Source organism: Choloepus didactylus, chromosome 1, assembly GCF_015220235.1.
Source record: "Choloepus didactylus isolate mChoDid1 chromosome 1, mChoDid1.pri, whole genome shotgun sequence".
Taxonomy (NCBI): domain Eukaryota; kingdom Metazoa; phylum Chordata; class Mammalia; order Pilosa; family Megalonychidae; genus Choloepus; species Choloepus didactylus.
The window spans coordinates 92,760,613-93,042,607 of record NC_051307.1 but is presented as its reverse complement, the minus strand read 5'-3'; the positions used below and the strand labels follow the sequence as shown (position 1 = coordinate 93,042,607).

Genomic DNA, 281,995 nt, shown 5'->3' with positions numbered 1-281,995 from the left:
TTTTTTCTTTTTTCATCTTTTACTTTATTTCTTGTCTGGAGTAATGAAAAGTTTCTAAAAATTGAACAAAAATTAAGTGTGGTGATGGATGCACAGCTGTATGAAGGCACCCAGGGGCAACTGATTGTACACTTTGGATCTTTGGATAATTGTATGGTATCTGAACAATCCCAATAAAAATTAAAAAGGAAAAAAAAACCCACCAGGGACTGATGTGAAAATAACATACATATTAAAAAAAAAAGTAGTACATATTTCCTCTATTGATCAGAGGAATTCATCCATTTTCTGAAAGACTATCACATTCACTCTTATAGAGTGATATTTGTTGCCATTATAGAAGGTATTACTGTAAAAATGAGATAACATATTCCTGGTTATGCTGTATCCAACCTGGGGAGAAATATGTTCTAAGTCAATTAAAGATAGTATAACCCATGAGCGTGAAAGAATATTGTAACATCACAATCCATTAAAACTCATTCAAATTTCAATTTGCAGCACCAGATGGGGGGAGGGGATGGTGCTTTCAGTCAATCAGTCCAATATGATTCCTGATCTGATTCCTTTAGAAGTAGTTATATTATTCTGATTGTATTTCCAAAGGAAAACAAAAAGAAACAAGACACTTTACCCTGAATAGCCAAAAACATTTGGGAATTTCACTCATCGATATCAAAGGGACAATATACTTCTCAACCAAATTAAGCAAGACATTGTCTTATTTGGGGACCTGAGGATTTTTCTCCAGAAATGAAGTTAAACACACACACAGAGTTTTATATAATGGGGTCATGAGATCTTAGTTTTATCATCTACTTTTTTGTTGTTTTGCTTAATTTTTATTTCATAATCATAAATTTAACTCTGCAAGCTACACTTGGACAGGGAGGAAAAAGTCAAACCCAAGGAACCACAGCAAGACAACAAAGATTGTAGGATCCTGCAAGCAGACTAGGGATGGTGGAATGCTCTCCTGACCTAAAGAAGAAATGGTCTGGTGGTGAAGATAAACACAAATCAAATTTATTAGTCTTGTCCACAGTGGGCAGTGGTGATCTTCTTGCTGATCTGCCATTCCTGGACCCAAAGAGCTCCATGGCTTCCACAATACTCATGCCCACTTTTCACCTTGCCAAAGACCTCATGCTTGCCATCCAATCATTCAGTCTTGGCAATACAGTTTAAAAACTGGGAGCCATTTGTTTTGGGTACAACATTGGCTATGGAAAATATGCCAGGGCCAGAATGCTTCAGGATGATGCTATCATCATCAAACTTCTCCCTATAGATAGACTTGTCTCCAATGCCGTCTGAAAAATAAACCCAAGAATAATTGTGTGAAAACAGAAACACTTATAATCAAATTCTTTATGCCCAGTGCTTAGAGCACAAAAATTTTCTGCTAGCTTTGGAACTTGGTCTGCAACCTCTTGAAGGAGACACAGCCCAAGGGCTTGCCATCAACAGCAATGTCAAAGAACACAGTAGGGTTGACCATGGCTGCACACAGTAGACTGCAGCTGTGGGCAGCATCATCTGCTTTTATCATCTACTCTTTTTTTATTGTGAACTTTAACATATATACATAACAGTGATAACTTTGAAAGTATGATTTCACAAGTAGTTAAGAGAGCAAATTTCAAAGAATGTCATAGGTAACAGTTCCACAACTTCAGCTATTTCTGTTATTGTAAAATATAATATACATACAGAAAAGTGTCATCTGTTGATGTACAGTGCAACAAGCAGTTATATAGGTAATTTAAAAAACTGTTATAGATTACAGTTCCACAGTCTCAGTCCCTTCGCTATTATGCAATAGAAGGTATATACAGAAAGGTGAAGACCTTCAAGGTACGATTCAACAAGCAGCTATAGAGCAAATGCCAAAGGATGCTATAGGCTACAGTTCCACCATGTCATTTACATACTTCCAGCCATTCCAACACCCCAGCATCCAAATATATACATATGAAGTTTCAGTATTCAAAGACCTTTGTTAAATCTTATCTTGTTTGTTACTACCCCTTCCTCTCAACCACTACCTCCATCTTCAGGGATGTCTAGGCAGTGAGCACCCTAACTTGTTCATATTGAAAGGGGGTGTTGACAGAATGGGGAAGGGGGCTGCACGTGATTGTTGATCTTAAAGAGACTATTGATCTGGGTTTTAGGACTTTTCTGGTATAGGAACACTCTGGTGGATTTAAGATTCTGAAAGATAAAACTTAGTGAGTGGGAGAACCTAAGATGGTAGCTAGGTGAGACAGGGCAAAAAAACACCTCCGTGAAAAATATAAGATAAAAACCAGAAGGTGACCCAGGATACCGGTTTCAGCGATGCACCAGCTGGACACGGTCTGCTAGAACCACAGGGGCTGTGCATTTGGTGAAACCAGGAGTCTGCATTCTGAAATGAGTGAGTAAACCAGCTGAAAGACCCGTTGCTGCGCTGTGGTGTGAGGAAGCCGGGGGTTGGCATTTGGAGACAGACTGGTTCTTTAAAAAAAAAAAAAAAGGGGGAAAAACCCAGGAGCAGCTGCAGTTGCGACGGTGGGAACCACGCAGTGAAGTATGGCAGGAGTGGGCTGAGCCAACCTCTTGGTGTCTGGCATGGAGGATAGCCTGCTGCAGACTCCCTCAGCGCCAAGGGAGCAGAGGGGAGAGCCAGAAGGAGAAAGAAAGCCTGCTGCTTGCAGCTGTCTCCCCAGTGGGCTGGAGACACTCCTGCCCAGGGCCATGCCCACAGCCCAGAGCCCTGCAAGTTGTCCCAGAGCTGGGAAGGAGAAACTGTGTGAAGGTGGGGAGGGTTGAGATGCCCCATTCAGCTGTCTTTGCATCAGGCTGAGAGCACCCCTGCACGGCCCAACGGCCCAGGGCTTCCTTGGAGGGATGGCATGCACTTGTGACTTAGCACAGCCTTCCCTCAGCAGAGGTCCTGGAAGATCACAGCTGAGAAGGGGGGCCCGCTCAGAAAACTTAGGGACGCTACGTCAATGCCGGTGGTTTGTGGGTCAGCGACAGAGAAAAGCTGGGACAAAACTGAAATGAAGGCTTAGACTCTTGCAACAGCCTTGAATCTCTGGGAACACCTGGAAGGTTTGAATATTAAAGCTGCCCTGCCTCCCTAACCACCCAGACACACGCCCCACATTCCGGGCGGATACCTCCAACAAGACACCCAAACTGAGTTCACCAACAAACCCCACAAGAATCACCTCCCCGCACACCACAAAGACAAAGTTGAGGAGAACTGACTTGAGGGGTATAGGTGACTCACAGACACCATCTGCTGGTTAGTTAAAGTGTACACCATCAACTTGTATTTCTGAAAAATTAGATTGGTATTTTTTTTTACACCTTGAGAGAACTCTATCAAGCAAAGCAAATGCCAAGAGGCCAAAAACAACAGAAAATCTTAATGCATATGATAAAACCAGATGATATGGAGAACCCAATCCCAAACACCCAAATCAAAAGATCAGAAAAGACACAGTACTTGGCACAATTAATCAAAGAACTACAATCGAGGAATGAAAACATGGCAAAGGATATAAAGGACATGAAGAAGACCATGGCACAGGATATAAGCGACATAAAGAAGACCCTAGAAGAGCATAAAGAAGAAATTGCAAGAGTAAATTTAAAAAATGGATCTTATGGAAATAAAAGAAACTGTTGGCCAAATGAAAAAGACTCTGGATACTCATAATACAAGATTAGAGGAAGTTGAACAATGACTCAGTGTCCTAGAAGTCCGCAGAACAGAAAATGAAAGAACAAAAGAAAGAATGCAGAAAAAATTTTTAAAAATTGAAATGGATCTCAGAGATACGATAGTTAAAATAAAACATCCAAATTTAAGACTCATTGGTGTCCCAGAAGGGGAAGAGAAGACTAAAGGTCTAGAAAGAGTATTCAAAGAAATTGTTGGGGAAAAATTCCCAAACCTTCTTCACAATATAAATACACAAAGCATAAATGCCCAGTGAACTCCAAACAGAATAAATACAAATAAACCCACTCCGAGACATATTCTGAACAGACTCTCAAATATTGAAGAGAAGGAGAAAGTTCTGAAAGCAGCAAGAGAAAAGCAATTCACCACATACAAAGGAAACAACATAAAACTATGTAGTGACTACTCAGCAGCCACCATGGAGGCAAGAAGGCAGTGGCATGACATATTTAAAACTCTGAGAGAGAAAAATTTCCAACCAAGAATACTTTATCCAGCAAAACTCTCCTTCAAATTTGAGGGAGAGCTTAAATTTTTCTCAGACAAACAAATGCTGAAAGAGTTTGCCAATAAAAGACCTGCCCTACTTCAGATACTAAAGGGAGTCCTACCGACAGAGAACCAAAGAAAGGAGAAAGAGATATAGAGAATTTTAACAGACATATATAGAACCTTACATCCCAAATCACCAGGACACTCATTTTTCTCTAGTGATAGCAGATTTTTCTCCAGAATGGACCATATGCTGGGACATAAAACAAGACTCAATAAATTTTTAAAAAATTGAATATAGTCAAAGCACATTCTCTGACCACAATGGAATACAAATAGAAGTCAATAATTTTTGAATTGTAACTCCACTATGTACTTCCTACATGATATAACATACACAAACTCTAATGACAAACCAGTGGTTTTGAACTCAATGTAAAATATGTAATTTTTGACAAGAACTATAAAAAGATGGGGGAATGGAGGAGTATAGGAACATAGTTTATGTGTCCTATTGAAGTTAAGTTGGTATCAAAGAAAAACAAGATTGTTATGGATTTAAGAGTTTAATTTTAAGCCCCACAGTAAATACAAAGAAATTATCAGAGAATATGACCATAAAGATGAAAAGTAAGAGTATGGGTTATGAGAAATGGGGGAAGGGGCAATGGGGAGTTAAGAAATGAGTGTAGGGTTGCTGTTTGAGGTGAAGGGAAATTTCTAGTAATGGATGGTGGGAAGGAGACAGTATTACAACATTCTAAACGTGATTAATCCCACTAATGGAATGCTAGGGAGGGGGTGGAATGGGAAGATTTAGGCTGTATATAAGTTTCCATAATTGAGGGGGAAAAAAAAAAGTGTAAATAGATGACAACTGAATGCCAAGGATGACCCTGGATGGGATCTGAGGTTGGAGGACAGGAGGCTCAAAGGGACACAGTTGAGGCATAAGGAAAAGAACAAAAAAAAAGGAAAGATAGAATGTAAGCTTTGTATCACTGTTGGATCTCTTGTACTTCTTAGCTGCGTTTAATGGGATTGCATAAAAGAATGTTCTTGTTCATGGGAATTGTATATGTGAATTACAGTGTTTGTTCAAGGATGTGTGCAGCTTGCTCTCATATGATCATAAGACAGAGCAACAGATGATGGATGATAGGGAGGGAGGGAGGGGAGAAATAGCTGTGTGACAACATGTTAAAGCTGGTGGATTGGGGTATCAGGGGAGGGGGGTCAGGGTATGCTGGAGTTCTGTGTATGGGGTTTGTATTCTTTTTGCAACTGTTCCTATAACTTTGAATTTATTTCAAAATAAAATTAAAAAAAAAAACAACGTAGTGACTGAATCTTTTATAAAATCTTAGATAGGTACCTAGGTATTTGGGGGCTACTTTTGGTAAAGGCATGATGTACTGTGGCCATTTGGGATGTCTAGCTGGAGCTTGCATAAGAGAAATCTCCGGGATAGTCTCTCAACTCTATTTGGGATCTCTCAGCCACTGTGACCTCAGCTTGTTACCTTTCTTTTTGTCAAGTAGGCATTTTTCAATCCCTCACTTCCAGGGCTAGGCTCATTCCTGGGAATCATGTCCCACATCACCAGGGAGATTCATTCTCCTGTGAGTCATTTCTCTCATTAGGGTGGGGGGCAGGGGGTGGGGAAGTTAATGAATTTATTTGCCAAGTTGGGCTCAGAGAAAGGAAGGCCACATCTGAACAACAAACGAAGTTCCCTGGAGGTGCCTCTTAGGCATAATTATAGGAGGGTTCAGCCTCCTATTTACAACCCTAAATTTCACAAGAGCAAGCCTCAAGTCAAGGGCTTGATTTATTAAGTAGTGGGTTCCTAACTTCACTTTATATTCTATCCCAAGATAAATGATCAGTTTCTTGCATTATCTTTACTTAGTACAAACATCATCACTCTCAACTTGTGGCAACCTGTGGCCTGAGCAAAACAGGCCTGCAGACCTTTGGTGCACAGCAGTCTGCATGATCTAGGCAGCTAAATGTTTCACCTATTGTCTTTCTAAGCCAGTAAAGAGAAAAAGGATAAATTGACCTTAAAATGTAACTTTATGCAAGCAGACAGGAAGTGAGAGGCTCTTAGTCTCACAAAAAGAGCAAAATGTAATTATTCAAGTGCTATTCTAGTCCTTCCTGAACCACCCCCCAGGTCAAAGTAACCTGATCTTGCATCTATGTTCCCCCCACCCTTAGAAAGGCCTTTGTCTTAAACCCTTATAAAAGGCTTTCTGCCCTTTTTGCATCACTCAGTCCTCTTCCCTGTGAACACGATGCCTGCTCAGCCTGAGAGAGCAATCATGATGTCTCCACAACTTCTCACCCTGTAAGTAAGCCCTGAATAAATGTTCATGTATCAGAAAATACTCGTGGTCTTCTTTGGCCTTTGGACTGGCATGGCCTTCTTCGGCTGTGACACAACTTTAAACAATTATCATAGCGTAATACATCCCAGAGCTGCTCTTACCAGCTGCTAATTATTCATCCCTAGTATTAGTGTAGAGTTGGTAAGATATTCCTATTAAATATAGTCTTTAATACATAATGGGGGAGGGATCTAAGATGGCGGCATAGAGAGGAGTGGAAGCTAAGTAGTCCCCCTGGAACAACTAAGAAAAACCAGAAACAACTAGTAAATAATCCGGAATAACTGCAGGGGGACAGATGTGGCCGTCCACTCATCATACACCAACCTGAATTGGGAGGAATGCCCAAGATCAGAGCATAAAATCTGTAAGTAAGAACTGCAGATCCAAATCGGGAGACCCCTCCCCCACAGCCTGAGCTACATAGCCTCCTGGTGCCAGAGAGAAGCTTTCTCCCAGCAAGCAAATTTAGCTCAGCTGAGCTCCAACTGGGGTTTTAATTAGCAAGTGTGAACTGCTCACTAAGAGGTACGAAACCCTAACAAGTAGACAGAGGTTTTGGGTGATGACTGACCTCAGAGAGCCAGAGGGTCACCTCAGACTAGCTCTGTTCCCTTTTTGACTCAGTGGAGAAAGCCTCAGCCATTTTTAGTTCCCAGCTCTGTGACCCAGACAAGGGTGTGGCACAGGCAGAGAGAGACCACTGAAATGCTAATAACCTCCCCCTAGGACATCTATCTACTCTAAGAGGAAAGGGGTGGGGCCCAGCTCAGCTACCTGTCTTCCATTCAGAATTTACACCAGGCAAGAATTATAGGCTAATCTTTGCATCAGGCTGGAAGTGCCCCTGCATGGCCCGGTGGCCCGGGGCTTCCCTTGAGGGACAACAGGCACTAGTGACGTAGCACAGCCTTCCCTCAGCAGAGGTCCTGGAAGATCACAGCTGAGAAGGGGGGCCCACTGGGAAAACCCAGGGACGCTACATCAATGCTGGTGGTTTGTGGGTCAGCGACAGAGAAAAGCTGGGGCAAAACTGAAATGAAGGCTTAGACTCTTGCAACAGCCTTGAATCTCCAGGAACACCTGGGAGGTTTGAATATTAAAGTGGCCCTGCCTCCCTAGCCACCGGGACACACCCCACATTCAGGGCAGTCAACTCCAACAACAAACCCAAACTGAGTTCACCAGCTGAACCCCACAGAAATAATTTCCCCACACACCACAGAGACAGAGCTGGGAAGAACTGACTTGAGGGGTATAGATGACTCGTGGACGCCATCTGCTGGTTAGTTAGAGAAAGTGTACGCCACCAAACTGTGTTTCTGATAAATTAGATAGGTATTTTTTCTTTACAACTTGAAAGAACCCTGTCGAGCAGAGCAAATGCCAAGAGGCCAAAAACAACAGAAAATCTCAATGCATATGATAAAACCAGACAATATGGAGAATCCAACTCCAAACACACAACTCAAGTTATCAGAAGAGACAAGGTACCTCACACAATTAATCAAAGAACTACAATCGAGGAATGAAAACATGGCAAAGGATTTAAAGAACATCAAGAAGACCATGGCCCAGGATATAAGCAACATAAAGAAGACCCTAGAAGAGCATAAAGAAGACATTGCAAGAGTAAATAAAAAAATAGAAGATCTTATGGAAATAAAAGAAACTGTTGGCCAAATTAAAAAGACTCTGGATATTCACAATACAAGACTAGAGGAAGCTGAACAACATTTCAGTGTCCTAGAAGTCCACAGAACAGAAAATGAAAGAGCAAAAGAAAGAATAGAGAAAAAAATCGAAAAAGTCAAAATGGATCTCAGGGATACGATAGATAAAATAAAACGTCCAAACTTAGACTCATTGGTGTCCCAGAAGGGGAAGAGAAGGGTACAAATAGAATAAATCCAAATAAACCCACTCTGAGACATATTCTGATCAGACTCTCAAATACTGAAGAGAAGGAGCAAGTTCTGAAAGCAGCAAGAGAAAAGCAATTCACCACATACAAAGGAAACACCATAAGACTAAGTTGTGACTATTCAGCAGCCACCACGGAGGCGAGAAGGTGGTGGCATGGCATATTTAAAATTCTGAGAGAGAAAAATTTCCAACCAAGAATACTTTATCCAGCAAAACTCTCCTTCAAATTTGAGGGAGAGCTTAAATTTTTCACAGACAAACAAACACTGAGAGACTTTGCCAATAAAAGACCTGCCCTACTTCAGATTCTAAAAGGAGCCCTACCAGTGGAGAAACAAAGAAAGGAGAAAGAGATATAGAGAATTTTAACAGACATATATAGTACCTTACATCCCAAAGCACCAGGACACTCATTTTTCTGTAGTGATCACGGATCTTTCTCCAGAAGGGACCATAAGCTGGGACATAAAACAAGCCTCAAGAAATTAAAAAAAAAAATTTTTTTTGAATATACTCAAAGCACATTCTCCAAACACAATGGAATACAAATAGAAGTCAATAATTTTTGAACTGTAACTCCACTATTTACTTCCTACATGATATAAAATACACAAACTCTAAAGACAAATCAGTGGTTTTGAACTCAATGTAAAATATGTAATTTCGGACAACTATATAAAGGTGGGGGAATGAAGGAGTATAGGAACATAGTTTATGTGTCCTATTGAAGTGAAGGTGGTATCAAAGAAAAACGAGATTGATATGGATTTAAGAGGTTAATTTTAAGTCCCACAGTAAACACAAAGAAATTATCAGAGAATATAACCATAGAGATGAAAAGTAGAGTTTGGGTTAAGAGAAATGGGGGAAGGGGCAATGGGGAGGTAAGAAATGAGTGTAGGGTTGCTGTTTGAGGTGAAGGGAAATTTCTAGTAATGGATGGTGGGAAAGAGCATTACAACATTCTAAATGTGATTAATTCCACTAATGGAAGGCTAGGGATGGGGTGGAATGGGAAGATTTAGGCTGTATCTATGTTTCCACAACTGAGAAAAAAAAAAAAGACAGTCTAAATAGATGACGATTGAATGCCAAGGATGAACTTGGATCGGATTGGAGGATAGAGGACAGGTGGCTCAAAGGAACCCAGCTGAGACATAAGGAAAAGGAAATACAGAATATAAGCTTTGTATCATTGTTGAATCTCTTGTACTTCTTAGCTGCGCTTAATGGAATTGCATAAAACAATGTTCTTGTTCATGGGAAGTGTATGTGTGAATTATAGTGTATATTCAAGGATGTGTGCAGCTAGCTCTCATATGTTCAGAAGACAGAGCAATAGATGATGGATGATACATAGGGAGGGAGGGAGGAAAAGAAATAGCGCTGTGACAGGATGTTAAAGTTGGTGGATTGGGGTATCGGGGGATGGGGGTCAGGGTATGATGGAATTCTGTGTATGGGGTTAGTATTGTTTTTGCAACTGTTCCTATAGCTTTGGATTTATTTCAAAAAAAAATAACATTTGGTCTATCAGTTTGGTAAAAGTGTAAAAGATTGTTATATTTTTATTAGGTGGAGGAAAAGGTCATGAATCCTCTGGGGAAGTGGAGGCCATTTATACAATATTTACTGAAATTTGCAATGTACTCACTTTCAACCCAAGGAGTTCACTGTATCATCATTTGTAACAGCAGAAACTTGGAAAAAACCAAAGTGTCCTTCAGTAGATTATTTGTTTTTCTTATTCCTTTGTTTGGATAGGGTTTATTAATTTTCTTGGGGTATGGTAGGAACATGTTGGAAGCAAAGTAGTTATTTTAGGTTTTCTGTTTTTCTTAATCCTTTGCTTTGTTTTGTTTGAAATGTATGTCTTTTGTTGCTTGTTTTAATTTTCTGATAAAGTTTAAAAAATAAAAAAATAAAAAAAATAAAAAATAAAGTAGTGGAAAAAGGGCATATTATTAAGTGGCCCTGTTTCAACTATATTAACCATAAGGCAAAATGAAACTAGATCAGTATCTCATACCAAACATACAAAAAAATTCAGACCTAACTATAAAAAGCAAAACTTTAGAACTTTAGATAGAAATGAAGGAGATTAACTTTATGACTTCAAGGTAGATGTGGCTGATTACATTTTTCCTAAGATTGTGCAAAACCGTCTCCCATCTTGTATGCTCTACTTACAATGTAATTTTGACCCCCCTTTCATCAAACTTCAGGGTCTATGTTTCCTCCCCTTCAATAGAGGCAGGCTTGGGATACCATGTGACTTCAGAGCGATACAACTTCCATCTGGTTTTTGGGGGGGATATTTACTCTTGGAACCTAGCCACCAAACTGTAAGGAACACCAAATTAGTCTATATGGAGACATTAAGCACAGGAGTTCTGGCTGGCAACCCAGGTGAAGTTCCAGTCCATAATTAGCATCAACCACAAGACATGAGCAAAGATGCCTCCAGATTGAGATATATTCTCTATCAGAGACCCCAGACATTGTGGAGCAGAGAAAAGGCAACCCTGCTAAACTGTCTGAATTCATAATCCACAAAAACCATAAAGTTTTTTTCTAAAAAAAAACATCATCAACGTCATTGAATTGTACATTGATGGTTAAATTGCAAATTGTATGCTATATGTTATTGCAATAATTTTTTCATTAAAAACATAATTAAAGTAAAAAAAAGTAATTAATTTAACTAAAGTAAAATTGAATATATTTCTATACAACCAAAGATACTATAATCCAAGAGAGAAGATGAGGCATGGACTGACAGAAGACACCGCTAATGTATATGACTGTCTAGAAAATATACAGAATAAGAAATACACAAATAACCTAATAAAAAAGTAGAGAATATGAACAGGAATTTCACAAAAGAAGAAACCTAAATGACTAGTAAACATAAGAAAACTGTTCAACCAAACAATCAGAGAAATAGAAACAAAAAACAATGAGGTACCATTTAATAATCAGTAAGAGGTCAAAAGTTTAAAGTCTGATAACACCAAATGCACTCATCAGGAGAAATGGAGACTTACACGCACCTTTAATGGGAATGTGAATTGGTAGAATCATCAGAGAGCACAATTTTTCAACAGCTAATCATTTCAAAGTGCAAATCCAGTCCTATAAAGCCCTTAAATAACTCCCACAGATATACATTCTTAAGAAGATAAGTACAATAATGTCCCATAATTGTGAAAAACTGTAAACATCTTATACATCCATTATTAAGAGACTGGATTGTATTGTATTCATACAATGAAATCCTATTCAGCAGTTAAAATAAATGACTCAGAATACAGGAATAAACATGGATTAAAAAAAATACGTAATGGGTAGTTTTTCCATATACCTCTCTGTGTTAACCCTCTGCACCAGTGTCATAGCTTAAGTATATCATGCTAACACTTATTTAGGTTTGTGGTGCTACTCTGTGTGTTACATGTGTTACATGCTTTTAAACAACCATTTACAAACATGTTTGTCTTCAATGCATCACTGATACTTATAATCCCATTAATGAACCATAGTCACACCTGATTATCATCTACTTTTGTCTTGCAACAAATATATTATGGTATGGTGTCTTGGAGATAAGTACCTCAGAAAAATATCTTAACTTAAACCTGTTGGTATGAACCCTTGTATATAGGACCTATTGAAGAGGTTATTTCAGTTAAGGTGTGGCCCAACCCAATTCAGATGGATCTTAATCCTGTTATTGGAGTCCTTTATAAGCAGAATGAAATTCAGACACACAGAAAAAGCCATGGGAAGAAGCCCAAAGTCAACAAAACCCAGAGAAGCCTGGAGAAGCTGCCATGTGCATTGTTATGTGACAGAAAAGTCAAGGGCAAAACAACAAGGTTCACCAACAGCCAGCCCCAGAACACCACAGTCTTCTGGGGGAAGCATCATCTTGCTGACACCTCAACTTTGGACTTTTCCTAGCCTTAAAACCATGAGCCAATAAATTCCTGTTGTTTAAATCAATCTGTCACATGGTATTTGTTTTAGCAGCCAGAAAACTAAAACCCATGGATATCCTTTCTTGACAGCGTACATAGATCAACATCATCATTTTTAATGACTGTATAGTGTTCCATTATACAGATTAGCATAATGTAACCAATTCCCTGTTGATGACTATTTAGATTGTTTCTGTTTTTTCACTATTACAATCAAGACTGCTAGGAACAGCCTTGTCCGTATATGTTTCACATTTTTCTGATTACCTCTTGAGGATGAATTCTTAAAAGTGCTATTACTGAATCAAAATCATATTGAAATGTGAATACACCACAGGCAAGCTGCCCTCTAGTGGAGTAGATTACTCATTTTCCCCAATCACCAGTGCTGGATGTTACTAATATCTTTTTCAATTTTGACAAATAATAGGTGATTTGATGTGATCTTAAAAGCAACAAATACAGAGCTTAGGTCTGGATTGTTGAGGAGGTGGTAGGGGGTGGGGAGAAGGCTTTGCTTCATATCCCATTACTGACAAATAACCTTATCTGGAAAAGGGGATAGTAATATCAGTCTCAAAGGGATTTTGATAGTATTAATTCAGACAATACACGTAAAACACCTATGCTGTCTGATATATAATATGCATTCAATAAATGTTAGCTACTATTGTCATTATTGCATTATCTTGATGGTGATGGTGATGCCAAGATGGCGGTGATGGCCCTCACTGTCTTCTCAGGCCACTGTAAGTGAGACATGCAGGCGCACACACACACACACACACACACACACACACACACACACACACACCCTCCACTTGGGCAGCCTTATGTTCACTATAGTGTGCTTTTAACTACGATGATTATATCAGGCATTATCAAACACTCACAGGAGCACACAGTTTATATGACCAGATTAATATTCATCTTCCCCACGGCCCCTGATGCCACGTTGTTCTCCTTCATCACACATTCCCTCTGGGATGACTCTGGCAGTTGGCCTTTTTGCTTTCCTGACATTCGTGTATTTCTACTACTTAACTCTGTGCAGTTTTCTCTATCTTCATCTCCTCTCTTTATCTTTCAGACACATGCACACAGACACACACATCTTCCTCAGTCTCTCCTTCTTGCTTAGTTTCCCACACACATTTTTTATCTTTCTCGAAAGATGAACATATTTAGAGATACATGTTTCTATGTGTTTAAATTGTTCACATATATAATTATTGAATATATATATATTTCAACAAAGGTATCTGCAGAATTTTACTTCTTGAAACCAAAAATCTTTATCCTCTTTTTTTTTACCTAACATTATAGTCAAGAATTTTTCCATCTTTTGGTCTTTATGAGGATTCCTTATGATAGCTATTTAAAAGGGCTCCCACCTCCCTGCTGAGGCCACTAAAGAGATAGGTCAATCCCATCTATCCCTGTATCCCATGGCCAGCAAGAGCATTGTCGTCTTCATTACACTCCCTAAACAGCAAGGAATACACTGATATGTGGAAAAGGGGCAAGCCTTTTTTAAAAAGTTTATTACTTTTTTAAATACAATTTTATTGAAATATATTCACACACCATACAGTTATCCACAGTGTACGATTATTCACAGCACCATCAAACATTTGTGCATTCATCACCAGAATCAATTTTTGAATGTTTTCCTTACTCCAAAATAAAAATAAAAGCAAAAAAGAACACCAAAATCTTTCCATCCCCTCCAGCCCACCCTATTCTTCATTTTAATTTTTGTCCCCATTTTTCCACTCATCTGTCCATACACTGGATTAAGGGAGTGTGAGCCACAAGGTTTTCACAACCACACAGTCACACTGTGCAAGCTACATAGTTATACAGTCGTCTTCAAGAATCAAGGCTACTGGGTTGCAGTCTGACAGCTTCAGGTATTTCCCTCTATCCATTCCAACACTCTAAAAACTAAAAAGGGATATCTCTATAGTGCATAAGAATACCCTCCAGAGTGACCTCTTGACTCCATTTGAAGTCTCTCAGCCACTGGAACCTTATTTTGTTTCATCTCTCTTCCTCCTTTTGGTTAAGAAGATCCTCTTAGTCCCACAGTGCTGGGTCCAGGCTCATCCCCAGGAGTCATTTCCCACGTTGCCAGGGGAATTTACACCCCTGGGTGTCATGCCCCATGTAGTGGGGAGGGTAATGAGTTCACCTGCCAAGTTGTCTTAGAGAGAGAGGCCACATCTGAGCAACACAGAGGCTCTCTGGGAGGGACTCCTAGGCACAATTATAAGTAGGCTTAGCCTCTCCCTTGCAGCAACTAGCCTCACAAGGGAAAGCCCCTGGATAGCGGGCTTGGCCCACTAAACTGACAGTCCTCAATGTTTGCAGGAAAATCAATACCCAGGTGGGGAAGTCCAGTATTTCCACATTTCTCCCCAGTTCCTCTGGGGGTCCCGCAAATACACTTTTACTCTCTGCCCATATCATTCTGCGATGTATTGGGATTTCACCTCAGCCTGTACAAACTCACCAAATCCCACTTCCCAGTCACAGTTCCATGCACCTGTAGTGTTCAAACTAATCACACAAGTTAAATTATCTAATGTGCTACAGGAAGTATAGATCCTGCACCAAATAAACATCCCCTCCCTTGGTCTTGCACAAAAGTTGTAGTTTTAAAAGCCAGTCAATTTCTCCCTTTACCCTTGGGCCTAATTTGCCTTTGTTCTAACCAGATCTGTTTATTTTTTTCCCTGCAATTTTATAGCAATATATTCAAATACCATACAATCATCCACAGCGTACAATCAGTTGTTTAGAGTATCATCACACTGTTGTGCATTCGTCACCACAATTAGCACTTACTCATATTCATTAGTCAAAAAAAGAACTGAAACAAAAGAATAATAAAAAGATAAAAAGAAAAGTAAAAATAAAATACACCAATAAGTTCAGTCAACAACACCACTACCAAGAATCCCGTACCCCTCCCTTACACCCCCTTCTCTCAGACATTTAGCTTTGATATATTGCCTTTATTACATTTAATGGGAGCATATTACACTGTTACTGGTAACCCCAGACTCCAGTTGTGTTGAATATATTTTAAAAGTTTATTATTTTTTAAATTATAAAATAAACTCACGAACTCCCTAGACATACCTGAATATTCAGGAAAGTGATTAAACCAGAGAAAGGGGTAGCAATAGACAAGATAGAATTTAACAAAGGATTATGAATACTGAATCTCCATATAATTTTCTTTTTCTTGGTTACTGGGGTATTGGGATAGGTAAAAGGAAAGAACTGAAATGGTGGAACTGTAACCCACAGCATTCTTTGAAATTTGCTCTGTAGCTACTTGTTAAATTCCAATTTTAAAGTTATCACCTTTTTGCATATATGTTATATCACAATAAGGAAATAACTGAAATTATGGTACTGTAACTCATAACAGTTTTGGAAATTTCCTATATAACTATTTGTTAGATTATACTTTGAAAGTTATTACCTTTTTGCATATATGTTATATTTTACAATAAGGAAATAATTGAAACCGTGGAACTGTAACCCGTAACTTTCTTTGAAATTTGCTTTCTAACTACTTGCTAAATTGCACTTGGAAAGTTATGTCTTCTATGTATATATGTGTTCTGGTTTGCTAATGCTGCCATTATGCAAAATACCAGAAATGGATTGGCTTTTATAAAGGGGGTTTATAGTCTCAAGACCATAAAGTGTCCAAAGTAAGGCATCAACTATAGGGTACCCTCACCGAAGGATGGCCGATGGCATCCGGAACACCTCTGTTGTCTGGGAAGGTACATGGCTGGCATCTTCTTCCTTTGCTCCAAGGTTGTGTTTCCAAATGGCTTTCTTCCAGTATGTTTCTCTCTATGCTTTGGTGGGTATTCTCTTAGTTTCTTTGGGCTAGCAAAAGTATGCTTTCAATAGCCATCTCCAAAATGTCTATCTTGGCTGCAGCTCCTCCAAAATGTCACTCTCAGTTGCTCTTGGGGCATTTTGTCTTCTCTTAGCTGCAGCTTCTCTTCAAAATGTCGCTCTCAGTTGCTCCGAGGTCCCTCTGTTTGTGAGCTCTTTTTTATAGGACTCCAGTGAACTGTTCAATACCCACCAAGGCCACATTTCCATGGAAATATTAATCAAGAGGTCACACTCTAATCAAAGGTGTCACTCACAGTGGGGTGGGTCACATCTCAATGGAAACAGTCAATCAGAAGTTTCCAACATAATCAATACTAACATGTCTGCCCCCACAAGATTGTGTTAAAGAATATGACTTTTTCTGGGGGACGTAATATATACAAACTGGTACAATATGTTATATTCCATAATAAAAAATCATGATTATTTTTAAAAAGTAATTTTAAGAGACAGATACAAGGAAAAAAAAACATGTTGGGAAGGCTTAGGATGACTGGAAACCCCACTGTATGATCCAGATGTTAAATTCAAAAAATAATACATTATTAAAAAAAACACAAAAACCTTAAAAAAATAAAAATAAAATAAAGCCCCTAAAGGCAACACGGTACATAAAAGTATGAAGAAACAAAAATTTAGCTATAAAAGTAAATGGAGATGTACTGAGCATCCTGAATTTTTTGCTGTTAACATTCAAAGTATAAATTATTTTGTTAAAGAGATTTTATGCTACCTCTTGGAACTATATACACTTCTTCTGTATGTGCTCCCTTGATTGCATGACAATATTCAAGAAAACTTTGTAAAAATATGCAGATAGTTTTTAATTTTTAACAGCTAGTATTTCTAGATGTATCGAGTCTCACAAAGTATAATTTGTAAATGATTCATTGTATTTCTAGATGTATCGAGTCTCACAAAGTATAATTTGTAAATGATTCATTGTAAAATTTCATGGTTTCATTATTTTCCGCAAATGTCTTAGCAATGTAATTGATAAAATAGTGGGGTTTTTGAGCTATGTATATTTTAGTATCTATTTATTACATTGATAGGGGAAGGAGAAAAGTTCTGTGCTTTCATCTTCGCAGTTTTAGTGTTTGTGTACATTTAAAAAACTTGTAACTAAATCATACTTTTGTAGTTGTATTGAGTATAGAAATATATTCTATAAATATATTTTATAACTATTATGGGAAATGCCTTTGTTAAAGAAAATTTTATTCTACCTCTCTGAACCATACAGTTTTGTACTTAATTGCATTGCATGACAACATTCAAGACAACTTTGCGAATAACACATAAATATACCATTTTAAGAAATCTAGTATTTCTAGATAACTTGGAGTCTCACAGGGTATAAATCTGTAAATATTTCATTGTAAAATATCGTGGTTACATTCACTGACATCTGTAAAGGTTTTGGCAGTGCAATAGATAGAATTCAGTTCTCAGCTTATCCTTTTCCTCTCACATTTTACTATAAGCTGCAAGGAGAAGCCAGGCTGCATTTTCACATTTAGTTTGGAGAGCTCCTCAACTAAATCTCCTAGCTTGTCACTTTCAAATTCTGCCTTCCATTCAACACCAGGACTCAATTTTGCCAAATTCTCTGCCACTTTAATACAAGGATTGCCTTTCTTCCAGTTGGCAAAGACATATTCATCATTTCTGTTTAAGGCCTCACCAGAAGTATCTTTAGAGTCCATATTTCCGACAACTGTCTCTTCAAAGCAATCTAGGCCATTTCTGGCAAGCTTCTCACAGTTCTTCCAAAATCTTTCCCTTATCTATTTAAAAAGCCATTCCAACATGTTTGGCATTTGCAAACTCAGCCGCACCCCATTTCTCTGTTACCAAAATCTGTTCCAGTTTGCTAATGCTGCTGTTTGCAAAACACCAGAGATGCACTAGTTTTTATAAAGGGCTGTTTATTTGGTTACAAGTTTTCAGTCTTAAGGCCACAAAAGTGTCCAAACTAAGGCATACCTTCACTGATGAATGACCGATGGCATCCGTGTTAGTAGGTAAGGCACATAGAGATGCACTAGTTTTTATAAAGGGCTGTTTATTTGGTTACAAGTTTTCAGTCTTAAGGCCACAAAAGTGTCCAAACTAAGGCATACCTTCACTGATGAATGACCGATGGCACCTGTGTTAGTAGGTAAGGCACATAGCTGGCATCTGATGGTCCTTTGCTCCCGGGTTGCATTGCTTTCAGCTTCTGATTCCAGTGGCTTTCTCTCTAAGCATCTGGAAGTCCTCTCTTAACTTCTCTAGTGTGAACTCTGGGCTTTATCTCTTAGCTTAGCATCTCCAAACATCCTTCTGTCCGCATCTCCAAGCATCTCTAAGTGTCAGCATCATCTGGGTCTGAATTGGCTCTTAGCTTCTCTCTTAAGTACCCCATTGAACTAATCAAGACCCACCCTGAATGGGTGGGGCCACACCTCCATGGAAATAACCTAATCAAAATTATCATCCACAGTTGGGTGAGACACATCTCCATCAAACACTCAATCAAAAAATTCCACCCTAATCAAAAGACAAATAAATCTGCTCCCACAAGATTGCATTAAAGAACATGGCTTTTGGGGGACATAATATATCCAAATAAGCACAAGTATTAATTGGTACCATTGTAAATTCACGGTCACTCTCCTCAAGTGGGTTCTGCCCAGCAGGCTTACATTTCTCTAATTGCTTACTCTCCCACTCTCTTAGGGTTGCCTGATTTAGCAAATTTTAAAATCAGGATACCCAGTCTAATTTGAATTTCAGTTAAACATACTTAAACTAAAAAAGTATTTGTTGTTTATCTGAAATTCAGATTTCACAGGTGACTTGTATTTTTATTTGCTAAATCTGGCAACCCTAACTAGGAGATATATATATATAAATCTGGCAAGTTGGGAAGGGAAGATGGATGTAAAGTTGGGGAGAGCAAGAACAAGCTGGAGCTTTCAAGGGTGGAATCAAACCTGTGTCAGTTCTCGTTGCTTCCGACCTTGATAGTATGAATGTCCTACACAAGTTGGGGCCCTTCATCCCAGAGCTGAAGACATACACCTGGCCCAGAAGTTGGAGAAGCCAAAGAAGGATCCAGGGGAGGCCTGCCCATTGCCCCATGCCCGTGAGGTGAGCCAGCAGATAAACAACATGTATGAGTTACAAAATGACTGCTGCTACACTTCTGCCCTCAAACTCTCCCACAAGAATCTCTGTTGTGTGGAATGTGAAATGGGGCAGCCACTGTGGAAAGCAGTATGGTGGTTCCTTGAAAAGTTAAATTATAGAATTACCATATGACCTAGCTAATCCACTCCTAGATATACACTCAAGAAATTGAAAACAGGAACTCAGATACTTGTACATCAATGTTCGTAACAGCATGATTCACAATAACCAAAGGGAGAAGCAACCCAAGTGTCCATCAACAGATGAATGGATAAGCAAAGTGTGGCATATATACAATGGAATATTATTCAGCAATAAGAAAGAATGATGAAGTAATACCTGCAACAACATGGATGAAACTTGAAGACATCATGTTGAGTGAAATAAGCCAGACATAAAAGAACAAATATTGTATGATTTCACTTATGTGAAATATCTGAAAATAGCAAATTCATAGATACAAAGTAGCTTAGCAGTTTTAGAGAATGGGGAGACAGGGAAAAGTGGAATTTTTGCTTAGTGGGTATAGAGTGTTTGAAAATTTGGGAAATTTTTAAATAACATTAATAACATAATAATAAATAAGCTCTCTTGTGGCCCACCTTAACTGGAAGCACAAGGAAGGGAATTTTGAGAAATGTAGTTCAGCCTGGCCAAAGTGACAAATTACAATGCCAACAGACCTCTGCTCTAAAAAGAAGCTTGTAAGATGATAGTATAGAGAGGAGATGAAGCTAGTTAGTCCCCCTGGAACAACTAATAAACAACCAGGAACAACTAGTAAATAATCCAGAATAACTGAGGGGGGACAAATGTGACCATCCACTCATCGTACACCAACCTGAATTGGGAGGAATGCCTGAGATCACAGCATAAAATCTGTAAGTAAAACTGCAGATCCAAGCCAGGAGCCCCCTCCCTCCAAGGCCCAAGCTGCAAAGCCTCATGGTGCTAGAGAGCAGCTCTCTCTGAGCAAGTGAATACAGCTCAGCTGAGCTCCAACTAGGGTTTTAATTAACAAACGTGGACTGCTCGATACAAGCTATGAATCCCCAGCAAGCAGACAGAGGCTTTGGGTGACAACTGACCTTGGAGACCTGGAGGGTGGCTATGGACTGGCCCTGAAGGGGGCTTTCTGTCCCTGTTTCGGCTCAGTGGAGAAAGCCTCAGCCATTTTCAGTTCCCAGCCCTCTGACCCAGACATGGGTGGAGATAGCACAGGCAGAGAGAGACCATTCAAATGCTAATGACCTCTCCCTAGGGGGTCTATCTTCCCTAAGAGGAAAGAGGTGTGGCCCAGCACTACTACCTGCCTTCCATTCAGAACAAGACCCTAGATCGTAGGAGAAAAAGCTACAGGCCACTCCTTCTTACACCTGTCTGGAGCTACAGACTGGCAGGCGCCACCTGCTGGGCAGAAAAGCACAGTGACTTGAGGCCTCACAGGGTATACCAATTTTCTAAGACAAACCGTCAGGGAAACCAGATACTGAATATTTCTTCCTTCTGGGACTGGAGCCCATTTTGGTCTGGGAAAACCTGATTGGGGTAACAAAGGAAACCATGCCTAGACAACAGAAAACTATAACCTACACTAAGAAAAACAAAGTTATGGCCCAGTCAAAGGAACACACTTACACTTCAACTGAGATACAGGAATTTAAACAACTAATACTAAATCAATTAAAAAAGTTTAGGGAAGATATGGCAAAAGAGATGAAGCGTATAATGAAAACACTGGGCATACATAAGGTAGAAATTGAAAGCTCAAAAAACAACTGACAGATGGAAATGAAAAGCACAACATAAGAGATGAAAAACACAGTGGAAACATACAACAGCAAATCTCAAGAGGCAGAAGAAAACACTCAGGAACTGGAGAACAAGAAACCTGAAATCCTACACACAAAAGAACAGATAAAGAATGGAAACATATGAGCAACGTCTCCAGGAACTTAAGGACAAAATAAAAAGCAGGAATGTACATGTCATTGGTGTCCCAGAAGAAGAGAAAGAAAAAGGGGCAGAAACAATAATAGAGGAAATAATCAATGAAAATTTCCCATCTCTTATGAATGACATAAAACTATGGATCCAAGAAGCGCAGCATACCCTTAACAGAGTAGATATGAATAGGCCTAAGCCAAGACACTTAATAATCAGATTATCAAATGTCAAAGATAAAGAGAGAATCCTGAAAGCAGCAAGAGAAAAGTGATCCATCACATACAAAGGACGCTTGATAAGACTATGTGCGGATTTCTCAATAGAAACCATGGAGGCAAGAAGGAAGTGGGGTGATATATTTAAGATACTGAAAAAGAAAAACCACCAACCAAGAATCCTATATCCGGCAAAACTGTCCTTCAAATATGAGGGAGAGTTTAAAATATTCTCTGACAAACAGACAATGAGAGCGTTTGTGAACAAGATACCTGCTCTACAGGAAACACTAAAGAAAGTGCTGCAGACTGAAAGGAAAAGAGGAGCGAGAGGTTTGGAACAGAATTTTGGGTGATGGTAGCACAGCAATGTATGTACACTGCACAAAGATGATTGTGAGTATTGTTGAAAGAGGAAGGTTAGGACCATGTGGGACACCAGAACGAAAGATGAAAGATAAAGACAGACTGTATAACTCTGTGAAACCTAGAGTGCTCAACGATTGTAATAAAAGGTACAGATTTGTTTTTACATGAGGTAGAACAAATGAATGTCAACATTGCAAGGTGTTAAAAATAGGGTGGGATTGGGGGAAAAACACAATCAATGCAAACTAGAGACCATAGTTCGCAGAAACATTGTATTATGCTTCCTTTCATATAACAAAGGCAATATACAAAAGTTAAATGCATATGGGGTGAGTAGGGGAAGAGTATGAGACTCCTGGCATTGGTGATGTTGTCTGACTCTTTATTCTACCTTACATTAATGCTATCTTTCATTTTGTTGCTTTCTAGCTGTCATGTTTTTTTTTCCTCTCTCTCTCCCTTTCTTTTTTCTTTTTCTTTTGTCTCTCTGCCTTCTTTGACTCTTCCTCGTTCTTTGTGGAAGAAATGGAGATGTCCTTATATAGATAGTGGCGATAATGCTGAATACATGAATACGTGACTATACAGGGAACCAATGATTGCTTACTTAGGATGGAATGTATGGTGAGTGAACAAAACCATCTTAAAAAATGGGTTGATGAAGAAAACTTGAGGGCACAATATTGAGGGAAATAAGGCAGACACATAAGGACAAATATTGCATGGTCTCACTGATATGAACTAATTATAATATGTAAACTCATAGACATGAAATATAAGTTACCAGGATATAGAACGAGGCTAAAGAATGGGGAGCGGTTGCTTATTTTATGAGCAGAATGTTCAACTAGGGTGAACTTAAATGTTTGGAAATGGACAGAGGTGATGGTAGCATGTTGTGAGAATAACTAACAGGCTGAAAGGTGTGTGAAGGTGGTGGGAAGGGTAAGCTTAGAGTCACGTATGTCACCAGAAGGAAAGTTGGAGGTTAAAAGATGGGAATGTATAAACAGTGAATCTTGTGGTGAACAATGTCCATGATTAACTATACAAACATTAGAAATCTCTCTCACGAACTAGAGCAAATGTATGACACTATAACTAAAAGTTAATAATAGAGGGGCATATAGGAGAAAAATATATACCTATTGTAAACTATATACTACAGTTAGTAGTATTTTAACATTCTTTCATCAACAGTAGCAAATGTACTATATCAAAACTATGACTCAATAATGGAGGGGGGCTGGTTAGGGGTATGGAAGTATTTGAGTTTCCTTTTTTTGTCTTTATTTCTTTTCTGGAGTAATGAAAATGTTCTAAAAATTGAAAAAAAATGAACTGTGGTGATGGATGCACAGCTGTATGATGGTACCATGGGCAACTGATTGTATGCTTTGGATCTTTGTATAGTTGTATGGTATGCAAACAATCTCAATTAAAAAAACATAAAAAAATATATATAAGGAAAATCTCTCTGTATTCTACAGCTGGGTATCAAGCTGTTCAACCAGTGGGGAATACTCAACAGCAGGATTTTCTAAATAAAAGAGTTATGTCACCAAAAAAAAAAAAAAAAAAAGAGGCTTGATGTCAAGTACCTGTGATAAATGAATAATTTTCCAGAAAGAGCTACCCTATATTGAATGTTTAGTACATTAAGCATTTCACATACATAAATACACTTTGCAGAGAGTTTCCTTATTTATATGAGTATCCACAATACAAGCATCATCTCATTTAGTCCTTGAAACAAGGCTGCAAAGTTGGTATTATTATTCACCATTTCGTAGATGAAGAAATTAAGGGTTAGAAAGGTGAAGAAATTTGCCTACAAACATACAATGAGCAAGGGGCAAAGATATAATTTGAAGTCTGGTCTACCTAAAGCCCTTACTCTTAACCAATATGCTCTGTGCTATCCCAAGAAACTATAGACTTTATTATTTCATAAACTTCCAATCTGCAAACAACCAGTCTACAGAATACCTGAGAGGTTTTCATGCACTAGGACTCCTCAGTGATTCACACTTTGACACCATTGGTTTGGGAACCAGTTCTTCAGACAAGGGCCACACTCTCTGAGAACTGACCTGAGTTGAAATCCCTGCCCTTCCACTTAGTAATTGAATGGCCCTGGACAAGTTACTTAACCTTTATCAGCCTCACCCTCCCCATGAGGACAACAATGCCTACCTTACAAAACTGGGGTGAAGATTAAATGATATTAACACTAGGAAAATATCTGGCACAGCCAGATCATCCTAGATACTGAGCAAATGGATTAGCTACCACCCTTATGTCTAGACTGAAGTCTCTGTGGTCCTAATCTCTTATTCTTCCTCCAGGCTGATATTTCCTATTTCCCACCAGGAAACACAGCAAACCCCAAATCATCTTACATCTGGACCATCATTCCCAGTTTTTCAATGCCATCTTCAATACCGTATTTCCCGTCCTCAAGCTCACTTCCTTGAAGTCACTTCCATTTCTCTCTCCCTCTGCCTTGCTCATACATTATGCTTGTAATATAACTACTCTTTTCTGAACCACAGGAGAAAAAAAAACTGTTAATTCCTGGTGCCATACTTTAAAAAGGATATTGGCAAACTTGAGTAAACCAGATCAGAATGAACAGGGTGCGGAGGCCTGGTCTGCATACTAGAATGAGCACACATATATAAAAGAATAGGGATTTTTCTCCTTAAGAACAGAAGCCCAGGGTTGTTACTGGGGATAGAAGGTCCTTTGCCCTGCAGTTCCAAGTGCAGACCCTGAACAATAGGAAACGAGTTTCTTCTCAGGCACTTAGGGTCCCCTATTTCCCTCACCTACTTTGCTCCTCATTCCTGCGGGGAAGAGGAGCATTTAAGAGGAGCATTTCAGTAAAAAGACATATTTTATTCACCTTCTATGCTAAGAATTTTAAAGAAACAGCTCACCAAGATTCAAGCATGTGCATACCAGCTCCTCTATTAAATAACCTCCCCCAGAATCATACACAATGGATTTTGGATCTGTTTCAAATCAGCTTCCAGCATCAGTGATCTGAAACCTGAAGGTGACCATTGGCAGAGTTTTGAATACCCCTCTGACCCAGAGAGACCCGAACGCACAATACTGCCTTTTTTAATGTATTTCCTTGGTATATTGGCATTTTCATTTTCAGTGTGGAGAATCCCAGTTTCAGACTATCTGATGGTCTTTATTTATTATCCTTCTGACGAAGATAATCAGTATTAACAAGACATTGTCTCTTAAATGGTCCTTCTGCCGTTAAGAATGTGAGGACCAGGGCAAAGGGACTTGGAAAACTCAGGCCTGAGGGGTGATGCCCCCCACTCTCCCTCCCACCTGAATACAGGGGCTAGTGGTGGCAGAATGAAGCTGGGAAGGCTCCTGAGGTGGGGGTGGGGAGAGGGATGGAAAAGAAAGGAGAGAGGACAAGAAAGAGCTGTCTTTCCATCCCAAGGGTAACTGGATAGGAACAGAAAAGAAATATTTTGTTCCATCCTCCAGACTATGAATGTGTTCACCACGGTCCACAAACGGAGGGATATGGGAGCAGAAGTCACAGGGCTTTTGGGCTCTGAAGTGCTTCTGCCAAAGAAAAAGTAGAATTGCTTGGTGGCTGACGTGCCAGCACCACAGCAGAAAGCCTGGCTCCCACCACCCACTCACCACCCCTAACCTTTGGCAAGGTGTTTAACCTCTCTTGGCTCATCTGTAAATTGGTGCCAGTAATATCATAGGGCTCTTGAGGGGGAAAAAAGGACTTAAGAAATTTAAGCGATTATCACAGCCTGGAATGAAGTAAGCCCTCAAAAATGTTAGCAACCATTATTTTCTTTAGAAGTTAGCCGCAGATGACTTCCAATTCCTTTACACAGACCAAAGCTGTTTTTCTTTCTCTTGACCAAGTGGCCCGCCTCACTCCTCGCAACCCCCTCTCTACTCCCTCCCCAGTCCTGACTACCTTGAAACTAACCTTACAGCTTGTGGGACTGCAGAGAAAAACAACCCGGATTGCAGGGAGAGGGAAAAAATAAACAGATAAAAGGCGTCTTCAGACTCTTAACCATTCTAAATATCAAATTCCACCCCCACCCTCCCTGCCCCCCATCCCTCTCACCCAGGACCTTACAGGACCCAGGCACCTGAGAGGCCCCTACCTGGGTAGCTCCTTATCTCCCTCCTCCTCTCTCCCAGCCCTAACTGACTGCAGGAGGCCTGTGCCGGTTTGTATATTTATGCCCCCCCCAAAAAAAACATATTCTTTAATGCATTCTTGTGGGGGCAGACGTATCAGTGTGGATTGGGTTGGAACCTATTGGTTCAGGGTCCATGGAGACGTGACCCACCCAACTGTAGGTGGTAACTCTGATTGGATCATTTCCATGGAGGTGTGGCCCTGTCCATTCAGCGTGAGCCTTGTTTAGTTTACTGGAGCACTAGATAAGCTCAGCCAGAAGGAGCTCATAGCTGGCTGGAGATGAGACAGACATTTTGAAGATGGCAGTTGGAAGCTGATGCAGATATTTTGGAGAACACCGTTTTGAAACAGAACCCGGGTGCAAGCAGATGCCAGCCATGTGCCTACCCAGCTAACAAAGGTTTTCCAGATGCCAATGGCCTTTCTCCAGTGAAGGTACCCTTTGTTTATAGACACTTTATGGCCTTAAGACTGTAACTGTGTAACCAAATAAACCCCCTTTTATAAAAGCCAATACATTTCTGGTGTTTTGCATTCTGGCAGCATTGGCAAACTAGAACAAGGCCTAATACCACAAAGGAAAGCCTTCGGAATCAAGAGGTCCTGTCAACCTTGCAAAATCCCTCACCCCTCCCAGTGATCAACTCCCCTTACTCTCTTCCAAGGCTTTTCCTCCAAAGCACTCCCAGCCCTTTAAAAGTAGCCTGCTCTTTGTGTCAACAAAGTTGATTTCTATTCTTTCTCCCCTGCTATACTAGCCCCCGGATAAGGTCATCCTTGCCTGTTTCACATTGTCTGGTGCAGTTTTTTCTTTGACAGCCCTCTGAGATGTTTCTGTTAATCCTCTGATTTTTTTCCCTTCACCTCACTTTGTGGGGCTGCCTTTTCCCGTCCATTTCCACAGCTGGCCCAGGATTATATTCTTGTGCTTGTTGAAATAAAAAGAGAGCTTGTCATTGTCCCCACTTTGGGCATTACCCCACCCCTAGGGATCTCTCAAACATCCCATGGGACTTCAGCCTTCCTAAGCATCTCCTGTCTACTCCTTTAACTCCCATAGTGTGTGGGTTTGCACAACAGTGAAGGGAATATCAAGGAACCAAAACAAGATGAGGCAGGTAAACTCTGGTCCTCCTGCCTCAACTCAGATTCTCACATGACTCATAAGTCAGGCAGTCATGGCAGTTGCAGCCTCAACCCTCAGCAGCTGGGCCTCCAGGAAGCAGGTTTTCCTATCTGGGCTCTACAGGCCTTCCCTCTCCATCCAAGCTAGACTGAAACCCAGGAGCCCCTGAAATCCAGACAGACGTCCTGAGAGCAGAGTCTCTACCCTGCCTCCTGCTCAGCTCCCCAAAGCTATGCTTCATCCTCACCTCCCCTCACTGGTCAGGATGAGCTCATCCAGCCTCCTGGTCCCTGTTTTCTGGACAGTTCCTTTTGCTGCTTTCAGGTTTCTTCTCTCAAGAAGTCGCTCAGTCTGCAGCTAATCCCAACCAGCAGGACAGAGTGCAGAAGCACCAACCAAGGCTCACAGGGCAAGTTCTAGCACATTGGAGCCCATACCAGAAAGGCTGGTGCCCCTGCACTCATGTCCTGGCCTCCTGCCCACCCTGCCTGCCATCCAAGCCACACAGGTCAGTGAGGATCTCTCTCCCTAAACATCGGTTTGAATATGGCACATCTCAGCTTCAATTCCCCTCTGGCTTGAATTTGCATCTCTCATCAAGTTGAAATTCTTTATACATGCTTTTCACTCTGGCTCTTTGCCCTTATCCTCTAACTGCGTTTCTCATTAGTGCCCTGTGCCAGCTCCTGAGGATAACCAGGCATTTTGGCTTCTTCATGTGATGTCTCCACCTTTCTGTCATCTTACATGTCATTTCCCCAGCCTGAACTAACCTCCCTCTCATAGTTACAAGCTCCTGCTGGCAAACATCTCACAAATATAAGGCTTGTTATAAGTAACTTTGCATTTGGTGGGTAGCCTATGATTAATAATCAAATCAGCATCACCTACTAGATTCTACATTTTAAAAAGCACATTTTAATGAAAATGAATGCATTGTTTCTTTTATTTTAAAATATATTTTATTCTTATTTCAAAAGTAATACATGGTCATTATAGAACTTTTAGAAAATATGAACAAGTGAAAAAGAAGAAAATAAAAGTACTCATTCATAACACAGATCATTGCCAATATTTTAGTGTGTCCCCTATTCTTTTTATTCTATGCTTATAGACATACTTAAAATAAAAATATATTTATCTGGATAGACATGGGTTCTAGCATTTCTGAACCCACACTTGAAAGATTATTTCTACACAATATATCATGAACATTTTTCCACGTTATTGGCCATTGTTATCCTACTAAAATACTTACTTAAGGGTTACATGGTATTTGTTTTGTTTCATGGCTATACCATAATTTATGTAATCAATTCCTATTTGTAAATATTGAGTTTGTTTCAATCTTTAAAATATTAAAAGGAATACCACAAGGAAAATCCTTATAGCTAAATATTTTTGCCTATCAGGAGGTAGATGAGGTTATAAAAGGACAACATGAGGGATCTTTGTGATGATAGAACTGTTTCTGTATCTTGATGGCAGTAAATACACAAACCTATACATGATACAATTTCATAGGACTAAATACACACACCCACTACAAATGAGTGCAAGTAACACTGAATAAGGTCTTGGGTTGTATCAATGTCAAAATCCTGGTTGTGATATTATTCTACAGTGTGACAGGATTGTACCATTGGGAGAAAAATGGGTAAAGAATACAAAGGATTGCTCTGAATTATTTATTAGAACTACATGTCAATCTACAATTATCACAAAATATAAGGTTTAATTTTTTTAAAAAAGTAAAAAATATGCATTTATGCCCATCAATGATTAGTGCATTAAGATAAAATTCTAAAAGAAAAATTACCAACTTAAAAGCATTATTCTAAAGGCTTTGATACATATTATGCTCCAGAAGAGATTTACCTATGTATGTTCCTACCAGCAAAGTAAAAACTCCCTCTCACAATACTTAATATTATAATTTTTAAGTACTTGGTTAATTAATTGACAAAAACCCCTTCTCATCAGTATTTCATTCCTTCAAGGTCTTAAAATAGCAACACTGTGGTTTCTCTATATTTAAACAAAAATTGTTTTGCATTCTTATAATTTCTATATTGGTTAATACCTTTCCACTCTGGTTAGTTGGGAAATGCTCTTTTAGGGGAGGGACCAAGAATTCATATCATTTTGTGACTGTAGCAGTGCTTCTCAAACTGCATAAGAATTATCTGGGGAGCTTATTAAACTAATCCTGATAATCACATTTTGTGGAGCAAGCCAGGTACTAAATCTTTCCTCATACAGGTGGTTGTGACCTTGGAATTCTATGATTTATTCAAACATCATCTGAGAGTTTGTTAGAAATGAAACTTTTCTGGTCCCACCCCAGACTACTGCATCACTCTCCAGGCATGGAGCCAAAAAATCTGTCTTAGTAAGCTCTGCACATGCACATCGGAATCTGAAAAGCACTATTCGTAAAGGACATTGTTGAGCATCATTGTTTATTTTTTCTTCCTTCCCCCAACCTCAATAGAGGATTAGCTCTCTGAGTACAGGACTTTTATCCTTTTATATTCACCCTCGCATACCTAATACTTCGAATGCCTTTGGGGACGGGGTGGGTGCTTAATAATTGTTCAAAGACAAACAAATGCTGAGAGAATTTGCTAACAAGAGACCTGCCCTACTGGAGATACTAAAGGGAGCCCTACAGAAAGAGAAACAAAGAAAGGACAGAGAGACTTGGAGAAAGGTTCAGTACTAAAGAGATTCGGTATGTGTACAATAAAGGATATTAATAGACAGAGGGGAAAAATATGACAAACATAAACCAAAGGATAAGATGGCTGATTCAAGAAATGCCTTCACGGTTATAACGTTGAATGTAAATGGATTAAACTCCCCAATTAAAAGATATAGATTCGCAGAATGGATCAAAAAAAATGAACCATCAATATGTTGCATACAAGAGACTCATCTTAGACACAGGGACACAAAGAAACTGAAAGTGAAAGGATGGAAAAAAACATTTCATGCAAGCTACAGCCAAAAGAAAGCAGGTGTAGCAATATTAATCTCAGATAAAATAGACTTTAAATGCAGGGATGTTTTGAGAGACAAAGAAGGCCACTACATACTAATAAAAGGGGCAATTCAACAAGAAGAAATAACAATCATAAATGTCTATGCACCCAATCAAGGTGCCACAAAATACATGAGAGAAACATTGGCAAAACTAAAGGAAGCAATTGATTTTTCCACAATAATTGTGGGAGACTTCAACACATCACTCTCTCCTATAGATAGATCAACCAGACAGAGGACCAATAAGGAAATTGAAAACCTAAACAATCTGATAAATGAATTAGATTTAACAGACATATACAGGACATTACATCCCAAATCACCAGGATACACATACTTTTCTAGTGCTCATGGAACTTTCTCCAGAATAGATCATATGCTGGGACATAAAACAAGCTTCAATAAATTTAAAAAGATTGAAATTATTCAAAGCACATTCTCTGACCACAATGGAATACAATTAGAAGTCAATAACCAGCAGAGACTTAGAAAATTCACAAATACCTGGAGGTTAAACAACACACTCCTAAACAATCAGTGGGTTAAAGAAGAAATAGAAAGATAAATTGCTAAATATATAGAGACGAATGAAAATGAGAACACAACATACCAAAACCTATGGGATGCAGCAAAAGCAGTGCTAAGGGGGAAATTTATAGCACTAAACGCATATATTAAAAAGGAAGAAAGAGCCAAAATCAAAGAACTAATGGATCAACTGAAGAAGCTAGAAAATGAACAGCAAACCAATCCTAAACCAAGTAGAAGAAAGAAATAACAAGGATTAAAGCAGAAATAAATGACATAGAGAACAAAAAAACAATAGAGAGGATAAATATCACCAAAAGTTGGTTCTTTGAGAAGATCAACAAGATTGACAAGCCCCTAGCTAGACTGACAAAATCAAAAAGAGAGAAGACCCATATAAACAAAATAATGAATGAAAAAGGTGACATAACTGCAGATCCTGAAGAAATTAAAAAAATTATAAGAGGATACTATGAACAACTGTATGGCAACAAACTGGATAATGTAGAGGAAATGGACAATTTCCTGGAAACATATGAACAACCTAGACTGACCAGAGAAGAAATAGAAGACCTCAACCAACCCATCACAAGCAAAGAGATCCAATCAGTCATCAAAAATCTTCCCACAAATAAATGCCCAGGGCCAGATGGCTTCACAGGGGAATTCTACCAAACTTTCCAGAAAGAACTGACACCAGTCTTACTCAAACTCTTTCAAAACATTGAAGAAAATGGAACACTACCTAACTCATTTTATGAAGCTAACATCAATCTAATACCAAAACCAGGCAAAGATGCTACAAAAAAGGAAAACTACCGGCCAATCTCCCTAATGAATATAGATGCAAAAATCCTCAACAAAATACTTGCAAATCGAATCCAAAGGCACATTAAAAAAATCATACACCATGACCAAGTGGGGTTCATTCCAGGCATGCAAGGATGGTTCAACATAAGAAAAACAATCAATGTATTACAACACATTAACAAGTCAAAAGGGAAAAATCAATTGATCATCTCAATAGATGCTGAAAAAGCTTTTGACAAAATCCAACATCCGTTTTTGATAACAACACTTCAAAAGGTAGGAATTGAAGGAAACTTCCTCAACATGATAAAGAGCATATATGAAAAACCCACAGCCAGCATAGTACTCAATGGTGAGAGACTGAAAGCCTTCCCTCTAAGATCAGGAACAAGACAAGGATGCCCGCTGTCACCACTGTTATTCAACATTGTGCTGGAAGTGCTAGCCAGGGCAATCCGGCAAGACAAAGAAATAAAAGGCATCCAAATTGGAAAAGAAGAAGTAAAACTGTCATTGTTTGCAGATGATATGATCTTATATCTGGAAAACCCTGAGAAATCGACGATACAGCTACTAGAGCTAATAAACAAATTTAGCAAAGTAGCGGGATACAAGGTTAATGCACATAAGTCAGTAATGTTTCTATATGCTAGAAATGAACAAACTGAAGAGACACTCAGGAAAAAGATACCATTTTCAATAGCAACTAAAAAAATCAAGTACCTAGGAATAAACTTAGCCAAAGATGTAAAAGACCTATACAAAGAAAACTACATAACTCTACTAAAAGAAATAGAAGGGGACCTTAAAAGATGGAAAAATATTCCATGTTCATGGATAGGAAGACTAAATGTCATTAAGATGTCAATTCTACCCAACTCATCTACAGATTCAATGCAATCCCAATCAAAATTCCAACAACCTACTTTGCAGACTTGGAAAAGCTAGTTATCAAATTTATTTGGAAAGGGAAGATGCCTCGAATTGCTAAAGACACTCTAAAAAAGAAAAACGAAGTGGGAGGACTTACACTCCCTGACTTTGAAGCTTATTATAAAGCCACAGTTGTCAAAACAGCATGGTACTGGCACAAAGATAGACATATAGATCAATGGAATCAAATTGAGAATTCGGAGACAGACCCTCAGATCTATGGCCGACTGATCTTTGATAAGGCCCCCAAAGTCACTGAACTGAGTCATAATGGTCTTTTCAACAAATGGGGCTGGGAGAGTTGGATATCCATATCCAAAAGAATGAAAGAGGACCCCTACCTCACCCCCTACACGAAAATTAACTCAAAATGGACAAAAGAGCTCAATATAAAAGAAAGTACCATAAAACTCCTAGAAGATAACATAGGAAAACATCTTCAAGACCTTGTATTAGGCGGCCACTTGCTAGACTTTACACCCAAAGCACAAGCAACAAAAGAAAAAATAGATAAATGGGAACTCCTCAAGCTTAGAAGTTTCTGCACCTCAAAGGAATTTCTCAAAAAGGTAAAGAGGCAGCCAACTCAATGGGAAAATTTTTTGGAAACCATGTATCTGACAAAAGACTGACATCTTGCATATATAAAGAAATCCTACAACTCAATGACAATAGTACACACAGCCCAATTATAAAATGGGCAAAAGATATGAAAAGACAGTTCTCTGAAGAGGAAATACAAATGGCCAAGAAACACATGAAAAAATGTTCAGCTTCACTAGCTATTAGAGAGATGCAAATTAAGACCACAATGAGATACCATCTAACACCGGTTAGAATGGCTGCCATTAAACAAACAGGAAACTACAAATGCTGGAGGGGATGTGGAGAAATTGGAACTCTTATTCACTGTTGGTGGGACTGTATAATGGTTCAGCCACTCTGGAAGTCAGTCTGGCTGTTCCTTAGAAAACTAGATATAGAGTTACCGTTCGATCCAGCGATTGCACTTCTCGGTATATACCCGGAAGATCGGAAAGCAGTGACACGAACAGATATCTGCACGCCAATGTTCATAGCAGCATTATTCACAATTGCCAAGAGATGGAAACAACCCAAATGTCCTTCAACAGATGAGTGGATAAATAAAATGTGGTATATACACAAGATGGAATACTACGCGGCAGTAAGAAGGAACGATCTGGTGAAACATATGACAACATGGATGAACCTTGAAGACATAATGCTGAGTGAAATAAGCCAGGCACAAAAAGAGAAATATTATATGCTACCACTAATGTGAACTTTGAAAAATGTAAAACAAATGGTTTATAATGTAGAATGTAGGGGAACTAGCAATAGAGAGCAATTAAGGAAGGGGGAACAATAATCCAAGAAGAACAGATAAGCTAGTTAACGTTCTGGGGATGCCCAGGAATGACTACGGTCTGTTAATTTCTGATGGATATAGTAGGAACAAGTTCACAGAAATGTTGCTATATTAGGTAACTTTCTTGGGGTAAAGTAGGAACAGGTTGGAAGTTAAGCAGTTATCTTAGGTTAGTTGTCTTTTTCTTACTCCCTTGTTACGATCTCTTTGAAATGTTCTTTTATTGTATGTTTGTTTTCTTTTTAACTTTTTTTTCATGCAGTTGATTTAGAAAAGAAGGGAAAGTTAAAAAAAAAAAGAAAAACAAGGAAAAAAAAAAAGATGTAGTGCCCCCTTGAGGAGCCTGTGGAGAATGCAGGGGTATTGGCCTACCCCACCTCGATGGTTGCTAACATGACCACAGACATAGGGGACTGGTGGTTTGATGGGTTGAGCCCTCTACCATAGGTTTTACCCTTGGGAAGACGGTTGCTGCAAAGGAGAGGCTAGGCCTCCCTATGGTTGTGCCTAAGAGCCTCCTCCCGAATGCCTCTTTGTTGCTCAGATGTGGCCCTCTCTCTCTGGCTAAGCCAACTTGAAAGGTGAAATCACTGCCCTCTCCCCTACGTGGGATCAGACACCCAGGGGCGTGAATCTCCCTGGCAACGTGGAATATGACTCCCGGGGAGGAATGTAGACCTGGCATCGTGGGATGGAGAACATCTTCTTGACCAAAAGGGGGATGTGAAAGGAAATGAAATAAGCTTCAGTAGCAGAGAGATTCCAAAAGGAGCCGAGAGGTCACTCTGGTGGGCACTCTTACGCACACTTTAGACAACCCTTTTTAGGTTCTAAAGAATTGGGGTAGCTGGTGGTGGATACCTGAAACTATCAAACTACAACCCAGAACCCACGAATCTCGAAGACAGTTGTATAAAAATGTAGCTTATGAGGGGTGACAATGGGATTGGGAAAGCCATAAGGACCACACTCCACTTTGTCTAGTTTATCGATGGATGTGTAGAAAAATTGGGGAAGGAAACAAACAGACAAAGGTACCCAGTGTTCTTTTTTACTTCAATTGCTCTTTTTCACTCTAATTATTATTCTTGTTATTTTTGTGTGTGTGCTAATGAAGGTGTCAGGGATTGATTTAGGTGTTGATTGTACAACTATGTAATGGTACTGTAAACAATCGAAAGTACGATTTGTTTTGTATGACTACGTGGTATGTGAATATATCTCAATAAAATGGAGATTAAAAAAAAAAAAGAAAACGGACACTTTTAAGGTGAGATTGAAGGACACTTATCTTGCAACGGAGTCAGTCACTTCACCTTATGTGTTGCCATTAAAGTTAGTTTTAAAGGGTTTCCCATTGAGTTCTATGCTGTCTGCCTGCCAAAGGGGAGTATTGTGTGTGTGAGGAGGGGCGTCACGTTCCTGTGCAGCTTACCAGTTGCACAGTACAAAAGGTGCTGTCCCTCCTACAGCTCACTCAGTCATCCCTGGACTTGGCAAAATTCTACCCAAAGTTCATGATGTGATTTATCTTCTCAGTTATCAACCCATACCTTCAGATGGATACCAACTTCTTTGTCATTGTCACCTTTGTACCTTCTGATTTTATTCCAGTCCCTCTGCTATCACTAATTAGTGTCATGTGTACATGTGTGTATATGAGTTTTTTCCCAAAACATTTAATATAAGACTCATTCTTGAATTTTTTAAAAAGAAAACCTCTTTAAACTAAAAATATCCCTTAAAAAGTTTCTTAAAAACAGCATTACCTAAACTTTAAAATTCTTTTGAAATATAGCATACATACAAAATTATATATTGCATATGTACAATTTAGGTTAAGAGTTTAATAAAATGACCCATTACCCACCTCCAAATTTAGGAGATCAAACATTAACAGTACTTTTGGCATCTTTACAATATTGATTATTCCTATCTGCAAACATGGTGTGTGTCTTCATTTATTTTGGTCTTCTTTACTGTTGCTCAATAAAATTTTATAACTTTCCCTAAAATATATATATATATATATATATATATATAATAATTGTTCAAGAGAAAATTTAAAAATTTAACCAAACTCTGTTCCCTAAAGTCTGTGTCTTCACTCTGGACTGGGTGGTCAGACTCTCAACCAGCCTCTTTCTACTGTTTCCATTACAATGTGGGAGCTTGTGGGTGCAGAAAGGAAGACCCCATCTATAACAAGTGGAAACAGAAGTCAGGACAGTTTTCACAGGGCTAATACCTCCCCACCAGAATGCCTAGAACATTTTCGGACACACAGTAGGTGTCCAATAAATAATGTCTTGACTGTTTGAAGAAAAACGAGCAAGATGCCCTTTCTTTACAATGCCTGTTTTAAAGCCAACACCCTCTAGAACTGATCCACCAGGACTCTAGCCACTCAATCCAGTCCTTCAGGGCATCCGGGCTCTAAAAGAGACTCAATGTGTCTAGGATTCTAATTTGTGACTAAGATGCGCAGCTGAACCAGCTGTCTAAGGCCTTTCCCTTCAGGGCAGCTCCTTAATTCTCTCAGCCACTGAGACTAGTTGTGAGGCCTGCAGCAGGAGCTCAGGACGTGACAAACCTGTTACAAACAGGGATATCGGGCTCAAGACATGAAGCGGTCCACTCCAGCAGCCGCCAAGAATGCTTTTTCACCTCCCTGAGAGTCATCACTTTTTTCTCATTGGAATTTTCCTCTCTGATCCCACTGAGCTCAAAAGACATGTACTTACCCATTATATAAAAATTGGCTGGGAGATTTACTTAACAGTCCCTGGAGGAGGGGCAGTGATGAGTTGGGGTTTGCAAAGCAGCATTCTTTCCCTTGTCCCCAAAACACACCTCAACAAATAAGGGTGAGATCACAGTTATCACTCAGCTTAGCAAAGCAAGAGCCAAGTCAGATGCTGAGAGAGATGCTGAAGGCTCCAGGTTTCACATGACCCATCAGCTCTATGCTCACAGCCCGCGTGGGATTCAGAGGGATGACAAACACAAGGATAGCTCCACTGCCAGTGACCTCACAGGCAGCTGGACCTGCCTCTTAGAACCAGGAAGAACCAGAAAAAGCAGCTTCTACCTCTGTCTTCTGACAAGTCACTCCCTTCCCCACCACCGTTCTCCCTCTACACATACAGTGAAGCCTGGCCAGAAATATTTCCTGGGGAACTTGAAGCTGGTCCGGTTGGGATCTGCCATTGGGCACACTCTGTGCTCCATTGGTTTAGCCTCTGCTTCAGTTTCCCTATAAAGAGGGGCCTTAATCACAGAGTCTATTCAAAGCTCATTCCACCCACCTCTTGCCCCCTGGGAGCTCACTGCTAAATGATCCAAGAGAGACATTTAGAAGTCTCCATTACCAGAGATGCCTTGTGTAATTTTTATTTTATTTCAAAAGACATTTTATATCTCATACAAGTTTCTGGAATCATTTTACTTGTTTTGTTCCCTTTTCCTCATACAGCCCAAAATTCCTCCTGGATATACTAAATTTTGTTATTTGCCACAGTTCCTTAGTAAGCAGTTTTTCTTTTTATTCTACTTCTCTCTCTGTATTCCATCTCTGAGTAAGAGCTTCACACATTTCTGCATTCTCACTGTCTCAGGAAGAAGAGATTCACCCTCTTCCTCCCCACTGCCATACGTTCTCTAACATGATTGCCGATCAATTCTCTCATCTCTGCCTGTTCCTGCCCCAAATCAGCGACATCCATGAGAAAGTCGTGCGCTTCTGTTTTTTTCTTTCTTTATGCCCTGTGCTCTCAGTCAAGCTTATTCTCTTTTTTCCTCTGAATGTCTTGGTAAGTCAGTGCATGTCACATTACACTTTCATTCACTCTACTCATGCATTCACTCATTCTGCATTTATGCATCAGTGATGTTCTAGCCTGGGGGATTCAGTGTAAAGAAGCAGACATGGTTCCTGCCCTCTCAGGGGTTTTAGTCTTGCCCTCGTTTTGCCTTAATTTTGTACAATATTATAGTACACCAAAGTGTAAACTTGTTAAATGCATTTTTACCCCTTCTACAAAGTAAGACAGAAATGTATTCGCCCACCAAACAATTTCCACTTTAAACAACCAGATTCTTCAGGAGGAACTGGCCCTGGGGGAAGCATGGTATCAAATATCCACAGGGCAGGTGACACCTGCCTAGTGGGGCAGGGAAAAAAAATAGAGACCACCTGGCCCTTCCCAGGGAACAGCTGCCTTCCAGCTCCACTGACTGCTTTCAGACAAGATTGTGGACCCAGTTTTGCCAGATGTTCCAATTTTTCAGAAGTAGCCATAAAACAGAATTTGATGTAAAATTTTTTTATTTTTAAATATTATCAACTAATTCAAACACAACTAATTCAGACCAAATACATTCACTGGCTATATGACTTTGGACTCTATTTTATGCTTCTGTATCAAAATTTTCTTGTCTATAACTTGTTCCATTATCTGCCTTAAAGCCTTCTGCCTTTCTTTGCAAGTCTTTACAGCATATCCTCATCAAAAGTCCTCTCTTTGTACTTTCTAATATGTCCTTTTATTACAAGTACACGTTGTTCCCACTGGTCTTAAATCTCTGGCAAATGAAAAACATAACATCTCCCAAAGCTTGTCTTACCTGCCTTGTTTCATCAAACCCTGAAATCAGTGCATTGTGACCCAATTTCACAGGTCTTCTCCCAAGGCTGATAAGACTTAATGAAACTAGTTAAGCTTCTCCCTGTTATACTACAAGGGCCTCAGAGTATTTGTCTCTACGAAGCCTCTATAATTAAACATTTTTAGAGACTCAGTCCTCATGAATTTTGGAATTCATAGAAACTATGCTTTTCACTGTGTGGCAGTACTGCTTCACCTAAAGCCCGTCTTCCCTGTAGAACAGGTTTGTGGCCACAGCAGGTCCTAAAGGCCTCATTGCTGAAGGTCACTGGCACTTTTAAGAATTTATTTGCAACCCAGAGCACCACTCGACCTTAGATGACAGGCCCTGGCAAGTGTCATGGACTCTCTTATTTTTTTATTTGGGGCAGGCTGGGGGAGCAGATTGCTCAGCCATTGAGTTGGGCCTTCTGGCCCAATCACACCTTAAGATACAGCAACCAAAAACTAAAATCAAAAGAAAACAAATAAAAGCAGAAGAATGAGGTTTTTAGTTAAGCTAGTTAAATACTCCTCATCCATGGACTTGAGCACTTTTAATAGGAAAAGCACTGTGCTGGGTGCTGGGTGGGTGCCGGGGATGCAACTGCCGATGAGACAGACATGGCTCCATGGTGGGCTGCACGGTGGTTCCCAAAGATGTCCATGTCCTAATCCCGGAACCTGTGACTACATTACCTTACATGGCAGAAGGGACTTTGCAGATGTGACTAAGTCAAGGATCTTGAGATGGAAGAGCATCTTGCATTATCCAGGTTGGCCCAATGGAATCACGAGCATTCTTACAAGAGCGAGGCAGCAGGGTTGGAGAGAGAGAAGGAGATATGGCTTCGGAAGTAGAGTTAGAGATTTGAACACAGCCAGGCCGCTGGCTTTGAAGATGGAGGAAGGAATCATCTGTCAAGGGATGCAGGCAGCCCCTAGAAACTAGAAAATGCAAGGAATCAGATGCCTCCCTAGGGCCTCCAGAAGGAACACAGCACTACTCACACTTTGACTTTAGGATGCTGGCCTCCAGAACTGTGGGATAATACAGTTGTGTTGTTTTAAGCCACCATCTCTGTGTAATTTGTTGCAGTAGCAATAGGAATCTAAGACAGTTTGTAAAGGACAAGTAGGATATGTGGTGGGCAGCAATCGGGCAGACCTGGGTCTGACTCTGTGCCTGGTACTCAGTAGTGGTGTGACTTGGGGTAAGGTACTTAATCATGCTGAGGCTCATTTTCCTTGTCTGTAAAATGGGGATAATAATGTTTGCCTCACAAAGTTGTTATGAGAATTAGAGATAAATTATGTGAAACAGTCAGGGCCTAATAGGCTTAGTAAGTGGAAGCTATTATTACTATAATTTCTGCCATCACCATTATTTATCTTTTGAGAAACCCTTGTTTCCAATTAGTTAAGAATATGGGAGATAAGAGATAGGAATTCTATTTAGAATTGGGATGTAGGAAAAGGCAGGGATTACAAAATGCCTAGGTGGGAGTAATCAGAGGGTGGTTCTGTTCTAGGGAGCAAGGCAGTGACCCTGGCTGCCCTTTCTTTCTGCTTTCTCCCTCTCTTCTAGTGACACTATTGTTGGAAAGAACGCTTTACCTAAAAGAGAGTAAGTCTCACACGATTCTGAAAGAGAAAAGAATTTATTCATGATCTTGCAAGAACGGACACATAGTCAAAAACGTGGCAGGCGTGATGAACAATAGAAAACAGCAATATTTATACCCTAAGCCTAACACGCAAGTCCCTCCCCTGTTTCTCCATTGGCTGGATACTCCAGAGGGTACAGCCTATCTGAGAGAGCTAACTAGTACACCTTTGGGAATGAGCTAGCTCCAACTCTGGGCTTACGTCAGGGGCCCTCTCCTTCCCTTTAACCGTGGAGCCCATTTGAGCCAGTCTTATTTAGTTTCCATTTTCCCTACTCCATGTTGCCTTTATGTGAAAGCTAAACTTAACCCTTTCTTACACATTCCCTCCTCTTTCTTTTTAAACTCTTTAGTTTTGACATTCTAGTTTCTCAAATCTGCTAAGAGCTGTTCCACCTTCCTCATCATAGGGATCTTTCTCTTTGGGGGGGTGGTATAGATTGTTCTGCTGATATTCTTGATTAGGGCAGTTTCAATGAGTCTTTGAACTAACCCCTGGGCACATGGGATAATGCAACACCCAACCGCTGTGAGTACTCTGGCTGAAATGATAAGGGAAGTTAAAACAGACATTTCAATTCCTTTCCATTTCCTGAACCAATTTTCCAGCCACCCCATGTGTGGGTTGTTAATGCCAGAATTTTCTGCAAGTTACTGAGATAGGACTGTTAAGCCTTGTAAAGCCTTGGTGATAGTTTTATTGGGTGCTATATTATTGGGAATGAACATGCAAAAGCTTCCCCCAATCATAACACAGACACCTGCCTTTTCAGCTAACATGTCCAGGGCCATTCTATTTTCCTATGCCATTCGGCTAGTGGCATCTAACTGTCCTACCATTCCCTTAACGGCATCCCTGGTATAGTTGATAAAGCTTTGCTGATTATTTTTATTCACGGTGACCCACCAGAATAAGAATGATTCAAATCCTGCAGCCACTTGATTTCTAGCTTTAAACTTATCTGGAACTTCCCGGGTAGCCCCTATACTGGTAACATTTTTTTTTTTTTAATCTCTTTTGCCTTGTGTTGGTACCTTCTCTTTACTTTCAAATGCCAGGGTGAAAGGGATAGCCAACTGAACCAGAGCGCAGGTTCGTCCCCACTTTTCAGGTAGTGTTGGCTGGAGGGCGCACTTCCCGCAGTACTACCAGAGGTCTGCTCGGGGTATAGCTAAGCTGGAGAAGTTGCCAGTACTAGCCTTACTCACATTCCACACTTGTGTACACAAGGCCATGGTTCCAAGATCCTGGAGCCCTTCTTCCCATCTGGAAAGACAGGTGGAGTGGTTTCCAGGACCAAGGCGAGAAGCTGGTACAGCCCTGACACTTCCCTTCCGGACTGGAGGGAAAAGGGAGGACAACGTACTATAACTTTCACCAGGAGTAGCACTTTGAAAGACGAGTATCAAAACTTAAACTCCTTTTCATGCATTCCCATCCCCAAGGGGAAGGGCACAATCTGAGCAGTGGGTCGGCCTGCTGCACAAGCATAGCAGTCGCTTTTGTTTAGACTCTGGACGGTATATTTGACCCATTCTACCCAGGCATTTGTATCTCCATAATCTGTCTCTATTTCTATGGTCTGCTTTAAGTCTCTGGTCTCAAGTGCTCTAATGACCTTGGGGTCATTTTGAATTGGAGAGTTGGACTATAGCCAAGTTTCCTCAGGTATTACTGACTAGTTAGTTGGAGGGGGTGTTGTTGGGAATGCATTGGTGGGGAGGGGATGACTTGGATACTAAACAATCCCAGGGGGTCTGTATTCGTGACATCAGCTCCCATCCCATACTATTGGTTAATCTGTTCGTCCACTTCCCTAACAGTTATTATTACCAGATTACACTGGAGATCTTGCAATTTGGTGGAGCATTGCCTTTGTAAAATGTTATTTTATCCCTTAATGGTTTTCTCTCTGACATGGGTGAGACCCATCCCTTATACCATGTTGTCCACCAAACAGCGTTCTAAGAGTAACAGGGGTCAGGTGACTTATAAGTTATACTCCTAAATGTTTGTCCCCCAACAGTCTTGCTGTCTTTCTGGACAATTTGCACATATAGATACTTATGTTCTCCCCTCAGTTGTCGCTGATGTTCTAAATTCCCATAGTTACTTACCTGACAAGTGTTGAACTGCACGGTTTGGGATTCTAAGCCCTTGATTACATTTACAACCAATTTGATGGAACTTGTTACACTTTGAACATGGAACATTACAATCAATATAAGTAATAAGGTACTATGCAAGTACAAGATTTGATTCACCCCCTCTTCCCTTCCAATATGCTTTCCTAATTACTGTATTTTTAGAGTGATCCTCAGGGGATCCTAGGTAGGATTTACTTTCCAGGACTCAGGCTGAGTGGTTGGTACTTATCGTCTGGTTCAGGCACTGGTCCCTTTGCTTGGGTGTAATGAGTCCAGCCTCTTTCTGCTGTTTGGACTGCCATCTCAGTCATCAGCAAGACTTGATAGGGTCCTTCCCAGATCAGTTGAAGTTTGGATTCATTCCATGACTTGATTAGGACCCAGCTACCAGGTTGATGTTGATGGGCAGCATATTCAAGAGGTGTGGTCTGGGCCTGCAAACCATGATGCCTGAGGGATGATAAAGTAGAAGACAAGTCCAGTATATAATTTTTAAGGAAGAGATCTTCTGTGTCTAGGGAAGGGAGTTCTCCAGTTCTCCTGGGAAAAGGCAAACCAAAAAGCATTTTGTAAGGGGAAATTCCCAGTTCTTTTCTAGAGGCAGTTCTGATCTTTAATAGGGCTATAGGTAAGCACTTGATCCAGGGTAACTTTGTTTCCAAGACTAATTTAGAAAGATGTTTCTTTAAGGTTTGATTCATTTTTTCCACTCTCCCAGAGGATGGCGGATGCCAGGGAGTGTGGAAGTCTGAAGTGTCACCCAGGCTTCTCATGACATTCTGCAACACACTGGAGGTAAAGTGACTACCATTGTCAGAATCTATATTCTCCACTAACCCATAATGGGGAATGATTTGTTTAAGGATAATTTTAGAAGTCCCTAATGCTGTAGCTGAGGCCAGAGGACAGGCTTCCACCCATCTGGTTAGATGGTTTACAATTACCAGAATATACTTTAGCTGACCTATTGGGGGCATTTCAGTGTAATCAACCTGAATGCTCTGGAATGGTCTGAGGCCCGCTCACTTCCCCCTGTACCTGCTTTCTTAAGACCTTCTTATTAATCTTTTGACAAATTATGCACCATTAACATATTTGTTTAGCAACTGTATAAAGGCCTACACATCCAAATTGCCTAAGTATGAAATCACACATGGCTTGTAACCACCAATGACTCCCCTGGTGTAAAACTGCTAATCCCTCCCTCAGGTACAGACAATCCTGAATGAAGAGTGGCAAGAATTTACCAACACTTACAGCTATTTACTGGTCAAAAAGAATGGAACAATTAGACCAGAGAACAAGAATAGTTTAGAATAACCCAAGATTAGTGAACACAAAAAGGCTCACCATTCTTAAACGCCCACTCAAAATCCAGTCTTTAGTACACCTAGTTTAGTGAAGCCTGAATATACTTGGTTCATGTATATGTGCACCTTGAACACACACACAAGGTTTGCTGTTAGATAAGTAATAACCTACTCTCCAGGGAGAGGAGGACAAGCCTTCATGTGTGGCATTTGACAATATATGTGGTGTTTCTATTCCCACCAGAGACAATTTCAAGCTAGCAACCTGGCATCACCAAATGCAGAGCTGGGAAGAGATATGAACCACACACTGTCCCAAATTTGTTCAATTCAGCTTCAGTGAACCTCAAGCCCCTTTACAGGAACATGTGCATATAATCCACTTGCACTTTGAGTATGAACATTTTGCTTTTGCCCAAAATATATTAGCAAAACCATACTATGAATCACAAGAACACACACAGCACCTTATATATCTGGAACACAGACAGACATATATAACTTACACATACTTAAGTTATATACCTAACTAAGGGAAATCCTACACACAGTAAAATTCATATATACACACCCATAACCATACAAAACATGCACACATTATGCCCATTTACAAGCATGGACAGCCAACACACTGCTGTTATGTATACACAGAAAACCTCTACACAAACACAGTCTTTTTCACACTTTTATGTAGAGTTGTCTCATTCTCCACACTATCCTGAACCTGCACACAATCACCCAGCTCTAGAGTACACACAAACTAGTACATGCTACAAACACACAAAGAAATATCTCCAGTCTACTATAGACAAGTACACAGGATATTTCTGCCAAGTCCTAAATCATACACTGACAAACTCCCACACCTCCAGAGACTCCTACATAATTGTATCACATGCTTTTATTACATACAAATACAATTAGCCCACATCCCTGTATAAACACACAACCCAAACTTCCATTAGATACATGAATTCTCAACTCCCAGAATGCATACTAACGACTTTAAACACTATTTTCACATGCCTTAAATAGACTCAATTACACAACACACTAAAAAATGCAAATGTATCCACCAATACCTATTCAGTCCCACATTACTTAAGTATACAAATAGAGAATCACACAGACCCCATGCTACAAATCCCCTTCTTTCTTTTTGACTGGTCCTGACTACTTCTCTATCTTGCCTCTGTCTGTCTCCTCCCTGCCTTGTAGACTCTCTTAATAACTCCTCCAATGGCTTATCCAGCCATTTGTCCATTTTCTGGATCTTTTCTGAGTATTAGGCCAAGATCCCTTTATATAGCTGAACTTTAGCATTCCCTGGGACACAGGATCATTAGTATCCATTCCTGAGTATTTTCTCACCTGGTCTCTTAACCTTTGCAGGTAGGCTGAGGGGGGGGGTCTCATCTTTTTCCTGATTTACCTCAAAGGCCTTACTTAGGTTCTGGATTTGGGTATGACCAATTTTATTCTGGGTGGATGCTGCCTCTCCCGTTCTCTCACAGCCGCCCTCCTCACCATTCCCCTTTCTTCTCCTGTAAAGGGAATATTTAGTATGGACATAAGTTCAGACCAGGTATATAAACTGGGACCTAAGAATTGATTTAATTGTTTGGCTAGCCCCACTGGCTCTTCCGTTAATGATTCTCACCCTCCTTTGCTCAGAGCCTCTGGAATCAAGCTTCTGGATATCCCTCTTACACTGTTTCAATTCTTTTCTTAACTGATGGTGGGTTGTAACAGGTGGAGCAGTCAGCGCCAATTAGCTCTCTGATTGCCCAGGGGTGTGGACTGGTTCCATTGAATCTTTAGATTTCAACCATTCCTGCACCAGTGGGGGAGGGGAAACATAAGGCGGGGGAATACTTAGCAAAGGATCCCAGGTTTAATTTCTAAAGATTCTCTGGGTCTGGGGTTTTAACTTTTATGGGATAAAAACTGGCCTCCTTTCCTTGCAGCCAGCACATAGCATAGTCAGATTCCTCTTTGGAAAAACATTTCTTTTCATTAACTTAATGCACAAGGTCTGCACAGAGCCAATCCTCATCTGCCCCATATTTTGGCTAGAATACATCAGGCAGAAAAATCCTTTTTCTTGTCCAAATGTAACAACAATATTTGATCATTTCCCTTTTATCCTTTCCCTTGGTCCAATCACTTTCGGCCCAGTGTTTCAACATTCTCCCCAATGGACTATCCAGAGAAATTTTCCTGGGGGACCCTATAGGTACCCCCTTCCCTTTATCCCTGGCTGGCCAACTGCCTCTATTCCCCATTCTGAGTCTTGTCTGCGTGTCTTTCCCTCAGGATCAGCCTCAGACTCATCAGAATGTCCCAACCACCAAGGCAATACTTAATAGTCCTTTTTTTTTTTTTTTTTTCTTATCTTGGTCTATGCATAGAGTTACCTGGTTGCTGTGAGGCACATTTTTCCTTCCCCTTTTCTTGTCCACAGTCAGCAGACCTAAGTGTCTGATCGTGGGTCTCACCAGCAGTCAGAGGCGGGCCCCTGATGATGGAGTCTGAGACCACTCAAACAACAGGGTGCACCTTCCCTTCTTCTGTCCCGGGAGTCCTCCTCAATGTTTTGGATTCTGGATGAGCCTCCAAGTTGTTGGAAAGAAGGCTGTACCCCTCCTCCCAAATGCCTCTTTGTTGCTCAGATGTGGCCCTCTCTCTCTAGCTAAGCCAACTTGAAAGGTGAAATCACTGCCCTCCCTCCTACGTGGGATCAGACACCCAGGGGAGTGAATCTCCCTGGCAACGTGGAATATGACTCCCGGGGAGGAATGTAGACTTGGCATCGTGGGACGGAGAACATCTTCTTGACCAAAAGGGGGATGTGAAAGGAAATGAAATAAGCTTCAGTGGCAGAGATTCCAAAAGGAGCCGAGAGGTCACTCTGGTGGGCACTCTTATGCACAATTTAGACAACCCTTTTTAGGTTCTAAAGAATTGGGGTAGCTGGTGGTAGATACCTGAAACTATCAAACTACAACCCAGAACCCATGAATCTCGAAGACAATTGTATAAAAATGTAGCTTATGAGGGGTGACAATGGGATTGGGAAAGCCATAAGGACCACACTCCACTTTGTCTAGTTTATGGATGGATGAGTAGAAAAATAGGGGAAGGAAACAAACAGACAAAGGTACCCAGTGCTCATTTTTACTTCAATTGCTCTTTTTCACTCTAATTACTATTCTTGTTATTTTTGTGTGTGTGCTAATGAAGGTGTCAGGGATTGATTTTGGTGATGAATGTACAACTATGTAATGGTACTGTGAACAATTGAATGTACGATTTGTTTTGTATGACTGCGTGGTATGTGAATATATCTCAATAAAATGAAGATTTAAAAAAAAAAAAAAAAAAGAAAAGAAAGAAGGCTGTACCTAAAAGAGAATAAGGCTCACATGATTGTGGAGGAGAAAAGAATTTATTCACAATTTTGCAAGAACGGACACATGGCCAAAAATGTGGCAGGTGTGCTGAACAATAGAACATAGCAATATTTATACCCTACGTCTAACACAGAAGTCTCTCCCGTTTCTCCATTGGCTGGGTATTCCAGAGGGTACAGCCTATCTGAGAGAGCTAATTAGCCCACCTTTGGGATTTTAAATAGTACAGCCTATCCTTCAGGAAGGAGCTAGAACCAACTCTGGGCTTACGTCAGGGGCCCTCTCCTTCCCTGTAACTGCAGAACCCATTTGAGCCAGTCTTGTTTAGTTTCCATTTTCCCTACTCCATGTCACCTTTATGTGAAAGCTAAACTTAACCCTTTCTTACAACTATCATGCTCCTCAACTGCCAGGTATCACAGTAAAAAATTCTCTTTATCCCATTTTTCCTTACCCTGATCAAGCCCTACTCCTTTTTCTCTGTCTCCATGCATCCAGAACCTGGGCCTCTGTTCTTTTCATTGTTCAGGTCACTTGGTTATATTTGCTCATCTCTGGTCATTGTTGCTTTCTCTGTATAGTGTAGATACCCAGCCTACATTGGTCTCCAGTCTTTGGTCATAAATTGTACTGAGGGTGTCTTCCCTCCTCACAGTGAGCGTCCCTTTTTCTGAGAACTGTCTTCAGATTTACTGTGATGGGCTCCAGTGGACACATCTGCACTGTGTGGTTCCTTTCCGCTGCCTGTTAGTAGCTCACTGGCCCAGGATGGATACCACTCAAACACAGAATTGGGATTTGTGAACTACACAGCCCCATCTGGGAACTGTTTGGAATCATAACCTGTAAAGTCAGGAAAGTGCATACAACCATGTTCTACCAAGTTGTTTCGGGAGTGGGGGGAGAGAGGAATCCAGCAGACGTGCAGGGCAACATCCCAATGGATTTGCAGTTCACTGTTCTAGCAACTTCCTGCAGTGTAACTGTATTCCTATCTTTGGGTTCCCTGAGATAGCCTTACACATATCCTTATGCAATTCTCAATTTTCACTTGAGTAAACTTTGAGTTCTGTTATAGTGAAGGGCTTTAGCCAATATAAAAGTAAACATCTTCAGGAATAACAGACTCCCAAAAGAACCCTTGAGAGGAGCCATTTAATACATATGCTGTGCTGTGCCCACCCGCCACCCATCTTGTCTTACTGCTGAGCCTGAAAACTTTTATGACCAACATCTTCTTGCATCAAATGGCTTCATCCAGCAAAAAGTCTGTAAAAAACCATGCAATGCGGTCATTGCCAACATCAAGTACTGACAGAAGCACCATGTTCTTTCTTCAAATGTATCCAAAGTTAATGTGCACAGCCCTGACTAACTCAAGTGGGAAAAAGAGCAACAGAAATGATGTCCTCAAGGGTTTCTTTCTTTCCCCGTCTATCTCTTTTTCTCATTCTGTGTCTGCCTCTTTGTCTCTCTCTGTGTTTCCCTCCATCCATTTCTTTTCATCTCTTTTTTTTTTCATGTTCTCATGAGCCCAAATTAGTCTAAAAAACAGTACTTTTGCATGGGGTATTTAACTGAGAAATTAAGAATTAAATGATTATGATTACTGAGTCATTTTATAGATGCTTTTCTTTCTATATTGTGGAGTAGGCAGAAGTTAATACCTGAAATTACTAAAACTTGACTAGTCTCAACCCTGTTTATACTTATGTAAAGGTTATTCCAGCCTAGTCTCAGCCCTGTTTACAGTTACTATTGTAATGGTTATTTGAGCCTAGTCTAAAGGAGTTTAGGGTTTTTATCAATTCAAACCTGGGGAGATGGAGTTGTTACCATTATAATAGCAAGTATAAATAGGGGCTGGGACTAGGCTAGAAAACCCATTACAATAATAGGTATAAACAAAGCTGAGACTAGGCTAGAATAACCATCCCAATAGTATGTATAAATAGGATTGAGACTAGTTCAGTGAGTTTCAGTAATTTCAGGTGTTAAATTTGGCTATTCTAAAATAAATACTGTATAATAAAAACTGTATAATGATTCAGTAATCATAATCAATTGTTAATTCTTAAATTCCTGGTTATAATTCCTCCCTCTTGTTTTCCTTCAATCCTCACTCTTGAGGGATATCTGGGTGACAACCATTGTAACTTCTCCAGGCTGAAAGGGGCTGTCAACATTATGAGGTAGAGGAATGAAACTGGTCGTCTGTCTGGAGTGCCTGGCACCTCTGGGTTCAGGGTCAACTGGCTTAGGAACAATCCAGAGACTTGAAGTCTCTGAAAAATAACTGAATAAGTAAATTGAAATTATAAGTTTTAAATAAAAGTAGAAGGATTATGATTGGATGATTTATAACCATTTACATATAGGGAAATAACTTTTTATAGATTTTAGATAGAAACCAGGGTGTTACTTAGGGTTTTCAGGAATAGTGTTGACAATATCTGGCTGAGACCAGCATAAGAGTAACCTCCAGAATGATCTCCCAACTCTATTTGAAATCTCTTAGCCATAGAAATTTTGCTTTATTTCTTTTACTCCTTTAGATCACAAATCCATTGCTAATCCCATGGTGTCAGGGAAGTTACCCCTGGAAGTCATGACCCATGTATCAGGGAAATTTACCCCTGAAAGTCATGTCCCACATTGGGGGAAGGTAGTGAGTTTATTTGCAGAGTTTGGCTGAGGTGGGGGACACATTTGAGCAGCACAGAGATTTTCAGGGGGTGACTCTTAGGCATTACATAATCACAGAAACAAGTTTTATAAGTGCACGCCTTAAGATTGAGGACTTAGCTTATTGGCAGACTTCCTTCAGTTAGGCGGGGCTCATATATTTTAGAGTTTATTTTTACAAGTCTTCCTTTTACAAGTTTAAATGGGGATAATTTGTGTTTTTCAAAACGGGGTAAATCTTAGATTTAGATCTTGCAAAGTTCTTTGATTACATTTTAGTATGTTGGAGCCCCTATTGCTTGAGAATAGCAGGAATTCCCCAGGTGGGGAAGTTTAATATTTCTATGCTTTTTCCCCCCAGTCCCTCAAGGGACCTTGCAATACTTTTTCATTTTATGCCCCAAACACTCTCAAATGCATCAGGGTATAACATCAACCTGTACAGAATACTAAGATCTCATTTCCTATTCTAGGTTCCATGTAAAATAAAGCTGACTTTGGACAAAATAAATCTTTCTTTTTTGGTCTCTCATGAAATTAAAGTTTTAAAAATACAGTTAATATCACCCTTTACCCTGTATTTTAAATCACTTTAGTTCTCAACTAGAATTGGTTCAATTCACTTCTTTAATTGAAGTCCATTTCTTTCTTTAGCTTTTTAACAGTTGTTGAATGTAATTGCCTTTTTAGAATTAAAGCTGCTTCTTTATACCTTAGAGCTAGAGAAATTTAACTTTGAGTCTCAGGTGTGACACAGATACCCAAAGTTCCAGGGAGCTACCAGTTTATACACAAACAGCAAAGCATCTCAGACCTAGAGATAACAGTTAAAGCTCAGGAATAAAGGTGACTGCTGTAAGAGTTTACAATCTAAAAATTCTGAGGTGTTTTGCTCTTTGTATAACCTGGTAGTTGCCTAGCACTTTAGATATCTGTGTGACACCTGAGACTCAGAGTAGCAGTCTCCAGCTCTGAAAGTCAGAATTACTCCAAACAATAACTGTTAAAAAGCTGAAAAGGGAATCAGAATTTGATTGAAGTGTGGATAAAGCTGATCAGTTTAAGACTAAAGAATATCAGAGTACAGGGTAAAAGATAATATTGTCTGTATTGTAAAACTTTGACTTCTGAGTGAGACCAAAAGAAGAGATGTTTATTTTGTCCAAAATTTAAATTCTCTGTAGCACACTATCTAATTTAACCTATCTAGTCTAACCTAATTCAGCTTCATTTGATATGAAACCTAGAATAAGGAAAAAAATCTTGATATTTGGTACAAGTTACTGTTATACTCTGATGCATTTAAAAATATTTTGGGCAAAAAATAAGAAAGTATTTGCAAGGTCTCTTGAGAGACTAGAGAACAAGCAGAACTGTTAAACTTCCCCACCTGGTATTCTGATGTTCTCTTAAGCAGTGGGACTCCCAGTGTGATGGGCCAGACCCGTGAGCTTAGAGGCTTGCCCTTGTGAAACTTCTTTCTTTCTTTTTTTTTTATTTTGAAATAAATTCAAAGTTATAGGAACAGTTGCAAAAAACAATACTAGTCCCCATACCAGAATCCATCATACCCTGACCCCCCTCCTCAATCATACCCTGACCCCGATAGCTCAATCCACCAACTTAACATGCTGTCACATCGCTATTTCTTTTTCCCTCCCTCCCTCCTTATCTATCATCCATCATCTATTGCTCTGTCTTCTGAACATATGAGAGCTAGCTGCAGACATCCTTGAACATACACTATAATTCACGTATACACTTCCCATGAACAAGAACATTCTTTTATGCATTTCCATTAAGTGCAGCTAAGAAGTACAAGAGATTCAACAATGATACAAAGCTTACATTCTATATTTCCTTTTCCTTATGTCTCAACTGTGTCCCTTTGAGCCTCCTGTCCTCTATCCTCCAATCCCATCCAAGTTCATCCTTAGCATTAAATTGTCATCTATTTAGACTGTCTTTTTTTTTTTTTTTCAGTTGTGGAAACATATATACAGCCTAAATCTTCCCATTCCACCCCCTCTCTAGCCTTCCATTAGTGGATTAATCACATTTAGAATGTTGTAATGCTCTTTCCCACCATCCGTTACTAGAAATTTCCCTTCACCTCAAACAGCAACCCTACACTCATTTCTTAACTCCCCATTGCCTCTTCCCCCATTTCTCTTAACCCAAACTCTACTTTTTATCTCTATGGTTACATTCTCTGATAATTTCTTTGTGCTTACTGTGGGGCTTAAAATTAACCTCTTAAATCCATATCAATCTTGTTTTTCTTTGATACCATCTTCACTTCAATAGGACACATAAACTATGTTCCTACAATCCTTCATTCCCCCACCTTTATATAGTTGTCTAAAATTACATATTTTACATTGAGTTCAAAACCACTGATTTGTCCTTAGAGTTTGTGTATTTTATATCATGTAGGAAGTAAATAGTGGAATTACAGTTCAAAAATTATTGACTTCTATTTGTATTCCAATGTGGTTGGAGAATGTACTTTGAGTCTATTCAATTTTTTTTCTTTTAATTTCTTGAGGCTTGTTTTATGTCCCAGCTTATGATCCCTTCTGGAGAAAGATCCGTGATCACTAGAGAAAAGTGAGTGTCCTGGTGATTTGGGATGTAAGGTACTATATATGTCTGTTAAAATTCTCTATATCTCTTTCTCCTTTCTTTGTTTCTCTGTTTGTAGGGTTCCCTTTAGAATCTGAAGGTAGGGCAGGTCTTTTATTGGCAAAGTCTCTCAGCATTTGTTTGTCTGTGAAAAATTTAAGCTCTCCCTCAAATTTGAAGGAGAGTTTTGCTGGATAAAGTATTCTTGGTTGGAAATTTTTCTCTCTCAGAATTTTAAATATGTCATGCCACCACCTTCTCGCCTCCATGGTGGCCGCTGAGTAGTCACCACTTAGTCTTATGTTGTTTCCTTTGTATGTGGTGAATTGCTTTTCTCTTGCTGCTTTCAGAACTTGTTCCTTCTCTTCAGTATTTGAGAGTCTGATCAGAATATGTCTCGGAGTGGATTTATTTGGATTTATTCTATTTGGAGTTCGCTGGGCATTTGTGCTTTGTGTATTTATATTGCGTAGAAGGTTGGGGAAGTTTTCTAGACCTTTACCCTTCTCTTCCCCTTCTGGGACACCAATGAGTCTTAAGTTTGGACGTTTTATTTTATCTATCGTATCCCTGAGATCCGTTTTGATTTTTTTGAGTTTTTTCTCCATTCTTTCTTTTGTTCTTTCAGTTTCTGTTCTGTGGACTTCTAGGACACTGAGATGTTGTTCACCTTCCTCTAGTCTTGTATTGTGAATATCCAGAGTCTTTTTAATTTGGCCAACATTTTTTTTTTATTTCCATACTATCTTCTATTTTTTAATTTACTCTTGCAATGTCTTCTTTATGCTCTTCTAGGGTCTTCTTTATGTCACTTATATCCTGGGCCAATGGTCTTCCTGATGTCCTTTAAATCCTTTGCCATGTTTTATTCCTCAATTGTAGTTCTTTGATTAATTGTGTAAGGTACTGTGTTTCTTCCGTATCTTGATTTGTGTGTTTGGAGTTGGATTCTCCATATCATCTGGTTTTATCATATGCATTAAGATTTTCTGTTGTTTTTGGTCTCTTGGCATTTGTTTTGCTTGATAGGGTTCTTTCAAGTTGTAAGAAAAAAGGATATCGATCTAATTTTTCAGAAACACAGTTTGGTGACATACACTTTCTCTAACTAACCAGCAGGTGGCGTCAGTGAGTCAACTATATCCTTCAAGTCAGTTCTCAACCTTGTCCCTGTGGTGTGTGGGGAAATGATTCTTGTGGGGTTCAGTTGGAGAACTCAGTTTGGGTGTGTTGCTGGAGCCATCTGCCCTGAATGTGGGGTGTGTGTATGGGTGGCCAGGGAGGAAGGGCAGCTTTAATATTCAAATCCCCCAGGTTCCCAGAGATTCAAGGCCTCCACAAGAGTCTAAGCCTTCATTTCAGTTGAGCCCCAGACCCTCTTTCTTGCTGTCTCACAAACCACTGGACTGGGCGTAGCATCCCTGGTTTCTCTGAGTGGGTCCCCTCTCCCAGCCGTGATCCTACAGGAGCTCAGCTGAGGGAACGCCGTGTTACATCACCAGTGCGCGCCGTCCCTCAAGGGAAGCCCCAGGCCACCAAGCTGTGCAGCAGCGCACTCTCAGCCTGAAGCAAAAATGGCCGAACAGGGCGTCTCAACCCCCTCCTCCTCACACAGTTCTTCCTTCCCAGCTCCAGGACAACTGGCGGGGCTCTGGGCTGTGGGCATGGCCCCCGGGCAGAAGTTTATCCAGCCTCTGGAAGCCAGCTGCTAGCCACGGGGTTTCTTTCTTGCTTCCGGATCTCCCCTTCATTCCCCCAGCCCTGAGGGTATCTGTAGCAGGCTATCTTCCAGGCCAGACACCGAGAGGCCGGCCCAGCCCCCTCTTGCTGTGTTTTACTGCGTGGTTCCCATGAAGGCAGCTGCAGCCGCCCCTGGGTTTTTCCCTTTTTTTTTTTTAAAGAGCCAGTTGGTCTCCAAACACCAAACCCTGGCTTCCCCAGACCGCTGCATGGCTGCAGGTCTTCCAGCCATCTTACTCACTCGTTTCAGAATGCAGACTCCCGGTTTCACCAAGTATATGGCCCCTTGGGAACTAGGAGCCCTCGTCTAGCTGGCTCATCACTGTAACCGGTATTCTCAATCACTTTCTGGTTTTTACCCAGTGTTTTTCATGGAGGTGTTTTTTCTCTCTGTCGCACCTGGCCGCCATCTTAGTTTCTCGAAACTTATTTCTATAATGGTGAAGCTAAGCCTATTATAATTATGCCTAAGAGTCACCCAGAGAACCTCTTTTGTTGCTTCCAATGTGGCCTCTCTCCTCTAAGCCACTCTGCAAATAAACTCATTATCTCCCCCCTACATGGGACATGACACCCAGGGGTGTACATTTCCCTGGCAACATGGACATGACTCCCAGGAATAAACCTGGCCCTTGCATGGTGGAATTAGATGACCAAAAGGGGGGAAAGAAGTAAATAGAGCTTCAATGGCGAAGAGATTTCAAATCGAGTCGAGAGGGTCATTCTGGAGGTTACTCTTATGCAAATTTCAGTCAGATATTTCAAACCGCCACAATATGGCAAGCCCCAACCAACAGTTTTCCTGAAAACTCTAAACGGCACTTTAGGCTCTACAAAATATTACTAACTAATTTTGTTTTTCAGATACTTAAAGCCTCCTGATTGTTCCTATGCCAGATAAGCTCTGAAATGCAACAATAGCAGTCTCTCTAAGAAAGAACCACCACCAGTTTCATCCCTCTGCCCCATAATGTCAATTTCCCTTTCCAGCACAAAGCAGTTAGAAGAGTCGTCACCCAGATATCCCTCAGAATTGAGGGAAAATTATCAAAAAGAGAGAAGAGTTGTAACCAAGAAGTTAGGAATTAAGAACTGATTATGATTACTGACTCATTATATAGATATTCCTTTTTACTTTCTGGTATATTACAGTAGACAGAGGGAAATACCTGACATCTCTGAATTGTAATCCAGCTGCCTTGATCTCTGATAATGATTGTATAGCCTTTATCTTGTGCGCTTGTGATTGTAAAAACCTTGTGACTAACCTTCACTTGTACTCATTTATCCAGTTTTTGGACTTTAAAGTCTTATGATCACTAAAGACAGACCCTAATGCTTATTAATGAAGGGTCTTGGGTCAGCTCAGAACTAGCTCATCCCAATTCCAAAGTTATCATGATAACAAGCTGGATCTAACCAAAATGGACTCACCTGACATGTGCAGTAGCTTAGACTTTAACCTGCAATTCACTTATACCTCATTATAATACTAAAAATCACCCCATCATCATATCAAGGCCACCATTTTCTTGCATATGTCCTGTGACTAAGCATATAGTCAATCTGCACATGCTCAACAACTGAATCACTTATAATTACATTATCTGAGAACATTGGACTCATTATCCTAAAACCTGCCCATCTTTTGAAACTATAAAACTATCAGAATTACTGATTTTTTTATCAATAGGCCATCTATTCTCCTGCTTCACACCTAGCAATAAAACACTTCCTCTCTTTGAAAAAACAAACAACAACAACAACAAAATAGAGCTTACAATCTAGGCCCTAACTTTCTCATAAGTATTTTCTAAATGAAGCTATTTTCAGAAATCAAAACATTTGACAATTTACTTATACTAGGGTCATCAACCACAAACCATAGAAGTTTTGTCTTCTAACCTTTACACATTTACCAAGGTTATGTTAATAGGTAGAACAAAATTTATATACTTGCCTTACTTTTTTTTCTTAAATGCAATTTTATTGAGATATATTCACACACCATACAAACCTGCTTCTCTTTTAAAGTCTCTTTTTGTTGAAGATGAAATTTTGACTTGTAATGACCAGATGTACTTTTAAAGAAGATTTAGAGCAAAGTAGTGTAACTGACAAGGAAATTTGGCCATTTCCATGATCTGTAACATTCTTCTAAGAATAAAAAAACCATGACTAACAGCATCATGCTGTTGTCTAACATCATGCAGATCAGTATCAGGATATAACATGGACAGTGAGAATGTACTAAGTGTTTAGGAATTTTATGCTATTTCTGATATACGAATAACATTTCACTCATACAAATTTAACCATCAGAAGGTTAGAAAATCCATTTTAATTTTGATAACACTTCACAAACACTTCCCATATAATGTATTTAAACTATTTTTACAACCTCACTTTTACAAGGTGGAAGAACAAATTCTTTGTAACAGTTGGAAATAAAAAGGTATCCTTTAGGGTTCAATTTTGGAAGGACAAAAGGTCCAAAGGTGTTAGGTTTGAATATTATGTTAAATAGGAAAATGGGTTACTGTGAAACAATATCGGATTCCTTATCTAACCAAAGAGACAATAAAAAGTAAAAGAAGAATTAATAGGATTGTAGGAAAAAGACCTAGTTCCTTTAAAAGTGAGAAGTCCTTGTCTTCTAAAAGAAAAGACAATAGGTCACATAAACATCATCAAGAATATTATTCTGATTAGCCTAGAATGTTTGCCTTTTATACAGAATACTCAATGGGTTAAGAAAAAACTTTTATAGCCTTTCATTAAGAGCAGACCAATAATCTGCATTATTTTATTTTATTTTATTTTTTAAGGCCAGAATTAAATTTTACTTCACATTGATACAAACCGTGAAAAAGATTTACATTTTCCCACACTACAGCAAACTTTTCAACAGAATAGGTATCTTAACCATAAATAAGATGTTTATTTGTATAACTGAATAAACTGTTTATGTTCTTCAAATAAAAGACAATATGTGTTTGTAAATAGATGTTTAAAAGTTTTAAATCCAGACATAAGCATATGGCTTAATTAACATTCTATATTGTACCTGCCAAATTATTTCCTTTATCAATTAGCACCCATTTATACTGAATTCTGCATTATTTTAACAGAGAGAAAACTAAACTCCAGTTTTGTATGAATACATAGTCTGACACAAAAGCTATTTTAAAATATTATAAATAAGCCTATTAAATTTTGGGTCAGCATTGACTATGACAATCAGAATTAACTTTCACAAACCTTCTACAACTTTCCATATCTATTCAGGTCTTGTCTTACATATTGTGGTGGATTGGAGGCTATAGGTGCCCTAGAAAGGATCTTATTCTTTTTTTATGCAATTTTATGAGATATGTTCACATACCCACACAATCATCCAAAGTGTGTATATAATCAATTGTTGACAGTATCATCTTAGAGTTGTGCATTCATTGCCACAATCAAGTTTTGAACATTTTCAAATACTCCAAAAAAAAAAGTAAATTGTAAGAAAAAAACACCCAAAAACATTCCATCCCCCCATTCCCCCTATTATTCATTTACTTTTTGTCCCTATTTTTCTACTCATCTGTGCATACACTGGAAAAAGTGAGTGTCAGTCATGTGTGAGTCACAAAGTTTTCACAATCACATGGTCACACCATATAAGCTATATAGTTTACAATCATCTTCAAGAATCAAGGATACTGGACTACAGTTCAATAGTTTCAGGGTATTTCCTTCTAGCACTCTATACACTAAAAACTAAAAAGGGATATCTATATAACACACAAGAATACCCTTTAGAATGACCTCTTTTGACTCCATTTGAAATCTCTCAGCCACTGACACTTTATTTTGTTTCGTCTCTCTAACCCCTTTAGGTCAGGAAGGCTTTATCTGTCCCTTGATTCTGGGGTCCAGGTTTCATCCCCAGGAGTCCATGTCGCACATTGCCAGGGGGAATTTACACCCCCAGGAGTACATGTCCTATGTAGGGGGGCAGGCAGCATGTCCACCTGCCAAGTTGGCTTAGAGAGAGAGGTCACATCTGAGCAACAGAGGAGGGTCTCTAGGGGTGACTCTTGGGCACAATTATAAGTAGGCTTACCCTCTCCTTTGCAGTAACAGGCTTCATAAGGGCAAACCCCAAGATCAAAGACTCAGCCTTCTAAATTGGTAGTCCACAGGGCTTGTAACAATATCAGTAATTCACCAGGTGGGGAAGTATAATATTCCCTCAATTTCCCCAGTCCCTCAAGGGTGCTTTGCAAATATTTTTAATCTCTGCTTAAGTTACTCTGGGGTATATCGGAGCTTCACACTAACTTGTATAAACCGACCAGATCTCACTCTCTATTCTAGGTTCCATGTTAATTATGGTGTTTGAATAAACTGACTGTACAAGTTAAATTATATAGTATGCTACAGAAAATATAGATTTTACACCAAATAAACATCTCTTCCTTTGGCCTCACACAGAAGTTGAAGTTTTTAAAACACAGTAGATATCAAGGATTCATGTGGGTATAGACCTATTGTGGGTAGAACCTTTTGATTAGGTTATTTCTATTGAGATGTGACCCACCCCACTCAGGGTGGGTCTTGATCCTCTTACTGGAGTCCTTTATAGGAGGATGAAATACATACAGAAGCTAAGAAATGAAATTAAGAACATTTAAAGAAAAGCCCAGGAGAAGCTAAGAGAGGATGGACAGAAAACAGAGGAAGACACTGAAGTCAGAAGTTCAAAGCAACAAAACTCAGGAGAGAAGGACCATCAGACACGAGCTGTGAGCCTTTCCGTGTGACAGAGGCCCTGGATGCCAGCAGCCTGCCTTCAGAGTCCAGGTATCATCCTGATGATGCCTCAAGTTGGACATTTTCATGGCCTAAGAATTGTGAATTGTAAGTTTATAAATCCCCATTGTAAAAGCCAACCTATTTCTGGTATATGTTGCATTCCAGCAGCTTTACCAAAACAAAACACATTAAAACTAGCCATTTTACTTTAGGACAAAACTACACTCCCTTAGACAAGCTTATCAAGTTTTACTCAGCATTGACTACAACAAACAAAATTCACTCCCACAAACTTTCATAATTTGCCAAATTCACTCAGGTTTTGTCCTATACAATCTCGAGGACAAATGATACAATTTTCCTTGACAAACTTTACATATCCACATACCTTAAGTTAACAAAAAGATCTTTGATACTGTCTTTAAACATCCTATAAAACATAATTATTTTTAAAATAAAGTTGTCAAAATAATAATTTAATTTCATTAAACTCAAACTTACATTTTTCACCATCTTAAAGATCTAATAGATATAATGCTAGCTTATTTTATCAGCAAGCTTGCATAAATTTAGTGAGAACATACTCAAGTAGAATAAAATTGTAGTCATTTGTTCAAAAGTCGTCATAAAAACAGGAATAGGACTAGACTGTTTCACTGCATTTTTGGAGCTGTATCTGCTTTTTATCCTTCTATTGTGGGTTAAAAAAATCTTTGTTTTCATAATATCTTAAAATTATGATCAACCTCAAAAGCATACTATCAAGCTCTGGAAAATATACTACAATTTTTAAATTTGCCCCAAGCATAAATCCAGGAAAACTTTTCCATAGCACTCAAGGACATTTTCCTTTACTTACTTAAATTTGGCAATAAGCTCTTATTCAATTATTCCTATCCCAAGGCTACATATGTTTCAAAAATGATTTGTTTTTTGTGGTTAGCACTGCAAAGGTATTATCAGGGAAAAATAATTTTAAATTGGGTAATTCTCTTAGAACAAATATTTCTTCTGTGTCTACCATTTCTATCTCTGGACACAATAGAAAGAATTCTAAACCAAGCCCACACCTCCCCCAACTTTCTGCACCCAATCTTTCCCCCATGGCTGCTTTAGCTGGTTCATTCATATTTGACCAAGGTTTAAGAGGTCCTGGGTGCAGGGTTAGGTGAGACAGAAAGAATGAAGCTTGGTCTGTTAAATTTGGTTAAATGAAGGCAGTAGTATTTAAGACCCATGAGGTGGCCTTAGTACAGTTCCTTTGCCCTTCTTTTAATTGTTTCTGATTATTAGATCTATTTTGCGTTAAGATGTGTGACCTCCAAAATTAGAAGTGTTTGCTGTTTCTAGAGGCAGCCCCCTGCTGCCTTTGGGCCATGATTTCTTTCCAATGTCCAGGTTTGTTTACAGTAATTACAAATACTAAGGCCTTGAACCCTGGTACCTAGAGGGTTTTTTTTTTACTTTGGGGCTCCAAGAGTAGTGCGTGTGTGTGTGTGCACTGATTTATCTTTAAGCAATCCGAATTAGCAGTTGGAGCTTTTTAAAGGATTTTTGCTTGCTAGTTTGGTATTACCATCCAGAGGTAGGAAAATATACGTTGAACAAACAGACTGTCCCAATACAGCTCTCGGAATAGTACAGCCCTAAGGCCAAAGAACACGCAACGCAGAGTGAGACATGGGTTTATTAGGACTTATGAACAGCCGGAAAATGGAAGTCAGCACTCCGCAAAGGAGGGGTGTGAAGTGACAGCTTAAAAGGGTTTAGGACAAACACATTCCATAGGGAAGGAGAACAGAGTTTCAGCAGGATCTCCTGACACAGCAGTTTGGTCATTTGTTATCAACAGTGAACGGGAGGAGAGTTTCATGCTTTGTTTACGATACCATCTGTACATACTTTCTTCCCTGAGGAGGTCTGATGGCCTTGCAACACCTTTCCAGGTCACGCAGGCTGCCACATGCAGTGGGACCCCATTCCCCATGAGGAAGGCGGAGCCCTGGCCCTGGGTCCCCACACAGACAGACAAATACAAAGTTAGACACAAAAAACAGAAACATAGAAATATAAAACTTATTAATTTGAGCCCTACTTTTTCTTTCTTTCTTTTTTTTGCTGGTATGCTTGAATATTAGCTCAGTATTAGGTTGCTAATACTGAGGTAACTACGCTTTCTATTTTCTTTGGGTTTTCTCTGTAGAGTGGTGTATTATTTTTCCAATTATATAAATCCAATGTGGAGAATGGGGTATACACATATACCAATCCTTTTGGACTTGTTTGTAGTCTTGTTTGTCTACTTCAAAGGCACTTGCCAAAGGGGTAGAAGTTTTGCTGGTGGTTCTGCTGCTGGGTTCAGAGAGCAGCTCTGGCCTAGGTGAGTACCCTGGTGAGTATGGGAGGGGCAGACCATTTCTATCTTAGGGTCTTTTATCCCCAATAAAGAGGGATACTGAGGAGGATGAGGAGGAGCTAGGAGAGCTTCCTCCTTTCCTGATCTATTGGCCCCTAGGTTATAGGGTGGAGGTGGAGCAGATGAAGGAGTTGATAAAAGTTCTATTAGATTCTCTGGATTTGAATCAGGGAGCATATTTTTCTTTTCTCTGCTAATCTTTACAGGTAAAATTCTACATTTTCTCATCAAATTTGACATTTGAGATAGAAAAATAAAGGATTGAATATACAACATCACATCCCATTTTACTTTCTTTTGCAGAATAAACCTAATTGTAATAGAGTGTTTTTTCTATAGGACCATTCTCAGGCTATTTCTCTCTTGATTCTAAATCATATTGAGACCCAATTGTGTCATAGAAATAAATTATTTTTTTCCATAGGCTCATAACTGCAATCTTTCCAGTTTGTCAAAGTACAGCCCAAAGGGCTATATTCAGGAATGCTATTAGAATTGTAATTCCCCATTTTAAAGAATTTCAGTAATTAGCAACCAATTAGGAACAACTGAACAATACAAATGCAGTAACACACCAATTAACAATTTAAACAGAAACTTAACATTTACTATATAGCTAAGTAACACACCAATTAACAGATAAACAGGCATTAAACACTTAATTTCATTAAATACCAATTCATTGTTGGATTACTTATTTTTCAGGAGTATACTCAACAGACAAACTCAGGTCAGTGCCTGAAACCCTGTACAGAATGATACTCAGAAGAAAGGTGTAGGGGTATGAGCAAAGGTGGATCGTTCCAGAAGTGGGGTGGGGCCTCAAAACCCAGATCCTGGGGACCCAAACCTCCGTTTTAACTTCCTGATCCACTTTGACCTTGGTGACTCAGTCCCAGTCAGATGTCCAAACCTGAAACTGGAAACTGTTTCTCTTTGAAGCTTTAAAGCACCGAGGGCCTGGAGTGCCAGCAGGGCAGAAGAAAACCCAGTTGCTGAGCCTAAAAGACTAAAAAAGTCTAGTGGCCGCAGAAGCTCAATTACTGTGCTTAGCTGTCCTGCCAGGGCTCCAGAACTTCAGGCAGTCAGACTTCTTACTTCTTAGGGACCTTGTCCTGCTAGGGCTGTCAAATTGATACCAAATAAAAGTGGGGCCCTCTGCCTGATGCGCATAACAGCCAATCTATGGCACCAGGCCTTAAAGAGAGGAGGAGTTTACTGCTAAGTATGAAGCAGGAGATCAGATGGACTATTGGCCAAATATCTGTCTCCGCAAGTCTGAGTTTAGGGTTTTTATGGATTCAAACAAGGGGAGATAGAGTTGTTACATTACAATACCAAGCATAAACAGGTGCTGGGACTAGGCTAGAATAACCATCACAACATTAAGTATAAACAGAACTGAGACTACTTAAGCCAGTTTCAGTAACTTCAGGTATTAACTTTTGGCTACTCTACAATATAATAGAAGATAAAAGCATCATAATCATTTGTTAATTTCTTGGTTACAACCTGTGTCAAGTAAATGATCAGAACATCCAATGGGTTCCTGTGGTTCTGTTACTATGGATTCAGGGTTCTGCACTTAGAGCTTATTCACAGCCACCTTCTGAAGTGGTCAGTGGGAAGAGGAGGGGCACTTAGATGGACCCAGTACGGGGTTCTCATCCCTTTTTCTGACTCCTGTGCCTCTGATTTCCAGTCCATAACAAGGAAATAATCATCTCTTTCCCATTGCACTTCCCAGAGGACAAAAACGAAGGAAAGGCACTGTCAAAGCTAAGACCACTGGCAAGCCAGCACACTTCAGGGATCCAAGGCACCCCCACTTACCTTTAGCAATATCCTTGCAATGACAGACAACCAAGCAATGTGACAGTTTGGAAAATCCACACAAATGTCTCCTCCATAGTGTCCATGCCCCACCTCTAGCCCTACGTACCACAGCAGCTGCACTTCCCTGAGGCAGGGGAAAGATCTGGCAAGACAAGCCAAACTACTCAAATCTTATCCAGGTCACCTTGAATTGGAATGAGCATGACTTCAGCCAGCTATGCTTCCCTAAGCACAGAATACAAAGACAGGGATAAGATTAAGTAGCATGGAAAAATTAATTGTTCTCAGTTCCTGTGGCCTCCCACATTACACTGCTATTAAAGAACTTACAGTACTTTTTTTATTTTCATGCCTGTCTACCCCTGAAAGACTGTGAGCAACTTGTAGTCAGAGATCTTTCCATGTTACACACAAAAATGACCGGGTTTATGTGCAGAAAATGAAAAAATGAAAGCATTGCAGAGGCTTTGCCACATCTACTGTAAGAATGAAGGCCATTCTCAGCAGTCAGACTGTCAACATTCCAGAAAATGTTGACATCACAGGGAAGGGCTGCACAGTTATTGTGAAGGGTCCCAGAGGAAAGGATTTCTATCCCATCAATGTGGAACTCAGTCTCCTTGGGAAGAAAAAGAAGAGGCTTCAGGTTGACAAATGGGGGTGGGGTAGAAAGGAACTGGCCAGAGCTTGCACTGTCTGTAGTCATGCACAGAACATGATCAAGGGTGTTACACTGGGTTTCGGTTACCCTGGGTTTCTATGTCTGCTCACTTCCCCATCAATGCCATTATTCAAGAGAGTGGCTCTCTTGTTGAAATCCAAAATTTCTTGGGTGAAAAATATACCTGCAGGGTTCAACAAGGCCAGGCATTGCTTATTCAGTATCTCAAGCCCAGAAAGAGGAGTTAATTCTTGAAGGAAATGATGTTGAACTTGTATCAAAGTCAACTACTTTGATTCAGCAAGCCACAACAGTTAAAAACAAAAATATCAGAATATCTTGGATGGTATCCATGTCTCTGAAAATGAAACAGTTTGGCAAGCTGATGAATAAGATCTAAGAGTTGTCCAGCTATGGAAACAACAAGGTGCCTGACATATTTGTGATATTCTAAAGATGCAATAAACTTCATCTGTTGAAAAAAAATTCCAGAGATGGCTTAAGTCCTCCTTGACCAGCTTCTCATTCCAGCACCTCCTCATTAGTCCTCACCCTGGAGGTGACACCACAAGCATGACTTTTTCCAATAGAGGGGCCCACCTGACCTGGCGCTACAAAGGAGAAACGTGTCTCTCAGTGTGAAGGTGATTTATTGCAAGTGCACTGGCAAGGAACTGGAGGAATTTTCTCAAAACCAGTTCAGAGCGAGGATGTGAGTTAGGGGTTTTATGTGAGAAAGGGGGTGGGAATCAAAAACTAAGTAATTGTTGCAGGATTCATTCTTGTCAGGTCACCAGTGATGGATCTTTGTGAGGAGGGCATGGGCAAATTTCTCAATGCTGTTTTGCCTCAAGCACGTCTTGTTCCAGCTTCAGTGATTAGATTTAGATATTGATGTGCAAACTCTTATGTGCAGAGTCTTCATGTCTTTTCTTAGCTGGTTGCTCAGGAATGTCAAATTTTTATCTTTTGAGGAGGAAGTCATTGATTCACTGGGCCACATGGTGTTCTTGATGCTATTCTGTTACCTTATTACTGTAAGCAGAACTGAGAAGATCTGGTTAATGTCTTTCTGGGAACCAGGTACGAAGAGTAGACTGCTCAGCAAACTAGGGTAAGCATATTTTATAGCTATCAGAAGTAACCTATTAGCAGGATGAACATGTGTCCCACTAGAAACTTTTCAATGTATTTCAATGAACGTGTATCATACACATGCTTAACTCACACAACTTCAATTTTACCCAAAACAGAATAGAACAAAACAATTCAAAATACTGAGGGAGAAATAGCATCTTAAATGAGACCATTCCACATACTGAGTCTATGCTCTGGAGAAATACAGGACATATTTCTACTTATGTCCTGTATACATATGTCCTAATACATGACATATAACTCAGTTAAGACAGAAGGTCCCTCAGTTGCCCTTGTGCTCCCCAAGGTGTGACTATTTCATCACACTTATGGATGATTTAAAATATTTTTCAAGATTAATTCTGACAATACTTGATTTTTGCCTTAATCGTTAACTTTTGAGCCTAACCCCCTATGAGAGCTGAAACTGCTCTGTACACACCCACATGGGGTCCATGACATACCTTAACACTTAGTGCAAGACCTGAAACATAGGGATGCTCTGGATTGTTTCCAGATGGAGGGAAGGAAAGTAAGAACGGGTTCTGCAGTAGGTGGTAGAGAAATCCTGGCTACAGATGCTTCTGAGTAATGGTATTTATGACTTTGCAGAGATAATACTCAGATGAAACCACCACTCTGTTTATGCATAACATGGGCCTCAAATAGTGATCATTTGCACTACCTTTTGGAGCAGAAAGTATGGACTTATGTTCTGAACATGGCATCATGTTAATAGGGCCTCCAACAACACAAAATAGCAGTGGGCTGGCCCCTGTCCACATGATCCCTGTGATTCCAAAATCTGATTTGAACCAGATGTACTTTCTTTTCCTCAGGTGCAGTTTAGAGGGAACAGGATTGCCTGCATTTTATCTCAAGGCCAGGGGAACTTCAGACCCTATCTGAAACTCCCCACTCCCTTACTGCAGTCTCAGGTATCTGGCGTCCTAGCGGGTCCTTGGGGTTTTCATGGCCTTGGTTGATGATCTAAGTCAAATTCCTCCCATCCATCAACTCTTCTTTAACCCAGAATTTCACTTTACTGTCAAATCTACTGGTTTGTTTTTTTTTTTCTGTTTGTGTTTATTTGTTTGTTTTTTTGGATATCCCAGACAATGATTCTTGCAATGGAGAGAAAAATAAATGATTGTTTCTTAGGATGTTAAAGGTTATCCTGGAAGTGGACAATTAACTCAGAACTGCCAGATAATTCCCTTTCTTACCTAGTTGTTTGAGGGAAATGGCTGCATTAAGAGAACATCCAGCCTCCTGTCCAGGTTTTCTCCTTAGGGCAGGGGAGAGTTGAGGACATGTTGCCAAGTACCCATGGTGTATGCCTTTCAGCCCCAGCAAAGTCATCAAAACCAGAGCTGTAGAACCTAAGATGGTGGCTAGGTGAGACAGGGCAAAAAAACTCCTCCATGAGAAATACTAGATAAAAGCCAGAAAGTGACCCAGAACACAAGTTCCAGCGATGCGCCAGCCAGACAAGGTCTGCTAAATCCACAGGGACTGTGCATTTGGTGAAAGTGGGAGTCTGCATTCTGAAATGAGTGAGTGAGTCAGCTGAAAGTCCCGCGGCCATGCTGCAGTGTGGGGAAACTGCGGGTTGGCGTTTGGAGATGGACTAGTTCTCTCTGAAAACAAACAAAAAATAACAAAGAAACCTGGGAGTTGGCTGCAGTTACGATGGTGACAACTGAGCAGTGAAGCACGGCAGGAGCGGGCTGTGACAACGTCTCGGTGTCTGGTGTGGAGGATAGTCCTGCTGCTGATTGTCTCAGGGCCAGGTGGGCAGATGGGAGCCAAAAGGAGAAAGAAACCATGCCCCTTGCAGCCATCTCCCCAGCGGGCTGGGAACACTCCTGCCCAGGGCCGGAGCTACAGCCCAGAGCTGCGCCAAGAAACCCACTGTGACGGGGAGTGTTTCCCGCAGCACTGCGCACACTCCACAGTATCAGCCGTGGACAGTGGCCTTTAGTGCACCCACAGCTAATTGTCCTGGAGCAGGGAAGGTGGAGCTGCGTGAAAAGGGGGAAATTAACACGCCCTATTCAACAATCTTTACTACAGGGCTGGGAACGCCCCTGCATGGCCCAGTGGCTCAGGGCTTCCCTGGAGGGCCAGCGCACACTTGTGATGTGGCACAGCCTTCCCTCAGCAGAGGTCCTGGAAGACCACGGCTGGGAAGGGGACCCACTCGGAAATCCCAGGGACCCTACGCCAATACCAAGGACTTGTGGGTCAGTGGCAGAGACAATCTGTGACGCAACTGAAATGAAGGCTTAGACTCTTGCAACAGCCTTAAATCACTGGGAACACCTGGGAGGTCTGATTATTAAAGCTGCCCTGCCTCACTAACCACCCAGACACACGCATCACATTCAGGGCTGACAGCACCAACAACACACCCAAACTTATTGCACCAACTGAACCCCACAAGAACCGGATCCCCACACACCACAAAGACAAAGTTGGGGAGAACTGACTTGAGGGGAATAGGTGTCTCGCAGATGCCATCTGCTGGCTAGTTAAAGTGTACGCCACCAAGCTGTAGCTCTGACAAATTAGAGTTCGGTATTTTTCATATCCAGAAAGAATTCCATCAAGTAAAGCAAATGCCAAGAGGCCAAAAACAACAGAAAATCTTAAAGCATATGATAAAACCAGACGATGTGGAGAACCCAAACCAAAACACCCAAATCAAAAAATCAGAAGAGACACAGTACTTGGCACAATTAATCAAAGAACTAAAGTCAAATGAGAGCATGGCACAGGATATAAAGGACATAAAGAAGACCCTAGAAGAGCACAAAGAAGAAATTGCAAGAGTAAATAAAAAAAAGATCTTATGGAAATAAAAGAAACTGTTGGCCAAATTAAAAAGACTCTGGATATTTACAATACAAGATTAGAGGAAGTTGAACAATGACTCAGCGTCCTCAAGTACCACAGAATGGAAAATGTAAGAACAAAAGAAATAATAGGGAAAAAATTGAAAAAATTGAAATGGATCTCAGGGATATGATAGATAAAATAAAATGTCCAAATATAAGACTCATTGGTGTCCCAGAAGGGGAAGAGAAGAATAAAGGTCTAGAAAGAGTATTCAAAGAAATTGTTGGGGAAAACTTCCCAAACCTTCTACACATTATAAAAACACAAAGCATAAATGCCCAGTGAACTCCAAATAGAATAAATCCAAAAAAACCCACTCCAAGACATATTCTGATCAGACTGTCAAATACTGAAGAGAAGGAGCAAGTTCTGAAAGCAGCAAGAGAAAAGCAATTCACTACATACAAAGGAAACAACATAAGACTAAGTAGTGACTACTCAGTGGCCAACATGGAGGTGAGAAGGCAGTAGCATGACATATTTAAAACTCTGAGAGAGAAAAATTTCCAACCAAGAATCCTTTATCCAGCAAAACTCTCCCTCAGATTTGAGGGAGAGCTTAAATTTTTCACAGACAAACAAATGCTGAGAGATTTTGCTAATAAAAGAACTGCCCTACTTCAGATACTAAAGGGAGCCCTACCAACAGAGAAACAAAGAAAGGAGAGAGAGTGATAGAGAAATTTAACAGACATATATAGAACATTACATCTCAGATCACCAGGACACACATTCTTCTCTAGTGATCATGGATCTTTCTCCAGAATAGACCATATGCTGGGACATAAAACAAGCTGCAATAAATTTAAAAAAAAATTGAATTTATTCAAAGCACATTCTCTGACCACAATGGGATACAAATAGAAATCAATAACCATCAGAGACAGAAAATTCACAAACAGCTGGAGGGTAAAAATGAGGGGGAGATGAAAACATTCCCGGATAATCAAAAGCTGAGGGACTTCATCACCAGTAGATCAGTCCTATAAGAAATGCTAAAAGGAATTGAGCAGGCTGAAAGGAAGGGACACTAAACAATTGACAGAAACCACATGAAGAAATAAAGATTTCCAGTAAAGATTACATGGTAAATATAAACACCAATACTACTGTATTTTTGATTTATAACTTCACTATTTACTTCTTACAGGATCTAAATTACATAAACTATAATGATAAATCAGTGGTTTGGGACTCAATGTAAAATATGTAATTTTTGACAAGAACTACATGAAGGTGGGGGAATGGAGGAGTATAGGAACATAGTCTACATGTCCTATTGAAGTTAAGTTGGTATCAAAGGAAAACAAGATTGTTACAGATTTAAGAGGTTAAATTTAAGCCCCACAGTAAACACAAAGAAAGTGTCAGAGAATATGACCATAGAGGTGAAAAGTAGAGTATGGGTTATGAGAAGTGGGGGAAGGGGCAATGGGGAGTTAAGAAATGAGTGTAGGGTTTCTGTTTGGGGTGAAGGAAAATTTCTAGTAATGGATGGTGGGAAGGTGATAGCATTGCAACATTCTAAATATGATTAATCCCACTACTGGGATGCTAGGGAGGGGTTGGAATGGGAAGATTTAGGCTGTATACCTGTTTCTACAATTCAAAAAAAAAAAAAAGACAGTTTAAATAGATAATGACAATTAAATGCCAAGGATGATCATGGATGGGATCTGAGGATGGGGGAGAGGAGGCTCAAAGGGACAGAGTTTGGGCATAAGAAAAAAAAAGGAAATATAGAATGTAAGCTTTGTATCAATGTTGAATTTCTTGAACTTCTTAGCTGAGCTTAATGGGATTGCATAAAAGAATGTTCTTGTTCATGGGAAATGTATATGTGAATTATATTGTTTGTTCAAGGATGTGTGCAGCTTGCTCTCATATGTTCAGAAGACAGAGCAATAGATGATGGGTGATAGGGAGAGAGGGAGGGAGGGAGGGAAAGAAAGAAATGGTGGTGTGACAGGATGTTAAAGTGGGTAGATTGGGGTATCAGGGGAGGGGGGTCAGGGTATGCTGGAGTTCTGTGTATGGGGTTTGTATTGTTTTTGCAACTGTTCCTGTAAGTTTGAATTTATTTCAAAATAAAATTAATAAAAAAAACAGAGTTGTTTATTGGCTCAAGCAGGATAGAAAGTGGGATTAGAAGGGCTTTTAGCAATAATTTAATCCAACCATTTTCATTTTATATTTTTATTATTTTCAATGCTTTCAATTTAGAAAGAGGAACTTAAGCCTCCAAAAGAGTGCTTTATTCAGATCACATATTTGCATTAGTGGCAGAGAGGAAATGAGGACTCAGGTCTTCTGACTTCTAATTTAGTGTTCTTTCCTTGACTCTAGCATTTCCTAAACGGTGTTCAACTGTGTGTGTGTGTGTGTCTGTGTGTGTGTGTGTGTGTGTGTGTGTTTTGTTGTTGTTGTTGTTTTAATTAGAGAAGTTGTGGGTTTATAGAAAAAATTTGCATAACATACAGGTTTCCATATAACACCTGTTTTGGTTTGCTAAACCTGCTGGAATGCAATATACCAGAAATGGTTTGGCTTTTACAATGAGGATTTATTAGCTTACAAATGTACAGTTCTTTGGCCATGAAAATCTCCAAATTAAGGCATCAATAGGTGGATAACTTCTCTGAAGAAAGGCCACCAGCATCTGGGACACCTCTGTCAGGTGGGAAGGCACATGGTTGGCATCTGTTGGTCCTTCTTGCTGGGTTCCATTGCTTTCAGCTTCTGGCTTCAGTGGCTCTCTCTCTCTCTGAGCCTCTGTGGGTCCTTTCTTAGCTTCTCTGGGGCTTTTCTCTCTCTAAAATTCTCTGGGTGTTTCTCTGTGAGCTCTCTGGGCTTTTCCTGTGTCCTTTATCCTCCCATAAAGGACTCCAGTGAAAGGATTAAGACCCACCTTGAATGAGGTGGGTCACATCTCAACTGAAATAACCTAACCAAAAGGTCCCAACCACAATAGGTTTTCACCCACAGGAATGGATTAAAAGAATACGGCCTTTTCTGGGGTACATAACAGCTTCAAAACAGCACACACCCTATTATTAACACCTTGGATTGGTGTGGAACATTTGTTACAATTGATGGGAATCTTTTTATTATTGTACTATTGACTACAGTCCATGGTTTAACTTAGGGATCATTATTTGTGTTGTGCAGTTCTATGGAATTTTTTGAAAATTTTTATCCTAGTAACATGTATACAACCTAATATTTCCCCTTTTAACTAAATTCAAATATGTAATTCAGTGCTCTTAATTACATTCACAATGTCGTGCTACCATCATAACCATCTGTTACTAATACTTTTCCATTTTCCCAAACAGAAACTATAAATTTTAAGCATTAAGTCCCTGTTCTCTATCCCCACCTCATCTGCAGATAAGCTATAATTCTACATCCTGACCCTACAAGTTTGCATATCCTTGGTCTATATGTGTGTCCTTATGCCAGTGCCATGCTTTTTTAAATTACTGTGGCTTTGTAATAAGTTTTAAGATTGGGAAGCATGAGTCCTCCAACTTGTTCTTCTTTTTCAAGATGGCTTTGACTATCTGGTCCCTTACACTTCCACATACAATTTATGATTTGCTTTTCTATTTCTGCAAAGAAGGTCATTGGCATTTTGACTGGGATTGCATTGAATCTGTAACTAGATTTGGGTAGTATTGACATCATAACAATATTTAGTCTTCCAATCCATGAACATGGAATATCCTTCCATTAATTTAGGTTTTCTTTTATTTCTTTTAGCAATGTTTTCTAGTTTTCTGTGTACAAGTCCTTTATATCTTTGTTTAGATTTATTCCTAGATATTTGATTCTTTTAGTTGCTATTGTAAATGGAATTTTTTTCTTAATGTCTTCTTCCAATAGTTCATTGCTAGTTGTCTTAGTTTGCTAATGCTGGAGAATGCAAAACACCAGAGATGGATAGGCTTTCATAAAACGGGGTTTATTTCACTACACAGTTACAGTCTTAAGGCCACAAAGCATCCAAGGTAACACCTCAGCAATCGGGTACTTTCACCGGAGGACGGCCAGTGGTGTCCGGAAAACCTCTGTTAGCTAGGAAGGCAGCTGGCGTCTGCTCCAAAGCTCCGGCCTCAAAACGGCTTTCTCCCAGGACGTTCCTTTCTAGCAAGCTTGCTTCTCTTCAAAACATCACTCCCAGCTGCACTCTCTTTCCTCTTTGAGTCAGCTCATTTATGTAGCTCCACCGATCAAGGCCCACCCTGAATGGGTGGGGCCACGCCTCCATGGGAACATCTCATCAAAATTATCTCCCACAGCTGGGTGGGGCACACTCCAAGCAAATCTAACCAGCACCAAAACTTCTGCCCCACACAAGACCACAAAGATAATGGCATTTGGGGGACACAATACACTCAAACTGGCACATTCCACCCCCTGGAACCCAAAATGACATTATCTTTCCAAATACAAAATACATTCATTTCATCACAATATCACAAAAACTTAAATCATTGCAGTAACAAAAGTTAAGTACAAAATCCCATCAAAATCAATTTAGGCATGGTCAGTCCTAAGGCATAATTCCCCTCTAGCTGTGGATTTGTGAACTTAGAACAAGTTATATGCTTCCAATATACAAAGGAGAGACATTCATAGGATAAACATTTCCATTGCCATAAGGAGAAACAGTAAGGAAAACAAGGTTAACAGGACCAAAACAGTTCCCAAAACCCGCAGGACAAACTCCATTAGATTTCAAAGTCTGAGAGTCATTAACAGAACGATGTTGCATCCGTGGGGCTTCAGAGAGCAGGAGCCTAACCCTTCTCAAGGGCCTTTTTGGCAGCCCTTTCTTTTCCAAACACTTGGGTGAATGCTCCAACATATCCACACATTGGGGAGACCACCTTCTCGGCCCCACCCTCCTCAAACATCGGGGCAGCTCCCGGATTCCCTTCCATCTCCGGGGCACACGCTCAACCCCTTCAGAACAGTGGGGTGGCAGCCAGGCTCTCCCCAATTCCCTGGAAATGTGCTCCACCCTCTTTGGGACCTGAGGTGGCAAAACTCTTCCAGAGCATCGAGGTGGAAAGCCTGCCCTCGACCTCCAGGGCAAACTCACCCTTTCCATGCGTGTGGGTTGTTCCGCTCTCCCAGCCCGAAACCTCCTGACTCCAGACCTCAACCTCCATGGCTCTGTCTTTGAAGAGATTTTTCCTTTAATTTTTTCCTTGTCTGTCTCCTCCAGTCCAGACCGGCAATGGCTCTGTCTATAAAGATCTCACAAAAATTCTGTTGGCTTTACATGAAGCATGCAGGGGTCAAAGCCATAAGACAATAGGACTTTCCACAAATCCTTTCTGCTTAACTCCTTTTCCAATCTTGGCTTGTACTGAAATGGCGGCTGGTTCCATGTTTGGTTACATCCTCACGTTGGGCTGTAGCTTCTGGGATTCCACCCCCTGGAAGCCTGTAATTTTCCAAGCCATCAACTTCTGGTTTCTTTGAACCCAAGAGTTCAGTTTTAAGTTTCTCTCTCTCTGCTCGCATTTTACTATAAGCTGCAAGGAGAAGCCAGGATATGTCCTCCACACGTAGTCTGGAGATCTCCTCAACTAAGTATTCCAGGTTGTTGCTTCCAGATTCTTCCTTCCATCTGACACCAGGACTCAATTTTGCCAAATTCTGTGCCACTTTAAAACAAGGATCGCCTTTCTTCCAGTTCACAACAACACATTGATCATCTCTGTTCAAGGCCTCATCAGAAGTATCTTTAGAGTCCATATTTCCACAAACAGTCTCTTTAAAGCAGTTTTGGCCTTTTCTATCAAGCTCCTCACAACTCTTCCAGAAACTCCCCCTTATCCATTTAAAAAGCCGTTCCAACATGTCTGGTATTTGCAAACTCAGCAGCAAAAGCACCCCACTTCTCTGGTACCAAAATCTGTCTTAGTTTGCTAATGCTGCGGAATGCAAAACACCAGAGATGGATAGGCTTTCATAAAATGGGGGTTTATTTCACTACACAGTTACAGTCTTAAGGCCACAAAGCATCCAAGGTAACACCTCAGCAATTGGGTACTTTCACCGGAGGACGGCCAATGGTGTCCGGAAAACCTCTGTTAGCTAGGAAGGCAGCTGGCGTCTGCTCCAAAGCTCCGGCCTCAAAACGGCTTTCTCCCAGGATGTTCCTTTCTAGCAAGCTTGCTTCTCTTCAAAACATCATTCCCAGCTGCACTCTCTTTCCTCTTTGAGTCAGCTCATTTATGTAGCTCCACCGATCAAGGCCCACCCCGAATGGGTGGGGCCACGCCTCCATGGGAACATCTCATCAAAATTATCTCCCACAGCTGGGTGGGGCACACTCCAAGCAAATCTAACCAGCACCAAAACTTCTGCCCCACACAAGACCACAAAGATAATGGCATTTGGGGGACACAATACACTCAAACCGGCACACTAGTGTATAGAAACACTACTGATTTTGGGGTATTGATCTTGTTCCTCACCACTTTGCTGAATTAATTTATTAGCTCTAGGAGTTTTGTTGTAGATATTTCAAAAGTTTCTATATATAGGATCATGTTGTCTGCAAATAGTGAAAGTATTATTTCTTCCTTTATAATTTGGATATCTTTTATTTCTTTCTCTTGCTTAATTGCTCTGGCTAGAACTTCCAGTACAATGTTGAATAAGAGTGGTGACAGTGGGCATCTTTGTCTTGTTCCTGCTCTTACAGGGAAAGCTTTCAGTCTTTCACTACTGAGTACAATGTTAGCGGGGGGATTTTCATATATGCCTTTTATTATGCTGAGCAAGTTTCCTCCTATTTCTAGTGTTCTAAGTGCTTTTATCAGGAAGCATGCTGGATTTTGTCAAATGGCTTCTCTGTATCAATTGAGATGATCATATGTTTTCTTTCCCTTCATTCTGTTAAATGTGTTGTATTACACTAATTGATTTTCTTATGTTGAACTACACTTGCATAACTTCGATATATCCTACTTGATCATGATGTATAATTCTTTTAGTATGCTATTGGATTCGGTTTGACAGTATTTTGTTGAGGATTTTTGCATCTATATTCATAAGAGATATTGGTCTGTAATTTTGTTTTCTTGTGGTATCTTTATCTGGCTTTGGTTTGATGGTGATATTGGACTCATAGAATGAATGAGAGCGTGTTCCCTCCTCTTTAATTTTTTGGAAGAATTTGAGCAGGAATGGTGTTCATTCTTTCTGAAATGTTTTGTAAAATTCCCCTGTGAAGCCATGTGGTCCTGGGCTTTTCTTTATTGGGAGGTTTTTGATTACTGATTCAATCTCTTTAATAGTTACTGGTTTGTTGAGATCTATTTCTTCTTCAGTCATTTTAGGTAGTTTGTTTGTTTCTAGGAATTTGTCCATTTCATCTAGCTTTTTAAATTTGGTATGCTAAAATGCACTGCACCCTTCCAACAGGGGAATATAGTTTTCAGACTTTGCCAAACTTCTTTGGCTAGCTTCCTCTTTTAATATTTTGACTATTTCCATTCTCCATTAGATGATTCCTCATCACATTTTGGAAAACACTGCCCTAGACCATACTGTTATTTTTCAGTGCTACACAGTGAAAATTATCCACACACAATCCCTATAATTTAGGCTATGCACCACTGATGTCAAGACACATAGGATACTCAGCTAAGAGCAAAAATCTCTCTGTCAATCTGAAAGGTTATCAATAAACTCTGTATCTCAATATGTAGAAGCATTTGTGGTGGGGAAGGGGAATGTGAGTAGGGCAAGCATTAATGGTGGGCTCTTCTCTAATGGGGAGGGTCAATTCAGCATATCTAGGAGGCTCATTAGACTTTCTCAGGATGCATTTAGTGGGCTTTCATGTTGTGTCATAAGGAGATCACAGTCCAGGAGGGGAACCAGGCATACAACAGATGGGTGCCCTGTATTAGAGTCACCAACAGGGATATGTACAAGGCAAAGTAGAGGCACTGAGGAGGGAGGGAGTGAAGAGTTAGGCCTGGGGAAGGGAAGAAGCTAGAATAACTTCCCAAAGGGGTCCCTTCTGTTGGGTATTAAAGACAGAGTAGGAGTACACCAGGTGGCTGAATGGGGTGATGAAGAAAGAACAGCATGTACAAAGGCTGAGAGGTGTGGAACAACATGGTATTCGGGAACAGTTTAGTTGCTTGAGAGACAAAGGGTTAACAGGCAGGGATCTGAGTGAGAAGAGCCTTCTGCACCATGCTGAGGAGTTTGGACCTTCTCTGAAGCCCCACCTGAAGGAGGGAGTGCAGTCTCTCCACAAATGTCTATCATTTTGTGATTATGAGGAAAGTCAGCTATGTCCTTGGGTCAGACTAAAATTCCGAATTGTCATGTCAACAGATGGCATTTTGAGAGTGTAGGGCTTCAGAGAGAGCTTGCTGAGACTGAGTTTTGGGATAGCTTCTTCTATCACCTACAGCTTAAAAATGGAACCCAGTTGCCCACCTGCCACCTAGAAAAGCTGTCCTTTTCTAGGTGAAAGAATTAAGAGAGAGTCAAAGCCATCCTCATTACTCAGTTTCTAGTTAAGACAACTTGGACTTTGAGAGGTGAAATGATATATATCAGCAGCAGAGCCAGAATGAAAGTCCATGTCTCCTACACCCAGGACCAGGGCTCTTTCTAACTCGTCATTCAGTTTCCCAGGCCAGGAGGAGAACTAATCATCAGGCTGTGCCTATTCATTCATTCAACACGTATTTATTCACACTGTTCTATGTGTTTGTTTTTAGGAACTGGGGATTCAAGGATTATGAAACCCTGGTGCCTGTCTGTTGCTGACAGGGTGGTGCAGGAATGAGACACAGACACAAAGTTAAGAATTAAGGGAGCAGGGGGCCCACTGCACCTCGTGCTAAGTGGACAATAATGCACCTTTGCTCCAGTTATTTATTTCAGAAGATCAGGGAGTATATGCTAAATGTCCTCAGGCTTGGGAGAGCCCACCAGATACCTATGTTTACATCCTGTTGCATATCAGAAGGAACAAACTAGGTTTAGGACAATGGTAAACGTTGTCGTCATAGTCACAAGACACATATCTTTACAGGGCGGGCCCACACGGCGTTCCATGCAGGCCTGAGGCTTAGCGTTCTAAGCCACCACCCTAGATATGCCTCAGGCAACATGGAAGACTCAGTTTCCCACATGTCCCCCTTTTTATTTTAGCTGCTGGCCAAATCTCTGTCTGCCATTTGGGCTCTGATCTAAGCCGGGTGTGGGAAACAAAGTAGCCACAGGGGCAGGAGACCTCCCTTAAAAGGGGTGAGGGTTCAGACCCTTGCAAAGCTGGGGGGTGAGGTTCTGTGCCCCACCTCTGTTGGCCCCCAAGTTTTCTCCTGATGGCCCCTCTGTGACTGTGCCTGTCTTAGGTTGTTCCTTTCCTGAGGAATCTTACCCGTCTCTGGCTAACCAGCCATCCTCCAGGGCCATAGAGGGTGATGTAAGGGAGGGGCAACGCCCCCCAAGAGGGTTAGTTTTGTCTCCTTGACAGCCTATGCCCTGTGGCCTCCATGCCCAACAACGGTTTGGATCCAAGCAGCCGAAATAAGAAGGAGAGAAAACTGAACGAACTGTTTTCTTTTGCATTGCCAATGTTTATATCTTGTTGCAGCAATGGGGGGTTAGGAATATAAGCCCAATAGGTATAATTTCCAGAATGAGTGCATGCCGGAGATATACTCACAGCAATAGCAATAAGAACCTGTCATAGGCAGCTTGTCTCGTTGGACTTGTTTTTCAGCATCCTGACATAATTTCTTTATCCTGACATAATTTCTTTATCTGACCCCAAGTTGGATGTTGGGCTTCCCTAGTTCGGGGTGTTGGCCCGATCACTGTTGTCTTCAGCGTCAGACCCTGGAACTGCATCACTGGTGGCTCGACATCCCATAGGAATTTTCTTTTCTTTGCTGGGTTCATGGTATGGCTTCAGTTGTCGGGCTGGTATCCAAAGTGGTGCTCGTCCGTCACCTGGGGAAACACAAGCATAACCTCTTCTCCATGTTAATAAAGTACCCATTGTCCATTCATTAGTTAGCATGTCCTTCCACCATATAGGAGGTTCTTTCTGGAAATAATGTTTCAGTGTTGTCTTTTCAGCTGGAAAATTTTGTTCTGCAGCAGTGCCACCCAGTTTTTCATAAAAATTTAGAAAATTTAAGGTAAATAAAGCTTTTGATAATTGTTCATGGGGAGTTCCATCATCTCCCCCTTTTTGTTTTGTTAACATAGTTTTTAACGTATGATGGGCACACTCAACAATAGCTTGTCCTTGGGGATTATAAGGAATACCAGTGGTATGACAAATGCCCCAAGTTGTAGTAAAAGTAGCAAATTTTGCAGATGTATAGGCTGGGCCATTATCAGTTTTTAAAGCACGGGGCAAGCCCATAGAGGCAAAACAGGCAAGAAGGTGAGTACGAACATGTCGAAATGTTTCACAGGTTTGTGCTGTGGCCCAATGAAAGCCAGAGTACATGTTAATGCTGACATGAACAGTGGCTAAGCGGCCAAAGGAAGGGATATGAGTAACATTCATTTGCCGTAAATCATTGGGGGCTAGACCATGAGGGTTAACACCAGGATCCTGCAAAGGTGGAGCAGTAAGGAGTTGACAATTAGGACAAGAAGAAACAATATCTTTAGCTTGTGTTCTAGTAAGGGGAAATCGAGCCATGAGTCCTTGCACATTAAGATGAGTAAGCGAGTAAAAATGAGAAGCTTCTGAAATAACAGGCAGTAATAATTTATCTGCAGCAGCACTGCCAGCTGCTAAAGGGCCTGGGAGGTTGGTATGGGAATGAATATGGATAATATAAAAAGGAGATACATGAGCGCGAATAGCTGATTGTAGCTCAAGAAAAAGGTTAAATAAACAAGGAGGCAACTGTCGCTTAATGGATGCTGTTTCAATTTTACTAGCTACATGAACAACATAGGCAGAATCAGATAAAATATTAACAGCCTCAGAAAAGTCTGTTAAGACAGCTATTACAGCAGCCAGTTCAGCTTGCTGGGCAGAGAAATGAGGAAGATCTAAAACTTTGGACTTAGGGCCAGTATAGGCAGCTCGACCTTTAGATGACCCATCAGTAAAAACAATGGGAGCATTGATTAAAGGCTCACGAGAAGTATACTTAGGCAGTATCCATTGTTTACGTTGAATGAACTGGAAAAGATCATTTTTTGGATAATGATTATCCAGCTGGCCAACATAGTCAGCTAGAGCAATTTGCCAAGCTAGATGTTGTTGCAAAATAACTGAGAGTTCTTTAGAAGTTATAGGGAGCGCAATTAAACGAAGGTCAAAACCATTGAGTTGTTTTGCCTTTTTTCTGGCTTGAGCAACTAAAGTAGCTAAGAGATCTAGATAAGGGGAAATGGATTTTACAGAAGAATTGGGCAAGAAGATCCATTCTACAAGCTTATCGTTTTACAAAAGCAAGCCTGTGGGGGATTTGGGAGTGGAAAAGATAAGTAGAGATAAAGGTTGTGTAGGATCAACATGGGAGATCTGAGCTTGTTGAACTTTAGCTTCCACTAATTGTAATTCCTTCTCTGCAGCTGAAGTTAAAGATCTAGGGCTGTTTAATTTTGAATCCCCACAAAGGAGAGAAAATAGGTTGGAGAGCTCAGAGTTAGCTATACCTACTTTGGGGTGAAGCCAATTAGTATCCCCTAGTAGTTTTTGTAAATCATTTAAGGTGGTAACAGCATTTCTGCGAAGTTGTACTTTTTGGGGTTGAATTGTAAGTCTATTGATACTAGAACCCAAATACTGCACAGGCAAAGTGCATTGCACTTTGTCAGTAGCAATATGCTATCCTACATCCTATAAAGCTTTTTGAACAGCTTAGAACAAAGCTTCTACTTCAGTCTCCTGAGGTGCAGAGCACAAAATATCATCCATATAATGGATTATATAAGCTTTAGGAAAATTTAAATAGGCTGTAAGGCATGGTTGACATAATATTGACATATTGTAGGACTATTTAGCATACCTTGTGGTAAAACCTTCCACTGATATTGTTTAGAAGGGGTTTTATTGTTAAGGGACAAAATAGTAAAAGCAAATTATTCCTTATCTTGATCAGCTAAAGGGATGGAAAAGAAACAGTCTTTAATATCAATGACCACTAAAGCCCAGTTTTCAGGAATCATGCTAGGATTGGGGAGCCCACGTTGTAAAGGTCCCATGGGCTGAATGACAGCATTAACACCTCTTAGGTCAGTTAAGATTCTCCATTTTCCTGATTTTTTCTTTATTGGGAACACAGGAGAATTCCAAGGACTAAAAGACTCTTTGATCTGCTGCAAGGACAATTGTTCTTGAACCAATTCATGTAAAGCCTCTAATTTTTCTTTTGTAAGCGGCCACTGCTCTACCCATACCGGTTTTGTTGTAGTCCATACGAATGGGACAGGTTGGGGAGGCGAATCAACAGCGGCCGCCACTAAAAAGGTTTATATCCTAAACCAAATTGATCACATTTTGGTGAGACTTGGGTGGGTGAAGGGGTACCTTGCAAACGTACGCCAAGCCCATAGCTAGGGGCATACCCCATATTTGCCATCATGTTGTGGCTTTGAATACTGTACACTCCACTAGGAGGAGGGATATGTACAGTAGCACCCCATTGTTCAAGTAGGTCTCTGCCCCAAAGATTAAGAGGCAGAGCAGCCACATAAGGTTGTAAAGTGGCCTTCTGTCCCTCAGGGCCAAGGCAAGGCAAAATATGAACAATTTGCATTGGTCTCTGAGGGGAGCCTAGGCCCACAACAGTAATTCGTGCCTCTTGCAAAGGCCAATGTCGGGGCCAATGTTGTTGACTAATAATAGAGACATCTGCGCCTGTATCTATAAGCCCAGTAAAGCTATGCCCATGAATTGTAAGAGTACACATAGGGCGTGGCTCCTGCAGAGCCTCTGTGAGAAAAATTCCTGCCTTGCCTGGGCTACCAAAGCTTCCATTTTCCCGATTTTTAGAGGAGGAACCAGCAGGTACATAAGGTAGTAATAAGAGTTGAGCAATTCTTTCACCTTTATGGGCAGTCCATGGAATAGAAGACATGACCACCTGAATTTCCCCAGTATAGTTAGAGTCAATGACTCCAGTGTGTACATGAACACCCTTAAGATTGAGAGAACTGCGTCCAAGCAAAAGACCCACCGTCCCTTTAGGTAAGGGGCCATAATAGCCGGTGGGGACCTTAACAGGATTATTGGGGAGAAGACATACCTCAGCATTGGCAGCAAGGTCTACTGCTGCGCTCCCTGCTGTAGCTGGGGAAAGCTCCAAGATGGAGGGCTTGGAGTTGGTGGAGGGACAGCCTGCAGATTTTGATGTTTGATTGGGAATGCTCCCTTTCTGTGAGGGGCTGGGAGCCCGCCCTGATTGCCATTTCCCGAAAGGGAGGTGCCGTCCTTGTGAAAAGCAGATCGGCACTGGTTGGCCCAGTGTCGACCTTTTTGGCATTTTGGGCACATAGCAGGCTGCTTTTGTGGAAATTTATTTTTAAAGTGACCGCATTCTTTTCTGGTATGACCCACTTTTCCACAGGAAAAGCATTTTCCTGGGAAATGAAAGCCAACTCTCAAATTAGCCATGGCTTGAGCCATCATTTCTGCTTTATAAACTTCAGTCCCAATATCTTGGCATAAATGAATATAGCCAGTAAGATCAGCTTTACCTTTAAATGGGGCAATGGCTTGTTGGCAATCTTTATTAGCATTTTCATATGCTAGCAGCTGCAAAATAGTATCGGCAGCCTCTGAACTAGTAATCTGCCGGTGTATTGCCTCTTGGAGCCGGGCAATGAAATCTGGATACGATTCTTTTGGCCCTTGTAAAACCTTTTGAAAGGATTGTGCAGCTTTACCCTTAGCTTCAATTTTGTTCCAAGCTTGCAAACAACAACAGTGAATCTGCTCGATTGCCTGATCATTATAAACAGACTGATTTTCAACAGTGGAATAAGCTCCTTGGCCCAGTAATTGATCTAAATTTATATTTACTTTCTGTTGCCGATTATGTGCAGCCTGTCTTTCTGCATGCTCAGTCCACCAAGTACTAAATTGTAGATATTCTCCTGGGCTAAGGACTATACAGGCTAATGTGGTCCAATCTATGAGAATTAGATGAGAACTTTCAGCTAAACTTTGCAATATGCCAACTGAAAAAGGGGAATGAAACCCATATGTTTGTACAGCTTTTTTCAATTCTTTAAGAACTGCAAATGGGACCTGCTCATGGAAGTAAGTATAAACTCCATCAGGATACTTAGCATCTCGGCCAGCAGGCACTTCCTCATGAACTGTAACAGGGAAGGCAACAGGACAACATATGGCCTCTAAATCTCCTTGCCGCCTGGCTTCTGCCAGACCCTGCTGTACGCCAGAGAGGCGGGCAGGTTTAACTGCCGGGGTACAGCTATGTGCAGGAAGAGGCGGCAGAGGAGGCAGGGGCCATTCCTCCCAGCAAGGCACAGAAGGAGGTTTGGGGCATTGACAAGAATAAAAAACTTGAGATTTTATTGGATCTTTTTTACCCTTATCATTATCAGAAAGAGGATTGGGACCAGTATTGTTATCAGACTCATATTCTTCCTCGTCATCATCTGTTTTTAAAGTCTCAAGAACAGACTTAATTAAAGACCACGTAGACCAAATAGTAATAGGTAAATTAACTCCTTGCATATGTTTTTGTTTCAATTCCTTACCTACCTGCTCCCAGTCATACAATTCAAGGGAGCCAAGGGTAGGGAACCAAGAGCAGTATTTTTCAATAACCTGTAGCAATTCTAAGATTTGTGACTCCCCCACCTTGACACCGCTGGCCCGCAGCAGCTGCCGTAAGAGGGAAATATAGGAAACATATTTATTGTGTCCTTCAACATTACCCATTACCCTGCTTATAATGCTTGAGGTCGTTCTACAAGGAACGCATACAAAAGACGGCCGCTACCTCCACCCGAGTTCCAGCGCCGCTGTACCTCAGTCGTTCAAGCGATTCTTCTGTCAGGAACCAGGTCCGGTTCTTCAAGTCCCACGTTCGGTGCCACTTGTTGCTGACAGGGCAGTGCAGGAATGAGACACAGGCACAAAGTTAAGAATTAAGGGAGCAGGGGGCCCACTGCATCTCGTGCTAAGTGGACGATAATGCACCTTTGCTCCAGTTATTTATTTCAGAAGATCAGGGAGTGTATGCTAAATGTCCTCAGGCTCGGGAGAGCCCACCAGATACCTACGTTTACATCCTGTTGCATATCAGAAGGAACAGTCTAGGTTTAGGACAATAGTAAACGTTGTTGTCGTCATAGTCACAAGACACATATCTTTACAGGGTGGGCCTGCACAGCGTTCCATGCAGGCCTGAGGCTTAGCGTTCCAAGCCACCACCCTAGATATGCCTCAGGCAACATGGAAGACTCAGTTTCCCACACTTGTCCTGGAGGAGCCTATGTAACGGGGCTGGTGCTACCAGGCCTTAGGAGATTCTGGAGACTTTTGTGGACTGGAGAGTGCAGGCTGGGTGAAATGAGTTGGTCCTTACATAGCTTCAGGTGATTATTGCCAGAGTTGCCAGTGTTACCTTTCTAAGGTTTTTTCAAGAGAAGCCAGAAATCTAGATTTTTGAGTGAAATGTTATGATTTTTAAAACACTGTAAGTGTTAGACAAAATATGTTTGCAAGTGAATTTGATCTTCTGCCACCATTTTGTGGTTCCTGTCCTAGGCAGTGGTTCTTACTATTTTGTGCTTAAGGGGCTCCCAGGGGCTTGTTAAAATTACAGATATTTTTGGCTACATCCCAAGATATTTGGAATCAGTAGGCTGAGGGTGGGACCCTTTAATCTCCATTTATTGATGTAGGAGGTGTTCAGATCACACTTTGAGAAACTCTGATCTAGCTGCAGTGTTTTCCACTTAGAAGCTTTCTTCTTATCCTCTCCCATACTCCAGGGGTCTCAGGCAAAGCATTTAAATAGCCAATTCGATGGCACTGTCATTCAATTAGGAAACGCGTTCTGGAGGTCAAACTTCACACATTCAGTTCATCTCAGTGAGCATCTCACACAACTCAGAGAGGGAAGAGCAAAGAACAGCAAAGAAAGATGTAGGAAAAGGGAAGAGATGCTAGATAGGCTGGGGGAGGTTAGAGACAGTGTGGGAGGAGACGGGGACTCAGAAGGTTGAAGTTAACTGCCACAAAGCATTCAAAGGGGAATCACCTTCAGATTCCCCTCAGAGGAATCACCAATTACTATACACTGATAACTTTCCCTGTTCCCAGCTCTTTAATTGCTTATCTAGTTAGGTGCTTGCTCTGCTAGGAAGTGGCTCAGGAGCCCATCACAGGGAAAATAATCCTCTGAGTTGTAGCAACACCTCCTTGCCCCTCCTCAGAAGACTGTTTGTTTTAAACTTTCACCTAAGAGCAACAGTTCCATGACATCTTTGGATTCTCAGCAGTGACTCTCTTTCTTCATAGAGCACAGGCTTTAGGGGGATGAGTGTGGGTCTTAGGAAAAGCGTGACTTCATGGACTGCCACAGTCTGGCCTCTGCCTCCTCTCTAACCTCATCACCGCACCTACCCTACCCTTATTGTGTGTCCAACAATTTCAGACTGATTGTGGATCTCATGCTCACAATGCTGTTTCTTATCTCCATGACTTGTTCATTCTGCCCCCTCCCCTCTGCCTGCAATGCACAGTCTCAAGCCCTTCCCCAACCCTCTTTCACCAGCTTAATGCTCCCTCATCATCTAAGATTTATTTTAGCAGTCATCTCATCCAGGATCCTTCCTGACTCCCAAGCTAGTCAAGTTCCACTGTCTATGCTCCACTGCAGTGATGCCCTTTCCACACAGTTATCCCTCATTTACCACATCAGAGTATACAATCTGCTTAGAGACCCATCTTTGTTTTTAGAGTCTGGGCTCTTTGAGTGCAGGGCTACTTCTTTTGCATGTCATTATTTCTAGAGCTTATTCCAGTGCTTGGCACATAGAAGGGGCTAATTGTTCATTGAATGAGTGAGGTTTAATCACTTGGGAGTTACAGACCTTGGCAGATAACTTGACTTTCTTTATATACCTCCTCCCCAAGAATGTTCTGAGAATAAAATGAGATAATGTACCTAAAAGCCTTTAGCATATCACCTGGCTAATAGAAGGTGACCAACAAAAAAAATCTTTCAAGAAGTTATCTGTTCCAGTTTCCTGCTTTCATCATCTTCAAAAAGCTTTAAACCAGGCTCTAAATACCACTTTCACTTAAAGGAAGGAGATGGTAACCATGTGCCTCACCGCCCTAGGGATACACACTGATTGGGTTTCAGTCCAAAGACAACCCTTTCAAGGGCAAGGTCTCTAGAGTGAACTCTGCTGGTAGGTAAGCAGAGTTTGCATATGAAACCAAATCAAATGTTCATTTTACCCAGACTCTCACGAAACAGTAAACACTCCAGACTTCCACCATCCTCTAAATCAGGAAGGAAAAGTAAAACAGAATCAATGGTCCCAGACTGATTATGTTCCCAGGATAGGATGTTATTTCTAAACTCCTTCCCATCTATCCTTTTTACTTCCCACTCTCAACATTTGCTTTTATAATTGGGGGTGGAGAAGGGGTGGGACGCATGGCAGAGAGAGGGTAGGCAGGGTAAACGGGTTATTGTTTCATTGTAATGCCTCAAGTAAAATAAAAACATCATATCTTTTTTATCCTAAATTTGCCCTTGAAATAAGGGTGGAAGCCATGGGGTTATAAGCTTCCTCAAATTTCATTTAGGAGCATAGAGGGCCCATTCTAAGAAGACAAGCCTCTGGGCAGCTCAGTTCATTCTAGTTCAACTCACTCACACCTCCTCTGTGCCAGGCAGTGTGCTAAGAGCTGGACAGACAGACATCAATAAGATGTGGTGCCTGCCCCAGAGGAGCTCCCAGGCTGGGATCCCCTTCCTAATAATGCCCAGGCCTACCACTGGATGTACAGAGTGGGGACGACACTTAGGAGTTATGCCATCCCCCATCTGGGGCCCACTGGAGATGCTGCTAAGTGATCACACTCATTCCCATTCAGCCCAGTTGCAGCCTCAGAATTGTTTTTGGCACAGCATTTCTGACTGACCACCTGGCCAAGAGCTGAACCTCTCGTTGGAGTTGATAGAGTATGGGTTTTGGAACAGACAACTCTGGATTCAAAGTGCAGCTCCAGCACATACTAATTGTGTCATCCTGGGAAAATCTCTTAACACTTTTTGAGCTTCAGTTTTCTCATCTGTAAAATAGGGATAGTAATGCCCACTTTGCTGGTTGTTATATGGCTTAGATGATAGAGATAGATAGATAGACAGACAGATGGATAGATAGACATATAGAAAGAAAAGAGGGTCTGGTACACTGTAATAAGAACTATTACAACTAACACACATTGAGCACTTACTATGTTCTAGGCCCTTTTCTAAGCTATTCACATGACTTGTCTCACTTAATTCTCATAACAACTTTATGAGATAAATGTCATTATTATCCCGATATTACAAATATGGGAACCGACACAGAATTTAATAGCTTGTCCAAAGTATCCAATATATAGGCTGTGAGCTAAGATCCAAACAAAGTCTGATTCCAGAATCCTGCTCTATTTCTCTGTTGCACTGACTCATTTCACATGTATGGGATTAAAGTTATCTGTAAGTTCCCACATAAATCAATATTCAGCAGTGGAGTCATTTGACTTAGACCCCTGACTCAGGAGTACTTCCCTGAATGACCAGGGAATGCAAGGAGCGTGAAGAGAAAAACAAAGGTACTCTGAGACTTAAAAGCACCATCTCAATTAATACTCAGACCCTACCTCAAGTCACTAGGTTTATATGAAAATGCTAGGTAAGAGTATGCTCCAACACAATAATGCCTCAGTGTTGTCAACTCTAATGAAAGATGTGTTGGCTTTAGGTTCAGAAGATGAAATATATCACTTTCTAGCTGAAGGAACTTGAGCTTCTGTTCCCCCATGTGGGATAGCAATTGTATGTTATGGCTATGGTGAGAATAACTGATAAATCAATGGCTATTTAGTGAAATTTTAATTAATTAATGAAACAGTACCTAGCACATAGCAGGCCCTTAAAAAATGTCAATTCCCCTCTTGTCCCAGGAATATACAAGAACCCGAGCTGAAGGCATGAGCCAGCTCTGCAGAAGAGGGGAGCCAAGAATGACACACATTAAGGAAGCCCCCTCCAGACTCTGCTTTCCTGATACTAATACCAGCTGTCACCATTGAAGATGTGCACCTTGAGCCCAAGGACATCTGGGCTTGCAGGTGCACCACAATCAAAATGGACTCTGTGGGAATGTCACATTCTCTGTGATGGTTGTGCTAGGTGCCATGTCTCAACAGGGCTGGAAGATGGGGGCACATGGGAATGGGTCTTCCTGGATGTCCTGGCCCAGCCAAAGAGCTCTGGCTGCTTTGACCATCTCCCTTTCCAACACCCACTGTGTTGTCATCAGCCCCAGGAAGCCTAGGAGAGAAGAAAAACAAAAATAATTCTAGTACAGGGCACCTGGGGAAGGGGGCAAAATCATACCGTTTGAAAGTAGTGGAGCTGGGGTACCCTGTCAATCAGAATGGAACATGTGTATTGGGGAGATGGGTAAAGCAGTGCTTCACCAGCAGTGGAAGCTTGGAAAATGACAGTCATTGAGGCGAACAATGGCTTACCTAGCTTAAGTACTGTCTGGGTCACTTGTCCAAGGGACATCAAGTATTTTGGTCTCCTAGGCACAATCCCTTTATCACTATTTTAGAGATGGACAAATCAAGCTATCTTATTTGATAACATGACACATTTGAATTATATAGCCCTTTTGTTTTGTTTTTTGTTTGTTTGTTTGTTTTTATATTTTCCTACAATTTTATAGAGTTATAGTCACATGTCATACATTTATTCACAGTGTACAATCAGTTGTTCATGGTATCATCATAAAGTTGTACATTTATCACCACAATCAGCACTTGAACATATTGATTACCACAAGAAAAATTGTTTTTTTAGCAATAATAAAAAAATGATAAAAAGAAAAATATTATGTCATACAATACAATATAATAGTAAGGACAGCAAATAACACCACTACCAAGAATCCCATATTCCTCCCTTATATCCCCTTCTCATATACGTTTAGCATTGGCATATTGCCTTTGTTACATTTAATGGAGGTATATTACAATGTTACTGTTGACCATAGACTCCAGTTTGCTTTATGTTTTTTCCTGAATACCATCCCTTTTTCAACTCTCTACATGGTTGACATTCATTTGCTTTCCCACATGCAAAAACATTTTTATATTTGTATATTTAGTAACAATCATTGGCCACTCCAGTTTTTGCCAAGTTATACAGCCCTTTTGTTTTGATTATATGCTCACAATGACTCTGATGTGATTGATAGAGTGGTACCAAGAGACAAGCTAGAGGATGTAGAGTTTAATGGCAAAAGATATGGGCTCTTACTGGAACCATTACCTAAAGCAGGAGACAACACAGCATGCTCCTAGGCAGATGTATGGGCCTCCACCCCCCACCCCCACCTGTGATGTTCAGGATGTGGAGTTCACCGGGTGTGAGAAGTCATTGTGACATTCTTGTCAGTTTTATACTCTTCTGCCCTGCCCTGACTCTCCTGATTGTTCTGGAAACTCTGGCTTAATGACTGCCAGCTCATTGGTCTAACTAGGTCAAAACAACCCCAGCATATAATTGAGTGTTTACTGCACAATTGGGAGCATCCCTCAGCAGGCTTAGGCTTCAAGTCTGTCTGAGATTCAATCCTGTGTTTGCTAAAAAAAGATCTTTCTGCTTAAGAGTTTGACTTCCATGCAGGTCTGCCCATATGGAGAGGCATCACTGGGCATATTGTACCAGTTATTTATTTACTGCCTCTCAAATCCAAATCCACCCTTTACCAAGTGCTCTACAGCAATGGAATTGAACCCTATAAATACTTCTCCTTTGCCAACAGTCACCATCTTAAGTTAAGCTTTGTCAGTAGAGGGTGCTGGGGGGACATCGGAGTTGGAAGGGCCCCTCTTCCTGGTTCTTGTGTGTTCCTCTTGCCCTATATCTGCAGCTTCTCCCTACGCCTCCTCAGGTGGCATTAGCAGCAAATTCTATGGAGAGGCACCTCCTTGTGGAAGGCCTCCCTTGGCACCCCAGAGGGCAGATTTCCAACAAATCCTACTGGGACAGCACCACAGGGACTTCTCTGCCATTCAGTAAGTCACAGTCACCCAGCTCTTCCCAACAAGGTCTGAATCTCAGCTAGAAAGAGCATCCGGGGCTTGTAATGGCACTCCTCCTTAACCCCACTCCTCCCTTCAAGAAAAGGCAGACGTTACAAGAAGACATGGGAGTGAGCGCCTAGGCAGCTAATTAAGAGGTAAGAGAGAGCCCAAGCTGAAAAGAATTGAGAGTAGAACACCAACATGTAGACACTGGGGATCTGATGGGCTGAAAAGATTTTTCTATCACATTTGGGTTAATGCTTAATGGGGGAAAAGAAGGTATCCAAAAGCCAGGGACATTATGGGACCTTAGCACGCATTCTGTATAGCTAATGTTTGTTAAAAGCTGTTTTTGTATGTTTGTTGCTATGCTGAGCTGTCTAATAGGTGGTGTAATTTTCCAAGTGCTAAGTAAGGGCTTAAGTCAAGTGAAGTGCAGATTACTACATGGGAAGTCAACATGAAAGGGAGAGTATGAATAATTTGCATTGTAAATTTGCTTGTTAGCAAGCTCATCCTTAGAAAAAGATGAAACTTAGGAAAAGGAAAAATTTAGCCCTAGTTCTGGGCAACCAAGGATATTAATAATTAGCCAACCCTTACTACATGCTAGATACTATTTGTTAGTTGCTCTAAGTGCCTTATGTATTTTACAAACTCATTTAATCCTCACAGCAACTCTACAAGGTTGGTACTATTACTATTCCCATTTAACAGATGAGAAAACTGAGGCACAGACAGGGCAAATAACTCGCCCAAGATCACAGGGTAGAAAGAAGGAAAGCCAGAATTCCAAGCCAGGATGTCTATTTTCAGAACCCACTCTGGTCACTGCTAGGCTACTCTGCCTGGGAGAGAAACTGGTCAAAATGCTCTCTAATTGCTAATAAGCACAAACTGCCAGCCTCAGAGGAGATATTTAATTGAGAGCTCATTAAAATACAGTTTCCATTGGCTGAGACTTTAGCTTTGACTAGAGGCAGTTTATTTTGTCTTAAAATAAAGAAGGTGATGGTGAAAAGACCTGGATTTGCAAATGTAAAGGCTCACGTCATGTTGAAACTATTTGGCAAAGACTGACTCTTGAAAGTGACTCACCTGATATTTGACATAGAGAGTCAGGGATCATTTGAGAAGTAGCTCAAACCCTTCTCATTAAAAAATGTACCATATTGGAAACACTATTAAACTCATTATCCATTTCGAAGATAATTCCACAGTGACCAATGCACAGGTTTAAAAAAAGAAAAAAAGAAAAGAAGGCAGACCTCGACTTATGAATGAGCCATGTGAAATGGGTTAATGTCTGTAAAACTCTTAGAACAGTGCCTTAGACCTGGAAGTACTATTAAGTGTTTAGTAAATAAATAAAATATAGACAAATAGGTGTGAGAGGTGCTCTATAGGAATACTCATATTCGGTGACAATTGAGAGATTAAGCTTCTTTTAACACCTCTTCCACCCCAGAGGCCTTAGGAAAAAAAATCATTTCTGAACCTCAGTTTTCTTATGTTAAGTGAGAATTATAACAATAACTAACTCAAGAAGGTTGTTGTAGGTATCAAATGAAACTTGTGAGATACAAGGGATGAAAATGTCATTTGTAAACTATAAAGCACTATACAAACGTCATTACTACTACTATTACTCCTTACTTAGAATTCCTGAGTGAAAAGACTAGAAAGATGTCCTGAGGGAGAGAATTAAATTACTGGTCTTGGGCCCAGGATTAACTGCCCTTCTCCCCAGCCCCTTCCTGGCACAGCTACTAACCCAAGCTGCTGGCCCAGCCAAGGAGGGAGTCAGCAAGAGCTATGTCCCTGGCATCCAGAGCTGGAACACAAAGTGCCTTCTCACTTTCTCTCACAGAATCCAGGCTGTACAGTTATTGGCGGTAGCTAAACAGTGCCTTTGCATACTGCCTGAGGACCTGATGACCGAAGGTAACCTCATTTCTCTGGACACTAGCATTGTGAGTTTCAAATGACTGGCTTTGTAAGGAAACTTCAGAATCCATAGCCTATTCCAGAAGTGGGGACTGCTTGTACAACTAAATAGAACTGCTAGAACTATGGTGTGTAGTTCAGAAAAGAATGCAAAGCCATGGCAGATTGTTATTATAAACCAAAAGGTATTACCCCATGGGGAATTCTTCTTTTTTTCTTTTTCTTTTTCTTTTTTTGTTTGGGAGAGAGTCATGGTTACTTACTGATTTGTCTCTAGGATTAAATCGAGGGGGAAAAACCAAGGGGACTCATTAAGAGTACGTGAATGATAAAACTCCATGGATGCTGTGCGTAGGAATTAGTTGCCACAGAGGGTAAAAAGCAATATGAAGCTACCAAGAAAAGATGCAACTGCAAGGTAATATGCAGGCTTCCATGTAGCACATGAGTTCAAGAGGGAAGTGGAAACCTGCAGGCTGTTGGGAACTCTTTAGAAATACAGCTTCTACGTAACTTTTCACTATGCCAGCAATAACAGGAGACACACAAATTCTCTCCAGAAATATCTAGACCAGGTTTCTTTACTTGAAATACTGTAAGAAGGTACCTAATATCAAATATTATTTCATTTTCTTTCATTCATTCTTTTCCCCATTTGATGGATAAGGGAACTGAATTTCAAAGATGATATGTAGCTTGCCCAAGGTCATGCAACTAGAAAATGATGGAGCCAAATTCAAACCCTGAGCTGCCTAACTTTCAAATGTACTATGGCATCTCCAGTACATACTTCTATGAAAGAGTCACATTACTGAATTTCTAAAAGGTAGACAGGAAGAGAAAGAATCAGTCTGGAAAATAGGAGAAGGGAATACTACCTGGTTTTCATACCTTTAGTAGGAGAGTTCATTTCACCTCATGAATGATACTTATAGCTGTCTGACAACTGGTGAACATTTTATCTTGGAGATGCTGGTCTTCCTATTTCACTTATTCATAGAAGAATCAATCATTCATTCAACAAATATTTATTTTGCCAGGCCTTTGTCTAGGTAGTAAGGAAGAAAGACAAGGAATATTACCATGCTCTATAACGTACATGAATTATAAATATATATATACTTTTATATGTATCAATTATTATATAAAAAGGAAACCTTTTTATAGGGCTTACTTTCCAGTGGAATGGTGGAGGATTAATTGTAATTACACTGTAGGTGTTGTACTGTTGTACTCAAAGTCCCGGGAGGCACAGAATGGTGTCAATGCTTTTGACAGCTTCAGCAATTATTCTTGATCAAATTTACATACATATGCAGATAAGGCATCCTAGGGAAATTCATTTTCACCAGTGGGGGTTCACCAATATTTCAAAATTGTTTTGGCCATAGGTTTATCCAATACAACCCCCACCCCCACCCCCTGCCACTGCAATACCTGCAGCAGTCCAGGGCAAAAACCAAATGAGAAGAATGGGAAGAACTGAATATGGGCTCAATCCTGAGACAATTCAGATTCCCCCAAAGACACAGGTTATCCCAGCTGAAATTCCCAGAGGTGTCCCAAGTGTCACAGCAAGACCTAGGGGAGCTGAAGACCACAGCCCCATTTTGTTACTGTGAGGAAGGGCAGAGCAATCCTCAGAAGGGTTTGAGACTAAGAGAACATTTTGTATGAGACCTCTCTTCCTCCAACCCAATGTTTTTTTTTATGTGTAAAATACAGTGAAAATGATCAAGTACAGCCTAAAGCAAAAACACCAAGTGGTTAAGTGTTAGAAAAATTGTGCAGTGGCTTAGAGCTATGTACCCCAGAAAAACAAGTTCTTATTCTTAATCTATTCCTGTGGGTGTAAACCCATTGTAAATAAGACTTTTTGATGAGGTTACTTCAGTTAAAGAAATAGCCCAACTGTATCAGGATGGGTCCTAATCCTATTACTAAAAGCCTTATAGGGTAGGCCACAGAGAGAGAAGCCTGAGGGAGCAGCCAGAAGCTGGAAGCCAACAGAACCCAGAAGAGAAGCCAGGAGAGGCCACCATGTGCATTGCCATGTGACAGAAAAGCCAAGAACCAAGAATTGCCAGCAGCCAGCCCTAGAATGCCACAGACTTTTGGGAGAAAGCATTTCCTTGATGACACCTTGATTTTGATCTTCTCCTAGCTTCAAAACCGTAAGCCAGTAAATTATTGTGGTTTAAGCTAACCCATTGCCTGGTATTTGTTTTAGCAGCCAGGAAATTAAAACAAATCATAAATTTGTTCATTCATTCATGTATTCATTCACCCAATATTTAACATCCAATAGGACCTGTGTTCCAATGAAGAATACAGAAGATGACTATAATTCTGTCTCAGCTCCCAAGAACACACATTCTAGTGAGGGCAATGAGCATGAACACAGACACATTAATCAAAAGTGGGCTAATACTCTTAGAGAAAGAGGCACAAGTAATATTATTGTCTTTGTTTGTCAGGCTGTTATGACAGGTATCATACAAAGTGCTGACTTAAACAACAGGAATTTATTGACTCACAGTTTCAGAGGCCAGAATTGTAAATTAAGGCATTGGTTAGAAGGCTTGCTTCCTCCTGTAGTCAGTAAACTTCTGGCTGACTGGCAATCCTTGGGTACCTTGGCTTTCCCATCACATGGAATTGTCCCTTTTGTTTCGGTTTGCTAATGCTGCCATTTGCAAAATACCAGAAATGGATTGGCTATTATAAAGGGGGGTTATTTGGTTTCACAATTATAGGCTTAAGGCCATGAAAGTGTCCAAGCTAAGGCATCAACACAAGTATACCTTCACCGAAGGCCAATGAGTCTGGAAAAACTCTGTTAGCTGGGAAGGCATGTGGCTGGCATCTGATGATCCTAGGTTGTGTTTCAGCTACTCTCTCACTCCTGTGCTTTCTTCAAAATGTTACCCTAGGGGTGTTATGTCTTCTCTTAGCTTTTCCTGACAAACACTGGGCTAGAATCCCCAAAGTGTCAGCAAAAGTCTCCTTTCAGCGGACATCTCCAAAATGTCTCTCTGAGCTGCTCTCCAAAATTTCACTCTCAGCTGCTCTGAGCTCCTTCTGTCTGTGAACTCTTTTATAGGACTCCAGTGATTTAATTAAGACCCACCCATTCAGCATGTTAACACTTCCATGGAAATTATCCAGTCAAAGGTCTTGCCTACAGTTGATTGAGTCACATCTCCATGGAAACACTCAATCAACAGGTTCCAACCTAATCAACACTAATATGTCTGCTCCCACAAGACTGCATCAAAGAACATGGTGTTTTAGGGGACATAACACATCCAAACCAGCACACTTCTCTTTTCCTTTCTGGGTTTCCATGATTCCTGGCTTCCAGCTCCTCACCATGAGTTTCTCTGACTTCGGCTTCCAGTTTCTTTCTCTTTATAAGGCCTGTAGTAATCTGGATTAAGACCTAACCACATTCAGTTGGGCTACAACTTAACTTAAAATAACATCTTCAAGAGATCCTATTTACAATGGGTTCACACCCATAAGAATGTAGATTAAAATAAAGAACATGTCTAAATTAGGGTACATAATTGAATCCATGGCAAATATGAAAATTTTCAATGATTCAAATAATACAGAATAATACAGATGCTACTCCCAGAAGGAACATCTTATCTTACTAATGGATATTTAGGTTGTTTCCAATATTCTTCTTCTTATAATCTATGAATATTCTTGTACAAGTGCTCATTAAATTGTTTATGAAAAAAGATTACTTTTTTTATCTTCATTTTATTGAGATATATTCACATACCACGCAGTCATACAAAACAAATCGTACATTTGATTGTTCACAGTACCATTACATAGTTGTACATTCATCACCTAAATCAATCCCTGACACCTTCATTAGCACACACACAAAAATAATAAGAATACTAATTTAAGTGAAAAAGAGCAATTGAAGTAAGAAAGAACACTGGGTACCTTTGTATGTTTGTTTGTTTCCTTCCCCTATTTTTCTACTCATCCATCCATAAACTAGACAAAGTGGAGTGTGGTCCTTATGGTTTTCCCAATCCCATTGTCACCCCTCATAAGCTACATTTTTATACAATTGTCTTCGAGATTCATGGGTTCTGGGTTGTAGTTTGATAGTTTCAGGTATCCACCAGCCACCCCAATTCTTTAGAACCTAAAGAGGGTTGTCTAAATTGTGCGTAAGAGTGCCCACCAGAGTGACCTCTCGGCTCCTTTTGGAATCTCTCTGCTACTGAAGCTTATTTCATTTCCTTTCACATCCCCCTTTTGGTCAAGAAGATGTTGAAAAAAGATTACTTTTAAAAATGATCTTTAAAACACTAGATGATCGTCTCTTTGGCAAGATTAAATAGATTCCTCTGGGAGAAAGGGATGTATAAAATGGTACAATAACTCTAAGATTACTTTAGATCCAATTAATATCAACAAAACAGAACAGAAGCCAGGACTACAGAGGACAGCACTTAGTCAGAATGCAGTCCATGATGGAGAAAACTCTCACAGCTCTTATAGATAGGCTTGGGTAGAGAAGATGAGTGAGATAGAAATGTGGTACATTCTTCTTATTAAGACCAGGGCATAACAAGAAAACTGGTGACAAAAGGGAGAAATCAGGCTGCACAGAAGCCTTGCCTTTCAGAACAATTCAGCAAGGGAAGCTGAGGGCCTAGACAGCATCCAGAAAGTGACAGCCTGACCTACCAGCAATGGGTCTACTGCTGCTGTTGGCTAGTTGTCAGTGGTAGGTCTTGGAAGGTCATTTGGATGTGGCAGGCTTAAAACTAGTGTCCCCCGCTTCCCCTTGTCTGTGGCATCTCTACTCCTAGTTGGCCCATTAATCCCCCAAACAACTGAAATCCATTCCAAGGAGTGGAGTCAGATTTGTTTGGAGTTGTACTTTCCATAGTTTCTGTACCAACACCATCTCCAACAGACTGGTGTTAATTCTCTTCCTAGAGCCTTCCAGGATCAAGAATCCACAGTCTCTCCCTTGTAGACTCATAAACTTTCATAGTCAGGCAAGTGTTTCCCAAGTGCCACCCTTATGTCTCCCACAGAAAGCTGAGCTTGCCTTTCTTTGTTCAGATTTTAGAAAAGAATGAGGAAAAGTGGTCAGTTGTGATATTAGTGTAATGACATCTAGACAGGCATAGACTCTTTTGAACACTGGCCTAGAATAGACCTGTCAGCAGAGCTTCATATCTAACAGGTTAATATGTGCACGGATTTACCAATGGCTCATCATCTTAGCTAGTCATTTAATAAAATAATTCTCTTACATGGGATAACTGAAGATTCCTAAGAAGTGTCTTAAAACCATGGGATGGATCCATTCTTTTACTTCTCTTTTCCTCCCTTCTTGGAGTATATACAAGTAACATAAAAATATGACATGGGAAGGTGGGGGAGAAGGAGCTGGAACCACCCTTACCTGTGACCAGGCAGCACTTAGTTATGACATCTGTTTTCCTTCACAGATGCTTTAAACAAATGTCTTCCTTCTTGGCCATCACTGCAAAAGGAACATGGCTGTAGGGACTACAATAACCATCTTGCCCAATGGAATCAAATTGAGAGTTCAGAAATAGACCTATGGTCAAATTGATTTTTGAAAAGGGTGCCAGGTTCACTCAATTGAGAAAGAACAGTCTCTTTAACAAATGAGGCTGGGAGAACTGGATATCCATATCCAAAAGAATGAAAGAGGACCCATACCTCACACCCTATACAAAAATTAACTCAAAGTGATCAAAGACCTCAGTATAAGAGAGAGCAAAATAAAACTCGTAGAAAATAATAAGAGGAAACACCTTCAGGACTTGGTATTAGGAGGTAGCTTCTTAGACCTTAACCCAAAGCCCAAGCAGCTAAAGAAACAATAGATAAATGAGAACTTCTCAAAATCAAAACTTCTGTGCCTCAAAAACCTTTGTCAAAAAGGTGAAGAGGTGAAGGAAGGGCAAGATGGCAGTGTAGAAAGGAGTGGAATTTAGTTAGTTCCCTGGAAAAATTGATAAACAACCAGGAACAACTAGTAATTAATCTGGAATAACTACTGGGGAATAACCATGACTGTCCACACATCGTACACCAACCCAGATTGGGAGGAATGGCTGAGATCACAGCATAAAATCTGTAAGTAGAAACTGCGGAACTGAAGTGAGAGCCCCTCCCCCATGGCAGGCTGAGCTGCAAAACCTCACTGTGGTAGAGAGTGGCACTCTCCAAGTGAGCATATATGGCTCAGCTGAGCTCCAACTAGGGTTTTAATTAACAAATGTGGACTGCTGAATACAAGCTACAGCCCCCCAAAAAGCAGACAGTGGCTTTTAGTGATGCCTGTGCCAGTTTGAATGTATTATGTCCCCCAAATGCCATTATCTTTGATGTAGTCTTGTGGGGCAAAAGTTTTGGTGCTGATTAAATTTGCTTGGAATGTGCCCCACCCAGCTGTGGGTGATGACTCTGATGAGATATTCCCATGGAGGCATGGCCTCACCCATTCAGGGTGGGCCTTGATCAGTGGAGCCATATAAATGAGCTGACTCAAAGAGAAGGAACTCAGTGCAGCTGTGAGTGAAGTTTTGAAGAGGCGCAAGCTTGCTAGAGAGGAACATCCTGGGAGAAAGCCATTTTGAAATCAGAACTTTGGAGCAGACGCCAGCCACTTGCCTTCCCAGCTAACAGAGGTTTTCCGGACACCATTGGTCATCCTCCAGTGAAGGTACCCGATTGCTGATGTGTTACCTTGGACACTTTATGGCCTTAAGACTGTAACTGTGTAACCAAATAAACCCCCTTTTGTAAAAGCCAATCCATCTCTGGTGTTTTGCATTCTGGCAGCATTAGCGAACTAGAACAAGAGGTTATACCACTTCCCTCCCAGTTTCACACTTTAAAAAACTGGCAGAGCCCAGACTAGAACCTTTGTTTTTTCCTTAAAATTCTCTTTCCACCACACTGCATGCACCTTGTAGAATAAATGGCCTTTGTTACAAGTTATCTTGATTATACTACTTTGGTGAAAATTATGGTTATAATGTTCAGAATTATTTTCTAAATGAGTTTTTAGACTTCAAACAGACTCTCAGAATCACTCAGCTTTGGTGGAATACAATAGCTAGGACATTGAAAGAACAGAATTCGAAACGGTGCAACAAAATATAACTTTGTTCTTTCCTATCATTGTTCTTCCGAATCCATATGTGGGCTCATGTTTTTTTCACCATCCTTGGGCAGATTGAATACTCTTTCATTCTCTCTTACATATTAAAAAGCCTTCTAGTCTCATTAATCACTGAATGTATGCATTTTTATGAACTTCTGTGAGCTAACCACTGCCTGCCACTAGCCAAATGAGTCTAAAAAATGGGCAAGATGGACACATCAAGTTGAAAGAATGTGTGTTCTCATTTTACAATACAGTATTACAAGCTAATTCTACTATCTACTGGGTATTGAAGTGAAATCCTTTTACGTTCCATCAGGATTTAGGGAAGAGGTGCTGGAAGAGGCAAAGAATGGGAGAAAAAAATTCATTTTATCAATATCTGAACATAGCAGCTACTCTTTTCTTTTTTTTTCCCACTCTTCCTCCTTCTCTCAAACACAAGCACTGAGTAGGTCTATTTCTTTTACTCCCACAACAAGCTTTTCCTTGGCAGGGAAGTGTTTCCAGTGAAACGCTGCTCTCTGGGAGCTCTTTAGATGAATCACACAATTGGGGTTGGAAATTGTCATTGGATTTCTGTCTAGGGAGGACGGAGCTGCCTCCCCTCCTTAGTACCTGAATAATTGAAACTCTGTATCATCAAAGTAATAACAGCTATTGTGGATGTGAACATTTTGTCTTCTCAGAATTCCCTCCCTCCCTTCATTTTTCTCTCCCTTCTTCCCTTCCTTCTTTCCTCCTTGCCTGCCTGCCTGCCAATCAAGGCAAAGCGGCTGCACCCATTTTAGATTTCCACGAGCATTGTATGAGCATTCTAATTTCTCCACATCCTTTCTAGAATTTGTCATTGTCTGTCTTTTTAATTTTAGCCACCTCAGTGGGTGCAAAGTGATATCTTATTGGGATTTTGATTTGTATTTTCCTTGATGACAAATGATGTTGAGAACCTTTTCATGTACTTATTGGCCATTTGTATATCTTCTTTGAAGAGATATCTATTCATATCCTGTCCACATTTTTAAATTGGTTTATTCATCTTTTTGTTACTGAGTTGTAAGAGTTCTTTATATTTTTTGTATACAAGTCACTTAACAGACAACATGATTTGCAAATATTTTCTCTTATACTGTGGTTTATCTTTTCACTTTCCTGATGGTATTGTTTGCAGCACAAAAGTTTTTAATTTTCATGATGTCCAACTTATTTTAAATTTTGCTACTTGTGTTTTTGATGTCTAAAAAGGATTTGTCTAAACTCAAGGTCACAAAGATTAATTCCTAAACTTTCTTCTTTAGCTCTTCGACCCATTTTGACTTAATTTTCGTGTTTGGTGTGAAGCAGGGGTCTAATTTTATTGTTTTGCATGTCGATATCCAGTTGTCTCAGCACCACTTACTGAAAAGCCTAGAGGGATATTTTAAATATATAAATCAGACCACAGCATTTCTCTTTAAAGCCGTCAATGACTTTGCATTGTATGTACAATAAATTCCAAATTTCTCTTCTTATTTCTCTACCCTTATTTCATACTACTCTCCTTCTTGTTCGCCGTAGTCTAATCTTCCAGGTCTTTCATTATGCAGAGTAAGTAAAGCTTTTCTTTGCTTTTCTCTATGATTCTTCATCATTCTTCATGTCTCACTTTAAATGACATCTCCTCAGAAATAACTTTCCTCAACTCTTCTTTTAATGTACGTTCTCTATTCCATCCCACTAATTTTCTATATCATTCTCTTTTCTTTTCCATAGCCTTAATTATCTGAATTTATTTTACTTTACTTTTTCACTTTGATTTATACTTCTTTGAATCTGCCATAGTGCTTTGTCTACAGAATACATTAAATTCAAAAGTCATGTTATTAGAGATTAGAATTTACAATTATAAGGGACTTTAGAAATCACCTTATAAGTAGTGAAAGATTTGTCTGGAGTCAGAAGAATTCCTAGATCTGATTCTGAAAGCTCTAATTTCCACGACAGCTTCCTTTTCATTTATAATACTGATTCGCCTTACTCCAATGTCCTGCTTTCTTACAAAATTAGTAAAACAAAGAGGGTGTGTTTGTTTTAATTTCTTATAGAATTATCATTATTTTTCTACGCTTTCTTCCTAAAATGCCTAGGGTCTTAAAATGGACGGAGAGGACCCGATTAGGAAGGCTGGAAATACACCACATAAAGGCACTATCTCTGTCCTCTCCCTTATTTTCTTCGCCTTCCCTCTTTTTTTTTTTTTTTAATCATCATTTTACTGAGATATATTCACATACCACGCAGTCATACAAAACAAATTGTACTTTCGATTGTTTACAGTACCATTACATAGTTGTACATTCATCACCTAAATCAATCCCTGACACCTTCATTAGCACACACACAAAAATAACAAGAATAATAATTAGAGTGAAAAAGAGCAATTGAAGTAAAAAAGAACACTGGGTACCTTTGTCTGTTTGTTTCCTTCCCCTACTTTTCTACACATCCATCCATAAACTAGACAAAGTGGAGTTTGGTCCTTATGGCATTCCCAATCCCATTGTCACCCCTCATAAGCTACATTTTTATACAACTGTCTTCGAGATTCATGGGTTCTGGGTTGTAGTTTAATAGTTTCAGGTATCCACCACCAGCTACCCCAATTCTTTAGAACCTAAAAAAGGTTGTCTAAAGTGTGCATAAGAGTGCCCACCAGAGTGACCTCTCGGCTCCTTTTGGATTCTCTCTGCCACTGAAGCTTATTTCATTTCCTTTCACATCCCCCTTTTGGTCAAGAAGATGTTCTCCATCCCACGATGCCAGGTCTACATTCCTCCCCGGGAGTCATATTCCACGTTGCCAGGGAGATTCACTCCCCTGGGTGTCTGATCCCACGTAGGGGGGAGGGCAGTGATTTCACCTTCCAAGTTGGCTTAGCCAGAGAGAGAGGGCCACATTTGAGCAACAAAGAGGCATTCGGGAGGAGGCTCTTAGGCACAATTATAGGGAGGCCTAGCCTCTCCTTTGCAGCAACCGTCTTCCCAAGGGTAAAACTTATGGTAGAGGGCTCAACCCATCAAACCACCAGTCCCCTATGTCTGTGGTCATGTTAGCAACCATGGAGGTGGGGTATCTTCGCCTTCCCTCTTACTCCTTCTCCCAGCCTCGCCCTCCCTGCCTCTTTCTTTTCCTTCAGACGCCCCCGGAGGCTCCGCCCCCTTCAGGGCCAGGCTGCCCTACTCCAAGATGGCGCCTGGAGCGTCTGCTCTAGGGGAAGTGAGCTCACGCTATTCCGGAAGGGAAGGAGGGGAAGGAACGAGCGGGAGGGTGACCCGGTGTGGGGCTCTAGGGCTGTGGGTTGGGCGGCGGCAGTAGTGGTGGCCGTCACGATTGGGGCTGGACAGAGGGCGAAGTAGTCGCCTGTTCCTGGCAAACCAGTCGAGGGCTCAGGATCAGGGGCATTGGAGGAAGTCTCCCCGAACTGCTTGCCTCTGGCCTAGGAAGAGGCGGCCCTAGTTGCCGGCTTCCAGCCCCGGGCGGCCTCCTTCCCCTACCCAATACCCGGGCTGTGTGCGGGCGGCCGCGGCTCTATCTGACGGGCTGCGGCAAGAACCGCCCAGCGGGCTGGACTGGACCCTCCTTCTGAGGACCGGCTGGAGGAGAGGTAGAGGGAGCGCAGCGGGTCAGTCCCTCAGCCCAGAGATCAGGCCCGGGGTTCCCGTGTCTGTCGTGCTCTGTCTTTCCCCCAGCCCTCTTGGGTAATCTCTCTGCTTCTGCTTCTTCTTTGAGTGTATCACCAGGCCCTCTAACAAGGTGATTTTTCCTCCTTGCTTTTGCCGGACATTTAAAGGATATCTCCCCTCATCTTTACCTCTGTTCTCTTAAAAGTTTTCCTTCACTGGGAATGCGTGTCTTCCTTCCCTGGACCATTTGAATGGTTCCCACTCCAGCCTCCTGATTTAGCAACTGGGTTTACATTCAGATTAAAACCTTAAAAACAAACAAACAAACAAACAAAAACTACCTACCAAAGCCAACTTACAGAATTGTTACAGAATTGTTCTCTCCCGCCTAAGAAAGGCAAATGGACTTTGGAGTTAAGATGCAGGGAGGCGAACCAGTGTCAACCATGAAAGTCTCAGAGAGTGAAGGAAAGCTGGAGGGCCTGGCCACAGCGGTGACCCCGAACAACAAGAACAGCAGCAACAGCAGCTACGGGAGTGGAATGAGCAGCAGCCGTGGTGGCAGTGCAAAAGGCTGGCAGTACAGGTATGGTCCTTTTTCCAAGGTGATTTCCTGGGGTGAGTTATGCTGTAGCCTGCATCGCTACACTTGTTGAAAGGTGAAATTATCCATCGATTTCCAGAAGCAACTGTTAATCTCTTTTGGACCTGGAACCTCATACCTCTCATTTGCAAGATTTCATTCATTCTTTCATACATTCATTAATTCTTTCAGTGGGTATCTAACGAGGGCTTTTTGGATAATACAGAAAGTATCCCTGAACTCCCTCAGGGATTAACATCCGGGGAGTTAATTCTCCCTCAGATTTAATTCTGTACTCTTTTTGTTGTTGTTATTGTTGTTGTAATTTGTTTAAAAGCCAGCTTTCTCTGTTAGACTGTGAGGGCAGGAACTCAGCTCTCTCCAGCCAACAGCAATTAGTAGGCACTCAAAACATATTTGTTGAGAAGTTATTGAATGGAATAAATGAAACAAGAGATTCTTGCCCTCAGAATGTTTGTGACCTAGAAGTGGAAATTTACATAAATAGCATCTGCACCTTACAGCACCTGCAGAGGTGCAGATGCTAATTGCTTCTGATACTCTAAACTAAGTGAGCCTGGAGATGTTTTTTTTTTTTGCGTTGATCAGGTCAGCTAAAAGCTGTCTTGATGAGAAATTCTACTTTTTTTAATTTTCATTAATATGAATGAAAGACTTAAAGAACAGGAATAGAGTCCTGGAGTAGCAAGCGTTGTTTTGTTTGGCTTTGGTTTTTGATATGTAGATTATAGGGGGAAATAACTATCCAGATCTTAGAAATGAATGAAACAGGTACTGGAACTAAAGGGGTGAATGTTTTGGTTAACTCACTGGGCCTGTGTGTTTGCCTACTCCGTTTTAGTCCATGTGCTGTTGTACTTGTGAAATTTATGTGAAACCTGAGAAGCCTTAAAACCAAGATTTTGTGAAGGATATACATTTATCACGAGTAATATTCATATATATGAAATGTGTACAAATGACTTTATTAGTAACCTATAGAAATGAAGTGTAGAAGATTATAGCATCATGGGTAAATGACTAGGACAGGAAAGGATAGTTACTTTTAGATGTCTAGGCTCACTTTTGGAATCAGCATGATGCTTTGTGTGTGTGTGTGTGTGTGTGTGTGTGTGTGTGTGTGTGTGGTTTCAGACTAACCATCAGATTATCAATTACTTGGCAGGGATATTTTGATATGACTTAAGGAAGTAAGATCAAGTAACATTTCAGGTAGTTAGATGTCAGTTTTCTGACATCCTCAACTCTGTGAAATTCAGTCTTTCTAGTGAAGAAAAGTGAAACAGATTTTTTAGCCCTGCAGAGAGTTGTCATAAGGCCATGCACTTTACTTCTTTACTTTCATATATTCATATTATATAACCACTAAATAATACCCTAAATATATTTAGGGTATTATTTAATGGTTATATAATTTTCAAGCCACCATCTATTGGAAGTACAAATGAAAAAGAAGGTCATTAGTAAAATGAAACAGGAAATGGCAACTGACAATGTGGGACATCCGAAGATTCAAAAAATTAAAATGCAGATTCAGCTATATTTCTTCCTAGAGCAATAATTACAGTTACAGTGACCTTAAGTCTTCTAGTAAAGAGTAAATTATGTCCAACACACTCTTTAAGGAGGCAGAGAACAGTATGATACAGAGGAGAACAATTTCAAAGAAAATAGCTAAAAATTTTTTTAAATGCTTGAAAGGAAAAATTTAAGTGTCTGGAAAATTCGCTTATGTGGAACTGTTCACCAAGAATTAAATAAGGCATTATTGCATTTACATATTGATATGTATTTTGATTTTAATGTGGCTTTCCTGTCCAAGGCTAATCTTTTTACCTAGCCTTCAATTTAATTTACCCCTTTGTCTTCTAGGACATTGATCAAGCAGTGTTCCCCATTGTCCTGGCTTCTTCCCTTTGGGCTCAAAGTATCTAGACTTTCAACAATGGCAACAATAAAAATCAACCAAGTCTTATCATCTTGAAAGCAGTATTTACTCACTTTTATATAACCGTCATTTATTCCTCAACCTATGGCAGTTGGTTTCAGTCCTTAGGAAGGACATGAGTGACCTCCTAGATCTAAATACAATTGATGTTTTTAGGTTCTTATTCCCATTCTTTTATGGATTTTTTTTTTTTTTTTTTTTTTTTTTTGACACTACTTTCTCCTGCTTTCCCCTTTACTCCTCCAACTGCTTCTTTCTCAGTTTGTTTGGCTCTTCTTTTACTTTAAAGGCCGGTTCGATATGCCACCATCATCTCTCCTTAGGCTACATGCTTTCTGTTTGTTATCTTATTCTCTTCCACGGCCTCAGCTAGTAGACTCTCGAGTCATGAAACATCTTTCTGAACTCCAGAGGCATGTACCAGTTACTTACCTGGATATTTTTATTAGCTGTCCCACTAGTACCTTAAACTCTAATCTGTACTGTAATTTGCTACTATCTCATTTTAAAAAAAAGAGATTTCTGATTATGTCTTATGGAGTAAAGACCCTGTGGCTCAGACCCTGGGCTTTGGCTTTGTAGACTTAGAAATTTAATTCTGTATTTACTTAAAATCACAGCCAATTTATTAAGTTATGAACTATGACTTCCATTTTGCCCAGTACACCCTGAACCTGCAAAAGTTCCTTACTAAGATTTATTTCTGTTGCATAGTAAGGTAACCAAAGAATGAAACTGATCTTAATGCTCTAGTATTTGAGAGGAAAGAGTTCGGTGGGTTGAGTCAGGAATAGGATAGCCTTATAATTTATTACCAAATGGAGATAACTTTTGAAAATAAAAGTATTGCTGTTAGTAATTATACTGGGACAAAAGATATAAACTGGGATTGTTCTAGACCAACTGGGTGATATAGATCTTGCTATAGATCTTGGTATAGATCTAGAGTCAGGAGGACTTTGAAGAAAGTATAGGTCTCATTCTAAGGTAAGATGCCTCAGGCTGACTGGGAAGATAAGAAAAGGTGTGGAAGCAGAACACTATATTGCAAGCGTGTTCTGGTTTGCTGGAGCTGCCGTTAGGCAAAATACCAGAAATGGATTGGCTTTTATAAAGCAGATTTATTCGGTTACAAATTTACAGTTCTAAGGCCATAAAAGTGTCCCAACTAAAGTATCAACAAGAGGATACCTTCACTGAAGGAAGGCCAGTAGTGTCCGGGATACCTCCCTCAGCTGGGAAGGCACGTAGGTGGCATCTGCTGGTCCTTTGCTGCTGGGTTGTTTTTCAAAATTACTTTCTCCAAAATGTTTCTGGGCTCCTCTCTCAGTTCCTGGGTGTCCTTGCTTCTTTCTCCCAGGGCATTTCTTTCTAAGTGTCTGGGGGTCTTCTCTTAGCTTCTTGGCAACTCTGGGCTTCATCTCTTAGCTTAGCATCTTCAAACGTCCTTCTGTCCCCATCTCCAAGTGTCTCCAGGCATCAGCAAGCATCAGCATTGGCTCTGGAGCTCTTCTTAAGTAGTCCAGTGAACTAATCAAGACCTACCTTGAATGGGCAGGGTCCACACCACCATGGAAATAATTCAATCAGAGGTTCCACCCTAATCAGCAGACTTATCAGTCTGCCCCCGTATGATTGCATTAAAGAATATGGCTTTTCTTGGGGACATAATGTATCCAAACTTGCACAAAATGAAAAGATCTTTTTTGTTAGAGTTATAGGAGAATACACATGGGCCAAGTCATAGAAGGCCTTGAGTATACCAGACTATAAGGCATTTGAGCTTTATTCTGTAGGTAGGGGGAGTCATTGAAATTTTTAACCAGGGAAATTATGTGATATAAAATCTTATTTTAGGACGATCAGTCTGGCTGCATTGTGTAACGTTATTTTTGTGTATTTTTACTTATTTTTAATCTTGGTACATGTAACATTTTATATTCCACCTATTTCTATTAAAACTATGTAGTCATCATAGCCAGAATTTTTGTGGATTTTTAAGAGTTAATGTGTGGAACATAATTTACTTTATCTTCTTTGGAAATATATATTTTTATTAATATATTCTGCTTCCATTTTCCCTTCTTTTTTGGGTTTATTTCTTTAGGCTAAAACTTCAAAATAGGATTAGTGGATCAAAGAATTCAAGTATTCTAATTATTCTTGGTATATATTGGCAAATTGCTTTCAAGGAAAGTTATACCAGATAATTTACATTTCCATTAGCAAAACATGATTGCATATATTGTCATTAAGCATTATTTAAATATTTTTAGCTTATACGACAGTAGAAAAGTGTTTTTTTCTCTTTTCATATGTTTACTTATTACTTTTTTAAACAGCTTTGTTGAGATATAATTTACATAAATATAACTCAGCCATTTAAAATGTATAGTTCAGTGATTTTTAGTGTATTCAGTACAAATATCATCACAGTCAATTTTAGAATATTTTCATCACTTCTAAAAGAAACTCTGTACCCTTTAGTTATCACTCCCCAATCCTTTCATTCCCCCAGACCTAGGCAACCACAGCCCTAGGCAACCACTAATCTACTTTCTGTCTTTATAGATTTGCCTATTCTTATAAATGAAATCATATTATATGTGGTCTTTTGTGACTGGCTTTTTACACTTAGCAAATGTTTTCGAGATTCATCCATGTTGTAGTATGTATCAGTTTTTTATTCCTTTTTATGATCAAATAACATTCCATTGTATGGATATATCACATTTTGTTTATCCATTTATCAGTTGATGAACATTTGGGTTGTTTTTACCTTTTGGCTGTTGTGAATAAGGCTGATATGAACATTTGTATACAAGTTTTGTGTAGACAACATGTTTCATTTCTCTTGGGTATGTCCCTAGGAATGGAATTACTAGGTCATACAATAACTCTATGTTTAACTTTTTGAGGAACTGCTAAACTTTTCCAAAGCAGCTGTGCTATTTTACATTCTCACCAGCATTGAATGAGCATTCTAGTTTCTCCACATCCTTTCCAGCACTTGTTATTGTCAGTCTTTTTAAATTTAGCCATCCCAGTGGGTGGTAGGTGCTATCTTGTCATTTCCCTGATGACTAATGATGTTGAGCATCTTTTCATGTATTTATTGGCCATTTGTACATCTTCTTTGGAGAAATGTCTATTGAGATCCTTTACCAATTTTTAAATTGGGTTGTCTTTTTACTGTTGAGTTATAAGAGTTCTTTATATATTCTAAATACAAGTCCCTTATCAGATATGTGATTTGTGAATGTTCTCCCATTCTGTGGTTGTCCTTTCACTTTCTTGATGGCATTGTTTGCAGAACAAAAGTTTTTTAATTTTCATGAAGCCCAATCTATTTTTTTTCTTCTGTAGCTTGTGCTTTTGGTGTCACATCTAAGAAACCATTGCCAAATCCATTGTCATGAAGGATTACTCCTATATTTTCTTAGACTTTTATAGTTTTAGCTCTTATATTTAGGTTCCTGATCCATTTTGAGTTAATTTTTCTTTATGGTTAATTGTATTTTTTTTTGTAAAATATTTGCTTGTATGTTTTATTTATTTTTCTAGTAGCTCTTTTTTTGAAATGCAATTTTATTGAGATATATTCATGTAACATACAATCCTAGTAGCTCTTGACATTTTTCTTATTACTATGCTTGAGTTCTCTTTTTTAAAAAATTTTTGTTTTTTAATAGGTATATGTATTACATGGTATGAATTTCCAAAAGTAAAAAGTTATAGTGAAATATTTCCCTTTCATACTTGTCCCAGTCACCCCCCCACTCCTTTATTTTTCCTCCATGTGATACCAGACAAAAGCAGTGGGTTGTCTTCCTGATAGGCCCAACAGCCAATCCTTGAGACCAGGGTTTCAAAGACAGAAATAATTTATTGCTAGTCATGAAGCAGGAGATCAGCCTAAAAATCGGTCTCTCCAAGTTCTTGGAGTTCAAGGTTTTTATGGATTCACACAAGGGGAGATGGAGTTGTTTCCATTTCAAAAAACAAGTATAAGCAGAAACAAGGGGAGATGGATGTTACTATTTCAACACGTATAAGCAGAAACAAGTTAGTGGTTAGTTCTGAGCTGATTCAAGTTCTTGCATAAACATTAGGGGGCTGCCTTTGTGATTACTTGTTTTTTATATTGTTTTAAAATTAATTGATAGTTCTACATTTACTTTTTAATCTACCTGGAATTTATCTTGAAATACGATATGAGATGTTGTATTGTGTTGTGTTGTGTTGTGTTGTGGTTCATAGCCTCTCTCTCTTTTTTTTAAAATTGAGTTTTACTGAGATATATCCACATACCATACAGTCATCCACAGTGTACAATGAGTTGTTGACAGTACCATCATATAATTATGCATTCATCAGCACAACCAATTTTTTTAAGTTTTTTTGTTACTTTTTTTTTTACCATTTTTTAAATTGAAATATATTCACATACCATACAGTCATCCAAAGTGTAAAACAGTTGTTCACAGTATCATCATATAGTTGTGCATTCATCACCACGATCAATTTTTGAACATTTTCATTATTCCAAAAAATAAAAATAAGAATAAAAATAAACAGAACACTCAAAACATCCCATCCCCCCATCTTCTCCCTATTAATCATTTAATTTTTATCCCCATTTTCTACTCATCTGTCCATTCACTGGATAAAGGGAGTGTGAGCCACAAGGTTTTCACAATCACACAGTCACAACATGTAAGCTATATAGCTTTTAATAGTTGCACAGCCTCTCTTCTTAAAATGTCAGACTTGAAGGGTTTTTTTCCCATTGTTGTTACTCTTTGTTTCACTGGGGTTGCAGGAAGGTGAACAAGACTTGTACAAGTTCTTGCGGACTGTGCAATAAGATTCATTTATGAAATGGTCCAATAGAAGACACATTTTTCAGAGAAACCTGCAAATTTGCCTTTTTTTAAATATATTTGTCTTAAAACAGCAATGTTTATTATCTCACATTTCTGTGGGCCAGGAATCTGTGTGCAGCTTAACTCAGTCCTCTGGCTTTGGATCTTTCATAAGGCTACAGTCATTTCAGTGCTCTGCTGGGAAAGATCTGCTTCCTAACCCACTCACATGAATGTTAGCACAATTCATTTTCTTTTGGGTTGTTGGACAAAGGTCTCAGTTCCTCATGAGCTGAAGAGTTCCTTCCTCAGTTCCTGCAACAGAGCATCTCACAGCTTCACAGCTTGCTTCATCAGAATGAGGAAGTGAGAGGACAAGAGAGTGCCAGCAGGATGGATGTCAGTCTTCTGTAACCTAATCACAGAAGTGAAGTCCCATCACTTTTCACTGTTCATTAAAAGCAAGTCACTAGGGTCAGTTTACACAAAGGTGTTAATACCAGCAGGTGGGGATAATTGGGAGCCATGGTGGAAACTACCTACCACAGAGGTTAATACAATATACTCCAGATTGTTAACCACTGTTGAGGTAGATTTGACTAGTAGGCAATTGGAAATTCATTTCTAAAGCTAAGACGTTGGGACGGACATTGATTATTGGAGAATAAGAGAAGGCTACTGGGTGATCAATTTCAATTACCTAAATATTAGTTGCAATTACCTAATATTACCTAAAAATAATAAAGAGAAGGTGTTAGTAGCCTTGAAAAGAAGGAAACCATTATGAAGAAGATTAGCAGACCTTGGTGATTGACTAGATGGGGGTGGTAGTGAGGGAACGTAATAAAAATTGACCCTAGTCATCAAGATTTGAAATTTAGAAAAGTCTGAAGGAGAAACAAATTTTTGGAGTCAAGTGATTGATTTGGTTTTAGGTATGTCGAGCTTAAGTTGTCAGAATGTTTAAGTAGCATATCCAACAGATCTGTAGAGAAATCGGGCATTGGATGTGTAGATAATTGCCTTCATACTATCGAGAATATTTTCACTTCTATTATTGCCTAGATCTTCACAATTCTTGGAGGAAGGTCAAGTTGGAAGGTAAGGTATTGTTATCCCCATTTTACAGTTAAAGAAAGCAGAAGTCAAAATGAGCTGGCTAAAGTTACATAGCTAGTAAGTGGAAGAACTTTAATTCCTAGGTAGTTATTTACATTGAGGTGTTAAAAGCAAACAGGCTCTCTAAAGGAATGAATAATTATTGATAAATCCAAACATTTATTTAGTATATGGTTGGCTTCACATTTACTAGTATTATAACTCATGCAGCAAATATTTTTGAATCTCTACTATGTGAAGCACTCTGTTAATTAATTCCAAATTAATGTGCACACCCAGAGCAGTGAAAGTAGGAGGTCCAATGCTTATTTTGGGAGGATCATGAAAAAGAATCCGAAACAGGAAGAGCCTGAGTTGCATTTGTAAAATATCTCATGATGACTTTTTTTTTTTAATTTTAAAATTTTTTATTTTTTGAGATTGTTCACATACCATACAAGTATCCAAAGATCCAAAGTGTACAATCAAACAGTCATTTGTCCCCGGTACTGTCACCGGGGGTGTGCATCCGTCACCACAATTAATTTGTTTTCCAATTTTTAGAACATTTTCATTTCTCCAGAAAAGAAATACAGACAAAAAAAGGAAACTCAAATCCTCCTGTATCCCTAACTACCCCCCCATTGTTGACTCATAGTATTGGTATAGTACATTTGTTACTGTTGATGAAAGAACGTTAAAATACTACTGACTATAGTTAGTTTGCAATAGGTATATTTTTTCCCCTATATGCCCCTCTATTATTATTTTTTTTAAGTTTCAGAAGAGTATTTAATTTTCAGATATTTATAGTCATCTTATTTGATATCACAAAATAGTGGCTGTGTTATAAATTTTACAGGTGAGGATATTGTTGCACTATTCTCACCATACCTAGGTTGCAAAATAAATCTGAATACAGATCAATACTTCCCCTTCTTCCTCCTTTGTATATTTACAAACATTCCTACACATAACCCTTGCTATTCAAATTATTTTTATGTGAACCAAGGAACTAAATGCATTGAGATAATTTTGTTTCATTTATAGGAATTCTAACTGTAAACTATACAAGCTTAGGGATCAGAGAGTGTGCCAGTTTGAATATATTGTGTCCCCCAAAAGCCATTATCTTTGATGTAATCTTGTGTGGGCAGACGTTATCAGTGTTGATTAGATTGTAATTCTTTGAGTGTTTCTTTGGAATGCGCCCCACCCAGCTGTGGGTAATGACTCTGATTGGATAATTTCCATGGAAGTGTTGTTCTGCCCATTCGGGGTGGGCCTTGATCACTGGAGCTGTATAAATGAGCTGACAGGCAGAGGGAACTCAGTGCAGCTGTGAGCAACACTTTGAAGAGGGAACTCAGTGCAGCTGTGAGTGACACTTTGAAGAGGAGCTACAGCCAAGAGGGACATTTTGAAGAAAGCACAGGTGCTGCAGATGAGAGACATTTTGAAGATGGCCATTGAAAGCAGATTCTTGCTCCAGAGAAGCTAAGAGAAGACAAATACCCGAAGTGCAACTAAGAGTGACATTTCTGAGGAACTGCAGCCTAGAGAGGAACATCCTGGGAGAAAGCCATTTTGAAACCAGAACTTTGGAGCAGACGCCAGCCACATGCCTTCCCAGCTAACCGAGGTTTTCCGGACACCATTGGCCATCCTCTAGTGAAGGTACCTGATTGCTGATGTGTTACCTTGCACACTTTATGGACTTAAGACTGTAACTGTGTAACGAAATAAACCTCCTTTTATAAAAGCCAATCCATTTCTGGTGTTTTGCATTCTAGCAGCATAAGCAAACTAGAACAGAGAGTAAATAGATTTTTTTTTTTTTTGGTCAAACCCTCTGTCTGAACTCAGAAGCTAAAATGGTTCAGTATTTTCCATTAACCATGCAATACATAGCAAATCTTGGGTCCACAATTAATGTTCTTTTGTTTCAGTGTATGAAATAGAAGTTAATAATTGCCACTTAAATTTAGTGGTTCAATGACTACAATAACAGATGTCTCTCCATATATAAATAGACATTTTCACCAACACTGCTCCCTGTATGCCTTTGCTCTATATATCCCATGTCTGTCTCCAGACAATGGCATCTAATCTACACCAACCAATAAAACATAATTGAGAATACACATTTTTCAATGGTCTCAAAAAGTATAGGAGTATTCCTTTGGATTTTCAAAAGAAGTCTATATTTCCTCCCTTTAGTATCTCAAGTAGGGTAGGTCTTTTATTAGCAAAATCTCTCAGCATTTGTTTGTCTGAGAAAAATTTAATCTCTCCCTCAAATTTGAAGGAGAGCTTTGCTGGATAAAGAACTCTTGGTTGGCAATTTTTCTCTCTCAGAATTGTAAATATGTCGTGCCACTGCCTTCTCGCCTCCATGGTGGCCACTGAGTAGTCACTACTTAGTATTATGTTTTTTCCTTTGTATGTGGTGAATTGCTTTTCTCTTGCTGTTTTCAGAACTTGCTCCTTCTCTTCAGTATTTGACAGTCTGATCAGAATATGTCTTGGAGTGGGTTTATTTGGATTTATTCTATTTGGAGTTCGCTGGGCATTTATGCTTTGTGTATTTATGTAGTGTAGAAGGTTTGGGAAATTTTCCCCAACAATTTCTTTGAAAACTCTTTCTAGACCTTTACCCTTCTCTTCCCCTTCTGGGATATCAATGAGTCTTAGATTTGGATGTTTTATTTTATCTATCATATCCCTGAGGTCCATTTTGATTTTTTTCATTTTTTCCCCCATTCTTTCTTTGGTTCTTTCATTTTCTGTTTTGTCATACTCCAGGTCGCTGATTCATTGTTCAGCTTCCTCTAGTCTTGTACTGTGAGTATACAGAATCTTTTTAATTTGGTCGACAGTTTCTTTTATTTCCATAAGATCTTCTATTTTTTTTATTTACTCGTGCAGTTTCTTCTTTATGCTCTTCTAGGCTCTTCTTCGTGTCTTTTACATCCTGTGCCATGCTCTTCTTCATGTCTTTTATATCCTGTGCCATGGTCTCATTGTTTGTCTTTAGTTCTTTGATTAGCTGCTCCAAGTACTTTGTCTCCTCTGATCTTTTGATTTGGGTGTTTGGGTTTGGCTTATTCATATCATTTGTCTTTTTCACATGCTTTAAAATTTTCTGTTGTTTTTGGCCTCTTGGCATTTGCTTAACTTGATAGGGTTCTTTTAGGATAAGTATGCTAATTCAAATACTTCTCTCTAATTTGTCAGATCTACAGCTTGGTGGCATACACTTTCTCTAGTTAACCAGCAGGTGGCATCTGCGAGCCACCTATTCCCCTCAAGCCAGTTCTCCCCAACTTTGTCTTTGTGGTATGTGGGGGTCTGATTCTTGTGGGGTCCAATTGGTGCACCAGTTTTGCGTGTGTAGTTGGTGCTGTCTGCTCTGACTGTGGGGTATGTGTCTGAGTGGTTAGGGAGCGAGGGTGGCTTTAACAATCAAACCTCCCAGGTGTTCCTGGAGATTTAAGGCTGTTCCAAGAGTCTAAACCTTCAGTTCAGTCTCGCCACGGTTTATCTCTGCCACTGACCCACAAGTCCTTGGTATTGGTGTAGGGTCCCTGGGATTTCCAAGTGGGTCCCTCTTCCAAGCCGTGCCCTTCTAGGGTCTCTGCTGAGGGAAGGCTGTGCTAAGTCACAAGTGCGCACCAACCTTCAAGGGAAGTTCTGGGCTGCCAGGCCGTGTAGGGGCGTTCCCAGCCTGCTGAAAGGATGGCTGAATGACTGGTGCAGGGCAGGAGTGTTCCCAGCCTGCTGGGAAGATCGCTGCAAGGAGCGTGGTTTTTTCCCTGTTTTGTCTCACCTCTGCCTGCCTCGCTCCATGACAATTAGCAGCAGGTGTGCAAAAGGCCATCGTCCACGCCAGATACTGAGGTGTACTCACAGGTTGTGGAGACACCCTTCCTGCCGCGCTTCTCTGTGCGGTTCTCACTTCCATAGCTGCAGCCACTTTTGGGTTTTTAAAAAAGAACTAGTCTGACTCCAAACACCAACCCATGGTTTCCCCACACTGCAGTGTGGCTGCTGAATATTCAGCAGTCTTACTCGCTTCAGAACACAGACTCCTGGTTTCACCAAGTGCATGGTTCCTGTGGATTTAGCAGACCTTTTCCAGCTGGTACATTGCTGGAACTGGTTCTGGGTGACTTTCTGGCTTTCATCTAGTATTTTTTGTGGAGGTGTTTTTTTGCTGTCTCTCCTAACCGCCAACTTCCAGAGGTCTGGATCCACAGTTTTTACTTACAGATTTTATGCTGTGATCTTGGGCATTCTCTCAATTCATGTTGATGTATGATGAGTGGAAGGTCACGTTTGTCCCCCCACAGTTAGTCCAGCTTATTTACTAGTTGTTTCTGTTTTTTTTTTAGTTGTTCCAGGGGGACTACTTGGCTTCCACTCCTCTCTATGCCGCCATCTTAGATCCAGTCCCTCATGATGACTTTTTAAAAAACCAAATTGAAGAAGTGAATTTATTAGATTAGCTTTAAATTTTCTTGTTTCCACAGTAATTTATATTGACATCTTGTGGTATTTGCTAACCATTTTTAGAGAAGATAGATTTCTTAATTCTGGGTTCTTCCTTCCTTTTTCTTAGTTAATATTCAAAGTTTATAAAATGTTCATGCTCCCATTATTTTTATAACCTGCATGTCAGCTTTCAGGGAAATTTATAAATCTGCAAATATGCCACCTGTTTATTAAAATGGGCAGAAGGGAACTACCCAAAGGAGGAACTGAAAAGCAAATCAGGGTGTGCAATGGGCCGGAAACGCTGCTAGTTCTTGTTTTGGGCTCTGTGCTGGCAAATCACTGTTAACAGACAGGCAGATCTCTTTTCATCATTAGCAAATAGTTATGCTTGGGTAAATGGGTATAAATCTGCAAATGTGTAATATAGAAATAATTTCTGAGATCAGGCCTTGTATCTTCCACTCAGAATACCCTGTTACAAGGAAACATACATATTTGTAAATGAGGAAAGGAGATCTGCCTAGCATTTACTGCCATAGAGGTTTTACCACTTCTATTGAGGTTTATTTGGGGGAGAAAAAAAAAAAGGCATAAATGCTTTTTTCCTTCTATAAGAGATAGAGAAAAGTTGACTATGTACTTCTATTCCCTAGTTTTTGTTTTCCCTGTGTGAAATCTGCTATAGATGCTGGTAACAACACAGGAATGACAATTTTAGGCATGTAGAGAACTATAAAATATTGTTCCAAAATTTAGTGAGAAGTATACCTGGCCTTGAGGAGTAAGGTTTATTATGGTGTAACATGATGTCTTATTTTTGCTCTACAGGTCTAAACACAGCCAATTTGAGTTCCTATTTCCCATAGAAGTTCTGTATGAAAACTATACAAACAAGTTAATGTTAGGGTATGCAAATTAATCTTTTTAGTCCTTCTCAGATATATCACATAGTTTAGTCCTAGAGGTAGTTGTCCATTAAATAGACTTCTGGGAAATAATGTCTTTTAAAAATTCTTTCGGTTTGCTTTTAAACTACATAAATTCTCAGCCCCTCACCACGTAGGTATTGAGGAAAATCAGCTGCCTTGCCCTGAATTAAGTTTTACATTGTTCAAAATCCCTTTTGGGACAGCATCTGACTTCAAAGATCTTTCAGTCTGGTTTTATGTTTAAATATAAATACTGAAATATGTATTATAATTACAACCCAAATGTGACAATTTTTTCAGTAGATTTCTCATAAAAGTATTAAAGAATGGTTTGGGCCACTTCCCCAGTTCAGCAGCATTTTCCACGATGTGTCCTGGAGTCTTGGGGTTCTGACCTCTGCAGGGGTGTTCCCTCCCTGCTTTGTCCAATGAGAGTCCCAAGGTATCCCCAGTGGGAATTCTGCTGCTTGCCATTCATCAGGGAGCAGCCAGGACAAAAAATAATATCCAAAGCTTTTTTGGCACTTGCAGTGTGATCTATAGTAATAAAGATGAGCAGTCTGTTCCAATCAATGAGATTTCCAAGAAAATTTCAAGGAGCCAAGACAATGTAAAAGAGAATATGAAAAAAGACTTTTTAAATATTATTAAGGGCATGAAAGTTGAATCAAGCACACTAAATGCACAACCAAGCCACCCAACAGTAGATCACTTAAAAGCTTGGAGGCTACAACTATGGAAAGCTACAGAAGATACTACAAAGAAGAGAAATGAGTCTCTGAGTCCTGAGATAGTGGCTGCTGTATCTGCTGTCACAGTGTCTCTCCCTTTTGACAAGCAGAGGACCAAGCAGCTATGGCAGCATGGGGAAGATTTGAGGGCACAGAAAGATGGAGAAAGACAGAAAGTTATTTTCATAATATCATATATCAAAGTTGCCAGATTGGCTACAGTTAGAATTAGGAGGAGACCAGAGCATCAGATTCAATTTGAGGAAGAATCAGAAAATTGCAATGACTAGGAAAAGATCTTGGAAAAGGTTTTAAGAAAAATATATTCAAGGGGAAGAAACTTAATATTTTTGATATTAAGGCAGTTACTGAAGAGGCATTGAAACAGAGACATCACCTTTGCTTTGGGGTGTGGAATTTGCTGGGCAGTTAGCCACAGTAAATCAACAGCACTTTCAGAATGGTTTTGAAAAGATGATCCACTGGACAAAAGAGGGTGAAACTGTGGTAGTTACCAATTAATGAGGTAGGTTTAAATGATGATGGTTCAGAATTTCACGAACACATATTTCTGGATAAATACTTGTGGATTTGGTAACCTGTGGCCTTTTCAAAAACCCTTATCTGAGTGTTAAACAGAATGTTTGTGCTGGTTTTAAACCGTTGTGGACCCCAGAAGAGCCATGATCTTTTAATCCAGTCTTGTTGGATAGAAACTTTTGATTGGATGTTTCCATGGAGAAGTGACCCACTCAGCTGTGGGTGAGACATTTTGATTAGATCATTTCCATGGAGATGTGATCCTGCCCACTCCAGGTGGGTCTTAATTAGGTCACTGGAGTCCGTTAAGGGAGCTCACAGAGAGAAGGAGCTCAGAGAAGCTGTGAGAGATTTTTGGAGAGAAGCTAAGATATGTAATCCAGAGTTTGCCCCTGAGAGAAGCTAAGAGCTGACATAGACCCAGATGCTTGGAGACGTTTGGAAATGCTAGTCCAGAGTTTGCCCCAGAAAAGCTAAGAGAGAACCCCCAGACACTTCGAGAGAGAAATGCCCTGGGAGAACAAGCAAGAATACACAAGAGCTGAGAGAGAGAAGCTAAGAAGCACAGAAGCCCAGAGACATTTTGGAGAAAGTATTTTAAAATGCAACCTGGTTACAAAGGACCGGCAGACGCTGGCCATGTGCCTTCCCACCTGACAGAGGTGTTCCGGACACCATTGGCCTTCCTTCAGTGAAGGTATCCTCTTGCTGATGTCTTAGTTTGGACACTTTTATGGCCTTAGAACTGTAATTTTGTAACCTAATAAATCCCCTTTATGAAAGCCAATCCATTTCTGGTATTTTGCATAATGGCAGCATTAGCAAACTGGAACAAGGTTGAATGCATCAAGTGGTTTAGAAATTATTGCAGTGAGAAAGAGGGACAGTCTAAAAGAAAGTGACATTCAATTCAGTCGAAGGCCATGTAAATTTTTATTTCAGGCTATTGGATATTGATATCATCATTAAATGAAATAATTTTACTAGGGAAAAAAAGAAGTAAAGGTTCTGGGAAGCTTTACTACTTAGAATGGTAAAATCATTTGTATTTGGGTACAAAGTTTTATCTCTTAAGATGCAGTAGAACACATGCTTCCTTATCTCAGTAGAGAATGACTAATTTTGTTTGGGGCTTGCATAGGAATCTTTTGATGTTTATCAGAAGCCTTAATAATTATTTAGCATGGTGTACTATAATAATTTGGGTCTTTAAGCTTTGTACTATTTTGCATTACATAGTAGCAATAAAAACTGTGGGTGATTATAGTTGCTTTTTATTTGCATGTTATTTTATTTATGCTGTAGGGGATGTCTGAAATATATATGGAGGCTCCCTTACTAAACTGTAAGCTTCATGAGGTCAGGAGCTCAATGTAAATTGATTCCATGAACAGTCTCAAAATTTGGTATAAGTATTCTTTGTATTTTTAGTCTCCAGACACCAATTCATTAAAAGATGTTTCTGAAAGTTACATTGGTTTGTAGATTTACTGTATCTTCTCTTCCTATTTTTTGTTTAATATTCTGTATTTTTGTTTGTTGTGTGGAACTAGAAAGAGTGGAGAATATTCTTGATGTAAACTCTACTACCTTGAGGGGAGAACACCTTGTATTCTTCCCTAGCTTACCACTTTCCTCAGTACTTATCGTGCTTAATAAAATGATTTGTGTCCAGACTTTTTCAGGTTTAACTTAAAACTAAATTGCCTGATTAAATAGTCACATTAGTGTTTTGGCATTACCAGCTGGGTTTGAGGAAATTTATAGACTAATTCAGTTTGCTGGTGAAAGGAAGGATTTTCTTTTTGGTTTATTAGGAATTGTAACAAAGCATGATTTCCCACTCAACATCTCTCTATACCTGGGGTTTGGCTGCCTTTGAAGTTTACTACCATTGCTATTCCTAAGGTTAGCTGGAAGGTTCCTGGAGGGGATAAACTAAAGTTTATGGTTGCAGCTTGAAATCAGGAGTCAGAGGGATAAATGGAAAGAAAAAGGGGAAAATTTGGGGAGAAGAGGACATAAAGAGTCAAAGACAGAAAGAGAAGGAGGAAAGGAGAAATAGAAAGACGGAGAAAAGAAATGAGAATGATACTATGATGCGATGAAATGCCACCAAGAGCTGCTTCTGTAACCTGTTAACGATCCTTGATGGAAGCCTTTTCACTGTTCTCCCTGAATCTATACCCTCAATTCTGCAAAGAATAATGTCTTTATCAGGAGGATCTAAGATGGCGGCATAGAGAGGAGTGGAAGCTAAGTAGTCCCCCTGGAACAACTAAAAAAACCAGAAACAACTAGTAAATAATCCGGAATAACTGCAGGGGGACAGACGTGACCGTCTACTCATCATACACCAACCTGAATTGGGAGGAATGCCCGAGATCGCAGCATGAAATCTGTAAGTAAGAACTGCGGATCCAAATCAGGAGACCCCTCCCCCATAGCCCGAGCTACAAAGCCTCGTTGTGCCAGAGAGAAGCTTTCTCTCAGCAAGCGAATATAGCTCAGCTGAGCTCCAACTGGGGTTGTAATTAGCGAGTGTGAACTGCTCACTATGAGGTATGACTCCCCAACAAGTAGACAGAGGCTTTGGGTGATGACTGACCTTTGGAGAGCCAGAGGGTCGCCTCGGACTAGCTCTGTTCCTTTTTTGATTCAGTGGAGAAAGCCTCGGCCATTTTCTGGTCCCAGTTCTGTGACCCAGACAGGTGTGGCACAGGCAGAAAGAGACCATTGAAATGCTAATGACCTCCCTCTAAGGCGTCTGTCTTTTCTAAGAGGAAAGGGGGGAGGCCCAGCTCTACTACCTGCCTTTCGTTCAGAACTTACACCAGTCACGAATTATAGGCTAATCTTTGCATCAGGCAGAGAGCACCCCTGCACGGCACACTAGTGATGTAGCACAGCCTTCCCTCAGCAGAGGTCCTGGAGGATCACAGCTGAGAAAGGGGGCCTGCTCGGAAAACCCAGGGATGCTTCGTCAATGCCGGTGGTTTGTGGGTTAGCGACAGAGAAAATCTGGGGCAAAACCGAAATGAAGGCTTAGACTCTTGAAACAGCCTTGAATCTCTGGGAACACCTGGGAGGATTGAATGTTAAAGCGGCCCTGCCTCCCTGACCACCCAGACACACACACCACGTTCAGGGCGGACAGCTCCAACAACAAACCCAAACTGAGTTCACCAACTGAACCCCACAAAAATCATTTCCCCACACACCACAGAGACAGATTTGGGGAGAACTGACTTGAGCGGTATAGGTGACTCGCAGATGCCATCTGCTGGTTAGTTGGAGAAAGTATACACCATCATTTTGTATTTCTGAAAAATTAGATTGGTATTTTTTTTACAACTTGAAAGAACCCTATCAATCAAAGCAAATGCCAAGAGGCCAAAAACAACAGAAAATCTTAATGCATATGATAAAACCTGTTGCTGACAGGGCGGCGCAGGAATGAGACACAGACACAAAGTTAAGAATTAAGGGAGCAGGGGGCCCACTGCATCTCGTGCTAAGTGGACGATAATGCACCTTTGCTCCAGTTATTTATTTCAGAAGATCAGGGAGTATATGCTAAATGTCCTCAGGCTCGGGAAAGCCCACCAGATACCTACGTTTACATCCTGTTGCATATCAGAAGGAACAGTCTAGGTTTAGGACAATGGTAAACGTTGTCGTCATAGTCACAAGACGCATATCTTTACAGGGCGGGCCTGCACGGTGTTCTGTGCAGGCCTGTGTCTTAGCGTTCCAAGCCACCACCCTAGATATGCCTCAGGCAACATGGAAGACTCAATTTCCCACAGACGTTAATTTGTTCTCCCTCATGTAAAAACATATTTGTACATTTTATCACAATTATTGAGCACTCTAGGTTTCACTGAGTTATACAGTCCCAGTCTTTATCTTTCCTCTTTCCTTCTGGTGTCGCACATGCTCCTAACCTTCCTCTTTCAACCATACTCAGAGTCATCTTTGTTTGGTGTACTTACATTGCTGTGCTACCATCACCCAAAATTGTGTTCCAAACTTCTCTCTCCTGTCTTTTCCTATCTGTCTGTAGTGCTCCCTTTAGTGTTTCCTGTAGAGCAGGTATCTTGTTCACAAACTGTCTCATTGTCTGTCAGAGAATATTTTAAACTCTCCCTCATATTTGAAGGACAGTGTTGCTGGCTATAGAATTCTTGGTTGGCAGTTTTTCTGTTTCAGTATCTTAAATATATCACCCCACTTCCTTCTTGCCTCCATGGTTTCTACTGAGAAATCCACACATAGTCTCATGAAGCTTCCTTTGTATGTGATGGATCACTTTTCTCTTTCTGCTTTCAGGATTTTCCCTTTGTCTTTGATGTTTGATACTCTGATTATTAAGTGTCTTGGCATAGGCCTGTTCAGATCTATTCTGTTTGGGGTACGCTGCACTTCTTGGATCTGTAATTTTATGTCCTTCATAAGAGATGGGAAATTTTCATTGATTATTTCCTCTATTATTGCTTCTGCCCCTTTCCCTTCTCTTCTCCTTCTGGGACACCTATGACACATACATTTATGCACTTCATGTTGTCGTTCAATTCCCAGAGACGTTGCTCATATTTTTCCATTCTTTTCCCTATCTGTTCTTCTGTGCGAAGGATTTCAGATGCCTTGTTCTCCAGTTTCTGAGTGTTTTCTTCTGCCTCTTGAGATCTGCTGTTGTATGTCTCCCTTGTGTCTTTCATCTCTTGTGTTGTGCCTTTCATTTCCATAGATTCTGCCAGTTGTTTCTACGAACTTTGGATTTCTACCTTATGTAAGCCCAGTGTTTTCATCATACGCTTCATCTCTTTTGCCATATCTTCCCTAAACTTTTTGAATTGACTTAGCATTGGTTGTTTAAATTCCTGTATCTCAGTTGAAGTGTAAGTTTGTTCCCTTGACTGGGCCATAACTTCATTTTTCTTAGTGTAGGTTGTAGTTTTCTGTTGTCTAGGCATCTGGTTTCATTGATTACCTCAATCAGGTATTGCCATACCAGAACGGGCTGAGATCTCAGAAGGGGACAATATTCAGTATCAGTTTCTCTGAGGGTGTCTTAGAAGATTCCACCCCCTGTGAAGCCTCAAGCCGCTGTGCAGCAAGTGGTGCCTGTCAGCCTGTCGCTCCTGACAGGTATAAGGAAGTATGGCCCCCTTAGTCCTTGGTTTCTGTTTTGGCTGTTTTCCCCCAGGCTCTGGGGTCTAGTTCTGAATCAGAGGCCAGTAGTAGGGCTGGGTACCACCTTCTTCCTCTTAGGGAAGATACATCCCCTAGGGAGTGATCATCAGCATTTAAATAGGTTCTTTGTCTCTCTGACTCTGCTGTCTCCACTCTGGTCTGGGTCAGAGAACTGTGGTTTGAAAATGGCTGCTGCTTTCTCCACTGAGCCACCCAGGTTGAAAGAGAGAAAAAGAGACAGAAAGTCCCTCTTCAGGGCCAGTCCACAGTTCTCCCAGCTTCACCCACCAGTGAGAGACAGCACCTGGTCCTCTGGGCTCCCCCTCCCAGCACAGAGAAGTCCTTGGGCTCTTTAAGGTCAGCCATCACTAAAAGCCTCTGTTTGCTTGTTGGAGGTTTGTAGCTTGTATTGAGCGGTCCATGTTTGTTAATAAAAACCCCAAGTTGGAGTGAACTGATGTATATTCGCTTGTTCAGAGAGTGCTGCTCTCTGTCACAGGGAGGTTTTGCAGTTCGGGCTGCCATGGAGGGAGGGGACTCCAGGCTTGGGTCCTCAGTCTTTACTTACAGATTTTATGCTGCGATCTCAGGCATTCCTCCCAATCCAGGTTGGTGTATGATGTATGGATAGTCACGGTTGTCCCCCTGCAGTTATTGTGGATTATTTACTATTTGTTCTTGGTTGTTTATTAGTTGTTCCAGGGGCACTAACTTCAATTCCTCTCTATGCCTCCATCTTATTTCCTCTCCTTCACTTTTGAAGGACAGTTTTGCTTGATAAGGAATTCTTTGCTGGCAGTTTTTCTCTTTCAAAATCTTAAATATATTGTACCACTGTCTTCTTGCCTCCATAGTGCCTGATGAGTAGTCAGCGTTCAGTCTTAGTGCATCTTCCCTTGAATGTGGTGAATCACTTCTGTCTTCCTGCTTTCAGGATTCTCTCCTTCTCTTCACCATTTGACAGTCTGAGTAGCATGTGTCGTGGAGTAGGTCTCTTTGTATTTATTCTATTGGTAGTATGTTCAGCTTCTTTGATTTGCATATTTATGTGTTTTATAAGGGTTGGGAAATTTCCTGCAACAATCTCAAATAATCTTCTTTGCTCTTTACTCTTCTGGGACAACTATGATTTTTATATTTGTGTGCTTTGCACTGTAATCATTTCCGTGAGATCTAATTCAAATATTTCCATTTTTGTCTCCCTTTTTTCTTTTGTACATTTAAATTTGGTTGCTCGGTCCTCTGGTTTGCTTATTCTTTCTTCTGCCTCTTCTAGTCTGCTGTTTTGTGTCTCTAGTATATTTTTAAGTTGAGCTATTGTATCTTTAATTTATGAAAGATCTGCTGTTTTTCTGTTTATTCTTTCAATTCTTTATGCTCTTCTAGTTTCTTTTTGATACTCTTTATCTCTTTGAAGGTATTTAGGAGATTTGTTTGACCGTCTTTGATTATTTGTTCCAAATTCTTTGTCTCTTCTGACATTTACTTTGATCATTTGCCTTGGCCATATCTTTTTCTTCTTTTTTCTTCAGGTGTCTTGTAATTTTTTCCTAGTTTCTTAGTGTTTGATTATCTTGATAAGATTATTTTGAAAGTTTCCCTTGTTTGTGTAAGATTTTGTTACTTAAGTTTCCGTTGAAGGTCTCCTTTGGTGCTTGGTTTGTTAGCAAGTCCCAGCAAAACCAGGCCCTGGGTCTCACGCAGGGGTGCAACCCCTTTCACAAGGGTGTTAGAGGCTGGGCAGAAAAGCAGCTTGCCAGATTTCCCTTTCCCTGTCTTCCCAGCAGATGATGCTCTTGGGCCATCTACTCCCCACAACCCCACCTCTCCCCTATTGCAGCAGTGTGCTGGGCAGGTTAGAGTCCAGTTAGAGTCCAGTACCAGGCTGCTGGCCCCAGAGGGTTGCCCTTTGTGGCCAACTATTAGCTCAGGGCTAATCTGTTTCCCCCACTTTCCTGAGGGGAGGGCCTCCCTGTCTCTCCCAGGTCTGGACATGCTGGAAGCCACCGGCTCTGAGTGTGGGGAATGGGCATTGTGCACTGCAGCAAAGAATTTGCTTGTGAGTACAGTGGATCTGGTGGTTCTCAGACTCCTGCAAGGGAAGACCTTGGGTCATGGTACTGAGAGTCAACTTCACCAGCCAGCAGCTGGCTCAGGAGTCTGCTGTGTTTTGCTTGCTGGCAAGACCCAGACAAGTGCACAGCCATGGCTTCGGGTGGGGGAAGAGCACCTGGTGTTGCAATGCAGCTCCATCCCTCGCCCCTCCTCCCTGCTCATGTATGCAGCCCAGCCATGAGTGCCCTGTCCCCCATGCAGAGAGGATCCAGGCTGCGGGACCCAGAGAGTCTCCCTTGCCAGCCGTCAGATCAGCACTGCTCTATGCCCCCCTGTCCTCCTGAGGGGTGTGCTTCCCAGTCTCCCCCATATCTGGGTACCCGCAGCAGCCAGCCTCAGGGATCAGAGGTGGCCCTGAGCATTGCAGCAGGGTCTCTGCATGTGAGTATAATGAATCTGCTGCCTCCCAGGCTCTCAAGTGAAAAGACTCTAGGCTGTAGGACTTAGAAGGTTGATACCCCCAGCCAGCAGCCATAGTTGGAGTGTGCAGCTTTTTGGCTGCTTGGTCCAGCCCTTGTGCACCTGCGGGCCTCAGGGGTAGTAATGTGAGTACACTCACCCCTATTTCTCAGTCATAGTTTCCTTGCTTTTTCATCTAGCTCTTTCTTATATATTGCAGTGGTCTTTCTCTGTTCTCCTGAGCACCGTAACTGCAGCTTTGGAGAATTTCTGCCTGTTCTCTAGTTGTTTTATGGTGGAGGAGTAGGTTCTGCCTGTCCTCATTCTGTCATCTTCCCGGAAGTTCCTTTGTAACTTGCAATTTTAATGATCATAGTAAGCACTTTCCCATGTTAGAAACTCATAAACATTTTAATTGGTGCTTACTGTTCATTTACTTTCTTAGTTACTCTCCTAATGTCAGTCATTTAGGTTATTTTTTCCTTCTTCCCTTCTTTTCTCCCTTCCCCTTCCCCTTCATTTCCTCTTCCTTTTTTTTTTTTTCTTTCTTTGTTTTAATTACTATTATAAATTGTGCTGTGGACTCCATTGCACATTGTCTTTGTCTCCATTTCTAATCTTTTGTTTTAAGCCTGGATACCTAGAAGTGCAATTCTTGGGCCAAAAAACATCAGCATTTTTAAGTCTCTTGGCAGAAGAGAGGATCCCTTCCCTGACTTCTTATTTTTTGGCATAAATTAAGACAACTGGAATTATGATTTATTTTATCTGAGATTTGTTTGCGTATACAGGCAGAATTGCCTTATTATTTTATAGAAAAATTCTGCTGTTATATTCTCATTTCTTAGTTCATTCAGCAGATATTTATTGAACATATTTTATATCCCAGGCCATATACTGGGTATAAGGAATACCAGGATGAATAAGAATTGCATTGCTCTGTGTAATATCATTTTACAGCAGGAGAATTTTGAGCCTCTTTCTGTCTTTACTATATCCTTCCCATTAGGTACTTAGAACCATCTGGCCTTAAACCGCATACCTTAGGCCCTATTTCTTTGAGTCTCTCTTCAGTTACTGCCAACTGATTTTGCCCTCATAATTCCACTGAAACCCTTATCTCTTGAATGTTGAATCTAATAGAAGCTTTTTAGTGTTCACCTCTCCGTAGCATTGAACATTGTTGGCCTTACCTAAGACACTCTCTTGCTCTGGTTTCTGTTTTTCTACAACCCCCTAGTTTTCTTCCTACTACTCTCTACTGCTGGATTCTCTGCATTCCTCTTGCTCTTAAAACTTACCCTAGGGTTCCTTCCTAGACTCTGCTCCGTCTCCTGTAATTTTATAACACTTCTTGGGTGATCTCATTTACTCCCATGGCTTCAAATACCAATTATGTGCTTATATGCTGATAAGTAACAAATCTGTATCTCCAGCCCAAATCATACTACTTTATTGGACATCTCTCTGAATACGTCCCCTAAGTGCCTTAAATTCAGCATGTTAAATTGGAACAAATCATTATTTCAGTGAAGGCATTAGTGTTCTAGCTGGAAGTCTGGGTGTCGCCTTGTCTCTTTTCTTTTGTCCTTGCTCCCTCTCTCACTTCACAGCGAATCAGTCAAGTCAGTATTACAAATATTAGAATGTTCTTCCATGAATTAGAACAAATGTACACTGCTATTACAAGGTGTTAGTAATAGGGTGCTATGTGGGTAAAGATACAACTAAAGCAAACTGTGTACTGTAGTGAATATTCTTCCATCGGTTGCAAACAAACGAATAAACAATAACAACAACAAAAACAAAGGGCATTATGCTAAGTGAAAGAAACCAGACACAAAGTAGAACATCTGTTTTACTCCATTTCTATAAAATGCACATATAAATAAATTTATAGAGATGGGAAAAAAAGACAGAAAAAGATTAGTGGTTATGTAGGGTTAGAGAAGTTTAGAGGGATTGAGAGGTGACTGTTGAAGGGTATAGGGTTTTTCTTTTTGCAGCAATGAAAATGTTCTAGAATTGATTGTAATAATGAATGCATAACTCTATAAATATACCAGAAGACACTGATTATATGCTTTTGATGGAATGTATGGTATGTGAATGTCTCAAAATTGCTTGAAAAATATTAATAACATTAGATAATGGAACACAAAACATTACTATATTTTAGTATAGTGAAGTATGAAGATATGCTTTGGTTTTATTTAGTGAATGATGCTACTGAAATTGTACTCTGAAAATTTCACTGGTAGCTTTAAAGAGACATATAAATAACTTAGATATGATCAAAATGAGGATTGTCTTTAGTAATATGAGAGCATTGAGTGAATAAAGGTAAAGAAGATTATACATTTTCTTTGGTTGCTTTGTAATAAAAATGTTGTTCATCTCAGTTGTAGATGGTATACTTGAGTTTTTAAGATTCTCTCTACAGTTTACATATACATTTGAAAGATACATACAGTCCTAGAACCAGAGGAATTGGACTCTAATTGAATTATAATGTTTTTATTACATGCTAATAGCTATGAAATAACATTTATCTAGTAATGAAGTCTTGGTGTAAAGAACCTACATTGAGGGGTCGAGTCCCAAAATGGTGAATTATGAAATATCTTGGCACTTGGAGGAAATATTTAATTTAGGTTGTGCTCTGTCTCAGACCTTTTGTAGACTAATACAGACTGGTAAATAAATAACAGTATTCAGGTTATGGAGCTACAAAATGGAATGGACAAAGAACAAATAAGTTTTGAGGACAAGATTAGTTCAGGGAAACCGAGGTGTGTGGTAAGTACCTAAAACAGAAGAGTTCCTCTTTGGGGAATTATTTATGGACAGAATCCAGGAACATGAGGATACCCATGGCCACAAAGAGCAGTTTAGGCCTTAAGTCTGGGAAAGATGTCTCTCTCCACTTTTCCACCTACCAGAGGAACTGAAAGAAATAGCTTGGTTTTGTCTTGGAGGTGGAACTATAGGAAACACTATCAAAAATCTGAGTCTGGCTTTCCAAAAGAGAATCCTTTCCTCTAGATATGGGCTTTAGAAAACATTAAAATGAGAACCCAACTGGTATTATCAGTTTAACACAAAGAATAGATATATTTAATTGTGAGTACTTTGGGTTAGCATTTTAGGAGATGACAATTATTGTTTTCATGTGATTAATAACCTTATGAAACCAAAAAGATTTGAGCAGATATGGTCTCTCTCTCTCTAAGTCAAACTCTGCAGATAAACTCCCTACTTCCCCCCCGCCCCCGTACATAGGACATGACTCCAAGGGGTATATGTCTCCCTGGCAATGTGGGATATGACTCCCAGGAAATGAGTCTGGCGCTGGCATTGTGGGATTGAGAATGTCTTCTTGATCAGATGGGGGAAAAGAATTGAAACAAAATAATGTTTCAGAGGCTAAGAGACTTCAAATAGAGTCGAGAGGTAATTTTGGAGGTTACTCTTCTGCAAGCTTCAGCTAGATATTGCAGTTTGCCACAGTATGCCAAGCCCCAACCAACAGTATTCCTGAAAACCCCAAGAATACTGTAGGCTCTGTCTAAGACTCTACAAAACTTTTACTTATCAAGTTTATTTTTTTCAGAAACTTAAAGCCTCCAGATTGTTCCTATGCCAGATAAGCCCTGAAACCCTGAGGTACCAGTCTCTCCAATAACATCAACCAATTCCATTCCTCTGCCCCATGATGTTGACACCTTTTCAGCACGAAGAAGTTAGAATGGTCAATGCCCAGATATGCCTGAAGATTGAGAGACTGATCAAATGAGAGGGTGAAATTTTAATGGAGAAGTTAGGATTTAACAAATGATTATGACTGCTGACTCATTTATAGATATTTCTTTTTAGTTTCTGGTGTATTGGAGTAGCCGGAGGAAATACCTGAAAATGTTGAACTGTAATCCAGTAGCCTTGATCTTTGATAATGATTGTATAACTGTATAGCTTTGTGTTGTGACTGTGTGATTGTAAAAACCTTGGGACTAACACCCCCTTTATCCAGAGTATGGGTAGGTGAGTAATAAAATAAAACATGTATTGAAAAAAAAAAAGGACTTTTACTCAGTAAAAAAATGGAGAAAAAATAAAATACCATATACTCAGTCATGGGATCAGTTCTTTATTTTCAGTTTGATTCTTATTTTCAAGCTTCTTGAAGAAATGAGATTGGAGAAGAACCAAACATTAACTTTATTCCCAATGTCCTATTCACTTTCCAGTAATAGCTACTAGAATCTTCCAGTCAAATTGGTCATTTTGTTTGTCTGAGACAGTGTTTTTAACTTCAGCTCTTTTCATTTATCATTCAGATCAATCTAAATGTTTTTTGAACTTTATTCCATTGGTTGTGTGCCAGTTTTGCCTTTGACATGTTGTAAAAGTGACACACTGTTTCCTGGGTGCTGGTTAGCTGAAAGTTTACCAAATATGCCTTGTGATGTATGGACAGTAGAGAAAATATATGTTTCATTTCCAATGGCATTTTACAGTGTAAAGTTCAAAGTTCACAGTAAGTGAGTTTAAAAGGAATTCTTAATGTAAATTACAAAGTAAAAAAAAAATGAAGTTCATATGTGAAAAAGGTAGGTTAGGGTAAGTTTAGCTTTATTATCTTTTCATAAATGAAAGGACCCTTAAAATATTGGAAAAGAAGTAATAATGAGGTATTTCATTTTTTTTTTTTTTTTTTTTTTTTTTTTTTAAAACAACACAGATTTATCATTGTATCAATCTGGAGGTCAGAAGTCCAAAATCAGTCTTTTTGGGTAAAGTCAGGATGTAGGCAGGACTAGTTCCTTCCAGAGGCTCTTGGGGAAAACCCACTTCCTTGCCTTTTCCAGCTTCTACAGGGCTCCTGCAATCCTTGGCTTGTGTATCCTTCCTCCATCTTCAAATCCAGTAACATAGCATCGCCCAGTCTCTCTCTCTCTGCTTCTATCATCACGTCACCTTCTCTGTCTTTGGCCCTCCTGCCTCTCTCTCTTTTTTTTTTTTTTTTTTTTTTTTTTTTTTTTTTTTAAATCATTTTATTGAGATATATTCACATACCACGCAGTCATACAAAACAAATTGTACTTTCGATTGTTTACAGTACCATTACATAGTTGTACATTCATCACCTAAATCAATCCCTGACACCTTCATTAGCACACACACAAAAATAACAAGAATAATAATTAGAGTGAAAAAGAGCAATTGAAGTAAAAAAGAACACTGGGTACCTTTGTCTGTCTGTTTCCCTCCCCTACTTTTCTACACATCCATCCATAAACTAGACAAAGTGGAGTTTGGTCCTTATGGCTTTCCCAATCCCATTGTCACCCCTCATAAGCTACATTTTTATACAACTGTCTTCGAGATTCATGGGTTCTGGGTTGTAGTTTGATAGTTTCAGGTATCCACCACCAGCTACCCCAATTCTTTAGAACCTAAAAAGGGTTGTCTAAAGTGTGCATAAGAGTGCCCACCAGAGTGACCTCTCGGCTCCTTTTGGAATCTCTCTGCCACTGAAGCTTATTTCATTTCCTTTCACATCCCCCTTTTGGTCAAGAAGATGTTCTCCGTCCCACGGTGCCAGGTCTACATTCCTCCCTGGGAGTCATATTCCACGTTGCCAGGGAGATTCACTTCCCTGGGTGTCTGATCCCACGTAGGGGGGAGGGCAGTGATTTCACCTTTCAAGTTGGCTTAGCCAGAGAGAGAGGGCCACATCTGAGCAACAAAGAGGCATTCAGGAGGAGACTCTTAGGCACAAATACAGGGAGGCCTAGCCTCTCCTTTGCAGCAACCGTCTTCCCAAGGGTAAAACTTATGGTAGAGGGCTCAACCCATCAAACCACCAGTCCCCTATGTCTGTGGTCATGTTAGCAACCATGGAGGTGGGGTAGGCGAATACCCCTGCATTCTCCACAGGCTCCTCAAGGGGGCACTACATCTTTTTTTTTTTCTTTTTCCCCTTGTTTGTCTTTTTTCTTTTTTTTTTTTTTTTTTTTTTTTTAAATTTCCCTTCTTTTTTCAAATCACCTGTATGAAAAAAAAAGTTAAAAAGAAAACAAACATACAATAAAAGAGCATTTCAAAGAGACCATGGCAAGGGAGTAAGAAAAAGACAACTAACCTAAGATAACTGCTTAACTTCCAACATGTTCCTACTTTACCCCAAGAAAGTTACATAATATAGCAACATTTCAGTGAACTTGTTCCTACTACAACCATCAGAAATTAACAGACCATAGTCATTTCTGGGCATCCCCAGAACGTTAAATAGCTTATCTGTTCTTCCTGGATTATTGTTCCCCCTTCCTTAATTGCTCTCTACTGCTAGTTCCCCTACATTCTACATTATAAACCATTTGTTTTACATTTTTAAAAGTTCACATTAGTGGTAGCATATAATATTTCTCTTTTTGTGCCTGGCTTATTTCGCTCAGCATTATGTCTTCAAGGTTCATCCATGTTGTCATATGTTTCACCAGATCGTTCCTTCTTACTGCCGCGTAGTATTCCATCGTGTGTATATACCACATTTTATTTATCCACTCATCTGTTGAAGGACATTTGGGTTGTTTCCATCTCTTGGCAATTGTGAATAATGCTGCTATGAACATTGGCGTGCAGATATCTGTTCGTGTCACTGCTTTCCGATCTTCTGGGTATATACCGAGGAGTGCAATCGCTGGATCGAATGGTAGCTCTATATCTAGTTTTCTAAGGAACTGCCAGACTGACTTCCAGAGTGGCTGAACCATTATACAGTCCCACCAACAATGAATAAGAGTTCCAATTTCTCCACATCCCCTCCAGCATTTGTAGTTTCCTGTTTGTTTAATGGCAGCCATTCTAACCGGTGTTAGATGGTATCTCATTGTGGTCTTAATTTGCATCTCTCTAATAGCTAGTGAAGCTGAACATTTTTTCATGTGTTTCTTGGTCATTTGTATTTCCTCTTCAGAGAACTGTCTTTTCATATCTTTTGCCCATTTTATAATTGGGCTGGCTGTACTATTGTCATTGAGTTGTAGGATTTCTTTGTATATGCAAGATATCAGTCTTTTGTCAGATACATGGTTTCCAAAAATTTTTTCCCATTGAGTTGGCTGCCTCTTTACCTTTTTGAGAAATTCCTTTGAGGTGCAGAAACTTCTAAGCTTGAGGAGTTCCCATTTATCTATTTTGTCTTTTGTTGCTTGTGCTTTGGGTGTAAAGTCTAGGAAGTGGCCTCCTAATACAAGGTCTTGAAGATGTTTTCCTACATTATCTTCTAGGAGTTTTATGGTACTTTCTTTTATATTGAGATCTTTGGTCCATTTTGAGTTAATTTTTGTGTAGGGGGTGAGGTAGGGGTCCTCTTTCATTCTTTTGGATATGGATATCCAACTCTCCCAGCCCCATTTGTTGAAAAGACCATTATGGCTCAGTTCGGTGACTTTGGGGGCCTTATCAAAGATCAGTCGGCCATAGATCTGAGGGTCTATCTCTGAATTCTCAATTCGATTCCATTGATCTATATGTCTATCTTTGTGCCAGTACCATGCTGTCTTGGCAACTGTGGCTTTATAATAAGCTTCAAAGTCAGGGAGTGTAAGTCCTCCCACTTCGTTTTTCTTTTTTAGAGTGTCTTTAGCAATTCGAGGCATCTTCCCTTTCCAAATAAATTTGATAACTAGCTTTTCCAAGTCTGCAAAGTAGGTTGTTGGAATTTTGATTGGGATTGCATTGAATCTGTAGATGAGTTTGGGTAGAATTGACATCTTAATGACATTTAGCCTTCCTATCCATGAACATGGAATATTTTTCCATCTTTTAAGGTCCCCTTCTATTTCTTTTAGTAGAGTTATGTAGTTTTCTTTGTATAGGTCTTTTACATCTTTGGTTAAGTTGATTCCTAGGTACTTGATTTTTTTAGTTGCTATTGAAAATGGTATCTTTTTCTTGAGTGTCTCTTCAGTTTGTTCATTTCTAGCATATAGAAACATTACTGACTTATGTGCATTAACCTTGTATCCCACTACTTTGCTAAATTTGTTTATTAGCTCTAGTAGGTGTATCGTTGATTTCTCAGGGTTTTCTAGATATAAGATCATATCATCTGCAAACAATGACAGTTTTACTTCTTCTTTTCCAATTTGGATGCCTTTTATTTCTTTGTCTTGCCGGATTGCCCTGGCTAGCACTTCCAGCACAATGTTGAATAACAGTGGTGACAGCGGGCATCCTTGTCTTGTTCCTGATCTTAGAGGGAAGGCTTTCAGTCTCTCACCATTGAGTACTATGCTGGCTGTGGGTTTTTCATATATGCTCTTTATCATGTTGAGGAAGTTTCCTTCAATTCCTACCTTTTGAAGTGTTTTTATCAAAAAGGGATGTTGGATTTTGTCAAATGCTTTTTCAGCATCTATTGAGATGATCAATTGATTTTTCCCTTTCGAGTTTTTAATGTGTTGTAATACATTGATTGTTTTTCTGATGTTGAACCATCCTTGCATGCCTGGAATGAACCCCACTTGGTCATGGTGTATGATTTTTTTAATGTGTCTTTGGATTCGATTTGCAAGTATTTTGTTGAGGATTTTTGCATCTATATTCATTAGGGAGATTGGCCGGTAGTTTTCCTTTTTTGTAGCATCTTTGCCTGGTTTTGGTATTAGATTGATGTTAGCTTCATAAAATGAGTTAGGTAGTGTTCCATTTTTTTCAATGTTTTGAAAGAGTTTGAGTAAGATTGGTGTCAGTTCTTTCTGGAAAGTTTGGTAGAATTCCCCTGTGAAGCCATCTGGCCCTGGGCATTTATTTGTGGGAAGATTTTTGATGACTGATTGGATCTCTTTGCTTGTGATGGGTTGGTTGAGGTCTTCTATTTCTTCTCTGGTCAGTCTAGGTTGTTCATATGTTTCCAGGAAATTGTCCATTTCTTCTACATTATCCAGTTTGTTGCCATACAGTTGTTCATAATATCCTCTTATAATTTTTTTAATTTCTTCAGGATCTGCAGTTATGTCACCTTTTTCATTCATTATTTTGTTTATATGGGTCTTCTCTCTTTTTGATTTTGTCAGTCTAGCTAGGGGCTTGTCAATCTTGTTGATCTTCTCAAAGAACCAACTTTTGGTGATATTTATCCTTTCTATTGTTTTTTTGTTCTCTATGTCATTTATTTCTGCTTTAATCCTTGTTATTTCTTTTCTTGTACTTGGTTTAGGATTGGTTTGCTGTTCATTTTCTAGCTTCTTCAGTTGATCCATTAGTTCTTTGATTTTGGCTCTTTCTTCCTTTTTAATACATGCGTTTAGTGCTATAAATTTCCCCCTTAGCACTGCTTTTGCTGCATCCCATAGGTTTTGGTATGTTGTGTTCTCATTTTCATTCGTCTCTATATATTTAGCAATTTCTCTTGCTATTTCTTCTTTAACCCACTGATTGTTTAGGAGTGTGTTGTTTAACCTCCAGGTATTTGTGAATTTTCTAAGTCTCTGATGGTTATTGACTTCTAATTGTATTCCATTGTGGTCAGAGAATGTGCTTTGAATGATTTCAATCTTTTTAAATTTATTGAGGCTTGTTTTATGTCCCAGCATATGATCTATTCTGGAGAAAGTTCCGTGAGCACTAGAAAAGTATGTGTATCCTGTTGATTTGGGATGTAATGTCCTGTAGATGTCTGTTAAATCTAATTCATTTATCAGATTGTTTAGGTTTTCAATTTCCTTATTGGTCTTCTGTCTGGTTGATCTATCTATAGGAGAGAGTGATGTGTTGAAGTCTCCCACAATTATTGTGGAAACATCAATTGCTTCCTTTAGTTTTGCCAATGTTTCTCTCATGTATTTTGTGGCACCTTGATTGGGTGCATAGACATTTACGATTGTTATTTCTTCTTGCTGAATTGCCCCTTTTATTAGTATGTAGTGGCCTTCTTTGTCTCTCAAAACATCCCTGCATTTGAAGTCTATTTTATCTGAGATTAATATTGCTACACCTGCTTTCTTTTGGCTGTGGCTTGCATGAAATATTTTTTTCCATCCTTTCACTTTCAATTTCTTTGTGTCCCTGTGTCTAAGATGAGTCTCTTGTATGCAACATATTGATGGTTCATTTTTTTGATCCATTCTGCGAATCTATATCTTTTAATTGGGGATTTTAATCCATTTACATTCAACGTTAAAACCGTGAAGGCATTTCTTGAATCGGCCATCTTATCCTTTGGATTATGTTTGCCATATTTTTCCCTCTCTCTATTAATATCCTTTATTGTACCCATACCGAATCTCTTTAGTACTGAACCTTTCTCCAAGTCTCTCTGTCCTGTCTTTGTTTCTCTGTCTGTAGGGCTCCCTTTAGTATCTCCAGTAGGGCAGGTCTCTTGTTAGCAAATTCTCTCAGCATTTCTTTGTCTGTGAAAAATTTAAGCTCTCCCTCAAATTTGAAGGAGAGCTTTGCTGGATAAAGTATTCTTGGCTGGAAATTCCTCTCTCTCAGAATTTTAAATATATCGTGCCATTGCCTTCTTGCCTCCATGGTGGCTGCTGAGTAGTCACTACTTAGTCTTATGCTGTTTCCTTTGTATGTGGTGAATTGCTTTTCTCTTGCTGCTTTCAGAACTTGCTCCTTCTCTTCTATGTTTGACAGTGTGATCAGTATATGTCTCGGAGTGGGTTTTTTTGGATTTATTCTATTTGGAGTTCGCTGAGCATTTATGATTTGTGTATTTATGTTGTTTAGAAGATTTGGGAAGTTTTCCCCAACAATTTCTTTGAATACTCTTCCTAGACCTTTACCCTTTTCTTCCCCTTCTGGGACACCAATGAGTCTTATATTCGGACGTTTCATATTATCTATCATATCCCTGAGGTCCATTTCGAGTTTTTCAATTTTTTTCCCCATTCTTTCTTTTATGCTTTCATTTTCCATTCTGTCATCTTCCAGGTCACTGATTCGTTGTTCAACTTCCTCTAGTCTTGTACTATGAGTGTCCAGAATCTTTTTAATTTGGTCAACAGTTTCTTTAATTTCCATAAGATCATCCATTTTTTTATTTAGTCTTGCAATGTCTTCTTTATGCTCTTCTAGGGTCTTCTTGATTTCCTTCATATCCCGTACTAGGGTCTCATTGTTCATCTTTAGTTCTTTGAGTAGCTGCTCTAGGTGTGTCTCTTCTGGTCTTTTGATTTGGGTGCTTGGGCTTGGGTTATCCATATCGTCTGGTTTTTTCATATGCTTTATAATTTTCTGTTGTTTTTGGCCTCGTGGCATTTGCTGTCCTTGATAGGGTTCTTTTAGGGTTTGTAGACCAGTTGAAGTCCTTATCTCTAATTTATCAGATCTACAGCTTCGTGGAGTACACTTTCTCTAACTAACCAGCAGGTGGCGTCCACGAGCCACCTGTTCTCCACAAGCCAGATCTCCCCTGCTTAGCCTTTTTGGTGAGTGGGGGAGTGAGTCTTGTGGGGCCCAATTGGTGTCCCAAGCTTGCGTGTGTAGTTGGTGTTGCCTGCCCTGTATGTGGGGCGTGTTTCTGGGCAGTCGGGGAGGGGGGGTGGCCCTAACAATCAAATCTCCCTGATGATCCTAGAGTTTTAAAGCTACTGCAATAGTCTAATCCTTCAGTTCAGTCCTGCCACAGTTTGTCTCTGCCACTGACCCACAAGTCTTTGGTATTGGCGTATGGCTCCTGAGACTTGCAAGTGGGCCCCTCTTCCAGGCTGTGCACCCCGGGTCCTCTGTTGAGGGATGACTGTGCTATGTCACAGGTGAGTGCTGTCCCCCCAGGGCAGTTCTGGGCTGCTGGGCTGTGTTGGGAGGCTCCCAGTCTGCTCAAATGATGGCTGAATGGGGCTCTGTTAATTCACACTGCTCCCCCTTCCCAGCTCTGGGACATTCAGCTGAGGTTGCAGGGAAGGCTAATGTCCACGCCCAGTTTTGTGGTGTGTGCCTGTTATTTGAAGCACTTCCGTCACACTGGGTTGTCTGGGGCAGCTCTGGGCTATGGGGCTGGCGATGGGCAGGAGTGTTTCCTGTCCACCAGGATGGTGGCTGTGAGCGGACACCCCCCTTTTCTTGGGAAGTTGTGTTGTTTAGTGAATTTTCTCAGCCACTGGATTATTGCCTTTTGTCTCCGAGCTCTCTTAGTTCTGCTCTTGACTTGACGTGCCCAAATTTCAATTCTTTGAAGCTTTCTGTATTGAGCTTCTTAGAGTAATTGTTTTAGAAAAAGCAAAAAGGATTTAAAAAAAAAAAAAAAAAAAAAAAAACGGCCCTCCTCAGAGATCTAATGGGTTATTGAAATGCTAATAGACAAAGCAACCGGGGCCATTAAGGAAAGGTGCCCTGGGCAGAGAGATCAGCCTTGCTTCGGGATTTGCATATGCGCCTCAAGGCCTGATCTCCGCCCTTCCCCTTTCTGTGTTCACCAGAACTCCAAAAATCCTCTGCTTTTACTTTGGAGCTTCTCGTGTTGTTTTCCTTCTATGCCCGTCTCCTCTCTGCTGGGCTGGCTGCTCTCAGAGTCTCTGGTGTCTGGCCTCAGTCTATCTATGGTTGGAGTTTGAATCAGTAGAATGAGTTTCCGATGAGAGCAGCCACTGCAATTCTCCCTTCTCCTTCCTGGAGCTGACAGCCCCTCCTCCCCCGGGACTGAGCCTGGCAGGGAGGGGCGCGGGTCCCCTGGCCGCAAAAACTTACAGATTTCGGTGATCTCAGCAGTTCCACGTTTTCATGAGTGTTGTATGAAGTATGCCCAAAGACAGATTGCTCTGTGGTGTCCAGTCCACGCAGTTCCTGGCTTTTTACCTACTTTCCTGGAGGAGTAACTAAAACATACAGCTCACCAGTCTGCCATCTTGCCCCGCCTCCGAGGTATTTCATTTTATATGAGCTACTGTAATATAACAGGACATACCTGTAATTAAAGAAAAAGGGAGCAAGGAGTAAAGAAACTCAATGGTAGTAAGGTTAATGATACAGGTCCCAGATAAACTCTTTCCCTGGCTAAGACTTGTAGTGGGTCCTTTGCCTCATGCCTGTCTGAAGTGAGGGTGTGGTAGTGAGATATTACACTCTCATTAAAAACAGGATCGACATTTTAGAGGCCAAGGATATCAGATACACCTTGTGTATACCACCAGGTGGGGAGGCACCATTTGATCTACAGACCTTTTTAAAATATTTTCTGGAACCAGAAAACTGGATTTCATTGTTTCAATATTGAATAAGTTATAACATTTATTATCTATAATACTTATAGAATATTTGTTTTATATTTATATAATTTTATATTTAGATAATATGTTTTTATTTGGAGTATTTATAATATAATAATTTATATTGGAATTCACTTATTTTGAAGATATCTGGTAAAATCAAATCCTGTGGCTATGAAATTTGAAGGATTAAATGCCTCTTTTATGTGTTAACCTATAAATTTTAACTTCTGAAGAGAATTTGAGCTATTTATAGAAAATAAACCTGTGTCTACAGCTATTTTCAAAACTGTATAGTTACCTTCCTGGGATTTCACTGACTTTGGTTCTTTCTGTTCTTTTTGAAACAGTGATCACATGGAAAATGTGTATGGCTATTTAATGAAGTACACCAACCTTGTCACTGGGTGGCAGTACAGGTAAATGATTATTTTATGTCATGTAGCTTTCTCCTAAAAGACCAGAAAAGTGGGACTGATAATTTTGTATTCTGATATTAGTTCATTATAAACATGACCGGGGAGCCTTTTATGGGAGACTTGTTGAGTCCTTCACATTTTCTGAAAGTTGGGTGGCTTTCTTCTTGAAAGAAGGAGTTGACATCTGCTCAAATGGCAAACTTCAAGTGCCTCAGAAGTTACTACCATATTATATTAGACTTATAATCACTCGTTTGTCTGCCTTGGAGTTTTTATACTTGGAGAGGTTTGGCTCTTAGGTGGAAAGAAATAGGGGTTTGCACATGGGAAGCACATTAGTGTTAGGTGCCTGTTTTGTGTCAGATACTCAAAGCTTCTCTGTGACCTTGGAGAGGTTGAATAACCAATCCAAGGTCACACAGGCAGTCATTAGCAAAGGCAGCTATTTCAAATACTTTATAGAATTGGTAGTTGTGGGGTAGGTGGGATTAAACTATTTCTTTAAGTGATAAAACAGGAATTTGAATCCCGATAGTTCTGACTCCAAAGTCTGCGTTTCTTCCATGTTATCATGCTGCTTCTAATTCATATATCATTTGGCCATGATAGAATAACAGCACCTGGATTTACTTTCCTACCTTAAACAACTGGAAAGTGGGACATGGCCTATGAAAGAATGGTATCAGACACTTGAAAGAATAATAGAAGCATGGATTTAAAATGTAATTTTTTTTAAAAGGGAAGACAATTTGGAAGTAACTTTAGGGAATTCAAATAGGGATGACCTGGAGGAACTTGGAGGTCTTAAGGGAGGGTAAGGCTCAATATGAAAACTCAGAAGGGAATCATTCCTAGTGAGGTGAAAAGGGCAATTCTCCCGAGTTCTTGTCTTTTATAAAAAAGCAGAGTCAAGAAAGCCTTTTCCTTGTGCATTTTACCACCTCAATTTTTATGCAGATTTTTGAAGGCTTATGCATTTGAATGATATACAGAATGTTAATTAAAAATTTTTTTTCACCTTGCTCTTATCACTATTTGTTTTCTTTCTTAAAAAGGAAATAGGTTAGCTTTTCTCCCTCAATGTTCAACAACTTTACATAGCATGATTGAGAAAGTCTTGCAAATGGAGCAGAGTAAAGAAGTCCAAAAAATAAACCCATTCATATAGGATTTAGTGTATGTTAAAGATGGCATTTCAGGTCAGTGGCAACTTGAGATAGGAAGAAGGGGCAGGTGTTTATACCATTGCATGGAGGCGGCTTCCAAAAAGATTCATTGAGCCACTGGTTGCTTGGGGGGTTAGCGTAACAGATCCAAGAGAACTCTTTAGTATAGGCAGGGGCCATTGCCTCTGCTGACTTGCCCTCTCCAGCTCTGTAAGAGGCCAGTTTTAGCAACACCAGAAAGAATGGGGGTGAGCACAACCTGTCCCTGTTGGCTGCTGAGTATACGGAGCCCTTTACCAATTTGCCCCATTAGAGAGGTCTCAGCTTGTCAACCTGATTGCTGCAGTCCCAACTTTGCAAAAAGTTTGTCTCCTCCCTTTTCTGTCAGTCTAGTTGGTGGTCTTGTGGCACCGCATAGGTTTACTGGGTCCTCAGCATGTATCAGGTAGATTGAATGATCAAAGGGGGAAAAGAAAGATAAAGACCATTTTGAATGGCCCTAGGCTTGATTGCTTAGTCTCCTTGGCTCCTTAGCTATTTTTGTCTGTGTGGTGCAGATGAAGCTTGTAACGAAAGCATTGTGCCTGTGCCAGATACTCAGGAAGGTTCTTTCCCTGCAATCCATTTCTGTTTTGACTAAGGACAACTTAGAGCAGCTTGGAGAAATCCAGCATGAGCACACTCTATAAAGAAATGCTAACTCTAGAATGTACTGCCCTAGGAAAGTACCCAATATCAAAGACCCCCTCCTGAACTGCTTTCCTCTACTTTCAACTCTTAATTCCTGAAGGTGAGATTTCCTTACTGTGTGGCTTAGAAGTTCTGCACACACGGCATTAAAGCCCTGGGCTGGTGCAAACAAAGCACATGGTTGCCTTTCCATCCAAAATCTTCACTGAAGTTTATTTTTGTCATCATGAGATATACTGAGAATATTTTTAAAACTAAATGTTTTTTAAACTAAGGAGTAGTCATCTTCCTAAATTGACAATCTTTGGTATTTTAAATTTACAGAAATAAATAATTCTGCCAGTATCTGTACTTGAAGATTTTGGGTGGATTTTCTGCATGTAAAGACTAATGCTTAGGTGTTCCTGTCACACTTTGCGTTTGTTTCTACATTACTTGGGCTTGTTGGTTAGGCCAACTGCTAAAAAATGCCTAGATTAAGAATCTAGTACCCTTTTGGACTATATATCTTTGTTAAGTTTTCTTACTCTGTGGATTGTCTCTCTATCTCTAGTCCACACATCTTGTGAAATACCTGTTCATAGAAGATCAGGGGAGAATGTTTGGATTAATCTGTGCCTACTGAAAAATAGCCAGAGTGCTCTGTTAATGCCAGCAGGTCTATAGTGTCATCCTGTTATTGGGAAGATAACAGTTATTGGCTCATATGTATCATTTACCAATCTCTCCTCAGCATAACTCTCTATGTATCTAGGTGAATGCCTTTCATGTTGTAAATTTGTGGTAATGCTTTTGGGATAAGAAACCTCTATGTATAGCAAGTTTGAGATTTCCAGACATGTTATACTCTAAATTTTCTTTGCATTGACTAATTTTAAGAGACCAGTCATTTTACTTTGCTTTTTTGAAATGAATTCTGTTTATTTCTTGGGACAGTGGGAAGAGATTATGTTCTTTCTTTCTTTCAACAGATTTATTGAGTTATAGGTCACGTACCATACAATTCACACATTTAAAAAGTACGATTCAGTGGTTATATTCAAAAGATTTCTTGTTGACATGAAACAGGCACCTTCAGGTTTTTTGACTTTTTTTTTTTTAGAAGATTCACATGGGCATTTTATTAAGGAGAGGTCGGTCATATTTTAGAAATTTAAGATGGTGTCAATGGCTGTCTTATTTTAATTCAAATAATCTCTTCTTTGGAAAACAAAATGATAAACAATCCTATTAAAAATGAACAAACATGTGACAGGCAGTTAACTAAGAACTAAACACATGGCCAGTAAACACATGAAAAATGTTTAACCCTACTAATAATTAATGAAGTGAAAGTATAAAAACTCAAAAAATTTTTAAATTATTTTCTAATCAAAATATATGAACATAATTTTTAAAAATCAGAAGCATGCTAAAAGATTTATGATAAAAGCAGTAGTCCTTTGCTTTCCCTTCCTGTTTCTCAAGCAGCCACTTTCAAGTTCTTTAACTTGTTTCTTGTCAATTCTTTTTCTTTCCCTGAATAAAAAGCTGACTCCATTCTTCCCCTGATGCAGTTTGATACAAGGTTAAGTTAATATCTTCAGGAACTGGAACTGAATCAAGTTGTCTACTAGTTTCTATTATAGAACATGTTAAGATGTAGAAAGCCAAGTTGTTCAAAACTCAAACATTATGATTTTTTTTTTATTAAATTCAGTTTTATTGAAATACATTCACACACCATACAATCATCCATGGTATACAATCCACTGTCCACGGTATGATAACATAGTTATGCATTCATCACCACAATCTATCTCTGAACATTTTCCTTACATCAGAAAGAACCAGAACAAGAATAAAAAACAAAAATGAAAAAAGAACACCCAAATCATCCCCCCATCCCACCCCATTTGTCCTTTAGTTTTTATCCCCATTTTTCTACTCATCCATACACTAGATAAAGGGGGTGTGATCCACAAGGTCTTCACCATCACACTGTCACCCCTTGTAATCTACATTATTGTATAATTGTCTTCAGGAGTCCAGACTGCTGGGTTGGAGTTTGGTAGTTTCAGGTATTTACTTCTAGATATTCCAATACATTAAAGCCTAAGAGGTGTTATCTATATAGTGCATAAGAATGTCCACCAGAGTGACCTCTCGACTCCATTTCAAACATTAATTTTTAAACATGAACTTTTTTTGACTTTTTTTTTTTTAAGAGGAAAGATATACTGCTTACTCAAATTGGGATCTAAATTAATATATTTCCTGCAGTAGTTAATCTAAAACCAAATCAGAACATCAAATTCTCCTTCAAAGTGTATCGGTATTTCATCATTTAGTTTCGAGTTCCTTATGTTTCTTCATCTCCAGTTGCAGCTTTTTCATATTTAAACAGGACAAGTAGTCTTTAGTTGTGACCTATTTAATGATACATTCACAAAATCTTTCTACCTTGACATTATTTTCATTGTATCTTCTGATTGAATCTTAAATTCATTTCTTACCTGGCATTTGATTAATCTCAGGCTTTGTGTTTTGATTTGTTTCCAGTCAATTTTAAATAAAAAAAATTCTCACTACTATTTGTCTTTTGGCAATTTACCCTCCCTGTTAATGAATTCTGGAGAGAAATCTTCCTTTGGAAGGATACTGTATCTTTGTTTCCTTTTGTACTTTATCTGGTATGCCTCCTCAGTATCAAATGCATTTCCCTCAGCTGAAGATTTTTTTCCCTAAGCTGCAGATATTGTATGTTTCATTAACTCATTCATTTTTTCAATAATCCTGAATGCTAGGAAATTGAACCTAGTGTCTCCAAGCACTTTTTAAATTTTTTAGTAGCAAAAACCCCAAAGTGATAGAAATTTAGTTTGCTTTAGTTTGAGTGGAAGAAAAGTTTAAAATTTATTACTTTTTTTAATCATTATAGGTTTTTTGTTTTGAATAATGAAGCTGGACTATTGGAGTACTTTGTGAATGAACAGTCTAGAAATCAAAAACCCAGAGGTACTTTGCAGCTTGCAGGAGCTGTAATATCACCCAGTGATGAAGACTCTCACACCTTTACTGTAAATGCTGCCAGTGGGGAACAGTATAAACTCAGAGGTAGGATTTGAGATATGAGAATTAATACTCTAATTTTCTTCTTCCCTTAAGAAGTTGGTATTTTTCCTTGTTTTTATTTGGGTTTTGAAAAGAGAAATTACTGTCATCTGTGATATAGACACAATATTCTAAATCTCACTTGAAATGGAATTACTTTAAGAATTTATAAAATTTGTTTTAATAAATAAATTTTTAAAAAGTGGGCCAATAAACCAGTCTCTTTAGAATTGCCCCCCTAACAAATATGTGTAGAAGAAACCTGCTTACCTAGAGCTCTAAAACATAAACTTCTTTAAAAGATATTTTTTATGTCTGCTGTGGAGATGTATTTTGCCTCTTTACTTGATTTGGTCTGCATGCCCTCATTGTAGTTTTTAATGACTAATATTCATAGTTGGGATTTATTAAAATGTCCATATTCATTAAAATGAAGAATAACTCTTGTTTGGATAATTTAATTTGCATAGAGTTTGTGTTTTTTATTTAATTAATACATATAAAGTGTAATAGTAATCTTAATTGAACATGCTGCCAGAGAGCAGAAAGTACTGAATATACACCAAATGTTTAATAAAGGTTATTTTTAAAATGAGAGTATATTTTTATGAGAAAACGTAAGACTTGTCAGTCCTATATCTCCACTTAGCAGTTATGTTCCTTATGAAATATCCACATCCAACTATTGTGTTACCTAACAAAGTTGATATATTAGCCTCTTTCCTACCTCTGTCTAGTTAAGGACATTTGTTCTAGGGAGAGTAGGGCTAGTCCCTGGTTTTCATTTGCCCATTCTTAGTGCTGTAGACAATTAGTTTTATTTCCAAAAATAAATATAAACATGAATAACTTTTAGATTGTTTTTTTTTATTAGCCACAGATGCTAAAGAACGGCAACATTGGGTTAGCAGACTTCAGATATGTACACAACATCACACTGAAGCTATTGGAAAGGTATGTGTGTTTATATACAGTATTAATGCACAAAAAATGGGAAAAGAATATTTTTTAATTTTTACTTTATTATTTTTTTACGTTTTTTGAGATATGATTCACATGCCATGAAAGTCACTCCTTTGGTGACAGTGTGATTGTGAAGACCTTGTGGATCACACCCCCTTTATCTAGTGTATGGATGAGTGGAGGAATGGGGATAAAAACTAAAGGACAAATGGGGTGGGATGAGGGGATGATTTGGGTGTTCTTTTTTCACTTTTATTTTTTATTCTTGTTCTGGTTCTTTCTGATGTAAGGAAAATGTTCAGAGATAGATTGTGGTGATGAACGCATAACTATGTTATCATACTGTGGACAATGGATTGTATATCATGGATGATTGTATGGTGTGTGAATGTATTTCAGTAAAACTGAATTAAAAAAAAAAAAAGTCACTCCTTTAAAGTATATAATTCAATGGTTTTTAGTATATTCCAGGGTTGTGCGACCATTGCCACTATCTAATTACAGAACCTTTTCATCACTCCAAAAAGATATTCCCCATCAGCAGTTACTCCCCATTTCCCCCTCTACCAGACTCTGGCCACCACTATTCTAGTTCTATTTCTGTGGATTTGCCTAGTCTGGGCATTTCATATATATGAAAACAAATATATATATTGGCCTTTTGGGTTTGACTTCTTTTACTTAGCTTAATGTTTTTTGAGGTTCAACATGTTGTAGCATGTTTTGGTACTAGATTCCTTTTTATGGCTGAATGATGTTCCATTGTATGGATATATCACATTTTGTTTATCCATTCTTCAGTTGATGGACATTTGGATTGTTTCCTTTTGTGGCTTTTATGTATAATCCTGCTATGAACATTTGTGTTCCAGTTTTTGTGTGAAAATATGTTTTCATTACTCTTTGGTAAAGTGAAATTGCTGAGTAATATGGTAAATCTGTGTTTAACTTTTTGAGGAACTGCCAGAATGTTTCCACAGTGGCTGCATGCACTGTTTTACATTCCCAGCAGTAAAATCTCCACATCCTTGGCAATGCTTGGTTTTTTATTGTTAGTTGGTTGTTTTTTTGTTTGTTGTTGTTTTTAATTTTAGCCATCCTAGTGGAAATGAAGGAGTATCTTACTGCGGTTTTGATTTCATTTTCCAAATGTCTAACGGTGCGAGCATCTTGTTATGTGCTTACTGCTCATTCATGTATCTATCTTCTTTGGAGTGCTTTTTTTCTTTTTTTTTTTTTTTTTTGAGGTGAAAGGGAGGATCCTATTACTTGAAATCTGAGGTTAGAGATGTCCAAAAGTAATATAGGGGCAGCATATTTGGAGGGTTCCATACCTGGGTAATAGTTTGACATTTTATTTTATTTTATTTTATTTTATTTATTATTATTTTTTTAAGTCCTCCAAATTTTATTGCTGTTGTTCAGAATTGTTTGGCTATTCCAGGTTCTTTGCATTTCTGTATGAATTTTAGACCCCATAATATACTGCTATTAGTTTTATTTTAAAATTATCCTTTTTTGTCAAAACATGCAAGGAACAGCCCATCAAGAAACAACTTCTCCTTCCCCTTCCCCTTCCCCCAGTTCCTGGTAACCTCTAATTTATTTTCTGTCTCTATAAATTTGCTATTTCTAGATATTTCATATGAATAGAATCAACAGTATTTGTGTGTCTTGCATATTTCACTCAGCATAATATTTTCAAGGTTCATCCATGTTGTAGCATGTATCAGAACTTCATTCTTCTTTACAGCTGAATAATATTCCATTGTGTGTATGCACCACATTTTGTTTCTCCATTAATATGTGGATGGACATTTGGGCTGCTTTTACCATTTGGCTATTGTGAATAATGCTGTGATAAACATCTGTGTACGAGTGTTGTCACAGGATAGTATCTCTACTGAGGAATCTGATGATGAGAACGCTGTCTCCTTCTCTCCAGGCTGCTCTCATGTACCACCTGATGTTTTCTGTTCTAATAGTGAAGAACCAGTTATTTCTTCTGATATAGAAACACATTTAACAGAACTTTTACCTAAAAACACTCAAGTACAGTTTCCAAATGATAAAAAGTAGACCTGACTGTAATAACTGGGGCAGATGATTCATATCCTTCAAGTCCCGTATTAGAAAAATATACTGAAGAAGAAGCTAAACAGTTAAAAGAACTGTGAATATTTTCAGGAAAGCAGAAAGGCCCTCTCAACCTTCTTAGATACAGATAACATGTAATCATCTAGTCCTCTGTGAAAACAGGATGGGGCTGCAGCTGTTACTTTAATCATAAATAAGTAATAAATAATGTAGCAAGGTTGAATATCGTCCTAATCAAATGGATGTTTACCATTATGATGTAACAGCTAAACTATTCATATAATAAAATGAAAAAAACTATATTAACAAGTTAGAGAGAAGTAATAGTAACCTGTTTTCTAAGTTTTAGACTTTATACAAGTAAAAGTATGTTATATTGCTCTTACAAAAGTCATAGCTTAATTGGTAAAAATATCAGTAGAATTTTTCAGGCATTCAAGGCTATGACTTTTATTTTAATCATATAGATGTTTCAAGAAAACCAACACAAAAATTTTAATCATACTGCAAGAATCTAGTCATAGGCAGTGATCAGAAAGTACTAGTTTGTTCCACAGATACTTGCATGTTCTATTAGAAAAATTATTATATTGCATATTGCTGAATATTGCTTTTGCTTCAAACATGGTGTTTAGAAATCTGAAATTAGAAATTCTGGTTATTCAAATATTTGTAAAATGTGAAAAAAAAATTCTTGATAGCACAAAATGGGACATGAATTTTCTAAATAAATTAACCAGTTTACTGTAGGTTATGTGAAATCCTTAAATTTTGAGTATCTTAAATTTTGTCATCTTCAGAAATGTCTTGTATTCAACTCTAATTTAATTTTTAAAACTGTTCATGTGTAAACTTCAAGTATATGATATGTTAAGTGTTATAGAACCTTAATAAAAAGAAAAAAGGAATGATTTTCTTTTTCTAACAGAATAATCCTCCTCTGAAGTCACGAAGCTTCTCACTTGCATCTAGTGGTAATTCTCCTATATCTCAGAGGAGACCAAGTCAAAATGCTATTTCTTTTTTTAATGTTGGACATTCCAAACTGCAATCAGTGAGCAAAAGAGCTCACTTACCTCCAGACCATCTTGTGGAAGTCAGAGAAGTAAGTATGAATTGAAATCAAGTTAAACTTTACAAAATAGTATCTTGCTTGTTTTTATCACAAAATTCTTAACATGCCTGAGATAAACATGCTTGGAATAAACAGACATTTGATTCACTTTCTAGTCCTGTTTTATAGATAAGTGATGTTTACAAAAAGACCTTTCATAAATTAGGGCATCTGTATTATATATGGTATTATACAAATTTAACATGGGATGTTAAATTTGTAGATAAATTGTCAATTTTATCTTTTAAGGAAACCAAGGTACTTCTATATTAATCTAGAATGGAGGAAAAGGAAACATTAAAAAGTGATTAAGTCACAAGGTACACAATAAGGAATAACGTCTGGGGCAACCTTGTGTCATAGGGTGCTCCTTACCCCTTAAAAACAAGGCAGCCAGGACATTTTTGGAACTCTTCAATTATGGCTAGTGATGGGAGCTTGAGGGGGGCTTCTGGGGTTCTGGTAATGTTCTGTTTCTTGATCTGGATGTTGGTTAAGTGGGTGTGTTTGGTTTATGAAAATTAATCAAGTCCAAACACTTGTGAAATGTGTGCCTTTTTATGTATGTATACCATACATTGGTATATTTCAATAAAATTAAACAAAACCGAAAAGCATACTGTTGATGTCATAGATTACAGTATGTGTTTTCAGCAAAAAGGAATGCTTTTATATTTATATTTTATATTTAGCCCTTATAGAGGGCTTCTGCTTGGCTGTGCTTTGGTCTCTGTGACCTCATATACTGAAACCATTATAATATACCTCTTAGCTTTTCATCTGTTATGAAGGCTTTAATCAACCTACTCTTTACTTCACTGCTCTCAGGATTGTCCTTTTATTCTCACTGGCCCAGGGGTAATTTTTTATAATACTGTATGCTATAGTATCCTATGTCTTTAAGTATACTTTTTATATCATTATGATACCCTGTTAATATAACATAACATAACATACAATTATGGCACTTGTATATAGGGAGAATGGGTCCCCAAATTATCACAGTTACACTGTGAGGAAGGACATAAAATTAGACGACAAATTTTATGGCAGCTTTACCTTGAATTATAGCTCCATTGATAATGTTGTGCTAGGGTTTGAGTGGTGATCATCATTTAGCAATCCCCTTGCTGCTGCCACTGCCTCCCCCTGCTTCTACACATGGCAAAAAAAAAAGAAAGTTCTTAGCTGGATGGCTAAGGTCTGCATTTTTGCTTTTAAGAATACAACAGATAAAATTATAAAATTATGACTATATTAGGAATGTTTCTGTATTCCATTAGAATAATTCTATTTCTAAAATCATAATCCATTTTAGTATTTTTACCATTTTTTTGTCTTCCAGACAAATATCAAATACCTTCATAATTTGCTAATTATTAGAAATTATGTCATCTAGTCTCTGGATGCATGTTGTTTTCTAGTCTTGTTTATGATATCTATTTAAGAATCTTGTTCTGATTTGTGGCTCAGATGTGTTTCATTATGGGAGCTGCAAGTACTTTTTGAAAGTAAAGCCTTTGGAAAATTTCTGAGCTTTTTCAGTGCTGTTTTTTTTTTATGCATTTTTTTTTATTGTGAACGTTAACATATATATGTAACAATGATAACTTTCAAAGTACAATTTAACAAGTAGTTAGAAAATTTTAAAGAATGTCATGGGTTACAGTTCCACAGTTTCAGTTATTTCCATTATTGTAGAATATAATATGTATACTGAAAACTTAACTTTCGATGCACAGCTCAATAAGCAGTTTATGTAGCAATTTCAAAAATTGTTATGGGTTACAATTCCACAGTTTTAGTTCTTTCCTTATTGTGAAATACAGGGTATATACAGAAAGGTGAAAACTTGCAAAGTACAATTCAGCGAATAGCTGTGGAGCAAATTTCAAAGAATGTTATAGGTTGCAGTTCCATTATTTCAGCTATTTCCTTCTAGCTATTCCAATACCCTAGCATCTACAAAATATATATATATATATATTTATATAAAGTTTCAGTACTCATAATCCTTTGTTAAATCTTATCTTGTCTGTTGCTTCCCCTTCCTCTCACTTAATCTCTCTTTCAATCTTCGGGGTTGTCTAGGCAGTGAACACCTTAACTTGTTCATATTGAAAGGGGGTGTCAACAGTATAGGAAAGGGGCTGCATCTGATTGCTTTTCTTAAAGAGGATATTGCCTCTGGGTTTTAGGACTTGTCTGGCCTAGAAACACTCTGGTGGATTTAAGTTTCTGAGAGATAAAACTTAGTGAGTGAATCTTTTATAGAATCCAGATAGGGACCTAGGTATTTGGGGACTACTATTGGTAAGGGCATAGCATACTGTGGCCATTTGGAATGTCTAGCTGGAGCTTGCATAAGAGTAACCTCCAGGATGGCCTCTTGACTCCATTTGGGATCTCTTAGTCACTGTGACCTCAGCTTGTTACCTTTCTTTTCCTCCCTTTCGGTCAAGCTGGCACTCTCAATCCCTCACTGCCAGGGCCTAGCCCACCCCTGGGAGCCATGCTCCGTGTTGCCAGGGAGACTCACCGCTCCTCCCAACTCCCCCGAAAGTCATGTCCCACGTTGTGGGGAGGCCAATGAATCTGTCTGCTAAGATGGCCCTACAGAGAGAAAGGCCACACCTAAGCTCAAAAGAGGCTCTCTGGAGGTGTCCCCCAGGTACAATCATAGGAAGGCTCAGCCTCCCATTTACAGCCCTAAGTTTCACAAGAGCAAGCCTGAAATTGAGGGCCTGATTTATTAACAAGTGGGTTCCTATTTTCATATAATATGTATTCTGTCCCAAGATGAATGGTCAGTTTCTCACATTATCTTGCTTAGTTGTACAATCATCATCACTCTCAACTTTAAACAATTACCATAACGTGAAACATTCCAGAGCTCTTATCAGCTGCTAATTATTCATCCCTAGTATTAGTGTAGTGCTGGTAAGATATTCCTATTGAATATAGTCTATAATAGGTAATGGGTAGTGTACCAGTTTATATATATTATGTCCCCCAGAAAAAGCCATGTTCTTTGATGCAGTCTTTTGGGGGCAGACATATTAGTGGGGATTAAGTTGGAACATTTGGATGAGGTTGTTTCCATGGAAATGCACCCCGCACAACTGTGGGTGATAACTCTGATTGGATAGTTTCCATGGAGGTGTGATCCACATGGCTTTCCCAATCACACTGTCACCCCTTGTAAGCTATATTGTTATACAGTTGTCCCCAAGATTCAAGGGTTCTGGGTTGTAGTTTGACAGTTTCAGGTATTTACTGCTAGCTATTCCAAGTCATTAGAACCTAAAAAGGGTTATCTATATTGTGCGTAAGAGTGCCCACCAGAGTGACCTCTTGGCTCCTTTTGGAATCCGTCAGACACTGAAACTTATTTCATTTCATTTCACCTCCCCTTTTGGTCAAGAAGGTGTTCTCCATCCCATGATGCCAGGTCTAGATTCATCCCCGGGAGTCATATTCCATGTTGCCAGGGGGATTTACACCCCTGGGTGTCAGATCTCACGTAGGGGGGAGGGCGGTGATTTCATCTGCCAAGTTGGCTTAGCTAGAGAGAGAGGGCCACATCTGAGCAACAAAGGCATTCAGGAGGAGACACTTACGCACAATTATAGGCAGGCCCAGCCTCTCCTTTGCAGTAACAGTCTTCCCAAGGACAAGACCCGTGATAGAGGGCTCAGCCCACCAAACCACCAGCCCCCAATGTCTGTGAGCACATCAGTTGTTATTTCTACTTAAGTCTCCTCCTGTCTTTTTCCTCAGTCTTTTGTCTTTCATGATATGGGCACATCTAAAAATCATTGGTCATTTGTTTTTTGTTGAATGTTCCTCGCTTTGGGTTTGTCTGATTGTCTCAAGATTTGAATGAGGGTATACATTTTTGCAAAGAATACCACAAAGATGTATCCTCAGTGCATGTATCAAAGGATTCATGATATCAGTATGTTTTATGATGACTATGATGTGATGACAGTGACCTTGATCACTTGGTTAAGGTGGCTTCTACTGGAATTACTGGAATGTTTTACATTGTTGAATCTCTTTAATGTTTGGCTTAATAGAAAGCAGATTGAATGCTTCTACATTCAATCTATTGCAATATGTTTTGGGTTGAAATACATGAAGACAATTGGCTTCACAAAGAAATATGGTTGGAAAAAGGAGGAATTTTTTTATACGTTTTTATTGAGGTATATTCACATACCCTATAATCATCCACAGTGTCTATCATATAGTTGTGCATTCATCACCAGAATCAATTTTTGAACTTATCCTTATTTCAAAAGAAATAAAAACACAAGTAAAAAGGAAACCCCAAACATTTTAACCCCCCCCCATCCCATCCCATGTTTCATTCAGTTTTTGTCCCCATTTTTCTATTCTTCTGTCTGTACACTGGATAAAGGGAGTGTGAGCCACCAGGTTTTCACAATCATGTGGTCACACTATGCAAGCTACCTAGTTACGCAGTCACCTTCAAAAATCAAGGCCACTGGGTTGCAGTTCAGCAGTTTCAGGTATTTCCTTCTAGGTATTCCAGTACACTAAAAACCAAATTGGGGTATCTATATAGCACATAAGAATGCCCTCCAGAGTGACCTCTCGACTCCATTTACAATCTAGCAGCCATTGAAACTTTATTTTGTTTCATTTCACTTCCCTCTTTTGGTCAAGAAGATTTTCTCAAATCAAATTCCTGAGTCCAGGCTCATCCCATGTCCTATGTTGCCAGGGAGATTTCCACCCCTGGGAGTCTTGTCCCACATAGTGCAGAGGGCAGTGAGTTCACCTGCCACATGGGCTTAGAGAGAGAGAGAGCGCCACATCTGAACAACAAAGTGGTGCACTGGGGGAGAGTATTAGTTGCAATTAGAAGTAGGCTTAGACTCTCCTTTGCGGTAACAAGCTTTATAAGGGCAAGCGCCAAGACTGAGGGCTCATTCTACTAAATTGGTAGTTCTCAAAGTTTGTGAGAATATCAGCGATAACCCAAGTGGGGAAGTCCAACATTTCAGCATTTTTCCCAGTTCCTCAGGAGGTCCCTGCAAATATATTTTTATTCTCTGCCGAAATTACTTTGGGCTGTATCGGGATTTCATATTAACCTGTTCAAACCTACCAGATCTCACTTCCTTTTCAAATTTCCTTGTAATTAGGTGTTTGAATGAACTGACTGTGCAAGTTAAATTATTTAGTGTGGTACAGAAAATATAGATCGTGCACCAAATAAACCTCTTTTCCCTTGGTCTCACACAGAAGTTGAAGTTTTAAAACACAGTCAGTATTGTCCTTTACCCTTTGGCTCGACTTGCTTTAGAAAAGGAGAAATATTTTAATGATCATTTCAGATAATTAGGGATATTCTTCTTTGGTACTGTACCAAAACTTCACAAATAGTAGGTTCTTAAATGTTAGATGCAAAGCAGAATCTGAATACATATCAATGAATTTTTCTTATTGTGTTAAATGAAAATCCATTGGTTTGTCTTGGCAATTTGAATGGATTTAACCTTTGCATGATTTTGTACCACCATGCATTGTTCATTTGGGAAATTTTAGTTCACTGAGTTGTACAGGCCTGCCAGATGTTGTCCCTTTTTATCATTAAATTATCAAAAAATCACATTTGTTAACATCAATACCAATTTCATGAGAAAAGGGTTTCCATATTGGGAAGCTCTCAAGCTTACAGTATCAGATATAGATTTTCCAAAACTCTGATTTGGAATTTTACAATTGGCAGCAAATATTGTTATTTATTTTTCTTGATGTTATGGGCTTACTTTTTTCATTTTCAAGAAAATGTTTGCCAAATACCCCCAAGTCTGAGGATGCATAGTTTCTGTCAGTCATTCTTTCAAGTCAAAATAGTGATCTGTGAAAAGAATAATGAGTTCAGCTTGCAACTCAGTTGCACAAGTGCTTTTCCTCAAGGCAACCACCATAGTTTGGTATATAGGAAAAATGCTTTATTTTTACATTCTACTTTTCACATAAACTATTAAAAATATGTATATGCAAGATTTAGTAAAACTGATCATTGTTACTGCTTTTTCGAGGACATTCTTAAGTAAACGTGGCTTTTTTCTTTTTACTATGAGTGCATGGCAATGAAGAATACAGTATCTACTTACTAGTATGGTTGATGCCACTGCCTTGATTCTCACTAAGGTGCTAGTAGTTTTAACCCACCATTGCTCTTGCACCATCAGTGCAAATGTCACCAAAGTGGAAAAGGCAAATACCTTCTTAGAATTGTAATGAAAATAGTTTTGACTTCACAGACCCTCTGAAAAGATCTCTCAGTGCCACAGGGGTCTGCAGAACATATTTTAAGAACTGCTGTTCTAGAGTTATCCAGCTTTAGGAGGTTGTGATGCAAAGATATAATTCAGGGTAATTTGAAAGGAATATTTCAATTAAAGTCCTGCATTAGATTTAGTGATGACTGGGAAAAGCTATTGACTGTTGAGACTACTGTCATATTTTATTTGAGTGTGAATTTATTTTAAAAGCTTTAGCTGATTAAAATGATCTATTTTAATCTTACTATGTATTACTAGTACTATTATTGATTCACTCCATTATTGATTACATACTTCATGCTGGTTCTACACTTTGCCCTGGGAGCAGCTAAAATTGTCTTCTCGTATAGAAGACAGACAACTAAAATACAACTGAAAAAAATATAATTTGGTTTACAGACAAGAATAAATGCCATCTTAATGATGTACTATTATCACCATATTCCCCATATGTAGGCAGAAAACACACATTAACTAAGTTTTCAGCTTTCCTGAAGTTTTCTTTTTTGTGAGGCACTGGTTTTGTAGTAACAAGAAAAATCACTTAGAAAAGTTTCATGGCTTCCAGCCTTTAACTGCCGGTGCCATGTTGTGTTTCCTCGGCTTTGGGGACACCAACAGCACATAACCCGAGAGAGGCCCTAGTATGCAGATGAGAATGTGACAGTGAGTTTGGAGTGGAAGGCAGCTCTGGAGGCAATATAAGAGTCATATGGAAACTCTTAGAGAAGCTGAAAGAAGCTATAGCATTTAAAAACAGACAGCCAAAAAGATGACAGCGGATCATGGTGCCCCAGAATTCTGTCTGCCAGTCTCCACAGCCACCTCCTATCCCGCAGGTCCCACCCAAGGATTCTCAGAGTTTCAGGAATAAAATTTCGTAACAACTTACCTCCTGGTAGTGACTCACCATGCCACCTTTCTGATGGGTGTACTATTTCTCTGTAATAAAAATTCCTGTGATATTCCCCTTCCCCTTCTGCCTCTGCTTTCCCCCTCACATATAAGAAGGCAGTGTTAACGTTTATTATAATGCATGTTCTGTTGTATTTCCAAAATTACTTATACTGTAAAATAAAAATATACTCTTGAAAAAAAGTTTCACAAATTACTTTTGCATTCCTTTATAACTATATGATCAACTTACTTGTTTTGAAGAGCACCATTAACACATTTTAACTTTGTGCTTTGCTTATGTTTTAAAGTTTTTTTTTCCTAACCAAGAACATTGCTTCATTTCCAACATCATCATTAGCAGATGGCTTTTCTGGGCCTTTTTTCCCCCCTCTTTCAAGGTTATTATATTGTGACTACTGATGATTTATGTTGTGGATATCCTAGGTTTGTTTTTTTTTTCCTTTATTAAACTTTTATTGACTCATAACATAATATAGAAAAGTATACAAACTTGGAGTGTACATTTTAATATAATTTCCATGTAACTTGATGAAGAAATTAAATATTACCAGCACCCTAAAAGACCCTCTCATTCCCTCCCCAACCCCACCCTTGTCACTACACCCTCTCCCTCTATCCTGACCTGTTTTGCCTATCTTTGAAAGTTCTAAAACTGGAATCATAAAATATGTACTCCTTTGTGTCTGGCTTCTTTTCAGTCAACATTTTATGTGTGTGTGTGTGTGTGTGTGTGTGCGCGCGCGCGCACGCGTACATATAATTTAAACATTTTAAATTGTGAAATATAACTTATATACAGAAAAGTTATCACTTTCAAAGTACAGTTTAACAAATAGTTACAAAGCACATTTCAAAGAATTATGTTGGTTACAGTTCCACAATTTTAGGTATTTCCTTCTAGCTCTTCTAATACACTAGAGACTAAAAAAAAAATTATACAATGATTCAGTAATCATAATCCTTTGTTAAAACCTATCTTGTCTGTTGCTACTCCTCCTCATTTGATCACTGTCTCAGTCTTCAGGAATATCTAGGCATTGACTACTCTAACTTGTTCATATTGAAAAGGTGTGTAGATGTTATGGGAAAGAGGGATGCAGCGGTTTGATGTTCTTGAAGAGACTGGTGCCTCTGGGTTTCAGGATTTATCTGGCATAGGTACAATCTGGAGATTTTAAGTTTCTGAGAAATAAACTTAGTGAGTGAAATTTTTATAGAGTCTCAGAGACTGGTATTCTTTAGGGTTTTCAGGACTACTGTTGGTTGGGGCTTGGCATACTGTGGCAATTTGCAGCATCTAGCTGAAGCTTGCATATGAGTAACTTTCAGGATAGCCTCTCGACTTTATTTGAAATCTCCTGGCCACTGAAACCTTATCTTGTTATGTGAATCCCACAACGCCAGGGCCAGGATCATTCCTGGGAATCATGTCCCATGTCACCAGGGGACTCCCACCCACCAGGGAGACTCCCACCCCTGGGAGTCATGTCCCATGTAGGGGGGTACGATACTGAATTTATTTGTAGAGTTGGGCTGAGAGAGAGAGAGGCCACATATAAGCAACAAAAGAGGCTTGACTCTTAGGCATAATTACAGGTAAACTTAGACTCCCCTTTATAGAGGTTTCATAAGAGCAAGCCTCAAGATCGAGGGCTTGACTTATTGAGTTAGGGGGTCCCTAATTTCACATAGCATATATTCTGTCCAAAATAAACAATCATTGTCTCACATTATCCTTATTTAGTTGTACAATCATCATCACTCTCAATTTTAGACAATTATAACCTAAAATTCCCTGAAACTCTTATCCTCCCCCAGTTATTTATGCCTAGTATTGATATGGTACTAGTAAGGTATTCCTATTAATTATAGTCCATGGTATACAATAGGTAGTTTTTCACATACACCATTCTGTTGTTCACTCTTTGTACAAGTGTCATACCTTTGAGATAGATCATGTAGGAACTTGTTTGTATTTATAGTGCTAATCTGTGAGATATATGACTTTAAACAACCCCTTTCAATCATGGTCGCCTTCAATACGTCACTGATACTTATAATCCCATTAATGAACTATTATCATCACTGTCCATTCCCATACCTTTAAGTTCAACCCTTGTTAACAATCTGTGCATATTAGGTTATCACTCCCCCATCTCTAGCTTTTGTCTATTTCTAGGTCCCCTATATTCTACATTTTAAGACTCTGATTTTACATTATCTAGGGGGTTCATATTAGTGATACCATATAATATTTCTCCTTCTATGTCTAACTTATTTCACTCACCATTATGTCCTCAAGATTCATTCATGTTGTTCCATATTTCAGGACCTCATTCTTTCTTATTGCTTCTTAGTATTCTGCTGTATGTATATACCACATTTTGTTTATCCACTTATCTGTTGAAGGACACTTGGATTGTTTCCATCTTTTGGCAAATTGGGAATAATTTTGTTGGGAACATCAGTGTGCAAATGTCTGTTCGTATCACTGTTTTCAGATCTTCTGGGTATATACCCAGTAGGGGAATTGCCAAGTTGTAGGGCAGCTAGATACTTAGTTTTCTGAGGAATCACCAAACTGTCTTTGACAGAGGCTGTACCATTATACATTCCCACCAGCAGTGGATAAGTGTTCCAATTTCTCCACATCCTCTCTAGCATTTGTAATTTCCTTTTTGTTTAATGGAAGCCATTCTTATAGGTGTGAGATGATATCTCATTCCGGTTTTGATTTGTATTTCCCTAATAGTTAATGAAGCTGAATATTTTTTCATGTGCTTTTTAGCCATTTGTAGTTCCTCTTCCAAAAATGTTGTCGTATCTTTTGCCCATTTTATAATTGGATTATTTGTCCTTTTGTTGTTGGGTTGTAGGTTTTCTTTATATATACTGGATATATTTTCTCCCATTGAGTTGACTGCCTCTTCACCTTTTTGACAAAGTCCTTTGAGGCACAGAAGCTTTTGATTTTAAGGAGTTCCCATTTTCTACATTTTCTTTTGTTGCTTGTACTTTGGGTATAAGGTCTAGGAAGCTACCTCTTATAACTGGGTCTTGGAGACGTTTCCCTATATTATCTTCTAGGAGTTTTATGGTACTGTCTCTTTATACTGAGGTCTTTGATCCTCTTTAAGTTAATTTTTATATAGGGATCTTCTCTCATTCTTTTGGATATGGATATCCAGTTCTACCAGTCCCATTTGTTGAGGAGACTATTCTGTCTCAACTCAGTGGATTTGGGGGCCTTGACAAAAATGAATTGCATATAGGTCTGAGGGTCTATTTCTGAACTCTCAGTTCCATTCCATTGATCAATATGTGTATCTTTATGCCAATACCATGCTGTTTGACCACTGTGGCTTTATAATAAGCTTTCAAATCAAAAAGCGAGTCCTCCCACTTCATTTTTTTCAGGATGCTTTTGGCAATTCGAGGCCCCTTTCCCTTCCAAATAAATTTGATAACTAGCTTTTCCAAGTCTGCAAAGTAGGTTGTTGGAATTTTGATTGGAATTGCTTTGAATCTGTAGATTAATTAGGGTAGAAATGACATCTTAATGATGTTTAACTTTCCTTTCCATGAACACGAAATATCTTTCCACCTGTTTAGGTCTTCTTTGATTTCTTTTAGCAATGTTTTATAGTTTTCTGTGTAGAGGTCTTTTATATCCTTGGTTAAGTTTATTCCTAGATACTTGATTCTTTTAGTTGCTATTGTGGATGGAATTTTTTTCTTGATTGCTTCTTCAGTTAGGTCATTACTAGGGTAAAGCAATTTACTGATTTTTTATTTTTGCACATTAATCTTGTATCCCCCTACTTTCTGAATTTGTTTATTAGCTCAAGTAGCTTTGTTGTCGAGTTCTCAGGATTTTCCAAATACAGGATCATATCATCTGCAAATAATGACAGTTTTACTTCTTCCTATCTGATTTGAATGCTTTTTATTCTTTTCCTTGCTGGGTTGCTCTGGCTAGAAATTCTAGCACATGTTGAATAATAGTGGTGACAGTGGGCATCCTTCTCTCATTCTTGATCTTAGGGGGAAGGCTTTCAGTCTCATCATTGAGTATGATGCTGGCTGTGAGTTTTTCATATAAGCTGTTTATCATATTGAGGAAGTCTGCACAAAGCTGCCAACCCCAGTGGAGGTCATGATTGAATAAATTCACCCCATCCTGTCAGTTGTAATTTCTCTGGTTTTTTAATCCAGGTGCCCCCTATATATTGTAAAGGTCATTCTCTGACTGCTTGTACCCTGGAACTGCTGTTCTGGTCATTTTCTATCTTTTCTCTGGTTATTCCACGGGAAGAAGTTTGCCTCTCCTATTCTGCCATCTTCCTGGAATTCCAACATTATATTTTTGAGGTTTACCAGTGATGTTTAGTATAGAAGTTCCTTTCTTTTTATTGCTGCATAATACTCAGTGTAATCTACCATAATATTTTAAATCCATTCTATTGTTGAGGGACATTTGGGTTGGTAAACTTACGTATGTACATCTGTTGAGTATGTATCTAAAAGTGTAATTGTTGCTGGACAAAATGTGGGTATGCTTATTGATGTGCACAGTGGTCAATCCTGTAACACTGGGGCTTCAAAGAGAGAAAGAGCTTTATCACAAAGCACAATGTAAGGAGAACAGGAGACTTGTGAGCCTCAGATTTGTCTCTCTGAACTGAAAATGAAAAGGCTCTGAAAGTTATAGCATTTTGGCAAAGATGGACTTATGGTAATGAGTACATTGGCTCAAGATGACATAGAGATAGCCTAATTGTTGAGTGTGTGCAGCTAGTTGACATATTGGTCATAGGATGCATGTAAGAAAATGGTGACCTTAACATGATGATGGCCGTGATTTCTAGTATTATAATGAGGTATAGGTTATTAAAGGTTGAGAGTGTAGACTACTGTGCATGTCAGGAGGGCCAGTTGTGGTTAGAACTGGCTTTATCTAGTGAGACAGACTGGGAATTAGGATGGGTTGACTCAGGCTTCTTAATAAACATTAAGAGGGCTGTTAGCAGGATCATACAACTTCTAAATTACAAAACAAGGGGAGAGGATAAGTACAGGGTCACAAGATTATTTGGAGGCTGCTTAGTTACAGTTATGAGCATCTGAGTTATAGTTCAGTGAGTTCCAACATGGATGAACCTTGAAATCATATGTCAAATGAAATAAGCCAGACCACGAAAGGACAGATATTATATGATTCCATTTACATGAAGTGTCTAGACTAAGCAAATTCATTAGCAGAGAAAGTAGATTAGAGGTTACCAGGGGCTGCCGGGGAGGGGAGAATGAGTCAAGTTTCTTTTCTTTCGGTGCTGAAAAGTTTAGTTAATGGATGGTGGTGATGGTAACACAATATTGTAAAAGTAATTTATGCCACATATTGTGTACTTAAAAATGGGAACAATGGGAAAGTTGGTGATGTATGTTATACATATATCCACAATAAAATTTTAAAAATAGAACAGTGTATTAAACTCTTTTAACCTGAAAAGCTTATGTCAATACTTGCTCTAAAGAGCCTAATGGGGCCTGAAAGTTAGGTGAGGAAAGAGGAAGCAGGTAAACCATCATGTGCTCAATGTTGGTTCAAATTGAGTCTCACTGGAGGTGCTGAGGAGAAAGTGGTTGAGAATCCAGGCCAGGAATTAATTTTTCTTTGCAAAGAAGTATTCGATGCTGCTATTAAAGATGTTCTGGAATGTTCTTTTTGATGACTGTATAAATTTTTATTGTTAATTAAAACTGGCAAGTCTTTTAACTTTGTTGCTTCCAAAGAAAAAGTGTAGCTGCCAAAGGTTGCCATCTTCTGCTCAGTTGGCAAGCACCATTAAATGCTCATTAATTGAGAATAGCCAAACAAATTTGAAATCAATTTCTGGCCCAGAAGCTGAATATGGTTATTTAAATGGTGACTATATGCGTATGTGCTGTACAGAAATCATGAAAGGAATCTACAAAACTGTTATTTTCCTTAGATGATGTCTCATGCTGAAGGACAACAGAGAGACTTAATCAGACGAATTGAATGCCTTCCTGCTTCTGGCCATCTTAGTTCCTTAGACCAGGACCTCTTAATGCTCAAAGCAACTTCCATGGCAACTATGAACTGCCTAAATGACTGCTTTCATATTCTCCAGTTGCAGCATGCATCACATCAGAAGGGCTCATTGCCTCCAGGTAAGGTGTAGATTAAAAATAGGACATTGAGGGCCAAACGGAAATGATTACCTTTGTTGTGATTCTAACTCTAGAAAATCTTAATTTAAAATATTAAGAATTAGAAAACCGTCAATTAATTATTATACTAAAGTTACACAAATCCTTTCTTGTAGTGTTTCCCCATTCCTTTTTTTTTTTTTTATCATTATTTTATTGAGATATATTCACATACCACGCAGTCATACAAAACATCCCCATTCCTTTTTAATCTCAAGTAGTTTTAGGTCTAATGTCTAATGTCATTGAATAACCCTTTAGAGACCTCAAATTACGCATGTCAAAATCTGAACTCAAAATCCACTTCTCTTGTATTTTTGTTAAAATTGATGGCACCATTATCCATCCAATCAATCAAACTAGAAACTTTGGGATCATCTTTTGAGTTTTGACTCAGTTCACTTTTCATTATTTCCTTATTGATATATTTTTAAAAAGTCCATCAATCACATTCAGTTTGAAAATAATGTGTCTGTCTAGTATTTGAGCTCATCTATTTGTCGAAATTAATTATACTAGGGAAAAGAATGTTGAATGGAAGTACAAAAACTAGTTTTTCTGTTAAATGAGATGAATAAACTCACATTGTATTAATAGTAGTATGTTAATATTTCACAGCAACCCATTATTCTGTCACCCAACTAACTCCCCTTGTGAAAGAAAGATATTTTAGAAAGATACTGAGTTCTTATTCAGGAAAAAGTTTCCCGTAGTCAGATCCTCATGGGTGCCTAAATTCAGTATTTCAGACTGACAAACTATTTTAAATGGCAGTGGTAGGTGTAGCTGAGGGCATGGGCACTATTACAGAAGCCATTAAACTATATATGTTCTTTTTAGGAACTCGTAGTCCAGTTGGGGAAGGAACATGTAAATTCTTAACTGTAATACAATATGTAAAGTGCTACTAACAATAGATACAAAGTGCCATGGGATGAATAGGTGAAAATTTCTCATGGAAAAATGTCTAGAAAAGCCACAGAGAAGTTAATGACCAATTAGTTTAGGGGTGGGAGTTAAGGGAGAGGGTATTCTACTAACCAGAAACCATCAGTGTTAATATATTAGTATACATCCCAGCAGTTTTTTTTTCTTTTTTCTTCTTAGTTTTTGTTTGTTTTGCCACATTGCTATTAGAATATATATATGATATATATATATGTTTGTGTCCTACAGTTTTCACTTAATATCAACAATATATTTTAAGTTTTTATTAATAGCACAATGCTAGACATTAGATTCTGAATAAATATTTTATTAATTAAATACTATTAATTATTTTAAATATTCTTAGTAAAAAATTTCAGTTGTGTAGTTTAAATAATATAGTTTTATTTTTAAATGGTTGCTTAATTTTTTTTGATTCATCTCTTTTTTTAATGTGATTTTATTGAAATATATTCACATACCATACAGTCATCCAAAGTGTACAGTTGTTCACAGTTTCATCATATAGTTGTGCTTCAACACTACAATCAATATTTGAACATTTTCATTACTCCAAAAAATAAAAATGAAGGTAAGAATAAAAATAAAAGTAAAAGAGAATACTCAAAGCTAACCTTTACAAACAACAAGGTCTCACTCCCTAGTCAAGCTTCCATGTAATTATGGCTTATGAGTAAACTGACCATACAAGTTAAATTGCATAGTGTGCCACAGAAAATATAGATTTTGTACCATATAGCCATCTCTTCCTTTGGTCCCACACAGAAACCAAAGTTTTAAAACACAGTTAGTATCATCCTCTACCCTTTAGTCTGATCTACACCAATCTCAACCAAGTCAATTTCATTCATATCTCCAATTGAAGTCTGATCTCCTTTTCAGCCTCTTTAATAGTTGATTCATGAGGCAGTGCAGACAGTCACAGCTGCCGAACTCTGGTTCTGAGTCCCAGGTGCTACACAGACACTCGAAGCTCCAGGAAACGACCGTGTAACACACAAACAGCTCAGAATCTCAAAATTTAGAAATAACTGTTACAACTCATGGATAAATGTGGCTGCTGTAAGAGCTTACAATCTAGGAACATTTACATAAGCCTTCCCCTTATAACCCATGTTCCTAGATTCAATTCTCAGAGTTTATACATTGTTATTAGTCCATATAAGTGAGGCATGATAATGCTTGTCTTTTCGTTTCTGGTTTATTTCAGTCAACCTACTGTCCTCATGGTCGATTCACTTTGTTGCATACCTCATAACATCATTCCTTCTTGCTGCTCCCTCATGCAAAAACATCCTTTTATTTTTACATTTAATCATACTCACTGACCATTCTAGGTTTCACTAAGTTATACAGCCCCAGTCTTTATCTTCTGTCTTTCCTTCTGGTGTCATACAGACCCCTAATCTTCCTCTTAAAAACAGTATTCACTGTCTTCTTTTTTCATTGTACTTAAAATATTGTGTTACTGTCACACACTATTTTGCTATCCATTTCTAGATCTACACAATCAGTCCTCTAGAAGATTCTATACTTCTTCAACATCAAATGCCTGATCTCTGCCCTCTTTCTATGTTCTGGTATCTTCATTTCTACACTCTTCTCCAAACCTCTCTCTCCTGTCTTTTCCTATCTGTCTGTAGCACTCCCTTTAATATTGCCTGTAGTTTTCACAAACTCTTTCAGTGTCCATTTATCTGTAAATATTTTAAACCCTCCCTCATTTTTGAAGGACAGTTTTGCCGAATATAGGATTCTTGGTTGGCAGTTTTTGTCTTTCAGTATCTTGAATGTGTCATACCAGGGCTGCCTCACCTCCATGGTTTCTGCTGAGAGATCCACCTTTAGTCTTACTGAGATTCCCTTGTATGTGATGAATTGCTTTCCTCTTGCTGCTTTCAGAATTCTCTCTTTGTCTTTGGCATTTGAAAATCTGATTAGTAAGTGTCTTGGAGTAGGTCTATTTGGATCAGTTCTGTTTGGGGTACACTGTGCTTCTTGGACCTGTAGTTATAGGTCTTTCATAAGAGTTGGGAAATTTTCATTATTTCCTCTATTATTCCTTTTTCCACTTTTCCTTCTCTTCTCCTTCTGGGACACCTATAACAATGTATATTTATGCACTTCGTGTTGACATTCCGTTCCCTGAGACCCTGTTCATGTTTTTCCATTCTTTTCCCTATCTGTTCCTTTGTGTGCAGGATTTCAGATATCCTGTTCTCCATCTCACTGATCCTTTCTTCTGTCTCTTGAGATCTGCTGTTGTATGTCTCCATTGTGTTTTTCTTCTCTTTCATTGTGCCTTTCATTCCCATAAGTTCTGCCATTGTTTTTGCAAGCTTACAAATTCTTTCTTGTGATCACCCAGTGTCTTTTTTATATCCGTCATCTCTTTTGTCACATTCTCTCTCAGCTTGTTGATTTGATTTAAAAGATTTGTTTGAACATCTAGAATTAGTTGTTTCAAATCCTGAATCTCAGTTGAAATGTTAGTTTCTTCCTTTGACTGGCCCATATCTTCCCGTTTCCTGATGTGGCTCATGTTTTTTGCTGGTTTCTAGGCATCTGATTTTCTTGATTGGTTGTTTTCTCTCTTTTGCCTAATATTGTTTTCTCTCCTTTGCCTTAAGATTTCGCCTAAGGTTTTCTTGTTGGTTGTCTATGATCTCTATCTTTTCTTTTTTCTCTCCCTGGCCAGTTTTCAGATTGGCTCTGCCCCTCCGTCTTCTCCCCAAAATCAGGCACCACCATGGCCTGCCACGGAGGTGGGAGGTAGGCTCTGGGAACCCTAGAAAGTTTGCTGTGTGCCATAATACAAATCTGCTGACTTCCAGTGGTGCTCTATTTTCCACTGGCTAGTGAGACCTGGGTTTGTTTCAGGGCCCTGCTTTAACAGTTGGGTCTCCCCTATTTCTCAGCCAAAACAGGGCCAGGTTTCCATACAGGGCATGTAGACCAGCTCCTGTGTTCCTAAGAAAGGGTCCTTGCACTTTCTGGACTGTCCAGCAGACGGCGCTGTTTGGTAACTTAATTGTCCTCGGAAGCTGATCTGCTTCAGAGCACAGCTGGGCTGAAACTGTGGGACTCCTATGCCCTTACTCTGCCGCCCCAAGTCCTGCTCGATGTGGGGGTCCACCCATGGCAAAGTGCTTCCCCAGCAGACCCAGCACTCTAGCTGTCCCTAAGGCAAGGAAACAGCTGCCCCCTATTGCTTCCCTGAAGGGTGGGGGAAGGGCTTTCAGACCCATGGCTGGAAACACATCTCTGTCTGCATTTTCTCAGTCTCTTTGTCCCTCACTGATCTGACCTTGAAATGTCCTCCTCTGTCCATTGGGTCTTCAAACAGTGGGGGTATTTTTCACTGCTGTGAGATTTTAAAATCTGTTTCCCTGGTGTGAGGGGTCCCGTTTGCTGTTTCTGTGCCTTTCCCTCATGGAGATCAAATGAAGGGGAGGGGAAGACTACTGGCTGGTCTGGGACAGAAGATTCCTATGTGATATTTCTTCTCTTTCTTGAGTTCGGCATTTGCAGGGTCTTTCTCCAGTCTATATCCTCCAGAGTTTCAAACAATTCAGAATTATCCTTTTTTTCATTGAATTTCCGGAGAGAAGTTTTGAGTAGCTGTATATGTCACCATGTTGATGACATCAGTCAGTTGCTTCATTTTTAATGAAACATGTACAATATGTTTGTATTTTTAATTAAAGAAGTGAAACACATTGTAAACATTAAATTGAAAATTGTTTTTTCCCATACCACTGTTTTTTTGAGGCATATGTTTGTGGATATTTGGGGGAATTAATTAACTGGTACTGGTATTTGTCACTATAAACTGCTTCTTTTTCAGAATTAGATCTGTAGAAATTTATTCTTGAGTTACTTGAAAATAATAATATAATTGTGGGAAAACTACATTACCTTCTCACTGAAATTTTGAGATTACATGAGAAATGACATCTAAATTCAAATTAGTGTTTAGTCCTATAAGATTATTCAAAGGCTCAGTAGTGATCATTAATTTAGATGGGTCCTGAAACCAAATTTTGGCTTGATAAATAGTTTTGTTATGGCTTCCAGTAAGTTGAAAGATCTCTTAGGACAGATCACTTAAATTTGGTGTTTGTGTGCATTTTTAAGAAGTAAGGAAATCTGGATATTAATATTAAAAATGAACATTTTAATATAGAAGCAAAGTTTTTTTTATTTCTTTGAAATTTAAAAATAGGGCCCATGAACTAATCCAGGACATTTCCCCAACCATGAACTTTTCCAGTGCCAAGTGAGACTAAATTGAATGGCAGGGAGAAAGGCCCTCTTGTAGCCTATTCCAGGTACTTTGTAATTTATTTCTCTGCTGAAATCTGGGGTTTGTTATAGATGAGTAAATGCCTTACTCTCTTTCATTTCTGCTGCAGAGGTCTGAGCATCTTTTATTGTAACACTTTGTAACCAAGCTTCTTTGAAACCTAGATCAGCCTCTGAAATCAAATGGAACATTTTCCATTATTGATAAGGCATAGAATCCACTTTGTTAAACTAGTTGAGCGTAACAAGAGACTTTTGAGTCATTAGCTGAGAAGATGACAGGTCTCCAAATGTGACCACTGTCTTTCACTAGGTCAGCTATTATTTATTCATGAGAAGAGCCTTTCAGTTTAAAAGTATTGGGACTTTTTAATGTGATTTTTTTTTAAAAAAAGAATGGACATGTATTTGAAATTCTTAAATTAGAACCAGGGGTTTATCCTGATTGGTTAGAAAATTTCTGCTGACAATAAGGTTCAATCCCAAATTGAAGAAAATTTTACTGTTTCATAGTCCCAAACTCCTGTAATTGTGACCCTTAAAGCCTGGTTGCATACTTTTGTTCATAAGATAGACAGGATTCATACAGAAAGGATAGCACATCAACTGTTACGGTGGGAATACACTTCATGATTCACAGACTGCTCATGAAGTGAGTTCAGTCTATTTAGTGTTGATTCTTTTAAACGATATCTGATTTCAAGTTGCAAGTTGCTCTTGTAAAATGTTGTCCAATCATGGTGTTCATGCTAATGAGATAAAAGTGGCCATCTTGCAGGATCTCTTATCAGGTTGAATTGCTTTTAGTTTTGCAGGTGCAAAATCAAACTGTTATTTAATAAAATCCACATCTGCTGAACTTTCCAGATTATGAGCAAGTTTCAGCGAAAGTTTTCTCTTACTTCATCAGGAACGACAATCGAGTGGTTAGAACCAAAGATACCTTTATCAAACCATTATAAAAATGGAGCTGACCAGCCTTTTGCAACTGAACAGAGCAAGCCAGTGGCAGTCCCAGAAGGGCACTCTGTCGCAGAATCTAGATTACTGGCAAGGGTAAGGTAATGTAAAATATGGCTTTGGGCTAAAATATTAGGAATTGTTGAAGAGTCACTTCTCTTTCATTGAGTATGAAGGTCAATATAACACCAGAGCAACTTTGTTGTGGGCTCTAGACATTGCTGTTCTATTTGAAACTGCATTGGCTCTGGAAAAGACTGTATTAACTTGTATATTTTGTGTTTTCCAGGGTAAATTATATGTCCTTTTTAGTTTTGGTTTACTTTTGTTTGATAAAAATGTATTTAAAAAATTGAATAATTACATGTTTTTCATTTGATAAGATTATTTGTACAGTGGTTATCTCTTACATTTCTTACCCTATTATCTTAATTTAATACTGTTTGCTGAAAGTTTACTATGAAGTTTAATATTTTTTAATTAACTATTAAGTTTTTTAACATTCAGCACTCTTACCAAACTAGTTTTTTTAAGTGTTACTCTACTTAAAATAGCACATGATCTCATGGTTTAATATGTTTATAAAGTATTACTCATCCATATTTTTCAGAAGCTAATTAGTGTTTTAGTTTATCCCTAGTTCTAACACTATGACAACTCATATTGGGTTTTTGCCTTTGTGTTCACTTTTGCTATTCTTCATGGTCATCATAATTACATAGAGAGTTTTATATTAAGCTCTTTTTACTTGATATTTCTTATAAACATTTTTCTGTGTTGCTTTGGGCTATATAATTAATGTTTTAAAGGTTGAAACATTGAGTTAGTATTCCCATTGTTGAATATGTAGATTGTTTCTTATTTGTTATATAAAGAGCACAATATTAATTTGGCTACTTTTTCCTATCCCCTTTCTTTGGATTATGTCTTTAGGTTTTATTCCAAAGTAGAATCAAGAGTAATGAACAGTTAATGGTTATTCATGTATTAGCCAATTACTTCTTAAAAGAAATATATGACTCAGGAACTTCCAAAGCTGGAAAGACCTTGACTGATGAGTCAGGGGTGGAGAAAAAGAAAAGTAATGTATAAAATGCCTTTTTTTCCTTTAGCTTTTGATAGCTCATTTGTAGAGTCCAGCAGTCAGCAAGTATTTATTAAGCTGTCTACCATATGGTAAGTCAGGTGTTAAGAATTGGAGGAGATATAAGAAAAGTAAGACATAGTTCATTCCTTGAAGAAGCTTATAACGTACTTGGAGTCACAAGATACACACACACACACACACACACACACACAATGAGATCAGAGTATGAAGTAGTATTTTTGCGGGGAGAGGGGATTCTTAATTGAAGTGGTTTAGGCTATTGGAATATGTGCATTGGCATTCAGAGAAAGGATTGGGAAGTATTGAGTAGAGTATATGAGAAATGTTTTGGAGAAAAAGCAGGATTGGAATTGGACCTTGAAAGAAAGTCAGAATTTGAAGAGGAGTAGGGGAATCTCAAAATGGAGAAGTACATGCAGGAATACTGGGGCATGTATACTTACTATGGAGGAAACTTGCCTGATGGTTTTACTGCCATTCGCTAGTATGTGGGCCAATTAATTAATCACTCTTAGCTTCAATATCCTTATCTGTAAAATAGGGATAATCGTATCTTATAAGTTTGTTAAGAAGATAAAGCGAATTTAGCAGAGTACCTGGCTTGTGGAAAATAATTACAGGTTTGTTGAATTCTACAGCTCGTGGGTGCCTTCTTTGAAATATGAGTATTAATATGAGCTGTATTATGGTAGTGGAGGTTTTGCTGTCAGAAGAGAGAGGAATTAAACTCCAGTGAGGCTAGAATGAAGCCCACAGTTCCTTTGTGCCCCAACTCAGAAATAAGGACAAAATTGGGATTATATGAATTTTGTGGAATATTGGGGTTTCCCTCTGCCTTGGAATCTCCAAATAGTAAGAGTTTCCAAACACTCTACAGCTCCTGCCCCTATATATTGCTAGCCATTCTGGGTTTGTAGGGATTTTATACATTTGAGCCTGTTTATTTGAATTCTGGCAATGCTTTTACATTAAACCTTTAAGAAAGGCATGATGGTAAAGAAGAGGTGTTTAAAAAAGAAATGAGAGCTTCCAAATTCTTCCATTCCTCCAAAATTTAGAGTCAGTATCTAATTGTTAATATAATTCCTTTTTTAATATTCTAATAAGTAATTAGATTATTTTTATAAAAATAATAAAACTATACTTTTATGAATAGTTTTTCTACCAGATTGCATTTTATTTCTTTGATTTAATATTATTTTCATTAGTGGAAGTTCCAAACCACAAGGTAAACCTTGTACTATGTAATATTGTTAAGGCTGTACTTGCATTTTTTTTTACACAAATAACTTACTTTTAATAAAATACATCATTTTGTTGACATGAGCTAAACAATCTAAACCTTTTAGATATTGGGTAGTGCAGGTAGAGGGGAATGTTTGATTCAATAAAATGAGTGTTAATGAAAAATAGATTCTAATCTAAACTTTCATAGTGAAAAATCATGAATCTAGATTCACTGTATGTCATGTAAATCTATCATTTCAACAAGGTCAACCGAGAGGAAACAAAAAACTTCCAAACTCAGGAAAAAACTTAATTTTAAAATTTGTAAAATTTTTACAATTTAGGAAAAACACTTGGTTCCATGTCAGTTCATTTAAAGTTTTTAATTTGTTTCTTTTACATATAAAATTATTATATAAGGAGACAAAATGTGAAAAGGGGTGTTTATAATAAAAATTATTATTTTCTATAACTTCTTAGATTACTTTCTTTTTACCTTGCACCTTATTAAAGTATTGCACTCAATGTCAGTTTTTCTACATCTCGTGCATTTCTTTGTTATGCATTGCATTTCTCTTTTAAATATTAATTATACAAGTAATACATGCTGATGGTAAAAACTTTTTAAATCTGTAAGTAAAACAGTCTGCTTTAACCCCTAATTACACTCTCTGCTCCAAAGGTAGTCACTTTAACATTTTAGAATGTGCTTTTCTCTAAAAAGTTATATGCATTTTTGAACAAAGTTCTGTGATGATTGGTGAATGGTTTTTTGAGTCATTCATTATATTTTCATGCCTCAGCATAATTTTCCAATTGCCCAAAAACATGTTGATGTGCTAGATTTTGTCTGTAGATAGATATAACTTTTCAAATATGTAGTCAATTCCCCAACTTTTATGTCGTTCTTCAAAAGCATCAACTTTCTCAAGGCAATTAATATCGCATTTTGTGCCAAACAACCTGTTAATTTCAGTGTCTGGAGTATAAAGTGGTGGGCTTGCATGTTTAGTTGGATCATAAGAAACAACAGATGCTAGGTAGTGGAACCCTTTTCTTGTTCGGGACAACATTATATCAACATAGTGTTCTCGATCACCTGGATTAACAGCGACTAAGGCTCCTCCATCCCAAATCCTGTCAAATTTGCCAGTATTTACTCTGGAAAGATAAAAAATGCTGCAACAGTACAATGAAATGTTCCCCGAAGGACTCTTTAATACTTTGGCTCCAGAAATTTTAGCAATTGGTTCTTCTAAGTAAGAAAGATTCTGCTCTGTAAAAAATTCTCGAATCCCAAGTTCACTGATCTCCACACCAACTACAGTGTGTCCCAGGTCTGCAAACCATCTCATCTCAACTGCTTTTCCACAAAGAGGAAAAAATATCCTGAGTTCACTCTTGCCGTTAAGAAAAGTATCCAAATGCTTCTTTAATAGCTGATGTCCTTGTACTTGATGAAATGCAATGTTGCGCCTCACCCACTTTTCTTGCCAGTCTTCCGGAGTTAGTACTTGGTTTTTCTGTACCTCATTATTGGGGTACTCTTTAATTTCGAGTAAAGTTCTTGTATCATTCATAGTTCAGTAGATACCTTTGCTTCACAAGCAGGTATCACCAATGCCTCTTCAGTCGCCAGCTGCCTGCCGCCAGTACTTGCATTTTTAATCTGTGTCCTACATTCCTTACCTTTTCAGAGGACAGGAAAACATTGCCTAATTAAGACCTGACAGATTTTTACCCTCAACATTTTCCAAATGAATAATTGTTATATTTAATATCCCATATGTAGGAAGATGAGCAACTTTCCCCTCTGTTTTATGATGATTAAGTATACAAAAGTAAACTATATTATAGGCTTAGGACTTAGGCTATGCAACAGGAAATACTTCCCACCTGATTTGCTAGCCATTGAAATGGGAAATTGAGATAGCCTTTGAGATCTTTCTTTGAGATTGTAAGAACAGAAGTAATTCTGATGTACAACAAACAGTATTTGTCCCTGTAGTCTTAACATAAGGAAATGAGCTAGACCATTAATTCACTCATCAGAATCTGAGCTGATTGTAGATTTCCCTGATAGAGGGGAGAAGAAAAAGGAGAAAGATAAAGGCAAAAAAATGACCAGAATCCCATTACCTTTGAACTCTATCACTGCTTTTGTATTTTGTTTTAAATATTTTCAGAAGATTAAGTTCTTGATTTTGTGCTTGATTAGGATTTGTTTTCTTTGCCTAGTCATATAGTTTGTTTGATTCACTTATTTGATGGGATTTGATTATAGGAGGGGAAAATCAAGGCAATATTAACAAAATCATTTCCTTTTTTTAGGTCCATCTAAGTTAAATGTAATAGAATACCAAAAGATAACATACTTATATAAAGCTCTTTTGCACAGAGATACTACCAGGGTGTACTACTGAGGGAGATGGGACACCATCCCAAATAAATGTGGAAAGTGACAGCTGATAAGAATCCATAGAATTTTGGGATTTGAAACCATATACTATTGTTTAAATAGAAATTAAGTATCTCTTAATTTGGAGCCAGGACCCTATTGAGATTTTCAGTTTTTTGCTTATTTTATTGATTGATTGGATTTAAGAGATGTGTAGAGAACTTTTTTGTCGGTACTGCATGAGCAACTGTAGGATTTCCATTCTTGTATTTAGAATTCTCTTCAACCCCAAGGTTTTTTCTCGACAGCTCCAAGAAGGAAAGAACACCAAAATAAAGATTATAATAGTTAAACTGGGCATATATAGTCATTTAAAAATTTAATTCTATAGTTTTAGCCTTCAAAAAGCAAATAATTAATTCTCAAAAAAGCTTGAACTTTAATTATAAGTAGTGGTAGGGTCTGTAGGAAAAGTGGTGAAGCATGCAAAGTCTGAGATTCAGATGAGACATTCTTCACTGTTTTTGAAAAATCCTATTTTTATCATATATGTAGTTTATATGTGATATATATACTAAAACTACAATATGTTCAATGCAGTGATAATGGGCCCTTTGAAGGAAATCGATTCCATGGCCTAAGATATAGTATATTTTCAGAAAGATTTTTGCTATTCTCAGATTCATTTAGGCCTAATGTAAGTGTCTTCAAGTCTGGCATTTACACTTTTATTCTTAATGGATATTAATAAGTGCTTATAACACTAGAATTTTGTTTTCTTTTGCATCAAGGAGCCTGAAGAAATAAATGCAGATGATGAGGTGGAGGATACGTATGATATCAAGGAAGATGACCTGGGAGCTGTGGAAGAGCAACGCAGTGTTATCCTACATCTCTTGTCACAGCTCAAACTGGGCATGGATTTAACAAGAGTAAGTAACATCTTTCAGAAAAGACTTGATTAGTTGTGACATTGATTAAAATAGTCACCTGATACATTTGTTTGGTATTAATTACTATGATGTTTGCTGTCCCTTTGTAGATTTAGGTTTTGAAGGCATAAGAATAGTATTGAGGTTTATGAGTATGAGAACATTTGATAAGAATGTGCTGTGGTAGTAATTCAGATGGCAAAGTTCTTTCTTAGCCTAAATAACTGAGTAACTGTATATAATATACTACTCCCACATTTTTGCCTTGGTATTTAAAAAGTTACATGTAGTATATATAATAAAATATTAATATTAACTAACCACAAATTGTGAACAGTCACAAAACATTTAAAGCAATGTTAGTTTTCAAGCAACATTAAAGAATCCGTTGATGACACTGCAGTCATTAATAACCACCTCTTATTTACCAGTAATACTGACTCAACAAATATGTATTGAACTGCCATTATATTCCAGATACTATGCTAGGTGCTCAGACTATAGGTGCTCAGCCTTCATGTTGTGAATAAATAATGTACGTTTTCCCCATTGTTCATTTTGTTCCTTTTTAAAGTAATATTATTAAATTATCGTAATTAAACATTTCACAGAAAATTTTGGAAAATAAAAAGATCTATCATTTTGCCACACTTACACAACTCTCTCTTTTGTGACTCCCTTCAAATCTTTTGCATATAATCATAGCATATACACAATTTTGTTTTATCTCCTTTTTTTATGTCTTTTCTTTGTGAAATGTATCCTACACATAAAAGACTGAATAGAACATATGTGTATTAAGTTCAGATAACAATGGTAAAATGTATATTCACATCTCAGGTTGTTATATTTCCAGAACTTGGAAGCTCTCTGTGTGTGCTCCTCCCAGTGTAGTCTCCAGTTTATCTAAATGTAATCACTTCCTTGACTTTTGTGTTATTCACTCCCTTCCTTTTCTTTATAGTTTTGCCACCTATTTATGTACCCACAGCAATATATTATTTAGTTTAGAAAAACTGAATAGCTTGTTCAAGCTTAGTTATATAAACAAAGGGCTATTCATAGAAGAAGGCTTCTAGGAGAGGATAAGCTGAACAGAGTGTCTGGTTCCAGATTCTTATTCTTTTTTTTTTTTTTCTTACTAATTCTTGATAGAGTTTAGAAGAGCCCTTCTGAAGGAATCATAAGGCAAAGTTGTGGGTCCTGGGAAATGTAGGGTAAATATAGAGCCCCAGATTTAGAGCATTTGGTGTGAGCCAGGTACTGGACATCCAGCAGGTTTGTGGTCAGAGAAAATGAGCTGCTTAGTATTTTCTGTTTCCAAGCTAACTGTGGCCTACTTCCAGCTTTCAGGAGTAGAGCAAATCCAGAACATGTCTGTGGTGAAAGGCTTATCTTCAGCTAATTCAGACAGCAGGATATGGGACTGAGAGTAGGAACTTCATCAGCAGATGGTCACCACAAAACAAATACAGATAAAAATGGGGAATAGCTTATCTAGGGTATTCTATCCTCAGGTTAATAAAATGATATAGGGATAGGATGAGGATGATAGTCTTCAATATAGTTCTCTCTTGACTCACATCACTCCAGTCTGGACTGGTTGAAGACTAAAGCCATTCTGATTCCTGATCTTTTGTGTGTGTTTTGTTTGGTTTGTTTTTTTTCCCTCTCTGAAATTTTGTGGCGTCTTCTCTTTGTCCCTAGAAGTCTGAAACTTCAGAGAGATGTATCTTGTTGTAGGTTTCTTTTTATCCATTGTGTCTGGGTACTAGGTGGACCTTTTCAGTTTGACAAATACAGATAAAAATGGGGACCAGGTTCACTAGGACATTTGCAGTTCTCTGAAATTTCTTGAATTATTTTCAAGATTTTTGAATTATTTTCTCTCTTCAATTTTTGTCTGATATCTCTTTCTGAAACCTTTATTTCATGGCTATTGGACTTCCTGAACTGATCCTCTATTTTTCTCTTTCTTTTCTCTCCTATTTTCTCTCCTTTCCTCCTTCCTTCCCTGTCTTCCTCTCTTTCTCTTTCCCTCTCACTCTTTCCTCTATGTTCTAGATTTCCTCATCTTTAACTTCTAACCCTTGCCTTGAGTTTTAATTTTTGCCACTGTATTTAAAATTTTTCTTTTGCAAGAAGCCACCTTGTTTCATGTATATATATAGTATCTTCTTAATTATTTTTAAGGTTTATTTTCCTCCTGTGAGGTTTCTGTTTCTTCCATATGGTTTTTCTGTTTCTTTACTTTGGTCTCTGTAGTTCTAATGCTAGGCTTTTCTCAGAGCCCTGGTATTTCTTGGATTTCTGCCCACAATTAAATTTGGGGGTATGAAAAAACTGATTGTAAGCTTTGATCATGTGGGTGGGGCTTATGCTTTTCAATATAAAATAATCAGGTGGACCATTTGTTGGGGAATCTGGGGACAGTATCATTAGGTTTTCCTCTAGGATTAGTCAGATTCCCCAGAGAAGAGTTCTTCTAATCTCCTGTGTCATAGGTAAACAACAGGGATTTGAGGAGAAATGAAAGAACTAAATGAGAGAGGCTTTCAGTGTGAGTTACTTAATACCCCTTTTATCAATGTGGTGTCCACTCTATTAGAAGTCCCTGATAGTCTCCAATCCAGAGAAGACAACTCCTTGTTTCATTCTCCAGAGATTAAACCCCTGGACTTTGGCTGGGATTCAGGAGGGGCAGTTGCCAGCAGTGTGAAATTGGGGAAGGGATTTAGAGATCTGATGGTTTCGCACATGGATGTCACTCAGTCTTTATTTTAGCATCCCTCTTTACCTGTAGATCCAGAGATACTTGCTGCTGTCAGTTCCTGAGTCTTCTCAGGGTTTTGCAATAAAAGCTATTGCTTTAGATACAGCTTTCTAGGTAACAACTTTATTGCTTTTTGTCTCCTTTCCTGGTGTCTTTGGGTTTGTTTTTATATAAATTTATTTACTATATTAATGGGATTTCAGTAGAAAATGAAATTAAGAAGTATGTATTCACTCCATCATCTGAACCTTGAATAGTCAGTATATTTTTGTGTGTGTTACTTTATCATATTCAAAGTTATCTGTTTTAAAAGATGCATAGTTTATTAAGTGAAAGTTTCATAATTAACTTAATTAGAACTATTGTTAAAAATATAGGTTCTTTTAATTCTTTGTTGTTAGGAACAATACTGTGGTGAACTTTTTTTTTTCAACACTCCTTTTCCTTTATTTATACTATTTCCTAAGTCTGGATTTCTAGAAGAATAGTTACTGAGCTATATTGGTCTGAATGTCTTATGGCTCTTGAAAAATCAATTGCCAGCTTAGTTTTCCAGAGAGTTGAATGAATTAATAGTTCCTCCCCAACTCTGCTTTAAATAAAATGTTTGATTTTCTTTACACTCAACTGGTTTGAGGTGTCAAAAGTTCTCTTCTTGCAAATAGTTCTTTTATGCTTAAACTTAAAAGTTACATGTATTGCTTCAAGCAGTGTTCATTTTAGTCCATTTCCAGGATATGGCATTTATTGCCTCTCCTCGTATCTTACTTAGCAGTTGGCAATTTATTTTTTAAAGTAGGAAAGGAAAAAAAGCATGGGTAACATATGTTCTGGTTTGCTAGTGCTCCCATTATGCAAAATACCAGAAATGGATTGGCTTTTATAAAGGGGGTTTATTTGGTTACACAGTTACAATCTTTAGGCCATAAAAATGTCCAAGCTACAGCATCAACAATAGGGTACCTCCACTGAAGGATGGCCAATGGCGTCTGGAAAACCTCTGCTAGCTGGGAAGGCATGTGGCTGGTGACTGCTGATCCCAGATTGTGTTCCAGCTCCTCTCTCAGCTCCTGTATACTCTTGGTTCCTTCTCCCAGGACGTTTCTAAGTGCCTGGGGGTCCTGTCTCAGCATATCTCAGGGCAAATTCTGGGCTAGTATCTCCAAAGCGTTAGCTTTCAACTGCTATCTTCAAAATGTCACTCTCAGCTGCTCTGAGGTCCTTCTGTTTGTGAGCTCTTTTATAGGACTCCAGTGATTAAATCAGAACCCACCCTGAATGGGCAGGATCCATTTCTCCATGAAAATAATCCAAACATTTCACTCGCAGTTGATTGAGTCACATTTCCATGGAAACACTCAATCAAAGGATTCCAGCCTAATCAGCACTAATATGTCTGCCCCCACAAGATTGCATTAAGGAACACGGTGTTTTGGGGGACAAAATACATCCAAACAGGCACAATATACTTTGAATTTTACCACTATTTTCCTGATGCTTCTTTTTCCTGTTTAAGAATTTTTTTTAAAGTTCCTTCTACTTGACCCTCTTGAAGTCCTGAATTGGCGTCTACTCTTAACCAATTCAGCACTCTTTCATTTCCTTTTAAACATGCCTATTTGATTTGTTTTGTTTTGTTTTTACAGTTTTCTGAATCTTGCTATTTATTAGAGATAAAAAGACAGAGCCTATAAAATTAATGTTTAGATAATGTAAATTGGCCCAGTGCTTCTGTCTCAGGCTATGCAAGATCCATATTATTCCAGCCTATTTAGAAGCCACAAAATGTAATTAGTGTCATATGCAGCTTTTTTAAAAATATATGTTTTATTGTGGAATGATATTTACATAGAAGTGATAACTTTCCAAGTGCAGTGTTTTTGTTAGCAAATTTAAAAGAATGTTATGGGTTACAGTTCCACAGTTTCAGTTATTTCCTTATTGTGAAATATATATGCAAAAAGGTAATAACTTTCAAAGTACTATTTAATAAGTAGTTATATAGGAAATTTCCAAAAATGTTATGAGTTACAGCACCATAGTTTCAGTTAATTCTTTACTGAGAGATATAACAATATCATTGGGCTTCTTTGATTTGCATATTTATGTCATTTAGAATGGTTGAGAAGTTTTCCCCAACTATGTCTTAGAATACTCTTCCTAGCCCTTTACTCTTTTTTTTTCTTCTGGGACACCAGTGATTCTTACATTTGTTCACTTCATATTGTCCATCATTTCCCTGATGTCTGTTTCAAATTTTTCAATTTTTTTCATGTTTTGTTTATTTGTGTGTTTGCACTCAGTTGTCTATCCTCAAGTTCACTTGTCCTTTCTTCTGCCTTTTCAAATCTGCTACAGTGTGTCTAGTATATTTTTAATTAATTTGATCAACAGTATCTTTTATTTCCTAAGATCTGCTACTTTTTAATTAATCTTTCAAATTCTTCTTTATGCTCTTATAGAGTCTTCTTGATGTCCTTTATGTCTTTAGCCATCTCGTTGAAGTTGTTTTGGAGATTTGTATATTCTTTAATTAATTGCTCCAAATTTTGTGACTCTTCTGACTTCTTAGTTTGTTTGTTTGGTTTGTTAATGTCTTCTAGACTCTTCAAGTGCTTTTTTTTTTTTTTTTTGAAATAAATTCAAAGTTATATGAACAGTTGCAAAAACAATACTAGCCCCATACACAGAATTCCATCATACCCTGACCCATCTCCCCCGATAGCTCAATCCACCAGCTTTAACATGCTGTCACATCGCTATTCCCTCCCTCCCTCCCTATCTATCATCCATCATCTATTGCTCTGTCTTCTGAACATATGAGAGTTAGCTGCACACATCCTTGAACATACACTATAATTCACGTATACACTTCCCATGAACAAGAACATTCTTTTATGCAATCCCATTAAGCACAGTGTGCTGGTTTGAATGTATTATGTCCCCCAGAAAAAGCCATATTCTTTGATGCAATCTTGTGGGGCAGACATAATAGTGGGGATTAAGTTGGAACGTTCGGATTAGGTTGTTTGCATGGAGATGCGCCCCACCCAACTGTAGAGGATAACTGATGGGATATTTCCATGGAGGCGTGGCCCCACCCATTCAGGGTGGGCCTTGATCAGTGGAACCATATAAATGAACTGACTCAAAGAGAAAGAACTCAGTGCAGCTGTGAGTGATGTTTTGAAGAGGAGCAAGCTTGCTAGAGAGGAACGTCCTGGGAGAAAGCCATTTTGAAACCAGAACTTTGGAGCAGACGCCAGCCACGTGCCTTCCCAGCTAACAGAGGTTTTCCAGACGCCATTGGCCATCCTCCAGTGAAGGTACCCGATTACTGATGTGTTACCTTGGACACTTTATGGCCTTAAGACTGTAACTGTGTAGCCAAATAAACCCCCTTTTTATAAAAGCCGATCCATCTCTGGTGTTTTGCATTCCGGCAGCATTAGCAAACTAGAACACGCAGTTAAGAAGTACAGTAGATTCAACAATGATACAAAGCTTACATTCTATATTTCCTTTTCCTTATGTCTCAACTGTATCCCCTTGAGCCACCTGTCCTCTATCCTCCAATCCCATCCAAGTTCATCCTTAGCATTCAATTGTCATCTAGTTAGACTGTCTTTTTTTCCCAGTTGTGGAAACATACATACAGCCTAAATCTTCCCATTCCACCCCCTTCCTAGCCTTTCATTAGTGGGATTAATCACGTTTAGAATGTTGTAATGCTCTTTCCCACCATCCATTACTAGAAATTTCCCTTCACCTCAGACAGCAACCCTACACTCATTTCTTATCTCCCCATTGCCTCTTCCCCCATTTCTCTTAACCCAAACTCTGCTTTTCATCTCTATGGTTATATTCTCTGATAATTTCTTTGTGTTTACTGTGAGGCTTAAAATTAACCTCTTAAATCCATATCAATCTTGTTTTTCTCTGATACCACCTTCACTTCAATAGGACACATAAACTATGTTCCTATATTCCTTCATTCCCCCACCTTTATATAGTTGTCTAAAATTACATATTTTACATTGAGTTCAAAGCCACTGATTTGTCCTTAGACTTTGTGTATTTTATATCATGTAGGAAGTAAATAGTGGAATTACAGTTCAAAAATTATTGACTTCTATTTGTATTCCATTGTGGTTGGAGAATGTGCTTTGAGTATATTCAATTTTTTTTTTTTTTTTAATTTCTTGAGGCTTGTTTTATGTCCTAGCTTATGATCCCTTCTCGAGAAAGATCTGTGATCACTAGAGAAAAGTGAGTGTCCTGGTGATTTGGGATGCAAGGTACTATATATGTCTGTTAAAATTCTCTATATCTCTTTCTCCTTTCCCTGTCTCTCTGCCGGCAGGGCTCCCCTCAGAATCTGAAGTAGGACAGGTCTTTCATCAGCAAACTCTCTCAGCATTTGTTTGTCTGTGAAAAATTTAAGCTCTCCCTCAAATTTGAAGGAGAGTTTTGCTGGATAAAGTATTCTTGGTTGGAAATTTTTCTCTCTCAGAATTTTAAATATGTCATGCCACTGCCTTCTCGCCTCCATGGTGGCCACTGAGTAGTCACTGCTTAGTCTTGTGTTGTTTCCTTTGTATGTAGTGAATTGCATTTCTCTTGCTGCTTTCAGAACTTGCTCCTTCTCTTCAGTATTTGAGATTCTGATCAGAATATGTCTTAGAGTGGGTTTATTTGGATTTATTCTATTTGTAGTTTGCTGGGCATTTATGCTTTGTGTATTTATATTGTGTGGAAGGTTGGGGAAGTTTTCCCCAACAATTTCTTTGAATACTCTTTCTAGGCCTTTACCCTTCTCTTCCCCTTCTGGGACACCAATGAGTCTTAAGTTTGGACGTTTTATTTTATCTATCGTATCCCTGAGATCCATTTCGATTTTTTCAATTTTTTTCTCCATTCTTTCTTTTGTTCTTTCATTTTCTGTTCTGTGGACTTCTAGGACCCTGAGAACAGTTCAGCTTACTCTAGTTTTGTATTGTGAATATCCAGAGTCTTTTTAATTTGGCCAACAGTTTCTTTTATTTCCACAAGATCTTCTATTTTTTTATTTGCTCTTGCAATGTCTTCTTTATGCTCTTCGAGGGTCTTCTTTATGTCGCTTATATCCTGGGCCATGGTCTTCTTGATGTCCTTTAAATCCTTTGCCATGTTTTTGTTCCTCGATTATAGTTCTTTGATTAAGTTTGCAAGGTACAGTGTATCTTCCAATGTTTTAATTTCTGTGTTTGGAGTTGGATTCTCCATATCTTCTGGTTCTATCATATGCATTAAGATTTTCTGTTGTTTTTGGCCTCTTGGCATTTGTTTTGCTTGATAGGGTCCTTTCAAGTTGTAAAGAAAAAGGATATTGATCTAATTTTTCAGGAACAGTTTGGTGGCGTACACTTTCTCTAACTAACCAGCAGATGGCGTCTGTGAGTCACCTATATCCCTCAAGTCAGTTCTCAACCTTGTTCCCGCGGTGTGTGGGGAAATGATTCTTGTGGGTATAGTTGGAGAAATTAGTTTGGGTGTGTTGCTGGAGCTGTCCTCCCTGAATGTGGGGCGTGTGTACAGGTGGCCAGGGAGGAAGGGCAGTTTTAATGTTCAGATCCCCCAGGATCCCGGAGATTCAAGGCCGCCACAAGACTCTTTCATTTCAGCTCCACACCCTCTCTCTCGCTGATCCACAAACCACTGGACTTGGCGTAGCGTCCCTGGGTTCTCTGAGCTGATCCCCCCTCCCAGCCGTGCTCCTCCAGGACCTCAGCTGAGGGAATGCCGTGCTATGTCACCAGTGCGCGCTGTCCCTGAAGGGAAGCCCCGGGCTGCCGGGCCGTGCGGCGGCGCTCTCTCAGCCTGAGGCAGAAATGGCCGAATGAGGTGTCTCAGCCCCCTCCTCCTCGCACAGTTCCTCCTTCCCAGCTCCGGGACAACTGGCAGGGCTCTGGGCTGTGGGCACAGCCCCGGGCAGGAGTTTATCCAGCCCTCCGGGGAGCCAGCTGCTAGCTGCAGGGTTTCTTTCTGCTTCCGGCTCTCCCCTCCGTTCCCCCAGACCCAAGGGTATCTGCTGCAAGCTATCTTCCTGGCCAGACACCGAGAGGCCAGCCCAGCCCCCTCTTGCTGTGTTTTACTGCGTGGTTCCCACAATTGCAGCTGAAGCCGCTCCTGGGTTTTTCCCTTTTTTTTTTTTTTTAAAGAGCCAGCCGGTCTCCAAATGCTGAACCCTGGCTTCCCCAGCCCAGCGCGCAGCTGCGGGTCTTCCAGCCAGCTTACTCACTCGTTTCAGAATGCGGACTCCCAGTTTCACCAAGTTTACGGCCCCTCTGGAGCTAGGAGCCCTCGTTCGGCTGGCGCATCGCTGTAACCGGTATTCTAGGTCACTGTCTGGTTTTTAGCTAGTGTTTTTCACAGAGGCGTTTTTTTTGCTGTCTCAGCTAGCCGCCATCTTAGTTTCTCTCTCTCAAGTGCTTTTTGATTTTCTGTTGGCTTCAGGGCATTTGCTTGTCTTGATAAGATTATTTTGGGAAATGCAGGATTATTTGAGCATTTGTGTATAATTTGGCAGAGCTACAGCTTGCTGGAGAATACTTTCCCTATCCTACTAGCAGACAGAACTCACAAGCTGTCTTTTACTCTCAAGCCAGCTTTCCCCAGACTTCTCTGTGCAATGAGCAGGGTCCAAATGGGGTGGGGAACCAATCAGTACACTAGTTCTCTGTGTGCCCTGGGGCTGCCTGCCTTGGGGGTGCAATGTGGGCCCTATGTAGTTTGGCAGGGAGTCCACTCGAGGGCACCCTCCAGATCAAATGTGCCCCATTCCCTGCCTACCATGTGCCTGTGAGCCTTTGGGTTGTGGGAGGGGCTCCTAATCCCTTCGTATGGTGTCCTCTCCTATCCCTGCTTCTTGTCAGTACACTCCCTGGACTACCATGGTGGGAGAGTAAATGCTTCCTCCTGGGTTCCCTTATGGGAGCTTCCACCCCTATGAATGTGGGGGATCACCTCCCCAGCTAACTGCCAAGCTGGGTGCACAGTAGTGGAGAGCCGCTGCTCACTCCCTTGTCTGGCGGCCCTGGGAGGGGGTCCTGGCCTAAACAAACTCACCCCGTCCCTCGAGATCCCCTCTGTGTTTTTGTCCATGTCCCCACCACATACTGTAGGGGTCCCTCTATGGCGGGTTACACCATGAAACTGTGGTGCCGGGCAATCTCCGGCCCCTCTGTAGTTTCTTTCATGGAGAAGAAGCTCACTCTGCCTCACCCACTCTGCCATCTTCCTGGAAGTCTGCCATATGCAGCTTTGAATCTCATGAGCATTAAATGCTCCTCTTGAATCTTTTTTTTTAAAAAACATTTTTTATTATGAAATATATATGCAGAAAAGTGATCAATTTCAAGGTATAGTTTAACAAGTAGTTATAGAGCAAATTTTAAAGTATAGTATGGGTTATAGTTGCAAAATTTCAGGTATTTCCTTCTGGCTGTTCTAATGTATTAGAAACTGAAAAGAAATATCTGTATAATGATTCAGTAGTCATGATCATTGGTTGAATCCTAACTTCTCTGTTATGCTCTTTCCTCTCATTTGATCATTCTCTCAGTCTTCAGAGATATTTGCGCAATAATCATTCTAACTTCTTCGTGTTGAAAAGGGCAGTCAACATTATGGTGTGGGGGAATGGCAACCAGCTGATGTTCTGGGAGAGACAGGTGTCTCTAAATTTCAGGGCTTATCTGGAATAGGAACAATCTGGAGGTTTTAAGTTTCAGAAAAATAAACTTAATAATATTGAGTCTTAGATAGAGCCCTGATTTTCTTTAGTGTTTTCAGGAATACTGTTGGTTGGAGCTTGGCATATGATTGCATGCCTATTTAAAACAACAACAAAAAAAAACCACAACTTTTTATTTTGAAATAATTTCAAACTTATAGAACAGGTACAAAAATAATATAAAACCCATACAGAGATTTCCAGTATACGACCCACCCGGATACCCAGATCCATGAACTTTTAACATTTTCTCTCCTTTGCTATATCATTGTAACTATCCATATATCTAGCCATCTACCTACACTTGAGAGTAGGTTGTATGTTATCATGCTCCTTGAACACTCAATATTTCCATGTACTTTTCCTAAGAAGAAGAATATTCATTTATGTAACCACCTTAAATACAATTATGTAACCACCTTAAATACAATTACAAATTTTAGAAATTTAAAATTGATATAAAGCTTGCATTCTGCATACATTCCATTTTTTTTCCTATGTCCCAATAATGTCCTTTGGAGTATTTTCTCCTCCATTATTAGATTTTGTACAGGTCATGTATTGCATTTATTTGCTATTGTCTGTTTGGTCACTCTTTTTTTCTTTTTTAATTTTGGAAACATGTAACATAAATTTTCCCTTCTCACCACTTCCAAGCATACCATCCAGTGAGATTACCCAGTGCTATGCTACCCTTACCACCATCCATTACCAGAGCTTTCCCATAAACCCAAATAGAAACCTTATACTATTGTATATTAGCTCCCAATTCCTCCTCCCTGCTACCCTGATAACCTGTACTCTACTTTCTGTCTCTATGATTTTCATATTCTAGCTATTTCATTTATGTGGAATTATACAATATCTGTCTCATTGTGTCTGATTTATTTCACTGAATGTGATGTCTTCAAGGTTCATCCATGTAGTATTATGTATCAAAACTTCATCCCCACCACCTTTTTTTAAAATGTTGTAGGAAAAGATATATATATATATATATATATATTTATTCCACAGTAACAGGCTCCTGATGAGGCACAATTTTGCCTGTATTTGTCCTATCTGTTGTGTTGTAGAGCAGAAATCTTAGCCAAGAGGCAGCGCATTGTAGAGACTTAGAACATACTCTGAACTGTATTGCCTGGGTTAGAGTCCTGCCTCTACCACTCACTAGCTGTGTGAGCAAGGATAACTTTCTAAACCTTTCTGTGCCTCAGGTTTCTAAACTGTTAAATGAAGGTAATAGTTGTACCTGTATCTGGTATTGTTGTTGTTGTTGTTGTTGTTTTTTAAATTACAATCCTTTTCTAAGGCTTTGTGATATTCCATTGTATATATATAACAAATTTTGTTTACCTGTTTATCTGCTGATGGATATTTGGCTATTCTGAGTAATGTTGCTAGGAACGATGGTGGACAAATATGTGTTCAAGTTCATGCTTTTAGTTCTTTTGGTATAAATGTAGAAGTAGGATTGCTGATTGATATGGTGATTTTATGTTTTAACTTTTTGAAGAACTGTTTATTGCAGTGGCTGCCCATTTTATTTACCTACCAACAACGTACTGTTTCCTGTTTCTCTGCCTCCTTGCCAGAAATTATTATTTTCTGTTTTTAAATAATAGCAATTTCAGTGGATGTGTGGTAGTATCTCATTGTGATTTTAATTTGTATTTGTATTTCCCTTATATATTTCACTATGAGCATCTCTTCATGTGCTCATTGGCAATTTGTATATCCTAGAGAAATGTCTATTCAAGTCATTTGCCCATTTTTAAATTGGGTTGTTTGTCTTTTTGGTGTTGAATTGTAGGAGGTTTTTATATATTCTGGATATTAAACCCTTATCAGATATATGTTTTCCAAAAATTTTTTCCCACTCTGTTGGTTGTCTTTTCACTTTCTTGATAATAATTTTCTTTATGCATAAAAATTTTTAATTGTGATGAAATTAAACTTTATATTTTTTCTTGCTCACACTTTCCATGCAAAGTATAAGAAGCCATTGCTTAAAACAAGGTCCTGAAGATATTTTCCTTTGTTTTCGTGTAGGGACTTAATAGTTTTAGCTTTTTTTTTTTTTTCCAAAATTAAATTCAGTTTTATTGAGATATATTCACATACCATACAGTCATCCATGATGTACAATCAACTGTTCACAGTTCCATTATATAGTTATACACATCACCCCAATCTATTTTTGAACATTTTCCTTACACCAGAAAGAATCAGAATAAGAATAAAAAATAAAAATAGAAAAGAACAACCAAATCATTCCCCCCATCCCACCCTATTTTTCATTTAGTTTTTGTTCCCATTTTTCCACTCATCCATCCTAACACTGGATAAAGGGAGTGTGATCCACAAGGTTTTCACAATCACACTGTCACCCATTGTAAGCTACATTGTTATACAATCGTCTTCAAGAGTCAAGACTATTGGGTTGGAGTTTGGTAGTCTCAGGTATTTACTTCTAGCTATTCCAGTACATTAAAACCTAAAAAGTGTTTATATAGTGCATAAGAATGTCCACCAGAGTGACCTCTCAACGCCTTTTGAAATCTCTCAGCCACCAAAGCTTTATTTCATTTCATTTCGCATCCCCCTTTTGGTCAAGAAGATATTCTCAATCCCACGATTCTGGGTTCAGATTCCTCCCCAGGAGTCATATCCTGCATTGCCAGGGGATTTATACCCCTAGGAATCAGGTCCCATGTAGGGGGGAGGAAAGTGAGATCACCTGCCGAGGTGGCTTAGTTAGAGAGAGAGGGCCGCATCTGAGCAACAAAGAAGCCTTATGGGGAGACTTTTAGGCACAATTATAAGCAGGTTTAGCCTCTCCTTTGCAGTAATGAGCTTCACAGGGGCAAGCCCCAAGACAGGGCTCAGCGTATTAAGCGGTCAGTCCCCAATGTTTGTGAGAACATCAGCAACAGTCCAGGTGAGGAAGTCCAACACCTCCACATCCTCCCCCAGCTCCTCAGTGGAGCCCTGAATATATAGTTTTATTTTCCACCCAAATTACTTTGGGATGTGTTGCTGTTTCACTCTAACCTATACAGACCTACCATATCTCACTTCCTATTCAAAGTTCCATGTAACTGTGGTGTTTGAACAAACTGACTGTAGAAGTTACAGTGTTTAGAAAATATAGATCCTATACCAAATAAACATCTCTTCCCTTGGTCTCACCTGGAAGTTGAAGTTTTAACACACAGTTTCAACCTTTACCCTTTGGCCTGATTAGCCCTAGTCTTAACCAGATCTGCTTCCTTCATATCTCTAATTGAAGTCTGGGCTCTTTTTCAGCCTTTTTTTTTTTTTTTTTTTTTTTTTTGACTGTTTCTGTATGCATTAATGCTGACATTCATATCTGCCGAGCTCTAGCTCTGAGTTTCAGGTGTCACACAGATACTCAATGTTCCAGAGACTAATCAGGTTATACATAAAGGGATCAACATCTCAGAGTTTAGAGATAGTCATTACAATTCAGGAACAGATTTGACTGCTGTAACAGCTTACAATCTAGGGACCATTACAATAATTGCTTCCCTGTTAGGCTGTGCTCTGAGATTCAAGTCTGAGTTTACACATTGTAGTTAGTCCATATTGCACCCCTGTTTTATTCCATTGGTCTGTATGTCTGTCCTTGTGCTAATGCCAAACTGTTTTCATTATGGTAGCTTTGTAATAAGTTTTTAAATTAAGAATTGTGAGTCTTCCAACTTTGTTCTTATTTTTCAAGATGTTTTGGCTGTTTGGTGTTCCTTGCCCTTCTATATGAATTTGATAATTAGGTTTTCCATTTCTGTGGAGAAGACCATTGGAATTTTGATTGAGATTGTGTTAAATCTGTGAATCACTTTAGGTACTGTTGACATCTTAATGATATTAAGTCTTCCAATGCATGAGCATGGAATTTCTTTCCATTTATTTAGAGTTTTAATTTCTTTCAGTAATGATTTGTAATTTTCTCTGTATAAGTGCTTTACATCCTTGGTTAAATTTATTCCATTTTTTTTCTTTCCTATTAGTAGCTTTTGTAAATAGAATTGTTTTCTTGATTTCCTTTTCAGATTCTTACTGGTGCATAGAAACCACTGATTTTGTGTGTGTGTTGATCTTGTACTTTGCCGCTTTGCTGAATTTGTTTATTAGCTTTAGTAGCTTTCTTGTAGATTCTTCTGGATTTCGTATATATAGGGTCATGTCATCTGTGAATAGGGATGGTTTTACTTCTTCCTTTCCAGTTTAGATGCTTTTTATTTCTTTTTCTTGCCCACCTTCTCTGACTAATCTTCCAGTACAGTGGGATAACAGTGGTGATAGTGAACATCCTTGTCTTGTTTCTGATCTTAGGTGGAAAGCTGTCAGTTTTTCACCATTGAATATTATAGTAGCTGTGGATTTTTCGTATGTGCCCTTTTTGATGTTGAGGAGGTTTCCTTCTATTCCTACTTTTCTGATTGTTTTTTATCAAGAAAGATGCTGGATTTTGTCACATTATCTTTTCTACATCGATTAAGATGATTTTGTGTTTTTCTCCCTTTTATTCTATTAATCTGATGTATTTCTTATTAATTGAACCACCATGGCATTCCTGGGATTAGTCCCACTGAATCATGGTGTATAAACCTTTTGATGTACTGTTGGATTTGGTGTTCTGGTATTATGTTGAGGATTTCTGCATCTATATTCATAAGGGATATTGGACTATAATTTTCTTGTCATGTTTTATCTGGCACTCGTAGTAGGGTGATGCTGGCATCATGGAATAAATTAGAACGTATTCCCTTCTTTTCAGTTTTTTCCAAGAGTTTGAGAAGGATTGGTATTAATTCTTCTTTGAATGTGTGGTAAAATTCACCATTGTAGCCATCTAATTTTTAATATACAATTAGAGTGAAATGTTTTCAGAGTGATAAGATTAGTTGTTGACAGATATATACATGGATTAAATTTTCCCTCTTTGGTTGTTTTTGTTGTTGTTGTTTTAGGTGGTGCTTCCTACATTTATCCTAGAGAAGCGTTCCTTGCTGGAAATGTATGCAGACTTTATGTCTCATCCAGACCTGTTTATAGCCATCACTAATGGAGCCACAGCTGAGGACAGAATGATTCGTTTTGTTGAGTACTACCTTACCTCATTTTATGAAGGCCGTAAGGGAGCGATTGCTAAGAAACCATACAATCCTATCATTGGAGAAACATTTCACTGTTCCTGGAGGATCCCGAAAAGTGAGGTAGCATCCAGTGTTACTAGCAGTTATTCCACCCCGGCAGTCATAAATCAAGCACCTCTATCAGAGGAGTCTTTCTGCCAAGTGGGATCAGACTGTTATACAGTCAGATTCGTTGCTGAGCAGGTTTCCCATCATCCTCCAGTCTCAGGATTTTATGCAGAATGTTCAGAGAAGAAGATGTGTGTAAATGCACATATTTGGACTAAGAGCAAATTCTTAGGCATGTCAATAGGCGTGACAATGGTTGGAGAGGGTAAGTAGAATATTTGTTCTTTAATTTTTATCAAACTACAATTTGAAATTTGGGGAAACTACATAAATGTCAATGATAAATTTGAAATGTTGTCTGTAACATATTTTGTTCATTTCCTCATATGTCCTAGAATGCTTGTTGTAGGGAGAGGAGAAGGGGAAGAGGGCATAACTATGGAATTATGTAAATTCTTTTTATATATATTTTTCCTCATTTTAAATATCAAGTATTTTATTGTTGAAAATTTGGAAAACTTGGAAAAGTGTAAAGGAGAAAATTAAAAGCGTCTCTAGTCCCTCCATCCAGAAATGGATAATTTTAGCTAGTATTTTATGATTTTTCTGTATTTGTTCATACTTTTCTTCTAGTATTATAAAATTAAGATTAATTATGTGTATGTAGTTTTGTGTTCTTTTTCTTATTAATTTCTAAATAATGTTTTCAGTTAATTAAAACTTTTTATAACATTAGAAAGCACTCATGTTTTACTAGTTAAAAAATTGTTCACCATATTCAGTTATAAACCCCGTAACATTAGTGCTTGTCTCTTCATCCATCAATCTGTTTTATAGATGAAATAAAGTCTAGAGGTAATGAAACATTCCTAGAGTCATAAAGTTTAAGGTGTAGTCAGATTAGAATCTCATTTTTTGACACTCTCTGCCCCAGGGCAGTTACTTTTATCAGTTCATGTGATAGAAAGAATCTGATAATGGTAGCATCTTCTACTCCAGGGTATTTCTATACCTCAAGAAATGAGGGAAAGCTTTAATATCTCAATCATGCAATAATTGTGAAGGACGTATATAATATTTTTGATTAAATGCTAACTATGTATTCATGGATTGTCTTTGAGAAACAAATTGTTATTGGTACCCTCAACAGAAAGTATATTAAATAAAGGGAATGGGACTTAGGACAATTCATTTTGCTCCTATTACCAGTCATGTTTTTTTTGTTTTGTTTTGTTTTGTTTTGTTTTTTAATTTAATAATAGGAGTAAATTCTGTTTATTACATAAATGAGATTTTAGAATTCTGAGAATCTTCGTTATCCTAACTAGTCCATCATCACATACATTCGTAAACTGGTTCAGGTTTTAAATTCCACAGTGTGTGCTATTTATGCTAGCTAGATTATTAGAAATCAAATATCATAAACCTGCCTTAAAAAATATGTATTTTTAGAGAAGTAATAAAAACATGGTCTCTGATATCTGTTCTGAGTTAGAATAAATCAATAATTATTATTAAAGAGTTAAAATATACCTAACTAATATATCTGATTGCATTTTAACAGTTCCCATTATAATTAAATATATTACAGCCAGAACCATGTGCCTTATGGAGTAGCTCAATAATTCTTGATTTATCTATTGCCCTTTTTGAAGACTGTTAAGAGCAATACAAAAAATAGCTGGTATTGCTTTGTGTGAATTACAGTGCTTTAGAATCTCAGTTTATGTGTTTGCTTATTCTAAAAATTTAACTGTATAAAATATTTATTATCACCCTTGCCCTTATTTTTGATACATAAGAACAAAATGTTTAATGAGCATTCATTAAAAGAGAGAAGCCATAAGGGTTAAGACTAGTGGTACATGTCCAATTCAGTATTTGGTCTGATGGCGACCTGGTAAAGAGCTTAGGAAGTTAGTAATGTAGCTCATGTTTTCTTAGTGTCTCTTAATTGTCTATTATAGATCAATTATTCATTAATTTAATCCCGTCTTCATGTTGTTTTGAAATAATTGTTAATATTACACTAAGGTAAAATGCTCCATTAGAATAACATTTGTTTGAAAACCACTATTTATATATCTTTTAGCCTCATTCTCAATATTTAAGAATTCAGCAAAAAAAATGATTATTATGGCTATAATTTTTATGATGGAATTACATATTTTTTCTTCCTTAGTCTACAAAGAATAGAATGAAGAACACTTTTTTTTTTCATCATACAGTCTAATTTGAGATTAAGGTCTAAGACTCCATAAAATTATACATCTACTTACCCCCAAACTACAGGAAAAATTATCAGTACTAACTTATGATCAAGTCTTAACATGATGCAATATAGGATGGCCTTAAACTCGGACTAAATGTTTTATTTTATTTTTAGGAACATTAGGGAGTCTCTTGAAATTCATTCAACTTTAACATCTTATGTACCCATGAACCCCACAAGGATAGTAAGGTCATAGTAAAAGTAACCTTAATTCACTATTACCAAGAAATGTCAAATACAATATAAATGAAGTCAATTTCGTCCCAGGTTAAATGAAAATTAAGCAAAATAATGGTGACCATTTCCTAGCAGGAAAAAATAATATGGTTTTTTCATAGCGGTCTATTTTTCTTGAAAAGATATTAACCATCTGCACATTTTCACATTCAGGTATCCTCAGTCTGTTGGAGCACAGAGAAGAGTATACATTTTCTTTACCTTGTGCATATGCCCGGTCAATTTTAACTGTTCCTTGGGTAGAACTGGGTGGCAAAGTCAGCGTCAACTGTGCAAAGACTGGGTACTCAGCCAGCATCACTTTTCATACCAAGCCATTTTATGGTGGAAAACTGCACCGGTAAGAATATTTTAATAATACCTGACTCTTAACAATACAACTTTGATCCTATAATAATACTCTTTATTCTTTTTTCTGTTATGTTTTATTGTATGAGGTTGGACTTTTTCATGTTTGTTTTTTAATATATTTAGTTTTCCAAGGCATTCCAGAAATAATGATTTAGTTTTAAAAAATAGTGACATTACAACATTCTAAATGTGATTAATCTCACTAAGGGAATGCTAGGGAGGGGTGGAATAGGAAGATTTAGGCTATATATATCTTTCCACAATTGAAAAAAAAAAAAAAATAATAAGACAGTCTAAATAAATGACAACTAAATGCCAAGGATGATCCTGGATGGGATCTGAGGTCGGAGGAGAGGAGGCTCAAAGGGACACAGATGGGACACAAGAAGAAAAAAAAAAAAGGAAATATAGAATGTAAGCTTTATATCAATGTTGAATTTCTTGAACTTCTTAGCTGCATTTAATGAGATTGCATAAAATAATGTTCTTGTCCATGGGAAAGGTATATGTGAATTATATTGTTGTTCAAAGAAAAAAAAATAGTGACATTATTAACAGTTCTACTCTTGTAAAATTTTCTTTTTATTTCTTTATTTTTAAAATTGCTTCTTATTTATTATAGAAGTTGTGAGTTTACACAACAGTCATCAACAATCATGCGTAAAATGTAGAATTCCCATATACCATTCTATTATTAGCAACTTGCATTGGTGTGGAAAGTTGTTACAGTTAATGAAAGCACATTTTTATAATTGTACTATTAAATATAGCCTATGGTTTAACTTACAGTTCACTGTTTTAACTTATAATTCATTGTTTGTGTGGTGCTGTTCTATGTATTTTTAAAAATTTTTTATTCTATTACGATATATGCAACCTAACATTTCCCGTTTAACCTCATTCTCGTATGTATATTTCAGTGCTGTTAATTACGTTCACAATGTTGTGCTACCATCACCAGCATCTATTATCAAAACATTTCTATCATTCCAAATAGGAACTCTGTCCATTTTAAGCCTTAACTTCCCATTCACTATCCCTACCCCTCCCCTGGTAACCTAGATTCTAGATTCTGACTATGGGTTTGTTTATTATAATTATTTCATATCAGTTAGATCATACAATATTTGTCCTGTGTTAGGCTTATTTCACTCAACATGATGTCTTCAGAGTTCATCCATATTATCACATGTATCAGAACTTCATTCCTTTTTACAGCTAAATAATATTACACCTTCCTCATCCACATCAGGGTTCACTATGTTATACAGTTCCTTGTTTCATCCTCTAGCTTTCCTTCTAGTGATATACATGACCCTAAATTTCCCCTTTCAAGCACTATCACACAATAATTCAGCATTGTTTTTTCCACATGCACTAATCTACTACCATCTCCTCTTTCTCCAAACATTTACAGTCACCCTTATTGAAAAATTCTGGACAAATTAAGCATTCGTTCCCCATTCTCTATCTTCATTCTATCTTCTGCTAACCTATATTCTGGGTATGAACTCCATGAGTTTGTTCATTATATTTAGTTCATATTAGTGAGATCATACCATATTTGTCCTTTAGTGTCTGGCTTATTTCATTCAACATAATGTCCTTAAGATTCATCCATGTTGTCACATGCATCAGGACTTCTTTCCGTATAATATTCAATCATATGCACATGTCACATTTTGTTTATCCATTCATCAGTTAATGGACACTTAGGTTTGCTCCATCTTTTGGCGATTGTGAATAGTGCCACTATGAATATCAGTGTCTGTTCATGTCTCTGCTTTCAGTTCTTCTGGGTATATACATAGTAGTGGAATTGCTAGATCAAATGGCAGTTCTATGCTTAGCTTCCTGAGAAACCGCTAAACTGCCTTCCACAGCAGCTATCCTATTTTACATTCCTACCAGCAATGAATAAGTGTTCTTATTTCTCCACATCCTCTCCAAACACTTATAAGTTTCTGTTTGTTAAATAGTAGCCATTCTAGTAGGTGTGAAATGATAGCTCATTGTAGTTTTGATTTGCATTTCCCTAATAGCAAGTGAAGGTGAGCATCTTTGTAAGTATTATACCTTCTTTGTCCCTCAGTTCTTTGATTAACACCTCCTTTTATATTTATTTGATTTTTTTGTGTTGTACATTTTACATGTTTTCTTTTTTCTATCTGGATATATTTTGCATATATATTCCTTGTGGTTAACATGGGATTAATATTGAACATCCTAAATATATAACAATCATATTTGATTTGATACCAACTTGACTTCAATAGCATAGACATACACTTTTCCTACTCCCCTCCATTCCCCTACCTGTAGCCATGCAGCTACCACCATTATCAAGGAGCCTGAAGGGTGTTGGATATATTCTGAAAGTTGATGATTGCAGTAGTTGCATGATTACATACATTTATCAAAACTAATCAAACTTTACACTGAAAGTAGGTGTATTTTATTATATGTAAATTACACTTTGATTAACTCTTAAAAATAGAAACTGATCAACAGTGATGGAATATTGAAGGATATAGTGATGGAATATTGAAGGAAATAATGATCCTTTTATGTAGTATAATAATCCATGCTTTTTCCCCTGACCTATTAATGAGCCCATGCCTTTTTTTTTCTTGAATTTTTTTAAATTAGAGAAGTTGTAGGTGTACAGAAAAATCATGTAAAAAATACAGCGTTCTCATGTACCTCCCTGTTGTCACTTTGCAGTAGTGTGTTACCTTTGTTACAGTTGATGAAAGAATATTAAAATTGTACCACTAAGTATGGTCCATAGCTTACATCAGGTGTATTTTCCCGTATGTCACTCTGTTATTAACACCTTGCTAATACTAATGTATTAGTGCAGTACATTTGTTATAATTCATGAAAGAATATTTTTATACTTGTCCTATTAACTGTAATTCATCATTAACAATATGTTTCACTTTGTTATATATTCCTATGTTTTATCTTTTAATTTTTATTCTAGTAACATATACATGACCTAAAGTTTCCTCTTTCAACCATATCCACACTTGTAATTCAGTGCTGTTAACTGCTTTCACAGTAATGTGCCCCCATCACCATCAAACATTTGATTTAGGCATTAACTCCCCTTTCCCTACCCCAAACCAGCCCATGGTAATCTATATTCTAGATTCTAACCCTTTGAGTTTGATTATTCTAGTTACTTCATATCAGTGGGAGTGTATAAAATTTGCCTTTTTGTATCTGACTTATGTCACTCATCATAATGTCTGTCTTTGTTGGGAGGTTTTGCATTACAGAGTCAATCTCTTTAATTGTAATTGGTCTGTTGAGGTCTTCTAATTCTTCTAGAGTCAGTGTAGGTTGTGTGTTTTTAGGAATTGTCAGTTTCATCTAGGTTGTGTAATTTGTTGGGATACAGTTGTTTATAATATCCTCTTATGATCCTTTTTGTTTCTGTGGGGTCAGTTGTAATGTCCCCCGATAATTTCTGATTTTATTTCTTTGCTTTTAGGTGGTCCAGTCAAACAAAAATTGGATTGAATGAGTGCACCTCTTGCCAACAATTCTGCCATGGACTGTCTTTCTGTCCATCTCTCTCTCTTTTCCCCTTGGGGCCCTTTTGGATGTAGTACAACTTAGCAGCTTGTGTTTCACTCTGGGGTCTCGGCAGCCTTGGGTCCCTGTGCCTGGATGTATGTGGGGTTCTAACTTGATCCTGTGAGTGGCTCTATACTCTGCATCTGTGGTGGGAGGAACTCAGGCTGTGCTGCCTCTGCCAGACTCCAAAGCCATGTGTGACCGAGTGAGGAGGAAGGGTCTGAACTGCTATGTCTAGGGTGGAAATTTTCTACCTGCTCTTGGAGATTATTTTTCTTTTTCCTTGATACTGTGTTTGTGGAGTCCTTCTCCAGTCTTTATTGTCCTCCAGAGTTCTAAGCAAGTGGGATTTGTCCTTCTATCAGCTGATTCTATGGGGAGAATTTTCCAGAGGATGTCTTATGTCAACGTTGATGACATCACTCTAGTCCATGCCTTTTGAAGACAGAAAAAACAATGATTTAAAATTTTCGGGATCAATATTTACTGCATAAGTATTTTCATTCACTAATCTACTCTATGCCTTTTCATTAATATATCGTATGGCAAAATTCTGAATTATTTGCTCAGTCATGTACTAAAGAGATCTTGACAGAGTTTTTTCTAATATGAGTTGTCTAATGAGTTTTCTCATATGAGTTGTTTTCTAATATAAGTTAATAAGCTGAGAGCTCTACCTGAAGGCTTTTTCCACCTTGATTCTGTTTATAGATACCTATCTAGTTGGAGGTCTTTAATGTTTATAGGGTCTTTAATGAATGATTACTGAAGACTTTTCTTTATTTATTATATTCAGAATGTTTTTCTAGGGTATGAATTCTCACGTTTTTCACGTAAGGTTCTATGAAGAAGGGATTTCTCACATTGATTTTATTCAACTTTTGTCTGCAGTATGAATTTTCTAGTGTTTATTAGAAGACTTTCTCTCATTAAAGACCTCTCTGTGCTCATTACATGTATACAATTTCTCCCCACTGTGAATTGTTTTGTGCATACTAAGGCTAGAGCTGCAGCGAGGTTGTTTCACGTTGATCACAGAGAGTATTTTTCATTGAAGGGGCCTCCAGTGTGAATTTTCTGATGTGAATTAAGGCATGGCTCTGGCTGAAGCCTTGACCACATTTGTTACATTTCTAGGATTTCTGTATTAAATGAGTTTTTTTTCTGTTGTAGCATGAGGCTAAACTCTGTTGAAGAATCTCCCACATTGGTTAGAAAAGATTTTTCCTTCCAGTATGAATCTCTAGTGTTGCAAAGGAAGTGCTCTAGCTGAATTCTTGTCTACACTTACTACATTTATAAGGGTTTTCTCGAGTGTGAAGTCTGTTGTATTACCTAGAGGTTGAGCATTGGCTAAAGACCACATTCATATGGTTTCTCTCTGGTATGATTTTTTTCATGTTATTTAAGGAGTGCATGGTTATTTAAAGTTTCCTCAGTGTTTGCCTTCATATGGTTTTACTCCGGTGTGTTTTCTACTAAGCCATTTAAGGTATGAATGATTACTAAAGGCTTATTTATTTATTTATTTATTTATTTTGGTAGCTTAAAATAACAATAAACATTTTCTGTGGATTTGTTTCTCTTTGTTTCTATGGATCAGGAAATCAGAGGTGGTAGCTGGGTGGTTGTGGATTGGAGTTAACTCACATGGTTGTAGTCAAGATGTTACCCAGAACTGCAGTCATTTGAAGGCTTTACTGGAGTTGGAGGATCTGCTTTCCAAGGTGGCTGTTGGCAGAAGTCCTCAGTTCCATGCTCCATGGACCTTTCCATAAGGCTGCTTTAGCATCCTCACAATATAGCAGCTGGATCCTCCAGAGTGATCCATGAGAGAGTAAGGCAGGATCCCTGATGTCTTTTTTTTTTTGTTTAAACACATACTTCCAAGGGTGGCCTATACCACCAGCTCACGGACCATCCTTTGAGAGTAGTGAGGGTTGTCGTGTGGGGGAAGGGAAGGTAGGCTGAAGGAATTTCTTTCAGAATGCATGTTCTCCTCTCTCCCGAATCAGGGCTATCGAATTGAGGGTAATGATGGGTACATGCATTTTTTTAAAAACGTTCTATTGACATATAATTCACATGCCATAAAATCCACCCATTTTAAGAGTACAGTCAAGGATTACTGGTGTATTTATAGAGGTGTGCAACCACCTGATGTCTTTTATGACCCAGCCTTGGAAGGCATACACTGTCATTTCCCCCAATATGATATTGGCTATATAAGTCAGCCTGGCTCAACATGGGAAGGACTGTGCAAGGACATGAATAGAAGGAAGTAAGAATCATTGTGGGCTAACTGATGCTGGCAACCACACCTTGGTATCAAACTTAAATTGACCATGCTGTAATTCTCTGAACCATTGCTTTTTGCTTCTTTCTGCATGAGAGTGAAATTGGACGATTTTCAGTTACATGAGTAATTACAATGATAATCTCACATGATATTTGTGCATCAACCTACTATTTATCAGGTGCTGAATTTTATCTGCTAAGGGTAGTGCTGCCTCTTGCTGCAGATGAGAAAATGAAGGCTCAGAGAGCCTTTTTTAAAAGTGTTTTTTTTTTTAATTATACTGGTGATCCATGCTCATTATGGAAAAAATACAAAATGAAAATTAAAAAAAAAGGGGAAGAAAGAAAAGACATCCCCCCCCCACAATTTTACTACCCAGACCTACCAGTGTAATATCTTAGCATATTTAAATACCTTATACTTAACAGCATCTCCATGGCAAGCTCTGAAGGAAACTTTATACACCTAGCTTTGCCTGCAGGTAGGAAAGAAGTGAAAGATGACCTGGTGAGTGCTGCAGACTGTGTGTATATGTGTGTGTCCACACATTGTAAGTTTTATTTAGCTCAGTTCACTTTTTCTACTAAATGCAAAATAACCAAACCCTTTTCCTGATACAGTGTATCTTAAGTTATAATAATACATATATGTTATAATAATTTATTATATTCCTAGGGCAACCTTATTGTGGAGAATCAGAATCCATCTCTCCAATCTTACCATTGTCATAACCTTAGATATTTCTCTCCTGTTAGAAATTTTCTCTTGGTTTTTAAGTCTCTCTTCAGTACTTAGACTTGTGCCTTGGGGATATCCTTTTTATTCCCTCCGTAGTTCTTGCTCTAACTGGAAATCACATCTGTTTTTCAGAGCCAATACCCCTCTGAGACTTGATTACTAGAGTTTTCTAGCAGCACATCTCTGTTTAGGTTTCACTAATGCTCAGCAGTCCTTATTCTTTCTGACCATCTGTGGCCACATCCTTGGACTTCCTGTGGCTTCATTGTTAAGATCCAAGCTCCTATCCTGTCTCACTCTCTCTTCCTTTTAGGAATAAGCAGAGCATTAAGCAAGCAAAGCAGAGATGCATTGAGGAGCTAAAGGCCCATCCATATCTGGATCTTCTGGGGTCTGTGGGATGGGGATGCAGCTTGGCCAGTCAGGGAGAAGGTGGTCAATTCTATGGTGCCTTCCTTCCCCCCACCTCCCATCCTTTTCACAGCCTTTTAAATACAAAAATGCTTTCATTCAACTACTTTATATGCACAGATTTTTTTATTAATTGTGTTTTTTATTTGTTTTTCATTTTTGTTTTATATTCACAGATTTTTGAGACAGAATCTCTCTATTTTAAGAGTTGGGAGGGATTTTAAAAGGATAGGGCAGTTTAAGGCTTCCTTTCATGATGGAATTAATATTCCCATCATTTTTATTTTTAGTGACTTTTTTCTGTTGACAGATATGATCTTTATTTTGAAGGCAGTAGGGAGCCTAATGAAGATTTTAAGCAATGAAGTGGTATATTTTATTTACGTTACTTGTTTTTACTTTTTATTTTGAAATAATTTAAATGCATGTATGAGTTGTAAAATTTCCCATATACCATCACCCAGATTCACCAATTGTTAACATTTTGCTGCATTAGCTTTATCAACATGTCTTACTTTCTCTATTTATACTCGCACACTTTATTATTGTTGTTGTTGTTATTATTATTCTTGAAACATTTCAGTGGTAAAGACATTGCTCTTTTACTCCTAAATACTTTAGTCTGAATTTCCTAAGTATAAGGACATTATTTCACATAATCACAGAACAGTTTTCAAATTCAGGAAATTTAACATTGATATAATACTGTTATCTTATGTACAGTTCATATTAAATTTTTGTTAACTCTTCCAATAATTGGCAATGTTTTTTCTCCTGATTCAGGATCACACATTACATTTCATTGTCATGTTTCTTTAGTCTCCTTTCATCTGGAATATTTCCTCAGTCTTTGTCTTTTATGACATTGACATTTTTGAAGAATACAGCTCAATTTTATAGAATGCCCCTCAATTTAGGTTTGTCTATTTCCTTGAATTGGATTCAGCCTGTGCATTTTTGGCAAGAATACAATGTAAGCAATGTTATGCCCAGAAGTGATATGTTTTAAATTTTTATTTTCAAAAAATCAATCTGCTGGTAGGTGAAGAATGGATTGGTGTAGGGTGAGGGGAGATTAGAAGATAGGAGACCAGTTAGGCATTCAGAATTGACAGAGTTCAAGGAGTAACTGACAGAATATAGAAAGATGAGGGATGTCCAAGATAATTTTGGATGTTTTGATAGTCTGCTGGTAGTAAACTTCTCTAAAATGTAGTGCTTAAAATAGCAATTATTACCTCTCACAAATTCTTTGTGTTGACTAGGCTGAGCTGGGTGATCCTCACTTGAGGTCTTTGATGTGGTTGTAGTCAGGTATTGGCTGGGGCTTTAGTCCTCTAAAGCTCAACTGGGATGGATGTCCAAGATAGCTCACTCACTTGGAAGTAAGTTGATCTGGCTGTTGGCCAGGAACTCAGCTGGTTGTCATTCAGAAGTCCTAAATGGGAACTTTCCATGTGGCTGGGGTTTTTCCCATCTTGGCAGCTGGGGTATTAGAGGGCATACCCATTAGCAAGTGTTCCAAAAACCTTACCTGCTTTTGATACTTGGTTTTCGTATTTTGACTTTTTAAAAACTATGAATTTCAGATTGACACCCGTAGTTTTGTTAATGATCAGTTATTACATTTGCCATTTTTTTTTTCTTTTCATTTCTTACTTAAATTTGCATCTTTTTCTTCTCCATATCCTTTACCTATCTCATTGGATATTCTTGTCTCTTTGAAATATAACAGCTTTCTCTTCCATGGCTCTCACTCTCTCTCTCTCCCTCTTTTGCATTCACATACACACCCTTTCCATAACTCTTGAGGGACTCCAAAAGTTTCGTTCCCTCTGCCCCCATTCTGATCTCCCTGAAAACAGTGCTTTCACCTAATTTCTCATTTGGAAGATTAATAATAAAAACAGAATTCTGTATTTTTGGCACCTTTTCTTCTTTGATTTTACAGAATGTTATAACTAAGATCATCTGTATTAATGGCCATGACTCCTTCCTCAGACATAGCCTCATTTTTCATTGCTATCTGCAATAGGAGCAGACACATTATCTGCTGTCTGCCTTTGGTATAAATATATTATCTTCCACTGTCTTCCCCTACTCCCTCATTTTCCACAACTATCTCTAATGCAGACAAGTGAGTCTAGTTACTATTCCTTTGTCTATCTCCCAGTGTCATTTTCCATACTCATTTTAAGATGATGATATATGTGTATAAATAGTGTGGTATAATTTCATCAAGATTATCACCTGCTCAGTGATATATTTTTCTGCTTACTAGGGATACCAGAGATGAATAACTACTATCTCTGCCTTCAAGAGCTCTCAGTCTAGTATTAGAATCCAGGACTCTACTTTTGCAAAGCATTTATAAGTCTTTTAGGAAAAAATCATATATTGTAGACAGTTAAAGTCTATGAGTATAATAATCATAAAAATGGAAAAGAACAACAATCTGTGAAGCTGGGATTAGATGATTGCTATACCTGAAAAAAAATTTAATCTGATTTATCTGATAAAGTAAAAAAAGAAACTAATTGTGCTCAACATTATTCTCACTGTCTGATAAAGGAAGCATATCACTTATTCAAGAGACAGAAACTTTTCCTGGCACTAAATGCTAAAGGGATTTGTTGCAGGTATCCTTATATAGCAGCATCAAATAACATAATAGACAATGTTTTCTTTAGTATTTCTGCGTAGAATGTAAAAATTACCCTTCATGCCAAAGCTAAAGTCGTAACTTTCAACCAATAAAAAGCTTTTCTACGTATACCTAGCTTATTACATCCAGTGGTTTTTCTGGTTTTCCAAATGGCTTTGGAGACAGGGTCTAGAAAATCTAAATGGTTGACTTGCTATCAAGTTTTTAGAAAGTGAGAGAGCAGATGCTTTATCAATTATCAGTGGAATTATCCTCATTTTAGAATTTTAGAGATGAGTAGAATGACAATCTAAGATTTAGCTCTTTGATAATAGTATCTTAAGAGCAGGATATTCTATGTCAGTTGTTGATACAAGATTCACATGCTCTGGATATGGTGAGTTTGGTGAAGAAGGCTTTTTTTTAATGAAAATAAAAGTTTTAACTTGTGTTCTCACTCAGATATCTATATGGCCATCTTGTTTCCATAAGTTGTGGAGACAAGCAGCATTTTTGTCAAAAAGGAAATTCTGATCTGCTCAAATTCCTGGATAGGTAACTTTGTTAATATATCAGATTTTTATGTTAGAAATATTCTTAAACCTTATAATTTTAAGAGGGTAGCTTGCCTTTTAATTGACTGTGCCATAAAGGATTCAGAATTTGACTGGAATTTTGAGATCTTTCCTCACAGTGGGTGTACCAAGATGTCAGCCACCAGATGGCACCCATGAGAGGTCAATGTCTTAACCTATTGGAATGGACTCTAACCTTTGCCCACTATTCTCTGACTTCTGAACCTCAGTCTAATCTGACCCTGTTGTTATCTTTGTTTGAGAGTGAACATAAAATACTTCATTAAAAATAATTAAGCCTGAAAAAAAAATAATTAAGCCTGTTGCTTTATTTAGCTTTCATTTGCGCCGCATCCTATCTGTCCATTGATGAACAAGCCACATAATTCTTCATTTAACTTTCAACAACAGTAGATTTGAGCTCTCTCTGAATACTGTGGTTGTGATGATAATTTTTGGTACACCATGTTCTTTAAATTTTTCTATTTTGGCAAGAGACTTAAAATTTTTTAATGTATTCTTTTATGCTTTTTTATGTCTTATCTAGTTTCTATATTAGATTTAAAATTAGACAATCTGATTTTATAAAGAATTGATATATTCAAAACTTCAAATATAGGAACTCCAAACTTAAATAAACAACAGTAGTATCCAAAATAAGTTAAATGGATTATAATATTATAATGTTTTCAGGCTTGTAATAAAAAAGGAAATGTTGATATTTTTCATATTTCTATTATCTAGTTTTGTTTCAGTTTTAAGTGAGCACTATCTTTTATTGACCCTCTACCAGGACTACTTACCTAACATATTTTACTCTAAAAGCCATGTTCTTTTATAATTTTATTCAAGACACTCCTACTTATGTGCCAGGCTCTGGAATATAAAACAAAATATAATGGTCCCTGCTGTTAGGAAGCTTACGTTCTGGAGGGTGGGGTATGTGGAGACAATTGTCAAGAGACAACTAATAAATCAGGAAAAGAACTGTGACAAAAACAAGCACATAATTTCATGGGAGTCCAAAGAAAGACCCTTAAATCAGACTAGTGAAGGCTTCCAGGTGTAGGTGATACATATCTTGGGATCTGAAGAGGATATGAAGGCACAAATGTAGTAAATAGAGAGAGAATGTTATGTAGAATGACACGAGAGGCATGTGAAAGCTATCTGAGAACGGTTCAGGGAATGTCAGAGATTGGTATTTTTTGAAAGTCATACTGAAGAATGGATTGGAGAGAATAAAACTGGAAGCTAAGCAGCTTACACTTATCTGGCAAATAATCTAGGCAAGAAATGAGGGGAGCTTAAGGTTGTGAAAATGCAGGTTGAGAGGAAGGACTAGATCTAGGTGATATTTAAGTTTTAGAATCAATGGAACTGTGTCTCTTTGGAGGATGATAATGTAGAGACAGATGAGACAAGGATGACTTCTGAATTGCTAAATCCTGATGCCATACCACAATTTTCAATCTTTCATGGCAAGACCTTGCTCCAAAGCTGTCTCACCTGTCTGGAATGTGTATTCCCTTTAAACTCAGCCATTCTTGGTGGTGAATCATTCCAGCCGGGGAGGTCAGCATGTGCAGAGCCACATCCATGACTGTGTTGAGCTGGGGAGTTACAGCCCTAGGACTCAGAATTTCCTCTCTTGGGAATTATCTGGCTCAAGCTCAAGCAGGAGGAGTTTAAGCATAGCAGTTGCTGCAAGGCCTGGGCTCCAAGCCTGGAGGCTCCCAAGGTCTACCACTATGGTGCTGCCACTTTCCTAGCAAGCTGAAAATTCCAGGCTTTTCGCATTTCCTGTCAGGCTTGATTCTTCTGCTGCTGGCTAATATTGGCAAGGAAGGCAGTATGGAAAAAAGAGTGCAAATGAGATTCAGAGTCAACCAGACCCAGAAGTGAACCCAATTCTACCATTTATGAGCTGTGAAACCCTGCTTCTATGGTAAAATCAGGATGGTAACTCATACCAGAGGTCTGGGCTGCAGGACTTTCTGTGGGTGGCAGGAAATTGTCCTTGTTTATTGATTTGGAGGTTGTCAGGATAAAAGATTCTTATATGACCCCAAAAGGTGGTTTTGAAGCTAGGAGAAATCCAACATTGAGGCTTTAGCAAGGTGATACATTCTCCCCAAAGTCTTTAACATTTTGATGCTGGCGAGGTGGTGATCCTTGGGATTTCTTGCCTTGCATCTCTGTGTCTATTTTCTAGTTTTAATATTATGAATTTTGTTTGTAGCAAGAAATTTTTGAAATACATTTTTATTGTGAAATTTAACATATATACATAACAGTGATAACTTTCAAAATACAATTTAACAAGTAGTTAGCAAATTTCAAAGAATGTTACGGGTTACAGTTCCACCATTTCAGTTGTGTCCTTCTAGCTATCCTAATAACCTAGCATCTAAAAAATAATTTATATAAGGATTCAGTATTCGTAATCTTTTGTTAAATTCTATCTTGTCTGTTGCTTCCCATTCCTCTTGTTTAATCACTTATTCAGTTTTCAGGGGTATCTAGGCAGTGACCACCCTAATGTGTTCATATTGAAAAGGAGTGCCAACATTATGGGGAAGGGGGCTGCATCTGGTTGTTGTTCTTAAAGAGGCTGTTATCTCTGGATTTTAGGACTTGTGTGGCATAGGAACACTCTGGTTGATTTAAGTTTCTGAGAGAGAAACTTAGTGAATGAAACTTTTATAGAATCTCAGATAGCGACCTAGGTATTTCAGGACTACTGTTGATTATTGCTTGCTTGGCATAATGTGGCCATTTGGGATATCTAGCTGGAACTTGCATAAGAGTAACCTCCAGGATAGCCTCACGACTCTTTGAAATCTCTTAGCCACTGTAAGCTTATTTTGTTACCTTTCTTTTTCCTCTTTTGGTCAAGAAGTCATTTTCAATCCCTCGCTGTCAGGACCAGGCTCATTCCTGGGAGTTGTGTCCCATGTTGCCAGGGAGTTAACTGTCCTGGGAGTCATGTCCCATTTAGGGTGGGGAGGTTAATGAATTGATTTCTCAAGTTGGCCTTAGAGAGAGAAAGGCCACACCTGAGCAACAAAAGAGGTTCTCTGGAGATGCCTCTTAGGCATAATTATAGGAAGACTTAGCTTCCCATTTACAGCCCTAAGTTTCACAAGAGTAAGCTTCAAGATCGAGGGCTTGACTTATTAAGTAGGGGCTTCCTAATTTTACATAGCATATATTCTGTCCAAGGCAAACAACCAGTATCTCACATTATCTTCACTTAGTTGTACAGTCATCATCACTCTCAACTTTAAACAATTATCACAACACAAAACATACCAGAACTCTTATCAGTCAGTAATTATTCATCCCTAATATTAGTATAGCGCTGGTAAGCTATTCCTATTAAATATAGTCTATAGTATGCAATGGGCGGTTTTTCCATATATCACTCTGTTGTTAACTCTTTGTACCAGTGTCATACCTTAGAAGTATATCATGCAAACACTTATTTATATTTGTAGTTCTACTCTGTGCGTTACGTGCCTTTAAACAACCACTTTTGATCATGTTGTAGTCAATGTGGCACTGATAATTATAATCCCATTAACGAACCATTATCACCCCTGTCCATTCCAAAACCTTTAAGTTCACCATCACAGTCATGTCTGTACATATTAGGTTATCATTCCCTCTTCACTAGCTTCTGTCTCTCTCTAGGTCCCTATATCCTACATTATAAGACATTGATTTTACATTTTTCAGGGAGTTCACATTAGTGGTTACATACAATATCTCTCCTTTTGTGTCTGGGTTATTTCACTCAGCATTAGGTCTTCAAGGTTCATGCATGTTGTCCTATGTTTCAAGACCTCATTCCTTCTCACTGCTGCATAGTATTCCATTGTATACACCACATTTTGTTTATCCACTCATCTCTTGAAGGACACTTGGATTGCTTTCATCTCTTGGAAATTGTGAACAATACCTATGTGCAAATGGCTGTTCATGTGACTGCTTTCAGATCTTCTGGGTATATACCAAGAAGTGAAATTGCTGGATCGTAGTGTTACTCAGTATCTAGTTTCATAAGGAACTGCCAAACTATCTTCCACGGGGCTGTACCATTATACATTCCCACCAGCAATGACTCAGCGTTCCAATTTCTCCACATCCTCACCAGCATTTGTAGTTTCCTATTTGTTTAATGGTGTGAGACAATATCTCTTTGTTATTTTGATTTGCATTTCACTAATAGCTAGTGAATATGAACATTTTTTTCATGTGTTTTTTAGCCATTTGTATTTCCTCTTCAGAAAAATGTCTTTTTATATCTTTTGCCCATTTTATAATTAGGCAGTTTATACTATTGTCATTCAGTTGTAGGATTTCTTTATATATTCAGAATATCAGTCTCTTATCAGATATATGGTTTCCAAATATTTTCTCCCCTTGAATTGGCTGCCTCTTCACCTTTTTGACAAATTCCTTTGAAGTATAGAAGCTTTTGATTTTCAGGAGTTCCCATTTGTGTGTTTTTTTCTTTCGTTGCTTGTGCTTTGGGTGTAACGTCTAAGAAGCTACCTCCTATAACCAGGTCTTCAAGATGTTTCCCTACATTATCTTCTATGAGTTTTGGGTACTGCCTTTTATATTGAGGTCTTTGATCCACTTTGAGTTAATTTTTGTATAGGGTATGAGGTAGGGGTCCTCTTTCATTCTTTTGGATATGGCTATCCAGTTCTCCCAGCCCTATTTTTTAAAGAGACTGTTCTGTCTTAGCTCTGTGGGTTGGGGGCCTTATCAAAAATCAGTCAACCATGGATCTGGTAGTCTATTTCTGAACTCTCAGTTTGATTCCATTGATCAATATGTCTAACTTTGTGCCAATACCATGCTGTTTTGACCACTGTGGCTTTATAGTAGCCTTCAAAGTCTGCAAATGTAAATCCTCCCACTTCATTCTTCTTTTATAGGATGTTTTTGGCAATTCAGGGCCCCTTTTCTTTCCAAATAAATTTGATAACTAGCTTTTCCAAGTGTGCAAAGTACGTTGTTGGAATTTTGATTGGAATTGGCGTTTAATCTGTAGATCAGGTTGGGTAGAATTGACAGCGACATTTAGCCTTCCTATTCATGAACGCAGAATATCTTTCCACCTCTTTAGGTCTCCTTTGATTTCTTTTGGTAAAGTTATATAATTTCCTGTGTAGAGGTCTTTTACTTCCTTGGTTAAGTTTATTCCAAGGTATGTGATTTTTTTATTTGCTATTGTGAGTGGAAGTTTTTTTTTTTTTCTTTTCTCTTTTAATTGCCTCTTCAGTTAGGTCATTTCTAGTGTATAGGAACTGTACTGACTTCTGTGCATTAATTTTGTGTCTGGTCACTTTGCTGAACCATTTTGTTTATTAGCTCAAGTAGGTGTGTCATTGATTTCTCAGGATCTCCAAATATATGATCATATTGTCTGCAAATAATGACAATTTAACTTCTTCCTTTCCAATTTGGATGCCTTTTATTTCTTTGTCTTGCTGAATTGCTCTGGCAAGAACTTCTAGCACAATGTTAAATAATAGTGGTGACAGCGGCCATCCTTGTCTCATTCCCAATCTTAGGGGAAGGCTTTCGGTCTCTCACCGTTGAGTACTATGCTGGCTGTGGGCTTTTCATATATGTCCTTTATCATATTGAGAATGTTTCCTTGCAATTCCTACCTTTTGATTTGATTTTATCAAAAAAGGATGCAGAATGCTTTTTCTTCACCTGTTGAGATGGTCATTTGATTTTTGCTTTTCCTTACATGCCTGTAATGAACTCCACTTGGTCATGGTGTGTGATTGTTTTAATGTGTCTTTGGATTTGACTTGCAAGTATCTTGTTGAGCATTTTTGCATGTATATACACTAGTGAGATTGGCCTGTAATTTTCATTGCTTTTCACATCTTTATCTGATTTTGGTATTAGAGTGATGTTAGCTTCATAAAAATGTGTTAGGTAGTATTCCTTCTTCAATTTTTTTGAAGAGTTTGGGCCAGAATAGTGTCAATTGTTTTTGGAAAGTTTGGTAAAATTCCCCTGTGAAGCCATCTGGCCCTGGGCTTTTTTTTTGTAGGAAGCTTTTTGATGACTGATGGGATAACTTGTGATTGGTTTGTTGAGGTCTTCTATTTCTTCTCAGGTCAGTCTATGCTGTTCATGTGTGTTCTAGTTTCCTAATGCTGCAGAATGCAAAGCACCAGAGATGGATTGGCTTTTATAAAAAGGGGGTTTATTTGGCTACACAGTTACAGTCTTAAAGCCATAAAGGGTCCAAGGTAACACATCAGTAGTTGGGTACCTTCACTGGAGGATGGCCAATGGCATCCGGAAAACCTCTGTTATCTGGGAAGGCATGTGGCTGGCGTCTGCTCCGAAGTTCTGGTTTCAAAATGGCTTTCTCCCAGGACGTTCCTCTCTAGCAAGCTTGCTCCTCTTCAAAAGGTCACTCACAGCTGTGCTGAGTTCCTTCTGTTATGTCAGCTCATTTATATGGCTTCACTGATCAACTTAAACCCACCCTGGATGGGTGGAGCAACACCTCCATGGAAATTATCCAGTCAGAGTCATCACCCACAGCTGGGTGGGGTGCATTCCAAAGAAACACTCAAAGAATTACAATCTGATCAACCCTGATAACGTCTGCCCATACAAGATTACATCAAAGATAATGGCGTTTGGGGGACATAATACATTCAAACTGGCACAATGTGTTTCCAGGAAATCATCCATTTCCCCTAAATTGTCTTGTTGGTGTGCAGTTGTTTATAGTATCCTCTTTTGACTTTTTAATTTTGGGGGGGATCCACAGTAGTGTTCACCCTCTCATTTATGATTTTGTTTGGGTCTTCTCTCTTTTTTGACTTTGTCAGTCTAGCTAAGGACCTATCAATCTTGTCAATCTTCTCAAGGAACTGACTTTTGATTTTATTTGTTCTCTCTCTTGTTTTATTGTTCTCCATATCATTTATTTCTGCTTTAATTCTTGTTATTTCTTTTCTTCTACTTGCCTTAGGGTTAGTTTGCTGATCATTCTGTAGCTTCTTCAGTAGTTCTGTTAGTTCTTTGATTTTAGTTCTTTCTTCTTTTTTAATGTATATATTTAGAGGTATAAATTTCCCCCTCAGCATCCCCTTTGCTACATCCAATAGGTTTTGATATGTGTTCTCATTTTCATTCATCTCTAGATGTTTACCTATTTCTCTTGTAATTTATTCTTTGACCCACTGATTGTTTAAGAATGTGTTGTTCAACCTTCACATATTTGTGAATGTTCTGGTTCTTTGATGGTGATTGACTTCTGGTTGCATTCCATTATGGTCAGAGAATGTGCTTTGAGTAATTTCAATCTTTTTAAATTTATTGAGGCTTGCTTTATGCCCCAACATATGATCTATCCTGGAGAATGTTCCATGAGTGCTAGAGAATTTATATCCTGGTAATTTGGAATGTAATACTCTATATATATCTATTAAATCTAATTTATTTATCATATTTTTTAGGTTTCAATTTGCTTATTGGTCCTGACTGATTGTTCTGTCTATATAAGAGAGTGGTGTATTGAAGTCTCCCAGTATTATTGTAGAAACATCTGTTGCTTCCTTCAGTTTTGCCAGTGTTTGTCTCAAGTACTTTTGAGCATCTTGATTGGGTGCGTAAGCATTTATGATTGTTATTTCTTCTTGGTGAATTGTCCCTTTTATTACTATATGGTGTCCTCTTTTGTCTCTTATGACATGTTTGTATTTAAAGTCTATTTTGTCTAATATTAGTATTGCTACCCCTGCTTTCTTTTGGCTCTGGCTTGCAGCGAATATTTTTTTCCAGCCTTTCACTTTCAATCTCTTTGTGTCTCTGGGTCTAAACTGAGTCTGTTGTAAACAGCATATTGGTGGTTCATACTTGCTTTTTTGTCTTCTTTAAAAAGAACTTTGTTATTAAGGTATAATTGGCATACAATAAACTACATATATTTAAAATGTAAAATTGGTAAGTTTTGACATATGTATACACCCATAAAGCCATTACCACAATCAAAATAATGAGTATATCATCTCAAACACTTCCTCTCCCTAGTCCCTCTCTGCTGTCCACCTCCTTCCCACAAACCCAGGCAACCACTGATCTGCTTTCTATCACTATTGATTTGTTTATATTTTCTAGAATTTATATAATGGAACCATATAAGCTACACATTGAATTAATTCTCTCAGCATAATCATTTTGCATTTCATCCATCATGTTGCATATATCAATAGTTCATTTCTTTTTATTGCAGGGTAGTATTCCATTACATGTATATGTTCCAGTGGATTGAACCATTCACCTATTGAAAGACATTTAGGTTGTATCCAATTTTTTGCTAATACAAATAAAAATGCTGTGAACATTCATGCACAAGTCTTTGTATTGAAATATACTTTCATTCCTCTAGATAAACCCCTGGACCTGGAATGGCTGGGCTATATGTTAGAGCATATATTTAAATTTTTTTTATTTTAAATTCATTTTTATTGAGATTATTCACATATCATTCAGTCATCCAAAGCACACAATCAGTTGCCCATAGTACCATCATACAGCTATGCTTCCATTATTCCAGAAAAGAAAAACAAAAAAGAAAACTCAAATCCTCCTGTAACCCCCTCCATTATTTTTTTAAATTCAATTTTATTGAGATATATTCACATACCGTGCAGTCATACAAAGCATACATTCAGTAGTTCACAGTACCATTATACAGTTGTGCGTTCATCACCAAAATTAATTTCTAAACATTTTCATTACCACACACACAAAAATAATAAGAATAAAAATTAAAGTGAAAAAAGAACAATTAAAGTAAAAAAGAACACTGGGTGCCTTTTTTTTGGGGGGGGGGTCCGTTTTTCTACTCATCCATCCACACACTGGACAGTGGGGAGTGTGGTCCATATGGCTTTCCCCATGACATTGTCACCCCTCATAAACTACATCTCTATTCAGTCGTCTTCAGGATTCAAGGGTTCTGGTTTGTAGTTTGATAGTTTCAGGTATTCGCTGCTAGCTGTTCCAATTCATTAGAACCTAAAAAGGGTTGTCTATATTGTACATAAGAGTGCCCACCAGAGTGACTTCTCGGCTCCTTTTGGAATCTCTCTGCCACTGAAACTTTTTTCATTTCCTTTCACATCCCCCTTTTGGTCAAGAAGATGTTCTCCATCCCATGATGCCGGGTCTAGATTTCTCCCCGAGAGTCATATTCTACGTTGCTAGGGAGATTTACACACCCCACCCCCTCCATTATTGACTCATAGTATTGGTGTAGTACATTTGTTACTGTTGATGAAAGAATGTTAAAGTACTACTAACTGTAGTACATAGTTTGCAATAGGTATATTTTTTCCCTATATGCCACTCTATTATTAACTTATAGTTATAGTATCATACATTTGTTCTTATTCATGAAAGAGATTTCTAACATTTTGTACAGTTAGTCACAGACATAACTATAGTCTCTAGTTTGCATTGATTGTATTTTTCCCCCAATACCACCCCATTTTTAACACCTTGCAAGGTTGACAGTCGTTTTCCCTCATGAAAAACATGTTTGTACATTTTATCACAATTGTTGAGCACTCTAGGTTTCACTAAGTTATACAGTCCCAGTCTTTATCTTTCCTCTTTCCTTCTGGTGTCCCACATGCTCCTAACCTTCCTCTTTCAACCATACTCACAGTCATCTTTGTTCAGTGTACTTACTTTGTTGTGCTGCCATTACCCAAAATTGTGTTCTAAACCTCTCAATCATGTCTTTTCCTATTTGTCTGCAGTGCTCACTTTAGTGTTTCCTGTAGAGCAGGTATCTTGTTCACAAACACTCTCATTGTCTGTTTGTCAGAGAATATTTTAAACTCTCCCTCATATTTGAAGGACAGTTTTGCTGGATATATGATTCTTGGTTGGTGATTTTTCTCTTTTAGTGTCTTATATATATCACCCCACTTCCTTCTTGCCTCCATGGTTTCCACTGAGATATCCGCACATAGTCTTACCAAGAGTCCTTTGTATGTGATGGATCACTTTTTTCTTGCTGCTTTCAGGATTCTCTTTGTCTTTGACATTTGATAATCTCATTATAAAGTGTCTTGGCATAGGTCTATTCAGAGCTGTTCTGTTTGGGGTACGCTGTGCTTCTTGGATCTGTAATTTTATGTCTTTCATTAGAGATGGGAAATTATCATTGATTATTTCCTCTATTATTGCTTCTGCCCCTTTTCCCTTCTCTTCCTCCTTCTGGGACACCCATGACATGTACATTCATGTGCTTCATGTTGTCATTCAATTCCCTGGGAGATTGCTCATATTTTTCCATTCTTTTCTCTATCTGTTCTTTTGTGTGTAGAATTTCAAGTGTCTTGTTCTTCTGTTCCTGAGTGTTTTCTTCTGCCTCTTGAACTCTGTTGATGTATGTCTCCATTGTGTTTTTTATCTCTTGTGTTCTGCCTTCCATTTCCATAAATTCTGCCAGTAGTTTTTTCAAACTTTTGAGTTCTACCTTATGTTCGCCCAGTGTTTTCTTTATATATGACAGGCTTTCCTGTGAGGCCTTTAGCTCCTGTGCTTTTCCTAACCTGCCCAGCAGGTGGCACCTGTCAGCCTGTCATTCCTGAGTGGTGTAAGGAGGTGTGGCCCCTTTAATTCTTAGCTTAGTTTGTTTCTGTTTTGACTGTTTTCTCCAAGGCCCTGGAATCTGAGTTCTGAAGGGCAGGTTGGCACTAGAGCTGGGCCCTACCTCCCTCCTTTTAGAGAAGATACACCCCCAGGGAGTTATCTTCTGCATTTGAATAGCTCCTTTGTCTCTCTAACTCTGTAATTTCACCCCATCTGGGTCACAGTGCTGCGAACTGAAAATGGCCACTCAGATTGAGAGAGAGAAAAAGGGAAAGAAAGCCCCCTTTCAGAGCTAGTCTACAGCCCCCCTGTTTTGCCCTTCAGTCAGATAGAGTACCTAGTCCTCTGGGCTCCCTCTCCGGGGGCACTGGTGTCCTCCGGCTCTCCAAGGTCAATCACTAAAAGCCTCCATATTTTTCCTTTTTGTTTTTTAATTTTTTTTCCATCAGCCCCACCTCCTCTCTGCTGGGAGCGACCTCGGGGTACTTTGCTGCTTGTTAGGGTTTTGTGTTTGTAACCCCCACTTGGAGCTGGGCTGAGCTGTATTTGCTTGCTCTGAGAATGCTGCTTTCTCCCACAGTAAGGTCCTGCAGCTCAGCCTGCCTTGGTGGAGTTGTGGGGAGGGGGGGACTCCCAGCACAGGTCCGCAGTTTATACTTACAGATTTTATGCTGTGATCTCAGCCATTCCACCCAATCCAGGTTGGTGTACAATGTGTGGACAGTCACAGTTCTCCCCCAACAGTTGTTCCCGATTATTTACTAGTTGTTGCTGTTTGTTTATTAGTTGCTCCAGGGGACTAACTAAACTCCACACCTCTCCACCTCTCTATGCTACCATCTTGCCCCTTTCCCTGGTTTGTAGTTTTTAATCAATTCTGCCAATCTGTATCTTTTAATTAGGGTGTTTAATCCATTCGCTTTCAATGTTATTACTGTGAAGGCAGTTCTTGAATCAACCATCTTATCCTTTGGTTTTTATTTGTGAGATCTCACCACCCCACCCCCCTTTTATTTTCCCATTTAAGTTTCCCTTACTAATACTCTTCAGTTCTGTGCCCTTTGTGGGCCTCATTCTCCTTTCTTTTTTTCTCAGCCAGTAGAATTCCCTTTTATATTTCTTGCTGGGCATGTCTCTTATTGAAAAATTTTGTCAGCATTTGTTTGGCTGTGAAGATTTTTAACTCTACCCCAATTTTGAAGGAGAGCTTTGCTGGAAAAAGAATTCTATAGTCTCTAGTTTGCATTGATTGTATTTTTCCCCCAATACCACCCCATTTTTAACACCTTGCAAGGTTGACAGTCGTTTTCCCTCATGAAAAACATGTTTGTACATTTTATCACAATTGTTGAGCACTCTAGGTTTCACTAAGTTATACAGTCCCAGTCTTTATCTTTCCTCTTTCCTTCTGGTGTCCCACATGCTCCTAACCTTCCTCTTTCAACCATACTCACAGTCATCTTTGTTCAGTGTACTTACTTTGTTGTGCTGCCATTACCCAAAATTGTGTTCTAAACCTCTCAATCATGTCTTTTCCTATTTGTCTGCAGTGCTCACTTTAGTGTTTCCTGTAGAGCAGGTATCTTGTTCACAAACACTCTCATTGTCTGTTTGTCAGAGAATATTTTAAACTCTCCCTCTTTCAGAGTTTTTCTCTTTCAGAATCCTAATCATGTCATACCACTGCCTTCTCGCCTCCATGGTGCCCACTGGATAGTCAGTAATTAGTCTTATGTTATTTCCCTTGTATATGGTGAATTGTTTCTCTCTTGTCTCCTTCAGGAGTTTCTTTTCTTCAGCATTTGACAATCTCATCAGTATGTCTTGGAGTGGGTTTGTTTGGATTTATTCTATTTGGAGTTTGTTGCACATCTTTAATTTGCATATTTATGTCATTTAGAGGGGTTGAGAAATTTTCCCAAACTATATCTTCAAATTCTCTTCCTAGCCCTTTATTCTTTCACCTTCTGGGACACCAGTGATTCTTATATTTGTTTGCTTCATGTTGTCTATCATTTCCCTGCAATTCATTTCAAATTTTTTGATCTTTTTTCATCAGTTCTTTGTGCATTGACGTTCAATTGGCCTGTCATCTACTTCATTTATTCTTTCTTCTGCACCTTCAATTCTGCTGCTATGTCTCTAGTATACTTTTAATTTGATGAATAGTATCTTTTATTTCCATAAGACCTGCTATTTTTAATTTACTCTTTCAAATTCTTCTTTATGCTCTTCTAGAGTCTTCTTGATGTCCTTTATGTCCATAGCCAACTCATTGGAGTTGTTTTGGAGTTTTGTGTATACTTCTTTGATTAATTGCTTTGATTAATTGTTGTGTGTCTCCTCTGCCTTTTTAATTTACTCATTTGGGTTGTCCATACCTTGTAGTTTCTTCACATGCTTTATGATTTTCTGGTGTTGGCCTCACAGCATTTGCTTATCCTGATAAGGTCATTTTGAGATATGCAGGAGTATTTCAACATTTAATCTATAATCTGACAGAACTACAGCTTGATGGAGTGCACTTTCTCTACAAGCAGATGGCACTCTTGAGCCGCCTCTTACACTCAGGCCACCCCTTCCCCATCTTCAGCTGTGCACTAGACAGAGTCCAACCCAGGTGGAAATCCAGTCACCGTACCAGTTTTCTGTGTGCACTTGGAATTGCTAGCCCTAGGGGGAAAGGGGGGGCTAGCAAAACAGACACTTTTTGGCAGGGTGTCTGTTCCAGGGCACAGTACCCCTGGATGTGAGTGGACCACTCTGGGGCTGTAGAGCTGAGCATATAACCCTCCAGCTCATATGCACCGTAGTCCCTGTCTGCCATATGCCTGTGAGTCCATGGGGTTGGGGAGGGGCGCTTGGTACTTCCCTGTAGCACCCTTGCCTCTTGGCTGTGCTCACCATAGGCTTTTATGCAGGACAAGTCTGTCTAATCCTGTTTCTCACAGGAGCTCTTGGCCATGGGGGCTGTGAGGGGTTCTCTCCCCAGCCAACTGCTGAGATGGGTGCAGAGGGTGTGGAAATCTTCCTCCTGTGCTCACCAGCCAGCTACAGCCGCCTGTCCCTGGCATCAGTCCAGGTGAAACACACTCACCCCACTTTTCAAACACATTCTCTCTGCCTCTCCAGCTAAGTCCCCAGTGTGTGGTATAGAAGTCCCTGCCTGGCCGATGGTACCCTGGAACTGCTGTTCTGGAGCGCTTTCTGCCCTTTATCTAGTCTATTTCCAAAGGAGTATTTTGCTCTGCTCTCCTAATCTGCTATCTTCCCAGAAGTTCCCTGCAGCAAGCATTTTAAAGATCATACTCTGTGATCATATATGTTAATTAAGATCATGTTAACTAAGTCTCTAGTATGATTCCCAGACTTCTTTCTAAAGATTAAAATTGATGTCATTCGAAAAATTATCTGGGAAGCTATCATGGGATTTACAAAGATTCTGATTTTCACGCTGACAGCTTCGGGTGAGCTGTACAGCTAATTTAAACAGAATCCATAGGGTGTGTTCTTGGATTTCAGAATCCTAAGAAACAAGCCCAGTATCACTTATTAGAGCCCATCTTTATTTTCTGCCTGCTTCTAGGGTTACAGCTGAAGTAAAGCACAACATCACCAACACTGTGGTATGCAGAGTGCAAGGGGAATGGAATAGTGTTCTTGAGTTCACTTATAGCAATGGAGAGACGAAGCATGTGGACTTGACTAAATTGGCAGTAACGAGGAAAAGAGTAAGACCTCTGGAGAAGCAGGATCCATTTGAATCCAGGTATGTTGTCCTTGCATCCATCCAGGAAAGAGTCAGAAGCTCAGGATCTTAACCTAAGTCTTTTCACAGACTAGTCACTATGGGCAAATCACTTCATCAGTTTGTATCAGCTTCCTCATCTGTATAATGAAAGGGTTAGTCTGATATCATGCTCTTAAGTCCCTTACTAGCTAAGGCATTATATGATACAGATTCCCATTTTAGTAAAAATCAAACTTTTGTAAGCTGGGCAAAAATATTAACGCTTAGCAATCAAAACTATTACAAATTGTTAACAGAAAGTCACTCATATAGAAAAATTGGCAAAAGACATAAAGAGATAATTCACAAAAATAGAAAAAAATAAAATGCACACTAAGAAAATGAAAAATTGTTCAGCGTAATTAGAATTCAAACAAGCAAATTGAACAATGACAGATTAATTTTTAAAGTAATACCTCTTGGGAAAAGGTGTAAGCAAATAGATATTTTCATACTGCTGGTTAGAACCTTCCTAGAGGGTACTTTGGCAAGAGGTGTCATAGACCTTTAAAAATAAATGAAGTGGATCCTTATGTGTTGATAAGGTAGAGTCTCCAAAATGTGTTGACAATGGCTGCTTCCAAAAAGGAGTACTTGGGTCTGGGATAGGAAAGAGAATACTCTTTTGTATTGTTTAGGTTTTATACCATGTGGAACTATTACTTTATCAATTAAAAAAGAGACAAAGGAAGCTACAAGGAAGCATTAAACATCTGAATATGATTAAAAAAGGGAAATGTTAGACTGTGTATATAATGATAATTAAAAAAATCATGGAACTACACTATACAAACAATGAACCCTAAGTTAAACCATGGACTTTAATTAATTCTACAATTATAAAAATGCACTATCATCAAGTGTAACAAATGTTCCACACGGATGCAAGGTGCTTGGGTGGTATCTGGGAATCCTGTAGTTTATGCATGATTGTTCTGTAAACCCACAACTTCTCTAATAAAAAAAAGTTTGTTCTAAAAAAAAAGAATCTTAAATTAAAATCACATAAATAGAACCAAAGAGTATATATGTAAATGGATTTAACACCCATCAATCGAAGACTCAGACTGGGTCAAGAACTAAAATAATGATAAAACAAATCTTCTAGGGGTTTATTTTAAAGGAGAGGTTCTCAAAGCTTTGTCCACAGATTCCCTGAGAACTTTGCAGAAGGTCCAGAAGGTCAAATTTATTTTCATAATAATAATAAACTGTTATTTGCCTTTTTCACTGTGTTGACATTTGCATTATTGGTACAGAAATGATGGTGAGTAACACTGCTGGGACCTTAGCACTAATCAACACAGCAGCACCAAACTATACAAGTAGCCATTGTATTCTTCACTACCATGTACTCACATCTTGAAAAATGCCAGTTTCTTTTTCAAATGTCCTTGATGAAACGCTGCAAATTATTTGTTGTATTAATCTAGACCACTGAGTAAACACCTTTTAATATTCTGGGTGACAGATTGGGAGTACACTTAAAGCACTTGTACTGTGTACTGAAGTATAGTAGTTATCTGGAGGAAAAACACTTATGCAGCTGTTTAACTTGTAAGCTGAAGTAATCACTCCTTTCATGAAACACCATTTTTACTTGAAAGAATTAATGATAGACAAACTATGGCTACTCTAATTTGAATATTGATCAGACATTTTTCTTGAAAGTGAATGATATAAATGTGACATTTCAAGAAAAACAATTGACAGTATTTGTTGCTAATAAAAACTTATTTATGTAAACATAAAATTTTTAATGAATTAGTAAATATTTTACATTTTGCCAAGTTTAATTTCTAATGCAGTAGATAACAATAGATATAATCTGTATTAAAAAAAGCTCTTTGTGGCTTCTAAATAAATTATAAAACTATAAAGAATTTCTTAGAAAAAGTGTGAGAACTACCGCTCTGAAAAAATAATTGAGGAAATATGAAAGATTATGTCAAATATGCGAAATACAACATTATTTATAATTTCCAACACTAGAGAATCAGTTAAAAATATAAATGTTTTGGAGCTTCCGTAAGATGGAATCGTATGAAGTTTTTTACCAATGATGTCCAAGATTAATAACAGAAAAGTATCCTCCATTAAGTGAAAAAAGGCTTCAAATCAATATATTAGATCCCATTTTTCAAAGGATATATGTAGTATGTACCTAAGACAATTGAAAACATATGTCCATCCAAAAACTTGTACTTGAATGCTCATAGAAGCATAATAGTCAAAAAATAGGACTCCAAATTCTATCAGTTGATGACTGGATAAACAAAAAGCAGTATATCCATACAGTGGGCTATTATTAGGCCATAAAAAGGAATGAACTGCTGATACATGCTCAAACATGTGCTAAGTGAAAAGGACAATCACAAAAGTTCACATATTGAATGATACTGTTTAGATAAAATGTCCAGATTAAGCTAATCCATAGAGGTGGACACTAGGTTAATGGTTTTGGGGGGATAGGGGTGTGAGGGAATGGGGCATGGTTGTTAATGGATACAGGGTTTCTTCTTGGGGTGATAAAAGTAGTTTGAAATTAGATAGTGGTGATGGTTGTACAACTCTGTGAATATATTGAAAACCACTGAATTGTACACTTTTTAAAGGGGTACATTTTATGGTAGGTGAATTTTATCTCTAGAAATCTGTTATTTAAAAAAAAAATCTAAAATGACTAAAATAAAAAAGACTGTCAGTATCAAGTGTTGGTGTGGATATGGAGGAACTGGAACTCTCAGTACTGCTGGTAGGAATGCAAAAGGGTCCAGCCTTTTTGGAAAACAGTTTTGCAGTTTCTTATAAAATTAAACATTCACCATCATATGACCCAAAAGCCTTGTATTTGTTTGTTCATACAAACTTTATCCATAATAGCCAAAAAGTGGAAACAACCCAAATGTCTATCAACTAGTGAACAAGTTATAGTATATCTGTACAATGGAATACTATTCTGCAATTAAAAAGAATGGACTGCCAATATATGCAGCTACTTAGATGAATCTCAGAAGCGTTACGCTAAGTGAAAGAAGTTAGAGAAGACTACTTACTATATGATTCCATTTAAATGAAATTATAGAAAAGGCCAAACTATGGCTTCAGAAAGGTGATTAATGCTTATCCAGGCCAGGAATTGGGGAAGGAATCGAAAGAAAAAGGCAACAAAGGAACTTTCTGGTGTTCTGGAAATGTTCTATGTATTGATTGTGGTAGTGATTTTACAACTATATATATTTTTCAATTTTGTAGTTAAAATTGGTGAATCGTACCATGTGTAAATTATACCTCAATAGAACTAATTTTAAAGGTAAATAAAGACATTAATAATGAAAAAAGAACAAATTTTTAATTTCAGTTTTATTGAGTTATAGTCACATACCATACAATCATCCACAGTGTACACTCAGTTGTTCACAGTACCATCATATAGCTGTGCATTCATCACCACAATTTCTGAACATTTTCATTGCTCCAAAAAAAAGATAAAAATAAGAATAAAAATGAAAGTATAAGAGAACACCCAGGGGGCAAGATGGCAGACTGGTGAGCTGCAAGTTTTAGTTACTCCTCCAGGAAAGTAGGTAGAAAGCCAGGAACTGCGTGGACTGGACACCACAGAGCAATCTGTCTTTGGGCATACTTCATACAACACTCATGAAAATGTCGAACTGCTGAGATCAGCGAAATCTGTAAGTTTTTGCGGCCAGGGGACCCGCGCCCCTCCCTGCCAGGCTCAGTCCCGTGGGAGGAGGGGCTACCAGCTCCGGGAAGAAGGGAGAACTGCAGTGGCAGCCCTTATCGGAAACTCATTCTACTGATCCATACTCCAACCATAGATAGACTGAGACCAGACACCAGAGAATCTGAGAGCTGCCAGCCCAGCAGAGAGGAGACAGGCATAGAAAAAAAAAATAACACGAAAAACTCCAAAATAAAAGCAGAGGATTTTTGGAGTTCTGGTGAACACAGAAAGGGGAAGGGCAGAGCTCAGGCCTTGAGGCGCATATGCAAATCCCGAAGAAAAGCTGATCTCTCTGCCCTGTGGACCTTTCCTTAATGGCCCTGGTTGTTTTGTCTATTAGCATTTCAATAACCCATTAGATCTCTGAGGAGGGCCCCTTTTTTTTTTTTTTAATCCTTTTTTCTTTTTCTAAAACAATTACTCTAAGAAGCCCAATACAGAAAGCTTCAAAGAATTGCAATTTGGGCACGTCAAGTCAAGAGCAGAACTAAGAGAGCTCTGAGACAAAAGGCAATAATCCAGTGGCTGAGAAAATTCACTAAACACCACAACTTCCCAAGAAAAGGGGGGTGTCCGCTCACAGCCACCATCCTGGTGGACAGGAAACACTCCTGCCCATCGCCAGCCCCATAGCCCAGAGCTGCACCAGACAACCCAGTGTGACGGAAGTGCTTCAAATAACAGGCACACACCACAAAACTGGGCGTGGACATTAGCCTTCCCTGCAACCTCAGCTTATTGTCCCAGAGCTGGGAAGGTGGAGCAGTGTGAATTAACAAAGCCCCATTCAGCCATCATTTGAGCAGACTGGGAGCCTCCCTCACAGCCCAGCAGCCCAGAACTGCCCTGGGGGGGACAGCACTCACCTGTGACATAGCACAGTCATCCCTCAACAGAGGACCCGGGGTGCACAGCCTGGAAGAGGGGCCCACTTGCAAGTCTCAGGAGCCATACGCCAATACCAAAGACTTGTGGGTCAGTGGCAGAGACAAACTGTGGCAGGACTGAACTGAAGGATTAGACTATTGCAGCAGCTTTAAAACTCTAGGATCATCAGGGAGATTTGATTGTTAGGGCCACCCCCCCTCCCCGACTGCCCAGAAACACGCCCCACATACAGGGCAGGCAACACCAACTACACACGCAAGCTTGGTACACCAATTGGGCCCCACAAGACTCACTCCCCCACTCACCAAAAAGGCTAAGCAGGGGAGAACTGGCTTGTGGAGAACAGGTGGCTCGTGGTCGCCACCTGCTGGTTAGTTAGAGAAAGTGTACTCCACGAAGCTGTAGATCTGATAAATTAGAGATAAGGACTTCAATAGGTCTACAAACCCTAAAAGAACCCTATCAAGTTCAGCAAATGCCACGAGGCCAAAAACAACAGAAAATTATAAAGCATATGAAAAAACCAGATGATATGGATAACCCAAGCCCAAGCACCCAAATCAAAAGACCAGAAGAGACACAGCACCTAGAGCAGCTACTCAAAGAACTAAAGATGAACAATGAGACCATAGTACGGGATATGAAGGAAATCAAGAAGACTCTAGAAGAGCATAAAGAAGACATTGCAAGACTAAATAAAAAAATGGATGATCTTATGGAAATTAAAGAAACTGTTGACCAAATTAAAAAGATTCTGGACACTCATAGTACAAGACTAGAGGAAGTTGAACAACGAATCAGTGACCTGGAAGATGACAGAATGGAAAATGAAAGCATAAAAGAAAGAATGGGGAAAAAAATTGAAAAAATCGAAATGGACCTCAGGGATATGATAGATAATATGAAACGTCCAAATATAAGACTCATTGGTGTCCCAGAAGGGGAAGAAAAGGGTAAAGGTCTAGGAAGAGTATTCAAAGAAATTGTTGGGGAAAACTTCCCAAATCTTCTAAACAACATAAATACACAAATCATAAATGCTCAGCGAACTCCAAATAGAATAAATCCAAATAAACCCACTCCGAGACATATACTGATCACACTGTCAAACACAGAAGAGAAGGAGCAAGTTCTGAAAGCAGCAAGAGAAAAGCAATTCACCACATACAAAGGAAACAGCATAAGACTAAGTAGTGACTACTCAGCAGCCACCATGGAGGCGAGAAGGCAGTGGCATGATATATTTAAAATTCTGAGTGAGAAAAATTTCCAGCCAAGAATACTTTATCCAGCAAAGCTCTCCTTCAAATTTGAGGGAGAGCTTAAATTTTTCACAGACAAACAAATGCTGAGAGAATTTGCTAACAAGAGACCTGCCCTACTGGAGATACTAAAGGGAGCCCTACAGACAGAGAAACAAAGACAGGACAGAGAGACTTGGAGAAAGGTTCAGTACTAAAGAGATGCGGTATGGGTACAATAAAGGATATTAATAGAGAGAGGGAAAAATATGGCAAACATAAACCAAAGGATAAGATGGCCGATTCAAGAAATGCCTTCACGGTTTTAACGTTGAATGTAAATGGATTAAACTCCCCAATTAAAAGATATAGATTCGCAGAATGGATCAAAAAAAATGAACCATCAATATGTTGCATACAAGAGACTCATCTTAGACACAGGGACACAAAGAAACTGAAAGTGAAAGGATGGAAAAAAATATTTCATGCAAGCCACAGCCAAAAGAAAGCAGGTGTAGCAATATTAATCTCAGATAAAATAGACTTCAAATGCAGGGATGTTTTGAGAGACAAAGAAGGCCACTACATACTAATAAAAGGGGCAATTCAGCAAGAAGAAATAACAATCGTAAATGTCTATGCACCCAATCAAGGTGCCACAAAATACATGAGAGAAACACTGGCAAAACTAAAGGAAGCAATTGATGTTTCCACAATAATTGTGGGAGACTTCAACACATCACTCTCTCCTATAGATAGATCAACCAGACAGAAGACCAATAAGGAAATTGAAAACCTAAACAATCTGATAAATGAATTAGATTTAACAGACATCTACAGGATATTACATCCCAAATCACCAGGATACACATACTTTTCTAGTGCTCACGGAACTTTCTCCAGAATACATCATATGCTGGGACATAAAACAAACCTCAATAAATTTAAAAAGATTGAAATTATTCAAAGCACATTCTCTGACCACAATGGAATACAATTAGAAGTCAATAACCATCAGAGACTTAGAAAATTCACAAATACCTGGAGGTTAAACAACACACTCCTAAACAATCAGTGGGTTAAAGAAGAAATAACAAGAGAAATTGCTAAATATATAGAGACGAATGAAAATGAGAACACAACATACCAAAACCTATGGGATGCAGCAAAAGCAGTGCTAAGGGGGAAATTTATAGCACTAAACGCATATATTAAAAAGGAAGAAAGAGCCAAAATCAAAGAACTAATGGATCAACTGAAGAAGCTAGAAAATGAACAGCAAACCAATCCTAAACCAAGTAGAAGAAAAGAAATAACAAGGATTAAAGCAGAAATAAATGACATAGAGAACAAAAAAACAATAGAGAGGATAAATATCACCAAAAGTTGGTTCTTTGAGAAGATCAACAAGATTGACAAGCCCCTAGCTAGACTGACAAAATCAAAAAGAGAGAAGACCCATATAAACAAAATAATGAATGAAAAAGGTGACATAACTGCAGATCCTGAAGAAATTAAAAAAATTATAAGAGGACATTATGAACAACTGTATGGCAACAAACTGGATAATGTAGAAGAAATGGACAATTTCCTGGAAACATATGAACAACCTAGACTGACCAGAGAAGAAATAGAGGACCTCAACCAACCCGTCACAAGCAAAGAGATCCAATCAGTCATCAAAAATCTTCCCACAAATAAATGCCCAGGGCCAGATGGCTTCACAGGGGAATTCTACCAAACTTTCCAGAAAGAACTGACACCAATCTTACTCAAACTCTTTCAAAACATTGAAGAAAATGGAACACTACCTAACTCATTTTATGAAGCTAACATCAATCTAATACCAAAACCAGGCAAAGATGCTACAAAAAAGGAAAACTACCGGCCAATCTCCCTAATGAATATAGATGCAAAAATCCTCAACAAAATACTTGCAAACCGAATCCAAAGACACATTAAAAAAATCATACACCATGACCAAGTGGGGTTCATTCCAGGCATGCAAGGATGGTTCAACATAAGAAAAACAATCAATGTATTACAACACATTAAAAACTCGAAAGGGAAAAATCAATTGATCATCTCAATAGATGCTGAAAAAGCATTTGACAAAATCCAACATCCGTTTTTGATACAAACACTTCAAAAGGTAGGAATTGAAGGAAACTTCCTCAACATGATAAAGAGCATATATGAAAAACCCACAGCCAGCATAGTACTCAATGGTGAGAGACTGAAAGCCTTCCCTCTAAGATCAGGAACAAGACAAGGATGCCCGCTGTCACCACTGTTATTCAACATTGTGCTGGAAGTGCTAGCCAGGGCAATCCAGCAAGACAAAGAAATAAAAGGCATCCAAATTGGAAAAGAAGAAGTAAAACTGTCATTGTTTGCAGATGATATGATCTTATATCTAGAAAACCCTGAGAAATCAACGATACAGCTACTAGAGCTAATGAACCAATTTAGCAAAGTAGCAGGATACAAGATTAATGCACATAAGTCAGTAATGTTTCTATATGCTAGAAATGAACAAACTGAAGAGACACTCAAGAAAAAGATACCATTTTCAATAGCAACTAAAAAAATCAAGTACCTAGGAATAAACTTAACCAAAGATGTAAAAGACCTATACAAAGAAAACTACATAACTCTACTAAAAGAAATAGAAGGGGACCTTAAAAGATGGAAAAATATTCCATGTTCATGGATAGGAAGCTAAATGTCATTAAGATGTCAATTCTACCCAAACTCATCTACAGATTCAATGCAATCGCAATCAAAATTCCAACAACCTACTTTGCAGACTTGGAAAAGCTAGTTATCAAATTTATTTGGAAAGGGAAGATGCCTCGAATTGCTAAAGACACTCTAAAAAAGAAAAACCAAGTGGGAGGACTTACACTCCCTGACTTTGAAGCTTATTATAAAGCTACAGTTGCCAAAACAGCATGGTACTGGCACAAAGATAGACATATAGATCAATGGAATCGAATTGAGAATTCAGAGATAGACCCTCAGATCTATGGCCGACTGATCTTTGATAAGGCCCCCAAAGTCACTGAACTGAGCCATAATGGTCTTTTCAACAAATGGGGCTGGGAGAGTTGGATATCCATATCCAAAAGAATGAAAGAGGACCCCTACCTCACCCCCTACACGAAAATTAACTCAAAATGGACAAAAGAGCTCAATATAAAAGAAAGTACCATAAAACTCCTAGAAGATAATGTAGGAAAACATCTTCAAGGCCTTGTATTAGGCGGCCACTTCCTAGACTTTACACCCAAAGCGCAAGCAACAAAAGAGAAAATAGATAAATGGGAACTCCTCAAGCTTAGAAGTTTCTGCACCTCAAAGGAATTTCTCAAAAAGGTAAAGAGGCAGCCAACTCAATGGGAAAAAATTTTCAGAAACCATGTATCTGACAAAAGACTGATATCTTGCATATACAAAGAAATCCTACAACTCAATGACAATAGTACAGACAGCCCAATTATAAAATGGGCAAAAGATATGAAAAGACAGTTCTCTGAAGAGGAAATACAAATGGCCAAGAAACACATGAAAAAATGTTCAGCTTCACTAGCTATTAGAGAGATGCAAATTAAGACCACAATGAGATACCATCTCACACCGGTTAGAATGGCTGCCATTAAACAAACAGGAAACTACAAATGCTGGAGGGGATGTGGAGAAATTGGAACTCTTATTCATTGTTGGTGGGACTGTATAATGGTTCAGCCACTCTGGAAGTCAGTCTGGCAGTTCCTTAGAAAACTAGATATAGAGCTACCATTCGATCCAGCGATTGCACTTCTCAGTATATACCCGGAAGATCGGAAAGCAGTGACACGAACAGATATCTGCACGCCAATGTTCATAGCAGCATTATTCACAATTGCCAAGAGATGGAAACAACCCAAATGTCCTTCAACAGATGAGTGGATAAATAAAATGTGGTATATACACACGATGGAATACTACGCGGCAGTAAGAAGGAACGATCTGGTGAAACATATGACAACATGGATGAACCTTGAAGACATAATGTTGAGCGAAATAAGCCAGGCACAAAAAGAGAAATATTATATGCTACCACTAATGTGAACTTTGAAAAATGTAAAACAAATGGTTTATAATGTAGAATGTAGGGGAACTAGCAGTAGAGAGCAATTAAGGAAGGGGGTACAATAATCCAAGAAGAACAGATAAGCTATTTAACGTTCTGGGGATGCCCAGAAATGACTATGGTCTGTTAATTTCTGATGGATATAGTAGGAACAAGTTCACAGAAATGTTGCTATATTATGTAACTTTCTTGGGGTAAAGTAGGAACATGTTGGAAGTTAAGCAGTTATCTTAGGTTAGTTGTCTTTTTCTTACTCCCTTGTTATGGTCTCTTTGAAATGTTCTTTTATTGTATGTTTGTTTTCTTTTTAACTTTTTTTTTCATACAGTTGATTTAAAAAAGAAGGGAAAGTTAAAAAAAAACAAAAAAAAAAAGAAAAACAAGGAAAAAAAAAAGATGTAGTGCCCCCTTGAGGAGCCTGTGGAGAATGCAGGGGTATTCGCCTACCCCACCTCCATGGTTGCTAACATGACCACAGACATAGGGGACTGGTGGTTTGATGGGTTGAGCCCTCTACCATAAGTTTTACCCTTGGGAAGACGGTTGCTGCAAAGGAGAGGCTAGGCCTCCCTATATTTGTGCCTAAGAGTCTCCTCCCGAATGCCTCTTTGTTGCTCAGATGTGGCCCTCTCTCTCTGGCTAAGCCAACTTGAAAGGTGAAATCACTGCCCTCCCCCCTACGTGGGAACAGACACCCAGGGGAGTGAATCTCCCTGGCAACGTGGAATATGACTCCCGGGGAGGAATGGAGACCTGGCATCGTGGGACGGAGAACATCTTCTTGACCAAAAGGGGGATGTGAAAGGAAATGAAATAAGCTTCAGTGGCAGAGAGATTCCAAAAGGAGCCGAGAGGTCACTCTGGTGGGCACTCTTATGCACACTTTAGACAACCCTTTTTAGGTTCTAAAGAATTGGGGTAGCTGGTGGTGGATACCTGAAACTATCAAACTACAACCCAGAACCCATGAATCTCGAAGACAGTTGTATAAAAATGTAGCTTATGAGGGGTGACAATGGGATTGGGAAAGCCATAAGGACCAAACACCACTTTGTCTAGTTTATGGATGGATGTGTAGAAAAGTAGGGGAGGGAAACAGACAGACAAAGGTACCCAGTGTTCTTTTTTACTTCAATTGCTCTTTTTCACTCTAATTATTATTCTTGTTATTTTTGTGTGTGTGCTAAGGAAGGTGTCAGGGATTGATTTAGGTGATGAATGTACAACTATGTAATGGTACTGTAAACAATCGAAAGTACAATTTGTTTTGTATGACTGCGTGGTATGTGAATATATCTCAATAAAATGATGATTTAAAAAAAAAAAAAGGTAATGTATAACCCTTGGGAAGACTGTTGCTGCAGAGGAGAGGCTAGGCCTCTCTATAATTGTGCCTAAGAGCCTCCTCCCGAATGCCTCTTTGTTGCTCAGATGTGGCCCTCTCTCTCTACCTAAGCCAACTTGAAAGGTGAAATCACTGCCCTCCCCACTACGTGGGATCAGACACCCAGGGGAGTGAATCTCCCTGGCAACGTGGAATATGACTCCCGGGGAGGAATGTAGACCTGGCATTGTGGGATGGAGAACATCTTCTTGACCAAAAGGGGGATGTGAAAGGAAATGAAATAAGCTTCAGTGGCAGACAGATTCCAAAAGGAGCTGAGAGGTCACTCTGGTGGGCACTCTTACGCACACTTTAGACAACCCTTTTTAGGTTCTAAAGAATTGGGGTAGCCGGTGGTGGATACCTGAAACTATCAAACTACAACCCAGAACCCATGAATCTCGAAGACAGTTGTATAAAAATGTAGCTTATGAGGGGTGACAATGGGATTGGGAAAGCATAAGGACCACACTCCACTTTGTCTAGTTTATGGATGGATGAGCAGAAAAATAGGGGAAGGAGACAAACAGACAAAGGTACCCAGTGTTCTTTTTTACTTCAATTGCTCTTTTTCACTCTAATTATTATTCTTGTTATTTTTGTGTGTGTGCTAATGAAGGTGTCAGGGATTGATTTAGGTGATGAATGTACAACTATGTAATGGTACTGTAAACAATCGAAAGTACAATTTGTTTTGTATGACTGCATGGTATGTGAATATATCTCAATAAAATGATGATTAAAAAAAAAAAAAAAAAAGAGAGAGAACACCCAAAACTTCCTTCCCCCCATCCTACCCTAGTTTTCATTTAATTTTTTTTCCCATTTTTCTTATCATCTGTCCTTACATTGGGAGTATGAGCCACAAGGTTTTTGCAATCACAAAGTGACATCGTGTAAGCTACATAGTTATATAATCGTCTTCAAGAATCAAGGTTACTGAGTTGCAGTTTGACAGTTTCAGGTATTTCCTTCTAGTTATTCCAATACACTAAAGACTAAAAAGGGATATCTATATAGCGCATAAGAATACCCTCCAGAGTGACCTTTCAACACCATTTGAAGTCTCTGTCACTAAAGCTTTATTTTGTTTCATTTTGCTTCCCCCATTTGGTTGAGATTTTCTCAATCCCACAATGCTGGGTCTAGGCTTATCCCTGGGAGTCATGTCCTGCTTTGCCAGGGAGATTTATACTCCTGGGAATCATGTACTATGTAGGTGGGAGGACAGGGGGTTCACCTACCAAGTGGGCTTAGAGAGAGAGAGGGGCCACATCTGAGCAACAGAAGACATTCTCTGGGGAAGAGTCTTTTTTTTTTTAATGCAATTTTACTGAGATATAATCACATAACATATAGTCATTCAAAGTGTACAATCAGTACACAGTATCATCATATAGTGGTGCATTCATCACCGCAATCAAACTTTGAACATTTTCATTATCCAAAAAATAAAATAAAGATTAAAATAAAAAAGAGCATCTATAACATCCCATTCCCCTCCTCGCCCCATTGTTCATTTACTTTTTTTTGAATTCAGTTTTACTGAGATATATTCACATACCATACAATCATCCATGATGTACAATCAGCTGTTCACAGTACCATCATGTGGTTATGCATTCATCACCCCAATCTATTTTTGAACATTTTCTTTACACCAGAAAGAATAAAAATAAGGATAAAAAATAAAAGTAAAAAAGAACACCCAAATCAACCCCCTCATCCCACCCTATTTTTCATTTAGTTTTTATCCCCATTTTTCTACTCATCCATCCATCCACTGGATAAAGGGAGTGTGATCCACAAGGTTTTCACAATCACACTGTCACCTCTGGGGGAGACTCTTAGGCACAATTATAAGTAGGCTCAGCCTCTCCTTTGCAGTAACAAGCTTCATAAGGACAAGCCCCAAGATTGAGGATTTGGCCTACCAAATTGGTAGTCCTCAATGCTTGCAAGAACATCAGTAATAACCCAGGTGGAAAAGTTTAATATTTCCGCATTTTTCTCCAGTTCCTCAGGGGGGTCATGCAAATACATTTTATAAGGGCTCTTTTTAGAGTGCCATTATTGCACCTAAAAAATTAATGATAATTTCTTAATAGTAGGTAATGTTTAATGTTCAAACTTTTCAGTTCTCTCTTTTTTACAGTTTGTATTTTAAAAATCTAATAACATCCATATATTGCAATTGCCTGATACATGCAGATGGACATATTTGATTGTTTTGGTATTTTTTATTTACTTCTACCCTGCCTTGTCCCAAGTAGGATTTAAAGTGGTCTATAATTTACATATAATCTGGGGAGGGATAAGTGTAGAACAGACAGATTCTGCTCCAAGAGGTCAGTAAAGTGGCCCTTGGCCCCACCTTGGGTTCTGTAACACTCCTGGAAGGAGACCTTTCTGCTGAATCTTACAGGATTATTAGGTAGCAGATGAAAATAAACCAAAAGAAAGAGAGAAAAGGGGGATTCTGGCAGAGGCCTGATGTAAAGCAATGAAAGTAGGGATGAAGAAATAAGACAAAAACAAACAAAAAACTAGAAAGTGAGCAGAATTTGGTGATTGACTGGAGGTGGAGGTGGAGAAGTCTAGGGTGATTCCCATGGGTATTATGGTTGGTTGTGGAATTGAGGGAAATATAAGCAAGGGTGGAAGAAAGGAGAAAAGAATGGGAAAGAGGGAAGTACAGGAAGGGGAGATAGGGTTTCAAGGAGAAGGAGGAAAAAACTGAATGCTGTCTGCTGTGCTTGTGGGGAAGGGGCACCAGCCCCCTGGGAGGGCAAACTTACTGTTCTTTGCTGCGATCTTAGCCATTCCACCCATTCCAAACTGGTGTATAATGTGTGCTGGTCACGGAAGTCCCCAAAACCACTGATCCACACAGTTTCTGGCTATTTACCATATGCCCTAGAGGAATTACTAAATTCCACACCTCACTACTCTGCCATCATGCCCCGCCTCTCAGAACATATATTTTTAGTCTCTGAAATTATACATCCAAGTAATGATAATGCTTCTGTCTGGGTACTTGTAATTCAGGTTATTTTTTTCTTTTTCAAGATTGTTTTGGCTGTTCCTGGTTCTTTCATTTCCATATAAGTTTTAGAATCAGTATGTCAATTTCTGCAAAAAAGCCTGCTGGGATTTTGGTAGGTGTTTTGATTAATCTGTAAATCAATTTAAGGAGAATTGTTATCTTAACAATATTGAGACTTCTGGCCCATAAACATGGTATACCCCGCCATTTATTTAGGTCTGTAATTTTTCTCAGCAAAGTTTTTTAGTTTTTAGTGTATGGGTCTTGCACATCTTTTGTTAATTTATCCTTAAGTATTTCATATTTTTGATGTTCTTAAAAATAGCCTCTGTGACTTCTGTTTCTAATTTTTATCATAAATATTATTTTTGTATATTGATCTTATATCCTGCAACCTTGCTGAATCTCACTTGTTTAGTTCTAGTAGTAGTTTTAGTGTTTTCTATATAAACAGCTTTTTATCTGCAGGTAAAGATAGTTTTACTTTGTTCTTTCCAATGTTTATGCCTTTTTATACCTCTAGTACAAAACTGAATAAAAGTGGTAGTAAAAGTGGGCATCTTAGACTTGTACCTGATATTAGCCTGATGCTGGCTGTAGGTTTTTTGTCGATATCCTTTGTTACATTGAAGAAGTTTCCTTTTACTTAGTTTGCTCTGAGTTTTGCTAATGAATGGGAAAAGATTTTATTACATGCTTTTTCCTAGTTTATCAACATGATAAAATGATTTATTTGCTTTATTCTATTAATACGGTGGATTATTTTAATTGAGTTTCAAATGTTAAACTAACCTTGCATTAGCTAACCACACTTTGTGGTGTATGAACCTTTTTAGATGCTGTGGATTCTATTTGCTAAAATTTTGTGAAGGATTTTTCTTGTTTACATTCATATTGGTCTGTAGCTTTCTTTGTGGGAAAGTTTTTAATTACCAATTCACCCCTAGGGAACCACTAATCTGCTTTCTCTCTCTTTAAATTTGCCTTTTCAGGATATTTCATATAAATGGAATCATACAGTATATGATTTTTTAAACCTGACTTCTTTCACTTAGCATAATATTTTTGAGGTTCATCTATGTTGTAGCATGTCAGTAGTTCATTTCTTTCTTTTGCTGGATAGCATTCCATTGTGTGGATATACCACATTTTCTCTGTTCACCAGTTGATGGATTTTCAGGTTGTTTCCACTTTGGGGCTCTTATGAATATTTCTGCTATAAACATCCTTGTAAAGATCTTAGATAAATATCTAGAAATGGAATTGCTGGGTTGTGCGGTAGTTTTATGTTTAATTTTTTGAGAAATCACTAAACTGTTTCCCAGAATGGCTGCACCATTCCCAACAGCAATGTATGGGGGTCCAATTTTTCCACATCCTTGTAAGCATTTGTTATTGTTTGTCTTATTTATTATACTCATTTTAGTGGGTGTAAGGTGGTATCTCGTGGTTTTAATTTGCATTTCCCTAATGACTAATGATGTTGGGTATGTTTCATGTGCTTACTAGACATTTATTTATCTTCTTTGGTGAAATGTGTGCTTATGTCTTTTGTCTGCTTTTTAATTAGGTTGTCTTATGATTGTAAATTCTGGATACAAATCCTTTATTGAATATGTGTTTTACAAGCATTTTCTTCTAGCCTGTTGCTTGTCTTTTTATCTTCCTAATGGTATTATTTGCAGTCCAAAAGTTTTTCATTTTGATGAGGTTGCATTTGACAGTGTTTCCTTTTATGGTTTTGGTGTCATGTCTAAGAAATCATTGCTTAACTCAAAGTCTCAAAGGTTTTCTTCTAAAAGTTTTATTGTTTTAGCTCTTACAAGTAGGTCTGTGATCCATTTTAAGTTAATTTTTGTGTGTGGTGTGAGGGATGGTCTAAGTTCATCTTTTTGCTTATGGATATCCAGTTGTCCCATCACATTTGTTGAATAGACCATCTTTTCCCCAAGGAATTGCCTTGGCCACTTTTTTTTACTTGGAGTTTGTTAAACTTCTTCTATCCTGTATTGTGGCCTATAAGCTCTATTTAGTGATTTGGCATACTCATAAGGCCCTCTTCATTTGTTGCCCCATCTGTCAGGGATCACTGTCCTCTGCTGCCTGTTGCCCAGTATCTGAAATCCACTGTTTCATTATATTTTGTCTGGTGTCCTAGTTGATTAAGATGGAAGGATAAATCTGGTCTGTTATTTCATCATATCCAGAAGAAGTGGTCTCTCTCATATTTCAGCTTTCCTAAAATATATTTCTTTTTTGCTTGTTATTTCCTAAGTTTCCTAACAATAAAAATTTTGCTATACAAGTTATTTTTAATTTAAAAAGGCGGCACCCTGGATGTTAACATCAGCAACATAATATTGGTGTTCTTGTAACTCATAGGCATGAAATGATAGGTCTAATTTAGGAAATGTAATTTTAAAAAGTTATTGTAATTTTAAGAGTATCTGTTCTATTTAATTATCTTTTTCCAAGAATGTAAACTGTGTGGTTTTTGGATTTCAGGAGATTATGGAAAAATGTAACTGACTCTCTGAGGGAATCTGAAATTGATAAGGCCACAGAGCATAAGCGTGCCCTGGAAGAACACCAGAGGACTGAAGAAAGGCATCGTACTGAAACAGGCACACCCTGGAAAACCAAATATTTTATTAAAGAGGTATGTTCTACATGTCTTAAAGCTAAAACTCATTGCTTAATGAGAAGTTTTGCTTAATAGGCCTTGTTGAATTGTTAACATTCATATGTCTTTATTTCTAAAAGTAGTCCAGCTTAAACATGAACTTTTTCATGAGCTTTTAGCAATTTATCAAAATAAAGTGGTTCACCAACAGGCGAAATATATTTGGGGATTTAAATTAGCCACAAACAAAAATGCTAACTCAGTCTTCACTCACCATAATAGAATATGTAATTTAGAATTTATTGCCTTTTGTACCACGTCTGAATCTCTGTGTTCCTTTCCAGAGACCACATTTTAAAGGATATGAGAAACTTGATTGGCTGTATAGAGGATAGTGACATGGCTAGAATCTTTGTTAACATTTAAGGAAAAGAGAATGAAGTGAGGGTGTTTAGCTTGGAAACAGAAAATTGAAGCCATTTATTATAACTTTCTTCAAATATATGTAGGTTTATCACATAGAAATTTTTTCTCAGTTCAGGTGGCAGATGAAAGGTAGGCCCAAACTATGAGGAATCAAATTATGGACTTTTCATAAGAAGGACTTATATAGCAATCAAAAATGTCAACAGAGTACATCTTTTGTTAATGTATTCCCCAGCACTAGAGAAGTGTAGTTTATGTAGAAGAGTTTTATGCCCTGATTTTGCAGTTGAATTAAATGACTTTTGAAGTCTCTTCTAAATTTAAAGATTTAAATTTTTTGTTGTTGTTATCCCTTTCTGGTAGAACTCAAGGTGAGTAATGGTACAGAGCTGAAATCAAAAAAAGTTTTCTTTTTACAGGCCAGTCTAAGGAAGCCCAACTGAATTTTAATATTGGTCCATCAGAAAGGAATCTGTAAAAAGTAATCTGATTATGACTTTTGCATAATTATTGCCCTTAAAAATCCATCATTTATTATAGTAGTTTCAGTACTTTCATTTTTCTTATCTTTGGGTATCTAATGTAAATATTGACTATTTTAATGGAAAGGAATAATAAAAGGAAAGTATTTTACATGTCCACACTTTTTTATGAAAAAATACACTTTTGTAATATTCTATTCAAAATTATATTCTGGTAATAATTGGACTTTATCATTTCATGCTCACTGCGAAAGCAGACGTACCAGGAGAGATTCTAAAAGAGGACCTGTGTAAATCATTAAAAATGAGCTCTGTGGGCTGAGAGTAAGGAGCCATGTAATTAAAAGATACAATCAATGGAATTTTAAAGGAAAGGCACCCAGATTTTTGCCACTGACATGACATATAAACTTGTTGCTTCTCATTCATTCTTTATTCAACAGATATTATTGAGAGTCTACCATATATGTGACTTCCTGCCCTTAGGAATTTAGACCATAAAATTTAAAGAAATAAACAAAAACATAATGTCAGGATATATTAAAAGATACTTTAAAAAATAAGTCACAGTAAGGGAATACCGCGTGAATGTGGATATTTGCTATTTTAGATAGGGTAGTAGTCATTACAGGCCTATTAAGAAGGTAGTGTTTAAATATAGAATATAATCAAAAGGTATCCAGGAGAAGAGCATTTCTGGCAGCAGGAACAACAAGTGCAGAGGCCCCAAGGTGAGGGTGTATTTGTTATTTGAAGAACAGAGAGAGGCGTGTAGCTGAATGGAGTAGCTTAAGGGAGAATGGTAGAAGATAGGATCTGAAAAGAAAGAGGAGGCAAATCATATAGATTCTCATAAGCCATTGTAAGAACTTTGGCAATTTTTTTTTTATTTTTAGGGCAGTTGTAGGTTTACAAAAAAATCATGCAGAAGTACAGAGTTCCCCTATAACTGCCACCCCCTCCAGCATTTACTCTCAGATGAGAAGCTTTGGAGGATTTTGAGCAGCAGAGAGAAATAATCTAACCCCATTCTGATCTCTGGGTAGAGATCAGATTGCTTTGGGGATGGTTGGAAGAAGGAAGAGTTGCAACAGGGAGACCATTTTGGAAGCTACTATCTTATTCTAAGCAAGAGATGATAGTGACTTCAACAAAGGTAGTAGTTGTGGAAGTAGTGAGAGAGAGATTTAAAGATAGAGCCATAGGACATGGATGTGTGAAGTATGAGAGAAAGAGAGGAATCAATGAAGATTTAAAGGTTTTTGACCAGAACATTAGACTATGGATGGTAGCTGTTGTAGTTTCCTAGGTTGCTTAAACAATTACCATGAAATAGGTTGGGTTAAACAATGGGAATTTATTAGCTTATGATTTTGAGGCTAAAAGAAAGTTCAAGTCAAGGCATCATGAAGGTGATGCTTTCTACTGGTAAACTGGTGTTGTGGGGCTGGCTGCCAGCTATCCTTGGCTCCTTTGTCACATGGCAAGGCACATGGTGCCATCTCCTGATCTCTCCCTTGTCTTCCAGATTCCGTGGTTGTCTAGCTTCTTGCTGCTTCCTCTGTGGTTTCCCTCTCTCATGTCTGAAGTCATTCTGTTTATAAAGGACTGGAGTGATAATTAAGACTTATCCTGATTAGGCTGGGCCACACACACAGCTTAACTGAAGTAACCTCATCAAAAGGTCCTGCTTACAATGGATTCACACCCATAGAAATGGATTAGATTTAATAAAATGTTTTTCTGAGGTCCTTACAGCTTCAAACCACTACAATAGCTAATGGTAGCACCAGTTATCAAGAGGGGTAACTTTGGAAAAGGAGCAAATTTAAGGGGAGTGGGGGGAAATCAAGAGTTCTTTTTAACCATGTTAAGTTTGAGAAATCTAGAGATTCAAGCGGAGATGTTAAGTAAGCTGCTGTATGTATACGATGTGAGTCTGGAGGTAAGGACTGGGGATATAAATTTGAAGGTCATTAGCATGTATCCAGATTTCAAAGCCATGGAATTAGATGAACTCATCTAAGGAGTAAATGTAGGCAGAGAAAAGATGAAAAAGGCAGTTTCTTTTTCAGGCTAAAGGCCAAGGAAGATTGGAAAACTAGATAGTCAGAATACTGAGCACCATTTAGCTAGAAGTCAGTAGCAATCAGAGGGCATTTGCTGTGGGACTCCTTGCTTATCACAGAAGAAAGGCCTTAAGACTTTTGGTACCTAGTGAAATTGATGCAAACTGAGGATCTAAGCATTGCCCAGGGTGCTTTTATTACTTAAATATTTAAATGGCTACGTAAGAATAATTAAAAGTACATCTCTTTAATTATGCTTATTCTTTTTACCCAAATAATATAGGATTACATTCTTGTAAACAAAATTTTAACAGCACATAAGTTTTGTAGGGTAGAGGTGTGGAAGTCCTACATCCCACTACCCTTACATGAGGAATCACTATTAAAAATTTAGTGTATATTCTTTTCTGTTAAATGCATCTTTAAACCCATCCTTCACTATGCTTTTCTACCACCAAGCAAAGATCTGGCACATAGTAGACACTCAATAAAAAAATACCTATTGAATAACTGAGTGCCTGAAAGGGAAAGAAGATATTTTCTAAATATCTTCTATATATCTAAATATAGAAGACATTTATATATCTCAGTATATCTATATCTCAGTAAATTATACTGAGAATTTATGTTTAACTTTTATAATTGTGTTTTCTTATTAAAATATAGAATTTGTGTTTATTTTTTTAAGTAACATTATTTGCTGGAAAAAAATTAAATTCTCTTTTTTCAGGTCTTTGAGTAGCAGCATTTCTCCATAGACAAGTTCCATAAAAAATCAGTAGCTTCCTAAGTATTGGCCTTGCAAACCTGAGCCTATAAAAGTGATGAACAGCATCATAGATGCACTTTTTAACTTATAAATGAACCAAATTCCTGTATTCCATTTAAAACACCCTTGAAAATATCCGGAAAAGACTTCTTATAAGCATAATGAGAAAAGAAAATGAGTATGTGTCATGTATTAAGCAATGCAGACCTTCAGGCTGTACTTTTTAAGTGTGAGAATGTGTGTTAAGAGCCACAAAAATATCCATAATCTTTGACCTAGTAATCACATGTCTAAAAATTGATCCCCAAGGGTATGGGATGTAGGACTTCCACACCATGTCTGTGGGTCATAAACTAGGTCCTCCCAGATGAGAACTTCTCACCTAACCCTAGCTAACCCACAGGCATTGTTTGATATCTTAAGCACAGGGACTTTTTTGCCTTCACAAAAACTCTTATCTTTTTAAATGTGAAAATAGAATTCCATTTCAACAGAGGTGATGCTTTGAGCTTTGGTTATTAATTCTAAAAAATATTAGAGGAATGGTTCTTTAATTTATTGTTCTACTTGTTTCAGGGAGATGGTTGGGTTTATCACAAACCCCTTTGGAAAATAATTCCAACAACACAACCAGCAGAGTGACACACACCATCTAAGACTCAACCAAATGAGGTTCTTCTCTGTTTATCCTTAACCCTCCCGGACTGGAGTCATTGCACTGAGACACTTGCTTCCTGATTGCACAGACTGAAACTAGCTAAAAACGAATGTACATATGAAGGCACTGTAGTGCTACAGCAAGACCAAAGTGTTGAAGAAACACGATGGACCTTTCACCAACTTGTTTCATGTGATGTGAATAATATCATCTTAAAATGTTTTACCTGAATTATTAGATGATTAATCTTCTATCCAGTTCCTGTTCCTAAAGCTAAGTTTGAATCCTGGCTTTGCACAGGAGCAACAGATACACACAGCAATTGAGAACTCAGTCATTTTGATTTCTTTAAAGTGAAAAGTGAAGTCTCTTTCAGAGTTTGTGCTTTGCTTTCTATCAGTAACTGGAGTATTCACTACTCTTATAAACAAACCAAGAGAAGGGAGGAAGATGACCCAGAAATGGATTCAGCCATTGTGCCTGAAATCAGTGTTTAAAAAAAAACAAAAACAAAAACCAACCAGGTTGTTACAAAGGCATTCTTTTCCTTCAAAAAGACTGTGTGCCTGTGTCTGAGGAATTTATCCATTATCCCCCTCTGTTGGAACTCTCTTTTAAAAAGCATATTTATAAATTGATTAGAATTGTAACCATGGAGAATTTTTTCTTCTGAACATTTTAATATACTTGAAAACAACATTGACTTGAAAAATTTCAGAACATTTTTCGATACCTGGTTTTATTAAATATTACACTTGAGAACAATTTTTTAAATGTGTTCATGACAATATGATGAAATTTTAGCCTTTCTCAAGAACTAAGGCATTAAAGAAAATAGCAAATATTAAAAAATAAAACTGTTACTTTTTTTCCACTTGTAGGTTAATATCCAGTATTATGTGCTATCCCTCTGGATAAGTATGCTTTATTTTATCTTGTTCACTCAAAATTTAAAACAACTATTCATATTTGTCAGTAATTCAGAAGTTATATATGTGACTGAACGCATGCAAAGTGTGGTTTTATTTTCTTTTCAGGAAAATGTAAATGCTGAAGAAAGAGTATGAAATTTAAAAAAAAAAACACAGGAAAAATGATATCAGGAAATTGTATTCAGGTACATAGCTTTTTTAAAATAAGTATTTTATTGAGGTTGAAGAATTGCTGGCAATTAAAAGAATAGTGCTAATTATGGCTTCCGTCATTCATTCAAGTATTTATTGAGCACCTACTTATGGTGCTCAGCACTTGTTACTGCAAGCTACCTTAATTTTCCAAGAGTGGTGCCTTAACTCTGTTTCTTCTGATGTGGTCTTCCAATCAGTGTGTAACATACCTGTTGTTCATCAGCCATTGTAGATGCTGTGTCTGTTGCATCAGCATAAGAAATTGAAGCTTTGTGCTCTGATAAATTGTGTCCTATAAAGGGGTTAATAGAATGAAAACAAAACAATTTTTTTCAGCAAATTGTAAATTATAAAAAACAGAATTGGTTTATGCATAACCATTTTAATGATTCCCTTGTTCATTTTTGCTGTGAAATGCACTGAAAAATATCAAAATGAGTTATAGTTCATGTGTTGGGAAAATTGAAAAATAAACTACAGAACAATGATGTCTTTGTCTGTTTTATGAATGGATAAAAATAGAAAGTTTATATTTAATAGAGTTCTTGTTCTGTTCATTTCTCTTTAAATCCTTATCTTCAGGTCTCTCCAGCTTAGGGAATAAATTTAATAAGAGTTTTTCTGTTTTGTTTTTTTTTTAACATTCTTAAATATACCAGAGATAGAACAAGAATATAAAATGAAACCAGATACTTTTTTGTTTTGTTTTAACTGTTTGAGTGTCCATTTATTTCTTTTAATTGTTGAACCATTTTAAGAATCATTGAAATAATGAATTTTAAAAATTCATATGAAAAACAATGCTTTTGTGAATAATTGAAATCTCCCCCAAGGTAATGAATTGTGCTCTTTAACAGTGGTGAAATAATGCTACTTTAGGATAATTGTTTTAACTTGTTTTTTTAGTTTAGGATAATTGTTTTGGCTCTTCTTGGCACCCCAGTGCTCTGGTAGAAGGCAGAGCCAGGAGAGTGAAGAAGGAACAATATCGACTTGCAGAAGCTGCAGCTTATCCTCTTGACAAGACCTAGAGACTTTTTTTTTATCTACACGGCCATCTGGTCAGGAAAACAAGTCTTTGTAGCAACTACTGGAGAGACTGAACCAGAGAGGTTCCCAACTCAGGAACACAGCTGAGGTGATAAACTGAAAATGGGAATTAAGTAAAAGTCTACATACTAAAAGATGAGCGCTTCCTTTCTCCATCCCACTCCAAAAATACTGATAGTCTTAAAGACTGAAATTACATCTCTAACCTCAGTCAAGAGATTAGAAGATCATTTTGGGGAGAACATCTCCAAGAAAAAAGTCCTGTGCACATATTTAGAGAATTTTCTAACAAACAGGTCTCAGCTGACAACCCTATTAACACTTGACAGTAAGGCCATATTAACAACCCCTCCAACATATCCCTCCCTCCACCCTCTCACTAGGAAACCACACACATCTACCCTCCCACTAACATTCAACATTCAGGCCTCATTTTAAGAGTTATCTAAAGATCAGCAGACATTTGAGGATAGCTATCAAAATGAATAAAAAGAACCAAAACAAACAGGAAAAAAAAGAAACTTAAAAGAAGCAGATAAACGAGCCGAGAGATCACTCTGGTGGGCACTCTTACGCACACTTTAGACAACCCTTTTTAGGTTCTAAGGAATTGGGGTAGCTGGTGGTGGATACCTGAAACTATCAAACTACAACCCAGAACCCATGAATCTCGAAGACAGTTGTATAAAAATGTAGCTTATGAGGGGTGACAGTGGGATTGGGAAAGCCATAAGGACCAAACTCCACTTTGTCTAGTTTATGGATGGATGAGTAGAAAAATAGGGGAAGGAAACAAACAGACAAAGGTACCCAGTGTTCTTTTTTACTTCAATTGCTCTTTTTCACTCTAATTATTATTCTTGTTATTTTTGTGTGTGTGCTAATGAAGGTGTCAGGGATTGATTTAGGTGATGAATGTACAACTATGTAATGATACTGTAAACAATCGAAAGTACAATTTGTTTTGTATGACTGCGTGGTATGTGAATATATCTCAATAAAATGATGATAAAAAAAAAAAAAAGAAGCAGATAATTCAGAAAATGGGAGAAAATAACTTCACAAAAAACTGAATCATTGGAAAGATAAGATGGTTTTGCTTCTATGAAACATGAAAAAAAATGCTATTTTTAAAATGGATTGTTCAGAGAACATAAAAGAGGTCTTGGAAATTTAAAATATAAGTTAAACCCTTAATAGGAGTTTCTAGAAGATAAGTAAAAGCCCTCAGTAAGTAGAACAAAAGAACAAAAGACGGACAACAGGAGAGAAATGCTAAGAAAATTAAAAGAGCAATCCGGGAAGTCTTAACATACAACTAGTAGAGGGTCAAAGAAGAAAAAATCAATGGAAGGAAAGATTTTAAAAAGAAATACAAGAAAGTTTCCCAGAACTGAATGACATGAATCTAGTTGAAAATTGAAAATGCCATCAGTACCCTTTTCAAAAAGGAGTGAGGGGGGAATCATTGTGAAATTTCATAACTCTTAAGAGAAGATTCTAAAAACAGAATGGCATTTGCCTTCTCAGTATCACAGAAAGCTAGAAGACAAAAATAGCAATACTCCAACTTTACATAGAATTTTACACCCAATCGAACTATGAATCTGACATGCAAAATCTGAAAGGATTTTTATCTCACCGTTTCTTTCTCTGGAATTTATTAAAGTATATACTCCTGTAAAACATAAGAGGGGTGGGGAGTGGGAGTTGGGAAAGATACAAGATCACAAAAACTGAGGATCAAACACAGGAAAGAGGCAAGGAAGATACCCAGTTTCCAGCAGACCTAGAGAGGAAACAATCCAGATTAGAACAAAATGCAAGGCTATGAAAAGGAGGTTTTTCAGGAGGAACAGGGATAGATTATCTGATACATTGAAACAAGAAGAAAATTGTTATTAGGAAGTTACTGGAGGATGTGCAAGTACTTAGGATCGGTACCTAGAAAACGGTGTTAGGCAAAACTCCCCACCCCCAACACATACACAACACACCCCTAGCGAATATTCCAGGATGCGCTCCCACAACAGACGTGACTACTTACATAAAACCCATTCTTAGCTAACGTAAAGTCTGAGCAAGGACGAAAACAAAAATTTTCCATAATGTAATAACCTCCCTGACATCAACTCTTTATCCTACCCTGAGCAAAACAATCCGACTCAACTCCTTACTTCTGTATCTTACCCACCAACAATTATTCCCCCTACCCCCCTCCCAAAAGGTATAAAACTGTACTCCCACCTTTGTTTGGGGCTGTTGCCACTCTTAGGCTTCAGCCGGCCTGCGCATGGCGACAATAAAACTCTCCAACTGAGCTTTGATCTCTTCTCTTCCTGATCAAAAAACCTAACACTTAGCAAATGCGGGAAGGAAAGGCAAATATTGCTCCAGGAAAAAAATCAGTTGTATAAGAAACATAATCATAATACACTACTTTATTTAGCAGTAAAAGTTATCTTCAAAGTCATCCGGCCCTACAAAATATCAAAGACAAACATCCACTCTATAATATCAGAAAAGTCTCCTATGAACTAGCCCCTCCAATAGCTATTTTATCTGCAGACAGCACTGAGTTTAGAAAGTTCTTTCAACCAAAATCTCTTTCACTTTAATAGAAGTCATTGGTCCCAGTTCTACCTGGTCTCACACAAGATGAGAATGTTCTTACTTGTGCATGACAATGATTTATGTTATGAATATACTTCTTCCAGTTTATTCTCCATTTACGCAGGTATTCTTCATCTGGTGGAGTTTCATCTCATGGTTCCTTTTCGGAGAATGCATTATGTGTCAATGTTACTGGACTACCTAGAAGAGTCCAGAGTATTCCAAGTCGAGCCTTTTTTAGATCAGTTATGTTTTTCTTTTTAACAGCTTTAAAAATGTGTAATGGACTTAAACTATACATTGTTAACTATAAAATTTGATACGTTTTGACATACGTGTACATCCATGAAACCATCACCAGAATCATAATAAAAATACTTGTCATCACCAAAAGTTTCCTCATGCCCATTTGTAATCTCACTTCTCCCTGCCTCCACAACTATCCCATTTTCAGTGGACCACTTGTGTTAGTTTCCTGAGGCCATTGTAACAAATTGCCACAAACTAGTGGCTTAAAATAACAGTTCTGGAGGCCAGAAGTCTGAAATCCCTCTAGAAATTCTAGGGAAAAACCCATTCTTTGCCAGTTCCATCTCTGGCGGTTGTGGTATTCCTTGACTGTGGCCACAGCACACCAGTCTCTGCCTCCATGGTCACGCTGCCTCTTCCTCTTCTCTGCATCTTCTGTCTCTCAAATCTCCCTCTGCCTTCCTCTTATAAGGACACTTATTATCGGATTTAGGGCCTACCCATATAATCTAGGATAATTTCCTAATCTGAAAATACTTAGTTTAATTATATCTGCAAACACCCTTTTCCACATAAAGCAACATTCACAGGTTCTGGGACTAGAAGGTGCATGTATTTCCTTGGGAGCCACCACTCAACATACTACACTGTTAATCTGCTTTATGTCCACATGGATTTGTTTACATTTTCTACAATTTTATATAAATGGAACCATACAGTATGACCTTTTTGGGAAGGGCAGTCTGACTTATTTCACTCAGCATAATTATTTTGCCATTTACCCATGTTGCTGCATGTATCAATAGTTCAATCCTTTTTATCTATGAGTAGTAATCCATTATATGGATTATACCACAATTTGTTTATCCATTTACCTGCTGAAGGACATTTGAACTGTTTCAGTTTTTGTCTATTACCAATAAAACTGCTATGAATATTCTTGTGTAAGTCTTTGCATGGACATGCTTTCATAGGAATGGATGGTAGGTATATGTTTTTAACTTTTTAAGAAACTGCCAATTGGTTTTCCAAAGAGTTCCATTTTACATTTCCACTAGCAGAGTATGAGAGTTCCAGGTGCCTCACATCATTAGCAACACGTAGCATGGTCAGTCTTTTTAATTTTTGCTAGTCTAATGGATATACAGCAGTATATCATTTTGGTGTTAATTTGCATAACTAATAACTAAGATTTTCATCATCTTTCTGTGTGCTTATTTGCCGTCTGTATATCTTCATTGGTGAAATGTCTATTGAGATCTTCTGACTATAATTTAATTGGAATGTTTGTTTTCTTTTTTTTTTTGATTAAGATTTATTCACATACCATACAATCATCCAATGTGTATAATCCATTGATCACATTACCATCATATAGTTGTTCATTCATCACCCCGATCTATTTTTTTTTTCACATTTTCCTTGTACTGGAAAAAATGAAAGTAAGAATAAAAATTAAGAGTAAAAACAACACCTAAATTGTCCTCCCCTGCCCTATTTTTCCTTTAGTTTTTTGCCCCCATTTTTCTACTCATCCATCCATACATTGGATAAAGGGAATGTGATCTACATGGCTTTCACAATCACATTGTCACCCCTTGTAAGCTACATTGTTATACAATCATCAAGATTCAAGGCTACTGGGTTGTAGTTTGATAGTTTCAGGTATTTACTGCCAGCTATTCCAATTCATTAGAACCTAAAAAGTGTTGTCTATATTGTGCGTAAGAGTGCCCACCAGAGTGACCTCTTGGCTCCTTTTGGAATCTCAGCCACTGAAACTTTATTTCATTTCATTTCACATCCCCCTTTTGGTCAAGAAGATGTTCTCCATCCCATGATGCCAGGTCTAGATTCCTCCCTGGGAGTCATATTCCACATTGCCAGAGAGATTGATACCCCTGGGTGTCAGATCCCACGTAGGGGGAGGACAGTGATTTCACCTGACAAGTTGGCTTAGCTAGAGAGAGAGGGCCACATCTGAGCAACAAAGAGGCATTCATGGGGAGACTCTTAGGCACAATTATAGGGAGGCCTAACCTGTCCTTGGAGGCAACAGGCTTCCCAAGGGCAAGTCCCGTGATAGAGGGTTCAGCACATCAAACCACCAGTCCCCAATGTTTGTGAGCACATCAGCGACCATCCAGGTGGGGAAGCCCAACACCTCTGCATTTTCCCCCCAGCTCCTCAGGGGGGCTCTGTATACTTTTTTCATTGTTTTTTTTTTTTTTAAGTAACTATTAACTATGTCAAAAAATTTAAAAAACCATACAATAAAAAAAACATTTCAAACAAACCAAACAAGGGAATAAGAAAAAGACACCTAACCTAAAATAACTACATTACTTGCAACATGTTCCTACTCTACCCAAGAAAATATACAGACTATAGCCCAGCAAAGGAATAAGAAAGAAAGATAACCTAAGATAACAACTTTTCTGTGAACTTTGTTTTCTTAATATTGAGGTTTGATATTTCTTTATATATTCTGGATACAAGTCTTTTTCATTTGGTTTGCAAGTAGTTTCTACAAGTCTGTGGCTTCCCTTTTCATTATTTAACAATGTCTTGAATAGCAAATGTTCTTAATTTTTTCATTTATTTTTTTATTGTAGTCATATGTATGTTTTATATGTGTATGTTTTTTATATTTTCAACCATTTTTAAGTGTACCGTTCAGTGGCATTAATTACATTTGCAGTGTTCTACTGCTATTACCACCATCCATTACCAAAACATTTTCGTCACCCTAAATAGAAACTCTGTACCCTCTAAGCAGTAATATCCCATTCCTTCTCCCTCCAGCCCTTAGTAACCTATAATCTACTCTCTGTCTATGAATCTGCTTATTATAGATATTTCATATACGTGGAATCATACAATATTTGTCTTTTGTGTCTGGCTTATTTCACTCAACATGATGTCTTCAACGTTTATTGTAGCATGTATCAGCACTTCATTCCTTTTTGTAGCTAAATAATATTCCATTGTGTATATGTATCTCATTTTGTTTATCCGTCTTACTGTTGGTGGAGACGTGGGTTGTTTCTACCCTTCAGATACTGTGAGTAATGCTACTATGAACATTAGCATTCATTATATCTATTTGAGTCCCTGCTTTAATCTCTTTGGTGTAAAGACGTAGAATTGGGATGGTCGGTCACATGGTAATTCTCTAACTTTTTGAGAATCTGCCAAACTGCTTTACACAGTGGCTATACCATTTTACTTTCCCAGCAACAATGCACAAGACTTCTAGTTTCTCCACATCCTTACCAACATGTGTTATTTTCTGTTTTGTTTTTAATAATAGCCATCTTATTGGGTATGATATTGAACACCTTTTCATATGCTTTTTGGCCGTTCATTTATCTTCTTTGCAGAAATGTCTGTTCAAGCCTTTTGCCATTTTTTCACTGGGTTGTTGGTCTTTTTGTTATTGAATTATACTTCTTTATATGTTCTGAATATTAAACTCTTACTGGATATGTCGTTTCCAAATCTTTTCTCCCATTGTGTAGGTTATTGTTTTGTTTTCATGATAAAGTCTGTTGAGGCTAAAAGTTTTTAATTTTGATGAGGTCCCATTTATCTGTTATTTCTTTTGTTGCTTGTGCTTTGGATGTAAAGTCTAAGAAACCGTTGCCTAACACAGGTCCTGAAGATGCTTCCCTATGTATTCCTCTAAGTGTTTCATACTTCTGGTTCTTTATGTTTAGGTCTGTGATCCATTTTGAGTTGATTTTTGTATTTGGTGTGAGACAGTGGTCTACCTTCATTCTTTTGCAAATGGAGATCCAGTTTCCCAGCCCCATGTGCTGAAGAGACTCTTCTTTCCCAATTGAGTGGTCTTTGCTCCCTTGTCAAAAATCACTTGGCCATAAATGTGACAGTTGATTTTTGAACTCTCAGTTCAGCTCCATTGGTCTATATGTCTGTCCTTGTGCCAGTATCATGCTGTTTTGATTACTGTGACTTTGTAATAAGTTCTAAGATGGTGAGGCATGAGTCTCCCAACTTCATTTCTCCTTTTTCTAGATGGCTTTGGCTATTCAGGCCCCTTACACTTCCATTTAAATTTCATGATTGGCTTTTTCTTTTCTGCAAAGAAGGTTGTTGGCATTTTGATTGGGATTGTGTTGAATATGTAAATCACTTTGGGTAGAATTGACATCTTATACTTAGTCTTCCAATCCACGAACACAGAATGTCCTTCCATTTATTTAGGTCTTCCTTGATTTCTTTTAGCAATGTTTTGTAGTTTTCTGTGTACAAGTCCTTTACATCCTTGGTTAGATTTATTCCTAGATGTTTGATTCTTTTAGTTGGTATTGTAAATAGAATTTTTTTCTTGATTTCCTCCTCACATTGTTCATTTCTACTATATAGAAAGACTACTGATTTGGGGGTATTGATTTATTACCCTACTGCTTTGCTGAATTCATTCATAAGCTCTGGGAGCTTTGTTGTAGATTTTTCAGGATTTTATGTATATAGGATCATGTCATCTGCAAACATGGAAAATCTTACTTCTTTTCCAATTTAAATGCCTTTTATTTCTTTTTCTTGACTGATTATTCTAACCAGAACTTCCAGTACAATATTGAATAACAATAGTGACAGTGGATATGTTTGTCTTGTTCCTGATCTGAAATGGAAAGCATTCAGTATTTCACCATTATGTACAATGTTAACTGTGCATTTTTTCATTTATTGCCCTTTATCATGTTAAGGAATTCTCCTTCTACTCCTAGTTTTCTAAATGTTTTTATCAACAAGGGGTTCTGGATTTAACAAAAACCTTTTGTGTGTCAATTGAGATGATCGTGTGTGTTTTTTTAATCTCTCATTCTGTTAATGTGGTTTATTGCATTAATTTATTGTTGGACCACCCTTGCATATCTGGGATAAATCCCAGTTTGCTACTATTTTGTTGAAGATTTTTGCATCTATATTCATAAGAGAGTGTGGTCTGTAATTTTCTTTTCTTGTAGTATCTTTATCTGACTTTGGTATGAGGGTGATGTTGGCCTCATAGAATGAATGAGGGAGTGTTCCACTCCTCTTCATTTTCTGGAAGTGTTTGAGCAGGATTGGTGTTAATTCTTGGACTGTTTAATAAAATTCCCCTGTGAAGCCATCTAGTCCTGGGCTTTTCTTTGTTGGGAGGTTTCTGATTAGTGATTCAGTCTCTTCACTAGTTATTGATTTATCCAGATCTTCTGTTTCTTCTTCAGAGTCAGTGTAAATAGTTTGTGTGTTTCTAGGAATTTGTCTATTTCATCTAGGTTTTCTAATTGAGATCTGGTTGGTTCAAAATTTCATTCAAGTCTTGTATTTATGTATTTCTTTTCTGTCTAGATGTTCCATCCATTACTGAAAGTTGTGTATTTAAGTCTCCTACTATTAATATAGAACTATCAATTTCTTCTTTCAAATCTGTCAGTATTTGTTTCATATATTTTGGGGATCCACTGTTACGTGCATAGATATTTATAATTGTTATGTCTTTTTGTTGAATTGACCCCTTTATCAGTATATAATGACTGTCTCTGTCCCTCATAACTGTTTTGACTTAAAGTCCATTTTATCTGATATTAGCATAGTTACCCAAGCTCTCTTTTGGTTACTACTTGCATGGTATATTTTTTTCCATCCTTTTGCTTTTAATGTATTTATGTCTTTGAGTTTAAGATGAGTCTTGTAGAGTGCATATTAGCTAATTAAAAGCCATGATCAGCAATCAGCCAATGTCCATCCCATGAATATGGGGGAAGTAGATTCATATGGCTGTTTCTGGCAACAGGAAGATATGCCAGGAGCCAGACCTTGCTGCTGCCTGCTGCGAGAGTCAAAGATGAGTGACAGTAACCACCCCACAGACAGTGCAATTTACTGGTATTTACTGCAATATTCCAGCCTCTTCCTCCTTCTCTTCTCTGGATGCTGTACTGTGTTCTGTTGGACTCCAGAATTTCAAAGTAGTTGATTCAGACAGTTCCTGCCTGTTTAATAGTTGTTCTGGTGGAGAGACTCCTTGGAGCTTCTCACTCCACTGTCTTCCCACAATCCCTCATCCCTACTGAAATCTTGATGGGATTTTATTGAATCCATAAATCAATTTGTGGAGAATGACATCTTAACAATATTGAGTCTTTAAAGCCAGGAACATAATATGTCCCTCCCTTTATTTAAGTCTTTAATTTCAGCAATATTTTATTTTTAGTGTACAGTCTTGCATATCTTATGTCTTATTCCTAAGTATTTATCCCTAAGTATTTAATATTTTGTATGCTATACATGTATATTTATACATTCATTTTAATTGTTTATTGCTAGTGTATAGAAGAAATACAATTGTTTTGGGTATATTGTTCTTGTATCTTATGCCCTTGCTAGTTTAGATTCCTAGGGCTGCTGTAACAAAATACCATAAACTGGATGACTTAAAGCAATAGCGATTTATTGTCTCACAGTTTTGGAGACTTGAAGACTGAAATCAAGATGTTGGCATGGTCCTGATGCCTCTGAAGTCTGTAGGGTTCTGGTGATGGCTTGTCGGCAATCCATGGCATTCTTCAGCTTATGGTTTGACTCGGTCTCTGCCTCTGTCACAGAGCAGTCTCCTCCTTCATCTGTCTGTATCCAATTATTTCCTTCTTAATAAGGAAACCAGTCATACTGGTTAGGGCCCACTCTAATCCAGTTTTGCCTCATTTTAACTAATAACATCTTCTGCAATCCTATTTCCAAATAGAATCACATTTACAAAACTGGGAGTTAGGACTTGAACATATTTTTTGGGGGGGGACACAATTCAGTCATTAATACTTGCTAAACTCAATTATTCCTTCTGTTAGCTTTACTGTTAATTACACAGGATTTTCTACATAGAAGATCTTGTGGTCTATTTATAAAGACAGTTTTACTCTTCCTTTCCAAATTTAGTGCTTATTTCTTTTTCTTGCTTTATTGCACTGGTTAGAATTTCCAGTACAAAACTGAATAGAAGTGGTAAGTGTGGGCATGTTCCTGAACATAGGGGAAACATAGTCTTTCACTATTAAGTATGTGCACAATACCTGACTCCTATTAGCTTACCCTAAGCAAAGTCTGCCAGTTGACAGAGCCTGCCCACATATACAGAGCTTTTTAAAAACTCTAAATGTAAACATTTGAAATATCAATGAACAACCAAGGATCATCAGGTATCTTCAGAAAGCTCCAAAATAAAAGCAAGAAACTGAGAAAAACAAAAACAGTGATCCAGGAAGGAACAGAAATAGCTAACAGGGTGGAGAAAGGCAAAGAAATAAAAATGTCTGACTAGAGAGGCGGGGCAAGATGGCGGCATAGAGAGGAGTGGAAGCTAAGTAGTCCCTCTGGAACAACTACAAAAAACCAGAAACAACTAGTAAATAATCCAGAATAACTGCGGGGGGACAAACGAGACCATCCACGCATCATACACCAACCTGAATTGGGAGTAATGCCCAAGAACACAGCATAAAATCTGTAAGTAAAACCTGCGGATCCAAGTCGTGAGACCCCCTCCCCCATAGCCCAAGATGCAAAGCCTCCTGGTGCCAGAGAGAAGCTCTCTCCCAGCAAGCGAATACAGCTCAGCTGAGCTCCAACTGGGGTTTTAAGTAGCGAGTGTGAACTGCTCACTACAGGTACGAATCCCAAAAAAACAGACAGAGGCTTTGGGTGACAACTGACCTTGGAGAGCCGGAGGGTCGCCTTGGACTGGGTCTGAAGGGGGCTATCTGTTTCTTTTTCGGCTCAGTGGAGAAAGCCCCAGTCATATTCAGTTTCCAGGGCTGTGACTCTGGGAAGGGTGGAGACAGCACAAGCAGAGAGCGAGACCATTGAAATGCTAATGACCTCCACCTGGGGGCTCTGTCTTCTCTAGGAGGAAAGGGTGGGGCCCTTTCCATTCAGAACCAGACCCCAGAGCCTGGGGGAACACAGCCACACCACCTCACACCAGTCAAGAATTATAGGCTAACAGACGTCACCTGCTGGGCAGAAAAGCACAGTGACCCGAGGCATCAAAGGGTGGAGCAGTTTTCTAAGACACACCCGCAGGGAAACCAGATACTGAATATTTCTTCCCTCTGGGACCTGAGCCTGTTCTGGTCTGGGAAAACCTGATTTGGATAACCAAGGAAACCATGCCTAGACAACAGAAAATTACAACCTACACTAAGAAAAACAAAGTTATGGCCCAGTCAAAGGAACAAATGTACACTTCAACTGAGATACAGGAATTTAAGCTAATGCTAAATCAAATCAAAAAGTTTAGAGAAGATATTGCAAAAGAGATAGAGGCTGTAAAGGAAACACTGGGCATGTATACGGCAGAAATCAAAAGTTCAAAAAAACAACTAGTAGAATCTATGGAGATGAAAGGCACAACACAAGAGATGAAAGACACAATGGAAACATACAACAGCAGATCTCAAGAGGCAGAAGAAAACACTCAGGAACTGGAGAACAAAACACCTGAAAGCCTACACGCAAAGGAGCAGATGGAGAAAAGAATGAAAAACTATGAGCAACGTCTCCGGGAACTCAAGGATGAAACAAAGTACAATAATGTACGTATCATTGGTGTCCCAGAAGGAGAAGAGAAGGGAAAGGGGGCAGAAGCAATAATAGAGGAAATAATTAATGAAAATTTCCCATCTCTTATGAAAGACATAAAATTACAGATCCAAGAAGCGTAGCGTACTCCAAACAGAAGAGATCTGAATAGGCCTACGCCAAGACACTTAATAATCAGATTATCAAATGTCAAAGACAAAGAGAGAATCCTGAAAGCAGCAAGAGCAAAGCAATCCATTACATACAAAGGAAGCTTAATAAGACTATGTGTGGATCTCTCAGCAGAAACCATGGAGGCAAGAAGGAAGTGGTGTGATATATTTAAGATACTGAAACAGAAAAACCGCCAACCAAGAATCCTATATCCAGCAAAGCTGTCCTTCAAATATGAGGGGGAGCTCAAAATATTTTCTGACAAACAGATAATGAGAGACTTTGTGAACAAGACACCCGCCCTACAGGAAATACTAAAGGGAGCACTACAGGGTGATAGAAGACAGGAGTGCGTGGTTTGGAACACAGTTTTGGGAGACGGTAGCACAACAATGTAAGTACACTGAACAAAGATAACTATGAATATGGATGAGAGAGGAAGGTGGGGAGCATGTGAGACACCACAAGAACGGAGGAAAGATAAAGACTAGGACTGTGTAACTTGGTGAAATCTAGAGTATTCAACAATTGTGATAAAATGTACAAATATGTTGTTTTATGAGAGAGAACAAGCAAATGTCAACCTTGCAAGGTGTTAAAAATGGGGAGGCATTGGGGGAGGAATGCAATCAGCATAAACTAGAGACTGTGACTAATAGAATCATTGTATTATGCTTCCTTTAATGTAACAAAGGTGATATACCAAGGTAAATGCAGATAAGAGGGGGGGATAGGGGAGGCATGTTAGACACTTGACATTGGTGGTATTGTCTGATTCTTTATTCTACTTTGATTTAAGGTTATTTTTCCTTTTGCTGCTTCCTAGCTGTCATTTTTTTTTCCTCTTTTCTTTTGCCTCTCTACCTTCTTTGACTCTCCCTCCTGCCTTGCGGAAGAAATGTAGATGCCCTTATATAGATAGTGGTGAAGGTGGTGAACACATAAATGTATGACCATGCAGAGAACCATCGATTATTTACTTGGGATGGAATGTATGGTGTGTGAACAAAACCATATTAAAAAAAAATGGGTTGATGACAAAACCTCGAGGGCAATATACTGAGTGAAATAATCCAGACACATAAGGACAATTATGGCAGGGTCTCACTGATAGGAATTAATTATAATACGTAAATTCATAGACATGAAATATAAGGTACCAAGATATAGAACGAGGTTTAAGAATGGGGAGTGGTTGCTTAGTATGAGCAGAATGTTCAACTAGGATGAACTTAAATGTTTGGAAATGAACAGGGGTGTTGGTAGCAAGATGTGAGAATAACTAACAGTGCCGAATGGTGAGTGAATGAGGTGGAAAGGGGAAGCTCAGAGTCATATATGTCACCAGAAGGAAAGTTGGAGGTCAAAAGATGGAAATGTATAAAACTGAATCCTATGGTGGGCAATGTCCATGATCAACTGTACAAATACTAGAAATCGCTTCCATGAACCAGAACAAATGTATAACAATACAATTAGAAGTTAATAATAGAGGGGCATATAGAGAAGAACTATATACCTATTACAAACTATATACTTACAGTTAGTAGTATTTCAACATTTTTTCATAAACAGTAACAAATGTACTATATCAATACTAGGAGTCAACAATTGAGGGGGTTTGGTTAGGGATAGGGGAGGATTAGAGTTTCCTTTTCTTTTTTTCTTTTTTCATCTTTCACTTTATTTCTTGTCTGGAGTAATGAAAAGTTTCTAAAAATTGAACAAAAATTAAGTGTGATGGATGCACAGCTGTATGAGGGTACCCAGGGGCAAGTGATTATACACTTTAGATCTTTGGATAATTGTATGGTATCTGAACAATCTCAATAAAAATGAAAAAAAAAAATGTCTGACTAGTATCCTCAGAAATTAAAAAAAGATACTGCATACATAAATCAAGAACTGGATGCTAAGAGAAAGAAACCCTCAGAGAATAAGAACTTCTGCATGTGTCAGAAGCCTGGGGATTGCCTCAACTCCTTTCGTACCTCTTACATGTCCATTGTGTCAAGAAGTCCTACCAATTCTACCTCAGGAATGTCTCTGCCACCTCACCTCAGACCCTCTTCAGCTCTTGCCCAAACTTTTATTCCATCCTCCATACTACAGTCCTAGTGATCTTTTAAAATCTCTTCCCTGCTTACATACTTCTGATGGTTCCTGTTTCCCATGGTATAAAATCCAAACACCATAGTCCAGTTTACAAAACTCCTTATATCCTGCCCAAATCTACCCCCCACACACACCCGCCGAGACTTACCTTCCTTCCCCTCATCCCCAGGGAGTCTTGATAGTCTCCACACTGAACTCCTCACTGTTCTCTGAACACAGCAGGCCCTTTCCTCTACACAGAAAGTTATTCCTCACTTCTCTGCCATCAATCAATATCCAGCCCAGACTTCTCTTCCATTCCCAGTAATCCCATGCAGAATTATTCAGTCCCTCTCTGGGCCCCACCCGTCTTCTCTTCATGCCTCTGTTAATATAGGAAACACCTCACATCGCACTTGCTTGTCTCCCTCATACCTGGGAGCTCCTGCAGCACGGGGATCTTAAGTTGCCTCCTTCAGGGACATAGTCACTCAGGCTGGCCGAGCATGGCGGCAGGCTGCTGTGGCCGTGTTCCCCAGCAGGTGCCCTGACTCTCCCACCTCAAGTGGAAGAGACAAACTCCTCCTCCACCACCACCCCTCCAGGAAAGGATTCTTCTCCACTGAGCTTGGTTGGTGTCAGAAGAAGCTGAGTCAGGCATCAGGCACCCTCCCTGCTCCTGGATTCGGAGTTTGGGGCTACAGCTTTGTCCCAGCCTCCACTCTGCTGCTCACAAGCTGTGTGACTGCGGGCAAGTCTAACAGATTCTCTGGGCTCCTTTGTCCTCACCAGAAAAATGAGGGCGTTGGATTAGAGAATCATCGAAATAATACCTTACCTACTATCTCCAGTTTGGATACCTGGTTTTGGTTATTTATAAAGGAAAACAAAAATCAAGGGGAAAAAACTCCTCCACCACATTCCTCTCAGGTCCAAAGCTGGTAGTTTCAGTAATCAATCAGACTTAAACCCAATCTGTGGGTAGCACTGACCAGCATCCCTTTATATCCATTCTTACTTATCCCCTTCCTTGCCTTTGGGAAGAATTCAGGTATGAGGAGATAGGTGCCTGCGGAGACTGAGGGCAAAGGGCTTTCCTTTGACCTGGTTGGTACAGCAAGGCCAAAGGCGAGCAGGAGGTCAGAAGCCTGGCTCTCTCGCTTCGCTGGTTTTGATAAGATAGCAGATAGTGGGTGTAGTCTGTCATTTGTTTGCTTATTTTGTTTTGTAGTCACCCCTCCCTCCACGTAGTCACTAATAGAGCATACAGGTGCTGAGCACTAGGAAGCAAAGAGGGAGAAGGCGTGACCCCTCACCCAAACAGAAGCAAGAGTAAACAAGATGAAAAGTGCCAGGAGAGGAAGTCAGCTTTCAATGAGGCGGCTGAGTGCGCAGGGAGGAGTTCATGGAAAATCCTGAGGGAGAGGAAACCAAAACGAGTCCAAACAGATTTACTGTCAATTAAAATTATTCCTAATATTTAATGAGTCCTTTATTGTTCTATAGACACCAATAAAAAGGGTAAAATAGTTGAGGAAAAGTAATCATTGCACTACTTTAAAAGGTCTGTAAAGGTGGTTATCAGTCACAATAGCCCATGGCTCTAGCCTATTGCTTGCTCACCCTTCTGAAAATATTAGAGAGGCCGTGGGTTGGCAGAGGTAAGATCCCAGCTGCTACTCCCTCTCTCCTGCTTCCTGCCCTCACCTAATTCCTGCTCCTTTTGACCGACATCCACAGCCATGCCCCTGGCCTTGTCCTGCTGCCCTGGGAACCCCTGCTGTCTAGAGGGGCTGTGTCTCCGATTAGCGATTAGCGACAGGAAATGGGTTCCCTTGTGGCAGTCAACATAGCTTGGGGCAAATGATAGCAAAGAGGTTCTGAGCAGAAAGTTCCACCTAATATATAATGTTTTAAAAACTGATTCATGGTAATTTAAATTTTCTCACAAATGCAGCCTCCTCCCGCACCCCACAAACTTAATCTGAAATATGGTTAATGTGGCCTCAGATAATCACTAGTTTACAGAATGCACTGAACTGATACAGGAGGTGGTGGTGGTGTCTTCTGGAAGGAGGTGATTGGTGAGCTGAGGGTGGGCACGTGGGCATGTGGGGAGGCATTCTGTCTTCTTCCCTGCCTCTCTGCCCTATACTTTTCCAGGGAGATTTTTCTGCTCTTAAAAGAGCTCATAGTCATGATTTTCATTCCCAGAAAGAGAAAGCACAGCATGCACCATGAGCTTCCCAGCTGTCTTCATTTACTGCATAAGAGATAGGTCCTCTGCCAGTGTCAGTCCAGCTTCCTAGCACCCTTAGAGTCTTTCCTTCTGTACACCTGTCTGCCCCTCTACTTTTTCCCATCACTCAAGATTACAGGTATAAAATGGCAGAAGTGTTCCAGTGATGTAAGTCCAACGATCTACCTTCTATGCATGATGAGTTATCTGTGTTCTGCTATGTCCTCACTTTCCTGGGGTGCTGAATTCAGAACACTGGGGGATAACAGGAAATACAGGAGACAGAGCTTCTGTTAATATCTCAAAATATTATTCCACCACAAATGTCTGCTTGATTCTGTCTCATTTCCATGTTTACAAGAAGGCTTTCTTCTGCTCAAACTCCCAGCTCTTATCACCTGCCCCATCACTCCCAGCAGGTGTCATTTCCCAACTTCCAAGAGAAAACAGAAGTCACCAGAGGAAAATTCATTTGCCTCCCTGCTACTCCACTGAATTAGTTAGGGTTCTCTAGGGACACAGAATCAATGAGAGATAATTTTGACTACAAGATTTATGAAAGTGTCTCACACAACTGTGGGGATGCATGAATCCAAATTCCGTAGGGCAGGCAGCAAACTGGAAACTCCAATGAAAAGTCTTCAACTGATTGATTGGATTAAATCCAGCCAACTGTATTCTCTCATTGTGGAAGACATACCCTTCGTTGTCATCAGTCACAACTGCAGCCAATTGACTGATGATTTAATAAACCAGCCTGTTGGTTTATTAACCAGCCACAAATGTACTTGCAGCAATGGTTAGGCCAATGCTTGTTTGACAGAAGACAGTTGGGTACCATCACCTGGCCAAGTTGACACAGGAACCTAACCATCACATCCACCTACAAATGTAACTGTATCTGTTCCTCTTTCCCTCTGTTTACCATGGAAGTGGTTTTCTTCCTCCTGTCTAAAGCAGATTTCTATTCATCACACTTGGTTTCCCACACCTCCCACCTCTGGGTGGGGTAGGGTCCTTTGTTATGTAACTCCTCTCTCTCTAACATGTTCACTGACCACCTCTCCAGCTCCCTTGGCTTCTTCCCACAAGCATTTGGACATCCTCAAGTACTTCTCATTAAAAATAGCCTGCCCTTCACACCCTGGTCTCTCTAATCTGCTGTTTTCTCTTTCCTCCCCTCCTCCATCTCTGCTGATGCTGAATCCGAGTCTTTATCCAGATCTTTCTCTTTAGCTCTAGACTTGAATATCTATCTGCACACTAAGCATCTCCAATGGAACCTCAAATTCAATACATAAAAACGGAAGTCCTGGCCTCCTCATCTCCCAAACCTGCTCTTCCTCACGCGTTCCCCATCGAAGCGAATAATGTCGTTATCTCCCATTCTGTTGCCCAGGCCAACTGCCTTGGTATCATCCTTGACTCCTTCCTCTCACACCCCCACACCCCAAAGGATCCACCTTCAAGACCACCTAAATAGCTCTCAAGTTTATGTGCATGTTAGTATCTCCATTGCCACTATCTTGAGTCAAGCCACATTGCCTTATAGATGGGTAAATTGTATTTGGGACAACAACAAAGCTGGAGCAACAAAATATTTTTTTGAATGACTGATATTTCAAAATAAGAAATGAACATAATGACCATGAGTAAGGTCAGAAACTCATTAGACTTCTTTATATTTATGTTATAGTTTAGTGATTTTTTTTGTTTGGATTACTTTTGAGGGAAAAGAAGAAAATCTTCATCTCTCTCTTGCTTATCTCAGGCCCCCCAAAGTTTTGTTTTGTTTTGCAATAGGTAATATATAGTACCAAATTTAATAGAGGAAAGTGAATTTTCACTTTTCAGAAGAAAATAATCTTTCATTGCTTTTCCCACTCACTCTCTTCTCCCATTATATACACATAATGATACTGATTTCTTCTATAACTTGGAGATGTGCTCTGAATATATATGCATAAACAGATATACACTAGGGAAACAGAATCAATGAGCGATATCTTTGAATATAAGATTTATAAAAGTGTCTCACACAACAAATGTTATCTTGGAAATCATTTCAGATCAGTGCAATTAATGAGGCTTCATTCTTTTTAACAGCTGCAATGTAGGAGGAGGAGGTACCATAGTGTATTTTAAAAGCCTCATAAGACAGACATTTAGGTTATTTACAGTAGTTTGCACTTCTAACTGATGTTGCAATGAATTACCTTGTACATATATCATATCATGCATATGTGAGTAAATTATATAAGTTCCTAGAATAGGAAGTGCTGAGTCAATAGATGTGAATATTTAATTTTTTGACAGATATTCACAAATTGCTCTCCAGAGATATTATTCCAATTTATAGTCCCACAGGCGATGAATGAAGATGTCTATTTCCCTACACCTTCCTCTGCAAGGTATGTTATCAAACTTTTTAATCTTTGTTAACCTGAAAGTTTCAAAAGAAAGCTATCTTAGGGTAGTTTTAATTTGCATTTCTTTCTCAATAAATTCATTACTATGGATTGAATTCCTAAGAGAATTCAAGTACCTGATCTTCTGGGCCACAGTAGAGATCAAAAGCAGGAGAAGCTGGGGAAGTTTACCATAAACTTGGAGTGCTTTGACTTTAATAATTTTGGAACAAAGTGGAAATATAAAGAAATAAGTGAGCAGCTGCTGAAGCAGTACTGATAGCTACATTTTGGGGTGGGGAAGAGGGATGGCTAGGAGGAAGGGAATAAATATTTACCAAGATTGTTTACTAGTATTGGAAAGCCAGATGGAGAGAGACCTGAAAACAATTTAGATAAAATCTTCAAACAGGAAGGAACTTCAGAGATTAGTCCAGTCCCTTAATTTTATAGGAGAAGAAATTGAGGACCAGGAAGCTAATTATTTGCCCAAGATCATTAGCAGTTTAGAACCCAGATTTTGTAACTTCTAGTCCAGCTCTTAGGGTGATCCAAAGTTGCCCAAATAGGAAGGAAAATATGTACAATTCTAAAAGATTTCCAGATGGAAAACAGGAGCTGCTGCCAGGACTAAACTCCAAATCCAGATTTTTAAAACAGAGACAGCAGAAAGGCTCCAGTGGAATGGAGAAAATTAGCAGACTTGAGGAAAACTATAAATGAATGGAATTCTGAGAAAGTTTTGCAAAAAGAAATGAAGCCATATGTTACACATGACAGTCAGGCTGTGAGGGACAGTGCTCAGCAGAGGATATCAATACACGTGAGGCCCTTCCAGAGACTCCAACTGAAACTACTGACTCTTGGTCCTACGCAGACTAACTTGCTAAAATGTGAGGATTAAATAAGGTAATACAGATGAAGGACTGCATAGTAGTTGACACATAATAAGCATTCAAAAAAGGTATGTTATGATTGTTACTGAATTTCTGAATATTCTATTTCTCCTTGTCTCTTTTGTTCACGGCAGATGCCAGACATGCTATTTCCTAGTCCTACCCAGTAAGCTTTTTCTTTGAATATCATTTAAATAGTTCCTGGATTATCGTAACAGTCAAAATTTACTATTTGTTTGCCCAGCACCCCTTTCTTGTTTTGAGACGTTGCTCTTCCCCCCAAGTTATGGCTATGTGGTCTGAGTGAGAGCCAGCTTCCTCATGTATGAACTTGAGTGGCCACAGTGATTGGACCAGAAGAGAACATCATCCATGCTGGGCCAATCAGAGACCTTCTCTGCTATGCTTAAAATGTGGAAGAACCACTTTCCTTTCTTGGTCATGAAGTTGTGAGGACATGACAAATTGCAGTGACCTCAGAAGTTTGAGTTAACAACAGGATTAATTAACTCAAAATCCTGTTGTTTAAGGAAGAGTTGAAGAATCTAGAATAATTAAGCCTGGAAAAGAGAAGACTTGGAAAGAGAATGTTTTCTAAATTAATAGGTTCCAATATGGCCATTTAAGCTCCTATTATACCTGATCCTCCCAGGGATAACAATTACAAATACTGGAAACACACACACACCTGAAGGCATTAACAGCAGATTTTGTGAAGGGAGGCAAAACTTAAGAGAAGGGTCTGGATGGAGCGAGTTTCCAATTTTTATTGTTTTTAGCCTGAGGGAAGGCTGAAAGGGATACTCCATTGGATGGCCAAAATTTTGATTAAAACAAACAAACAGACCCTGCAAAGATCAGAGTTTAGTTCCCCAACTGCTTCCTAGAACATTAGGGGAGAATTACAGAAAGGAGAAAGCCATGGAAACAGAACTCCAAATTATGTGCATAAATTCTGCCCAAATACCTGACTGGCCTCTGAAAGACCTGTGGGTGAGGGAAACTGCAAGCTGTCTAAAGATGAAAACTAAAATAAAATAAATGAATTAATTTTTGAGCTGCTGCTCAAGAGACAGAGTTTATAGTTTGAGTCCAAACATTAAAACAAACATAGATTCATGTAAAATCATATAATCAGCATTTTTTTGAAGATTATAAAAGAATCTAGAGTCTCCACAACATAATGGTCACAGAGACTAGGCTATAATCCAAAATTAATCAAAAGAAAAGAAGAATCAAGAAAGTATAACTCAGTCTCAAAAAAAATATTAATTGACATCAGTTGGAGATTACTCAGATATTGGAATTAGCAGACAATGATTTTAAAGCAGCTTTTATAACCATACTCAGTGTTTCTGTTTGCTAAAGATACTGGAATGCAATGTAACAGAAATGGGTTGGCTTTTAACAGTGGGGATTTATTTAGTTACAAGTTACAGTTCTAAGGCCATGAAAAATGACCAAATTAAGGCATCAACTAGAAGATACCTTCTCTGAAGAAAGGCTGCTGGCATCTGCGGTTCCTCTGTCAGATAGCAAGGCAGATGGCTGGCAGCCAGAAATAAACAACACATTACGTAGAGAGGAACAACAATTCAAAACACTGATGATTGCTGTCAGAAAATATGGAGCCAGGAGACAGTGGAACAACATATTTTAAAATGCTGAAAGAAGGAAAAAACAAACTGTGAACTCCCATTTTGTTTTTTTTTCAAATCCAAAAATATTCTTCAAGAATGAAAGCTAGGGGAGAACCTAAGATGGCGCCTAGGTGAGATGGCAAAAAAAACACCTCCATGAAAAATACTAGATAAAAGCCAGAAAGTGACCCAGAACACCAGATCCAGTGATGCACCAGCGGACAAGTTCTGCTAAATCCACAGGGACTGTGCATTTGGTGAAACCAGGAGTCTGCATTCTGAAACGAGTGAGTAAGCTGGCTGAAAGTCCAGCAGCCATGCTGCAGTGTGGGGAAACTGTGGGTTGGCGTTTGGAGACAGACTAGTTCTTTTAAAAAAAAAACAGGGAGCGGCTGCAGATACAGCAGTGAGAACCATGCAGTGAAGCATTGCAGGAGCAGACTGTTGCCAAAGCCTTGGTGCCTGGCATGGAGGATAGCCCTCCCCACACCCACTGCTGATTGTCCCAGGGCCAGAGGGATAGAGGGGAGCCAAAAGGAGAAAGAAACCGTGCCCCTTGCAGACATCTCCCCGGCAGGCTGGAGACACTCCTGCCCGGGGATGGAGCCATAGCCCAGAGCCACGCCAAGAGTGTTTCCCGCAGCACTGCACACACACCACAATATCGGCCATGGATAGTGGCCTTTAGTGCACCCATAGCTAATTGTCCTGGAGCTGGGAAGGCGGAGCTATGAGAAAAGGGGAAAATTAACTCGCCCCATTCAACCATCTTTAAAGCAGGCTGGGAATGCTCCTGCACAGCCCAGTGACCCAGGGCTTTCCTGGAGGGCAGGCGTGCACTTGTGATGTGGCTCAGCCTTCCCTCAGCAGAGGTCCTGGAAGAGCATGGCTGAGAAGGGGGACCCACTTGGAAATCCCAGGGACCATACACCAATACCAAGGACTTGTGGGTCAGTGGCAGAGACAATCTGTGGCAAGACTGAAATGAAGGCTTAGACTCTTGTAACAGCCTTAAATCTCCAGGAACACCTGGGAGGTTTGATTATTAAAGCTGCCCTGCCTCCCTAACCACCCAGACACACGCCCCACATTCAGGGTGGACAGCACCAACAACACACCCAAACTTAGTGCACAAATTGAATCAGATCCCCACACACCACAAAGACAAAGTCAGGGAGAACTGACTTGAGGGGAATACGTGACTTGCAGACACCATTGCTGGCTAGTTAGAGAAAGTATACGCCACCAAGCTGTAGCTCTGAAAAATTAGATATTGGTATTATATCCAGAAAGAACCCTATCAAGTAAAGCAAATGTCTAGAAGCCAAAAAACAACAGAAAATCTTAAAGCATATGATAAAAACAGATGATATGGAGAACCCAAACCCAAACACGCAAATCGAAAGATCAGAAGAGACACAGTACTTAGCAGAATTAATCAAAGAACTAAAGTCAAATGAGAGCATGGCACAGGACATAAAGGACATGGAGAAGAGCATGGCACAGGATATAAACAACATAAAGAAGACCCTAGAAAAGCATAAAGAAGAAATTGCAAGAGTAAATTAAAAAATAGAAGATCTTATGGAAATAAAAGAAACTGTTGGCCAAATTAAAAAGACTCTGGATACTCATAACACAAAATGAGAGGAAGTTGAACAATGACTCAGTGTCCTCAAGGACCACAGAATGGAAGATGAAAGAACAAAATAAAGAATAGGGAAAAAAATTGAAAAAATCAAAATGGATCTCAGGGATATGATAGATAAAATAAAACGTCCAAATTTAAGACTCATTGGTGTCCCAGAAGGGGAAGAGAAAGGTAAAGGTCTAGAAAGAGTATTCAAAGAAATTGTTGGGGAAAACTTCCCAAGCCTTCTACACAATATAAATACACAAAGCATAAATGCCCAGCAAACTCCAAATAGAATAATTCCAGATAAACCCACTACAAGACAAATTCTAATCAGACTGACAAATACTGAAGAGAAGGAGCAAGTTCTGAAAGCAGCAAGAGAAAAGCAATTCATGACATACAAAGGAAACAACATAAGACTAAGTAGTGACTACTCAGCAGCTACCATGGAGGCGAGAAGGCAGTGGCATGACATTTAAAATTCTGAGAGAGAGAAATTTCCAACCAAGAATACTTTATCCAGCGAAACTCTCCTTCACATTTGAGGGAAGGCTTAAATTTTTCACAGACAAACAAATGCTGAGAGATTTGGCTAATAAAAGACCTGCTCTACTTCCAATACTAAAGGGAACCCTACCAACAGAGAAACAAAGAAAAGTGAGAGAGATATAGAGAAATTTAACAGACATATATAGAACATTACATCCCAAATCACCAGGACACACATTTTTCTCTAGTGATCATGAATCTTTCTCCAGAATGGACCATATGCTGGGACATAAAACAAGCCTCAAGAAATTAAAAAGAAAAAAAAAAAAAAACAACAATTGAATATATTCAAAGCACATTCTCTGACCATAACGGAATACAAATAGAAGTCAATAATTTTTGATTTGTAACTCCACTGTTTACTTCCTACAGGATATAAAATACATAAACTCTAATGACAAATCAGTGGCTTTGGACTCAATGTATAATATGTAATTTCTGACAAGAACTATATAAAGGTGGGGGAATGGAGGAGTATAGGAACATAGTTTATGTGTCCGATTGAAATTAAGTTGGTATCAAAGAAAAACAAAATTGTTATAGATTTAAGAGGTTAAATTTAAGCCCCAGAGTAAACACAAAGAAATTATCAGAGAATATGACCATAGAGATGAAAAGTAGAGCATGGGTTAAGAGAAATGGGGGAAGGGGCAATGGGGAGTTAAGAAATGAGTGTAAGGTTTCTGTTTGGGGTGAAGGGAAATTTCTAGTAATGGATGGTGGGAAGGTGATAGCATTACAACATTCTAAATGTGATTAATCTCACTAATGGAATGCTAGGGAGGGGGTGGAATGGGAAAATTTAGGCTGTATATATTTTTTCATAATTGAAAAAAAAAAGACAGTCTAAATAGATGACAATTAAATGCCAAGGATGATCCTGGATGGGATCTGAGAATGGAGGACAGGAGGCTCAAAGGGACACAATGGGGACATAAGAAAAGAAAAAGGAAATATAGAATGTAAGCTTTGTATCAATGTTGGATTTCCTGAACTTCTTAGCTGCATTTAATGGGATTGCATAAAAGAATGTTCTTGTTCATGTGAATTGTATATGTGAATTATAGTGTTTGTTCAAGGATGTATGCAGCTTGCTCTCATATGTTCAGAAGAGAGAGCAATAGATGATGAATGATAGGGAAGGAGGGAGGGACAGAAAGAAATGGTGGTGTGACAGCATGTTAAAGTTGGTGGATCAGGTTATCGGGGCAGGGGGGTCGGGGTATGCTGGAGTTCTGTGTGTGGGTTTTGTAATGTTTTTGCAACTGTTTCTGTAAGTTTGAATTTATTTCAAAATAAAATTTTAAAAAAATCACCACTTTATAATAAAGCAAAGCAAAGTTTCAGAAAAAACAACAACAAGAACAAAAAACAACCATATGCAACAATTATAATGAACATAGCTGTATAAATTCCCCATGGGCTCATAATGAATTTAAAAAACAAATTTAATAGTAATATTTTACTTAGAATTTTTGAAGCCAAACACTATGAATATGATTAAAAATAGAATGACGGCTCTTCCTCATATATAAAATCTAGTGAAGAGAACTGTCTTATTTGGGAAAATGTTTCTGAACTTCTTTTGCTTTGTATGATGGGATACAGAAAGATGTTTAATTTCTACTAAAAAAAATAGATTGGGGTGATGAATGCACAACTATATGATGGTACTGTGAACCATTGACTATACAACATGGATGATTGTATGGTATGTGAATATATCTCAATAAAACTGAATTTAAAAAAAAAGAATGAAAGCTAAATGAGGACATTTCAGATGGAAGAAAACGAAGAGAATTTGTCACCAGCAGACCTTTACTACAAGAAATGCTAAAGAAATAACAATCTAACTGAAGAGGCAATCAAGAAAAAAAAATCCATTCACAATAGCAACTAAAAAATCAAGTACCTGGGAATAAACTTAACCAAGGATGTAAAAGGCCTCTACACAGAAAATTACAAAATTTTACTAAAAGAAATAAAAAAGGACCTAAATAGGTGGGAAAATATTCCATGCTCATGGATAGGAAGACTGAGTATTGCTAGATGTCAGTTCTACCCAAATGGATCTACAGATTCAATGCAATCCCAATCCAAATTCCAACAACCTACTTCGCACACTTGGAAAAGCTAGTTATCAAATTTGTTTGGAAGAGAAAGGGGCCTCGAAATGCCAAAAACATTCTAAAAAAGAAGAACGAAATGGGAGGACTTTCACTTCCAGGCTTTGAAGACTACTATAAAGCTACAGTGGTCAAAACAGCATTGTATTGGCATAAAGATAGACATATTGATCAATGGAATCAAATTGAGAGTTCAGAAATAGACCCCCAGATATACAGTTGACTGATTTTTGATAAGGCCCCCAAATCCACTGATCTGAGACAGAACAGTCTCTTCAGCAAATGGGGCTGGGAGAACTGGATAGCCATAACAAGAAGAATGAAAGAGAACCCCTACTTCACACACTATACAAAAATTAACTCAAAATGGATCAAAGACCTCAATATAAACAACAGTACCATAAAACGCCTAGACAATAATGTAGGGAAACATCTTTAAGACCTAGTTATAGGAGATCACTTCTTAGACCTTACACCCAAAGCACAAGCAACAAAAGAAAAAATAGATAAATGAGAACTCCTCAAAATAAAAAACTTCTGTACCTCAAAGGAAATGTCAAAAAGGTGAAGAGGCAGCCAATTCAATGGGAGAAAATATTTGGAAAGTATGTATCTGATAAAAGACTAATATGTTGCATATACAAAGAAATCCTACAACTCAATGACAGTAGTACAAATAGCCCAGTTATAAAATGGACAAAAGATATGGAAAGACATTTCTCCAAAGAGGGAATACAAATGGCTAAAAAACACACGAAAAAATGTTTGTCTTCACTAGCTATTAGGGAGATGCAAATCAAGACCACAATGTGATATCATCTCACACCAATAAGAATGGCTGCCATTAAACAAATGGTGGAGAGGATGTGGGGAAATTGGAATTCTTAGACATTGCCTGTGGGACTGTATAATGGTATAGCCACTCTGGAAAACAGTTTGGCGGTTTCTCAGAAAACTAGATATGGAATTACCCTATGATATGGCAATTTCACTTCTTGATATATACCTGGAAGATTTGAAAGCAGTGACATGAACAGACATTTGTACACTGATGTTCATAGCAGCATTGTTCACTATTGCCAAGAGATGGAGACAACCCAAGTGTCCTTCAACAGACGAGTGAATAAACAAAATGTGGTATATACATACGTTGGAAAACTATGCAACAGTAAGAAGCAACAGGGTCTTGAAATATATGGCAACATGGATGAACCTTGAAGATATAATTCTGAGTGAAGTAAGTCAGACACAAAACAAGAGCTATATTGTATGTTACCACTTCTATGAACTATCTGAACAATGTGAAATCAAGATCTTATAAGAATATTGGGGATCTGGTGATAGACAGTATCTAGTGAGGGGGAATGATAATCTAATATGTTCAGATATGTTAATGATGGTGAATTCCAAGTTATGGTAATGGATGGGGTGATGATTGTTTGTTAATGGAATTATAAGTATCAGAGTTGTATTGAGGGTGAATAGGATTGAAAGAGGTTGTTTAAAAGCATGTTTCCCACAGATCAGCACCACAGATATAGATGGTGCTTGCATGATATACCTCTAAGGTATAACACTAGCACAGAGAGTTGACAACAGAAGAGTACAAAAATGGAAAAATCTACATATTGCATACTAGTGACTATAATTAATAGGAATACATTACTAGTATCACACAAATACTAGGGACAAATAATTAAGGGCTGACCAGAGCTACAAGATGTTTTGAGTCATGAGAATGGTTTAAAATGGAGAGTGATGATGATTGTGCAACCAAGTGATGATAGTATGAGATATGGATGGATGATCGTGGACATAACATATGCTTTGTGAACTTAGGAACCCCGTACTTTATAAGTCAATCCCTTGCTCTTGAGGCTTGCTCTTGTGAAACTTATGGTTGTAAAGGGGAGGCTAAGCCCACCTATAATTATGCCTAGGGGTTACCTCCAAAGAACCTCTTTTGTTGCTCAAATGTGGACTTTCTCTCTCTAAGCCTAACTCTGCAAATAAATTCATCACCCTCCCCCTGAGTTGGGACAGGACCCCCAAGATGAATAAGCATTCCTGGTGACATGGGACATGGATTCCAGGAATGAGCCTGAGCCTGGCATTGAGGGATTGAGAATGCCTTTTTGATAAAAAGGGGAAAAAGAAAGGCAACAAAACAAGGTTTTCATGGCTAAGAGAATTTAAATAGAGTTAGGTTGTCCTGGAAGTTATTCCTATGCAAGCTTCACCTACATACGCCAAATGACCACAATATGATAAGCCCAACTCAACAGTTGTCCTGAAAACCCTAAAGAATACCTGGATCCCTATTTGAGACTCTCTAAAAGTTTCACTCACTAAGTTTACTCATGAGAAACTTAAATCCTTCAGAGTGCTCCTATGCCAACTAAGTCCCAAAACCCAGAGGCAATAGCCTCTTCAGGAACATCAACTACAGGTGTCCCCTTTGCTCATAAAGTTGACACATCTTTTCAACATGAACAGTTTAGGGTGGTCAATGTCTAGACATCCCTGAAAATCGGGAAAGTGATTAAACTAGAGGAAGGGGTAGCAACAGACAGGATGGAATTTCACAAAAGATTATGAATACTGAATCTTTATTTAATTTGCTTTGGAAATTTCCTATATATCTGCTTGTTAAATTGTACTTTGAAAAATAATACCTTTTGGTGTATAGGTTTATTTCATAATAAGGAAATAACTGAAAGTGTAGAATTGTAACCTATAATATTCTTTGAAATTTGCTCTCTGACTATTTGTTAAATTGCACTTGGAAAGCCATCATTTTTATGCATATATGTTATATTTTACAATAAAAATATGATAGAAGAAATGATAAAGAAAGTTATTTAGATTGAAGATTAGTAAGATTAGAGGGGGACATGGGGGAGAAGATGGCGGCTAGCTGAGACAGGGCGAAAAAAACGCCTCCGTGAAAAACACTAGCTAAAAACCAGAAAGTGACCTAGAATACCAGTTACAGCCATGCGCCAACTGGATGAGGGCTCCTAGCTCCAGAGGGGCCATATACTTGGTGAAACCGGGAGTCAGCATTCTGAAACGAGTGAGTAAGCTGGCTAGAAGACCCGCAGCCGCGCAGCGGGCTGGGGAAGCCAGGGTTCAGTGTATGGAGACCAGCTGGCTGTTTTAAAAAAAAAAAAAAAAAAGGAGCGGCTCCAGTAGCAATTGTGGGAACTACACAGTAAAACACAGCAAGAGGGGGCTGGGCTGGCCTCTTGCTGTCTGGCTGGGAAAATAGCCCGCAGCAGATACCTTTGGGTTCAAGGGAACGACGGGGAGAGCCGGAAGCAGAAAGAAACCCCGTGGCTAGCAGCTAGCCCCCAGAAGGCTGGATAAACTCCTGCCCGGGGCCGTGCCCACAGCCCAGAGCCCCGCCAGTTGTCCCGGAGGTGGGAAGGAGGAACGGTGCGAGGAGGAGGGGGCAGAGATGCCCCGCTCGGCCATTTTTGCTTCAGGCTGGGAGTGCGCTGCCGCACGGCCTGGCGGCCTGGGGCTTCCCTTGTGGGATGGTGCGCACTGATGACGTAGCACAGCCTTCCCTTGGCTGAGCTACTGGAGGAACACGGCTGGGAGGGGGGATCCGCTCGGAGAACCCAGGGATGCTACGCCAAGTCTGGTGGTTCATGGATCAGCAAGAGAGAGAGGCTGGGGCTGAACTGAAATGAAGGCTTAGACTTTTGCGGCAGCCTTGAATCTCTGGGATCCTGGGGGATTTGAACATTAGAACTGCCCTTCCTCCCTGGCTACCCGTACACACGCCCCACATTCAAGGTGGACAGCTCCAGCAACACACCCAAACTGAGTTCTCCAACTGAACCCACAAGAATCATTTCCCCACACAAAGCAGAAAAAAGGTTAAGAACTGACTCGAGGGATACAGGTGACTCACAGACGCCATCTGCTGGTTAGTTAAAGTGTACGTCACCAAACTGTGTTCCTGAAAAATTGGATCGATATCCCTTTTTCTTTACAACTTGAAAGAGCCCTATCAGGCAAAACAAATGCCAAGAGGCCAAAAACAACAGAAAATCTTAATGCATATGATAAAACCAGAAGATATGGAGAATCCAACTCCAAACACACAAACCAAAATATCGTAAGACACAGTATACCTCGCAAAGTTAATCAAAGATCTACAGTCGAGGAATGAAAACATGGCAAAGGATTTAAAGGACATCAAGAAGACCATGGCCCAGGATATAAGCTACATAAAGAAGACCCTAGAAGAGCATAAAGAAGACATTGCAAAAGTAAATAAAAAAATAGAAGATCTTATGGAAATAAAAGAAACTGTTGGCCAAATTAAAAACACTCTGGATATTCACAATACAAGACTAGAGGAAGCCAAACAACATCTCAGTGTCCTAAAAGCCCACAAAACAGAAAATGAAAGAACAAAAGAAAGAATGGAGAAAAAAATCAAAAAAATCAAAATGGATCTCAGGGATACGATAGATAAAATAAAACGTCCAAACTTAAGACTAATTGGTGTCCCAGAAGGGGAAGAGAAGGGTAAAGGTCTAGAAAGAGTATTCAAAGAAATTGTTGGGGAAAACTTCCCCAACCTTCTACACAATATAAATACACAAAGCATAAATGCCCAGAGAACTACAAATAGAATAAATCCAAATAAACCCACTCCAAGACATATTCTGATCAGACTGTCAAATACTGAAGAGAAGGAGCAAGTTCTGAAAGCAGCAAGAGAAAAGCAATTCACCACATACAAAGGAAACAACATAAGATTAAGTAGTGACTACTCAGCAGCAACCATGGAGGCGAGAAGGCAGTGGCATGACATATTTAAAACTCTGAGAGAGAAAAATTTACAACCAAAAATACTTTATCCAGCAAAACTCCTTCAAATTTGAGGGAGAGCTTAAATTTTTCACAGACAAACAAATGCTGAGACACTTTGCCAATGAAAGACCTGACCTACTTCAGATTCTGAGGGGAGCCCTGCTGGAGGAGAGACAGGGAAAGGAGAAAGAGATACAGAGAATTTTAACAGACATATATAGTACCTTACATCCCAAAGCACCAGGACACTCACTTTTCTCTAGTGATCACAGATCTTTCTTGAGAAGGGACCATAAGCTGGGACATAAAACAAGCCTCAAGAAATTAAAAAAAAAAAACATTGAATATACTCAAAGCACATTCTCCAACCACAATGGAATACAAATAGAAGTCAATAATTTTTGAACTGTAACTCCACTAGTTACTTCCTACATGATATAAAATACACAAACTCTAAGGACAAATCAGTGGCTTTGGACTCAATGTAAAATACGTAATTTTAGACAACTATATAAAGGTGGGGGAATGAAGGAGTATAGGAACATAGTTTATGTGTCCTATTGAAGTGAAGGTGGTATCAAAGAAAAACAAGATTGATATGGATTTAAGAGGTAAATTTTAAGCCCTACAGTAAACACAAAGAAATTATCAGAGAATATAACCATAGAGATGAAAAGTAGAGTTTGGGTTAAGAGAAATGGGGGAAGGGGCAATGGGGAGGTAAGAAATGAGTGTAGGGTTGCTGTTTGAGGTGAAGGGAAATTTCTAGTAATGGATGGTGGGAAAGAGCATTACAACATTCTAAACGTGATTAATCCCACTAATGAAAGGCTAGGGAGGGAGTGGAATGGGAAGATTTAGGCTGTTTATATGTTTCCACAACTGAAAAAAAAAAAAGTCAGTCTAACTAGATGACAACTGAATACTAAGGATGAACTTGGATGGGACAGGAGGATAGAGGACAGGTGGCTCAAAGGGACACAGTTGAGACAAGGAAAAGGAAATATAGAATGCAAGCTTTTTATCATTGTTGAATCTATTGTACCTCTTAGCTGTGCTTAATGGGATTGCATGAAAGAATGTTCTTGTTCATGGGAAGTGTATACGTGAATTATAGTGAATGCTCAAGGATGTATGCAGCTAACTCTCATATGTTCAGACGACAGAGCAATAGATGATGGATGATAGGGAGGAAGGGAAAGAAATAGCAATGTGACAGCAAGTTAAAGTTGGTGGATTGAGCTACCGGGGGAGGGGGGGGTCAGGGTATGATGGAATTCTGTGTATGGGGCTAGTATTGTTTTTGCAACTGTTCATGTAACTTTGAATTTATTTCAAAATAAAAAAAAAAGATTAGAAGGAAACATGGATATTCAGGAAGGAATAAAGAGCATAAGAAATTATAAATACCTAGATAAATGTAGATTATATTTTTCCTCTTAATTTCTTTAAAATGTATAGGACTGTAAAGCATAAATTATAAGAATGTCTTGTGTGGTTTATAATGTTTATAGATACAATTCATATGACAATTACATCATAAAAGGGGGGGAGTGAAGAATGAACTTATATGATTGTCAGGTTTCTACAGTTTAAATGTAGAAACTGTGCAATATTAACTCTGGCGTATTAGTTGTTGCTATTATTGTAATCCCTATAGCAACAACTAAAAACATCACAAAGAGGTATGGCTAAAATGGCCACTGGATAAATTAAACTGGACTTATAAAAAAAATAGTCAAATATTCCAAATGAAGGCAGAAAAAGAAGGAACAGAGGAACAAAAAACAGGGGACACACAGAAAAATAATAAAATGATAGACTTAAATCTAACTGTATCAATACGTATATTAAATATTTATGGGTTAGACCCTCCAATTAGAAGGCTAATAGGATTAATATAAAAGCAAGACCCACCTATCTATTGTCTACAAGAGATTCATTTTAAATGTAAAGGTACAGATAGTTTGATCTACCATGCATACAGCTTAGTGTTGCCATATTAATGTCAGACAAAATAGACTTCAAGACAATGACTATTGCCAGACATAAAGAGAGACATTTCATAGTGATAGAAATATCTATTAATTAGAATGAAATGACAATCACAAATGTGCATGTGCCTAATACACAACTTTAAACTATGTGACGCAAAAGCTGACAGAATAAAAAAGAGAAACAGACAATTTTACAATCATAGTTAGAAATTTAACATCTTACTCAGCAACTGATGGAAAAAATGACAAAAAATCAGGAAAGCCATAGATGATCTTAACAATGTTATCAATGACCTTGTCCTAATGATATTTATAGAACAATAAATCCTACAATTGCAGAATATAGTATTTTCAAGTGCACATGATATAGTCACCAACTTAGACAATATGCTGGACCATAAAACAAGTGTCAAATTTTAAAGGATTGAAATAAAACAGATTATGTTCTTTTACCATACAATTAAATTAGAAACCAATAATAATAAGATAATAGGAAAACTTTAAATATTTGGCAATTAAACAACATCTTTCTAGATTATCCATGGGTCAAAGAAGAAATTACAAGACAAATTAGAAAATTACTAATTACTGAATGATCATGAAAAACATCATATCAAAATATGTAAGATAACCGTTAAAGCAGTTCTTAGAGGGAAATTTATAGCTTTAAATGCTTACATTAGCAAAGAAAAAAGTTAACAGAAATGACCTATGTTTCTACCTCAAGCAGCTAAAAAGAGAAGTAAATCCAAAATAAGCAGAAAGAAAATAAGAAAGCAGAAATTAACACAGAGAAAACAGACAAGCCAGAAATGAAATTAACAAAGCCAAAAGTGGATTCTTTGTGAAAAGAGCAAGAGACTTAATAAACCCCTTTCTAGATAGATCAAGGAAAGAGAGAGAAGATAAATTACAGAACACAAATGCCAGAAATGAAAAGGAGGTATTACAGATCCTACAGCTATGAAGAAGATACAAAGATTCCACAGGATGCTAAGTATAGGGTTGCCATATGATCCTGAAACCCCATTATTAGGTATATACTGGGAAGAACTTAAAGCAGGGACATGAATGGACATTTGCACACTGGTGTTTATGAGGACAGTGTTCATGGTTTGCAATGGATGGAGGTGACCTACAGGTACATCAACTGATGAACAGAAGAGCACATTATGGTATATACATACAATGAAATACTGAGCAACTGCAAGAAGGAATGAAGTTGTGAGGCATGCAACTAGATGAATGAAACTTGAGGACAGTATGTTGAGTGAAACAAGCCAGAATTGAAAAGACAAGTATTATAACACCTCACTAATATGGACTAGATATAATGTGCAAACTCTAAGAATTGAATCTGAGAGCACAGGTTATCAGGGGAAGGCTTATTATAAAGGATCCTAGATTGTACACTTTTAGAGCAGTCACATCTATTCCTGAGTTGTTACAGTTATTGCTAAATTCTGAGTTGCTGAGCTGTTCATTCCCTGGAATTTTGGGTATCTGTGTGACACCTGGGACTCAGAGCTGGAGTTCTGCAGCTATGAAAGTCAGCATTATCCCATACAGCAACTGTTAAAAAAGCTGAAAAAGAGATCAGACTTCAATTAGAGATATGAATGGAGCTGATCTTGTTAAGACTAAGGCAAATCAGACTGAGGGGTAAAGGACAATATTGACTGTGTGTGTGTGTGTGTGTGTGTGTGTGTGTGTGTGTGTTTAAATTTTATTTTGAAATAAATTCAAACTTACAGGAACAGTTGCAAAAACAATACAAACCCCATACACAGAACTCCAGCATACCCCGACCCCCCTCCCCCGGTACCCTGATACACCAACTTTAACATCCTGTCACACCACCATTTCTTTCTTTCCCTCCCTCTCTCCTTCCCTCTCTCCCAATCATCCATCAATTGCTCGTCTTCTGAATGTATGAGAGCTAGCTGCACACATCTTTGAACAAACAATATAATTCACATATACATTTCCCATGAACAAGAACATTCTTTTATGCAATCCCATTACATGCAGCTAAGAAGTTCAAGAAATTCAACATTGATACAAAGCTTACATTCTATATTTTCCTTTTTTTTTTTTCTTGTGTCCCATCTGTGTCCCTATGAGCCTCGTCTCCTCCATCCTCAGATCCCATCCAGGATCATCCCTGGCATTTAATTGTCATCTATTTAGACTGTCTTTTTTTTTTTCAATTATGGAAACATATATACAGCCTAAATCTTCCCATTCCAACCCCTCCCTAGCATTCCATTAGTGGGATTAATCACATTTAGAATGTTGTAATGCATAGAACAGAAACCAGCTGTAGTCATATTAAGCAAATAGAGACATTCCTGGAAGATATCAGGAGCTTATAGAATTAAAGCTGTGATCTGGGCTTGGAAAGTTGCAGGAGCCAAGGTAGCTCTGGAGACTTGGTGCAGAACCCCAGCAAATTCACAGCTTGTGATGGTTAGGTTCATGCATCAACTTGGCCAGTTGATGGTGCCTAGGTGTCTGGTCAAGCAAGCACTGGCCTAACCCTTACCACAAGGACACTTGTGGCTGGTTAATAAACCAGAAGGCTGGTTTATTAAATCTTCAGTCAATTGACTGCATCTGTGACTGATTACATCAACAAAGGGTGTGTGTTTCACAATGAGAAAATTCAATTAGCTGGATTTAATCCAATCAGTTGAAGACTTTTAAGGGAGCAAGAGAGAGGACCTTCACTTCTTGGTTAGCCAGCGTTTCCTGAGTTAATTGAACTCCTTCATCGGAGTTGCCAGTTTGCTGCCTGCCCTACAGAATTTGGACTCATGCATCCCCACAGTTGTGTGAGGCACTTTTATAAAATCTTATATTTACAGATATCTCTTGTTGGTTCTGTTTCCCTAGAGAACCCTAACTAATACAGAGCTCAAAAACAATCTGAGCCAGCACCAGCACCTACCTGGTGGTGACTCTAGTCTCTAGCAGCCCCTCTATCTTGAGATTCAGTCCATGGTGTATTCATGGCCAAGAGGAAATTATCTACCCAGAGGTGGTAAAAGAAATATCTAACATCTTCAACTTCTGAAATGGAAGGCTACAATAAAAGGTACACACTGAAAATTGCTCTCCAGTCAAGACCTCACACAATGGAGAATTTGCCCAAAATGAAGATGGTGATATCAACAAGAGGGGGGCAAATTGCATGTGCTGTAAGAACAAATGTCAGCCATGTTGACACTAAAAGGAGAGGTAAAATGAGGTTGAGGTTGGTTGCTGGTGAAGACTGAGGGAAAAGAGAGGTATAGTTTTAGAGGAAGGAGGAGAATATGGTTTTTGTAGTTCCAGCCAGGCAGCAGGAGGAGAATTCTGGGAGAAGGAAACAGAACCAGGATGCTGAAGAGCAAAGAATATGTATTTCATGGTACTCCTATGCTAACACAGGAACTCAATAAATGTTTGTTTAGGACAAAAATGAAATGACATTTTTGTCATTAAAAAATGCCAAATGACAAAAATGGAAACCTAAAATACGGTATTCAGACACAAGAGACTAAAGCCCCTCCTTCTGGGAGGGGTGGGGGGTATGACCCATACAGAGTGACTCATCCTCAGCCAGCCTGGCTGTCACCCTGCTCCTGAGACTTTTCCAATTCACTTCTAAGCAGGTAAATGCAGGCGCTCCTCATCTGGGGGCAGGGAGAGGGAAAACCATCCCTCCCTTGGCTGAGTCAGAAAGATGGGGAACACCTGTTATTTGTAATCTGCATGGAATTAACCTTGGAGTTTTCCAGACTTTAGCCGACTGGGGTGATTTTGCCATCCTATTCCAAGGAAATGGGCTTCTCTTTCTAGGTTTTAAGGTGAGGAATCAACCCCTTCTTTCCACCAATGATTTGCCTCTCTTTCCAGAAAAATCTCTCTTCCTTCTCTCCCCCATGCAGACAAGCAGCATGGCCTCAAAGTTTGCATTTCGGGGGTGTGATGGTTAGGTTTATATGTCAACTTGGCCAGGTGATGGTGCCCAGTTGTCTGGTCAAGCAATCACTGGCCTATCTGTTGCTGTGAGGACATTTGTGGACTTAAATCACATGGACTTAAATGCAATCACACTGATTGCATCTATGGCTGATTACATCTGCAGTTGGCTAAGGCGAGTGTCTTCCACAATGAGAGACGATTAATCTTATCAGTTGAAGGCTTTTAACAGGGAGGTGATGACTTCAGCAGTCAGAAGAGAGAATTTCCTCTCTACTTCAGCCAGCCAGCCTCCCCTGGGGAATTCATCAAAAACCTTCATCAGAGTGCCAGCTTGCAGCCTGCTTGAAGGGATTTGGACTCATGCATCCCCACAGTTACTGAGCCACTTTTTTAAAAATATATTTTTTTTTAATTTTTATTGGGATTGTTCAGATACCATACAATTATCCAAAGATCCAAAGTGTACAATCAGTTGCCCCTGGTACCCTCATACAGCTGTGCATCCATCACTGCACTTAATTTTTGTTCAATTTTTAGAAACTTTTCATTACTCCAGACAAGAAATAAAGTGAAAGATGTAAAAAGAAAAAAAAAAAAAAGAAAAGGAAACTCAAATCCTCCCATATCCCTAACCAACCCTCCTCAATTGTTGACTCATAGTGTTGGTATAGTGCATTTGTTACTGTTTATGAAAGAATGTTGAAATACTACTAACTGTAGTATATAGTTTCAATAGGTATATATTTTCTTCCCTATATGCCCCTCTATTATTAACTTCTAGTTGTATTGTCATACATTGGTTCTGGTTCATGGAAGAGTTTTCTAATATTTGTACAGTTAGTCATGGACATTGCCCACCATAGGATTCAGTTTTATACATTCCCATCTTTTGACCTTTAACTTTCCTTCTGGTGACATATATGACTCTGAGCTTCCCGTTTCCACCTCATTCACACGCCATTCAGCACTGTAGTTATTCTCACATCTTGCTACTGACACCTCTGTTCATTTCCAAACATTTAAGTTCATCCTATTTGAACATTCTGCTCATACTAAGCAACCATTCCCCATTCTTAAGCCTACTGAGACACTTTTGTAAAATCTCATACTATTTACAGTTATCTCCTGTTGGTTCTGTTTCCCTAGAAAACCCTGACTAATACAGGGGTCCTACAAATCTGGGTTTGAATGAAGGTTTTCCTCATATTTTCTGGCTGTGTGGCCTTGTCCAGTATTACCAGAGCCTGTTTCTTACTTTGTGAAATGAGAAAATAATATTTGTCTTGCAGGGTCATTTCATGAAAACTGATGTAAAGTACCAGACACATAAAAACTGCAGCTGTCATAATGCTAGCCACTGGTGTTCAAGAGATGGACCTATCAAAAAGGTCAAGATAACCACGTACAATTCCACTCCAGGCTAAACAGTAGTTTCTGTCTCTATCAAAAAGAATTTGTTCAAAGGCAGAGGAATGATCCTATCTGACTTCAAGACATATAAAGTTACAGTGATGAAGACAGTATGGTATTAGCAAAAGAATAGACAAATAGTTCAATGGAACAGAATAGAGAGCCCAGAAATAGTCCCACACGAGTATAGACAACTAATCGGACAAAGGAGTAAAGCAATTCAATGGAGAGAAGATAGCCTTTCAACAAATGGTGCTGGACATCCACATGCAAAAAAATTAATCTAGACACAGACCTTACTCCTTTTACAAAGATCGATTCAAAATGGATTATAGACGTAAGCATAAAATGCAAAACTATAAAATTTCTAGAAGATATCATAGGAGGAAATCTAGGTGACCTTGGTTTTAGCAGTGGCTTCTTAAGATACAACCCCAAGAACACAATCCACAAAAGAAAACGAAAATAAGTAAGTTGGAATTCATTAAAATTAAAAACTTCTGCTCCGCAAAGGACATTGTTTAGAGAATGGAAAAGACAAGCCACAGACCGGGAGAGAATATTTGCAAAACACATATCTGACAAAGGATTTGTAACCAAAATATAGAAAAAACTCTTAAAACTCAATAATAAGCAAATAACCCAAATTTTTTTAAAAACGGCAAAGAACTGAACAGCCATCTCACCAAAGAAGATCTACAGATGGCAAACAAGCATAAAAAAGATACTCTACATCATGTCATTAGGGAATTGCAAGTTAAAACAAGGAAATGGCACTACATACCTTTCAGAATGGCTAAAATCCAAAACATCAACAATACCAAATGTTTGTGAAGATGTGGAGTAACAGGAACTCTCATTCATTGCTGTTTGGGAATGCAGAATGGTACAGCCACTTTGGAAGACAATTTGGCAGTTTCTTACAAAGCTAAACATAAGCTTACCATATGATCCAGCAATTCCACTCCTAAGTATTTACCCAAAGGTGTTTATGTCCACACAAAACCCTGCACACGAATGTTTACAGCAGCTTTATACATAATTGCCCCAAACTGAAGGCAACCAAGATGCCTTTCAATAGGTGATTGGATTAAACAAACCGTGGTAAGGCAATGTGATCAAACATCATTAAGCAATAAAAATAAGCTACCAAGCAATGAAAAGACATGGAGTAACCTTAGAGAATATTGCTAAGTGAAAGAAGCCAGTGTGAAAAGGCTCTATATTGTATGATTCCAACTATATGATATTCTGGGAAATGCAAAACTATAGAGATAGTAAAAAGATTAGTGGGTGCCATGGGTTCCCAGGCAACCCATGGGGGAGGGGATGAACAGCTGGAGCACAGGACATTTTTATGATAGTGTAGTGGTGGATACATGACATTGAATTGTACAACACAAAGAGTGAACCCTAATGTAAACTATAGGCTTACTAACTAATAATAAATACATCAATATTGATTCATCGATTGTAACAGATGTTCCACACTGATACAAGATGTTAATAATAGGTAAAACTATGCCTTTGTTGGGGTATCTGGGAACTCTTTGCATGCTCTGTGCAATTTTTCTGTAAATCTAAAACTGCTCTAAAAATGAAGTTTATTAATTAAAAAAAGAGAATTTGTTTAGCCTTTAGACAACCCCCAGGGCAATATATTATTTTGTAATAGAACAGAAATAATTCATCAGACAATTTTATGAGCTTAAATGAAATTTCCCTTATTATCTCCCAATTCCTACTTAGCCTAAGGAAATAACTGGTTAGGCAAATGAAAAATGCTATGTAGAAAGATGGTCATGCAGAGTTATTTATCAAAGTAAAGCTTGGAACTTCAATTATAACTACAGAGAATTTGTTAAATGAATTATAGTAACTCTTACAATAGAACTTTATGTAGCCATTAAGAAGATGAAATAGAAATATATTCACATGGAAAGGTATTCTTGCTGTACTACATGAATAAATTATAATGTAGCTTAGTGTGATTCCATTTTTATTATATGTATTCATGATGTTTGAAGTATTATATGCCAAAATGTTAACAGTGCTTATTTTTCAGTTGTGGGAATATGGGTAGTTTTTATTTTATTTTTATGCATATCTGTGTTTTCTAATTTTCCCAAAATGAATATGTACTATGTGTATACAAACTAGGGAAAAATAATCATCTGAATTTTCCCACTGATTTTAGGCTCTTGTGTTTTCAAATTTGGTTTCTTCAATGCCATGTCCTAAGAAGATATACAGGGACAAAGTTATGTCCAGCTGAACATCTTAAAGTGGATATCAAAAACAGTCTTGAAAGGAAAATATTTCACCAGAAAAGGGGTGTGAAAGAAGGGGAAAGAGATGTCCCACCCTCTTTGTTTTTCTTTTTTAAGCCACAGTTGATACCATTGTTGCCTCCCCTCATTGACTCACTGCAACATGAGACGCATCAAGTCACCAGACCAGAGCAATCCTAATGCATAAGGACAAGACCTGGTTTCCCTGGTGGCTCAAAGCAGGTAAAAGGGCACAAGATAATGGATACATATCTGTCCCTGGAAAGGCATATCTCCTGTTACAAATTTTAAAAAGTCTTCTCATTTAAAAATATTTCCTGAGACTTTGCCTAGCTTGAATTTATCCCTGAAAAAATTGATAAAATGCTTTTAAACATTTATGGATTAAAAGTGTAGGTTTGGTGAGACAAAAAAAAAAAAAAAAAAAGATATGGTCCTTGACTCAAAGGAGTCTGAAGCCTAGTTGAGAGAGACAGGCATGTAATTAATTATAAAATAATATGAGACTTGGAAAAGAGTTCAGCATTATCTAATAAAGTTCAAAATGTACATACCTTCTTATCCAGTAATTCTTAGAAACAGAGTTCAGATAAGCACATCTATGTGTGCCCCAGGATTCATGTGTGAGAATAACCAGAATAGGATTCTTCATGAGTTCGTGATAACCAAAAACAAAAAATGAAATGTCCATCAAAAGTAGAAGGAACAAATAATGTGTGGTATATGCATTCCCAGGAAATTTTATAAAAATCAAGTACAGGTACATACAACAACATGAGTGGGTCTCACAAATAAATACTGTTAAGTGAAAGAAAATGCAAAAGACTATAGAAATAATGATTTCATTATGTAATGTTGAAAATCATGCAAAACTAATAAATTCATTGACTTCCCCCCTACATGGGACACAACTCCCAGGAATGAGCCTGGCCCTGGAATGATTGAAAATCAAGGGATTGAAAAAGCCTTCTTGACCAAAAGGGGGAAAAGAAAAGTAACAAAATAAGGTTACAGTGCCTAAGGGATCTAAAATAAAGTTGAGAGGCTATCCTAGGGGTTACTCATATGCAAGTTCCAGCTAGACATCCCAAATGGCCACAGTATGCCAAGCCCTAACCAACAGTAGTCCCCAAATACCTAGGTCCCTTTTTGAGACTCTATAAAAATTTTACTCACTAAGTTTATTTTTCGGAAACTTAAATCCACTGGAGTATTCCTATGCCAGACAAGTCCTAATACCCAGAGGCAACAGGCTCTTGAAGAACATCAGCCAGATGCAGCCCCCTTCCCCATAATGTCAACACGCCTTTTTAATATGAACAAGTTAGGGTGGTCACTGCTTAGACACCCCTGAAGATCGAGAAAGTAATTAAACAAGAGGAAGGGGTAGCAAAGACAAGATAGGATGTGACAAAGGATACTGAATCCTTATAAATAAATAAATATTTATTTATTTATTTATTTATTTATTTATATATTTTAGATGCTAGGGTATTAGAATAGCTAGAAGGAAATAACTGAAACTGTGGAACTGTAACCCATTACATTCTTTGAAATTACCTATATAACTATTTGTTAAATTTTACTTTGAAAGTTATCACCTTTCTGTATATATATTCTATTTCACAATAAGAAAATAACTGAAATTGTTGGAACTGTAACCCATAACATTCTTTGAAATTTGCTCTCTACTTGTTAAATTGTACTATGAAAGTTATCACTGTTCTTTATATGTTAAATTTCACAATGAAACTGTATTAAAAAATAAAAAAATGAAAAAAAATAATATGAGAAAGATCATAACAGGTTTATGGAACAAAATGGTATTATAGCTTGGAGGTGATAAGTCAGCTGAGGTTTTAGGGAGAAATGGAAATTTGCCACCAGACAGAGAAAGCATTCCAGGAGGAGGAAA

General features: G+C 38.6%; 1 protein-coding gene across 2 annotated transcripts; it reads left to right on the top strand.

Annotated features, from left to right (window-relative positions):
* The first annotated feature begins 101,979 nt into the window (after positions 1-101,979).
* OSBPL11 (oxysterol binding protein like 11) lies at positions 101,980-239,329 on the top strand. Of its 2 annotated transcripts, XM_037837364.1 has the most exons (13): positions 101,981-102,919; positions 138,829-138,897; positions 143,674-143,849; positions 144,721-144,800; positions 147,835-148,011; positions 161,258-161,459; positions 167,662-167,807; positions 173,236-173,376; positions 188,921-189,419; positions 191,817-192,003; positions 216,518-216,700; positions 233,669-233,822; positions 238,109-239,329. In XM_037837364.1, the coding sequence occupies exons 1-13, from the start codon at positions 102,735-102,737 to the stop codon at positions 238,172-238,174; spliced, it is 2,265 nt and encodes a 754-aa protein (XP_037693292.1). In that variant the 5' UTR covers positions 101,981-102,734; the 3' UTR covers positions 238,175-239,329. The 2 variants fall into 2 exon arrangements, with proteins under 2 accessions (XP_037693299.1, XP_037693292.1); XM_037837371.1 differs by lacking the exon at positions 216,518-216,700 and having other exon boundaries at positions 101,980-102,919.
* Positions 239,330-281,995: the final 42,666 nt, after the last annotated feature.

Excerpts from the sequence above, each read along its gene's own strand:
- OSBPL11 (XM_037837364.1), top strand. The coding sequence starts at position 102,735 with ATGGACTTTGGAGTTAAGATGCAGGGAGGCGAACCAGTGTCAACCATG. Across the intron at positions 102,920-138,828 it reads GCAAAAGGCTGGCAGTACAG|TGATCACATGGAAAATGTGT; the intron begins GTATGGTCCTTT and ends TTTTTGAAACAG. Across the intron at positions 167,808-173,235 it reads AATCTAGATTACTGGCAAGG|GAGCCTGAAGAAATAAATGC; the intron begins GTAAGGTAATGT and ends TTTTGCATCAAG.